The following is a 259,894-nucleotide window of genomic DNA, read 5'->3' on the forward strand; positions in this document are numbered from 1 at the left end:
ACATGCTAGCCATTTTAACTCTGTACCATATGTTGTGGCTTGGCCCTCAGCTTTTAACATTATAAACAGAAATGCTTGGTGAAGGGATTTTGTTCTTAAAGGCTTGCCAACCTCTATGCCATGCAAGTTGGCAAATTGGAAGCATACACACACAAACAGAGGTGTTTTAACTCTGGTGATTGTGTACCTGCTACATTTTGCTTCACTCAGTCTAAAGATGGTATAGGAATTCGTTAAGAAGTTATCTTAGGAAAGTCTCTCTCGGACAAAATGTCATTCATACTGACTCTCACACACAAACACACAAATATAGATCAAATCTCAGCCTGTAAAGCTCCTTTTAGAAGAAATATATATCTCCACATGGAGATAGAGATATTATCTCTCTCTCTCTGTATATATATATATCTATCTTTATCTCCATGTGGTACTGTCAACACTGCTAATGACTTTGGGAAGCAAAGTCCAGGTGAAAATGGTAGGAAAGGGTGATGTTTCTGTTTCAGAATCCCATGTATGTGAGAGTCCATTTGTATTAAAAAAGGAAAAAAGAAAAAAAAAAACATTAGGGAGAAGTTATTTGAGTATTAATAACTTGAGAGTCTTTCCTAGATGGCAGACAGACCATAGTCTTAAAGGTGGTCTCGTTTCTTTGTTGTTTTTTTTTTTTTTTGTTTGTGTTTTTTTTTTTTTTTTTTTTTTTTTTTTAAAAAGCCCTCTGACAGTTTCTTCTCCACACTAATGCTCATCTTTCTCCTCTGAAGCGCTCTTATCTGATGTGGGAGGTCAGGAGGGTCAGAGCAGCGGCTCCCAGGGCCAGCAACAGGCTGTACGGTGCCAGCCGCACACCACTGGAGGAATCCTTTACTACCGTATCTAGGCGGGGTTTGACAGGCGTGGGTGTGGAGAAATAGATATCCTTGTCTCTATCACAGGAGGACGAATCACAGCCACTGCCACTACCCTCTCCACTGCCATCCTCTTCAACAAAAAAAAAGAAAAAGAAAAAAAGAGAACGAGTTAACATGATTATGTCCAGTGATGTTAGTGATTTATTAAAAGGTATGCTACATGGTTTCAGCACTGTCCACATCGTAGCGTCCCCCCCCCCGCTCTAATACACCCATCTGAAACACATCAATAGCCTGTTACTTCACCAGTTAGTTCAAGTTGGCGTGTTGGAAGCAGGGAAAATGCTCAAATAGGCACATAGGTACATGAGGACCAAGCCTGGGAAACGCTGCCCAAGGAATGATGTACACAGCAATGATGTTATCGTGCTAATGTACTGGATGTGCGGTCACTTCTTACCATTGTCATACGTGATGTCGTTTCCACTGTGAGCTGCTTTCAGCCATGTTGTCATTTCCTTCAGCACAGCAATCTGTCTGCGAATCACAACGTCCGGCTTGGTGATGTCCACTTCCACATGAGGATTGGAGACCTGATTGGCTAAGCCATTACCCAAGACCACAGACTCGTACCTGAGAGAGCCAAAAAAAAAAATTAAGAAGGTTTAAAGAATCGTCTTGCTCAGAGCTTCCACTAAGAAATGTTGGTACCGGCCGACGTGTCTGGGAACGATAAAGTTAACCGGACAAACTGGGACTAAATCTGTACATCTCATTTCTGTGTTTATTTTGCACTGTAATGTTATGGATATAGTATATCCTATTGTGGCAGCGAGGGGGAGTGGTCGAGCGTCAGCTGTTAGACAGGATTTACTTGTGTGCATCTGTTTGTGCTTTCAGTGCCTCCCATAACGAGCGAGAGCGTGAGAGACGACCAGCGCAGAGATGTGTGTGTGTGTGCGTGCGTGTCTTTGAACGGGTCAGCTGAAAAGCAAAAGTAAAAATGGAGACGTGAAAAAAACAAATTTTTGCGCAGACAGAAACCTTATTTAGGTGTGCAGTTGCAAATGTACTTTGTCTAATGTCTGCTTCGTGTTAATATTTTTACCGGACATTGTGTTTTGATGGATAATTTCCAGACGGTTTTTGATTTTATCTGACATTTTGAATTTTGAAACGTGGTATTTAGCAGCTAACGGAAACTCTGGTCTTGCTATAAGTAGAACGATAGCACTCAGGAACTGCTCCAGCTCACCTGCTCTTGGCTGTGCCATTCCAGCACTCGTCGCCCTGGTTGACCCTGTCGTCAACACAAACCGTCTCGGGTAAAGTAGACCAAAACTTCTTGGCAAACTTCAGCTTCTTCTTCACATCTGCCACCTGAGTGAAGAGTTAAGTGAAAATTCGTTAGGCAGTTCCGTTTCTTGACTTTCACTTTCGTCTTAGATGTAAATGACTCACAATTCAATTGCCAGCAGTTGCAATTTAAACAGAGATCCGAGTTCCCTTTGTGAAAGCAGTTTAAAAAAATTTTTTTTTAAAGTCTAAAGTTACCAGTCTATCCATGTTGGTCCCAGCTGCAGTGGTGGGTCTGGTGTCTGGGCTGTACGGCCGGAAGCGACCAGGGAATCCTGAGTCTTTTGTAGAACGCCGGGTGCGTAATTCTTTCCTAGGCTGCCCACAGCCCTGGAATACCTAAAGGAGCCAAACAGGATGAAAATTCTACAATTACAAGGCATTTATTCACTTCATCGGTTCTTCCTTGTGCCCAGTACGAATCATTCGAATATTGATCATTTTCGTTAGCTTTTAATTTGTTTTGTTTTTTTTTGTCCGATTCAATTTTGCACTGCACAAATCTAATGGGAAATATAAAGTAGCAAAAGTCTCTCATTCATTGGTCAGAATGAAAGGTGATGCAAATAAAATAAATCATGGAAATTAAAAGCACAATTAAAAACAGCATTTATTAAATGTAATAAATCTTGAATAAATATAGTTTTTAAAAAATTTATTTCTAAATTATAAATCATTTTATTTGAGGGAAACGTTCAGTTCTAAGAGTTACAAAGTCATTACTTGCTCAAACATTTGCGCGGACAGCTTGAACGGTGAAGTATAACGCTAGTGTAAGCTTTATTTTCCACTCGGAGATAAATGAAGAGAATGTATTATTAATGGTGGAATCATAAAGCAGCCTGAGCGGTCACTAACCTTCTGTGAGATTTGCATGCTGTTCTCCTGCATGTTCATGATGGCCTCCGAGATCTTCACGTCGATGGGATCTATTACTGACTCAAAGTTAAATGGCCCCTCCAGTCTCTCAACCAGACTCAGCATGGCATCTAAAAGGCAAACACATGAGCGGACTCAGCAGGAAAGTATGACATTTAACTGAAGACTTGAATGAAGGACCCAAAGCACTGCATTTTGTAACATTTTCCTCAGAACCATCTGGTTCAACTCGTCTTGAACTTTGCTTCACTGGTCATTATTTAGGTTTGGTGGGAAAGGGTAAACAACAGTGCTGTGGCCCTTGAATACTGGAACTAAGAAATGTGCAGACACAGTTTCTAACTGCTGCTGTAACTGATAACGACCACTGGGGGGAACCGCAGAGCTGGCTACTGGGGCAATACAGACTGCCATACTTAAGGTTTGTTAAACAGCAAGTGGGCTTAACAAGGCGCCACAAAGCTGATGAACAAAGCCAGCCCTAGTGCACAGCTCTGTTGTTTGGTCTATAGTATAGTAGTAAGAGGCACAGTACACTACAACTAACAGGAATACACTTGTTATGTTCAAGATCAAACCAGGTCTCCACGACTAAACCATTATCCTCTGCTCTTACGATCACAAAAACACTGGCAGCAAATGTGTTATTTCACACCACTTCGGTAATGAATGGATTTGCACGCACACCCTTTCCTTACCCAGGAAGTTGTTCCACTCGGTGTCGAGGTCGGCTTGGTTGGCTAGGCAGCCACGCATAACGTTGAGGCAGTAGTTTTTACAGGGCTTCAGAGCCACTTGACCTGTGCAGTACGGGCAGTACAGCATCTTCATAGCAGCACGCACACAGCTTGGAGAGGCACCCACCTGTGAAGGAGTGACCAAAAAAAAAAAAAAAAGTGAGCAAGTTAATCAGATTCAGTTTAAAAATAAAGAAATACAAAGTGCAAAGGTCTGCAGCAGAGGCTGATGAATAACCAGACTGCTCAATTACAGGACAGAGCGTTTAATCGATAATAAACCAAAAGGTCAAAGAATCTTATTGAGGTCACGTTCTCGTTGAGGACTTCCTTTATCCATCTCAATGAATCGTTGTACTCACCGTGGAGACTTTGCTGACCACGTCAGGTATGAGCTGCAGGCCAAGGGTGAAGGTGCGGGCAGCGATGAAGGCTCTGCTCAGCTGCAGTCTCAGCTTGCGCGGCACATCGCCGAACGGCATTAGCTCCTCCGTATGCCGACTCACGCATTCCATGTACGCGTCGCTGAACTCGTGCTGCGCGTTGACCAGGCGGAACATCCGCTCGAGCAATTCGGACCAGAACTCGGAAAGCATGTTATCGAGGTGCACGGCAGCGCTGCCCGACGCGTAGTAGAGCCTCAAGTCACGAAAGAAGTGCTTGAAGAGCTCGGCGTTCTTCATATACATCACTCCGTAGGTGAGTACGAACATGTCGTGCAACGACTTCTCGGCATTGTTGAGCAGCTCTCTGAAAAACTCTACGAGAGAGAGAACGGGGAAGGAAAGAGAGGTTAGATTAGACAACAGTGTCTAAGCAAAGCAGATCCTGACGAAGTTTTGTTAATTGTTTATACGGGGACAGAATATTTATCTAGAGCTGTCTGTTGAACGCAAAGGAATTCATAAACAGTAAAACATACACACACACATATTCATTATCTAGATTACTTTTTAAAAACTAGACATGTGAACTGATTTACAGTTCCAAAAAAACCCCAAAAAAACACACTGCTCTATTGTGCCAAATATACATTACTTTGCCATTAGAATGACAATCGAGAGAGCACCATTTCATATTCCACAATGTTTTGTTCTTTCACGTCTGGAAAAGCCACTAGGGTTGCCAGTGAGGCCAGATAAGTATGGGTTTTTCTCAAACACATTAATGCATTTTCCATTCAACCCGACATTGTTCTACAAACACTTTCTTGCAGCCTCTAGGAAAATAACTTTTTATCATGGGAGAAAAGTGCTGACAGGGGGAGAAAAAAAAAAAAAAAAAAAAAAAAAAGGGAGCGAAAGAAAGAATGCAGGGCGGCCTACTGTTCAAACGGTAACATCTCACCCATCAAGCCAGTTGAGACTGACCACCATCAATGGCATTTTCCTGCTGTCACATTCCAGTCGCTTTTTTTTTTCTTTCTCTCAGTGCTGCTCCTGCGCCATCCTTCAGAGAGGAGCTTTCAATAGGATTACTGAATAATGCAGACCCCCTTCACCAAAAAAAGGGACCTCGAGCCTCTCTCATTCCCTCTGTGCTCTGCTTTCAGCTCATCAGTTCCTTCAGAAAGCCCTCTTCAGTGGAGACGGTGAACAATGACCTACTTCATCCTGTGGAATGTCAACCCCCTTCCCCACCACAAATAATCCAGCCCCTCTCTCCCATGAAACTCTCTCCCCATGGCACGGGCTTTTCTTAATCTGAACAAAATGAGAATTCCACTGAAATGCTTCACCTCCCCCCCACACCCCCCCCCACACAGACGGAAATAGGCACTAACACACAGCCTTTTTTTCTTTGTATTAACGTCTCCCTTACTGGTTATTTGACGATGCATTTAAGTGTTTGTGTGTGTTTTCAGAGTTGCTTACATGCCTCATGACATGTTAAATCAGTCTAAGCACCAGGACTACACCAAAATTAGATTATGCCAATAGTTGACTTATACCAGAACTTCACAAGCACACCACACACTGCTTTCAAGCACACTGACAGGCACGTATGCTCAAGGTCCGCCAGGCACCATCGCTTCCACTTCACACTGGCATCCACTCAGCAACATGGCAGGTGGTGCGCGTGTGTATAGGGAGGGAGTTGAGGCCACGCCGTGTAACCACGGATACCGGAAACACTGCAGTCTTTACGTTCATCAGTGTTTCGGCAGGCGGCCATCAGCCCCTTACTGACATGGGAAGAGGAAAAGGGCATGCAGCTCAAGCTCTCTTGAGTGAGATTATAACAAATTCCCGCCCCAGCTAGACAGGGAAGAATGCCAGGTCTGCCAAAGTTGTAAGTCACGCAGCACAGCCATGAAGGGTAGAGATATAGCTGGAGAAGGACTAGAGCGTGCTGGATCAAGTAATAGAATGATGGTGAAAACTAGTACAGGACAAGTACAGAACAGTTCTAATCAATCAGTGTCAATGTAAAATATATATTAAAAGCCTACATGCATGAAATGAAGGGCTCTAGAGCAAGTCACTATCCAGCAGAGGAAAATAACACAAGGAACCAATTGCAATGTAAAAATGCAATGTTTTTGTCTAGCTTTTGTTTTTTTTCTTATTTTTGAACCAACAAGGAAAGCTTTTTCCCCCCAAGTCGCTCCGATGTAAAAAGTTTTTAACGTTGTTCCATATCTGTTAAGTGTCTGTATACTTGCAGTTTGATTTAAACAAATAAATAAATAAATAAAAGGATTTACGCATCTTGTTTCATCATTAAATACATGCTCGTGAAGCGGTGTAGTCTGCCAATAAGCGGACAAGTTTGAGACCTCCCTTCTGGTATTTCCATTAAAGTGAGCGATCTGTTAGCGAGTAGTTATACGCAAGGCTAGTCATTTGGAGATTATCAAGTACATCAAGTGTAGCAAGGGAACTTAATCTTAAAGCACAAGTTTCCCTTACTTTTTAAAAGGGCGGCTCTAAAAATACCTTTTTCCAGTGGTCTGTGCTCTTGCACCGTTTCTAAGGAAAACTCGGGTAATATTTAAACATGTGCGTATTGTCTAGAAAACAGAATGTGGTTTAATTTATAAAAAAAAAAAAAAAAAAAAAAAAAAAAGGAGAGGTTTCTGGCCACCAAAGCTCTCTGCTTTCTTCCATCCATCCTTCAATTTATTCCATGTACCTTGACCTTTCTTGTCCCAACCAGTAATTGCTTCCCATTTGTACCAATTAGTCGGCGAGTTCCTTTCTTTTCTTGTGGGATTGCAGGCACCCTGCTGCGCAGGACATGAGAGTTTGGGGGTAGGGGGTTTAATCCTGCAGACAATACTGACCTGGCCACAGCTATCCAGACCAGACACAGCAAAGGAGAACTATTTCGGGCTGCGATTGAAACCGAGAGACTACTCTCACCACGTCCCGCACACAAACGTGGATGTGTGCGTTCATCTTTTTTTATCTTAATGAGCGTTTATCTTCGGTACTCGGTGTAAATATTCCACTTTGTAGTTCTGTTTGCTCGACTGTGGGTGTGTCATTATCATCTCCATCTCAAGGCCACCGTATACAATCTGTGCTGGTTCCTGTGGGCCTGCCCGCTTGTTTGATGTCTTAATGTCAACAGTTTACTCCATGGATCTCTGATGGGAGAAACTGCTTCATCAACTAAACTTTCCCAGCTCGTTTTCGTTTCAAAAACCAAGAGAAAACAGATTCATGTGGTCATATTTGTATTGCTCGTCATCTACATTGTCGCACCAAGAGAGTCTAGCGTGTTACAGTCGTAAGGCTGTTTAGCTCGTTAAACAAGAGCGTCTGTGCCGGTTTTCACTGACTAGCACTTCTAAGCTTATTCCCACGGTAATAGTTCAAAAGAGCTGAGAACCTGGAGCTGGCATGGAAATGAAAGGCAGAGAAAAGGAGAGAAAGGGAACAAAGGGCAGAGAATGGGAGCAAGGAGGAGGCAAAGGAGGGGAGGTATAGGGCTGCCACTGCATTCCGAAACGTCACATTCCTAATCACATCTGGCTGCAATACAGGCATTCTTGCTCACCATCACTCCCTAAAGCTTTTTCTTTTAAAACAGTGCAACATGGATACACACCCTGCTAGAAAACCTACTTATCACAAAACGTCCAGCATCACAAAAGCAAACTGGTGTGTCTTTTTGTGTGGGTGGGTTCGCGTCTCTCTCCTTAAGACGCTCTTCCCCCACTATGAAGGTCACATGATACGCGCCCTCCACTTTCTCTTCCACACAAACGCGTCCATAAAGTGTCGGATGCCACCAGTGCGCACATTTCCACATTTATCCAAACCGTAACATTTCCTCGGTCTTGCCAGTGTTTGGGATTGTTCCCGTTTTTAAAAGCACTAAGCACCTCTGCCAAATACACACCGACTCGACTGCCACTAACTAAGCTCTTGTTTCAAGTAGGGATGTGTCGTTTTATTATTCAGATATCCGCAAGAGTCGAACAGATATTTGGTTAACCACTAGTAGAGAAGGGGAGGGGAAAAGTACAGTTAACATGGCGTATTCAAGTATCATTTACAAGACCCAAAGAAAATAAAATAAAATAAATAAAAACACACAAATACGGCTTTACTGGAAGTCAGCTCAATATATCAGCATGCATCCCTTTGGCAGTGCGCACTCTAGCATAGCTTAAAATTCAAACCTGATGTTTAAAATGCTACAACCGCTTGGATATCTGGGGCAGAATGATGGAAAATCTCACTGGGCTTAATGAACTTAAGCCCAGTGAGATGCCAATGTTATAATCATCTTAAGTTTCCTACAGATTTCTCCTATATTTACTAAACCGATGAAAGAAAACAGATACCAATGCTCCACGTGAGAGCAGCGGCCTGTATGAAATAAAAAGCATCACGGCGGGCTTGAGACCTGTCGTGCTGTGCGTCTGGTTTGAAACAGGTTTGATCAAAACCGAGGTAACGGAGTGGCTTGCGCTGCCATTTAAGCCTTGTACTGGACGGTATTGGAAATATATTCTCTCTCTTTTGCCCCCTAAGCTTCATATCTGGGCACCTCTGCATGAGAATGAAAACTGAATCACATTCAGTTGATTGTTTCTTGTAAGCATCTGTCATCAGGGTTAATGCTGAGTATCATTCACCTGGCCCAGATGAATCAGCTAATAAGTGCCGGAAATTTCCTATCCGAATCAACCTAACAGTTAAGGGCGTTAAACTGAAACTTCTACACTGGCAGCTGCTGGCAAAGCCTTCTTCATCCCAAACCACTTTGTCTCACACTGTTTTGTAAATTACTGAGTTTACACCTGCAAGACTTAATGACATGAACGTGATGTTAGGTACCCGGTCTCTCTGTGTGTACATGCATGTGTGGGGGGGGTTTCCACCTCCTGGGTGAGTCAGCAGAGCTAGTCACGTGTTCCCACGCACCACATCACCCTCAGCACGGGAGAAACCTGATCTCCCTCCCCCTGCTTGATATTTACAGCCACATGCGCAGGAGAAAGGAAGCCTGGCTCTGGGCATGTGTGTGGTCTGTCTGACAAGCGTTTCTGTATGTGTGTGAGAGAATGTGTGTTCTGTGAGACAGGTGGAAAGACGGATGGGAACGCGCAGTCTAGGTCTCTGGACAGCAGTGTTCGAATTACCGTTCCCTGCTCGTATCTCAAAATCAGATCCTGGTGGGTCCATTATTGTCATCCTTCATGAAAGTGAGCAAACATGAATAGATGATAAAAGGATACGACCCCAATTCCAAAGACATTGGGACGCCATGTAAGATGTAAATAAAAACAGAACGCAGTGATTTGCAAATCTCATAAACCCAGATGTTATTCATAATAGAACATAGAAAACATAAAATGTTTAAACTGAGGAAATGTACCATTTAAAAAAAAAAAAAAAAAAAAAAAAAATGAAAAGGTAATTTTGAATTTGATGGCCGCAGCACGTCTCAACAAAGTTGGGATTGAGCCAACAAAAGGCTGGAAAAGTAAGTGCTACTAAAAAGAAACAGCTGGAGGTAAATTGGCAACAGGTCAGTAAGATGATTGGATATAAAAAGAGTATCTTAAGAGGCAGAGTCTTCCAGAAGTAAAGATGGGCAGAGGTTCACTAACGAGTGTGAAAAACTGCTTCTACACTTTGTGGAACAATTTCAGAATAATGTTCAATGTAAAATTGCTAAGAATATGAACATATCATCTACAGTACATAATATCATCAAAAGATTCCGAGAATCTGGAGAAATCTCTGTGCACGAGGGACAAGGGTCAAAATCAATATTGCATGCCCGTGATCTTCAGGCCCTCAGGCGGCACTACATTAAAAACAGGCATGATTCTGTAATGGAAGTCACTGCATGGGCTCAGAAACACCTCCAGAACTCATCGTCTGTGAACACAGTTCGCCGTGCCATCCACAAATGCTGGTTACAGCTCCATCATGCAAAGAAGCCATATGTGAACACGATCCAGAAACGCTGCAGTCTTCTCTGGGCCGAAGCTCATTTAAAATGGACTGAGGCAAAGTGGAAAACTGTTCTGTGTTCAGACGAATCGAAATTTGAAATTCTTTTTGGAAACCATAGAGTCCGCATCCTCTAAACTAAAGAGGACTAAAGAGGAGAGGGAAAATCCGGCTTTTTAATCAGCGCTCAGTTCAAAAGCCTGCATCTCTGATGGAAAGGGGCAGCCTTCACATCTGAAAAGGCTCCATCAACGCTGAAAGGTATATACAGGCTTTAGAGCAACATATCCAGATTCCATCCCATCTTTACTTCTGCGAGACTCTGTACACTTTTCTAAGATACACTTTTTTTTTTTTTTTTACCCAATCATGTTACTGACCTGTTGTCAATTAACCTAATTAATGGCAAAATGTACCTCCAGCTGTTTCTTTCTTAATAACGCTTACTTTTCCAGCCTTTTGTTGCCCCCGTCGCAAATTTTTTTTTTTTAGACGTGTTGCGGCCATCAAATTCAAAATGACCTTATTTTTTCTTTAAAATGGTACATTTCCTCAGTTTAAACATTTGACACGTTTTCTATGTTCTATTGTGAATAACATATGGGTTTAGGAGATTTGCAAATCATTGCATTCAGTTTTTATTGACCTTTTACACAGCGTCCAAACTTCTCTGGAATTGGGGTTGTATTTTGAGCTTAAAAATATTGGAAAATTCTGTAGTAAATGATTGGTACACCTACAGTTATTTGGTGAATTCTACCCTGGAGAGAACAGCAGCAGTGAGGCTCTTCCTATAATGTCTAAAAAGGTGTAAGACACTTTGAGACGGATCCTGGGTGACTCCATTCATTCTTTTTGATTCATTTTCTCTTCACAGATCACTTCTTTATACATTAGAACCTACTGGCTGTACCATCTATTGACTGGATTCTCTTTATCTTGTTCGCAGTGTGTCCTAATTCTGTTAATCATAACCTACAGGATATAAGCCATTTCTCCGGCATGTATGATTTACTTATACAGCTCATTAATTGACATACCCCTTGCAGAATCTGTAAAATTAATTTAAATAAAGAAAAGAAAAAGAAGGATCATTAAAATTGCAATTTGTTTTTTTTAATTTAGTACTTGCCTGAATAAGCTATTTCACAAAGGAATTTACTATACACAAATGAACCAGTTCAAAAGTTTACATACCCTTGATTCTAAAGACTGTGTGTTGTTACCTGGATGATCACTAACTTATGTTTTGTGATGGTTGTTCATGAGTCCCTTGTTTGTCCTGAGCAGTTAAACTGCCCACTGTTCTTCAGGAAAAATCCTCCAGGTCCTGCACATCCTTTGCTTTTCCAGCATATTCTGCATATTTGATCCCTTTCCAACAGCAGGAGTGTTAAACGGGCAAACACTAGCCTACAAATCTCAGGATCCATCTCCAGGCATAATACCAAGCTGCATTTTTATTTTATTTAATATTTCGGTTACTGTACTACTGGTATTTCTTTCAAAGTTTTATAGGCTTGTGGTATACTACACTTGTAAAAGAAAAAGTATTCATCACAGAAACGTGCGTGTTTCACTTCTCTTCTTCTCTTTGGGTCAATCGCAATACCGTATCCCACAGCGCCCTCAGGCTGTTTCTCAGTGCAACAACATGACACAACAAGGCAGTTTCATTGACGGAAGTGTTAAAATAAAGCCTCATTTAAATTTATTTAATTTAAGCCTATAAAATGATCTATCTATCTATCCATCCATCTATCTATCTATAGAGTTGCAATCAAAGTTATTCAACACAATAGTTCAACACAATGAATGCTTTAAGTGGTTTCCCCAAATTCAACTGAAAATGCAACTTATGATTTCTCCAGTCTCATAATTATTCAACCCCCTGAACAGAATTCCTCACAACAGCACAAATATGCAAAACAGGTATTGTCTCAAGCACACCTGATGCAACTAATCAAGGGCTTCATTAGTTGCCCCATGTGTGCTTGAGCTGGAACACATGAAATACCTAAACTGGCTAGGGCGAGAAAATTTATGAAATATCTGGACGGGGCAGAAAAAGGAAGCTATCAACGGCTGTAGCCAGATTTCTGAGATGGCAGGTTGTGAAAAACCCTCGAGTGACTGCAGAAGACCTGCAGCAAGACTTGGTGGCAACAGGCACTGAGGTTTCCGTGAGAACAGTAAGGCATGTACTAAACGCAGAAGGTTTCCATGCCAGAATTCCAAGACGTACACCACTACCGACCCAAAAGCACAAGAAAAGTCGGCTCAAAATTATATAAATAAGCCACAGAAGTTTTGGGATTCTGTTCTGTGCAGCGATGAAACAAAACTGGAACTTTTCAGCACGATGGATCAGCGGTATGTCTGGAGGAAGAAGAATGAAGAAAGAACACTCTGTCCACAGTCAAGCATGGTGGTGGCTCGGTGATGCTCTGGGGCTGCTTTGCATTCTCTGGCACTGGAAACCTGCAGCGTGTGGAGGGTAAGATGGATTCATTGAAGTATCAGGAAATCCTAGGAGAAAACGTCATGCCGTCTATGAGGAAGCTGAAGCTTGGCATCATTGGACCTTCCAACAGGACAATGATCCCAAGTTGCAGAAGTCCTGGAATGAATAATTCCGAAACTGGAGAAGTTATTAGAAGTTGCATTTTCAGTTGCATTTGGGGAAACCACTTGAAGCATTCACTGTGTTGAAAACAGCTGAAAGTCTGTAAATTTTAACAATGAACCCAATTTGCACTGGGGGTTGAATAATTTTGCTTGCAACAGTATATTATTATTTAGTCATTAACCACGGCGGTGTTATATAACTGCCACCGTCACAGCCCTACAATTGAGGGAGTCAAAATTGTTACAAAAGCTGCAAACATTCACTGATTCTCAAAAAAGCACAATACATTAAGAGCCCTTTGAACAGGATGCTTGGTATAAACTGTTATTATTTCGTCTTCTGGGAAACATGTGAATATCATATGTAGCTTCTGAAGGGCAGCACTAAATGGGAAAAAAAAATAAGATCTGTAAAAAAAAAAATAATAATAAAAAAATTAATAAATAATAAAAATACACCAATCATCCTGTTCAAAAGTTTACACTCACACTTGCTCGGTACCTCTTGTAATAGATTTGTATGAATCCCTCAATTGTCCTAAGTGAGAAAAGATGGATTTCATCATCATACAGCCGTTGTTGGAAAGGCGTCAAATATGCAGAAGATGCGGGAAAAGCAAAGGATGTGCAGGATCTGGAGGATTTTTCTGAAGAACAGTGGGCAGTTTAACTGCTCAGGACAAACAAGGGATTCATGTGACTCAACTATCACAAAACAAAAAACAAAGTTATTGATCATCGAGGTAACACCACAGTATTAAGAATCAAGTGTATGTAAACTTTTGAACTGGTTCATTTGTGTAAATTCAGTTATTATTGTGTCTTGTGGACTGTGTGTAAACATCTGTTATGTGAAATGGCATATTGACGGCAGGACGAAATAAAAAAAAAAAAAAAAAGCAATTTTTATGATCCCTCTTTTTTAAATGAACATTTTGCAGACTCTTCAAGGGGTATGTAAACTTATGAGCACGCCCGTATACTGTTTCTCTCTCATCATCAGTGTTATTTAAACTGTCTGGGTTGTTAGCCTAGAACAAATAAAAAGTGGATGCGCTTATCTAGACTTTTTAAATCTTTTTAAATGACATGAATTTAAATACATGCTTAAAAAGAGGCGTAATGTAACACACCGTTCGGTTTCACAACACCCTTTGCTGGGAACAGCTGGGAGTTTCAGTAAAATTTAAACATTGCTGGACCGAACTGAAATAAACAAATTGGCTGCCAAAACAACAGGAATGAGGGCGACTCCGAATAAATAAGAAATGCATCTAAAAAAAAAAAAACACACGTTATGGATTTGCGTAGATGTGTTCTGGTGGATTACAGCTGGATGTAAGCTCTTGCACTGACACACACACAACCTGGTCAACGTGACCAACATGAAATGCGTCATTTCTGTAGTGTGTGTGTGTGGCGGAGAGAGCATGAGTCTCACGGTCAAAATGTTGGTGTCTTTGTGTGAAGCTGCTCTGCAGGGTGGCGCTCAGTTGGGAGATCGGGGCCTTCAGGTCCGAGCGGCTCTGCTGACTCAGCTTCTCCTCCATCTCCAGAGTGCAGCATGAGAAGCCTTGAGGGCACACCTTCAGATGGGCTTCTGTAACACACAAAGCAAGAGAGAGCTCTTACACAAGTGCTCTTTAAACCACTACTTGTAAGATCTTGAGAGAAGTATGCTACGCATAGAACCAAGTGTCCAAGGTTTTCTCTAGATCATGGTGCAAGCACTTCACCCATAAACCCCCTAGAAAATCTGCTGAGAGATGCTGGTGATGGTGTGGAACGCTTTAAAAATAATCTGAGCTTCAGGTTTCCCAGCCACCACAGATCGCCATTTTAAACTCCTCACAAAAGTCATTTGCTAAAACTAGAAGCTAGGAATCTAGCCAGAAGTAGCTAGGCAGATATATCGTTTAGCAGCAAGATAAGGGGATACATTTTCAGACAATGACGAATGCACACTACATAACTTTCAAGATCTCAGAAACGCTGAACCACTCATACCACCCAAATTTAATCACTTGCAATCAGTTGTTCGGTGGGTGTGTATACTATAGCGCAGACAAGGATCACATACTACACGATTTTTCAGGTGGAAAGATCCCCACAGAAGCATGTCTGGTTCTCAAACCATGCTTTCTCAAGAAAATAAGCGTAAGAGCTGTCTAACATGCGACTTTGTCACCATTTTGTATGGTGTCAATCTCAAGACATTTAAAGAGGGACCCAAAAGGGCTGTTGCTATTTGACCTAAATGAAATTGCTGTCATCAGCATAGCAGTGATTTAGAAATATTATATTTCTGAAAAATAGTACCCAGGGGAAGCATATAAAGGGAAAGCAACAACGGACCTAAGATGGAACCTTGAGGAACACCACACGCAAAGGGGGCCGGTTTAAGAAGAAAAATTCCCTATGTTTACTGAAAAAGTCCGGTCTTTCAGGTAAGGGGCAAACCACTGCAAAGCCAAATGCTGGATGCCAACCACAGACTCTAGGCAAGTTAAACGAATACTATGGTCACTAGTATCAAAAAAAGTGCTAAGATCCAATAAAATAAACACAGCACATGTGATGTTGGATCAAGATGGGGTTTTTTTTGTGTTTTGTTTTTTAAGCAAAGGCTTAAGAATGGCATGTAAAGAGTTATTAATAATCTTGGTCACAATTGGACTGACGGTTACAAAAACATCTTTCAAAAGACGTGCAGGGAGAACATCCATCATGCAACTTGAACACTTCATCTAACTAATATGTGAAGGTATGCTGTACTTTTGTGTCGGTATTAATGCATAAAATGCATTAACCTACAACCCCGATTCCAAAAAAGTTGGGACGGGGTGTAAAATGTAAATAAAAACAGAATGCAATGATTTGCAAATCTCAAACCCTCATGTTATTCACAATAGAACATAGAAAACAAATGTTTAAACTGAGGAAATGTACCGTTTATTTTTTAGTAACACTTACTTTTCCAGCCTTTTGTTTCCCCCGTCCCAACTTTTTTGAGACGTGTTGCGGCCATCAAATTCAAAATGATCTTATTTTTTTCGTAAAACGGTACGTTTCCTCAGTTTAAACATTTGATGTTTTCTATATTCTATTGTGAATAACATATGGGTTTATGAGATTTACAAATCATCGCATTCAGTTTTTATTCACATTTTACACAGCGTCCCAACTTTCTCGGAATTGGGGTTGTAATAAATACAAGAGGAAAATGAAAACTGATTCGGACACATTGCATTGTGCAGACGGCGCTAGAAGTGACTTGTCAAGACTAACCAACACTCTTAGTTTGATAAGTCTCAGTTTTACTCAAAAGTCAAATAGGAAGGTAATTGTTGTTCCCAAGCACACTGCTTGATCGGAGTAATATTGCTTCTATAAGAAAGCGTCATATTATACCTAAATGGCTGTTCGGAAACAGTACAAATGAAAACATACATAACATGAGTCCTGGTAGTGTAAAAATTGCTGCTTTTTCCTTTTTTTTTCTTTTCTTTTATTTGCCACCCTATACCTCCAGTCGTGATTGCAGAACAGACAGTCCTCGTTGTTTGCATCTCCCCAACTAATATTTCCTGCACGTTTTCCCTTTCTCTTTTTTTCTTTACAAAATGAATAGTGTTCATAGTATTCGTTTAACTTGCCTAGAGTCTGTGGTTGGCATCCAGCATTTGGCAATGCAGTGGTTTGCCTCTTACCTGAAAGACCGGACTTTTTCAGTAAACATAGGGAATTTTTCTTCTTAAACCGGCCCCCTTTGCGTGTGGTGTTCCTCAAGGTTCCATCTTAGGTCCCTTGTTGCCTTCCCTTTATATGCTTCCCCTGGGTACTATTTTTCAGAAATATAATATTTCCTAAATCACTGCTATGATGATGACAGCAATTTTATTTGCCAATTTTATTAAGGTCAAATAGCAACAGCCCTTTTGCTTCCCTCTTTAAATGTCTTGAGATTGACATAAAATGTTGGATGGCTAACAAGTTTCTGAAGTTAAATTAAAAAGTAAAACCGAAGTCATTATTTTCGGCCTTGCCACAGTTTCGTCTGTCCTTGAGGCCCAGTTAGGGCCCCTTTCCTCTAATGCACATAAAACATGTCAAAAATCTTGGAGTTATTTTTGGACTCAAATTTACACTTTGATAAACAAATTAGTGCGGTTGTTAAGGGAAGCTTTTTTCCACTTAAGGCCTATTAACAAAGCTAAAACAGTTCCTCTCTACAAAAGACCTGGAAACTGTGATTCATGCTGTTATTACATCATGATTGGACTACTTTAATTCTCGGTATGTTGGGCTTCCTCAATCTGCCTTATCTCGTCTTCAGCTCGTGCACAATGCAGCAGCTAGAGTTTTAACATGGACTACCAAGAGGGATCATATTTCCCCTGTTTTGGCATCTCTTTACTGGCTTCCTGTTAAGTTCAGAATTTATTTTAAAATTCTTATTTATGTATATAAAGCTCTTTCTGGTCTTGCTCCATGGTACATTACTGACTTCCTTCACCCTTACTCTCCTACCAGAAAACAGATCTTGTAAATCAACTTCTTTCATCTGTCCCCTTATCGTACTGGTTGCTCACAAACTCTAGAACGGTCTCTCCTTTCACGCGAGGTCTGCTCCGTCTTTAGAGGTTTTTCAATTTTCCTCTTAAACTTCTTTTTATTCTTTGTCTTATGATGTTATTTGATGTGATGTTATGTACAGCACTTTGGATCAACTCCTGTTTTCCTTAAACATGCTTTAGAAATAAATATTTGACTTGACTTGATTAGGTTCCATGCCTCAGTGTGTGTGTCAAGTTAATTCATCTGCATAGCAGACATGTCTGGTGCAGCAAGTCATGGGATTCAGAAAGAGTTACAGCATGAGATGGGTCATACAACTGTGAAGCACATTTAGTTTAAACATACAGGTCAACTTCTGTTTAGTGAAAGTCGGCAGCAAGTAGGGCTTTTTCTTTATCTGGTTCTTGAACAAGGGCACAGAAAGGAAAAAAATTTAAATGGTGTCCACTAGCCTACTATGTCTACTGAGCTCACACAGCTATGAATAAAATACTAATAGCCTGGATAAGTAATCTTCTTGTTCCAGGCATCCAGGCTACTGATTTGTCAACCCCTGAAAGACGCATTATGAAACAGCCCGAACCTATTCCACTGATGCGTCATTCGAGAAGTCATTCAAATCAACACACCAACCACAGCGAAACAGTGGAAGTAGGGAAAACGGAGGTTCGTTCCTTTTTGGTGCCCACTCGTATTCCAAGTGGAGTACTGCCTGGAAGGTAGTCAATACTGTGAACGCTGTGGGAGAGCGGTCTAACATGTGACTTATGTCATGTCTCATTAACATGAACGCCTGGTTCATTTAAAAATGTCCATTTTTTAAAAAAAATAGTTGAGTAGTATTTTACTTCATGTGCCTTTCAAAGCACCAGCCAGTGATTTCATAGGTAGATTTATATTTATATAGGCTCGCTCGGACACTATACCGATAGCCCTGTGTTCGGATCTGTTGCCTAGCCATGGTGACTGGTGCTGCTCAGTGGAGAATTGTTGAAGTACAGTGAATTTCAAAAGACACCATAGATATTCGTGGCCCAGTGTCCAATAATTCTGCTGATCTACAGCCTCCGGGAGGCAAAGTGGGCTTGAAGAGTGTGCAAAACAAGCTGACTTGTCACGATAGTACGGGGGAGTGGGAGGCAGTGCGTAGTCACAGCTGCAATAATGTTTTGTTTTTCTAACTTTTTAATGCAGTTGCTGGAATTTAGGGACAACACAAGGGGCCTTTCAGTGGACAGCCTGTTTGGTTTTCCCTGCCAGCTTGCTGGAACTGTAGCTACTCCAGTCTGCACTCTACAGACAGACACGTCCACTCATTCACAGCAACGGCTGCTGCCGAGAGCCAAACAGGCCGTTTTGCAACATTTACAACTCTGCTCAGGTGACCCAGGTCTTAACGCACACAGGAAAACAGGCATAAATGGATGTGCCTGAGTGGCATATGACAAAACAGCCACGGTTTTAATTTGATTCAATTTTTGTATTAGAAGTTATGTTTTCTCAGCGAACAACTTCATGTTTTTAGCTATTAGTTCTTCCTATAAAAATCTGGGGTCATTGTATCTAGTCAGTCAAACATTTGCGATGACGCACGAACACGGTATTTAATAAAAATGAATAAACGTTAAAGTATGTGATGAGCAAGTATCCATCACCGCAAACATCCAGGAATTCGTGCAATGCTCACAGCCACAGTTTTATAGCTCATGACGACTATAGCCTTGTCCCAAATGGAGTTTTTGGTCTGTGGTCCAAATGCCTGGTTTTAGTGCTGTCAAACACTCCATGCTATATTACTCATTCAAATAATGTTTCATGGTGCTCTCTCCTTCTAGTATAAGACTGCAGTTGAATCAGTACTGATGTGGGCTTTGCCAGAAACTGAATATTAACCCCCAAAATGAGAAACTGGACCCCCGATAGGTTTGCAGAACCACGCACATATTTTATATATATTTATATATATATATATATATATATATATATATATATATATATATATATATCCAAGAGGTTCAAGAGCTTCAAGAGGTTTCCCCATGTGGTTTCCCCAAATGCAACTTATAATGATTTCTCCAGTTTCAAAATTATTCAACCCCTTCATGGCAAGCATCTTTATTACTTAGTAGAGCACCTTTTGCTGTTATGACCTGCTACAAACAAGATGCATAGCTTCTAGTAGCGTTCCTGAGGAATCTTAACCCATTCCTCATGAGCAATGGCCTCCAGTTCAGTAATATTCTTGGGTTTGCGTGCTGCAACCGTCTTCTTCAAATCCCACCAGAGATTTTCTATGGGGTTCATGTCAGGTGACTGTGATGGCCCTGTAGAATCTTCCAGGACTTCTGCAACCAAGCCTTGATGGAATTTGAGGTATGCTTGGAATCATTGTCCTGTTGGAAGGTCCAATGACACCAAGCTTCAGCTTCCTCACAGACGGCATGACGTTTTCTCCTAGGATTTCCTGATACTTCAATGAATCCATCTTACCCTCCACACACTGCAGGTTTCCAGTGCAAGAGGATGCAAAGCAGCCCCAGAGCATCACCGAGCCACCACCAGGCTTGACTGTGGACAGAGTGTTCTTTCTTCATTCTTCTTCCTCCAGACATACCGCTGATCCATCGTGCTGAAAAGTTCCAGTTTTGTTTCATCGCTGCACAGAACAGAATTCCAAAACTTCTGTGGCTTATTTATATGATTTTGAGCTGACCTTTCTTGTGCTTTTGGGTCAGTAGTAGTGTACGTCTTGGAGTTCTGGCATGGAAACCTTCTGCGTTTAGTACATTCCTTACTGTGCTCACTGAAACCTCAGTGCCTGTTGCCACCAAGTCCTGCTGCAGGTCTTCTGCAGTCACTCGAGGGTTTTTTCACAACCTGCCTTCTCAGAAATCTGGTTGCAGCCATTGATATCTTCCTTTTTCTGCCCCGTCCAGGTATTTAATATATATTCTGCTCCTAGTCAGTTCAGGTATTTCATATGTTCCAGCTCAAGCACACCTGGTGCAACTAATGAAGCCCTTGACGAGTTGCATCAGGTGTGCTTGAGACAACACCTGTTTTGCATATATGCATACATTTTTACAGTAAACCTGATTTGCAATGGGGGTTGAATAATTATGATTGCAAATGCATGTGCCACACTCACATACAAACATTGGTGCTTGATCTGTTTCGAGATGCATTTGATCCAGCTATTGGTAAACTTCTAAATAGGAAATTCTGAGCTCGGAACTGTTCTAGCTGATCTAAACTGAATAAATACTATACAGGAAAATAATAATAATAAAAATAATAATAATTTTTTAAAAAAAGCACTTCAGTATACAAACCCATGACACCACATTACAGTGAACAAAAATGAGTTGCATGCTATCCTGTCCAGGCTCAAAAACATGTTGCCCACCCCACCCAACACACACACACCATTAAATCCCTTCCACCATCTTATTTCTCCCTAACACTTAGCTCTTTGTATGGGGCAAAGTGTGAGGGGTGGGCAGAAAACCGGGGTAAAACAAGTAAAACACACAGAAGTGAAAATGAAAAAAAAAAAAAATTGTGGAACAGAATCTTGGGTCTAATAAACTGCTGTACCTTTGAGCTGGCCACAGAAACAGAAAACACACCTCTGGGATTTTGCCTAGTTTTAAATCAGTTTAACAATGCAATCAGGGCAAGATGCAAACTCTGCATATCTTTTTAAAGATCGCAATATAACACATGGTACAAACCATTAATCCTTCTAAAATCATGCTTTAGTATTAATGAATCAATCTACTCTCTTACTACTCTTTATAGTACTACACACAATTTTGTAGCCTATGACTATTGAAGAGGGATCAATGGTCAAAGGGCTCTGTCTCACCTGCCCAAAACTCCACTAATCAGTTGTGCCGATTAAACATGACCGCTAACTTGTCTTACATTCCAGATCATCATTTGGAGAAACAGAGTCTGAGTGAATGTTCTCTGGCCACAACCCGTCCAACACTCCCCCCCCCCCCCCCCAATCAATTAAAATTGTGCAGAATCTGAAAAACGCTCAAGTATTGAATACCGTCTATCAAGACCATCTGAAATGTATAACTACATATAGGTGATACTCACACACACAAACAAGTTACAGCATGAGAGGGTATGTGTAGGTGTTCAAAAGCAGTGAACAGCCAAAAACACTGCTGTTAACTAACTATTAGACTGAAAACGATGAGTGCTGGTAGACCACGTTTTTTTTTTTTTTTATTACTACTTAAAAAATGCCAAGGAGCAAGAAGGGAGAATTTGGTATTGAAAAACAAGAGACACTCTGGTTAATACTGCTTTAAATGAGAAGCGTTAAGGTACACTGGATCAAACAGTTTTTGCTCCATGACCATTTGGCACCAGGTCAAATCTAACTCATAAGCCCATGTCTATGCTAGCCAATCTACTTATCATTCTCATGTTCTAATCTACTGCATACCCTCCTCCCCATCGGCCTCACGCTTTATCCGAATAGCTATCCACGCTCCTGATCGGCTTCCTCGGTTGACTTGACAGAGTAATGCTATTCGTTTTTAGTGGTGATACTGCTGGGAATTTTGGACCTCTCACTGATGCCCTGCTGGTTTGCTGCCGAGCGTTCGACTACACCGTCAGTGCCATTAAAACTGCTGATCACAAGCGTCTGTCTTTACGGAGCCACCATCCACATTCTAGTCCTACTCGACCATTCACGTTATATCTTCCACTACTAATTACAAGTGACACTTTTTAGCCAAAATTCAGCCAAAGGCAACGACCAACAAAGTAACCCAGGACCGTTAAAGACAAATCTGAAAATATAGAATTGGTTCAAGAAATATTAACCTGGGCTTGAAAAGAACGCTGCAGGTTGCTGAAGGCGGCAGAATCGTATCCAGCCATGATATGGTATTGTTGAACAACATGTCCTTAAATTGTTAAATGGTATTACGAAAGAAAATTATCGCAAACTCATTTAGCTAGGAAGTGTGCAACGAGTAAATCATTTCTAGACATGACAACAAATGTAAACTACAATACAGAAATATAATTAGGATAGTTTTGAAAAAGGACTTTGTAGATAGAGTAGAGGCTAAATAAAACGTTATATCCTCTGGACGATTAAATAAGATAAGGTACCAAAATAATTAAATAGATTCATACCTAAAAAAAAAAATAAAATAAAAAATAAAAAAGGGAAATGGAGCAAGAGTTTTAATGGATGGGAGACTGAATTTTATCTGTACCTGGCTGCCATTAGGATAAAACAGGGTGTTGTAGTCGACCCCTCTCATTCATAACGTGATCGGCGCTGCCCATCTTAAAAGGCAGTATATAGGCATCCTTATGAAGCAGTACTCATCATCATGACTGAACACTTTGTCACCATTCACAGTAAAAACCATGCCGTTTACTTAATAAGTCTGGCCACACAAAACACATTTTCATCTCTTTCCGTCTTCCTTCTTTTAGTTTCTCCTGAAATGTTCCTACGGCCCCAAATGTTAACTGGCGCAAGTGTCTTCATTTTTACCATGCGATCAAAGAGAACGCATTCATAGTGTGGATATAAAAAGTCGACACACCCCTGTTAAAATGGATAAGTTTTTGTGATGGGGGGAAAAAAAAAAAATTTGAACCAAGATGAATCACGTCCGAACTTTTCCCACACTCAACTTGAAATTACAATGTATGCAAATTAAGTGAAAAACAAATAGAAATTCAGGGAAAATAATTTGGGGGGAAAAAAAAAAAAAGAAGTTACGATAACCTTGTCGCATTGAACGTTCAATCTCATGTTCAAAAGTAATTATCATACAGCTATCAATGAAATTATTCTGTTTAACGCCAAATGAAGCCCAGCTGTTTCTGTATGATTTTCTTGAAGACATCTTGGTTTCGTCTGACTGCTGAAGCCATAGTCCTGAAAGAGCTGACACGGCCTGTACAGGGTCTACCTGCACGAAGGAATCGATCAGGAGAGGGGTACAAAAAATTCCTAAAACTTTAAACTGTACCATGGAACACTGAAGGCCATCATCAACCAGTGGCAAAAATAGAGCACCACAGTGACGTTACCAAGAACAAGATGTCCCTCCAAAATTTACAAAAGGACAAGACGAACACTTACCAGTAAGGATGCACTGAAATTATTAGCGGAAAATATATGCCGCCCCGCCACGCCCCACCCATCAGCGCTCGCCACTTATCGCAGCATTACTAGATCTGCAATTTAAAGAACTACGTCTAACTACTTATTACTTTGACACGGATAAAAAGCAGCGTGCACGGGAAACGATACCGGCAGAGCTGAAGGTGATGAATGCATCTGCTGAAGGATTGACGCGCAGCACAGAGCAGCGTGTGCCAGAGAAACGGGTGCGTACAAGTGATGAGGCGCAAACTCCCTCGCTTTGACACGTCTGACGAGATTCTACAGGAAAGCGCCTCGATCCGCAGCAGCGCCACAACAAGCGCAGCTACGCTTTCCACTGCTTGCGCAGATTGCACGCAGGTATTTATCTGCCCCAAGCACCGGTTCTCCTGCCAGAAAGCTGAGCAACTTTTGTTCTTGAAGAGAAACCTGGCACTTTTGCTTAAACAGAAAGCAGTTCAATTTGCTATCGTGTCTAGCAATTACATTCAAATTTGTGTAGCCCTGAAAAACTTTGTTCTTGACTTGAGGCTACAGCTGCTGTTTACAGTTTGAGGTTAGTTTTAGTTCCGTTGCTGCTGTTCTGCACAATCTTTAATGAAAGTGGAAATACGTTTACGTAAAAAGAATAGAGGCCTAGTTCATTACTTGACTGCTGATTTGCATATCATAATAGTTTTCTAGAACTTTACACTGTTTGGATAATTGGACAAAAAAAATATATATTTTTTAAAAATTTGAATAATATATAAGGAAGAATAATATATTTAAAATTGTTTTGGTGTGTTCATTTCAATAAATGTGTGATCATTTTTGTGGGTTTGTAGTTTTTCAATTCAGATTCATTAAATTCATAAAATGAATTTAAAAAAAAAACTCTAATATTAATACAATTATACAAAAATATATTTTTAAATGGGGTTTTTTTTTAAAAATTAATTTCGGTTTTCAGCCAAGAGCATCCTGAATTTTTGGTTTCAGTTTCGGCCCAGAATTTTCCTTTCGGTGCGTCACTGCTTACTAGGGATGCTGCCAAGAGACCAATGGCAACATTAAAGGAGCTGCAGGAATATCTGGATGGTTAGGATGGCTAGCCCTTTATGACAAAAACAAAAAATCCCATCCCAGCCCAACTAAATCACCCCAAACCATGTGGCAAAATGTGTTATGCTCTGATGAGACCATTTCCAAAAGGTATAATAACTCTAGAATTCCACAAGTTTGAATTGGTATGTTTGGTGAAAAAAATAAATAAATAAAAGGCACATCACCAAAAGAACACAATCCCCACAGTGCATCATGGTGGCGCACCATCATGCATTAGGGCTGCTTTTCGTCAACCAAAACTGGGGCTTTTATCAAGGTGTGTATGCGGGGGTGGTGGTGTTGCTGCATCCAAATCAACAAAGGAATGGCTTAACCAAAGCAGAACAAAGTTTGAACGGCCTAGCCAGAGCTCAGACCTGCATTCAACTAAAAGTCTGTGGTGTGACCTGATACGAGCTGTGCACAGGAGATGGATTGATGGATCTAGAATGTTTCGGCGAGAAAGAGTGGGAAAATATTGACAAGTCAAGATGTGCCACTCCGACAGATTCTTACCCAAAAAGACTGAGTACTATAATAAAAAAATAAATAATAAAAGTAGTAGTTTAGGGGTGTGTATACTTATGCAACTAGGTTATTGTAAATTTAGCCGCCCCCCCCCTTAAATGATTGATAGTTTTTCACTTTATTTGTATATTTTGCAATTGCGGTAAGAAAAGATCTGACAGGATTTATCTTATCTTGGTTTCTCTCCTTGCTCAGAGCTGCTCGACCATACGGTGGAAAAGAGGCTCGAGTGTCTGTTCTTGATTCTAAGATTTGCATTTCTTATCATATATTTGTTGAAGTATTTTTTTAATAGTCTTACCCTTCCTAAGCCAAGAGGAAGTCTACTATACCCCATCACAAGCTTAAAGCTGTGGTTTCCTCCAAAATAATTACAAGAACAATCGACAGAATATAGAAGCATATACCAAGAAACACGCAATTAACAAAATGTCGTAAAAACGTTACTAACATACATGTCCCGTTTCTCTATTTTCACCACTTATACTTAGTGGTAAGTGACCTTACAGTAAATCTTAATGAGCTGTTTCAGTTCTTCATTAACGACGAAGTCACGTCCTGTTTACATCCTTTGTTTACCAGAAACGATCCAGTTTGGTAGAAAGAGGAATGTGGGTGAAACCTAAATTAGCTCTCATGCCCTTACAACCCAAACCCAACCTTTTTTGTGCCCCCAGCCTTTTTTCCCCCCCTAACCCAGACAGACTTCAATGGCCGTCGCTCCACGAAACCAGCTTCCTAGCTTAACCGTTAGAGTCAAAGGTCACCAGCCACTCCTCTGAGAAAGGCCATGCACTCTGACCCTGCCAGGCACTGGCCAGCAGACCCGCCACCCGCATGCACACACCAACATGCGCATTTTTCCATCAGCCCTAGGCTCTCCGAGTCAGAAGTCATAAATTCTCAAGGGCATTATTTCAGGCTGGAGGCCACTATAAATCGTGATGGCTGCCACATCTACGTGCTGTTAACAGAAAGACAGACTAATGGGCTTGGTACCTAACTAAGGGGTGTCCATTCTTGTCTGCAAAGGGCCATTGCGGCTGCAGGTTTATATTCCAGGCAAGTAAGCATCACACCTGATAATCGATTGAAGGCCAAGTGAAACAGGTGGACTTCGGCATGGTTCCTGCTTGGTTGGAACTGGCTCTATATGGTTAAGCTAAACATATGCAGCAGATCCCATATACCAACACAGGGGAAATCAAAACATGTGCCTACTGGAGTCACAATAATTCTTTAAGTGTAAAACAAGTTTTTTTGGCAACCTAAATACTCAAAAGAAATTTTGTTTGAGATCCCAGCCCATACTTTAGGAGAGCACTCCTAAGACATACACCTACAAAACAGATTCCAGAGCAAATCTACACCCCCCACAAAGTCATATTTTACATTTTATTTTCACTTAACATAAGCTGCAATTACTACTGGGGGGTGGGGGCAGGGGGATCGGCACGACTCCTATTTGTCGGGGAACATATCTCTCACCCTGCGAAATAATGATACACACCCTCCTGCAAGCAGAGAAACTACACATACACTCCTATTACAGTAGGTGCAGTCTAAAGAACTAAGATTAAAGGGATAAGCAGAAGAGTGAAACAGAGCAGGAACATTAAGGGTAGATAAACGCTGGATATTTGATTTGTAAATCATAGATATTATGCTGCTCTAGTTGTAGCTTCCCAAATCTGCATTTCGTGTCGTGTCGTGTCTTGTCCTCACTGTTTGCCTTCAGCACTCCTCTCTCTCTCTGTGTTTTCCAGCTGCTGGAGCAATATTTTTATCCATCGTGCATCTCTTCTCTCCACGTTGTGTGGCCTGAGGCCATTTTGAGTGACCATCAGTCACTTGTGTTCACCCTAGAGTCCTAAAGCCTTGCTTAGGAAAACAACCTCCTCTCAACCTTGCATCAGGTAACCACATACAAAGATCATCTGTAAACTCTGGTAATCATTATACACTATACAGACAAAAGTTTGCGGACACCTGATCATCATACTCGTATGTGCTTTCTGAACATCCCATTCCTGATTTTCTAGGGTCAATGTAGGAGAAGGGAAAATGTACTGCTACAGCATATGAATATATTCTAAACAATGGTGTGCGTCCAACTTTGTGGCAACTTTTTTGGAGAAGATGCACATATGGGTGTTACGGTCATGTGTCCACAAACTTTTGGCCATACAGCGTGCAAATTCATTAGACAAATTTTTATAAGGCAAGCTAGAATAACATTATGCTTGCTAAAAAGTACACATTATTTTTGGTGTAGAATAATATTCATTACTGCTATACTTATGCTACTGATCTGCAGTTAAAGTCATTCTTAGTGTTTTAGGGTACATTTACAGGACATCGATATACTAAAAACTGTATTATGCATGCCAGGCCAGTAGTTGGCGATGTCACTCTGCAAAGAAACGCTATGCGCCTGCGCACATAAGCATTCACATCAACGTGTCCGCCATATTGAGCCGGGCAAGACTGCTCTATAAACAAATACAAGTAAACGGGGGGAGCTTTGGTTTTTCTGGATAAAAAAAAGGCACAATAACGTTTACCTTTCTCAAACGATTTCAATGGTTTATGATCTACGTGGAGTACCAGAAAAGGTCTGTCTCCAGTTACTTAGAATCTCGATAGTTAAACTTGGAAAATGATTCATTGTCATAAGCAATTGTGAAAACTCACGCTTGTCAAGCGTAGATTCGGCTTATTTTTCTTGGTTAATAAACGCTGAGACGTCCCTAATGCAAAACAATGTAATGTACAGAGAAGTTTTTTCATTGCGGAAATGAATTTCTGTCTTCAAGCCCATCTTTTAGCTTTCATAGTGCTCCAGGCCAGAATTCAAACAAAGCTCATTCATTTTTATATACTGAAAAAAATCTTTTTAACCGTGTATGTAAGTAATAATTGACCATCATTGTACCAAAATGGAACAAAATCGGCAAATACAAATCAAACAGTGAGACACTGGCATTCAGTCTGCTTTCTATATTTTATTAGCAATAAAACGATACACATGTAGTCCAAAACAGACTGAATACCCTTTGTCGGTATAAATGTGGGTTAATAATTTGCCGTATGTAACAAATGTGTCTCCGCTGCTCTTAATAGTGATGCCGTAAATCTACACTTTGCTGGAGAAGAGTCAATAAATTCAAACACAGTCCTAGAGTTTTGAACGTCTCGCGCGTTGTTTTTGAAGTACTCGGGCGCATGCCTATAGACTGAGCACGTAACACGCGTGACCATGACGTCATCGTTTCCAAACATTTACTCTGAGATGATAATGGCAGCGTTTTCAAAAACTTACGCTTTGAAACCCCCCAAAAAATTGCGTTTCCAGGCCACAAAACGCCGTTGTCATGTAAACGAACCCCAAAAAACGTTGTCGTGGAAACGGCCCCTTAGACAGATTCACCATAAAAAAAAAAAAGAAAAGAAAAAGTTGGCTTGACTTAAAATTGCAAGGCAACTTGCTGCACAGCTTTTTTGAGTTTACTCAACAAGGTTCAAAAGTGAACTACTTTGGTTAGAAGTTGAGTAAACTCAAAAAAAAATAAAAAATAAAAATAAGGAAAAGCTGTGCAGCAATTTCCTTGAAATTTTAAGTTAGGTCGGCTTTTTTCCTAGCAAACCACCAGTTTTGTTCCAGCTCTATTCCACATACACATGTTCAATGTGACGTTTCCACCTCAGTGGAAGTGTATTGAAAAGAGATGATTGTAACCCGAAACCAGTATTAGCGCCCGAGAGCTCATATGGAGCTGATCAGTATGGGCATTGTTTCTCCCCCCCCCCCCCATTTCCTTCCAATATCTTGAAAATACTAGCAAGACATGTTTAGAACACTTCTGCCAAAACAATAATGACTTTCATGGCTTGCAATAAAGCTCAACCGGACTGACAAAGGTCTGGTTTATACGAACTCTCCCAAATTAGCGGATAACATCAAGCGAGGCAATTTCATTCATTTCCACCACAGAAATAGATTTGTTCACCAGATAAGCCGGTTAGCAACGGGCCTCTTCAAGACAAGCTAATGCAATAAGTACAAACTGTTTCAGGCGAAAAGGAATTTACAATACTTAAAAGCAACTGCAATAGGACTGGCCACATTCCTAAGGTCTGACACCATGAAGAAACAAATAATAATAATGAACTGGACACTTATTCTATAAGAGCAGCATTATTACCAAAGTTCATCTGTTCGCCAAATCCTCCCGCTATTCCCAGCGCATCTTCACATACACCCCATTTGTCACTTCTCCACTAAGCACGGGTCCACAGGGCACATTGCAGATAACAGTCCTCTTCACCGATGTACATTTTCTCCATCTGTCTGTCCTTAGAGAGAGAGTGTTCCAATCCCAACGCATGGGTGAGCATTTGTATGGGTGCGCAATCATACCCCATGGGGCAGGTGTTGTGTTACTGAGGAAGCAAAGTAACAAGACGGATATCCAAAGCCAAACAATGTCGGCTGTATTCGCACTGGTCAGGAACTGGCACTGACAATTCCCACAGCACCAACAAAATGGACAGGAAGGAAGGTCAGAAAGCATATTATATTTTTTATATATATTATATATATATACACACACACACACACACACACACACACACACACACACACACACACACACACATACATATGAGAATCAGAGTCAACCTTTGCCCCTTACGTCCTTTATTATTAAATATAAAACATTTTGCTGACCACATTACAACTGGAGGAGGATCTGAAATATACTGTAGGCTTGCTCAGAAGTCCACAGAGTATAGAACAGACAGTGGGTGTATACGTACATCTGCTTGTACTGGCATTAAAGTGAATAAATATGGCCTAGAGGGAATGTTTATATTCGGAGGCCACCGAAGTCTTGATTAATATAAAGGAACATTAACATTCACTTAGGAACGGTTTGGGGATCAGGAATTGCACTTGTAGCCACTATAATTTGCAACACAATGTTTTACAGTAGGGCAGCTAGCCACAAGTCCTTGGAAAGCACTGTGTGTAAAATGTTTCCTTAAATAAATCGTGAATTAAAAAAAATCTCTTGCCAAACACTATGCAACCGGATTTTTTTCAAATGGCACTTGATTGACAAAAATAATCAAATAAAATAAAAAGATATGCAGAGGCAGATTTCATAGACCATGTCTGTTTCCCTTTTTCAAAAAGTCAGCCTTAGAGCAGCACACATTTAATCACAGGCTTAAGAGTCTAGACAACAGTGTGATCATTAACCAGATTGACACTGTAGCATGGCGAAGGCTACGGCTCGTTTCGCCTTCTCCAACACGTAGCGCAATTCTAGAACTTGATCAATCAGAGCGCATGGCTATGAGACAACACAAAGCAGACTTGTGTGACGAAATGGATGGTGGTGTAAGAAATCCTGATTAATGGCCCCCTTACGTGTAAGCTGTTATGGACTGTGTGTGTACAGCAATGCACAAAAGCGGTCTTTTCTGCTTCCGGTGTGCCTCTGATTACGAAACCAGGCAGAGCGTCTGGCCAATTAAAACTCCCCACTGGTGCACATTCCAAAAGCTTGTCATCCATGAAGATTCTACAACATGGATCTGGCCTCTCGTTCTCCGTCTGGCTCCGTCTCCCTCCCCAGTGTGCCGTCTCCGGCTTTGTCTCGGTACACAAAAGCTCCCTGCCTACACCACTTCCCAGGTCAGCTCATTGTGAAATGGTAAACTTGTTCCAGAATCGTCATAGAAACTCTATGAATTCACTTCATACAGCTGACAAACGAGCATTTAGCTGGAGAGAGAACAGGGGCTGTCTGGTACGCATTAGGGATTCGGGATACGCAGGAACGCTGGAACGTAATGCCGCGTTCCGACAAGGGAAGGACAATCGGCTCACAAGCAAACCAGCAGCGAGTTGTGCGTGATCAATGAACTTCAACCGACGGTACAGCACATTGAGGCGGTCTACCCAAGCAGAGTCGTGCGGCCTAGTGAAGCTGCCGAGGACGAGGGAACAGGGCAGCATTCAGGTGGAAGCGATTCCACTCTCTCAAACCATACAACCAACAAGATGCGAGAAAGAATAAGAGGCTAATTACACTGCTCTGGCAGGTAAGCGGAGACGTTGCCAGCTTGGGATGCTTCGAGACGACTAAGACAGTTAAAGGGGACTGAGACACGAACCCGAATAAAAATGTTGACATAAAAAAAAGGGCTGATGATACCGGTTGCGATCAGTGGTGTTGAGAATGACTTCGCAATCGTCACTGAGAGCAAAGGCACACGGCGGTTTGCATACACACAAACACAAACGTGTGCGTGCGTGCGCGCGTGTGAGCATGCATGCAAGTGAGCATGCGCGGACACAAAAGCACACTCCCGATGATCTGAAGTGGGTAAATTTGGTGGAACTCTTGGGGGTAGAGTAAGGGAACGTGAGAAATTGTGGGGCCATATGAGCATTAATAATGCTTGTGTCACCTAAAATCGATGGAAGGCGCCTTGGCTTAATGTTGGATTCAAATTTGATGTTACAGGGATCAACGAGCATGATCATGCAAATCAGTACAACCTGCAAAAACAGACTTACTCCAACTTTGGTCCAAACTGGTATGGACAATCTTTGCTTTGTCGATGAAAAAGCAGCACGTTGCTCTGAACCTGTACAAAGTCTGCATGTGTATTTTTTTTCTTAATTAACTGCAAAACATACATTGAAATTATACAAGTGAAACCTGCATTTAATTGTACTTAATTTCATTGCACTTTTAAAGGGAAATAGCATTGTAAATCGCCTGACCAATAAGAGAAGAGGAGGGGGATCTTAAAGATTTGCAGGAAAAAGCAGTGATTGTCCAGACATCACGTCACAGCAGCACATTGTTACAACAGAGGAAAAGCCTGCGCAAAAAGCCTGGCTCGTCCCTTGTCCCAAAAGACCGTGTCTCCATACCCTGTTCTTTGGTGCTTAAATAAAAGACGACAAGCTAGAACTTTCAGCTCGAAAACAACTTTTCTTTCCTCCCTGAAAAGTGATTTAGTGTGGCAGGAACACCACAACTCATTGTTCCAACATGGGAGAAAATAAATATTTTATACATATTATATATCCGGAGAAATCCTAGTTCTATTTACAATGTATTAATGCAGAAATACTCCCTCTACATATATACTAAAGCCATTTTATTTCTTCAACATTTTGTGCAGGTCAATTTTTCTAAACAAAAATGAACCCATTAACCCTCAGAACATTTCAGGGCTTCAGAAGTATTTAAACACCATGTTCTACATCTTCCCTTCATCAGGAAAGCAGAAACCGGCAGGAGACTTCGATGACCGTTATAAACACTGACAAAGCGCAGGTAAGTGGGGATGAAATCTGCCAGATGTCGAACCTGAAGGACAAGCAATAGAACTGTGGGTGCATTTACAAGTAATGGAGTAAGAGAGGGGCCCACTGGCAAGATGAGGTCAAGCCCATGATCGTGTTTCCAAGTCCTCAATGCGACAACACAGCCACAATGATTCTGATATAGCTGTTGGGCTCAGGAAACTGGATAGCAGTGACGGTGGTAGCAAGAGCAGTACTATTAGCCAATTGCAAGAAAGGGAAACTTACACCAAGGTAGTATGCTTTAGTCATGGACATCCCTTAGCCCATCTCCAATGAGATACAGACAGCTATGTCAATAAATCACCGAGGACTAGGAGTAGAAGTCGCATGCGCAAAAGCTTTCAGATCAAACACGGCCATCTCCGTTTACTCAGTGAGGCCATCCTCAGATTCCTTCAAAGACCACACTCCGTCTAAAACCTTTCCCCAATCCAGTCCTCAGAGTATACAAGCTGTAGGCTTGAGCTGATTGACGATGGTATCAGAAATCGATTCCATCTATGGAATCGATTCCATCTATTCCTCGCGATGGCGAGGAAATTGGATGATGCCAGAAAATGTGTCCGCAGCTTTAAAATGCACCTATTTTTCTTTTTCAGATATTACCTTTCATGTAGTGTGTTAAAGAGCTGTTTGTGAATGTAAAAATGTTCTGAAAAGTTAAGAGTTATTGACTCCCAAAAGAAGGAACCGATTCTGAACAGCTGGAACGGCTTATCAGTAATTCCAGACTTACTTCCTGTACAAACCTACGTAGGTTTGTAACAAAAAACGCCGCCTCTGGTCTTCATCGGCTGCTCGAACGACGTGTATTTTGACCCGCCATCAGACACTACAGTTGAGGTTGCGTCCTGAAAGAGTTCGGTTCGTGTCTAGAAGACGTTGATTTCTGCGCTGCAAAAGCAAAACCACTTGGCATGGACTCCCAAAGGACGAGGATGTAAAGCGTCAGTGGTTAGAATTCATTTTAAAACTATATCACAGTTCAACTCCAACCTTCGTTGTGTTCCCGTCATTTCACTGACGGCCGCTTCTCAAATCTAGCTGAAGTCAACGCGGGATCAGCGAAACGATTATTCATTAAAGATGGAGCCGTACCCACTTTATTTACACCATCTTGCACCTCTGGATCACAATCTGTAAGTATGATTAATTATTTATGTATATATTTTCTACCGTGTTCCAAATGTGTAGTTTTGTGTTGCATACGTTTACAGCCAGTGCACAGCTTTTAGCCTGTTAGCAGTTAGCCTCTGCTAACTGGCTAACTCATGTTATTGCCAAACTACATACAAACCTACCACTGAGAAACGTCCTGTTCTCATCAAGTCCTGTTCAGGCATTCGCCCCCTGATTGGGGCTTCTGGATGACTGCGTATCCTTCCCTGATTCGTCACTCCCCTACTATATGACCATTAAACTACCTTAATCGTTTACGCAACAACATGGAGACTGAACCGCAAGCTTTGCTGGATTTGTTGTCATTCTTAGGCAGCAATTGTCCAGTTAAATTCTGTATTTTATAATACTGCAGCTGCCTACATGCGCAAGAGGCGAGCTATGATTAGAGAAATCGGCAACAAATCTCATTTCAAGCAGCGTAAGCCCTACATGGACTGCCGGTTTTGGGTTAGACCAAAAGAGAGCGGACCGCAGACAATGAAACCAAGGGGAAACAAGCGAGACACATGGTGACAAGGTTTCTTGACCCATAAGCTGTTTGAGCAGCCCACATTAAGAGCAGCAAAAAACAGCCTACATTTAAAAAAAGAAACAATATCCCTTATTGTTTTTTTCATAATGAGTGTATGACTGCTTATGTGACCTATGCATCTGTTTTTACCATCATGTATCATTTATGTATTCACTGCAGTGTACCAGTGTACTGTTACAAATAAAGTTATGTTTTAAATGCCGTTTTAAAATGAAAACTGACTAGTGTAAACAGGGCTTCAGATGCTCTTCTGTTCACCAGTTGTAAAGAGTTATCTTGGCCTTCCTGTCAGCTTGAACCAGTTTGGTAATTCTCCTCTGAGCTCTCTATCAGTACGGTGTTTCCACCCACAAAATTGCCACTCACTGGACATTTTTGTTGTTGTTGTTGTTTTCCACACAATTCTGTGTGTGAAGGAGTATTCAGTTTCTGAAATACTCAAAACAGTCAAAGCAACTGAGATCAGGTGCCACATGTTTGGCTGTTTGCATAATTGGTATTCCTAATAAAGTAGACAGTGAGTGTAATTAAAAAGGTACTTTGGGAATTGTTTGAGGAAAAACATGCTTAGAATGGTTTGCCCATTTCTGTACAAATATGGGTTTAGAAAAACTTGTCATCAGTCTGCAAGTGGAGAAATTCATTTCAATCAAAATATATATAAATCTTTACTTTAGGGCATTGGCAGCATTTCTGAGGTACTGTTATTGAGCTGGATGGAGATATCAGTAAGGGTAATTAAAGCTTCGGGCCATGGGCGAGGCTAAAATGACCTTGCTGCAGCCTGTTCCTGTGTCATGGCCAGGCCCTGGGGCTGGCTGACTATTTGGCTATCAGAAAGAAGATATGAAACACGTTGACACACACATTACGTAACGCGTGAGTGGGTGTTTGAGGATGTAAGAGTCTTGGAACGGTCGGCTTTGCAATTTTGAAAGTTGGTTCGCTTTGGAGTTTGCACGTGTCGAGATTAAGGCATGAATGCTCTAGTGCCTTAGGATAGTTTCTACTCAGAAAAACATGACCCTGATAATCAGTTACGTCACGATGTGCGGAACGTGCGGTGGATTCGAGACACAATATTACCAGGTGGTTGAATACAGGAAGCTATAAATCAGCTACTAATTCAGCTGGTCAACTTGCTTGTAGCCAAAGCTTGCATTAGCATTTTGTTTGTACTTGTGGTCTCTGAATGTAACTCAAGTCCTGAGTCTTGTCTCGTTTTGCTCCATTTCTCTGAAAACCACTGGAGTTTGTTACCAAAGTGTAACGGTAACATTCATTTTCTGCTAGTTTCTATACATTGTTACCCGGCACTCCCCCTGCAGAGCCTCCAGTGAGTGACGGCCCAGCAGGGGGTGAATTCTGCATGCAGGAACAATCAAACAAATGCCCCCCCCCCCCCCCCAAACCCCGTTCCAAATTACATTCTGCATGAGACCACCAAGACCCACACACTGGGAGCCCAGATCCCCAAGCAGCAACAAAGCTTGCGCCTGCAGAGGATTGACGGGGCTGCACCACCGAGTGAAAATTGCAAGGGGATTTTGACTGATTGAAGAGGAGCCTAGTCTGAGGATGAGAACAAAACTCAGGACTTACCAAAAAGGAGTTGGCACTGTGTGTGATTTCAAGCAAGCTTCAGTGTTGCACTTTTGGGGAATAAGCTGGAGGTCTCTGGAGCCTTGCCCAGGCGCTGATGTTTGCTTTTAACCATATACATACACATGCTCTCTCTGTATGGATGAGGCATATGCGTACTGACCTTTTCATACCCCTCTACTCAAACAGCTTTGAAGCTTGTGCCTCTGGTGACATTGTTTAATTCGCTGTTCTTCTGAGTGAACCAGGCTGTGCAGTGCAGCGCAGAGCCACTCCTGATTGACGCTTTGTAAAAAATCCGCCTGCACATTTGTGCCTTTTCCTCACCACAAGGCAGATAGAGGCCGCCACCGAAGCTCCTTGTTAACACATCCAATTTGCATGTGGAGTTCCCAGGGGCCCATTCACTTGGCTCATGCATCCTGCCTTGTCTTAAAGAGCGTGCTTTGTAGGAAGTGTTGATGCAGGCATTCCTTTTTATCTAGCCTTAACATCTAGAAGCTTTTCTTTTCTTTGTGCTCATTCTGTTGGGCCATTTTTATCTGTTCTGGCTTGCTCCAAGGCCTTATCCAAGGTCTGGTCCCTTCTCTTTTTATCCTTCATTGTGTTTTTTTTTGTTTTGTTTTGTTTTGTTTTTCTTTCTGCTCTCTCTTCTCTTTCAGTTGAATTTAATACCAAAACCCGTTGTTTTGTGCATTTGCCTTGACAGACATCGTTGTTACGAGGTCATGTTTAATCATGCTCTTCGGATCTGTTGCAGAGACGAACCACTCAACGGAGAAAATGTGCAGTCTTCTGAAAGAAGACATTGTGTTGTCGTGTTTCATCTGTGGGTGTAATCGAGAGCACTAGCATCAGTCCACCAGCTCCCAGTCTCTACTGTGATGTGTTCCATGCTACCCTTCCCTTACCAGGCACAGCTCCATATGAAACTCCCTTGTTTCATGAGCAGCATTGCAAATTAAGCCCCGAGACAGTTGCCGTCCACTAGTATTGATGTTAATGGGAATAATAGTACGGATGCTGCCAATAACTGTGGTGTTTTTATGGTCCCAGAGCAACGTTTTGTGGCTGTGGAGACAGAGGAAGGACATGGGCCAGGGATTTTGCCGTGGGTTTTGGGCAGTATCCCCAGCTTGGCTAACATTCCAGAACCTCTGAATGCTTGCTAATTATTCCCATAAGCTTCATCGGGTATTGGCCTTGATGAGCCTAAGACCAGATCTCTGCTTGCACTGGTAATTCACATTCACTTCCCCACCACCTATGTGCTTCCTTAATCCCACTTTTACAGACCTTCTGAACATGCCATAAAGTCTTTTGAGGAGGATAAAAAAAAAAGCAGAGTGTTGATCTGATGTGTGCTGTGGTAAAAGGATGGGGGATTAAAATGCCCTCTGGTTCTCACAGACCCCATTTAATTTGAATATGCATTGCACTTTTTAGATGGCTTTTCCAAAAACTGGCCATACGATGGCTGAATTTACCAAACGTATTTTAAACAGGCCATCTCTTTCAAACGTCTTTAATATGGGGGGGGGTTCCTCCCCCTGAACATCATTACATAACTGTCACCAAGGCCCCCCCGCCCGATGATCTAGATATTTTTTGCTCCCTCACAGTTCCCAAAACACCTGCAATAGGTATTCGGTGTCCTTCATTGCTTTGTTCAGGTGCGTGATAGCTGTCAACTGCCAGCCCACAATGGGAGCCATGCACATTAGTTCAAATCAAATACTATGTGTTGGTGTCCCGTCAAGGGTGAATTCTCCTGCCTTGAGCCCGTTTAGCTTGGGTTCACTGCGACACTGATCAGGATAGTGGATACTGAAGATGAATGAATGGTGATGATACTTTTTAAAATTTTATGATATGGATTCCAATAATGATCTGACGTATTTTTTTTAACTGAAGGACTTCACTTAAGATGGCCATATCATATTGGTGTCATGTCTAAATGCATGAAAGGATTGTCAAAGTTTTTTTTTTTTTTTAGGTATATTTATTGACACTTGTTTACTACAGTCCTCTTTGGGCATGTGTGTGGCATTGCTGGTATTGTGCTTACCACATGAGAGATTCAGGCAGTTTTTCACCTGTCCTTATCAAAATGTGTGCTAAGCTAGAATTATCAGGCAGTGTGAAGAGAGGTTTTGCTGTTTTCTTTGTCTAAAGCCCTTGAAGTGCACTTATTACGCTATATTAAAGTGCCTAATTTGTTTGAGGTCTCATACAATAGGTTTACATGCATCCAAGAGCAAAAAACACTTAAATTTTCTCATAATTTACATTGCAGCACCTCTTTGTTTCCTCAGGGTCACAAATGACTCGCTCAAGGATCCGTTCACTCTAAACTCCTCCTTTCAGAGAGCCTACTCTGCTCTGATTGGTAAGCTGTCCTGGTCTGTTGTGATTGACACCGCTTACAGCACGTGTCAGAATGGAAACGTCCATTACCATATCTAAATTTCAGTTCAGTGATGATGTCGTCGGTTTTACTTTATCAATTTCAAGCCTGAACCAACATCGCAACCTGAAGCCACGCCTTCGTTTTCAAAAGTCTTCGTTTTGGTCTGTTTACACTGAAACGCGAGCTCAGAGTTTCCAAAAGTCACGGTTTTCGAGTGTCGAAAATGCGGGAGTAGTGTAGACGACAGCCGTAACCGCAACGAAAGTTATGCGTTTTAAAAAAAACGAAAAAGCACTAGTGTAAACGGGGCCTGAGGAATGCACAACATGTTGAACCTTGAGGTGGACGGACTACAACATCGGAACACCACCTCAAGTTCCATGCCAAGAAGAGACATCTGAGGCTTCACTTGGCTTGGTCTCACTGAAACAGGACAGTTGGAGATTACAAAAACATTGCCTGGTCTTTTTCCAGTATTTGTCTGTCCGGTTTCAGTGAACCTCAGATTCCTGTTCTTGGCTGACAGGAGCGGAACCCGATGTGGTCTTCTGCTGTTGTAGTCCATCCATTTCAAGATTCGACACGTTGTGTGTTCTTCAGCTGCTGTTATTTTCGCCATGGTTGTAAAGAGTGTTGTTTGCCCGCAATATTCATACCAGTCTGGCACCATCAACCTTGTCATGGTCAAAATCACTGAAAATCACCCCCTTCCCCTCCCCTCCTTTATGATGTTTGTTTTGAATATTAACTGGGTGAACATTAACCAAGTGGCCGGTGAACGTACTTTCCTCTTAATTACTATGTAAAACCAATATTATCTAAAATAAGGGACATTCATTCCCTTCACCCTTAGCTTCTCAGATGATTTTAATTCATGCTGATTTCTAATGGCAGGCCCACCCACACTGATATGCTCCTGGCTACAGTGATGCACTTCAGCTATTATTCTCTGCTTATCAGAAAACAGCTAGGTGCCAATTCAAAACGATCATGGCAGCAGAAGCAGTTTTTTCACACATACACACGTTTAAGCAACACTTCTGGTTTAAGTCAAATGCTTTTGAGGTCAGAGTGTTAAGCAGAAAGGAGTGCACGATACTCTTTTTGCTATCCGTTCTTAGGCTTGTAATCTTGCTGACAACAGGGAGGAACAATTTCTGTCGAGCCAGGATCAATTCCCTCCATCGATACTGTTGATATTCTAGTGGCCCGTTTCTTGACAAAAGACCTCATCCTTAGTCACTGACAAAGAGAAATATAATTCCTGATGCGTTTGCTCTTACCCGACACTACAAAGAGCACAAGGCTGTGTTCACACGAGCCCTGCTGTTTAACTGCCACTGCACATTTGACCAAGAGAAAACAGCCAGGTTTACTCGAATGCACTCCGCAATAGAAAATACGGCCTTTGAGCAATTAAGCATCATGACTGGCGAGTACAGTCAAAAGTATCTTGATCGGTTTAGACCAGTCAATTTCTCCATTTGGATCGTATTACAATAAGTGAAACTCCTGTGTGCGCTAATGCGTGATGTCACCATGACTATAGCCAGGCTAAATGTTGAAAAATATTATTGTTAATAATAATAATAATAAATCAAATCTAAATAACTAGTCCACAGCATTTGATATGAGACAGAACTCAGACGTAACGATTTTTTTTATGTCAGTACTTGTTTTAGGCAGGGCTTTATCAATACAAAAAAAAAAAATATATATATATATATATATATATATATTATATTATATTATATCTATATATATCTATATATCTATATCTATATATATCTATATCTATATCTATATCTATATATATATATATCTATATATATCTATATATATATATATATATATATATATATATATATATATATATAAATAAAAACACACGTGAACAAAGCAGAAGGTTGCACTGTTGCAGAGATAACTACGCGCTCATCCAATAGACAGAACTGTGGGATTAATTCAAATCTAAATGACACTGATCAGGACATATTAGTTCACCTGGTCAATTCTTATTACATTACTTTGTGTAACGCAAAACAGGAGCTTTTTAGATCACGGGCATGGCTGGACCCTTCCTTCGACTCATGTCTTATCTCTGCAGTGATATGGCACACAGTTGATTATTTACCAGACTGCAGCTGAGAGACATATAGTGAACATAAGATATGACCTCCATTTTAAAACGTGGAAATATTTCACGCGTCAAGCATACCCCTATGAGAACATGTACAAGATGTATACTATAATAGGAAGTCGAAGAACTGCGGTCGCCGGTTCTGCAGTTCTAATGCGCTAAAGTAATTAGAACGGGAACGATCCTCCGAGAGCAAAGAGAGCCTTTGATCTTCACCACTGTCCATACCTGAGGCATGACATAAGACCCAGCTGCCAATATGAAGCAAAACAGACTGCTCTAGCACAGGAAAGAGTGTTCCGCTGCCTCCCAATAAGAAACTGTTGACACAAAGAGATACCAATCTGGTCAGTGCTAACCACTCTCCTTTTGAAGAGGCACTGCGCAGCAGCAGGAACTCAACACACACGTTTTTACAACATCTAGGCCAATCATCAACCATCACAAACACTGGGGCTTTTCTTTAAAAGGCCAAGACCCTCTCTGCTTTGGTTAGGAATGGGAGGGTGTGAAAGCTTCAGACCTTAGTGGGGAACTGTGTACTTCAGGGCTTAAGTAACTATGAGGTCCTCCACGATAAAATAATCCTTGGTATCTCTCATACAGAAAGGATCTGAGGAGACCAACTGGTTGGCGAATAAACATCTTGAATCCCAGACGGTAAAGAGAAGTTCAAAAAGTGTACTCCGTTAGACTGTGGAAAAATAATTCCACTGCTTTTTCATACAGGCAGATCAGATCCGTGCTTCTGTTCAACCTGCGCAAACATGCTTATTTAAAGTTAACACTACTTCCAATGGTGCACAACCCTTTTAAACAGCAACAAAAAAAAGGGAAAAAGAGATCAACTAGAGCAATATACAGAGTCAAATGTGTCAGTGTTGGTCTAGGTATGCTTTTGTGCAAATTCTTTGTCAAAAGGAGTAAAGAAAGGAATAAAATTGCACATTTATTACAGGACAGGACACGCTCGATCGTATTCTTGGCCTGGTCCATGTACAAACCACCACAAGCGCTACGTCTTAATTGAAAGGATAGCGATTCAGCAGGGAAATACTATAATTTTTCCACCACGAGTTGAAAACAAAAGATGCTTGTGGCTGATGGATCACTAGTCATATTAGAAGCTTTGTCTAAAAACTGTGCTCGTGGTTACGTTCTATCTGGGTGAAGATGAAATAGCAGAACTTTGTAACACAAAGTTCTCAATGTGTCCGTTATGGTAATATGTGATTTACGATACCAATGGGCCAACACATCTGAATGAAGTATACCGTTTGGATGAAAAATTTTATTTGGCCAGCTTGGCTGGAACATACCATCTGGAGGGGGGAGTTAAAAAAAAAAAAAAAAAAAAAAAAAAAATGCAGAGGGCAAAAATAATAATACCCTTGCTGATTAATCACAGAAAAGCAGAAAAGTTGGCTTGGAAAGGATATAATTTTGGACATCGGTGCTGTGTTGGATATACTTGGCCTAACCGTGGATAGAATGTGGATTCAGGACCATGGAAATATGGAGAATAGATGTTTTGACTACCAGGTGAAAAGGGCCAGCGCTGAAAGCCAAAACCAGAAGGGGGACACTGACCGTTCAATTACGTTCTCCTGTGGACCATTTTCACCCTAGCAACAGGAGACATTGTTAGCCAAAAAGCAGAGCTTTTTGTGTTCTCTTTCTGCTTTCTAAGAAGCCTCCACCCTTCAGCGACAGTAGACCTTGTTACTCTCGCCGGATCAATTATCTCAGGCCCTATTACTGACAAAGAAAAGAGTCCGATGCGTATCAGGGTCTATTGTGAGATGCACATGCGCATGGCACCCAGACTGTTCAACAAGCCATTAGAACGCGGTCTTGTTAACCGTCATGACAAAACCCGAGTTGCGCTACAATAAGAGATTATCGATGCAGGCGAGTTTGGGTACAATCGGCCGAATTTTACATTACAATGATACACCGGGGAAAACAATGGGCTTTGGGCCTGGTGGAAAGTACAAGGCAAATTACAAGCAAATGGAGTCTGTGATTTGAGACAGCTGTTCTATTTCGCACATATAACCCAACTACTAAGACTTACATCATTCCACCTACTAACTTCCCATAATCACAGTCTCATCTGAAACGCCAGTATCATAAATCAATACATCAATAAGCTAAAGTTGATGGAAAAAAAAAAAAGCAATGCTGTTTTATGAATTATGTCCAAATGATGTGAAAGGACGTATTACATTACTTGGGTTTATGTCTACAGGTTATTTTATAGTCAGTAATAACAATGATGCAGTCTTTCCAAGAGAAAACACAAAGTACATAAAAAAAAAGTTACCATGATGATGGTTTTGAACAGGAGCAGAATTTTTTGTCCAATAATAGTTACATTACACAGTCTGTACAAGATTTCGCAAAGTTTTGTGATGACTGTTGCGGCCAAAAACGCTCGATTTTGCGGTAGATTTTTTCAAAGTTTGTGATGCATCTTGCGGAGTGGAAATCTTGTGCATCTTGTGGAAAACCACTCGAACTGGCGAAATCGCACTTGCGGGAAATTGTTTTGCATGGTCTTTCGAAGTGAAGTTTGCTGGTAAACGAGACCTCTTAGCTGTACTCGCGTTCGACGCACGTGAATCGAAGAGGGTTTTGACTGAACGTGCGTTGTGATGAATATTGCGGAGTTCATTTGATTTTGCATTCGCGACATCCTGGAGGGACTGATTACACTACGTCATCGGGTGAAACGAATCCAGCCAGAAAGGGCTTCGGTGACTGTGAAAAGCATTTCATTCATTACAAGTCACACATTAGTCCCAACCACTTGGGGACAAATCAAAAGTTCTCTGCAAATGGGCTCATTTTACAACATAAAACCTTGAAATATAACTAGAACTGCAATAAATAAATAAATAAATAAATAAAAATCAGACATGTGGCGGCAAGATTATTCCACATCTGGATTTTTTTTCCTGCGGTGGAATTTATAGTCCAAGCATGGATTTAAAACTTGGAGACAATAACAACGTTTACTTATGTAACGAAAAAGCGTTAAACCCGGCAGTATTAATAGTATTTGTAAGATGGGCTTTGAAAACCATAGATTTAAATGTTAGGGGACAGAAAGAAGCCTTTCCTGATCTACAGGGTGTCCCAAAACAAGAAGAAGCAGCCCCCTTTATCTATCACATATAGATTACAGCACAGTGAAATTCTTTTCTTCACATATCCCAGCTTGTTAGGAAGCTGGGGTCAGAGCACAGGGTCAGCCGTGATACAGCGTCCCGGGAACTGACAGAGTTATGGGCCTTGCCCAAGGGCACAACAGTGGCAGCCTGGTGGTGCTGGGGCTTGAACCCCGACCTTGCGATCGGTAACCCAGAGCCTTAACCATTGAGCCACAACTGCCCTCTGTGTTTAAAAAAAAAAAAAAAAAAAAAAGTCCACATACACAATGAAACTCACCACTTTCTAGCAATATCTTCCAAAACTTAATACTTGGTTTACGTTATGTATTTTGATTTTCAGATACATTTAAGAACGCATTTGACAAAAGAAGAACGTGTTGAAATCGTTCGCACGGCTAGATCGTGAAGCAAGGTTGCGATGGACTTTCACAGGTAACATGGCAGGCCCATCTCTCTCACACACACACCCGACACTGTTACCAAACTTACTAACAAATTCAAGCAGACTGGAAGTGTTGCGGACCGACCGAGACATGAACGGCGTGGTGCTGGCGTACATAGTCCCCTGTGTCCGGAGACTTACGGGACATCCCGTAGTGGTTTTTTTTCCTTCTATGACACGGCCCTTAACTTGTAATAAATGAGATAAACGTAAGCCACATGCCAAAAATGTAAATGTACATGGCAACCAATATACTGAAAAACTTGTTAGGCCAGTGGTGTGATTCTCACTTCAGGTGAAAGAGGTCCCAGACAAACAAATCCCTGTTGTGTGTGTGTGTGTATTGGGGGGACTGGGTTCCGCAGGTTTTTAAAATGAAGTCCAGATCACAGGACCGCCTGAGAGCCAGTGCCGGACTCCTCGGCCAGACTCCTAAGCTTGGGAAAACACCCTTGAAATGCATTCTCCTCATTTTAATAGCACTTTAGATGATAAATAGTACAAATAAACACATGTAAATGTAAAAGCCACGGATTTCCTTTAACTCCAGGGAAACATGTGGTATATAAACAGAGTGGATCCTGGAGTCAGCTTTGCTCATCCTGATCACGAAGAAGAGGTCACAGTCTCTCTCTCTCTCTCTCTCTCTCACCCCCAACCTACAACCAGATAAAAATCACTACATTTACATAGCCATTATAGTCTACTACGATAAGATTTAGGTTTCGACTTGGGGAATGTAGGTACTTTTACTTCCAAGTGCCATACAGACACAATGTTCACGTCGTGAAGAATATTAACAACAACAAAAAACAAGCTAGGAAAACCTCTAGCCCTCCACATAGCCTACATGCTGCTCTCATTCGTTTCCTCAGACAAAAAAAAGAGAAACAAACCCGTTTCCCGACATAAAATCACAACCAGACGTCGAGTCTATAGGTTTAAACGAATTACAGCGTAATGCCCAGGCTATAAAATGAACTCAGCACTATGCGTGTTATTATAAAGCTATTTGTGCTTAGCTTCTGGCAGAGCAAACTTTTCCGTGCAGGAGCTTTGGGCTATATATTATATCCCCCTCGTTCATTGTAGTCGAGGCAGAGAGTAATAAACGTGTTCAGAGTCAAGTCACAAAACCTAGTTGTGTTTGAGAGGCCGCGAAGTTGAATGAGAAAGGCTGAGAGAGGAGTCTTACCGTACACTCCTTTGTTGGGGACGTCGTTACTGTTGAAGCCCTTCGAGCTGTACGCCGTCCGGACTTCATTGCAGTTCTTGGACTTCTGTTCACTCGGGCTGGCTGAGGCACAAATCACTGCGGATACACACACCGCGAGCGCAACAATCGCCTTCATCGTCGCGTCGAAGCTTTCTGCACACACAAGCGGTGACAAAACACGACTTTCGCTTCGTTTAAAATGTATCTCTGAGCCCGTCTTCGGATTTCCACATGGAGATGCGGCGTCTCGTGGAGTTCACTTTAAAAGCAAATTTTAAAAAGTTGCTCACGGAGACGGTGGGAGTTTTCACCGTCCGTTTCTGGTTTAAAAAGTTGATGAACAGCTTTTTTTTTTTTTTTTTTTTAACCAAAAAAACAAAGACTACAGGGGAGGGAAAAATACTGTTTTAAAAGACGGGTTTGTATCGGCAGTCTCGCGAGGTCAAACTTCTGCGTGAAAAAAGCCAGTCGCGAGAGAGAGAGAGTGAGCACGAGCCCGGCGCCAACACGAACATACGGTGAAAAAAAACCACACACAACTCGTATCAAAACAGCTTCGAAAGATGTTTTCGCTGGAAGGTATCCAACTCGGAGTTTGATTCCGTCTTGAGGAGAATAACTGGGAACGGAATGAAAGTTTCTGTGAGAAGTTTTTGGTTTTGTTTCTTAACCTCCCAGCGCTGTGTAGTCCTCAAGACGGGACGCTTTAAGGTTGGAGTCACTCGCCGTGTGCTCGAGCGCTGCCTGCCTGCATGCGCGCGCGCGTGGTACGACGTCTTCTGCGCGTCGACTCGCGCGCTCACGTGAACTCCTTTTCAGACAAAGCGGCGTGCACGCGCAACACGCGTTCACCTGGGGCTATCTGACTCAGGTATCTGAACAATGTGTGTGGCACAAGGACAAATACTTTATTTTTGTTTTTTGTTTTTGTTTAATCATTATTAAATAAATAAATAAAAGTTATATCTAGAGCGAATTCTTCTGTAATCACTGACTAAACTCACCATGTTTCCTTGTTTTTATGATTTGAAAACAACATTTATTGCCCATAGGGATCATTTTCATAGAAAAAAATGTCATCATTATTCATATATTTAGTAATATCACCTTGACTTATTTACGTTCCACACACAAAATGAATCGCCTTAACTTATTTAAATATATCATCTTTTAGGTTATACAGGTAACAAGATACATTCTGCTCAATAATGTCTGGTGGTTAATAATTAGCCTAATCTCACACTAATATATGAGAGGAATATAATCTGTAATTGAAGTAAATTTATTCTAAGAAAAAAAAGTAAAAAAACAAACAAACAAAAGAATCCTTCTCAAAAATGCAACCTGCCTATGATCATAAAACAGAACTGAGTCTTCTTCTATAATGTTTGATGAGACCGCACAGCAAAGTCCCCAGTGCTGAATTAACACCCAGAGTGTTGATTGAACTCTTTCAGTGTTCATTTGTGTCCATTTGGACATATATAAGCACTGAAGATGTTAATTCAACACTGGGGATTTTGCTGTGTGGAGAATACAGAGCAACAAATCTGAGCTCAGTCCTCCATTCGGAATCTCCCCAGATCCTCCAGGTCCTTGGTTCTCTTGTATAGAATTTCCTCCTCAGTTCACGTGGCGTGTTTCCAATGGGACTTAAATCAGGGGACTTGACACAGTGATCATTAAGTCATTTTTGCCTGAATTTGGGTATATGTATTTGACCTTTCTCCTGCTGGAATGTCCAACCATGAACCATTTGTAGCTTCCATTTTCCATGCCGCGTATCCTACACAGGGTCGAGGGAGAGCCTGGAGCCTATCTAAGGGAACGCAGGGCACAAGATGTGGGACACTCTGGACAGGGTGCCAACCCATTGCAGGGCACAATTACACACACATTCACACACTACGGACAGTTTGGAAATGCCAATCCACATACCATGCATGTCTTTGGACTGGGGGAGGAAACCGGAGTATCCGGGGAGAACACGCAAACTCTGTGCACACAGGGCGGAGGCGGGAATCAATCCCTCCAGAGGTGCAGTGCAACAGAGCTAAGCCACATGTCCCTGCACAGGTAGCCAGATTTCCATTCCATATTTCCTGGTACTTCATGTAGTCTATGATGCCATGTAAGGCCTTTAAAGGAAAAAAACTAAAAAAAAAAAAAGGCCCCACAACATAAAATCACAGATCCTCCACCATACATACCCACTTCTCCACAAGCTCTATTCTTGTCTCGTCTGACCTTAGAACCAGCTAAATGGTTTCAGTCAAAGTTTCAGTAGTGTCTTTGTGGTTAGACAAAAGAAAAGGTGTGGCTTCTATACAGTTTGTTGGCATAGAGGTGTCTAATTGTAGATTTGGAGACTTTTGGTGACCTCAATATGCTACCGTCATCTCGCCAGCTGTGATGCTTGGAGAAATATTTAGCTCTGTAGCCATCCTCCTCGATGTGTGTGTCCTCTTCCAGGCAGGATTATTACAGCTCTGGTTGTTTAAAACTTCTTAATTATTGCTTTAACACTGGATTCATGTGGGTATCTATTTTGTGTAGTCACTGCATGATTTATGACTTATTTTATTTGTGTATTGTCCATTTATGTCCACATGTTTACAAATGACTAAAGGCCTCTGTCTCGCACGCATATGTGGCATTATCCTTATCAATAAACCATGACTTCATGACAAAGGGAAGCGCATACTACATGTAGCGCAACGCCCTCCAAAAAAGGTTATTTAGCCTATGTTAAATAATTGAATTGAATCAATATTGATTTTAGGATATGTATTAGGCAGCCATTTTTTAACATGTCCCATATTACCAATTCAGGGAGTTAGATCATGTAGAACAGTACGATTCAGTTAGTGTGACACATGCGAAGCATTTTTTTGCTATGGAAAAAGAAAGGGGAAAATGAAAAAGCAGTGAAAGGAAAACAGACAGTGAAAATTTTCTTCAAGGTACACAAATGGTGGAGTGAGGTGAATCAGAAGGGAAATGTCAAAGCTTTCTAGACACACACAAGGTAGCATTACTCCCAGACCAAAACAGTTGCTGTTGACAAGGGAAACATGACTCATCAGCACTGTTGTCATTATTCATGATTTTTTTCTCCTGATTTTTTCCAAATATTTCTACAATTTTTGACCACTCTATTAGTTAAATAATAATAAAAAATTATATTAGATAACAGTACACTGGTACATTTCTTTATGAAGAACCATAGACACAACACAGTACATGTCCATTAATACATTACCCAATACTATAGAGAGGCACAGATGTGGAGCCCATTATATAGCCCTGAGCCACAAACACTGATATGTCTGCATGTCATGAAATGTGACACAGTCATATGAACACTCATATGAGTAGCACTGTTTTGTTAGAGGCCATGCAGTCCAAGTCATGTTTGTGTATTGTGACAGCAGAAAGTGTCTCGCTCTCACTCTTCTGAACTGATGGTGCTCATTCAGCACGCTATAGATATGAATCAACTCGTGGATCAAACTACACAAGGTTAAGAAGAGCATGTTAGATAAGAACAAGGATGTTGAAAAATATTAAATGTTAAACACAAATGGCTATCGGTGATGATATGTTTCCTCCAGCCCGTGGTAAAAATGTAACATCGAAGACGTGACAGATCGTAAATTGTGAGGAGATTCCCCGTGATGTTGTCTCTGTCATACATTTGGTAGTATGTGGTTGCTGTGAGATTCCTGAGGTTAGGCCTGCTCAGTAAGTGAGAATGAGGGACAAATGGAGAATGGTCATTTTTAACTTAACTTTAACTTAGTTTACAGAACAGGAGGATATAGACTTGTGGATTAACATCTACTGTAAATCACTGGTTTGTGTTTTATGTCTTAATATTTTACAGTGCCCTCCACTAATATTGGCACCCTTGGTCAATATGAACAAAGAAGGCTGTGAAAAATTGTCTTTATTGTTTAACCTTTTGCTCTTTTGTTTTAAAAAAAAGAAATCACGAAAATACTCTGCTCTCATGGATATCAAACAATTGCAAACACAACACAGGTTTATCAAAACAAACGTCTTTGTTAAATATATGTGTGGCACAATTATTGGCATCCCTATGAATTCATATGAGAAAAATATATTTGAATTAGATTCCCATTGATATTTTTTATTTTTTAGGGGACTAGGAAAAGGAAATTGTTCACCCTTGACTTCCTGTTTCACAGGGGAATAAATATGAGGTAACACATAGGCCAAATTCCCTAAGTCATTCATAACAATGGGTGAGACCAAGGTATATACCAATATAGCTGTGATGTGTGGCAAAAGGTTGTTGAGCTTCAAAAAATGGGAAGTGGCTATAAGAAAATAGCAAAAGCATTGAAAATGCCCATTTCCACCATCAGGGCAATAATTAAGAAGTTCCAGTCAACTGGAAATGTTATGAATAAACCTGGAATTGGATGTGTGTCTATATTGTCTCATCGCACTGTGAAGAGGATGGTTCAAGTGGCCAAAAAATCTCCAAGGATCACAGCTGGAGAACTGAAGAAGTTAGTTGTGTCTTGGGGTCAGAAAGTCCCCAAAACTACAATCCGAAGTCACCTAAATCACCACAAGTTGTTTGGAAGGGTTTCAAGAAAAAAGCCCCTATTCTGATCCAAAAACAAACTCAAGCATCTTCAGTTTGCCAGAGAATGGTGGAACTTCAAATGGGATCGGGTTCTATGGTCAGATGAAACCAGAGGTGGTTTTGGGGTGAACTGATGAAGAGAGTCCACCAGCGTGGATCTCGAAATTTGAAGGATCTGGAGAGATTCTGTATGGAGGAATGGTCTCAGATCCCTTGACATGTTTTCTTCAACCTCATCAGACATTATAGGAGAAGACTCAGAGCTGTTATCTTGGCAAAGGGAGGTATCATAAAGTATTAACTAAAAAGGTTCCAATAATTGTGCCACACCTATATTTAACAAAGTTTTTTAAAAATAAATAAATATATATATATATATATATATATATATATATATATATATAAACTTGTGTTTGCAATTGTTTGATATCCATGAGAGCAGAGTATTTGTCTATATACAATAGACAAAGACAAATTTTCACAGCCTTCTTTGCTCATAATTACCAAGGGTGCCAATATTAGAGGAGGGCACAGTGTTCCTGTGCAGAAAGTAAATCCTACAGTAAATCCTTGGATATAATAAAATCACTATAACTTTAGATTGTTTTTGACTGTCAGAAACACACTGTTTTCCAGCATAACCAGCACCAATTATTTTTCTCATATATTTCTCCAAAATAATTTTTCAATGTCTATTTGATTTGATCTATTTAAAGACATTCTCATGCACACAACCACTACAATAAAGTAATGATTTGGAATACTATTTGGCTGACTCATCTAAAGTAGGCAGCTCAAAAAATGTATGTTATTTCCTATGCTGATGTTTTGACAAGCCATTTGGTTCACCATGTGACCAAGAGAGAGGCGATAATTTATGACTGATGGCAAAAGTTAGAAATGCAATTTATAGCCTCTTTAAATTAGACCCATGATTTATCACTTAATGTCACACCAGTAATCGTGTATTTATGCACTCTTGGCCTAAAGTATATTTTCCCACACCAAACTTCATCAAGAGCATACTTGGGGGCCTCAACATGTCTGGATTTGTGAAAGCATGTGTATGTATCGCTGCGGCTGTGTGTGTGCGTCTTCATGGTTTGGGGGAGGCTTTCAGCAACATTGCATTCCGACTATTGTGTCCCGCATTCCTCGGCCGGCCCCATTCATTCTGTGTGACTGTGGCTTGGAAAGCGGACGGCCAATGGAAAGCCACTGAGGAGTTCTGGGGATCTGTTGACTATGGATGTGAAAGTGGGCTGGTGTTACTTTCAATGGACAACAAAAGGTGAGCACTATTTGCCTCAGAACTCTCACTAATGGAAAATTTGTGGCCCTGGAATTCCACAGAACATGAATGGGATTGAGTGTAAAAAGAGAATTATGCTTGTTTCAGAAATGGCTCTTAGTGCAACATCGGTTTCATTAACATCTCAATTGGAAGTAGCTAGTGTGAAACATTTTACTACAGCTTGATATTACACGGCTGACTACTTTACAATTCCCCTATATGTAACTTTTCACACGGGCTATACATGATGAGTTTTGGTGGCAGAATCATTATCTCACAGTGATCTAACAATGAGCTGATAATATCTGTAAAAATTAGCCTAATTGATGTTCTTAGTAACAGATAAATCAGTTTACACTCGGTTCCCCAGTGCCCCATTCACCCCCACATAATATGGACCAGTTGACCCTAAAATTGGGTCATCCTTGTATTGCCACTTTATTACCCTAAGAAAACATTCAGCCTACGCATCTCAATGGGTCTGTTTGCCCATTCTCCCATTCCCATTAACATTCAGAGTGTAGGCAGGAGCTGGGGTCAGCTCAGCTGCTGCCTCCCTCTCTCAAGCCCCCATTGGCCCAGGCCTGATAACCAGACTTTCGTTACCATTCTAAAGGTTCTTCACAAGTTCTAAGAGAAAGGCACAGCTAGAGACGGGCAAGCTTTATCTGGCTTTGAGGGAGAAAGGAGCAAGTGTGAGAATGCAAAAGACACTGCCTCAGGGTGTGTGGCCCCACGGTCAGTTAGGTGGCCAGATTAGGCGGGTAATGGGAAATAAATTAGAGCCTGCTAAATACATTGGTGGGGGGCATTAGAAGGTAAACACTCAGGCAAAATGGGGTTTGTTTGCTGCTATTGGTGTGAAACTCTATAGCTGTGTCTGACACTTTTTTCTTTCTTTTTTTTTAACAGATCAAAGAAGTCGAATGAATAAGAAGATTGCTTTTTGTTTATATAGTTGGCCTTGTGTGGCTCCTCATACCTTAATTAGTCTGCATTTCTGACACACACTTGTGAAACTGGATATCAAAAAGGCGTCTTTGAGTTGAAGAGCAAGAACACACAAACTTCATAAATATCCCTTATGTCTCGTCAAACAAACAGGAAACCCGCTCCAAAACCACAAAGAATATTCACAGCACAATGTGAACATGTTTATTGACTTTAATAAATACAAAGTGTGAAATCAGAATGCAGTCGCAAAGCCAGAAGACATCATCTTAATCTGGTTTGGCTGCGAGACACCCTGTTACCACAAAAAAAAAAAAGCATCAATATTGGCTTCCACAAATCACAAATACTGGTCAAACAAGGCGAAGTGCTGCACATACAGGAAGTACTCGTCACTGAATGCTGAACTGGGTAACTGGTGTGAAAGTCAGTCTTCGCGAGTGCTCCACAGCTCAGAGCTACCAAATGGCCTCAGATATTCCCCCACTACTCAAATCAGCTGTAATATAAACAGCAATGAGGGAATTTGGTGTTTAATTACAGGGCTTCTTAACACAATTCACTACAGGCCAACATGTAATAACTCATTTAATACCCACTGGATTTTCGATGTGATTTCATTTGTGAGTTCTCAGTCGTTTACTTGAACTTACGTGCCTATTACTTTCAGATGAGAATGGAATGAGACACTATCTTTCAGAGCCACCAAACCTGCTATACTTCTGGGCAAAACAAGCCTGCGGATTGGATACTGGATCGCTTCTTCAAACAGCTCAAAATATGAAACCTTTTCCATAATTTACAAAGAACATACTGCACATGAGAACATTTATTACTCTACACGTTAAAAATGACTGTACATTTACAGCATTTCTTTCACAGCAAAATATTATTTTGGAAATATTTTACAGGGTTGTACAGATAAACGATTGGGCAATTAGAGCAGTGCGCTTATATACAGTAAAATACCGGAACACACAACGCATAGTGGAATATTGAATGTTTTAGCAAAGATTCTCATTGTGTCGACATTTGTAAATGAGCAGATCTTATTCTGCGGCCTTTATTTTAGCAATTTTTAAGTGAGCTCATACCCTCTTCGATATAAGTTTATATGCTAGTAAAAATGTCAGGTTAGCAAAGCACAAAGTTTCTTCTTTTAGCGTGAATTAATTCAATGGTAGAGGTGGTTGAATCAGTGCAAACTAGTCGAGTGAAGTGGTAGCTCAGTGATTAAGCCTTAGGGCTATAGATCAGAAAGTCGTAAATTCAAATCCCAGCGCTGCCAAACTGCCGCGGTTGACCCTTAACCAGTCTGTACAGGATGGTTTTTTTTTGTTGTTGAGTTTTTTTTTTTGCGATTGGTGCGACCAAAAATGCTTGATTTTGATGCGACTTTTAAAAAAATAATAATAATAATTGTGATGCAAATTACTTGAATTGGCGAAACTGCAATTGCACAAACTTTTTTGCACGGTCTTTCACAGTGAGGTTTGTTGGTAAATGAGACTTTTTAGTTGTATTCATATTTGATGCTGACGTATCAAAGAGGGTTCTGGCTGAATGCGCATTGTGATGCCATCACATCACTTTGTGATGACATCACATGGCCCAAATCTGTGGTAGTTCTGAAAAACTCCGGGTCCTCCGAACACTGCGGCGTTTCCTTGATTTTGCGTTAACGTCTGCGATCGAGAAATCCTGGCAGAACTGCTTAACTCTTCATCTGCTCAGTTTTTATCCTGCTTCAATTGTAAGTTTCATATAACTTTCAATAAAAGCACGAGTCAAATGAGTGAATGGATATTTTGTTTAAAATTTACAGTACATTACTGAAAACATACAGTGATGTACTATAAAAATGTAAAGTAATTACCTGTAAATATATTAAAATACTTTAATGGACATATGTTTCGTGATTATTTACTCAAAATTGTACAGTGATTTAAAAAAAACTTTCTTTTTTTTTTTTTTACAGTGGTCTTAAGTTATAGGATTATCCCTTTGAGTGACAGTTTTAGAAACAAAGAAAAACATACTCAAACACTTCAGCCATCAACACAGCGCCTCCTTTCTTGGACGCCACTGTCTTGGCAACTTGCAAATCAAAGCAAAGATGAGAGGAGGATATTTAAGCGTGTCCACATGGGCCGTATCTTTAATCATCCAGCTACAATACACACCTAAATATGACATGGCCTGTCACGGCGAGAGTCAGAGAGACAGACAAGGATACAGAGAAAGAGAATGAGTGAAATACATGTCACCAATGAGAGAAAAAGCAAAGAGAGAGTGACGGATGGAAGAAAAGATAGTATGACTCTAAAAGGGAAAGTTACCATTCTAATACACTGTTATCTCTCCAAGTAACATTCAACTGGTGTCACCCTGCAGTGAGAAGGTTTCACAACTACATACCAATCCCTTGATCTCCTGCAAGGATCATTTACTACAGAGGAAATGAGTGGCAGAATTAGGATGCAATGTGGTATGTATGTGTGTGATCATGTCCAGGCATCAGACAGACCCCGTGTCCACTAGAGAAGCACTACTTTTCCCCAGACCCCATTAGTCACAGTCTTCCTCCTCTGCAAAGTCCAATAAATTACAAAAGCATGACATTTAGAAGAAAGAAAAAGACGGTTAGGTTCTTTACCTACAGGAAGCTCTGTTCTTTGTGTAAAGCCATGTGTAAAACACCAGAGAGCAAATGATATCCCATGTAAAACAGATGACTGTACTGTGAGATAAAAGCACAAAGGGATACAGTTAGGATACGTGTTGTATTTGTCATGCTCTGGGAGAGTACATCTTTAATGGTTTAACAACTGAACAGATCCTTGTAGAAGTCCAAAAAAAAACAAAAAACAACCCAGACGTTCATTAAGTAACAGCAGAGATAGCACACACAAAGGGAGAAAGAGTTTTCTGTCTTCACTCTAGATCATCTTTCAATATATGTACAAAGGGTCAGCTGCGATGTCCTTTAAAACTCACTGGCCGGTTTAAACGACAGTCAGGAGTCGATGGAGAGGAATTCTTGAGTGGAGTCTGTGTAAAACAGATTGGAGGGTTCACTGAAATCCAAAGAGAAGGAGGATGACGAATAGAAAGAAGACACGAGCAGGGACACGCAGCCCGTCTGCTGCTCCAGGTACAGACGCTCCGGCATGCGTGTCTGTGGCAAGTCTCGGGGTCAGGAGCAACTCGTGAAAGGTCAAGTCGTCCATTGCCAAATTATCTGCCAAATCTGAAAGAGAGAAACGGGAGAAGAAAATAAGAACCGATACAATGTCTAATTTGAAGTGGAAAGAAAGGGAAAGCTTGGCTTCTTAAATTAAGTACAAATAAAAGCTGTAAAAGCTCTTTCCCACCTTTCACTGTTACAGTATACTGGTTTAAAGTACACTTTAAAATGGTACACTGCTGTAACACTTTTAGCACAATAAAAACAAAAACAAAAATCTCTAAGGCTGAGATTGTTATCATATTAATGTTTAGATGACAGCATTCCAGAAAAAGAATGAGACACAAACACTATTAAATTACACATATTAGGAGAAGAGAGCAGAAATGCCATTTCTACATAGTTTTCATATAATACTGAATGCTAAGAGCAAAAGTCTGACAGCTTCCCTTACCAAGTAATGTAGTACTTGCACTTTCGCGGTAGCGTTATAAGTCATTCTATTGGAAAACGTGGAAGTTGGAAATGCTACGTTTCTCTACATTATCTGCTTTCGATCATTGTGTGACATTACTGTACACCTTTCAAGATGCGTGTTATCATGATTCAAAGCATATGTATGTCTGTCTGCAACAACTTGCCCATCAGGCATGCCATCACCCCACAAACTAAAACAACTTTTCATTTATGCCAGCATCTCATATCGGGGCACGTGGTCTGAGAAATGCACGAGAGCGACACTGATATAAGTCGGGAGTTATGAGAAAGGCCAAGAGGATATCAGTTATAAAAGACCACTAAGGAGAGGCACTTCAGCTATGTGTGGAAGCGCCTCCTATCAAGCCAGCTGTGCAGAGCCTCATTCTTTCAGACACACACACACACACACACACACACATACACGAGAGCATGTGTGCAGACACACACCATACATACAATAGCCTACACACATGCCCAATAAAGCAGTTCATTTCTAACATAGCTTTCCAGTGATAGCAGCATACACTCCCCATTATCCCAGACACAACAAACATACCACACACACACAGACACATCACATACTCTCTGCTTATAAAATTCCAACTTTTTAGCTGAGTCATAAGAAACCACACACATCACAAGAATCTGATGGCTAGCATATTAACTTTAATCAAAATACATAAATGCCACTGACATGTTATGTTTTCGAAAATATCTTAATTACGCATGTCTAAGAGCCAAACCATCAACCCAACCCATACTATTCATGAATATCGTAACACGATTGTAAACGGTACTCTCTCTCATTTGGATCATTTCTGACCTTGTTCCATCACTGGTATGTTTTATTGTTATAAAATTGGTTGTAGACGTCAGCTTATCGCACGAGGCACGGGCATGTTGACCAAATCACACATTTTACCAATATTACAGTCAGACAAATAAATAACATTGAGGAACTGTGTGTGTGATCACATACCCCGCCCCCTAGCTTATATATTATAAGTATATTAATAAGCAAATGCTATTGTAATTATTCAGTACTACAGTAAAACTAATAGGACATGTTACAAGAGTGAGGACTGAAAGTTTGGAACCGATTACTATGAGTTTAAAGGGTTATGAGAAAATGGCCATGATTAATTACTTAACCAACTGGTAACCGTGCCCCATATCCCACCATATATGGATATTTGAGGATGTTCTTTAGGAGTCGTCAATGTGCTTATTCCTGTGTGTAACTTTAAGATAGAACAGGCCCCAGGGTTCGAAAACATTTTTGTGCATTGTATACATCATTCATAAGAACGCTTGAGTAAATAAACATTTGTCCACGTTTAAGTTTATTCTACACACATCATTATAAACGAGGCCCCAGGCCTTAATATGACTCACTTCTGCACTGTACTATCACTGCTTCCACTTTGGAGCTATTGCTCCGCTGGGAGGAAGTCCACCATTTACACAAGTGGCTGCGTGGTGCTGGGACTGGCAGGAAAACCCTGAAACGTAATTAATTCTGGATCTGAAGATCGGCTGGGAGTGAGAACCAGGCCGAGTGCAAGACAGGCAAAGAGATGGAGGCCTAATTTTGGGGAGGTGTCTAAGTGCCAAGGGGCCCATTTCAGTGCTGCCACCTTTAAAACAGGGGAAGGGGGTGAACAAATAAAGCTTGGGTACTAAAAACTCCTTGAAATTTCTTTGCAATTACGACAACGCTTGAACACGAGCCAGAGGACAATTAACTTTTTCTTCCCCTTCCTCCATGGCCAGGCCAATGGTTCGGGCACACCTCTAGCCTGAAAGGCTGATTTGTCATTGTGACAGCAGCACACTGTACAGCCACTCCCATTAAAGCAGACATGCAATTTGATACAGCTTTTATATACACTCGCCCTGCTTGGGAAGAGTGAATAAACCAGCGAGGCAGGCATGCAAGTGTGTAAGAGCATTGTTCAGGGAAAGTATGGGGAACTGTGAAAGGGTATGAATCATTTAGTAAAAATCTTGGCCTTCAGAGACATCCACCGAGTAGAAAAAAAAATGTAAAGGGGGTGGGTAACTGGTGAAACCGTACACTCCACACAACCAGTGTCTGAAAAAGGGCTTGTGCTGCAGGTTTTTCAGAACAAGCGAACGGTGACCGAGTATTATAGAAACAGTGGGTCCACTAGTGGGTCCCTACTCGTCAGTACTGGGACTAACGTGCTACTGCAATTGGGAACAAATATGCATGTTTGTGTCAGGAAAAAGGAGAAACAGACATCAGGAAGTAGTGTAAGCTTTCTTCCTTTCTCAAGGCTAGAATAAGAAGCATGTGTATATTACCAAGGCTTGAATAATTAACTAAAGGAATGTAGGGATGCAGGAGGTCCACTACAAATATCAACAGCACCCTCACTGGTGTTTAATGTGACCAATGTGGAACATTCTGACACACAATGTAGCAGGGTCTTCCTGGCGCTGGGACGGTCTACAACCCCCCACCATGGCTATCAGTTTCCCAGAGGATAACGCCCCAAGGGTCAGCGTAGTGCCATCGTGGTCTGGCTCGCGGTATCACAAAGTTGCGAGATCCTGTTACCGCTCAGGGTGAAAGCTCAAAAGGCAGCCATTGATTGTTAATGGTGGGACATAGCTGGCTCAATGGTAGTAGTGAACTATATCTATCAAACAAACAAACATAAAACAAGCTTCACATAAAAAAAAAAGTCCTCAGGTCTTCAGAGTGGAGAATGGGGCAGTAAAGGATTCTGTAGAGAGAAGTGGACTGTTTTGTTTTCTTGTAATTTTGTAAAGGTCAAGGTGTTTTGGAGGAGCAACTTTATAACGTGTCCATAAACCTGCTTTATAATGTATCCATAAATCTTTTCGACTGGAAAGGCGGTTAATTCCAGCAAAACAATACAAAATGAAACCCAACGACCGAACACAAATCTAAACCTAACTAATTATAGCTGAGCATAAAGAGTAAGAACAAATGATCTTCAAGACACAACATTTATTACATACATAACAATGCACTAACCTATTCAAATGGGGGCGGGGGGATACATGCTTAGTATTTACTCTCTACGTTGATTTATTTTGTTGTTGAGAACACAGTATCCATGCAACGGCAATATGAAATGAAATACTTATACTCCCAGCAGACACCGTTATCCACATGTCAATTTATTGCAAAACATTCCTTAAATCATAAAAGCTCTCCAGGGAGACTTGGACAGTATACATTATACAAATTTTTTTCAGATGTTCCAGACAAAAGGCGAACATCCACCTGTACATTCACAGTGTTTATCCTGCAGCCCTGTACAGGTGTGCCTCAGAACGGCATGGTCTATGGAATGTCAATTTCCAAACACAGGTGCTTCTTATAAAACAGGAATTGGTTCATATTGCAGCTGCATTTGCTGAGCTGATGCTTAGGAAAATACACATGAATGCAGTAATTTTATTGAGAATCCCACCAGCTTAGCTGGTCTTTTGACATCAATGCTTGCAAACAAGTAGCTCGAATACAACGTTTAAATCAGACCTGTCTGTCGGTGTGCATAGAGCTCTTCTGCATAAATCAAATCATGGTCCTCGACGTACGGCAGGGAGGACTGACATCAGACAGTACATATCTACCCCAAAGTAGTTTCGGTCAAAGTCCTTTTCAGCTTGTCAGAAATGGTGAAATGGTACAAAGGCTGTAAGATAATTCTATCATGTGTGCTAACAACTGGACCATTTCTGACATTACTAAGAGCAAAAATGTAAAGAGGAATGAAAAAGGCAGCCAGAGATCCTTTTACTAACACATTCTAGGCAGATAAGTGAGCAAAAATAAATACAGCATGTCACACAGGATGTATCGGTAAAACATCTGTCACACACGCAAATTTTTCTTCCTGTAAATGTTTCAGCAGATTAACAGGATGAGGCTGTGTGTGTGAACATGAACCAAGCTCACACTGATCTGACAATTTGCCGATACATTGTCTGAACACAAGTTAGAACATTGTATGATAAGACGATACAGAGTTCTAATATGCGTTATAAAGCCATCGTGATCATATTGATCTGGGTAAAACGAAGATAAAATGAAGATAAACAAGGAAAATATCCTTGACCATTTTACTTTTTGGGTCAGAAATGTTTAATGTGAACAAAAACAAATGCCACAAAAACTATGAATAAAAAAATGAGAAAAAAAAAAAAATGAATAATGAGTCTGGATAGTAGACAGAGTCTGGAGCTTTTACCTGTATGAGCAGAGGACAAAACTATGTGATGGCTAAAAAGTAGTTTGGGATTCAGAAATATATGACAAATTTACCCTGAACGTTCTAGAATTTAAATATAAAAATGCAAGCCTGGAAGCGTATTGAGGGTTGTTAGAGAACAAAGGCAAGGAATTTTTAACCAAAGATCGCCCCCCCCCCAATTGGAGGTCACTAGTTATTAAGTTACTTGTAACAGTTGTGTATGTACAGTACAATGGCTGTATCTATTACAAACAAAACCAAAAACAAAGTCCAAAAAGGCAAAGTAAACAAATAACAACAGACATAACGTCATTTGTTGCAGAATATAGCCCTATATTCAGACGGGATTCGTTTACAGGACATATGGCTGTAAAGTAACTATACGGGATAAGCCCCGTGCGTCACACGTAACATGGTGCTGCACGTCATGCCACCGATGAAGCAAAAGAAAAGACGCAAACTGGATGAGAGCTGAAACTCTGTTCAATTTCAGTTTGGACAAAATGGTACATAATCATTCCGTTTGCGAGGAGATTTTTCGGGACGTTTGCAATAAATGTCCATCTGTCAACGTCGTGTTTGGTGACCGGACTAAATGTCGAGAACGATTCGACTACAGAAAGTGCATTCGCATGGGATTAGTTTAACCTGGGGTTGTTTTTACAGGCTGTTTTATAGAAGGTAAAAGACACTGTAATCTTCAATCAGCACAGGAACACGCAGTCCGGGAAAACTCGTCCCATCCGAATAGCCCTAATGACAGAGAACTCCCTCATCTCCTTCATCCTCATCCTTCATGGAGTAATGTCAATGCAGACGGGGATTCTAATTTCTGTAGTTTTGTTTAGTTTCAATTAGACTATTATTCATTTCATTGATATTTATTAGTTATTTCAGTGAAATAGCGGTGTGTTTTTATGTGAAGATGTCTTAACAGACCCCCACGTCAATTAAGGCTGTGCTGTAATTATAGGGACTAATGGCCTTGCTCAGGTCTGATGGTGGATGAGTGAGAAAGGGAATGTGAATGTCAGCTTCCACACCCATGTTCCTGACCACAGAGTCAATCCAGTAGGCCTGCCAAGAAAAACCGACCAACCTGAACCCCACCTAAAGCTCTCAGCACAGCGTCTTAAACAACGTTCACTCATGCTCACTGCTCTCTCTCTCTCTCTCTGCAGGCCTCCCAAAGGGAGAAAGAAAGAGAGAGAGAGAGAGAGAGAGAGAGAGAAAGAGAGAGAGAGGTCTGGCAGTAGTAAATCAAAGCAAGTGAAGATGTGGTATAATGGTGAGGAGAAATGAATTGCTCATGTGAGGGGCTTCATCACTTCTAAACTGACAAAGCCTCTTAGAAGAGTGGTGAAATGCTTTCAAGGTTATAACACAAGCCCTGTCATCTTGACTACTACAAAACATTTCAAATGACCTGGAGGAGTGAAAACATTCATCAAGAAAGACAAGTGGAAAAAGAGAGGAAAGCTCTGTAGACGAGGGAGGCAGAAAACAAGAACGCCAAGGAGCTTGAGTGGAGATGTGCGAAGGGCAAGCCTCTATGTCTCTCCTAATGACTCGAGCAGACTAACGCAGGAAATATGACTACATGTTTGGAGATAATTGATTCCTTTCCCCTTAAGCTGGACCACAGCAAGCCATGGCCAACATTCCCCACTGCTCTCCAATGGGCCCCTCGGTGGGCCAAATTCAAGTCAACAGCTATTAATTAGACACACTGGTGTCTGCAGAGGGATGACCAACACACCGCAGTTATAATGCTGCTCTCAATAAAACCTGACACAATTAGATTTGCCCTTGTGTATTTATATCCCTGAACCTCTGCTAGAGACAAATCAAATGTTTAAAGCCAAAGACAGAAGGGCAGATGTAGAAAGACATAAGGCAAATGTCCCAACAAAGACCATGTTATAGTGTAAGGTGGATACAAACAAAGTGAATAAGAAGACATTTGAGATTTGCCCTGACTAGAAGATGGTGGATTTTACTACATATTTTAGCTACAGCAATGAGAAAATGTTACTATGGAAAATTGTGAGAAACTTTGCCAGCCACTACACTAGCCTGCTACTGAAAATGTTTGTATAGAAATGATTCCAGACATTAATCTGGCATGGCACGGCTCATGTGGAGGTATGTAGAGGAACAATGTAGAGGATTATGGGTAATTTGGAGAGCTGAGCTGTGCTGAACACTTAGGTGGTAGTTACAAAACTAGCAGGAGAATTATTACTAAAATGCAGATAAGGACGTGCAACAAGCAGTTGCAGTCATTTCCGTCAGAGTCATCTAAACCATCGCTGTTATGAATGTCATAACTCTTAAAACAGTTCCTTGCAATGATCTTATCTGTTGAAGGTTTCCACCAGTTCACAAGTTTTATAAATAGGAATAAATTTGAAATTATGACAAAAGAGAAAGCTAATAAGCCTGCTAACGTACTTCATTAAATTGTGTCGGTGTTAAATTCGAACCTCCAACCCCCGGAGGTGTGATGCAAACGTGCTAACCGCTAAGCCATCGTGCCCCTCTCACAATTGGATTAGAATCCCAAATGTGAAAAGCAACTGTACCTAGATTACTGGCATCAGGAATGCTGGGTAACCTTAATGCCTCAAAACTGTTCATACTCAAACAATATGGATGATTTCCCACAAGTCCTGGTGGCGTGGCATCACATTCTCAAGCCCTATAGTGTTAAACATTTAGAATATAATAGTGATCGTTTGCATTATTAGCCCCACTGAAGCAGCCAAGGAACTGGCTGTCTGAGAGATACGAGTCAGTCCATTCCATAATACCCATTCAGGAGACTACAATTATGAATCAATGTCAGTGCTCCTTTGTACTAGTTATTATTATTTACAAAGTACCACTGCTTCAGAGATAGCCATTTAAGTCACTTTGTTACAATGTTACCTCCCAGTTTCCAGCCTGGTCATGGTCACCATAGGCATGAACAGATGATCCCTGATGGTTTCTCCTGGCTTGAGTCTCTAGAGAATGTAGTCATGTTGACAGACGTGCCACAAGAAGCCGTCTGGAGTCAATTTGTTATGTCAAGAGCTCTTGCTCGTGTAAATAAAACTCTTAAACAAACAAGCACGAAGGAGAAAGGCAGGACTCTTGTGAATGGAGAAGGTTCCCTGTAGATTATGGTAAATATTGTTTGGATTTAGTTAGGATTTTCTCTTCTCTTCACATAGATGAAGTTAGACATCAGTCCATTTTCCCACCATCTTCATGATTTGGCCTCCTAAAGTGCTCTATTATATGAAACAATGCAATGTGACAGGTTTAAATTCCCAGTGATCAACTTGTCTTCTAGTAGGAACTAGTAAGAACCCTAAAACATCTATAGAGGCCATCCATCACATGCTTGTGCACATCAGGCCAGATGCTGTTTACACAGATGGTGGTTAAGTCTCATTATTTTTGTGAGTGTGTGTGGTTGGACGTTTATGTGTGAGCTGTGCGAGAGTGGGGAATGACGTATTTATAAGCCAAGGGAAAGGGGAGGGAATGCTGCACAATCCTCCAGATCCGTTGCGCCGTTCCTCAAGGCAAACTTCCGCTCACTACGATCAGGATGATTTGCAGATGAGATGGTGCCACCACTGTAGCTTCCTCCCAGGAGGGAAACAACCCCCTCTGCTTCATTTCGGTTTAATGAGCTCATTTTCCAAACAGGCCATTAACCAATTCAAATGTGAGTCAACAGTACTATAGGTAGACTGTGCTGCACCATCACTATAGCGCTAATCCCCTGAAATCTGTCCACCATATCTGATTACCGGCCCATCTAGTGCACATGAATGTGATCAAGTGCCTGCTTAACTGGCTTCCTTCAAAGTCTTATTGCTGTACCATGACAGATTGGAGCTCAGATCTTTCCCACTGCACATTCAAAAACAAGAACCAGCACTGGATCATCTCTCTGTGACAGCATTGCTAATTCCAGCAGGGTGGAAGTGTTTGTATTAAAATTCCTTTCTCTGATTGGCCAATTGGTTAAACTGCTTATGTGCGTCACACCTGTCTCAGCTTAAACCATGAACTACACTTCCCAGGATCCTCAGCCAGCCACAAAACTACATCATACAAACAATCACATCACAAACATCTGGCTAACAATCACTACATTTTGATCAAGCACACTTGCTCATAATTATACACGCCCACCTTAATCAACCCAGAGTCTCAAAAGATCTTTCTGAATTCTCGCTCCTGCATTCTGCATGTGACGTTGCTACCTTATTATTGCGTATATCGTGGTTTGACTTTGGCTTTGCTTTTCATCCTGATCCTGGCTCTGGCCAGTTTAGTCTGCTTGAAGATAATCAGACTTTTATGCCTGATCCTGACTCTGATTACTACCTTGCCCTTTGGGGTTGTTTGCCATGACCTTATTCTGTGAACTCAACCCTGAATTTGTATTAAAATAATCTTAATAGTAATTAAAAGACCGATAATTAAAACAATCTTCATTTTTAACCCATCGTTAAAATGACAAACATTTCCTCTAGCACTAGTCCCATATACTACTATCACTTAACTGGTGCATAAAACCGTTGTCAAAAGTTGTGGCATATATAACTGACCATAAAAATTCCTTTTGAATAAGATTTGTTTATTTATTTGTATATGTGGGGAGTTCTGATGAGCTGTGTGAAAATGTTCTTGAGAACATTAATACATCCTCAGTTACTAAAAGGCATCATTTGATACAATTTAAAATATAGGCATACATGGTTTTTACATACATGATCAAAAAGTCAAGTCCTCAACGTGGGCAAAGTGTAATATTCAATTTTACACTTTGAAATTCAATTTTGGACATGCTCAAACATGTACGTGTTTTGAGAATCGGTCTTTCATTTTTTTCGACAGAGTTTACGCTACATATCCATTAGGATCTATATTAAGAAATATTATCCGAAATATCCGAATCTGATCTGAATATCTGAAACAGGTCATCTCTCTTGGTGCCCCTTTTGCCAAAAGATTAATTCTACAATTATGCAAATTTAAAGCTATACCCATGTTTGAGCTGTTCAGAGATCTAATTAGTGCGCTCCATTTACAGCAAATGCAGTATAATCTAGCTGATAGAACTGAAGCTTTTGGTAGAATGACGACCGATACCGAGACATATAGGAAACTTAAATATTGAGTCATATAGGAAAATAAAGGAAGACATTTCTGACATGGCCATTGTGCTGCTCACACTAAATATTTTTAAAAGCTGTAATCAGAAGCTCTGTACTTAATGTCCAAATGTTGTTTTTCCTTTCGGGAAAATAAGTAAGGTTTCTTTTGCGTTGTTTTTTTTTTTTTTTCTTATGCGTTTTTTTGTCTCAGATTCTACTTATGATACGTTCTGCTTATAGACTACAAAAAAGGGGTTAACATATTTCAAAAGTAAATATATTTAACAGTTTATCTAATTTGAGCTGTAGATTGAAATCCCTTGCATGGACTGTCAACTTCATGCAAAAAAAAATTTATGACAGATCCAAAACTTTCCCTCTGAAAGTATTCAGTGTTGCATCTGCGTTTACATTTAGTCATTTTGCAAGCTCTGTGAAAAGCAAAGCAATCTTTAAAAAAAACAAAAAACAAAAAAACCCAAAACCCCCCAATGATTCTTATTGTAGATTGAAAAACAACTTGGGTTTATTTGATCTATTTAACAGAGCAGAACATCTAATCAAGTTAAATATTAGTAAGAACATAACCCTATAAACCCCCAAGAGGGTTCCTTTTAGTTTCACTGTAGTTACTGAATAATTATAAGAGTTACTGAATAATATGATTTAAGATGAATAAATGAATAATAACCTGCCATGACCTTAGAATTACGTTTAATTACAACCTATAAAACTCCTCTTGGCATACATGAAGTGACAGACATGGGGCATGTTGGCTTTAATAGAAACAGGGCTCTTTGCTCCTCACCTATCAGGTGCTGCGGGTCAAAGGTGCCACATGGAGCTCGTTAGCATTCCAGCCTCCAAAATGGAAGAAGCATGGGATAAGGTCTGTGTATTTTGGAAAGAGGGAATTGTGTGTGCGTGTGTGTGTGTGTCTGCACGTTCATTTGTGCGAGTGAAACATACTTCTGGTGTCCATCACTGTCTCTGGAGTTCCACTCCATCTTTCTTCTTGCCACTCATTGTGTTTGAGTAAATTTGTAGCAGACCTGAGGTTCGGGAAAGGCCCAGACTCTTGCGGTGAGCTGCGTGTTTCACATTGCAGACATATTTCCACGCTCTATTTTGCTAACCTCTGCCTGCTGATAAAGGGCCAAAGAGCACTGAAGGGGAAAAAAAAAGCGCCTCTGCCGCACTTACAGTGACCGAGTGTCTGCTGAGCGCTGGAAAATAACAAGAGCTCATCTGACACAGAGCTCACTGTGTGGTGCAGAACTAGGGCACTTCCAGTCCTGCAGGGAAGCCTCTACTACATGGCTCAGAGCCTATAGTGACAGCTACATTTGTCAACTTTTCCTGATTCTTGCCTGCAAGGATAATCAAATGCGGGTATGCAAAGCAAAGACATCTTTAAAGTATATGAAGGTGAGGCACAACACTTCATTCCAGAATTTTCCAAACCATGGTTTATGGTAAGAACCGTCATATAAAGTCATATAAAGGGAGTAATATAAAGGGAAGAAAAGAGAGGAGAGAGAGCTGGAGAGAATGTTGGGGAAGGCCCAAAAGGATCCAGGCTAAACACGAGAGGAGGCAATAAAATGCCTTTAAAGGCAACTGCTAGGTAGGCTTGAAGTAAGGAGAGTGAAAGAGCTAAAGATTTCCTTTAGCTCAATATCCAGGAAGTTAGCCTTCCATACATACATATATATACATATACATACATATATACATACATATGCACACACATACACCAATCAAAATTACTGAACCCCCCCATTGCACATCAGGTTTATTGACCAAATTTACAGACTTTCAGCTGTTTGCAATGAACAAATCAAACTAAAGCAATTGAAATAGTTCATCACAACGAATGCTTCAAGCGGTTTCCCCAAATTCAACTGAAAATGCAACTTACAATGATGATTTCTCCAGTTTCAAAATTATTCAACCCCCTGAATAGAATTCCTCACAACAGCACATATATGCAAAACAGGTGTTGTCTCAAGCACACCTGATGCAACTAATCAAGGGCTTCATTAGTTGCCTCAGGTGTGCTTGAGCTGGAACACATGAAATACCTGAACTGGCTAGGGGCAAAAAGTTTATGAAATACCTGGCTTGGGGCAGAAAATTTATGAAATATCTGGACGGGGCAGAAAAAGGAAGCTATCAACGGCTGCAGCCAGATTTCTCAGAAGGCAGGTTGTGAAAAACCCTTGAGTGACTGCAAAAAACCTGCAGTAGGACCTGATGGCAACAGGTACTGAGGTTCCAGTGAGAACAGTAAGGAATGTACTAAACGCGGAAGGTTTCCATGCCAGAACTCCAAGACGTACACCACAATAAACCTGAATTGCAATGGGGGTTGAATAATTTTGATTGCAACTGTATATTTATATTTTATATATATATATATATATATATATATATATATACATGCATACATATATATACACACACACACACACACACACACACAGTGGGGTCCAAAAGTCCTCATTGAAATGTTTTTTTTTTCCATTCAAAATTCCATTTCAAAATAAATAGTTTAAGAATTTTGAAAGATGAAATTAAAACAAAGAAAGTCCATGTTGCATATTTAATATTCAAGATTTTGCAATATTTCTAGGTCCCTATTAAGGGCTGCCCCCTATTAGTCGATCAGATGTTCGTAAATAAGAAGAGGCTTGATCGACCAAATTTTGATTGGTCGTTGGTCACAGAAAAAAAAAAAAAAACTCCACGGGAAGCGGTTAAGTCACGCAGCCTGTGACGGACAGATCGTTAACACGGCTGGTCCATGTGATAATTACGTCGGGCAGGAAATCCAAAGTGTGGGATCATTTCGAGAGGGTGACCCCAAAAAGGTGACATGCAAACTCTGCAGGCAAACATCGCCCATCGTTCATCGACCTCAAACACGGCTTATCATTTGAAACAAGCAGTAACGTAACGTTAGCCACTTTACATGGCCGCTCGCTCTAACGTTAACGTTCACCTAGATAAATGTGCGCTATTATTAGGCGCATATCCAAGTGTTTGGGTGGAGTGTGGAAGCTAAATTAGTACCGTACTTACTGCATGACATGTTTAACTTAACATGCATTTCTCTCTATATGATCAAATAAATACAACATCATTGATCAACTGCAAACAACAGCATCTGATGCACAAAGCACAACCAAACACAACAGCACCACCACTAGTAGTTCGAAAATCACACAATGGTACGAAGAACCGAAGTTAGGGCTCATTCTTTCTAGCCTAAAGTCATTTCATACAGCTTATCAGTGACAGCCGTGTCCGTTAATTACACATTATTCCTGTGCGTTTGGGCGAATATTTTTCAAACCGTGTTGCTCACGCATTTGTAACGCATCATCAGCATCGACGGAGAAGGATCATGTGAAATATGGTCACGTGATGTGATGAGTGTGAATGACATGGATTATTTACTCTATCATCATTTTTCCAAGCAAAATGCCTTGGGAGAAGACACAAAAACACAGATGACAGAACTGTAAATGTACTGTTTTTTGGTTTGAACAAACTTTTCTGTTTACTATGTTTAATATTTAGCAGAAACACAATATAAAGCCAGTATTGAACAGCATCTAACAGACATTTAAAACACATAAAAATTTTTTTAGAAATCATGAATGCACCTGCCTGTTTGCTTTACAATGTGTCTGCCTTTAAGTGTATGTGAGACCTTGTGATATAATGCATTTCTCAACTCTAATAGTTTGACTGTCAATCTATTGATTGACATTCGATTCTAGCCTCCCATCTGACATGATGACCAGCTGTTACTGCCTCAATACCCCTTCTACAGTATATCCGATTGTATGCAGAATTCAACCCTTCAAACAAAGAGACTGCTTGTGCTGCACTTTTTTCCTCTTGGGGTGCTAAATTGGAATTTTGAGGTAGAAACACGTGTCACTGGGATGGTTCCTTCAGTGATACATATTTTGTAACTTTAGAGCCATTAAGTAAAATAAATGGACTTTATGAACCTCTTTGTGCCTTATATTGATTAAACATCAGAGAATAAAAATGCACCTGACACTGTAGAGTCACATTATCAAGGCCTTATGGAGATAACCCTGACTCTATACATCACTGGGTGTCTGGACTGGACACACACAGACACCCTGTCCTGGAATAGCTCTGCTGCCCTGGAATGCTCCACAGAATGCATCGGGGTTAATTCCATAGCCAGAGAGAAAATAGGGAGGGACTAGGATGGGGGTTAGGAATCCTAGGCTAGAGCGAATCACTATCGATCAATCACCATCAGACCATCCCTGATGTGGTCAGCTGACTGACAGCTTTGACTTAACAAGGTCTGAGTCCAGGCCATAAGCTGTCTGCACCTTGTTGCTGACTTGCCAGTCACCCTTCCTGGGGCTCTCTCCCCTCTGCAGAGCTTTGTGAAATCAGATCCACGTCGTCTATCTCCTGGCACCAGGCACAGACAGACCTCGCATTAAAGAATCTGCTTGCTGATGACCTTTGGCACACTGACCCCTCACTCCCTCAGGCCCACTCGCCCAAAATGGGATGAAAAGACTCAGAGGTCAACCATATTTTACTAGGTCATCAAAAGCTACCAAGTTATCAGCTGCTATCTGTATACCTGCCTCACCACGGACGCCCACAAGGTCTCCAAACAGGACCGGAGCCCAAACAGTTACCGACACACACACACACAAAGTCTTGACGCATTTAACACAGGTCCAAGCAAGGACAGCCACAACACTCCTCTAACAATGGGCCAGATTCCCTTTCTTCTCAGTAATTAAAGCAGTAAATCCACCCAGATACGGTTTGCTAGTTTCAGAAAACATTTAGAGTACTGGACTGTGACACGAGTTTGACTTTATTTACTGCCTGTGTACTCAGTGTGAGTGTTAATTATTAACTTTATCCAACCATTTCGTATGTAGTGGACACCCCAGATTTTTGGCCTCATGTCTAGGCTTCTGATGGTGCTACCCAAAGCGCTACAAAAACATGGCCTGGCTGTGTTTGTTCAGCTGGGCCAGTTTTGTCAACCGGTATCAAACTCCTTGTTCCTATCCTTCTCCTGTTATTATTTGCCTGTGTTTGGTTTCTTTGCATTTGTATGATTTGTTGGCTCTTTAGAGCGTCACCCTGCATCAAGGGAAACTTTTCCTGTTTTCCACCGTTCTGTGTTGTTTAACAACAAGAAGATCAAGAAGTAACCGATAAAAGGTGAAGTACTCGTTATCTATTCAACTGAGGTGCAACCTAATCAAAAGAGAATGTGGCAGTTAATTGAACGCTAAATGAGTGTAACGACTGACTGACTTGCAACATGGTTGGGTGTTTAATGTTTCACTAGGGTGATTTCCACCAACGTTTTTTGTGAAACTGAGAGGAGTTAGACTAGCAGATCAATGTTACAAACGCAATATCTAAATATCTACTACACATTGTAATTCACATTGTACAACTGACCTGCAAAAATACGTAAACGTTTGCGTCGTGTGGGTGGACCCAGTCCCGAAACTCCAGTGCAGTCGTCTTCATCATCACAGTCCCCACTTTCTAGACCTTCCTCATCTTCCACCCCTTGGTTCAGTCGGTCTGGATCTCTTCGTGCGGCGCCCCCTCCTGGCCGAGCCCTCCACCGCTTCTCCGGTGACGTCACCATCCGTAACAGCTGAGGAGATGAATAATAGTTGGTGGTTTACATCCAAACAGTTAACAATGGCTTCAATGTGATCTGCATAGGCCATTCCCTAATTGAAATGCTTATACTCTTATGAATTAAAAAAAAAAAAAAAAAAGTTATACAATAACAAGTATCAACCCAGATATCATCCACAGTACATCCATGTCAACGAATTCCTAAATGAGATCTCCAGAAGGACTTTCTTTCACAAAATAAAAACTGAGTAATCATAGCACCATAGAGTTGTTATTAACAAACCAGATATTTTATTTCTCTACATTATATATTCACTGGTGGCAAAATAACTGTAATTTAGATGCTATTAGAGACGGATGTGTAATTTGTTGGCAGACACTTTTCAGACATTTGTTGTTGTCCCAGTTATGTTGATGACGCAACGTTTTTGTTTTTAAAAGTCTGTGCAACTTGAGCACATACACATCTCGGCATATAAACTGAGATAAAACCTGAATCTGCACACTAGTCAGACGGTGGGGCGTAAAACCTGTTATAATCATTCAGTAAAACTGACCTACATGCCCTCTGGAAACTATGCCTTTAAAAAAATATATGCAACTTATTAAACGTGTATTTTGCTAACATGTTACTCGATAGATTTAACGTGACGGTCATACTGAACATATGAAAACACGATGTAGACACTCGAGCCTTTCACATGATATTTCCCAGTCAGAAACCAATATTTCCAATAAAAGCAGTAGAATCGATATCCGATCTCAAATGTATAATACATGTAGTATTCGTTTAATGCTTTTAAGCCTTGCCAAAACAAAATGAGGGGATTTCTCTGGACTGGAAAATCGAATGTGGGAAAAGAACGTGGCTGTTCAATACGTTTCCTATAACAAACAGGTTCTATGGTTTGCCAAAGTAAATTACTTGACATTCCACGCCTTCTGCCTTTTCCTTTCATCTTTGTCTCGTCTTCTGACTATCTCTTTTTTTTTTTATTGATTTCCTTCCGATGTGCAGACGCAAGCATGTGCTTGTTGTTGGGTTGTTTTTTTTGTTTTTTTAAATGGTTTTTTTGTCTACAGGAGAAAATTGAGATCAGGTGGGTTGCGCTCTGGACTGCTTTCCTCAAAAACAAATCTGCAAGCCATGGCCCATGACAGGGACCTTAATAGGGTGAAAGAGAGAGAGAGAGAGCAGGAGAGAGCGATAATCATCAAATTACATCAAACAGAGGGGGCAAACAGCCGCAATAACTTCTCCACTTCTCCTGCACACCACACATCTGTGATTTTAATGCTGGAGGTCAGTAAGGACGCACATACAACATTTTCCACCAGAGTACCAAACAAGCCTCCATTCAGGGCCAGATACTGGAGGCATACATGAGTCTCTCTCTCTGAAAGCACTTCTACTGCTTCTGGCCAAAGGAACTTGTGGTAAACACTGATTCTTTTAAACAGGCTGCTCACCATAGCTCAGTCACACTGAAACAGCATCGTTCTGTATGATTTAGGCCCAACCAGAGTGAAATCCAGCAGCAGAGGGTCTTTACAGAGTGCCAGCTACTGAAACTCCTTTCCACTGGGTACAAACTGTTCCACTGAATGTAAGCGAACATAAGACAAGTGTTCTTTTTCCTCCCCTACACTCGACTTTCAGGGACGAATGGCTCGTTAATGCATCTGGCCCTCTCTTCTCTTGGGGCTTTTCCAGTAAGCAAGTATACCACAAATGTTCTTCTCTTTCCCTATGGTTGATTTTTTGGTTAGAAAGGCTTTTTAATGCATCCGGCTCGTTCTTCTTTAAGCCGTGGGTTTGCGTGTGCCAGAGGCCTCGACGCAAGTAGCTCGGAATTCCATCCTAAAAATGGTTGCGTGGAAACAGCGGGAGCCACGCCGTCCTGCAGAACAAGTGAAACTAAAGGCAAACAGTCATAAAGAGAGTGCATGAGTGGCGGTTGGGGGGGTGGGGGGGTTGAGAGATTTCAAAACAAACCCCCAATAATGTAGGCTGAGGTGAAAATAAGATGTAAAAAGCTTTCCTCATTCGGAGCCTTGTATGACGTGAGGGTTTGTGGAGAACAGGATACGCTGACAGAGACCATGAACTTCCCCTCACCCACTAACACGTGCACACCCACCCACACACACACACACACAAACAAACACACCGCACCCTGCTGCGGTGGCATGGAATGGTTGCACAGAAAGTGACGTTTTGCTCCAGGCAGCTAGGTCTCAAGAAACACCACAAGAGGAAAAACCACCTTCAATTCAGAATTCATTAAAAACATTCTCTTGCGCGCGCACGCACACACACGGTAAAAGGAATCATCGAAGAAAACAAATAAATGAAAACATCTGAAAAAATCAAGAACATGCCTTACATATTAGGAACAAAATCAAGCCCCCTTCCCCCCTCCTTGCTCATTGTGGTTTGCAGGCAAGAGCCGCACAGATCCTCTGGAATGTTGCGGAGCCGAACGACACGAAACATGCAATCAGCGTGTCTGCGATCCTCCTCTACCATAGCAGCTAGTCACAATGGAAAACAGAGCGAAACGGGTCCGCTCCAAGGCCAGCATATGGTGGAGACACACAGGACCACAGGACAGCTGTGTTAACACCGAGCTGCACCGCTGTCCAGTCTAATAGCGTTTTTACATTATCAGCATACCTTAACCTGTAGTGTCAGGCTTTGGGTTATTGAAACCTGCAGCCTTCAAACAGTAACGGCGCCTTGATGTTCCAGACATTTCTTTGCCGACTTGAGATTTGTATTCCTGTTCTACGCTGTGCTCAGGTTTGAAATCACCATCAGTAGGTCATAAAATAAATACGTGAAGATATTAGTATAGGACTGTCTGCTTAATCATTTCCCAAGAACGGTCCTGTTGCTTCAATCGTCCCAGGATTTCGACTCTAGCGTGCACTTGCAGGAAAAGACCGCTAGTATGTGTGTAAAAGGGGGCTTAGCACAGTATACATGACTGATGCTCTGATGGTGTGCGCTGATAACTTTACCATTGAAAAAAAAAAATGTCAGCGGTGTTTGCAGAACCTCCCTGTCCTAATATCCACCTGATTTCCTCTTTGAAGTTATCACTCTTCCATCAGTAAACTTCACCACTCCCAGATTTAGCAGTTCTTTTCTCTCTTCAGCTAATAATCCAAGTGTCTCCAACTCAACCAGAACTCCTGTTTACAGTAACATCTGCAGCGAGAGCCTAGCACACTCCTTGTTCTCTAGCAAGAGCAGACATGTTTTTTTTCCCCTGCCGTCTTTTGTAACCACAACACACAGCATGGAGGCGGTGAGTGAGAGACAGAATGTTGTTAAGGGCCATGGGTGAAGGACCCCAGAGGGATCCTGTGGTTTGGTCCCATGTGTCATCCCGCAGCATGTTATTCTGTGTGTGTATCCAGCACAAAGTGGAGGCATCTTCCCTTAATACAACCATGACCATTGTGTACGGCTCTAGATGAGGGACTGAAGAACGCGACCTTCCTCTGTCACACTTTTTGATAAGCATCAGGCCGTGCACATCCTCTCTTTGGACAAGTGTGGACATGTGAAGACGTGTAAAGTCTCCTACAGCCTGTGGACTACAGCTTATATACAGTGAAGTTATGAGTCCTGCCAAGACCCGTGACTAAACAGCTTACATACTGTACCGTTGTATGCTTTAATTAAGAGCGGTATGAGCACTCGGATCTTTTCAGAGCACTCCAGTGTAAACCTGGCATATCTTATTAAAGTAAACGGAGCTGAACAACCAAATAAACTTAGCGCTTAAATGCGCATTTAATTTCATTTTAATCTCAATTTCCTGCATTCTTCACATTGTTACATTATTAACTCGGATCTACAGGGAATCCACTTTCTTGCTAATATGAAATCTCACACACACACACGTCTGACTAACCTTGTGAGGACCTTACATTAACATAATTAATAATGCATTAAAATGAAAAGATACATTTAATGCTATGCTATATTTAAATCTAACGCCAACTTTAACTTCAAGAAACAAAGCCTAATCTTTAGACTCTTCTGGTTTTTCAAATAAAATCTGTAGTTATTTCTTTTTTATGAAAGGTTTTTCCCCCTCATGAGAACATCCAAATGTCCCCACAAGGTCACAACTGTCAGATATTGCTGTCCTTGTGGGAATATTTGGTCCCCAACAAGATATAAAAACATACCCTCACACACACAAAGACAGGATTAGTGTCTGTAAAGTGTTTAAGGAGGTTAAGGATATCTGGGGGCTCAGATCTACCCACTTCCTTTACACATTACTTAACTTTTTAATTTTTTAAAAAATTATTATTTAAAAAGGGGTTTAGACTATCACTTTGCTCTATATTTGACTCTTGGCACATGTTCTCTGTTTTACAATCTGATAGATTCTCCAACATCAGTGAGTGTCTGAGTGTTTGTGTGTGCTTGTGTGTGTGTGTGTGTGTGAGAGAGAGAGAGAGATTCTGCTCCACTGGGTATTTTAAACTGGGTGTGTGCCACTTTTACAATGAATTACTATGCTCTTACCGCAGTTTTCTAGGTCATGTTAAAATCTAAAACATGTTTGCAGGATCCTAATATTTCTCCTTGCTCCCCCCTCCAGCCTCAACTAGTGATGCATTTTCGAGAAAAGTACTTGATTATATATTTATGCTCTGTAAATACATATGCAAATGTATGCTTTGGAAAGAAAGTACGGCATAATCAATATATATATATTTAAAAATCATTAAAAAAAAAATTATACTCTTATGAACATATATCCAACTCGATATAAGACAATTCCCAAACCTTAAACAAAAAATTTTAAATCACTGACAAATGCACGTATTCTTCAAATGAGAAGCTGGGACTGAAAAGGTCAACTTCTGATGTTCTGCTGGCTAAATCCGATTAGAGCCTTCAAACAGAGAACGCTTGTCTCTGGGTTGAAAACACTAGCACTGTAATACCCGAAGTCATGAGGTCTATGCGCAGGAACAGATTTAGGTATGGATGTTACAAAGGGCTTCATGGTAGTACTGAATCATCGCTACCAATATTTTCTGTATTACGCAAACTGACATTAATAAGCTTAACAAAAGGTTACCTAAATCTCAAACTCTGTTTAGTAAAGGCATTCGTTTGACTGGCTTGAAGGAGTATTTCTGCTCAGTATCTTACACTAATAGTTAAGAAAATACAGCCTGGTTAATCGACAAGTGAGCTAGCCATTCTATTTTAGCTAGTGTTATTTTATAGAGAGAACAATCATAACAGATTGTTTTCATAGTATGATGTTATGAATATTTGACCATCCAAATGACCAAACCTATGCCGGTGGGTCTAGCACAGTCTCCCTGCTGTTACCAATTTGTCACCACACAACACTTATACACACCCTAATTCGTCATCCAGACAGGACTATGACAATGTTTCATTTACACTTTAGGCTACTGGAATGGATGAATTTGGGATGTTCAATAAATACATACAGTATGATGTTAATTGTCAGGTGTCCACATACATTTGGCCATACATTTACATTGTATAGTAACAGCTCATTTAGAGCGACTTGTGTAATGGATGCTCCACATATTGTGATGCGACCACAATAGATGGCCAATACGTCGGTGCATCTCTAGTATGCATCTTAAGTTATGGGTATATTCTTCATTTACTGTATGAAATGACCATTTGTAAGAAACAAAAAGTGTGTAGTTTGGTGCCTTTTTTCTAACTTTTGACTTATCACCGATAGCCAATGACACTAAGCAGTCCTTTCACACTCACAATGTGTGAGATTGTACTCCCTCGCCTTTTCGCTCATTGTAACGATGGAGGCCAGGGTTGAGAGGCCCCCATAACAAAAGGGAGGAGAGGCGGAGGGGTACATGACCCTCGCAAGTAGACCCTCTGATGACCTGGAGCAGACAGGAAACAGGAAGTGAGACCTCTGACCTTGCCGAGAGGCTCCCATTGTGCTTCCTGGAGTGAAAATTGCTGACGGAGGTCCGCGTGAGCGCCACAAGACTTAGATGAGCCATGAGAACGAACTAGCACAGCCGAACTCTCCCAAGCAGCCCAAGGGAGGCTCCGATTACACTGCAGTGTGAGAAAGAATGCAAAAACGCTGCCACCTGTAGGCCTCTTCCTCTCTCGGGCCTACAGACTTGGGAAGCAGAAATGACCTGAGCTGCATATATGCATGAAGAAGGAGGTGGCGATTCAAAGCTCTTTTTGAAAGAACAGAGGAAGAAATGTATTAATTTTAGCCATCAAGTTAAGCTATCCATTTGCTCTACAATAACAGGGTGGGCTACATGGACGCATGACTGCTACAATATCATCTTTCCATTGCACTTACTTGACTTCCAGTTTAACACGGGTCCTAAGATAATCACAAGTAAAAGAATACATAAACGCAATGCTATCTGTAACAATTATGCTGATCTTAGCATTACAATGCCGGTGGGAATGAAAATGGTGCACTGGCCTTAACATCTATGAATGTATTATAATTTACTTAGAGTCAGCTCCCCTACTGCATCCTTGCCGGGGGGCTGTTGTCGACCTACAGTGGGGTAATTGCAGTCTGCCAGGGGGATTAAGTAGAAGATGGGAGGTAAAGGATGGAAGAGGAGGGGTAGATCAGCTTTGAGCTTCCGGGCTAAGGGGGTAGGAATGGAGCAAGAGGACAGAAGAGGTTCAGCCTCATTACCAGCCAACTAATTGGGAGGAAAAGACCTCTCACATTCTCCACCTAACCTCCTAGCCAGCAGGGGAGAGAGTGGCAGATAGAAGCAGTATGAGAGGTGGATGAATAAGAAGGAGAACAAGAATGTGAGATTGTGTTGTACAACAGATGTACGGAGAGGAAGAGAGGGAGAGTGGTAAAACAAAGCGAGAGGACTTAGGGGTGGAAAAGTGAAAATAAATGAGAGACATAATTCATGAAAGACAAACAGGAAAAAAATAAGAGCTAGGTTTCGCGTGAAGGAAGAACACTGTGGGAAAGATATACAGGTTTCCACCTAGTGAATATGAAAAGGCACCTATACAGAGAGGTGAGAGAAGGATGAAAGAATGGAAGGGGGATTCAGAGAGGGGGTGGGAAGTTTTCATTTCAGTGTCGAACCTAACCCCATGCTGCACCTCTGCCTATATGGAGGGTCTAAAGCCCAGCTTTTATATCAAGTGACACACTTCACTGGAGGAACTCTCACACTTCTACCCCATTATATATCATATTATGCAGGTCGACAACTGCCTCTTCCATCTGTAACACCAGACTACAGCAAGTGGTCCACTCAGCTGAGAAGTTCATGGACTATGAGCGGACCAAATTCAAGGACCTCTACACCATCAGGTCCAAGAGGAGAGCAGTGAAAATTGCTGCTGACACCAAACATCAAAGCAACCACTTCTTTGTCAAGCTGCCATCATAGAGGCACTACAAGTCCATCACCTCCCAAAATACACACCACACTGTTTTTTTCTAGATGCTATCCAATTATTCAACGGCCCCAGTCCAGATCAACTCTTACTGAACCGCCTCAATGAAATTTTGCACACACTCAGACTTTTGCCTTATGTTTCTTGTCTTATGTCCTGTCTCTGAGCTGTTGCAATGGCTATTTCTTTCCACTGTATAAATGGTGTCTACTGCACTGTTGATCCTGTCTGTTGTTGCTGCACTGTATGTTTTGGTGTACTGTTTAATGTTGCACACCGGCACCAAACCAAAACCAATTCCTGCAAGCACAACTCATAGGCAATAAAGAGTTTCTGATTCTGTTTAAAAAGTCCATTTCCCTGACAGAACACATGCTCGATTGTCGTTTCATAGTGCATTTGCTGGCAAATAGGATTGAGTTTTCTTCTTAGAAAATATTTTTGTTGAGCTTACGGGCAAATGTTTCTAACATGACAAAGTTCTCTTTACAAAAAGTGGTTTGCTCCATCATCAGGCCATTGTGAGTTCAAATCCTGATAATGCTATAGCCACCCCTGACCAGGGATCCAAAATGGGCCATGCTCTCTGCTCTCTGGGTGGGAGGGATGTCAATCTCCTCTGTCAACACACTGATGCCTGTATCCAATCTCATACCATTCTATGCATTTGCATCACAGAAACGCCAACCAGGAAAACTGAAAAAAGTCTGCTAGTCTGGATCTAAAATCTAGAAATATCAATAGCTTGGGTCGGAGTCAATTCTTTACCATGTCCATTAAAATTTAGACATGAGAAAGGTTAGTACTGAAATGAAGTAGTGAAATTCCATCCATCCATCCACCCTCCATACCGCTTATCCTACACAGGATCACAGGGAGCCCAGAGACTATCCCAGGGAACTTGGATGGGGGACACGCTGGACGGGGTGCCAACCCACTGCAGGGCACAATCTCATACATTCACACACAACGGACAATTTAGAGATGCCAATCAGCCTACAACACATGTCTTTGGACTGGGGGAGGAAACCGGAGTACCTGTTCTCTCATTTGCACAGAAAGTAGGGCTGCACGATTAATTGAATATTGATCTGGATTACATTTTTGACAGCCCACGATTACATGAAAATGATCGACTGCGATGTTGACGTTGAAACTGAACAAAGGCTTGGTACACGGAAAACACATGCAATACTTCGCGTCGAACAATGAGACATGAGGGATTTAAATGACAAACGTAATTAAGGGTGAACACAAAACAGCTGAGACTAATGATGACACACGACAGAAATCATAACAAACGCGCATGCAGAAAGTAAACAGAGTCAATGTCACTAAAAAAACTGGAAGCGTGCGCTCTTGCGCTACGAGCTAGGCTCCGGGTTTCAGAGGGGAAATCATGACACTAACAAGTTGCTAAATGGGACTACAGACGGTGTCGGGGACATTACACGTCATCACGCTGAACAGGAAAAAACTTGCCAGAAAAACTGGTTCAGGTATGCTGTGCACAATTCCCAAAAACACCCAGTGGGAGTAAATCCGTATTATGGAAAATGTTTTTAAATCAAGTTTGGAAAAGTTCTCGGAAGCTTGGTGACGGTGACGTTGAAGTCGAGCGACCGTGGTGTAGTTCGTTTATAGTATACGGTTAGCTGTTTATTTTTTCTTACATTGTATTTAGGCTTCAAACTTCATAAATGTTTTGTTAATTTGTGAAAATTATCTTGATGGAGAAAATCGTGTTAGTGTTGTAAACTTTTGTTGATCACAGAGCTTATTTTTCGCAATAATCCAAAAGCCTATGGGAAAATACTATTGGGTTTTTGTCGAGGGAACCAGTGTGATGATAACTTCCGGGTTCCGGTACAAAACGACGTCATCCCTGCACCACTCTATTGGGTGATTTGGCTGCGTCTCTCCTCCTGTAAACACTGTTATTGCCTTTTCTGCATTCGCCTGAATTGTTTTCATTTGGTTGCACATTGTTATATTTGATGGCATATTTTCATTTGTTTGATGGTATTTTTACTTATCATATATTTTGGGTACAATTTTATTGATATTTTCTTTCTACGAGATGATGCACTTTAAGGACCAGTCTAATTTGATGCAAAGATTTGTACATTAGCAGGAATGTAGCACAACATGGAGGTGAAAGCAGCGGTCTGTTTATTCAAAAATGATAAAAATATGCCGTCCCTAAAATCAATGAATAATCGTGAAAAATAATCGTGCTCTCAATATTGATCAAAATAATCGTGATGATCATTGTGGCCATAATCGTGCAGCCCTAACAGAAAGCAGCAGTCAGTGGCAACAGGTCAACGTGTCAAAGAATGACAGAATGGATTTTACATGTGTCTGTCTGAATGTCAAACACACGTATACATGAAGAGATAATGAATTCTTCTTTTCATCCGATTGTGAGAAATATTTTTTTTGGTTCAAAGCCATATGCAATATGAATGTAATAAGCATATGTTGCACCAGTGGCATATTTTCAGTTTCATAGCTTTGACACTGATTTAATTCTGCTATCTAAGTTGATGAAGTTTAAAAAGTCGAGTAGTTTGGACGTCCAGAAACATAACATAATGAAAGCTACTGACCAGCAACATAGTGGGAAATTATCTACAGTAAAGTAAATTGTGGAAAGTTGTTTGTTTTTAAAGTATTGTAACAGAATACTTTACTAAATACCTTTAGAAGGGTGCTTTTTCAGCATACTCTGCCCAACCCAGTGCGTGCTTTGTGTGCGTCTGTGTGTTTGTAGGTGTATTGAAAAGGGAAACGGAGAAGCAGAGGAACATCAGGAACAGGACTGTAGTGTGTCATATAACAAAGGAGATGAGAGCAGAACGACGCATGGGAGGGAACGAGGGGAAAAATGAAGCGTTGAAAAGAAAAGGGAGTGAACATGAACAGAGATATAGAAATGGAACAAGGGAAAATGGCACCACAGGACAAATTAAAAAGTCATGAAGTCCAGATGAAGAGAGCGTGAAAAGAAACAGAAACGCAGGGGAGAGTACAAGATGGGAAAAACGATGCACGCAGAGAGTCTAGGCTGCAAATCTGCTGTAGATGCAGTTGTATGTACGGTTGTGCCCAAAAGTTTGCATACCCCTTGCAGAATCTGCTAAATCTTAATACTGTTTACAAAATAAGAGGGATCACAAAAATCCCATGTTGTTGTTTATTTAGTCCTGTCCTGAATAAGCTATTCCACATAACAGATGTTTACATATAGTCCACAAGACAAGATAATAGCTGAATTTATACAAATTACCCCGTTCAAAAGTTTACACACCCTTGATTCTTAATACTGTGTGTCAGTACCTGGATGATCCACAACTTTATGTTTTGTGATGGTTGTTCATGAGTCCCTTGTTCGTCCTGAGCAGTAAAACTGTCCACTGTTCTTCAGAAAAATCCTCTAGGTCCTGCACATTCTTTGCTTTTCCAGCATCTTTTGAATATTTGAGCCCTTTCCAACAGCGACTATATGATGTTGAGATCCATCTTTTCACACTGAGGATAACTGAGGGACTCGTACACAACTATTACATAAAGTGCCAACATTCACTGATGTTCAAGAAGGTAACACGATACATTAAGAGCCAGGGGGATGTAAACTTTTGAACAGGATGATCAGTGTAAATTATTGTTATTTTGTTTAAAGATCTTTTTTTTTCATTTAGTACTGCCCTTCAGACACAAAATAAGACAGTTACATGTCTCCCAGAAGACAAAATAGTACACAGAGCATCCTGTTCAAAAGTTTACATCCCCCTGGCTCTTAAGGTATCATGTTGCCTTCTTGAGCATCAGTGAATGTTTGCAGCTTATCTAATAGTTGTGTTCAAGTCCCTCAGTGTGAAAAGACGGATCTCAACATTATATAGCCGCGGTTGGAAAGGGCTCATATATTCAATTAAATTTTATTTGTATAGTGCTTTTTACAATGGACATTGTCTCAAAGCAGCTTTACAGAAGCATATAAACACGGTATACAGATTTTAAATGTGTGAATTTATCCCAATTGAGCAAGCCGTTAGCGATATGCAGAAAATGCTGGAAAAGCAAAGAATGTGCAGGACCTGGAGGATTTTTCTGAAGAACATTGGACAATTTAACTGATCAGGACAAACAAGGGACTCATGAACAACCATCACAAAACAAACACAGTCGTGGATCATTCAGGTAACGAAACACAGCATTAAGAATCGAGGGTGTGTAAACTTTTGAATAGGGTCATTTTAATAAATTCAGCTATTATCTTGTCTTGTGGATTATAACTAAATACCTGCTATGTGAAATCCCTTATTCAGGACAGTACTAAATAAAACAGCATGGGATTTTTATGATCCCTCTTATTTTGTTAACAGTATTAAGATTTAGCAGATTCTGCAAGGGGTATGCAAACTTTTGGGCACAACTTCAACTTGCTTCTTTGCAGTGCAAAAGCACAAATTCGGTTTTATTTTTCATTCCAACAAATTACAACACATCTTATTGACACTCCTAGTGCCTCCTCACCTCTCTAGCTGTGCAAAAACGCTTCTCAAAGTTTGGCTCTGGAATCAAAGGCCAATCAGATAATTGCAGCATTTTCATGTGAACTGCACTGCTTGCTGGGAGAGAGGCAGCCCTCTGCAGTAATCCTACACTCTGGGAATTTCAACAGATGGTTTCGATAAAGGTAGAGACAGCAAGACATGCTACACAAATATTAAAATCTAATTCAACAAATCAGTGTAAGTGAAACTACATGCATTACAACAGAGATCACAGATCACATAAGCACATGACGACAATCCTCGAGCCTTTCTCCCTTTTCCCCCTAGAGTGCCTGCAAGCAACATGCTTATATAAACAAAAAACACAAGGATAAATCTTCTACTAATGAGAAGAAAATCCTTCTCCAGCACTCTTCCTTTCCCAAAACACATTCTGCTGCCTCAAGTGCAGCACTGAGCTTCCTTCGTGACTGCAGCATAGCATCACCACCACTGTTTCCCACATGTGGGTTCTATTTCGTTTAATATATATTGTCGCATTTAGGGTACAAAAGTTCAGGATCAGAACTGAGGAAAAGGGGAGAGAGAATGAAATGAAAAAGGGAGAGGAGAAAGCAGAGCTAGAGAGAAGAGACAAGCTAACGAAACTTCTAAAGTTATTCTTTCCCAAATTCTTAATTCCCTAATTGATTGAGTTTGGTTGCGATCTAGCAACTCTGAATTTCAATTGTATATATGGAAGAAAAACGAAACAAAACAAAACAAAAAAAAAAAATACACAATCATGATCTCCCACAATCCCCACGATCTCCCACATTCCCTCCCTGCCCCAAAAAAATCAATTCATTGATTCATTCTTCTTCATTACATTTGTGCAGTGAGGAGTTGGTATTCAGACCTCACGCGCAAGTACACTGGATTTGTGAATTTGAGAGGATTTTGATCCTTCTTTTCAGACTTAGGAAAACCGAGGGACTCGTACACAACTATTACAAAAGTGTGCAAGCATTCATCAATTCTCAAGCAGGCAATACGATACATTACGAGCCAGGGGGGTATAAACTTTTTAACAGGACGATCGGTGTAAATTGTTATTATTTTGTGTTCTGGGAAACATGTAAATATCTCAGGCAGCTTGCGAAGGAAAGTACCAAATGGAAAATATAAGATCTTTAAAACAAAAGTAATCATTTTTCACCGATCATCCTGTTCAAAAGTTTACACCCCCCTCCCTCCTTAACGTATAGTGTTGCCTTCTTGAGAACCGGTGAATGTTTGCACTGATGTAATAGTTGTGTACGAGTCCCTCGGTTGTTCTTGTTATTAATAAATTAATAAATGCAATTTTGATGCTCCCTCTTATTTTTTTGCTCAATGATGAACATTTTGCGGATTCTGCAAGACGCATGTAAACTTATGACCTCAACTGTACGTCAAACAGAAATGTAAACTGGGCAAGTAAATCAATTTGGCATCTCATGGCCATATCAAAATGTGTGCATAATTAATTTTCGGCACTTGATATAAAAAAAAAAAAGATGTCTACTCTTATATTTTTATGCTTTTGCTGCAACTGCTGCTGTGCTTTTAGTTCTATTTCATAAGCTGCCAAACAGTTAGGGTGGAAGCCATATCATTAAATTTAAGAAATTAACAAATTTACAGTGATTAATGTAACACTAGTATTATTCATCGCAGAATATCGGCAATATACTAGACTCCTAATAGATGTTTAATCCACTTATTGCCATCTTCTCATTCACACATCATTGTACGTTCGTTTGTTTATTGTCAGGCAGCAGAGACAGCTGCAGGTGCAGGTAAAAGGCCTTACTTTTACAACAGGCAAACAGATCCAAATTGTGAAGCAAAGTTAAGTTGGTATAAACAGGCAGTTGTTAGGCAATTAACAAAGGAGCAAAGCAAGGCAAGACTAGATTCAGAAACCAGGAGACAAAACAAGCTCATAACCGGACAACCAATCATAAATAACAAGGCTTGGTATGTCAGGAGACGAGGCTGCACTGAGCGATCCATCACGTTGGTGGTGTGCTTAAATGTGCCTAATTTTTCTTCAAAATATTGAAGTTTTATACGTCACATAAATTTGTTAGCTTAATCACATGTATTTCTGTCATAATACATCAAGCATGATTGTAGGCTAGCTAGTGGGTTTAAAAAATATAGATCATTAAATACAAAAAAAGTCGTTAGACCCTAACAAACCATATATAGAACGTCAAATAAAGTTACAGATCGCTAACGTAAGTAATCATTTGAGAACTACAACAACGATAACAAGCTACTTACATTTGTAGCCGGAAATTGGCTTCATAAAATATGACATCATTTCCAGCAAGGGAATACAGTGTGAGCATGGATGCTCCCTGGTTTTTGCGGTACATTGGGGGATTTTCTAGGGAATGAACGTTCCAGTGCACTGGAAGGATTTTGCAATTGAAACAGCCTTTAAAATGGCTGACTCCCTGATCAGCGCCTTGAAAACTGAACTAGGGAGCTGGTTGAGACATACCTATTGAGAGAGCTGGTTGAGACATGTCTATTGGGAGTTGTAATTGGACGGAATTGGTGCGACATTTCTTTCTTTCTTTTTTTTAAACTGTCTCTTGCTTTTGTTATATCACATTACATTTGACAGCAAAAAAAAAAGTGATCTGCTGCTTCAGTTCCTATTTTCTATGTTTTATGGGGATTAAAGGCAAGTGCCTGTGTTTACATTCATGGCATTTGGTAAACGCCCTTATCCAGCCCGTTATCTCATTTATACATCTGAGCAGTTGAAGGTTAAGGGCCTTGCTCAAGGGCCCAACAGTGGCAGCTTGGCAGTCATTGGGTTTGAACTCTGTAGCTGTGGCTCAGGTGGTAGAGCTCCGCCCCCCAAAACACACTCTCTCTCGCTCACACCCCACTGGCTGAAATGGACTGGCTCTCCTACCCAGGGTATTTTCCTGCCTTGCACCCAATTTTCCCAGCATGGACACTAGACCATCAGAGTTCTGACTGGGATAAAGCTGTTCATTCACCTGAAGATGAATGAATGAACGAACCATCCAAAAATAATCCATTTACGCATCTGTATAAACCAACACTGAGTATGCAGAACTTTCCTCACATAAATATTGACATACACTATCTTTGAATATGACAATTTGTACAATTTCTGAATACTCGGAATATGGCTGATTGCGACAGCATTTAATGGAAAAACACTGATGGACTGTTTGTTTGTTTTTTACGTCCTCATCTTGACAAAATCGGATTTGCGCTGTTTTGAGTAAATGAGACATAATCACAGTACACGGCACGTGTTTTCAAGCTTCCTGAAAACTGCCTTGATGTCGGCACTCGGACAATTCCAAAGAGGATTGATTATCACGTGATGACCTACACGTCCCCCTAAAAAAATTCTGATTCCACTGATTGTTTATTGTTGATTGCTGGTTTGAGTATTTACTGTTACCCGTAAACATTTTTAATATGTTTCTGATCTAGATGGATTAGATTAAAAGGTATTTTTGAATATTTGGAGATCACATTAATGACATAATTGACGACTCACTAATTCACTCGCTTACAGCTGTACAAAAACCAAACACCATATAAACATGTGTGTAACTTTACGTCTACAAACACATCTTCCTCATTCCTGAGCGCCATTAAACGGCTGATAATTACTTTCATACGGGGTATGCATTGATACCTTCCAACAATATTTTCAGTGCAAGCAGTCCACAGGAAACGTCAATATCAACGAAGAGAAATTATAGTTGAGCAAGCAGATAAGAGCTCAGATGTTCTTTGAGCGCTTGCCGGCATGAAATAGCTTCGGCACACAGTCATTTTATTCCCTCAGTTTATGGAAGGATGCTCATTTTAAACTTGGCCTGACTCAGACGTTACATCAGCCGCGTTTAGGCGTGAGAAAGCCGATCCTGAAGAGTCGAAAGAGGTTAAAGTTTCCTATTTTCTAATTCTATAAAAATGTTTCTGGGTGTTTAGCACAGTCCCCACTGTTACAGTGTCAGGAGAGGTGTTAATCGAAAACCAAAACACTCTACACCTCCCTGCAATTGAGCTCCACAACTGCTAAACACCCACAAGTCATTAGAGAGAAGCCAGTCACGCTAGGCGTCTGAAACAGCGTCTCTAAAGTTGAGGGGAAAGTTAAAATAAAACGTTCCATAAAAATGGCTCGGTCAACACCCAGAGTTGTTTTATAGTTCTAGAGCTGTATCAGTGTTTCCCACAGATCTGAAGTATACGTGGGTCAGGGGACTGAAGACTGGGTGGGGGTCTGTGATGTACTAGTGTGTTTAATATATATTTAAACAGATATTGCATGTATAATGTATAGGACTGAAAGTCATGACAGATTAGGTTTACATGCTCTCATTCCAGTTTGGTAGTTTTTTTAGGAATAAAAACTAACACTATTTCTCTCTCGCTCGCCTCTACACCGTCTCACCCCACCACTCTCGCTCGCCTCTACACCGTGTCACCCCTCCACTCTCGCTCGCCTCTGTACCCTCTCACCCCACCACTCTCGCTCGCCTCTATACCCTCTCACCCACCACTCTCGCTCGCCTCTACACCGTGTTACCCCTCCACTCTCGCTCGCCTCTACACCGTGTCACCCCACCACTCTCGCTCGCCTCTACACCGTGTCACCCCACCACTCTCGCTCGCCTCTACACCGTGTCACCCCTCCACTCTCGCTCGCCTCTACACCCTCTCACCCCACCACTCTCACTCGCCTCTACACCGTGTCACCCCACCACTCTCACTCGCCTCTACACCGTCTCACCCCACGCTCTGTCTCACCCCCCCAGTCCCCCCAGTACAGACTTGTAATAGTCTGCCAGGTCACAAAGGAACCCAGCGTAAGTAACTAAAGGCCTCTTTCACATAGGCTAATGTTAATGTTCATGACTCTACCAACAGGAGAACACTGAACAACAATGGTGTGCAGGGTTGCAAAGAGAAAGCTACTGCTCTCCAAAAAGAACACTGTTGCCTATCTGCAGTTCAAAGATCATGTTCATTTATATTTACATTCATAAATATTTGTGAAAAGATGAGTCCAAACTCAAGTAATTCGAATGGTTAAAGAAGAATAAAGTTAATGTTTTGGAATGGCCAAGTCAAAGTCCTGACCTTAATACAATAGAAATGCTGTGGAAAGACCCGAAGCAAGAAGTTCATCTAGGGAAACCCACCAACATCCCAGAACTGAAGCTGTTCTGTACCGAGGAATGAGCTAAAACTTCTCCAAGCCGATGTGCAGGACTGATCAACAGTGACCAGAAACATTTAGTTGTAATATTAGATCATTTTCCTCAATAAATAAATAACCAAGAAAAATACTTTGTCTCATTTGTTTAACTGGGTTCTCTTTATCTACTTTTAGGATTTATCTTACAATCTGATGATGTTTTAGGTCATATTTGCCGAGAAACGTCAAAAATTCTAAAGGGTTCACAAAGTTTCAAGCACCGCTGTATGTACTCTGCTATTACACAGAAAAAGAGTACTAATGTAGCAGTTTGTCTGCTTCTTTAGAATTACATAATTAGAATTTAGTAGCTAGCAATTAAATGTAAACAAAGAGTCCAGGGAAATAACCTACACTCAGATTCCTGCCGAATAAGTTTAACAATGGCTAATTGAATAATTTGGCTTGTGTGGGTGATTATTTAATTTAGGATGCCATCTGGTTTGCTAACTTTGTTCAGTATAAGAGGAGATAATTTGTCTCCGAGTCCAGAGGGTATGAAGAGTCTTATACTGCCATTCGAATATGTTGTGTTTCTCGGCTATGTTGTTTCGTTCAGGTCCTGTATGGGTTGTTATTTGATTATAAGGTGATTTAAAATGATTGACCCGTTGACCCATATGTCGACTTGCCCCAGAGGAGAAGTGAACCTAACCCAGACCCCTGGACTTCCCACACCTCCTTGCTTAAATCGGTCTCTCTGTCTTGTTTTAAACAAGAACACCAAGTTAATCCACTTAGATATGCCTGTTGAGAGCAGAGCCACAAAGAGCTTCTCTTCCTTGTTACCAAAAAAAAAAAAAAAAAGACAGATCACCAGTTTGAAAGGTTTTGTACAAACCACCATGGAGAAAACATTCTGGTGATCTCCAGTGCAGAATTCTGCATGGTGCTGTGGCTGTGAATGCATTTGTATCCGTTATAAATCCAAATGTTAGAGGGCTTAGAGAAATTTTTTTAATTGCTTTATAGAATATGCAAGACTCGAACCACTTTTTGATTTAATATTTGTTTTGTTTAAGAGGTATGGGAAGGATTTTTACACTGCAGGCTTTTATCTGTGGAACATCATTATCAAAAACAGAGTCAACTGGCAGCTGCTGAACTTCCTCGTCGGGTAAGCTAAAAGACTAAAACAAATGAGACAACTGATCTGGTCAGCAGTTAGTACCAGTGTTTATTTCTTTGAATTATATAAGAAAATAAATGACATGAGAAGGTTAGAATGGTGTTATAAGGACCTGATTTGGAAGGGTATTGATGAGGAAGGTTTAAAAAAGTATTTTTTAATAATGTGTTGCAGTAACATTACTGTTGATGAATTAATAAGTATAAAAAGTGTACTACGGATTCATTTGTAGTATGACTTAAATAAAAGGTTTTCAAGTTAAAAATCTCTCCCGCTCTCTCTGTCTCTCAGTTCAATTCAACAAGTTTTGACCATATTCATGTACGGTATTGCCAAAGCATCACCGGAAACAGAAGAACTGTTTATGAATATTATTAACATATTAGTTATAAAACTGGGTGTCCATATAGAAACATGGAGATGAGAGAAAAGAAATTATTTATTGATACAAATTGGTATCTTAAAGAAGTTTAAACAAACAAACAAACAAACAAACTGAAGACAAACAGGGCTGTCTCTCTGTCTCTCTCGCTCTGTGTCTCGCTCTCACTCCCTATGTCTCTCTTTCACTTGCTGCATTCACGTCACCATCAAATTAAATACAAGGCTCTGAATGGATTAAAAGGCAATAAAAAATAAAATATAATCAGGCAGTCATTAAAATCTAACTGGGTGTAGCATCAAGGTATTACCCAAGTATGGGAAACACTTGATATAGAGTAACACACAGCTGGGGGTGTGAAGAGATCAGATCGAGCTTTCCTAGCCGAGGGAGATCATCTCTGCTCTTACTTTAAACAGACTCCATTGAGGGAAGCTCACAGTCAGTATGTGCTGTCTGTACAGATCGGTGAGCAGAGCTCCTGACTGTAGAAAACTAAAGGAGACCAGCTTTACTTGGGGAAAAAAATAATAAAAAATAGAACACAGGCCTCGGGAGAAACAGATTAAATTCATCAGATAAACCCTATGCAACAGTCACACCGGATGTTAACTCAATGCCGGAGCTGTTTGAAAAGCGATGTTGTAATCTAGCGAAAATCAGTCTTATTGTTCATCTTAAGAAAACAGAATAAAGACATTTAGCTGTATTCTGCAGCGCCTGTGTGAGGGCTGTTAGAACTTGTTCAGATCTGACTCACTTGGGACAGTATATAATGAGGGTAGCTTGTGGTACTTGTAGTGCAATAGCTGACGTAGTCTTTCATGCTATTTGCTGTGAGATGTCTGTACTATACCCTTGTGCATACATACAATAGTGTAACTCCTAACTAGCATCTCAGAACTTTTTACAGAAGTACACGGGTCCTTTCTGCTTGTGTGTGTGTGTGTGTGTGTGTGTGTGTGTGTGTGTGTGTGCGCGCATGCTTATAAATGTAACAGATGTGTTTCCCAAAAGTATACAGAAACTCGGCTTTCTTCCAAAGCACACTCATTTGACATAAGGACGTCAGCAACACTGATCTGCCCTCATAGCCTCCATACAGCTGATCCATGATCATATGATGCGTGTATATGTGTGTGTGTGTGTGTGTGTGTGTTTGCTTGGCAATTTGTGGTTATACCAGCATGTCTTGACTGTCTATCTGCATTTATCTAGCACTCATTCTCAAGCCAACCCCAGGCTATCTACTTCACGTAGAGTACGGGAGAGAAGAAGCCTGCTGGCATGAGGTAATGCGGTGGAGTAATTGAGAAAATGAAGGCTTGTCCCAGAGGAAGAGTGAACCTACCCTAGACCCCTGGTCTTCCCCCACCTCCTGCTCAGACCTGCCTCTCCATCCTGTTTAAACAAGAGCACCATGTTAATCTACTCAGACATGCCTGGTGAGCGCAGAGCTGCAATAGGCTTCTCTCTCTTTCTCTCTCTCTCTCTTTCTCTCGCTCGCACACACACACACACACACACCCAGTATACACACAGACCACATACACTCTCCACAAACTTCAAGTCTCACTTCAAGTCTCACACAAGAAACACAGCAAAGCAGTAGTTCACACGCACACACAAAGGAAGTGGGTGTAATCCTGACTTATGGCTCTGCACACTGAGGATTCAACACCACATAACTTTTGATATGACCAAGATGACACAACCAAGTGGAACCGAGATACTTCACAGCTCTCTCATGATGACCTGCTATAGCCTAAAACCTTGGATTTCTGCTGCAGACAAGGACTGCTGCTGCAACTTTGCAAAACTTTGCAACCTTTCACTAGTCCTTTAACTGCAACTGCTAACATAATTATATATTGATAAACAAATAAGGAAATAAAATAAAAATAAAATCTCAGAGTTTGCATGTTCTCCCTGTGCTTCTGGGGTTTCCTCCCCTAGTCCAAAGACATGTGTTGTAAGCCGATCGGCATCCCGAAATTGTCTGTAGTGTGTGAATATGTGTGTTTGCTGTTGTGCCCTGCGATGGGTTGGCACACCGTCCAGGGTGTCCCACCGCCTTGTTCCCCGAGCCCCCTGGGATTGCCTCCAGGCGCCCCGTGACTCTGGGTAGAATAAGCGGTACAGAAAACGGATGGATGGATGATACGTTGTTTTTAACTGCTTAAATATTATGGAACGTCCATAAAACTTGAGTCGTCAGTCCAGAGGAGTTTACGCTCATCGACTTGACCAGCTGTTGCCACTTTTTGTCTCATTAACTTCAAGAGAATGAAAAAGCTGACGCTGCTGATGAAATGACTTCATATAGCTACAAAAAAATAATCAATAACAGGAACTAACTTCCGTTTCAGGAAAACCTACTGACTTTTACAAAGTGCCAACACTAGAGACTCCTTCCGTGAAATGTTCAATAATCGTCACCTAACAGAAAACTTATACAATATCAACAATTACATGATTTTCTTTCTTAACCAGCACTGCATTTTTAATTCATTTATTATTAGGTTTAGATTAAAGTGGTGCATCTGCCATACCATATATACAAAAGTCCCTGTGAATGAGCAGTTACTATAGAAACATTAACATATTAAATCGTATCGTTCATGTTTGACTACTATCAGAGACGTGCTGTTGGACATCTTACATTTATTCATTTAGCAGACGCTTTTATCCAAAGCGACTTACAAATGAGGAAATATGAGCAAAGCGATATATCAAGCGGAGAACAATACAAGTAGTGCTACCATACAAGATTTATAACTGAGTTCGAGGGAAGAAAAGTGTGCAGAGTAGAGGTGCAAGAGCCAGAGTATGTTTATATATATATATATATATATATATATATATATATATATAAATAACATGGGGTGGGCATTTAAGGGTTGGCAAATGGTCTGCACTTATATAGCATTTTTTTTAACCTTAGTGGTTCCAAAGCGCTTTACACTGTATCTCATTCACCAATTCCCACACACCAATGGTAGAAGAGCTGCCATGCAAGGCGCTAACTTGCCATCGGGTGCAACTTGGGGTTCAGTGTCTTGACCAAGGACACTTCGGCATGTGGAGTCACGTGGGCCGGGAATCCAACCGCCAACCCTACGATTAGTGGACAACCCGCTCTACCACCTGAGCCACAGCTGCCCGGTTAGTTAAGTTAACGATTAGTTAAGTGCTCATGGAAGAGGTGGGTCTTTAGCTGTTTTTTGAAGATAGCGACAGATTCTGTGGTCCGGATTGAGGTTGGAAGTTCATTCCACCACTGAGGAACAGTTATAGCAAATTAGTCAACACCATCTAATTTGAAAAGTGAACTTCTATCATTCTATCACTGTACACACACATTCTCTTTTAAAAGAAAAATGACTTGACCATCATTCAGGTGTGACATCATGCCGCATGGATGCTGCTTAAAATTCCAGCACCCCAGTCTAAAACGCCTTTCTGCGTCCCTAGCTACAGATATGCCCTAATAACGTTACACTGTTCCGAGACACGCAAACCTAGTGTCTGGGTTGTTGTAGAAATTTATCAAACAATAAAAAGTCGTAAGCTCAAATATTTGTGAAAGCGTACTTGTGAGGACAATAGTAGCGGGTAAGAAACAAAGCCGAATGCACAGAAAGAACATACTCATAATGCATAATGTCTCTTACAGCTGTGGTTCTCAAACTGGGGTCTCTAAAACTAGACATGAAGCATATTCAGTATCGGAGAAAGCAGGATTCAAAAACACACCTAAGGCTGCACAGAGCTACATGACTTTGACTTTACAGCTACTTGAGAACAGGATGGGAAAAGCTCTGTGCTTCACATACGCCCCCTAGAGTCACGCCAGTGAAAGCTTAACCGTGTTTAAGTTTGTTCCATTCTAGCGCACACCTGACACCCATGCCATTAGAATGTGAATGAATGACTGCACAGAAAAATTCCCCAGTGTTGAATTAACCTCCAAAGAGTTCGTTTGTGTCCAATTGGACTTGAATAAACACTGTAGGTGTTAATTCAGCACTGTGGATTTTACTTTATTAAGTTACATTACAGCATTTGGCAGACGCCCTTATCCAGAACGACTTACAATTATCTCATTTATACTGAGAGAAACTGAGCAGTCGAGGGTTAAGGGCCTTGCTCAAGGGCCCAAGAGTGGCAGCTTAGCAGTGCTGGGATCTGAACTCACAACCTTCCGATCAGAAGTCCAACGTCTTAACCACTTTACAAAAAGTTTCAGTTATTGTTCTTTTATCATGTTGAATGTTTAAATGAGTTGAAAATGGAAACCTATAATCACACATTCTGGGAATGCTGCATCAAACATTCATTATAATCGAGACACCACTATATCGTATCGTGCTAAATTTAAAGTTTGTGCATCGTTACACCCCAGTTATTTAGGTGCTATATGCTAGCGGTTTACATTATGCCACACTAACGTGTTTTTCACGTCCAAATCTAAAGCTCAACTGAACATGGCAGAAACTGTTCTGAAGCTTTAAAACACATGTAACTGGTTTGTGTTCCGTGTGTGGAAAGTTGGAATGTAAATAAAACATTAAGGTGTTTTTATTTCTCTTATAGAAAAGATGGTACAGTTTTGCTTAATGTGCTTAATATTTGAATAGTTGCATTATACACGCAACAATCTGTGTGATCAGTCTAAAGGTGTAAAGTTTTTACACTGCAAAACGTTTTAACAAGCCCTGCCCTAAAAATCCCATCCACACACGTGAAGAGAAACGCTGATGTCTCCACCACCTGTGGTATTGTCAAGGGACAAAGGCAGGCTTTTGCTGTGTCTTCAGCAGTGGTCTGTTTTGAAGATGCCTGCAGCCCTTATGACTGGGTTGCTCCTGATAGAGCACTTCTACAAATCCTAGTGTGTGAGTTGAGTTGTGAAAAAAGTGATACAGAGAATATCGGGATGTGGTAATGCTTTTGATATGAACGATTGTTCTTCAGGTGTGTGTGTGGGGGGGGAGGGGTGTGTGGGGGGGAGGGGTGTGTGTGTGTGTGTGTGCAGATTCACACTCACCTGGTTGATGTGTTTGAGTTTGTCAATGATTTGGCTGATGACAGGTTCAGGGTGCTTGTGTTTGGTGTCCGATCCATGAGACTGGCTCCTCTTCGGCCCTGGACCTGAAAACCTATTCAGACGCAACAAAGTCATTAGGCTATGTGCACACACTCATGGGTTATGAGTTATATTTCTCAAATTACAAAAATCTGCACTAAGCATGTAAACTGAAGCTTGGATATAAAACTAAACGTGGACTATATTGCCATCTAGAGGTGAAATGAACAAAAAGGCTCCAGGAATTTCATAATTTGATTGCATTTACGGCATTTGGCAGACGCGACTTGCAAGTTAATTTAAACATTTTTTTAAAAAAATGAACAGTACTTGAGTAAGTGAATAAATTAAATAATATGAAACTCAATTATACAGGAAGCTTGAGCTCTCTCTCCCAAGAGAATGGCTGTATTTTAAGTGGTGAGTTTACAGTGAAGCTCTATAAAATCATCAATGGAAAATCATGTCCATTTACACATGAAGCAGCACAACAGAATCATAAAATATATACACAGTTATAGAAATATTTCTGGAATTTCTTTACATAGGATGTGCTTCAAATCTCCATGCGGGTAGGCATGTGTGTGTTTAAGACATGATTGTCTCTCTCTCTCTCTCTCTCTCTCTCTCTCTCTCTCTCTCAGAGGACCAGTGAAACTTATGTTCCAGTAGCTTACTCCCTATTAAAATGTAATTAGTGTACTAGAGACTTGCTAGGACCGAGTCAGAGAGACACAGAAGTACCGAGCGACTGCCACAAACCCTCTGACACACAACTTACATGTAGCCCTAACACTACACTGTCAAACTTACAACTCCACTACAGTCAATAACACGTTTCGTAACCTGTTTGATTGTGGTAGAGTGTGAGCGTTACCCATAGACTGTGATTTTTCATCAGCGCCAACCATAAAGTAGATAAATATGACTTACCATAGCACCACACAAATACAAATGATTCATTAAAAAAAAACTTAACCAGAGAGAGAGAGAGAGAGAGAGAGAGAGAGAGAGAGAAAGAAAGAGAGAGGGAGAGGCAAAGATATGAGATCATGGGCAATTCTTAGCAATGACATAACCCATCATCATTCATAGTTTCATCAACTCTATGCCCCGTTTCTTCATTAAACCAAATTACATTTGCATACTTATTTATTCTCCTTATTAGGCTTGATGGCAGCCCACCTTCCGCCCTTAATTATCACATTAATAATACATACACATATTCCAGAAGGAAGAGATATGAAGATAAAAAAGATGAACAGGAGGGAGGAAGAGAGAGAGAGAGAGAGAGAGAGAGAGAGAGATTGATTCAGTGGCAAAGTTGAATGTTGAATGGTTATGATCTTAAGATGAATTAATTTTAATTGATTAAATATGACATTTGTGTAAAGATTAATTAAGAAGCGTCTCTTCAGTATATGAGAGAGAATCCCAGAGAGTCACGGTTCCTCTGTGTGAGCTTATCGGAGTCAAATCCACCGATCCACACCACTGAAATGCAAATGCACTGATGACTGGAAGGAGAAAGAGGATCAGGACGAGTGCAAGGATACAGTATAATCGTAAAATGCTCAGGAGAAGCATTCTCTAAAACTTTATTTGAACTTTGGGAAATAATTTCCCTCGCTATGATCCCAGGATAACTGGAAGATTACCATGAGGTAGAGCAACTGAAGGAGGAACTGAAGGAAAGAGAACTGAAGGATAAAGTTAATTCTCCAGAGAACATCCCTGACCTCCACTGTTCCTATGTGATCCCAGAGGTTTAGGAATCCTCGATCTCCTATTTTAGACATTAGCTGATTATCCAACTCTGTGCTAGCTACATTCAACGGTACTGTATGTCTTTCGTTTATTTTGAGATTAATCTTGCATTATTAAGACAATGCTAGTCAGTTATACAAATTATTACACAGAAATATTATGCAATAACTACACTGTATGGCTGAAGCCACTGCCATTGCGAGTGTTTCCGCATGGCGGTGCAGCGGTCAGGTGGTACAAGTCGGAGCGCTCCAAAAATTCCTCGTTTACAAGTCGTAATTACGAGTTCTACAAAGACATGAACGCTTATTATATGTCGGAATCTCAGAATTATGGTGATTACGACATGGCATGAATGCAGCTACAGTCACCATCTGCACTGCTTCCTGTGTTTGTTTATTTGAATGATGATCAAACGAATGTGATTGGTTAAGTAATGTGGACAACTGGATTAAAGGCTTGTATAATAATTAGAGCCAATTATTTAACAACCCCCATGGAGAGGAAAGTATTCATACCCACCGATAAGGTGTGCACCTGGGCGAACGTAACGTAGCAGAAAAGCTAGACACAGAATACAACACTGATACTGTCTGGATCCAGGATGAGAACTGTATGCTGTATAGGCTCAAACCTACGTGAGATTTGTTTGATGAGCATGATGCAACACCGGGACACTTAAAGTGGCTGGCAAAATCACCGGACCTCAGTCCTATAGATCAGCAGGTGTAAGACACTGACGGCATCTTTCCCTAACAGAATTGGCCCTTATTATTACAGTATTAATGTGAGGACAGATGTAGACAAAACATAGGAATGAAATGATACATGCAACTATCTGTGATGCTTATTCGGATGTTTCTACTGTCCCAATTTGCCTTTTGAAATGATGAATTTCGTCACCTCATGTATTCTTTAGAGCCATTTTCAACATTTTGATTGAATCTATGATTTTGTGGTATGCTTGAGGGAGCACAGTGATAGCAGTGGTAGCATTACCGCCTCACAGCTCCAAGGTCCCCTACTATCTGTGTGGAGTTTCGTGTATTCTCCCCATATCCGTATGGGTTTCCCCATTCCCTTGCCCCCACCCCAATGAACTGTAAGTGGACTGGCTAAGATAAATTGCCCCTAGCGAATGAGTGCGTAAATGTGTGTATGCATGGTGCCATGCAATGGACTGGCCAGTCACGGTGTACCCTCATCTTACATCCAGTGTTCCCAGGAAACGCTCCTGATCCACCACGACCCTGAACGTGGTTATTGAAAGTGACTGGTAATGAGTGTTATGATTGTTGTGTTTACATCCTTCCATGCTCTGTGTGCATTATGCAAATAGTTTGAAAGTAAGGATTGCTAGCCAAAGTAGTACAGAACATGGGATTTGTCAGAATATAGGTGAGAAAAAACTAAGGTTTCACAGAAAAAAACTTTTCCTCCTAAGAACAATATGAATAATAAAAAAAAAAAGAATAATGGTAAAAGTATATGAATAATCATGCACTAATACCTGACTTACTTAAATATGAACTAATGATGAGTTAAGGCATGTAATAATCACAAACTAATGAAGTGCTCACCTTAACCTTGACGTGAGTCTTATGAATACATGCATGATGCGTGATTAACGTGTTTGAGTTAATGTATTAACTAACACATAGGGGTAAACTAAATCAAGACTGCTCTATAAGAAAGAATACGAATTATACGTGCAGAATTTCAGATTACGTCTATAATTTGCCATATGCTGCTGCGTACACAAACATCATCGGATGGCGCTGGATTACTTTCATAATTGACATTGATCCTCCTTATCAAACATGGAAAGATGCACTAATAAGAAACACCACTAATTTCATCTCAACCCATTTTGTATCATTCCCCATCCATCTCTTTTCAAATCCCACTGTAGTACAAGTGCATACTCTGGGTAGCTAGGGCCCGCGGCACTGCTTCTTTGCCCATAAGGGTGAAATTAATAAAATAACATTTATTCATTTAGCCAACACTATTATATATTAACATTTAAAAGCAGTGTTCTGTTTAGTTTACCCCTATGTGTTAATTAATACATTAAATAACAAACGTACTGAAGGTAGTCATTATTCACGCGTGAATTCATAAGACTTACATCGTAGTTAAGGTTAACTCTTCATTAGTTTGTGATTAGTCCATGCCTTAACTCGTTAGTTCATATTTACATAAATATTAATTCAAGTATTAGTGCATGGTTATTCATTATGTGCAAAAGATGAAGTACACTGCTGTAAGTAGCGAGTATGCATGTTTATAGGGGACTTTTTGACTTCTTGTGCCTTTAATACACAAATTCTTGCAGAATGAAGTAGTAGTAAATACAAATAGATTTTTAAGTCATTATAATCCCATGGTTTGTAATTTGCAACAGTTTAAACAAGCCAATTAAAAAAATAAAAAAAAAAAGCTATGAATTAAAGTCAAGCTGTAAGAATTCCAATTCTTGCATAAATTTACAATATACAGTTCAATTCAATTTTATTTGTATAGCGCCTTTAACAACTTTGGGCATTGTCTCAAATCAGCTTTACAGAAACATATAAACACAGGATACAGATTTTAAGTGTGTGAATGTATTCCTATTGAGCGAGCTGGTGGCGATGGTGGCAAGGAAAAACTCCCTAAGATGATATGAGGAAGAAACCTTGAGAGGAACCAGACTCAGAAGGGAACCCGTCCTCCTCTGGGTAACAACGGATAGTGTGAAAGTAAAAGAAAGTTCATTATGATTTTTATATGAAGTCTGTTAATAACAGTCAATCCCATGAATAACAAAATGAATAGCAATTGCACAAATATGATTTTTTTTTTAAACACTAGTTTAAAAAATATCTGTAAATAAATATTTAGTCAGCCACCTCTAGACAGCACTGTATTGAACCTAGCAGACACTTGTAGAGGGATCTTGGACATTTCCACATGCAGAATAATTCACGATCCTTTACATTCTTCAATTGTATTGTTTTGTGTTTTGCTTCTCATCAGATTTTCTGTCCAATCAAATGCTCTCTAGAATCTGAAGCGTCCCGCCCACAACGTTATAAAAAATCACTTTGCCGAAATTGCCATCGGCGAGTGAGAGAAATATCAGCAAGCATGGGTTATAAAGGTGTCTTTGGCTGTTTGAGCATGCGCGTTTTATTCAGTTTTCCAACCGTACGTTGGATTAGAAGGAAACGGCTTGAATTCATTCACGTTGAAGAAAGAGGTATTTGTGCCAGCTCACAATTTTGTGTCAAGTACGGCTTAGCCCGGGCTGTGAGGTACACTAAACACTATTGGCTATTTAAAAAGGGGAGGAGTCAGTCTAAATGTCCCACCTTGACTTCCTATTTCAATGGAAAACACATCGAATAACGCTTCTGTTTCAAGGCACTTTAAACGTTTTATCTAGAACGGAGTGTTTTCCAGAACGAGTTGCAAGAACTGTTTTTTGTGAGCCTTAATTATCCAATAAACCTATAACCTCTGACTGTTCAAATGGAAAGTGCCAATAATGAAGCAGACTTTGTTCCTAGCAAATTATAATCTCATCACAGATGTCATTTCCATGCATCTGCATATTCTCTCCTACAGCTGTAGACTATTTGTCTCTCCCTGTGTCTGGTTCTAATTATCTCGGGACGGTATGAGAGTGACCACTGACATTCTCTGGCTGCTCCGAAGGCTTGCTGCTCTTTAGCCGACAGTGATTGAGCTCTGCTGCTGCTTTCTAATCTCCTCACTGTCAGATCTCAGATCTGACGCACCCGAGTGAGCAGCTTAGTGGCACAATGAAAAAAACACAAATAATACAACAGTGACGTAGATACGACGTCCACCGGCCACTACAGCAGCATGACACCAACATGAACCAAATGAGGATGTAGACAGACACAGAACAATAAATAGAGATTCCGAGCAAATTGTTAAAGTTATAATGACGTAATGTCTTAATGACGACTGTAATGAACGCAGATAGAGTTATACACGAAGCTCATTTTTAATGGCACAGATGCACATGCATTGCAAGGAAGCCTGTGTTATCCTGGCTCAGATCGAAAGTGAGACAAAGCTATGGAAGGTGGAGGTGCAGAGACACAAGGTAAAGTGAAATATGGCAAACTCCAAATTGGGTTCCACTGGGTGAGTGGAGAGCCAGGCAGAGGCGGTGAATGCGATCGAAGGCGCAATTAAGCAACCGGAGAGAAACAACAGCTTCGATGACATTAATAACCCTTCACGCAGCCTGAGTCAAGATTTACACCCCAAAGCCTGTCAAGCGAGGGATGGACTGTGCAGAGCTCATCACTTCTCGACAAACACAACCTTCAGCTCACCTACCTCCACTCTCTCTGCCTCAGGCACACAACACAACTAAAGTCAACTGGCTCCCATACAACCCATACCTCAGCATTACATTACAAAAAGGATCATATAATATGTTTATTTGGGAGATTATGGAACAGCAGTATCCTAGGACGAAATGTGGGAGGATAAATGCACAACATTTTGCTCTGTAGTTTATAGTGCTACATGTGATGAAATGATGCCGTGAAACGTGTATATATATATATATATATATATATAAAATGATGCCTTGAAGAAGTGAGTTAAACTAAAATGAATTGTGTGTTCGTATAGAGTCCATGTGTAATGTGGCCCTGCTGTTGTTTACTCACTTGTCTGTCATCTCCTGCCCGTTCCAGCAGAGGGAGCCGTTGAGTGCCGCTGGCTCGCGGCTGCACAGAGTCTCCCCAAGATTAGCATAGAAGAAACTGAAGCCCCTCAGACTCTGGATAAACTCTCTGAAGATACAAATAAAATAAAAAAAAGAGCAGAAATATGAAAACAAAAAGTGATGGTTTAAACAGGAACATGAATTAGTTGTGAGAATTAAAATGGCAGCAAAAAGAAGAGAATAAAAAGGAAGCAAAGGAAACGAAGGGGGAGGGGAGCCTGTGAAACCAGATCTCCATTTCCTTGTGTTTCCAGTCAGAATAAGTTGAGTTGTAGTGTTTTGATGGTAAATGGACTTTGAGGATCAAACTGCACTGCCTGCTGCGCTGGCCCAGGCTCACTCATCTGTTCATCAGCAAGAGGGAGGGAGGAAGCATGCAAGATGGAGAAGGCAGAAGGCAGCTCAATGTCACTGTCACGGCAGGAGACAAAGCCAGTGTTAATGAGCGCCTCTCTGTCAGCATCACCTCACACACACACACACACACACACACAAACACACACACAACCCACTTTCATAACTGCAATACATATAGAATAACCCTTGGGTCTGTAAACAAAATGAAATATTCACTTATTTACTTTATTCAACAGAATTTTGAGTATTTTGTGTAAGAATATTACTAAACTAAATGACTATCCTTACAGTGTTGGAATTTTTTGATCATATACTTCCCACAAAGAGACAGACAGACAGACAGACACACACGCAGACACACACACAGACCATCATTAAGAGGAGAGTCCAATCTGAGCTGAAAGCAAGCCCTCTGGACAGCTAGGTGAAGGTTAAGGGCAGACTCAGAGGACAGCACTGAACATTATAGTTGCTGAGAGCGCACTGCAAGTGTGTGTGGAGTGCTGTGCTGGAGAGCTATCTATTACAGCATGCCAGCCAGCTTTCAAGGCTGCCGCTCTAAGAGACAGCAGTGGATCTTCAGGAGTTGTACAAAAAGGCACAAATGCACCATGAGTAGCTCTAATCATTATTCAGCCATTAGATACACAATTGACTTACTGTCACCCCCCCCCCCCCCAAAGGTGGAACAATGAGGAATCCAAAAGTGTAATGTACTACACCTGTCTCAAGTAGTCAAGCACTTGTGTACAATTGTGTACAGTCTAACCAGCCTTTGTTTAGATATTCACCAGCTGCAAAACCCAGGTTACTTAATGGTATAGAAAATCCCATTTTAATTAAGAAGGATGTTTAAATTAACATTCTAATGTCATGAACATTAAATTTAATACCATCTTCAAAATCAAGTCAAGTCACCACCAGCTTCTAATTAATTTATAATATCCCATATATATATATATATATATATATATATATATATATATATATATATATATATATATATATATATATATATATATATATGAATAAATGATTTTTTTTGTACTGCATAAGGCATATTTAAAGTAATTTTATAAAGTTTTTAAAGCTCTGAAAAATAATGAAATAAAAAATTTGGCTTTGGCTCTCACTTGCTCCTCTCTATGCAGGTCCCAGTCAAGTCTGATGATGTTTTTATCTGACAAATGGTCTCTCACTCAGTCATTCACTTTCAGTAAATGCTCTATCCTGTTCAGGGTCGCTGGGGATCCAGAGTCTATCCTGGGAACACTACGTGAGAGGTGGGAATACACCTTGGATGGAATGCCAATCCACCGCAGGGCACAATGCACACCCATTCACACCTTGGGGCAATTTATCTTGCATGTTTTTGGTGGAGGTGGATGGAAAACAGAGAACCCGGGGGAAACCCACACAGACACGGGGAGAACATGCACATCCTGGAGCTGTGAGGAACCATGCCACCTGACAAGTGGTCTATATCTCAGTAATATAAAAACATTTCCTGGAACATTTACTTTTTTTAAAGTAACTTTGGAATTCTAAAATTTGATCCATTCTATTGATACAAAATGCAGAAAACATGCAATCTATGACAAATATCTATCGAGAAATGAAGGTTACTGAGACTTTTGCACAGTACTGTATTTTCATCATCACAGGGCAAGTCTGAAACTCATCACTTTGTAACAAGATTAAAGATATGTCTAAAACAGTGCCATGAAAAAGTACATTGCGCTTGATGAGTTCCTCTATTTTTCGCATATTTTCATACCTCATTTCGATGAGGTTTCCGATCCTGATACAAATGTAATATAAGACATGAGAAACACAAAACATGGTTTATAAATGATCATTTCATTTATTGAAGGAAAAACAACTGCAACCAAACACTTCTGATAACTGGAGATTAGTCTTTCACATCGCCGTGGAGGAGTTTTGGCCTACTGTTCTTTACAGAATTGCTTTAATTCAGAACACTGGGGGGCTTTTGGGCATGAACTGACCATATAAAGTCCTGCTCCAGCATCTCAATGGGGTTAAAGTCAGGACTAGGCTAAACTTACTCCAAACCATAATTTTGTTTCTTTTGAGCCATTTAGAGGTGGACTTGATGTTGTTCTTCAGATCACTCTATTGCAGCATAACTCAACTATGCTTAAGCTTCACGTCACCCACTGATGATTAGACATACTCCTTCAGGATTTACTGGTAAAGAGCAGAATTCATGTTTTCGTCGATTATGGCCCAGGCCTTGAAGCAGCAAAGCTTTCCAACACCATCACACTACCATCACTATGTCGTTAGTATGATGGTTTTTATTGTGGAATGCTGTGTTAGCTTTATGCCAGACGCAATGGGACTCATGTCTTTTAAAAAGTTTCACTTTCAACCCCTCAGTCCATAGACATCATCTCAAAAGGTTTGGAGGTCATGAAAGTACTTTTTTGGCAAACATGAGTCAAGCCTTTATGTTTCTCTTGGTCAGCAGAGGTTTTTGCCTTGCAACTTTTCCATGGATACCATTTTTGCACAGTCTTTTTCTAAATGAAATCATGAACGCTACATTCTTGGTATGCTAGCCACTTCTGGGAAGATTCACCACTGTTCCAAGTTTTCTCCATTTGGAGATAATGGCTCTCAGTGCGGTTCGTTGTGGTCCCAGAGCCTCAGAAATGGCTTTGTAACCCTTTCCAGGCTAATATATTTCAATAGCTTTATTTCTCATCCTTCCAGAATTTCTTTTGATCACGGCATACTGTGCTGCTTGTTGAGACTTTTTAGTTAGTCATATTGCTGGAAAGATTCTATTCAAGTCATGTTGAGATTCAACAGGCCTGAATTCATCTGAGTGTGTCTAGTCTAATTGAACACAATCATCAATTACATTTGGTTAATTGGTTGATTGAGTAACTAAGGGGGCAATTACTTTAGGGCCTGTTGGTGTTGGATAACGGTCTTTGCTCAATAAAATGGCGCATGGTGGCTTAGTGGTTAGCACATTCGCCTCACGCGTCCAGGGTCGTGGATTCCCACCATGGCCCTGTGTGTGCGGAGTTTGCATGTTCTCCCCGTGCTGCAGGGGTTTCCTCCGGGTACTCCGGTTTCCTCCCCCTGTCCATGCATGGTAGGCTGATTGGCAGTGTATGAATGGGTGTGTGAATGCGTATGTGATTGTGCCCTGCGATGGATTGGCACCCTGTCCAGGGTGTACCCCACCTTGGATGGATGTTCAATAAAATACGTGTTTTGCAAGGGGGGGGGTGGATTTGGGAACTGTGGCTTAGCGGTTAGCAGGTTTGCCTCACACCTCCGTGGTTGGGGGTTCGCATCCTGCTTCCACCCTGCGTGTGAGGGGCTTGCATGCTTCGGGGGCCTCCTCCAGGTACTGCAGCTTCCCCACCCAGCCCAAAGACACGTGTTGTAGGCTGACTGGCATTTCCAAATTGTCCCTAACGTGTGATTGTACCCTGCGATGGGTTGGCACCCCGTCCACAGTGTCCCCCACCCTGAGCTCCCTGGGATAGGCCCCAGGCTCCCCCACGACCCTGTTTAGGATAAGCAGTATTTTGTGTTTACTCAGGTTGCATTTGTCTTATTTAAAATTCTGTTAGAAGATCTAAAACAATTAAGTATGACAAATATGGAACAACTTTTGCATCGCATTGGAGTTTTTTTCTTTAGTGGAAAAAAATTCTTTGAATTCGAGTTGGGCAAACAAAAAGCGTTCACCCTATTCTCTAAAGACTGAGTTTGAATGCTGCAACAGCCGTCCGTGGCTGGGAGTCAGGGGAGCCAAATTGGCCAGGTCAGATTGACACTAGACATTGTGGGCAAAATCAATCGTGTGTGAAAAATCAAAACAACACAAAGAAAGCTAGTGAGGCCAGCCAGTTATAACAACACCATCTGATAAGTATTGACATCAGCAACATTTTTATGTTAATATGGTAATCTGAATTGTCATTTCAATCATTAGTTTACAACCAGTAAAAGATCCTTTCAACACCTGTGAATAGGTTTTAAAAAGAAACTTTACAGTTACATTTATATAGCGCTTTACATAGGGGGGGGGGATTGGGTTATCTCCTCAACCACCACTAGTATGTATCATCCACCTGGATGCTACACACCACACACCAGCTATTAGTGGAGAGGAGAAGAGAGTGATGTAGCCAATTCAGAGATGGGGATTATTAGGCGGCCATGACGGAGAACGGCCAATTACTGGCTAGGAACTTTTTATGCGACTTAGGAGAAGCCTTAGTGGCAAAAATAGATTTTTTTGTTGAATATGGTCATTACCATTACCAGTTCTTTACCATGCCTTGTATAGAGTTAGAACAGAAAATACCACAAACCTGTGCACTACAACACCCCTGCACTATGTATTACACACTTTTGTACTGAAAACACACCTATTAATTCATCCATTACCTGCGTTGTCCAGAAAGAGTCTCATCAGGATCAAAGTTGACGGGTTGAATGACTAGAGCCCGCTCCACCGGTGATGTCACTGCACGAGCCCTGCGCTGGGGGGTGTGTGAACACATGCTGCTCACCTTAAAAACAAACAGAGAGTATTTAGGTCTACATGCATAGCTGTTTACTAGCACACTAAAAAATATGCCCAAATGACTAAACCTCTGGTGACATACTGTGCTGTTTAATACATTATGCTTGGAACAGGGCCTAAGCATTTAATTCAGAGATAAGGCTGTGTAACAAAAGAAAAACCCCTTTTTAAATTGCCCTTGTCAACTTGCAGTTTCTCTTGGGGGAATTCCCACTGGCATCTTAAGGGCCTTCCAAGTGTACAAGTGCATGGTTGAAAACAGTTCTGGAATGCAGGGCAAGAGGGAAGACACTAATGAGCCAGAACGCCCTGAAACTTTTTTCCCCTTATTCAGCTAATCACTTGGCTCGCTGTACAGCCTTCTTCTCCGGTTTGTTTATTCGGGCGACGTGTGACAATAGGATTTACATAACAAAGCTACACCACTGTCAAGCTAGTCAGCCACTTGCACCTTGTTCTTTCACTAATCATCATCCTGCGCTGCTCTTGTTCTCTCTGATAAACGCCATTGTTTTTATATGGGACAACATCATCATATTAAACACAGCGGCCCTTCCGTGCGCAGCAATGATAATAGAAAGTGTCTATTGTATTCAGGTGCAATAAAAATGCAAATGCATGCTACTGTTTAGCTTCTGCTTTAATGAATTGCTGCTGGATTAATTTCCCAGGGGGTTCAGGAACTTAATTCTTAATTCTGGACTGAATTCTGCGATGTAATGTTAGCAGCTAATTGTGCTCGGCTGGCTATAAGTGAATATGTGCAGTACACCAGATGCAGAATACCAATGGGACCAAGCAATGCAGACATCAAAAGGTGGGGGAGAGAACACACACACACACACACACACACACACACACACACACACACACACAGGGAGAGCAGTTGTGAAAATCAGAATGTGTAAGAATGAAAACACACCTGTAAGAGATACTGTATAGGACAGCACATCCAACCTAATCTCTACCTACCACATCTGCAGCATATGTGCAAGTACAAACAACAACTATTTCAACATATTTTCCATTACTTTGAGGGAAAAAAACAACAGAAAATGCTTACTGAAACTCGGGTATAATGGAAGTGGAAGTCTAAAAGGAAATTTGCTGTATTTGATCAATGCACATTTCTGTAATTATATTGTACTGTATTCATATGCATTCGTGTATTTCTACTGTACATTAAGCTTGTGGTTATGTATTAATGACATAGTTGCACGAGTCTGATTACGCCTGGATAGAACAACATTTTCAGAAGAGCTTTCACGAAAGCGTTGGGTAAAGCTCTGTAAAAACAGCTTTTATAATAAAATGTCAAGTCTCTGTCATCCTAACACATTTATTGTTGGAGTAGAACACTTGTAGCTTTGAATTCATGTTATATAATCACAGGTAAACATTCACTGACATGCCCTTAAAGTCCACCTATTATGGTTTTTCAAATATTACCTTTCATGTAGTGTATTATAGAGCTGTTTGTGAAAGTAAAAAGTCTGCAAAGTTTCAAAAATCAAAGCACACAACAAACTGAGTTATTGACTCCCAAAAGAAGGAACCGATTCTGAACAGCTGAAACGAGTCGTCAGTAATTCCAGACTTACTTCCTGTACAAACCTACGTAAGTTTGTATCAAAAAGCCCCGCCTCTGGTCTTTATCGGCTGCTCCCTGACAGCGGTAGACCAATCACCACAGACTGGGACGTCTGACCAATCACAGCAGAGTATGCTCTCTGAAAGGAGGAGTTTAGAATGAATCCTTTAGAACGGACTCATTTAAGGAGTCGTTTTCGGTCAGCACTGGGTGGGGGGGGTGGGGGGATAATGCTGCAGTTTAAATTATGAGCACATTAAGATGTTTTTTGACCTTGGATGCATGTAAATCTATTGTATGAGACCTCTAAAACAAAATTTGGCCCGTTTCAAAGCCATAATAGGTGTGCTTTAAGCTTCCATTATAAATATGTTTTAAAAAATGGGATTTCTGTTCCTTTCTCAGCACAGGATATGTTGAATGATGTCCTATGATTACACTACGAATCACACGAGTAGTCCTTTAAATCCCATTGTGTTGTTTATGTTTGCATTACATTTATTTGCTGTAAATGGGTAAGTATTTTTGTCTCCTCTTTTCTAACCTTATTCCAATGTTATTAGTTGTATTATATTTAACACATCGCGTTTATCACATAACACATTGTAGCATTTATGTGGCATCCTGTAGTATAGCTAGTAGGGATCATTAAATCAAGCAAGGAATAAAACACTTTGGGATGTGCCGTTATAAGAAATTAATTAACAAAGATGTTTTATTCCTTTTAAAGTACCTCAATTTGCTAACTCTAACCATCCATCCATCCATTTTCTGTACCGCTTATCCAACACAGGGTCACGGGGGAACCTGAAGCCTATCCAAGGGAACCCGGGGTACAAGCTGGGCGACACCCTGGATGGAGTGCCAACCCATCACAGGGCAAAGTCACACACACTTTCGCATGACAGACAATTTAGAGATGTTGATCAGCCTACAATGCATGTCTTTGGACTGCGGGAGGAAAGCGGAGTACCCAGAGGAAACCACCGAAGCACAGGAAGAACACGCAAACTCCGCTCACACAGGGCACAGGTGGGAATCGAACCCCCGACCCTGGAGGTGCGAGGCAAATGTGCTGTATATACTTACATTTAATGTTGTGGAATGTCTGCAAAACAAAATTTCTTTTATCACTTATAACAGCTATGAACAATCATTTCATTACTAGTTTGAAGTAGTTAAGCTACAGTCAAGCTACCCTTTTTAAAAAAAGTAGTTAGCTACACAAGTTATGAACAAAAAGCAGCTAACTACATTGAAGCTGCTTAAATGGGCAAAATGTCTTACATTTCATACATGAAATAATAATAATAATAACAATAATAATAATAATAATAATTCTTCATCATTGCCTATCGGAAGTAGTTTCTTTTTTGTTTTGTTTTTTAAAACTGATTAATGAATTAATCATGGAAATAATAATCAATAATTTCTCTTGCTCCTCCCTTAAACAAGATGTTGAGAAATACAATCTGACTATTATATTCAGAACATATAATAAATCCCTCAGCATGCACTAAACTTATTGAATCATCTTATTTTATTTGTAAGTAAATGTAAACATTGGGTTGCCTATTAACAACAAAGCGCATAGTAATATTCTCTGTATCAGAGAAGAAACTCCAGTGTTCATTTATTATGGTATTATCATTTACCCGCCCCATACATCACAAACTGTGATTGATCGCTTTACATGTCTATCAGACAGTCTCTTCCTATCCATGCGAGTTACAATGAGGCTTTGAAGCAAGCAGGCACCACAGATGTACAATGAAGCTCACTGTTATAACTGGACAAAAAAAACAAAAAAAACAAACATCGCTACTTGTTTGAAAAAGTAACTCGTTACTGGAAAAGCGACACTATTTTTAAAGTAGCTGTCACGCTCATGAAAAATGTAGTCAAGTTAGTATTGCTAGCATTGCTACTTTTAGTTAACTACTCCCCAACACTGTTCCTTACCAGTGTTTTTCTTCTCTCTCTCTCTCTTGAAATAAATAAGATATATCTTGTCATGTTAACACAAAACCTCAAAGTCTTCTGTCCTGAAGACCTTCCCATGTTGGAAAATTTAAAGTTACAGCTTTACTGTTACAAAATGTTGACATTGGAGACTCCTTCCACAAATAGTAAATAAATATCTCCTCCATGGACGGTAACATACATCGTCCCCCCAACACCCTGTTTTCATTCCAAGTTGGTCTCGACAATTCCTACCCACTAGCCAACTCTCACTCATCAAACACATGCTTCCTCTGAGACTATTAGATCCAACCGCTGCATCTGCTGCCCAAGCTGTGTCACAGGGCAGCGTAACACACTCTGAGTAAATGGCTATCTGCCCTGTTCCCACGATGTGCTAGTGTTGCTCTGATTGACAGGGTGGAGACAGTAATGACACCCCTCCCACCCTAAGAGCAAGGCCATTACACATGTTTTTAATCTGTTGCAGCATCAACCGTACAACATCCTGTCTAATATGTCACTAGAGAAAATATCATGTATCATAATGACGGCATGAACATAAACCGGTGATTTATTTGTCAATTAACACGGCTATCAGAGCTGCAGTTACAGAAAATCAATCAACACCTTCTGTCCAATCATAGTCCAGAATTCATCAGTGCTGTGGTATAAACTACATATTACACATACCGATAGTTGAATATTTACTAGACTTACACATGCGTGTCTACAGCCCAAAACAAACACCAAACACATTTTGAGCTCTGTGATATTACCATGAGTGTAGATCAATAGAACCCCCTTTCTACCAGGCAAAACCACAGGAGACTAGAATTTTGCTGAAGCACATGTAGAGAGAGGAAGAGGGAAGGTGATCACACTATTCATAACACATTTAAATTCAGATTTATATTAAATCCTGATGCAACATGCTGTATATTAGTGTAAGGCCAGATTCCCTCTGCAACATCCCTCACACTAAGCGCACACACACACACACTACACATGCTCTTTTGCACCGCTCTCCCAAACACACACACTCGCACTAATTCACAGCCACGACACATTCTCTTCTTCTAATGCTCTTCCTCTTGCTTGCTCTGGGGAAATCATTAGTGGCCAGCCTCTCCTAGTGTAATTTCGTGTGCGCAGAGCGGCCTTTCCCGCCCCCGGCCTTGATTAATGTGGGGGTTGTGCTTTTCCTCAGAGTTCGGCGGCTGCACGTGTGAGACTCGGGGGACCTGTGGCACAGGGGAGTGTGTGGGTGAGATTGTTTCTCTCATTAGCAGAGTATTAGTAACATGGAGACGTGGCAGCCATGCTAGTGGTTAAGACTGCCGAGGAGATACGAGCCGTGTCTGTAAGGATTCTGAAATATCTACCAACTATCTTTCATCTGTACCTCACACACCCAGAGAGTGGAGGAAAATAGGAGAGTGAGGCCAGGCAGTAACCCTCAAGAAAGCTATCTTGTGCTCACTCACACACTGTCAAACACACGCCTGAACGTTCGCAATATGCATATAGTACATGCTGGAAATTTTCTTAACTTCCAGTCATGTGTGGTAAACAGCAAAACACAAACGAATACTCCAATGTTTTTCAACTTAATCTCGTCCTACTGTATCTGTAGGTATGTCTGATTACTGTGGACAATTTTGCTTTGTTTCCCAGCATAGAGAAAATAATATAAAGTCAGCAGGACAGCTACGGTATTTCAAGTAAATGTGTTTTTAAAAATATATATATTTTTTAATAAATTCATCACTTCATAATGAAAGTCTAAGGGCAATCATTGGAGAGTCGATAATGCAAAACATTTTTACAGAACACGGTGAGGAATGTTTCAACATGTCCATGTTGTCATATATCAAGGAGGTAACTCTGGACTTCAGTTCCGATCAGCTACTGCATTGTACTACAACATGTCACATGACCACCTGCACCTGAATCAGGTTTCTGTTAACGAGCACACTTATATATAGCCATTGTCTGCACTGCTTCTCTGTCTTACGTTTGTCTTAGACCACTGTGTTCCATGTTACCGTGTTCAATGATCTTGTTAGTTTATGGTTAGTTTTTGCCACAGTATTATGCCAAGTTGTCTTAGTGTCTTTGTTTTGTTTTTTGTTTGTTTATTTAATAAGCTGTTTGAAAATCTGCGATTGCTTCCAAATCAACTTTGAAACGTGACACATGTGGGTTTCCTCTGGGTTCTCCAGGTTACCCTCTCTCCTCTAAAAAAAAACATGCTGTTCAGAAGATTGGCTATGAGTAATTCCTCCTAGGTGTGAATAAATGTATAAATGTGTGTGTGCATGGTGCCCTGCAATGGACTGGCATATCATCCAGGGTGTTTTCCTGGCTCGTGTTCCCAGGATAGGCTCCAGATTCACCACCACCGGGCTAAAAAGCTTACTAAAGATTAATAAATTAATTTAAAAACACTCATGAATTCATCAAAGGTACTTGTAAATTAAGATCTATATCTGTGTAATTTATTCTTTATACAGTGGTGCTTGAACGTTTGTGAACCCTTTAGAATTTTCTATATTTCTGCATAAATATGACTTAAAACATAATCAGTCCTCAAAGTAGATAAAGAGAACCAAATTAAAACAAATGAGAAAAATATTATTCTTGGTCATATATTTATTGAGGAAAATGTTCCAATATTACATATTTGTAAGTGGCAAAAGTATGTGAACCTTTGTTTTCAGTATCTGGTGGGACCCCCTTGTGCAGGAATAACTGCAGCTAAACATTTCCGGTCACTGTTGATCAGTCCTGCACATCGGCTTGGAGGAATTTTAGCCCGTTCCTCAGTACAGAACAGCTTCAACTCTGGGATGTTGGTGGGTTTCCTTACATGAATTGCTTGCTTCAGGTCTTTCCACAGCATTTCTATTGGATTAAGGTAAGGACTTTGACTTGGCCTTTCCAAAACATTAACTTTAATCTTCTTTAACCATTCTTTGGTAGAACAACTTGTGTGCTTAGGCTCGTTGTCTTGCTGCATGACCCATTTCTCTTGGGATTCAGTTCACAGACAGATTTCCGGACATTTTCCTTTAGAATTCAGTGGTATACTTCAGAATTCATTGTTCCATCAATGATGGAAAGTTGTCCTGGCCCAGATGCAGCAAAACAGGCCCAAACCATGATTCTTCCACCACCATGTTTCACAGATGGGATAAAGTTCTTAAACTGGAATGCAGTGTTTTACTCTCTTCAAACATAATGCTTCTCATTTAAACCAAGAAGTTTTTCATCCACAAAACATTTTCCATTAGCCTTCTGGCTTGTCCATGTGATCTTCAGCAAACTGCAGAAGGGCAGTGTTGTTTTTTTGGAGAGCAGTAGCTTTCTCCTTGCAGCCCTGCCATACACACCATTGTTGTTCAGTGTTCTCCTGATGGTGGACTCATGAACATTAGCTAATGTGAGAGAGGCCTTTAGATTGCTCTTGGAGTGATCTTTGTCGGTCGACCACTCCTGGGGAGGGTAACAGTGATCTTGAATTTCCTCCATTTGTACACAATCTGTCTGACTGTGGATTGGTGGAGCCCAAACTCTTTAGAGGTGGTTTTGTAACCTTTTCCAGCTTGATGAGCTTCAACATGATACATTTCCACAAACATGTGTTGTGAAGATCAGACCCTGTTAGATCCCTATTCTTTAAATAAAACAGGACACTCACACCTGATTGTCATCCCATTGATTGAAATCACCTGACTCTAATTTCACCTTGAAAATTAACTGCTAATCTTAGACGTTCACATACTTTTGCCACTCCCATATATGTAAAATCGGATCATTTTCCTCAATAAATAAATGAACAAATATAATATTTTTTTTCTCATTTGTTTAATTGGGTTCTCTTTATCTACTTTCAGAGTGAAAAATGATGGTTTAGGTCATATTTATGCAGAAACACAGAAAATACTACATTCTAAATTCACAAACTTTCAAGCACCACTTTACATAAGGAAATACATAAGAACAGTGTGAAAGTCCCAGGAGATCAGCAGTTTGTGAAATATTCAAACCAGCCCATCTGGCAGCAACAACCATAGCACGGTTGAAGTCACAGAGATCACAATTTTCCCCCATTCTGATGTTTGATGTGAACGTTAACTGAAGCTCTTGACCTGTATCTGCATGATTTGATCCATTGTGCTGCTGCCACATGATTGGCTGAATGGATATCTGCATAAATGAGCAGAGTTCCTTTTAAAGTGGACGGTGAGTGTATATGTGTATGTTACAAACAAGTTCAACTGCCCTTAGACTTCCATTAAACATGAATATTGACTATTTTAGTTTTCCGATATTTTCTCGGTCCAGGAAAACATGTGACGCAATCATATTGACACTACCGATGCAGGGAATATATGTAGATTAGGGTACAAAACAATTGAATAAAATATTCCTTGTCTTGGTCATGCATAAATTATTGAATGCAGTTTAAAAGTTTGCCATGAAAATAAGTTATAAATGAACTCAAAAGAACAGTCTGCTTGACAAGAATTGGTCTACTGAAGAGTGAATAACAGTGGATACCCAAAGCATGCGCTGGACAGATATATTTTTCTCCTCTATGATGCCAAGTGGACAACCAGAAAGCAGCCAGTCTCCGTACTGCAAACAACCACATCCATCCACATCCACCTCCTTCCATTTCCTGTGAACGCTCTGGCTGTGTGTATCCCTACTTTCTTCCCCCCTGAGACATACACACATCAAACTCCTCAACAGCGAGTCATGTTCTCGAAATCACTCTCCCCAATCCTTTAAAAACTGTTTCTTCCCACTAAATCTCTCTCGCGCCCTCAATTTATGTCCCTCTTTCATTTACTCATCATCATTAGCTTCCTACTTCTGCTCAGTAACTGGTAAAAATAGTGCTTCATAAATCATGCATCCTCTCTTTGTCCCTCTTTCTCAAACACAGATGTACTAGAGAAAAATGAAAATCATAGAAAGAATGAAAATTTGATGAGTGGGGTTGTCACCTCGCTTTAGATGCGATATGGCAATGTTTAAGTAGGATGAGGTAAACTAAGAGCACATAATCACTCTGAAAGATGGTTAGTACTTCTTGCTCACAAGCAAGAAAAAAGTAGTTTTCTTTTGGACTGATTAAGACCAACAGCTTCAGACTTCTTTCCAAAATATTAGTGTCCTGCTTGGGTGTGCTCACTTAGTCTTACACCTTCTAAATATAGATCACGGATCACTCCTCTGGTTGCACACTATAATCAATAGAGGGCAGTTCACTTCGTTATACTCAAAACTCTCTAAACCACAGATACACACATACACGTGCACTTAGATTCTTTTAATAGTAGGTCTGCATTACATTTCTGCACTATATCACAGTCAAGGGCAAGGACATTGCAATACGAAACTGCACTCTACTCTGATGCCAGTGCTATACACCCTGTGTCTACATTGATGCCCTACTCCTTATTCCCTACAATAAGTGTATTTGGGTATTATGTGTCCTCTGTGGTACCTTATTTAAACACTAACCTATTGTAGTGAATTGTGGGATTTTCATGAGCTATTAGCGGCGTAGCCAAGAAACAACTTTATTGAGGAATGAGGAAATATTTTTAAACAAAAATATGGTGTGATCTGTACAATTATATTAATAAGTGTGTATTTTGGGTGGATGCCAGGCAGTAGAAGTGGTGATGGAACAAATTTATCATTGAAGGTACATTATACCACCACCCATCCATCCATTTTCTGTACCATTTATCCTACACAGGGTGGCAGAAGCATGGAAGCCTATCCCAGGGGACTTGAGGCACAAGGTTGGGGACACCCTGGATGGGGTGCCAACCCATCGAATAGCACAATACACTTGCACACCCATTCACACACTTCAGACAATTTAGAGATGCCAATCAGCCTACAACGCACGTCTTTGGATTGGGGGAGGAAACCCCCAAAGCAAGGGGAGAACATGCAAACTCTGTGCACACATGGCAGAGGTGGGAATCGTACCCCCAACCCTGGAGGAGCGAGGCAAGCGTGCTAACCACTAAGGCACCATACCCCCTTACCACAAACCAATCTTGACATTAAAATAAGACTCTAGTAATAGGGGAAATTACTGTTTTTATCTTGTAAAAAAAAATAAAATAAATAAGATCTGCAATTCTTTTTCTTCTTCTCCAGTAAGCTTGCAGTACTTCATCAATTGTCACCTCGATATCCCTCGATATGTTCAGAGTCGGGTGTTCAAACAGAAACAGGAAAACTGCATTTTCCATAGCAGCTGGTACCCAATAAAATGCGATTAAGCAAACTAACACACTAACAAACTAATGACATGGAATCGCAATGATGGTTCTGTTGACCTTTTATAAACATCATTATAGCACAATTACAAAACAAAACATGTTATTTGACACTGAATATGCCTCTGATGGCTATGTCATGGCAAAACATTCAAACTAGTGCACTATATTATATATAAAAGAGTGAATAAGGTGCAGTAATGGATGTGCCATGCATGTTGGCCAGTGGTTATTAATTTCTGTCCTTCTAGCACCATGGACAATTCAGTGTCTCCCCTAATCTTACACACCTGATTCTAATTAGCTGAGTCAGGTGTGTCAGAGCAGAACAAATGCAAAATGATGCTGAGTTTGAAGTCTATAAGACCTTGGTGTTAGACCTCACTTTGGTGTTGTGTAGTAGGTTAAATAGACTAACGTATGGGTGGCTAGCGGTGTCCGAATTACACTGCGGCACCTGGAAGCGGAGGTGGTGGGTTCTTTACGATGTGTGTTCTGCACATGCTGAGCCTTGGTGTTTTGTGTTGTGAAGATTTAACTATGAAAAACAAATTCAGCTATTATTGGCCTGCATGAGTACCTACAGATACGTTGTTTCATTTGATGTATGCATCAAAACTGATGCATGTTACTGATATGTTCTGCATGACAGTATAAAGTATTGTCTCTCGTTCAGCCAATATCTTTATAATTGCCTAATAAACGGTCCCTCCTGGTTCGCTGGTTTCCTCCAACATCCCAAAGACATGCTGGTAGGTTGATTAGCTATGCCAAATTACCCTAGATATGAATGAGTGTATGATAGATAGATCGATCTCTCTCTCACGCTATATATACATACACATCGTTCTATCGATAGATAGATCGATGTGTGTGTATATATAGCGAGAGAGATATCTATTGATCGATCAATAGATGTGTATGTGTTTTTTTAAACAGCTATAAATACAAAAATACAAGCATATATATTTTATATTATATATATATATATATATATATATATATATATATATATATATATATATATATATATATATATATATATTCCATATTTATGTGACTTGTTCAATTTTGTTTGATTCTGTGTACCTCGTGGTATTATTGTCTGTATTTATTGTCCGTATTTACAGTTTTAGTCCTCATTAATGTCTATGTCTACTGCATGTTGCACAGTAGTCTCCTGAAGGAATTCTATTGCCATATGAAGTGCTAAAAATGACAATAAATTGACTCTGAATGTGACTTTGAAGTAGGAGGTGCACTATTAGTATGTTTTTCTTAGAAAGCTTACCAGAAAGGTTCACAGGGCATCTGGTTGTGACTAAAGGTGTGCATCAGGGCTGGGATCCCCCCCCCCAAAAAAAATACAAATAAATAAATAAAAAAGTAGGAGGTTTTTACTTTCATGATGAAAAAAAGACCGTCACTGTGCTTTGTGATGCATCTACAGCATCCTTAGTAGCTACCTAACGTTTAAATTAGGCTACTAGTTTGTTTATATTTTGGGAAATAGGACCAATTATTATTATATCCAGTAGAATATTGAATATTGCAAGGAGGCACAAACAAAACCAGCAAGGTTAAATACATGGGCAAATGTGTAGTAGCTGAGAGCAGAATTCATAGACCATGTGGACAGTGCTAGCTTTTTAAGTGTTTTCTATTGTGATAAGGTTTATAGACCACGTCCATGTTGTGTTTAAATCCGAATAAAGGTGTGGATATTTGGAACACTAAACAGATAGCAAAATCGCGTTATACTCCGTGTGTGTGTGTGTGTGGTGCCCTGTGTCCCTTTATTCTTTGTGCCCAGTGTTCCCAATACAGGCTCGGGCTCCATCGTATCCAAGATAAAGCAGTAAGATGAATGAATGATTTTTTTTGTCTCTATCTTCCCTGTAATTCAAAATCATACCAACCATTCCCACGTTAATTTAGTTCTTCACATCACTAACATAACTGCCTTCTCTATCAACTGGATCAGATTAGAGTGTTTACGGCCGAAAATAAACTTTGTTGCTTCATTGCTAAACGTTGCTTCATCACACCCACTTCAACTCATGGAGAGCCTGATAATTACCTGATGTGTTGAATCAGGTGTTTTAAAGCAGGAAAAGCCCTAGAACATGCAGCATGTGCCCTTTCAAGTCTGGAGTCTGACATCCCAGTTTCACACCACCTTATAGATGAAATCAAAAGTGCTGTTGCAGCAAGTGGGTTGCTGCTGACATTTCACACTTTAACATGGAGCTGAAATAAAGTGAAACTGTCACAATTTCCCCTCGCGCAAAGTGCTGGAGCTCGCAGCGCACTCCGAAGCTCAATTGCCCGTTTCCGGGTTTCAGGGACATTCACTTTGTTCATTTTGACACGTGCGTTTGTTATGATTTCTGTCCTGTCTCCGCCGCTGTATTGTCATTGGTTGTTCCCTTATGTGTCATCATTAGTCTCAGTTGTTTTGCATTCACCCCTGATTATGTTCATTACGTAGACCCCTCGTGTGTCTATATGCGTTGCGAAGTATTGAGTGTTATCACCGTGTCAAGCCATTGTTCATCGTGTTTCCTTTCATGGTTTTTGTTCTCGCTTCTAGTTTCTCGTTTTTCCTCACCTTGTTTATGTCCGTTTGCTGATCGCCTGACCTTTTCCCTGTTTGACCACGCCTACGTCTCACGTTTTGGATTTGTCTGCCTATCCGTCCTAACCTCCAGTACATGATGGAAATATACTGAACACAATGCCTCCATCTAGTGCTCTCTAAGAACTGAAGCCTGGACTAAGTTGTACACACTTCCCAAAGTATAGTTAAATTTACCCAAAGCATACTTTACATATATAGGGCACAAACAAATGCTTGTAAACCAGGGGTGTCCAATCTTATGCGCAAAGGGCCGGTGTGTGTGCAGGTTTTCATTCCAACCAAGCAGGAGCCACACCTGATTCCACCTGTTTAATCAGTTGATCTTGGCTTTCAGAAGACTCAGGTGTGGCTTCTGCTTGGTTGGAATGAAAACCTGCACCCACACCGGCCCTTTCTGGATAAGATTGGACACCCCTGTTGTTAACAAATCTAATCAAATCATCAAATCTCAAGCACAGTAGAATCAAAGCAGCATCATTCCAGACACACAGCAGAGAATAAACAAAGATTTTATATAAGTAATAGACAAGTGTATATGTATGTATAATATATATATATGTGTGTGTGTGTGTGCGTGCGTGTGATGGACACCATGCAGAAACTGGATACAGAGCAAGCTTAGACCCAGCACTTTTTCAATATTTCATGAGCATTTGCCCTCAAACACACAAGAGCAACTGGAGTGTGTTATTGCTCTTTAACTCCTTCTGCCCCACTGAAAGGGTCACCGCTGAGCAGGGAGAGGAGATGCAGGCACTGCTTTCTGGAAATTGCTGGATACAGCGTTGCTGTTAGAGCAATTCAAAGTGTAGTTACACAATTTAGTGCAAAAGTGGATTATGTGTTAATAAAACAGAAAGGGAAGGTTTCTAGTCAGTTAGATGTTTTTAAAATACCCAATATGTGTAAATCAGAGGTCAGTCCTTTCTTCAGGGGCTTCAAGAGTTCATGGAATAATCCAGTGCGTTTCAAACCTAATCTCTGTCTACTGCATCTGTAGCGTACGTGCAATTAACAAAGCCAGGAATTGAAACGTTTCCTTGTACTGGGAAGGGAATGGGAAATTTCCTCACTTATAATAGTCTAAGTGCAGTTGAATGCAGAGAAATGCGTTAAAATGAGGGTGTGTGGTAATTGCATATGCACTGTAGATTCAGTGTATACAGTAGACAAAGTTAAAACAAAGACAGCATGATTCCTTAAAACCGGAAGGCCATTAATGTGTTTGCAAGTTCGTTCCTTTGACCAATCCGTAGTCATTTTCTTGGCTTGATATAACGGAGAAAGGAGAAAGCTATAACTATGTATAAAACCTGACCCTACTGAAAACAGAAGAGAGATTATGTTGGCGTAGGCTGATCATTTCATGGATATACCAAAAGCAGGAAATTAGCATACTTAGCACAGCTAGCGTAAGGAACATGATTTGCAGCTGCCCAGGGGCGTAACCTGACCTCGGCATTGGGGGCTGTAGCCTTGAAGATTTTTTTCTTTAGCCCCGTATAATTCTCCACTTGGAGCGGTTTGTCACTACGTAACTGAACATCAGTAAAAGGAGACAGCGGTGTTGTAATTTTCAGCGAACGGAGTGCTGTATTTCATCTTCATTGAATGGAAGCGAGACCAATCAGACAGGTTTACAGGAAAAAGACGTGAAAATACTCGTGTCTTATTGGCTGCCACAAATTTTCAGTTAGTGTGGGGGTAAATTGGATATATGCCAATTTCTTGTCTGTAAAGGGGTTGAAATTGAAACACTAACATCCCTTCATGCTGAGTAGGAAAACAAGGTGTGTAAATGTCTGTACGAGTTCCAAGTTCCGTGAACGTGATATGAGCCGAGCATAAGGACAGCGAACGTACTTTGCATGGCACTGTAGCAGCTAAACCCATACTGTACAATGATGACTAAACTAGCCTAGTCTCATGTTAGATAGCCAAAAAGTTTTATATTTTATCGGTCTGTTATTCATGCAAACAGTGATAACACCCAAAGCAATTTTTATGATAAATCCAACTTTTCACATTTTTAAAGCAATTAGCACTCACTTTGAAAAACTAAATTGCACGGAAACAGTACTTCAATTCAAAAGTACGATTTTTTAAAAAGGTTTATGATGGAGAAGAATCTGGGCTCAGCCCTGGATGATTAACTTTCCAGCTAATGCTCCTGCAGCTGCCCTATGAATACCTGCCCTACTACCTATAGAAAGAATGGTGTCTTTATATAACTGACCTGTGCATTCACTTTGCTCTTGGCCCCCACAATATGTCTGAGAGCCATCCGGATGATGACGTGCAGCCTGAGCACCACCGCCTCAATGTCCTGCTCTCCTCTCATGGCAGCTGCCAAAGTGCCCAGTCCGTCTACGTAGGCTCTCCAGTGTGGCTGCACCTCGGCTGCTCCCCCAAGACAGGTTCCCATAGTTACAAGGCACATTGCCTTGCATGGTCGCGCCTCCATCAGCCCTTGGCACAATGGACAGTACCACAGGCGGAGCAGTGCCCGGCCGCACTCCCGTCCCGCCTTCAGGTGCTGCGTGGTGTTCACCACCTCGATGCCCAGGTTCAGCGCCTGAAGGAAGAGACGCGTGGCCAGCAGTGACCGTGAGAGGCGAGTCATCATTAGCTTAGGGTAAGAGCTGAATGCCGACACCTCACGCCACAACCTGTGCATGCACTCATCTGAGATTCCTGCTGCTGCCCCATTGCCCAAGAGGCGGCGATAGGCAAGAGGGAAGAGGCGTGAGAAGAAGGAGGTCACCATGTCGTTCACGTTGGCATCAGAGCCAAGGATGTATAGGGACATTTCCAGGAAGAGTTGAGTTGCAGCACCATTGGCTCCACTACCCAAGCCTGGGAACTCCTCCCTCAGCAGGGTGAGAGTAGAGTTACGGCCCAAGCGCAACACCATGTCAAAGGCCTCTAAAAGAAAGCAAGAGAGAAGAACAACCGTTCAGATCAATGTAATTATTTACTTGTTTTAGATGCCTAATTAATCCTGTTTGAAATGTTTACACTCCCATTGTTATACACAGTTGATATTAGTATATTACACATCAGAAAACCTCGAGTAAATCTGACTGTAGTCCCTCACTCTCTACAGATGACAGACAGCAGAAAAGAATCTAAAGCATCCCATATTCCCATATCAATTGGGAACCACAGTTTTCAGAAGTGACCTTCCTGAACAACAAAGGCTGCTTTTCAACCATTTTAAAGACTTAAAAGGAGAGCATTCATCCACACTGGAGGCTGTTTGAGATTCTGAGCCTCAAAGATGCTGAGAGAAGAAAACAGCACAAATTGTAAGCCGGAGCTCAGAAATAATCAGATGCATATGAAAGCGCTCAGTGGAGTCTTATCAGTGCAGAAGCATAGAATGGCTCCTTTCCAAATCCACACCAACAAGCAGGGGAGAGGGGGTTGCAGTGAGGAGAGCCTGAGAGGCTGAGGAACATGAAGAGAGGGAATAAGATAGGATTAGATGAGGGGGAGAATATCACTGCAAGCATGTGAGTCACTTATTAAGAAGTATGCAGTATTTTGTTGGGTGTACAGTTTATGACTCAGTTGCTAGTTTATTAAGTAGACATACCCATCTACAGTGTAGGCTACTTAAGTTCCTTGCACTCACTCCAACGGAAATGGACCACCACTGACACGGTACCCAATGTGCACTTATTGGGCCTCAATCACAAACGGATTTCGTTTTAAACTCGAAATTCTGTATTCTACCAAGCGCGTGTCCATTACGCATATGGAATTAACCAATAGAAACTTTGCTTGATCGGTTTCAAATCATATAAATCGATTTACTGCACTTACATGTATGGATCACACTTTTAAGTTCAGACAGCTTTTGTATTTTTTTTTTTATTACACACAAATGTTATGAAAAGTTCGTGAAACCCAGTTGTTTCATATTTATGGCATTAACTAAATAAATATTAGATATTTAAAAAAAAGAAAGAAAGAAAGCAAACATAAATCCATAAATGAAGAAAAATAAGACCAGTCATTCAATTAAGAAGAAATGCAGCTGCATAAAATGACATGCTGATGGTGCAGATGGTGTGCAAATCAGTTACATGTGCCATGGCAACACTTCATTTATAAAACACTTTATTAGAGCCATCACTAAGTGACTGATAAGTGACCAATCTGGTGTATGTCTTAAACTGCAACATGCCATATACTCCATAGTGTGCCATCATTGGGCTTCTCCTTTTGATACACGCCCCCCTGCTCTTCCAACAAGGCTTCGGGGAGCGTGCATTGCCAGTTTCCTTTTTCTGCGTTTTCATGTCAATAATATATATTTTTATTTTCATAAACGTGAGTCAAAGTAACTTCCACTTCCACCTCTGAGAATTCTTTTTTTTTTTTTGCCGTTTACTCATTATTTCATCTGAGCAAGCGTTACCTTTCATGCAAAGTTTTGTGGGCGTCGGAAGAAAAATCAGCATTTCTGAAACTCGTCATCCAAAAAGATTGATGAGTGAGGCTTACTGTGTGCAAATGAGACACACCTACTCTGTTAGTCTACCTTGTAGGTGTACAGTTTGAGAATATAGGTAATTTTTCCTCCATGCCCAGTATGTGGTGGATAATTAATCATTATCTAACCCATCATGAGTGTCAGTTTCGAGGCACAGAGCTGCTGTTAATTGGATATTTTTGGTTAGCAGAGTATTCTTATCCTTGACAGTGACATCCCAGGAATTGTACCCAACACTACTATGTTTGCGCCATGGATTTTCGGAAATTGGTCTGCCATCCAAAAATATCTGGTCAAGGGCCATATGGTGGCCCTTTTACATTAATAAATAGTGAATAAATGGACTACAGAACATTTTTTACAGTCATTTTACAACAAGCAGCTCTATGGTAAGTCTACCTGATAAAATTACCTGATAAATACATAGTGTCCAGTTTATCAATATTAATCAACCAACCAATTTTATGTACTAACAAATAAAACAAAGACAAAAGGTAGTTATTTCAATAAAGGAAACTTTGAAATGAATAAGAATTCAACTGATTGAAATAATAAACCTAGTGAGTGAGTCTAAGAAGAGAAAAGTCAGGAAAGGTAATCAGAAAAAGTCTGGCTCATTAATGAACAGGTCAGAGAGGCTGAAGGTGATCCAAAAGAGTGGAGACTCTAATTAGGCCACACTCCTGGTGTGCTGTGACATCAGCATGCTGCTAAGCAGACTGTTTTCAGCTGCAATCATTAACTGCTCCATCCATCTCAACCAGCGAGTGCCGCTGTCAGGGGCCAAGGCTGTTACTAAACACAATCTGGATGAATCTATAACGTTCACTGATGGAGACTAGAAAGAAATCACTAAGCTGTAAAAGGGTAAAAGGTTTTAATGCTAACAAAAACAAGGTTCGCGGTCTCATCATCTGACCAATCTGCAGGTCGTTGTTGCACACGTTTATGTGTGTACACGTTTGTGCTCCATTGCTTGTGCAAGGTGCTGCAAAATCCTGTTGCCGTGGTTGCTAGATAAAGGCTGATCCAAGTTTTGGAAAGGTTTGTCACCTAATAAAAAAATATTTTAAAAAAAACTAACTTTTAAAATTAGAAACATGTTCCATCTAAAATACAACAGTATAAATGCACCTGAAGCCTGAGGCCAGACCCTAGAACTTAAATCATTTTTGCTCACCATAGCAGATACAAAACTGCATCATTTTCTTTTAAAGCCTTAGGACATTGCAAAAGTGGATTATCAGGGAAAAAAAAGATAGAAATATTCTTTTCTTCACAAAAAGAAGAAGAAGAAGAAAAAAGAATAGTCAGATACTGTATTAGCCGCTGATGGTTTTAAAATTGTCCCAAAGGCTAGCTTCTGGACCACAATAGCTCACAAAGTGTAATGCCATGATGAATATAATAAAATATAATGTAGTGGAAGTGCCTTGCTCAGTATCGACACAAATGAAACATGGCTGTAGTGAAAGGTTTTAAAAGGTTTGGATGGAATGGTCTGTTTTGTGTTTCTGTGACTCAGCCTCAGTTGACCCATCGAGCCTCAGATGGACTTACACTTCCTTTAAATGGTGAGCTTAGAAAAGCAACAAATGCTCGAAAGGTCTTGGGAGGGTGAGGACTGAACACGCACCTCTCTTAAAGAAAATACACACACACACATAAACCCAAAGTGTACTCACAAAATCCACTCACCTGCAAACACATTAATTATCATTAGAAGATTTTACTATAAGATTATAAGAGAAATTTTGCACGTTTAATTCACATTCTTTTTAATAGCGCGTGTTTGATTTAGTTTACCCTTACGTGTTAATTAATACATCAACTAACAAGCATGTACTACCATGTACTTAAGGTAGTCGTTATTCACGCATGAATTAATCAGACTCGGGTCGTGGTTAAGGTTAGCGCTTCATTAGTTTGTGATTAGTCCATGCCTTATCATGAGCTCATATTTAACTAAGTATTAATTCAGGTATTAGTGCATGATTATTCATGTATTATTACTGTAATGTGTTCCAAACATTCACATCCTACTCATGCCCCCGAGTGAGTGTAAATTTACACATTAATAAGACTAATTAATGTAAACATGGACTTGATCGACTTGTATATGGATAGCGTCAAGTCTAAATTGCTCATTTTAATTACATTTGCAGCATTTAGCAGACACCCTTATCCACAGAGACGTATAGAAGTGTCTTGTTGTCTCTATCAAAAACACATCCTAATGCTGGTTCACTAGGGCACGGGCTAAGAACCAATACAAACTCATGAATAAATCTAGTCATTCAACTATGACAAAGGAAATGGCGGCATATTGACGGAGGACAGGGTAGTCTGTCTGTGCCGAGCCATAAGCCGTAACCAAATGCCTCAGCTGACGGAAGATTACGTGCACATCAGGATGAAAACTGGATTTCAAACCAGCTCTGTTCGTCACCGCATCTTCTTTTAACGCTGTGCAACACTTCAACCATATCGACTAAAGACACTTAAAACAATATTTAAACTAGCAGTTTTCCTGAATGATGTGCTTGGTATCCGTGATCACCTGGGTACAATGTAGATCTTTTCATGTCGCACTGTTTTCTTGTCACCTCACTAAATTTACACCCAGTTCACCTTGTCTCTAGATTTGGACCTTTTCACATGCTGTTACACTGCTAAATATTTTTACTGGCATAGAAGTGAGTCAAAATAACTTCCGCTCCTGCCTTTTCTTTCATCGCTTAATAATCATTTTGTGTTTCTGGCCATCTGTGAGCTTGACCTTTTTATGGATGTATTCTGGGCATCACTACATGCAAATGATCTGTATTGGGAACATGCTTTGCACTTTATGAGTGATCAACATAAATATGGACACGAGTACAAAGAAAATCAGCATGTCCGAAACTTTTGTAAATCCGACCGAGTTCAGTTTGGCTTATGCAAACATGTACACGCAACTTTTTTTGCCCCCCCCCGCCATTTATCATCTTTGTTTTTGTCAACCCAGTTTCTGACTACAGGTTGGTCTATCCATTTGAATTTGTTCTTAAAAAGGACTGTACTCGCAACTGCATCCACCCTCGACACAGTTTGTTATAGACAGTGTTTGACTTACTGATTTAGTACAGAACACAAGAGTGTGGTTTTTGAATGGTACAGAGCGATACAGATCATACATTAAAATGATAATGTTACCCTTATCAACTAAAGTAGCACTACTGATATCAGTAGTACTGGTCTCTCTTTAAAAATGTTCAGTATTTGATCCTGATAGCCTACTTTTTTCAGTTGGGGTAGTTTGTAGTCGATAGATACATACATATATCTTAATGAATTTGTCCATCCCTGCTCATCATACACATTAATTTCAGTAAAACAAAGACAAAAGTCATACCAGGAAGCTCTGTGTATAGCCAGATCTTGTCCAACATACAATACTGTACATTGAGTACAATCTCAATTCAGTAGCTTCTCTCCTTCATATACGCTTCTAAAGCCTAAAGACAAATGATGTGTTTGAATCACTTAGAGATGACTAATAGGAGAGAGGATAAAAGGGCAGAGAGAGAGAGAGAGAAAGAGAAAGAGAATCTCTCTTAATGTAATGCTTTATTTTAGTAAAAGGGTCATACAGATCAGTTGAACTGTATGCTGTTCTGTGCTTTCCTATCATTTCTCAGATCAGGAGGGTCTGCATCAATCGGCACGTCCCATATCAGGTATCCTCTAATGGAGTAAGCAAAGTTGCCTGACACAGCACGAGCATGTAGTGAACAGAGAACTCTTATCTTTTCTAATGGATTATACATCCCCTTTACCAGGGCACTGCTACTGCGTGACCTCATTGAGCAGAAAGCTTCTGTCCGATAATGCTCTTTATATAAAAAGAGAAGAACCAGCTATATGAAGGAAGGAGGATATACAGGTCAATGTATCTGTGCAAGAGGATTTAGATTGAGAGGAAAGCATGGATCATAATACACGTGGATCACATAACACACACTGTACTGAAGGACAACAGATTATCCAAACCTTCCATTTCAACTCACCAGGAGACAGCGTCTTAATCAGAGATCAAATTTTTTTTTATGGACAAAATTATTACACTGAAAACGAGCTGTTACCAAAGCAGCTGAATGCCGGTCAGCTTATCCTTTAAATTGTGAGCATGTTCTTTATAGGAGAGCGCATCAGATTAACATCAAATAAACATTGTCATTATTTTATTAATTTGACAACTCAACGTAGGGAATTAAAGGGTTATAAATGACTACGTTTACATGGTCAGCAATAATCGAATTAATTACCTTATTCTGAATAAGACAATATTGTGATTAAGGTGTTTATGAGTCGCTTTTAGAATATTCCTTTCGTGTTCCTGTTTTACATGTTATAAAACATAGACTGATTAACGGCACACATCATTACATCCCCACGCCGCGCTGTCCGACGTCCCTCCAGAATTTCACATATCGACATACAGTTGGTCTTCGTTATGGTACCATATACAGTTTTTGGTGTTTTTATTTTTAATTTTATGAAAGCTTCAAATGCAGTTAATTATTTGTCATGCTATACGTGCAAATAGACGACTGCTTGAAGCCGTGGGCTGCGTCCGAAACCGCGTACTTACCTACTGTTTAGTAGCTAAAACACGTGTATCTCGCCTACTATATAGTAGGTAAGTACACGGTTTCGGACACGGCCGTGCTCTCCTCTTTGCCGTAAAACGGTTGAGCACTGCCGTGTGTGAACGTGTCCTGTCGCAAAATGCGGTGAAAACTACCACACGATGTTAATAGTGTGATTAAGGTGTGTACATGTCTATAATGCACGTAGATTATTCGACTAAAACAGGAATTCTCCACATGTCTTAATTCGATTTGTGTTTACTTTGAGTATGACTTTAGCCGGATTAAGGTCATCAATAATCACTGTTTACATGCTAGTTTCTTAATCAGAGTATCATCTTAATCGGGTTAATATCGGATTATTGTTGTCCATGTAAACGCACTGTGTATCATACTAGTTTCTTATGAACTAATGAATTACTACTATCCTGTAGCTTCATTAAGTGCACACAATTAACTGTTAATGAAACCGATATTAAAAAATAAAATGCTAAATAATAAGACGTGCTGAATCAAGGGCTTCATAGGCTCCTGTATAAAATTTTTAAAATTAAACCAAATAGGACTATTCATGTACAGTAACAATTATACTAAACTATAAGTATACTAGACTCCTATTCAATGTTTATTTCATTTCAATACCCATCATCTTTTCACTGTATTATTATATAAATCATTTTATTAGCACATCATATATAGTCTTTATATATCGAAATTGTCTCTTGTTTTCATGTTACATCTTATTACGTTTAACAGCAAAGAAAAAAAAAAAAACGGTCTGCTTCTTCAGTCTACATTTTATATCCCTGATCCATCCCTTGCCTTAAAGGCAAGTGCTTGTGTTTAAATGCAGTAATCTAGAAGATATTTTAAAAACTGACACCTTGCTTTCACAAAAAAAAAACAAGGCAACTTTGGAGGTGGGAACTACACTCTTGAATGCAAGAACTACTCTGAATGCGAGAAGCATTCTACAGCATAAACACTGACATAACTTTTGAACTTAAGTAGCCAACTCTGAATATGGCCCTTTGTGAAGATAAACAGATATACATTTGTATTTCTTGCTACTTCAACGTCATAGACAAAAGTCAAATACATAAACAAGCCCAGAAACATAGGAAAGGCTCGCTGATTAAAGCATGAGTAATGATAACTCTCTCAAATCACTCCATTAACAGCTACAAGATGCTCCAACCAAGGATTATGCAGTAGGAGAAGATCTAATTTTTACTTAGTCGGGTCATTTATCACCAACGTCAATGAATGTGTAACCAAGTAGCATTTATATACCGTATTTGAGAAGAAAAAAAAAAAGAAAAACTTAGATGAGCACCAGCTATTACCATCCACTGTATAAGTAATACATCAGGAACATTAGAATGGCGTGGAGCTTAACAGCAAGCTAAAGCACAGCTAGTCTTCTAAATATGGAAGATTCTTTATCATGAGTGCTTAAGTACAAGCCTCACATTTATCGGCCTGTAAATGCGACTTTAAATTTAGGACCTGTTTATACAGTCCAAGCACAAAAGATTAATATTAGAAACATAAGAAATTTAAGTATGAGAGTCAGACCATTAACACTGTCCAGGGTGTACCCCGCCTTGTGCCCGATGCTCCCTGGGATTGGCTCCAGGTTTCCCCGTGACCCTGAAGAAGGAGTAAGCGGAAGAAGATGGATGGATGGATGGATGGAGTCAGACCATTAATTCATTTTCTAGGATAGTTTTTCTTAAAAATGCCCTTACCTGTGGCATCAGAACACAAATACGACAGATAACTAACAAGCAGTAATAAGGAATAGGATCAAGCTATTCAACCAGACAATTACAGAACCATGTGTAAAGAAATAATCGGTTTTGCTTTCTAATCGGTGCGGTCAGAAATTTCCCCTCTCAGCTCTCAGAGAAGTTCAGTGTGCAATGAGCACGGTCTTTTTTTTTTTTTGTTTATTTCTGTTCTAGTCCTGTCTCCTCCCCTGTCCTGTGATTAAGTGTTATCCAATTGTGTTCTGCTGTTCTGTGTTTAGTTCTTAATTAGTCTGTCCATTTATACCCTGCTCTTTCTTTATCTCTTCAGAAAAAGTATTATCATGCATTAGTTACTGTAACTCTGAGCATTTAGACTTTCTCTTAGTGTTGACTCATACCTGTTTATTTTACCTTTCTGGGTATGCCTTTTACAATGATTTTCAGATTTGCCCTAATCAAACCTCCAACCTCAGAGGTGAACAGGAATATTCATTCAGATTAGGCTTTAATCGATATGTCAATGTACTAGGTGCTCATCTAAACAAATTGCTTGTCCCAGCTGATAGGCATGCAGTGGTAATCCCAGCTCTGCTATACAGACCATTCGGACATCAATCAGAAGCCCATGAACTCATTATCCCTGCTAGGGGCGGATCATCAATAAATTAGCCGTGCAACGAGCACAATCAATTTCCCTGATGGAGTGTCACCTCTAGCCGCCAGGGAGAGCGATGAGGAGGAGCGGCACCACCTGGTCATCGCTGCTAATACAGTCACTACCTGCCAGATGAGAGCCACGCTTCATATATCACCTAAACATTCTGTTCATTCCCACCAGCTCCGTTGATTAGAAGGAAGGAGCTTATGCAGAGCACAAAAGATGATGGAAGGCTTATAATCACTTGGAGCTCGAGTGTAACCTGAGAAGATATTGGGCACACCTGTGGAGGACCGTCTGCGGGTTCAGCGTGAGGGGAATTGCATCTGACCACCAGGGTGCTGCAGAGATTTGTGCGGGAACACAGCTCACGCTGAGAGGGGGTTGGCGCTTCCAGTAAGGAAGGAAACAGAGTTCTGGTAAGGGTGCAATACCATCGTGCAGGCCAGAGACTAACGCAGGGACGGCTCATCAGATGAGGGCATTAAGTTACTCACTTACCCAAGCCATCGCTCATCTCTGCCGGCTGCCATCACTCTCGGATAAATGAGCTGCTATAAACAGATGAACACAGCAGCAGATTCTGCTCTATCTATCTTTCATCATCCTCCTTGCACCAGTGTGGATATTCTGATCTGAGTGTAAACATATTACGCCAAACATCGTCTCGGTTTTTAATGCACAAGTAAGGCATAGTGTGCATAAGGTATAGTGGGCAGTCAAGTCCAAAAGTGCTAGCAAATTTCCTTCTATCCAGGATATTATCCAAAACATTTTGCTTGACTAAAGCACACAGCATTATAAAGGACCCCTGGTCATCCTAGCCACTCTTTCTTAGGCCTTCTACCATCTGGCAGGTATTTGTACTTTAACTCTACAGAACATTCTTCCCAGGGTAGTACGACGTTTTTTTATTTACTTAAGGATTTGTGTATGTACAGATGTAAATATCAGTGTGTATTGATGTAGGCTGTGTAAATATCTTTATATATTTCACTGTTCCCATTTCCTTTTGCTCCAGTATGCATTTTATTATCACAATGCATCCCAGAGGCTCAAAATGTGCCAGACATGGCAGCTCAAAACATGCCAGAACTTGCCCAGAGAGCCTTGCTTTGAAACCCTAATCAAAGGCAGCCAGAGTCAAGTGACGGTAATCTTACAGTCACATGAAACACTCAATAAAACTTGAGTCACAGCCATTTCTTCAAAGTCCTTTCTACGAAGGACTACGAACGCCTACCATGCTTCATGATGAACACACGACACAAATCAATGGCATTCTGCTTTGTTCAGGGTTTAAACACACAGACAAGAATGCACCTCAAGACAAGCGCACAGAGAAATATCGCCACAAAGAAAACAAGTGAATCCACAGATGACAAAGACCCTAGACTCTGCTCTCTGGCCTACCTTTCTAAGAATGGCATTTGTTTTAAAAAATAAATAGAAAAGCTCGCCCCCACACCTCCCCTAGACCTTTTTCATCTTTCTTTCTGGTTCTGCCATTCCTAAATATCACACCCATCCATCCAATTACTCTCTCTGCCTACTGCATTTTATTTCTGGGTTGGGTATTATTTAGCCCTACACACACACATATTAGCTGCCGGATTCATGTTAATAGAAGGCTTTAGTATGAGTAATGAAGTGATAATGATTGAAAACTTGCTTCCTTTTTGAAGCCGGTCTTTAAAGGCAGATAAAAGAGCATGGTGCTGAATTTAAAAGCAGAGCAGTGAGGGGGATAGAGGCAGGTTTTGAAGTGTTCACGCCAGATGTAAGGCACACTGAGAAAGTGACAGCGGGAGAGGAAGTGTGTATAAGGGAGACAGAAAAAGAAATACAGAAAGGCATACAAATACAATAAAATAAAAAAAAATAAGGTCACTTGTGCTCAGTCCATCCAAAGTGAATGTGGACATGAAGAGCTCAGTAGCTTTATGTTTTCTGTTTCTTCATTCGTCTAGATCTGGGCTCCTCACACAACATTACATACATTCATTCATTCAAAGATGGAGCTCGTTATTATGGGTCTGTCAAACAGCACATTTAACACTCTGCTCCGTTTATATTCTACACACTTATAAGGATTCTTTCAACACTTCCTGGTTTATTTATTGGCATTACTAGACAGTTAATGAGGAAAATTAACCGAGGGAAGAACAACCTCAGTCAGACGGTCAATAAAATTTTACCAGAACAACATGCTGGCATTTTATTCAGATGAAGTGTTTGGTTTTCTTATTTCTTATAGCAGAGACAAATTTTGATTCATTTTTTAAAAGTTTATTTTTCATCTCGTCAATCCATAAGGTTTTTGGGGTTTTTTGTTTGTTTTTTTTTTAAATGCAGTCTACTATTTAATGAACTATCATTTCAATCTTCTGTTCTTATGACTGTTTTAAACTCAGAGCATTTATCTAAGATCATATTCTCTTGCCAATAGATTCTTAAAGTATGCAACAATATAATCAATCCATCCATCTATTTTCCATACTGCTTATCCTTCAGGGTCGCGGGGAACCTGGAGCCTATCCTAGGGAGCATCGGGTACAAGGCGGGGTACACCCTGGACGGGGCACAATCATATTCACACACTACGGACACTTTGGACATGCCAATCAGCCTACGGTGCATGTCTTTGGACTGGTGGGAGAAACCAGACTACCCGGAGGAAACCCCCGCAGCACGGGGAGAACGCGGCAGGAATCAAACCTCCAACCCTGAAGGTGTGAGGCAAACGTGCTAACCACTAAGCTATCGTACGCCCTAGCAACAATATAATGTGAATTCAAAATGAAAAACTTTACGCTCCAACAATGTGTCCTCCGATGAAACAGACATGATTGCTTTCCTAAAGTTGCTCTTGTGTAGATTTCTCCAACTTGGGGCATTTAAGTAAAACGTTACACTGGAACATTTAAGTAAAAAGTTAATGTCCTGAACATTCTGTGCTACATTCAGTGACTATTTTAGTAAAACAACCACCAAATCCTTTCATCGCTAAAGGGACGAATTGGATGGCTTTCACTCAAGAATTTGACAATTCAGTGGCACTGGTAACTCAGTAGTTAAGATGTTGGAGTTTTGATTGGAAGGTTGTGAGTTCAAATCCCAGCACCACCAAGCTGTTACTGCTGGGCCCTTGAGCACTGCCCTTAACCCGCAACTGCTCAGTTGTATAAATGAGATGAATGTAAGTTGCTCTGGATAAGGGAGTCTGCCAAATGTCATAAAATGTAAATTTATTGCCAGTAACCTTAGTAATTTATTGCCAGCAATCCTGGTCAGGTTTTCAGAGTTTAACCCAGTAACCCAGGGCGCAAGGCAGGAAAATTCACTCTAGATGGGACACCAGTCCATCCCAGAATACCATGCATACTCATCCACACCTAGGGCCAATCTATCCTAGCCAAGCTGCCTAACTGTATGTTTTTGGCCAGAGAGAGGAAACTGAAGAACCTGGAGGAAATCTACATCAACACTGGAGCTGTGAGGTCCTGAATATGTCAAAGTCAATATGCATCAACATAAATATGCATTTCACAAAAAATGTTTACTAATATCCCCACACCGGTCCTCAGAATTCCATTCTAAGTGAGATTTTAGTGTTTCTGATCTTCATCCATGCAGGGAAACTAATTTGAATTCTTGTCTTTGCTCATATGCTACACATGTGGTGGAGATTAGGTTGAAAAATATTTTGTTGCAATGATTTGTTCAATGATTTTTCTTAAATCATTACATGTACTCTTTGGTCAGCTATTACTGTGATTATATTGTGGTGCGTTATATTGCTATAAGCCATATACATTTTTACACAATTTAGTAAATCAGTTTATTTTAAAAAGCTTAACGCTTTGGTGATAATTCAGATATCAGATTTTTCAGCCTCATGCTGGCCTGCTTTACTGACATTAACACTTCTTTTGCCATTATGTAAACAGACAGCAGTAAAAAAATAAATGAATAACAACAACAACAACAACAATAATAATAATAATAATAACAATAATAATAATAAGAGATGCACCGATGTATCGGTGGATAATCGGTATCGGCCGATAAAGGCAATTTGTCACGCTATGGGCCAACAGCCGTTAGTTTAAAAACATCCGATGATCAGGGTCGATTATATCCTGTCAATAAAAAAGAGCGGGAAAATGCATCGATCTCGTGCTGTGTGTAAAGATGATGTCTCTTGTGTGAAATGACGACAAAACTGCAGTTTGTAAGTTCTGTAAGCTCTGCACTGCTAAAATTTTACACCGGAAGTGGGCAGCAGTGAAGCAGGAGTTTCAGCGTCAAGTCTAATTTTTATTTCCTCAAGCTGCTGGCGCTGAATAAAGCACCAGCACACTGTTGAAAGATTTAAATGAAGAGGAGTTGATAAAACAGTATATATATTGCACAGAAAAATATATTTGTAGAGTAGTGTATTTCATATCCAGTTAATGTTAATATATAAAAAGTTGATATTATATATTACCAGTTTGATGTCAATGATGAAGTAGAAATGCTTTTGTTTGTGGTGAGTGAATGTGAGACTAACAGGAGGTTTTTTTTAGAATTCAGTCAATGTTAATATGAATTAATAACATTCAATACGTTAATAAATCTTATTTTAATCTTCAGAGTTCAGTTCATGTGTTAATGTTAATTTGGGTAATGTGTTTTCTGTTTATGAGACCAGTTACTGTGAAACAACTTGCTGAAATGGAGAGAATAAAGTTTTTATTTGCATTTCTTTCAGAATTGTGGAGTTAATTATTATTAATTTAAAGGAAGGCATAAAAGGCAGGACTGTCTGTATCGGCCGATATCACTCTGAATAATCGGTTATTGGTATCGGTATCGGCTGAGAAATTTAGTATCGGTGCATCTGTAATAATAATTCCCGGTTGTAAATGCTGCATCTTAAGTTATTTTCTTTTTAGATCTTTTCTATATAAAAATTATTAAATGAGGTATTTGACCGAGAAACATCTAAGAAGCCAGTTAGCCAATTAGAATGTAGGTTACTCCCAGTATACAATAAATGTCAATATCCTTAAATTAAGGCAATTTAAGATCATAATCCTCATTTTTATTTTACATCAAGTGTTCTTGTATACAGAGCCAAAACTTCATAAAAAAAAAAAATTAAGTATAACTTAACTTTTACTCAGGCGCCACTGTGTCTGATTAACCTTCATTTCCAGTGTCATGAGTTTGAGATGATGTAACTCAAGCAGGACAGATTTACCTGCTTGATAAACAAGACCATCCAGGTGGAAGGAAGTGTAACTGTCAGCTTCAAGTCTGGTCGGACCCAATTAAATTCCTGTTCCTTCCTGAGCAAACAGTTGAATGTAGGTGTGCAATGCAAAATATGTAAAAATGAAAGCGCATACTTTTGAAAGCGTGTCTGCAGACCATAATAATGCGCACATATACATGCGGAATATAATACATGTGGAAATGCTGCACATTATCCAGTGCATGCAGATAATGGGCAGCATTTCCACATGTATTATATTACATATGCACACAGGAGAGTCCTCGCCAGCCTCTATTACCATCAGTAAAAGCTTCACAACATAGAAAATTCTTCAAAATTATGATATATGCTTTAAACGGCTTACTATAGTCCACCATTACATTTGATTTCTTCTTTGTCTTTTGTGTTTGCGCAGGCCGACACACTATCAAACAGAACATTCAAAAGCAAAGCCTCTCGAATTTAATCAGATTTCGAAATGCCATATTCGTTACTATATAAACAGAAGGCATAAAAAGTCCAAACTGTGCCTCGGGGTAGGCATTTAAATCAGATTGTCATCGGACTTAGCTCTGCAGCCTGCCTCAGATGATGGAGCAGGCAGCAGTTTTGAAAGATCCTGTCTAGTTGGAAGGCAGCGTCGCTGTTATTAGCTCTGATCCACGGCCCCTCCGGCTCATGGAGGGAGCTGATCCCCCAGCTGACTAGGACATTAGTTCCACACCGAAGAGCACTGCTCAAGTGCGAATGGCCAGTCAGGTAAGATCCATATCTCAGCGCCGCTTTGACAGGTCTCTCTGTCAGCTGTGATAAATGTGTAGAAAGCACTGCAGGTGTAGGGAAAGATCAAAAGACCAAATTTCCTGCTTCAATAAAAACAACTTGGAGCTGTGAGCGCAGAGCCGAACTCCAACCGTGTGTTCTAGTTAGCAGAGCTCGGGTAAGATCATCAAAATTGGACAGCGCTGATGTGGAAAGAGCTGATGAAGAGTGACAAAAAAACAAACTGCTAAAGGGTCTATTTGCTGGCAGGACAGCTGCTCAGTGTGATTAAAAGTTTGCTGTCACTTACAAGCACCTCTATGAGACCAGTCTTGCTTTAAACCGTACTTCTTTACTACTAGGTGAGCCTTTAAATGGGTATTTTTTGCTTGAGCGTTGCATATTGCTAAACTTACTGTGCATTCATACATGAGAGGATACCAATGGCTCTGCAGGAGCCGAGAATAATTTTCACCTGGCAGTTGGCAAGCTCTTCATAGTCATGAAAAATCCCCCCTCTGAGTCACACTTATTTACAGGCACAACTGGAGAAGTGTTTACAGTTATTTTGCCCATATCCCTCCAGGAAACTGATTTCCACCACGTCTGATTAAAAATGCTCAAGCTGAGCTGATCTTTGTGAATCGCACGCGCCTGAATGAATATCCAAAAAAAAAATATATAAAAAATTAGGTATTGACTGCAAGGTAGTAGGCAGAAAGTGTGTATGCGTGTATAATACTGACTGTGAGGTAGCTGGCAAAAAGTGTACATGTATCTACGAGAGATGGGGGGGGGGGTGGGGGACAGAGCAGGATAAGAAAAAGATGATCCACCCACACAGCTGTGAAATCATTAGTGTAGCAGACCTCACTGTTAGATTGTTTGTCTCTTAGGTTGATAGGAATAGCATTAGCGTAGATGTTCCATGCAAGGCATCACCCCACAAACCTCTGTCTCTTCAGCTGTCATTCTGATCAAAAGATTCACACCACACTCTCATCCACCTCTCCTTCACTTCCCAACCCATTATTTACATCTCTTCTCTTCTTACCTATGTGAATTTGGCTGCAATGTTTACCCGTATTACACATGTGGCTTCTTCATAATATTGCAGTCTATTTACTTCTACTGAATGGAACATAAGTACTTTGCATCATAAAAAGCAAAACAAGTCAAACAAATTAAATGGTTGTGTTTGGGATAACAGTAGGTATTCATCTTAAATACCCAGTGCATCTTATTACATTGTCTATACATCTTTGGCTCAGGTGCACACCTCAGCAGTATATACACATTATATTACATGTACCTCTCAGCACAAACAATAACTACATCTCTCCCTTTTAATCATAGCAGCAGTCAGGGGGGAGAGAGCCTCCCTCACCCTTTCTGCTTCGCTCTCTGGCTTGCAATTTTTTTCCTGCATCTTCTTTTACACAATATCTCCTTCTCTCTCTCTTTCGCTCTCTCGATCCCCAAAGTCATAATGATGAATGGGTGAGAGCTGGCATCTGGACGCCCACCGGCAAGAAGCGAGGCCGTTTTCAGCGGTTTTCCTAGATCTGGATGGAAAGGAGATTAATTAATCCAGCAGACTGGGAGGCAGGACACTCTGGGTATAGCACTACGTGTGTGAGGAATGAGGTTGATGAGGTCTTTAAATAAACGCCACAAAGGTACATAGAAGAGCAGCCAGAGGCAAGGCATACCAGTCTGTCCTTGACCTCCAGCACACACACACACACACACACAAATCTCACCATCAGCCATTCACAACTAAGGGGGAGGGTAACGTTTGGAGGTCTATTCTTAAACACACAGCATGGCATTACTCCCCTCATCAGCACAACTTCGCAATACGGTAATGAAGAGGTAAATGATCCGCCTGCCTTCGCAACCACTCCGTCCTTCAGACCTGCCGAATATGCCCTTCCCAGCCCCATCCTGCTATGGGGAGGGAACTCTGGGGATTGAATCATTTATCCACACTCAATGGCAGTCCCGTGCCTGAAAGCGAAAGAAAAAAAAAGAAAAGAAAAAAAAACAGCCTGGTTTTACATCTTTTTGTCCAGCTCACTGTTCATCATTTGTTTTCAAACGACAACTGCATGGGGACAAAAGAACCTCCTGTAAAAACTCGTCTTCCTCTAAACATGAAAAACTGAAATGTGGGGTTAAAAGGAAGACTGGCGACTGAGCTTGTTTTGGTAGATGCTTTGATTAAATGTCCCCTTAGGAACAATTTTCTTAAGCCCCCCACCACCACCACCACCACCACACACACACACACACACACACACACACATAATCCTAGTTCACTATACTAGACAATACTGTCAAGCATTGCCTTTGCAGAACTGAAGACATTGCTGGAAACACAGGAAGATTACCCAAACTGGGAAAAGACCTTGGGAAAATAATTTAGGGGGGGTGGAGAGTGTGTGATATTCCCATTTGTCTCCCATCCCAACGGACAAGTGCAATGACCCACATAGAACAGACTGGAATAGCAACAGGGTTGGGGAAACAACAGAGATGGAGACGTGACTCAGAGAGAATTGGGCTGTTAAATTAAAATTGTCCTTTCCTGTAGCTTCTCTTACAATTAAGACCCACATGTAGTATCTATTAGATAAGGTAGGGAAAAAGGCACGTACGCTTCAAGCCTGAGAACAAAAAAAAAAAAGCCCAGAAGGCACAGTGTATTACTGACAGCATCAAGTGTGTAAGCAAGTGTGTGTAGTTTCTGATGCTAAAATACCACTAACATGGCAGCAAGGTTTAATTAGTACAGACGTTCCCCTAATCTAGATGATAATTTAATTAACACAGTCAATTGCCAGTTGATAAACCACTTGAGAATCTGCATCATTATTCCACAAACTTTTGTAGTCTTCTACTAATAATGCCTTAATTTTAAACCTCAGAGAGAGAGAGAGTAAAAACAAAAAACACTGCACTGAATGGACCACGTCAGAGACACACACACAGTCAATGGGTGTTATTATCCTGTTATTGGATGAATGGTCGTTATTATCCTGTTAGTATTTTCTTGGCTTTCACAGCAGATTTTCGTTCTTTCAAAAACGACATTCATATCCGTCATATCTGTTGGTGGAGTTGCATTGAATAGCACCCCAAGCCATATAAAAGCAGAGAATAATAACAGGAGTGGAGAAAGGAAGAGAAAGGTCATCATGTCCTTCAGATAGAAGAAGTAGCCCAGTAGTCCTCTCTCTTTATAGAGTAACAAATGCACTTTCATAGCGCAGCTTCTTGGTGCCATCAACACACAAAGATGAAGAGAGAATAAGAGAGAAAGAGAATTTTTATTACAGGCTTCAAAAAGACCTGACAGGCAAAGTGCCAAAGCGTGTTACCAAATATAACATTTATCTTCTAATATGAGCAAACAAAACATGTACTGTAAAATAAAAGTCTACACTATGAGCTTTTTGTTTCAAGGTAAGATAGAGTCCTCAGCAATATGATGAAAGGAGTAGACTACAATTTACCTTAGGGTATTCAATCTATATTGCACTAACTGTGAAGGATCTCTCTCTCGCACGCACACACACCACAATGGCTTCTCTTTCATGTACAGATAGGCTTGTACCTACAGACCAGACCTTCAAGTTCCTTTATGACACACAACAGCATTGTGCCGCACTGACCTTAATGTTATCCTCAACTATGAGCTGATTTAGATCTGCTACTCACCTTAGCTAACCACAAAAATGTCCAACAAATCCATCTTACTAGAAAGAAAGAAAGAAAAAAAAAACACACACACACAAAGGCCACTGCTAAGATCTACTTTTTTGAATACCTTCATTCGTTTTGATTAAAGAGCACAGCCCGAATGTAGCAGCCTGACCCATTTCTACAAAAGAACTTCAACAGAACTTTAGCAACTCATCCAGAAGCTATTGAAACAGAACACTCAAAAGCTTCCCACGGGTTTCCCGGCTACTGCAGCAAAGGAAATACAATAGTCACTATTGGCTAAATATAGAGCCAAACTACACTACACAGAACTGGTATAAGCTTGCCCAAAAGCCCTGTGGGTTACTTTACTGCTCTCCCCTTGACTTAATGCTCCAGTGATTTGGTTCCTGTTTTCTCAGTATCAACCTATGGACACTTATTTTGTTTCATTAGCAGTGGCTCTCTTAACAGTTTCCACTGAGACCCAGGACTGCTGAATATTTACATGTAACCTACACACTATAAACCAGAAGCTAATCAGGTCAGGTTTACAAATACGCACCCTCTCCAGATTCGCTGTATTTAATATCGATTACAAATTGATAACCGCAAATATAAAAGAATTTTTTTTAGTCCACACCGCATCTGCAGTCAAACATGTAGCTCCACTTATTATCATTAACACTAGGCTATTCATATATTACAGGGATTTATTCATTGTAAGTGAAGACTAGCTTCTTCATGTAGAGATCCAAACGACCACTGAGCTGTAAAAGGCTAACAAAAGACGCAAGTCTAAACTTTTATCTTCACAGACTCTTTAGATTTATCCTATGCAGGGGAAAAAAACTATAAATGAAGTTATTTATAATTCCAGACAAGCATTCATGTGAAGACATGGGACTTAGTTGATATTTAGCATTCAAAAAAGGGATGAAGCCGATGAAAAGAGAGAAAATGTTAGAGTGATGAATATAAATGCACTGATGATAGTGAGAGGTGGAGGGTGTAGAGCTCAAAAAGATATAAAAGTCAAAGTCATGGGAAGTCAAAGGCATCCTTCGCATCCTCGGCAGTTGAAAAGGAAGACGGAGAGAAAGTTTAAAACTGGAACAAAGCAGAAGTTCAAATATTAAAGGGAGAGAACCAAGAGAGGTAGAAATGAGGGGCCTTGGGTACCATATCTTTCCTAGAACTGTCCAGAGTGCTGAAATATTTGGCTGATAACCAACCAGCACTCCACCAGTAGAGGCCTCTAACAGCTTTATTTCTCTCTCTCGCTCTGTGTACATGTGTGTATGTGTGGAAACAACTTGCCAGTCAGAGGTCTCCTTCTCTCCCTTGTCACTTACACAAAGAGTGAATAGCACTAAAGTAAAACAGAAGACCCCAAGGACGCATTTGAAGCCATAGCCAGCCCTGAAAGCTATACACACACACACAAATCAACCAGAGATATAGCGAAAAGCCACAGATAGGATGAAACACCACATAAAAGCCCTATGTGTGCCACAAACAAGTCCGGCAATCAGTAGGAGGTCCAGCAAGCTATGCATGGATAACTCCTCAGCACTCTCCATGCCTACAGCTCTAGCCACAAGCCACACATTGGCACTAATTTGCTCCCTAGCTGTCAATTCAATCGCAGCCCTTCACAGTGAGCCATTAGACAGCTGCAAGGGGAATCCCAAAGCAATGGAGAGACAGAGAAAGAGTGTGTGCATAAATCTGGGCTAATCTATCAGACTCATCTTGTTAGCTTTTTACCCGTATGAGGGGATCTCTTTGTACTCGCAGATGCACATTACTGTGATCTAAACCACCAGGTAGAGTTAGTAACAAAAGACCTAAAACAATGCCTCTCTCAACTCTTAAGCAGCAGACCAATATCCTAATCTTAAGGGAGCCACTGTCTGAGAGGCTGAAGATTAAAAATCAGCTTGAGGCTGATGCTGACAGACATCAGGGAGCAGATCTAGTGTAGTAGGTCTCGATCAGAGCACAGAGACAGAGAGAGAACTGTGGTAAAAGAGCTGAGTGTCAAGAACAGCAGAGAACTCATTTCTGGGTAATAGATGAATCTTGAAATGCTGATGGCAACCTCCAGCAGTGCCTAGTAGGACATTTGTATCCAGTTCCAAACAGACATCAGACACTCTTTCTCTGTTTTTCTTGCTGTAGAACACCTGATAAAGGAGTTTATACTGCACAAAATGGTACACCTTAACTCGTTTTAGAACTCGCCACTCTATTCAAGGGCAGAATATGTTTGCATGTGGCACCACCATGAAAGCAACTGTGCATTGCCCATGATGTACATCATAGAAATAAATATTCACAGCCATATTGTTTACTGCAGTGTGATGTAAACAACTAACCTGTCACACTCTACATATCAAAAGACTTCAGTTCCAAATTACCTGCAATATTCATACACAGGCAGTGAGTACCATCGCTCCATAGAGCTTCATTTTATTTTTCCCTGTTCAAAAGCTGTTCCTTCTGCACAGCTGAGCACTAATAAGGACCGTGAAATGTTAAACTCAGCAAGCAGCTTTGGAACAGACAGAACACGATCAAACACACAATCTCCCAGATACCTCCTGATGGATACTTCACTCAGCCGCATATACAGTCATGTGAAAAAATAAGTACACCCCATGGAAATTGTTGGCTTTTTAAAAATATTTGGACAAGCAAATGTTTGATCATGTTTGAAACAGTGCCTATTAATAAAGCTGATACTTGAACAAAACCACAAGGAGAAATAGTTTTTTCAATCATCAATTATTAATTTACTAATTTATAAACAGAAATACCAATATATGTGATATTCTTCTGTGGAAAAACTAAGTATACCCTTGACCTCAGAAGCTAATATTGCCCCCTTTAGCAGAAATAACTTCTTGTATGCATTTTGCATAATCGTCCACCACACTTGTTGGAACTTTATGACCACTCTTCCATGTAATAGTCTTTCAGTTGCAAGATGTTTGAGGGTTTTCTTGCACGTACTGCCTGTTTCAAATCCCCCACAACATTTCAATGGGATTCAAATTCAGGCTTTGACTAGGCCATTCCATAACCCTCCATTTCTTCTTTTTGGACCATTCCTTAGTAGACTTACTCGTATGCTTAGGATCATTATCCTGTTAAAAGATCCATTTTCAGTACAACTTCAAATTTCAGACAGATGGCCTCACAATAACTTGAAGCACTTTTTGATATGATGCAGAATTTATTGTTGAATCAATGAATGAAAGCTGTCCAGTCCCTGAGGCAGTGGAGCAACCCCAAACCATAACATTTCCACTACTGTGCTTCACAGTTGGTATGAGGTGCTTCTCCTGAACAGCTGTCTTTGGTCTGTGCCAAACGTGTCTGCTCTTACTGTGGCCAAACAACTCTATCTTTGATTCGTCTGTCCAGAGCACATTATTCCAAAAGGCCTGGTCTTTGCCTGTATGCGCATTGGCAAACTGTAATCTTGCAAAGGCTTTTTCCTGGCACGCCTCACATGCAGCTCAAATTTGTGCTATCTCTTTTTGATTGTAGAAGCATGCACTTTGACACCAACAGTTGTAAGACATATTAACAGATCCCGTGATTCAATTTTTTTCTTTTTGCATCAGGCATGTCTGCTCTTGGGCCTAATTTGCTGGGACGGCCAGTCTTGTCAGACTTGTCAGTCTAGGCATCCAGAACCTTTTTTCTGAAGGCCTTGCAGAACTCTTTAAATCTGGGTATGATGACCCCACACACCTCAATAACAAAGGGAACACCAGACACTAGATATGAGCGGTTTAAATAAGACAGGTTCCACCTGCACTACCTAAGCAGGTTCTAATCACTGACACCCAAACCTTAACACCTGATTCTAATTTTACAAATTTGAAGATGTGGTAAATGTAGGGGTGTACTTACTTTTTCCATGTGACTGATCTGTATTTTTGTTCATTTAAGTTGTGAACATTACTAGAAAATGTGAATTTTATGTGTCATTTGATAGTGTATCACCTTTATTAATAGGCACTGTTTCAAAAGAGATTTGCTTGTCCAACTATATAAAAATAATAATAATAAAATTTTTAAAAATCCAACAATTTCCAAGTAGTGTACTTATTTTTTCACATGACTGTACAGACATACAGCAAACAAGAGCATGTCTGAGAAACAGATCAATACTCCAAACTAATGCTCTACCTAAGCTCCGCATTCATTTACTCGCAAATCACGCACATTCGGAGCACAAGTTAGAGAACTGAGAAAGTTTATAAGATACTGCTTTGGTACAACTGCTCAGTCATAAGAACTAGCTGGTTTTGTGTCATTTGCGCTGAGAAGATGAATACCATGTAAAGGAGGAAAACAAAAACATGGCTGGCGTAATTAGGCTGGCTGTGATCCAGTCAGTCGGCCTCCCTGATACGACCACCTGTTGGCACACAGAGCTGTCTGAAGCAGGTTAATTAGACAACCCAGAACAGCTGGGGATTGTAAACAGATCCTGAGCTAGTCACCAACTAACAAGAAGACACACTCAAACACCCACACTCAAACAGTCATGCCCATCCACCCACTACTCCATCATCACACAAGCTGAGAGAAAGCAGACCCAACAACACATGCTTAGTCTGGCAGTGGCTGATTAAACAGAGGAGTGAAATTGCAGCTGTCTAGTGATCAGCTGCAGCCTGGCACAAACTCAGCTCCTCAACACAGCAGCAAAGCTGACTCATTCGCTTAAACACTGAGAGACTTCTGCTTAGCTTATGTGTGAATGTGATGCATTCAGCAGACCTTATCCACTCAGTCAGTATCAGAAGTGTCTAGTAAGAGTTTGAACCTGCCATTCACTAGGGCTGGGCGATGGACAAAAATCATAACTCTGTATTTGTAGACTGAATGGCGATACACAATATATGTGTCTGTGTTTTCTACGAAGTGGGCTAAATGTTCATTTGCAAGTTAAAGCCACATATGAGATGTCACAAGAACTTTTATTAAAACAGACTGATCAAAATAAAATGCAAAGGCAGGGTTGTCTGAAAATATACAGCTGCACAATATATAAACATGTAAATTAGAGATGCACCGATGTATCGTCCGATAAAGGCGATTTTTCACGATGTTTAAAAACATCCGATGATCCGGGCCGATTATATCCTGTCAATCAAAAGAGGGCGGGAAAACACATGGGTTTCATGCTGTTTTGTAAAGATGTCTCTCTTGTGGAATGACGACAAAACTGCAGTTTGTAAACTCTGTAAGCTCTACACCGCTAAAATTTTACACCGGACGTTGCAGCAGTGAAGCGGGAGTTTCAGAGTCGAGTCTAATTTTTTTTTTGGCCAAGCTGCTCGCGCTGAATTAAAGCACCAGTACACCGTTGAAACATTTAAATGAAGCCTAATTGACAAAAAAAGTATTTTATTTATATATATATATATATATATATATATATATATATATATATATATATATATATATATATATATATATATATAAAATCACAGAAATATATTTGTAGAGTAGTATATTTCATATCCAGTTAATGTTAATATATATAAAAAAAAGTTGATATTATATATTACCAGTTTGATGTTCAGTGATGAAGTGGAAATGATTTTGTTTGTGGTGAGTGAATGTGAGACTAACAGGAGGTTTTTTAGAATTCAGTCGATGTTAATATGAATTAATAACATTCAATACCTTAAGAAATCTTACTTTAATCCTCAGAATTTAGTTCATGTGTTAATGTTAATCTGAGTAATGTGTTTTCTGTTTATGAGACCAGTTACTGTGAAACAACTTGCTGAAATGGAGAGAATAAAGTTTTTTGTTGTTTTTTTTAAAAGCATTTCTTTCAGAATTGTGGAATTAATTATTATTAATTTAAAAGAAGGCATAAAAGGCAGAACTATCAGTATCGGATTTCACCCTGAGTAATTGGTTATCTGTATCGGCTGAGAAATTTTGTATCGGTGCATCTCTAATGTAAATGAAAAACTATATAAAATAAATAGCCTATATTAAACAGAAATAGGCCCATCTCTGTGAATGCGCCCTCAGTTGTTTTCAACAACAATAACTGATTGACTGATTAAAACTGAGTACAACTACAGGCTTTCCTCTCCTGCTTCACAAAATACACAGCTGTATTTTAACTTTTAATGTTTAGCAGTGTAAGGCCACCGAATTAGTTATATTGTGTTGGGCTTGGTGTGTGGGGTTGCAGCAGCAGCAGCATGAACTTTAACGCACTCTTTGTACTGATGTTTATAGTGCTGTTGTAAACAGTGGACGATATCTGAAGTGCTTCCACTTTTGGATGCACCCTATTTATGGCATTCTCTACAGACGACATTTGTTTTGCTGCTCATCTGATCTGATAAATATGAACCATCTTCAAAAAATTGAACCATTGTTTTTCTTTTTTACTAAAGCAATGTGGACCGGGGATGTGTCTCCCTCCATGTAACAGGAGAAATTGTGAGCGAGTGGGCGGGGCTGGGTTTAGGTACACAGGGAGATTAGGGGCAACAACAATCTATATTGATATAAACAATATTGTCTCACCCTATATTTCACTTAACCCTTGTGAGTTCTAATGAACATTTTTGTCTTTCTTTTTTAATCATTTTGTCTGTGTTAATGCAAACAGCATAAATTTTGCAAAAGGTTTTAATATTTCACCCTCATTTGCTTTCACAAATCTATTTTATACTAGGTATACAAAATAGTTACACTCAAGACCTTAAGGACAAAATGTCCCCATTGAAACCCATTCAAACTGAAATATTTAACCCCGGTGACATTTACACATAAAATCATGCATTCTGTGTTAATAGGCTTTTAATTTGTTGACAATGTTTCAAAACATTCCTTTTTTTTATTTTCTGAAATGTGTATTATTTTCTCAGATTTGGCCTATGGGGAAAAGACATGCCTTTCGTTTTTTCTGATTCTGCTCCTTTTTTCTGAGCACTGCAGACCAACTGAATAAGTGATGCAGCTATAATTGTGTGGGTGTTTGTGTTTGTATGGATATTAGAGTTGTGGTTTGTGTGTGTGTACTGAAAATTTCGAATGTCTGTGAACAGTTTGAAAGAAAGAATTTATATTATACTGGAAATCACAAATCACACCCCATGTATAGGAGTCAAAGAAGGTTACTGAGCTTTGAAGATTTTTGTATTATGTAAATAAACCAGCATTTAAAAGGCTAAAATTCTGAAAATGAATGAATGTTTGTAATTATGATTAAAACTGATGCTGGTAAAAAAATGTTTTAAATCGATGTCAGTCAAAGTGGAAAGAAATATTAATATATAATATTTCTATGACAGGTTTGTCCTTTATGGACATGAGTGGTAGGGTTTTTTTGTTTGTTTTTTTAATCTGACGCTGCATGAAAAATATGAACACATCAAAATTAATGTTGTTGATCACTGACATATCAAAGACTGTAATAATCAAAGGAAAAAATGCTGCTTTGCATTTAGAATATGGAACAATTACTATTTGTCTTTTTTTCATTAAAAAAAATCATCTGTGGCATTATGTAAACAAACCAGCATGTAAAGGCTTACCATTTTGAAAATGAATGAATGTTTGGTAAATATGATTAGAAGTGATGCTGGTAAAAGTGGAAAGAAGTATTAATATATAATATTTTTATGACAGTTTTTGGACATGCATATTTTTGTCCTCTGTGGACCCATATGTAACTTTTTAAATTGATGCACAAGGGTTAAAAATATACCATTTACCATCAGTGACAGTATGGAGCTAGATGCATTTTTAGACTTTATGAAAACAAAATGAACCTTTAATGAATTCAAGTATTTGAGTTGTCTTTAAATATAATTTATCTTTCATCTTCATTCACTGATTTATCCTGGTCAGGGTCACAGTGGGTCTGGAGTAAATCCTGGAACACTGGGTTGCCAAGTTGGAGAATTCAACCCCAAAACGGATGCCAGTCCATCGCAGGCCCCATCCACACATGCATTCATACCGGGGGGACATTTAGCTTAACAAATCTGCCTAGCTGCACATTTTTGAACAGTGGAAGGAAACCCACATGAACACAAGCTCAGGATCGAACCCCGGACCCTGGAGCTGTGAAGAAGCAATGCTATCCAGAGTGCCACCATGCTGCCCAATACTACCATTTATCCCACACTGGGAGTCGCACACATTTCGAGAACTTGAATATGACTTTAGCAATGCAATGCCAACCATGCCACTTCTTACACCTAAAAGGAATTTTTAAAAAAATTTATTAACAGGGAAATAGTAGTCAGCCAAAAGGGTGAGAGGAAAGAAAGTGAGCAAAATAAAGCTGGGAAAGAGGCATTGGTTTCATTAAGATACAATCAGGCTTGGAGAGATGTGAAGCTGCTGGACAGTGAGATAAGTGTTGAGAGGTGGGTGGTACATGTCAAACAGTGTAGCACACAGCCAAAACAGCCTGTAGCCAAAGAAGGTGTATCAATAGAGGAAACACCCCAAGATCAGGCAGCAAGAGAGCAGCCCATTTGATGAAGAGAAAATCAGTAGACCCTCTAGCAACACTCTTCTTTTCATTTATCTATCCAGTCCAAACATGCCTGGGCTGTTAAACACTGATGCGCATTCAGGACCATAGCGCAACAGTACAACCACTCCTGTAGAGAATTAATTTGCTCTTCCACTGGTCTTCAGCCAAGCTAGTATAAAACAAACAAATCTCATTCATTTTTACAACAAATGATCTGCTAACAGTTCTGTTTAGCACTAATTAGAAATATAGTTACAGGATTACTCCTTGCTCTAAAACCAGAGTCTACTTTTAACTGTTAATCTACATTAAAAACCTTTTTCAGCCCTCGCCCCAGATAAGGCATGCAAATAGATTTTCCACAAACACTCAGTGGCTGAGAGAGAAAAATAATGCTGAGAGGCATTTTTGTTTTCATTAACAATGCAGTTCAGTATAGTGCGCATATTCCAAACACTTCCCACACTCGGTCAGACTCTGGCTGCTTCTCAGAGCCTTCAGGTAGACGTAGCAAACGCCAAAAAATAGTAGCGGGCTGTAAACAAGTCCGGCCGTAGGCCCCTAATGCTGCAACCACTTCTTGCTTTTAAAGTTCTGGGTATTATTGCTCCTTGTGTACAGTATTGTGTACACTCTGGAGGCTTCCCTAGCCACTCTACTGAAGTGGCAGACAATGGAGGGTGCTAATGGCCCAGTGGCCTTTGATTTTTGGCCCCGAGGTGACAAACCTGCCATTAATGAAGCAAGCCACAGTAGAAAAAAAACCCAAACATTTCTCTAACGATGCTCTCTCTTCTCTACCAACACCTCTCATCTTATATTGCCAGAGGCTTGAGTTGACATTTCTCCATCTACTGACTGCTTTAGAGAAAAATCAAGCTTTTGCACCATATTCCCCCTGCTGTTGTATTGCTTTTAAAAACAAAAAGGCAAAGCTAAGCACTGGAGCCGTAAGCATGAGAGATATCACTAAAAACAATAGGAAGAAAATGGAAAGTAGGAGGACTGACTCAAACAGACCTGCTGAGAAAACACAGTATGGTGCTCTGTAGGGGCTCTTATTTGAGATCCAATACCATAAAGCACAATTACTCAGGCACATACATACATACACACACATACCCATGCACCGAATTGTGTTAAGCATAGGACACCGTGACATGATTCACTGCCTTCGCCTAGCCATCAAAGGTAAGACGATGTGCAGATGGCACATACGCACATCACACTTTTCAAACAGCTTAATATCCTCCAAGAGCACAGGTGAAAATGTGGAGTATGTGTGAGACGTGTGTGTAGTGAATAACGTGTGAAAATGGCATAGGTAACAGATGGTGAAGTGGAGGCCAGCACAGACCAGAGCAGCATGACGGCAACAGGATGGCCAGTCGGCCTCGAGCAGCATGGCCACAACAGAGCAGAAGCCACACGGCAGGACACCGAGCTTCTTCTCGCAGCTAGCTACAGGAACCATGGCCTCTCCCATCCAATCACAACGCCACACACAAAAAGGAAATAGAGTAGCGGGTGGTGGGGGGATGTATGGAGCAATGTTTTAACAGGTCTGCTCTCCACATGAGGTGCAGGGTGTGAGGGAAAACTGAAATCAAGATGAGAGGAGAGTAAGAAAAGTAAAAAGTCAGCAGGATAGGAATATATGAAGATGTAAAGAAAAGAAAAAATTAAGAGTAATAGGGCATGTCATAGTGAAATGAACAGAGCCACTTCGTTCTCCAAAGTAGCACTGAATAATTCAGCCAGCAGGTTAAGAGTTCAAGTGTCTAGTATGGAGTTCAGGCTCTCTATATTCCATGTGACATGCTCACATCATTTAATACACAAAATCTCCAGTGTGCCATTAAAACTACATCAACCTGTGACCTTTATGTGACTCCTCATACAGTAACAACATACAGATATGGGAAAAGTAGCACACAATGACAGGGCTAGGGTGTTGAATTAGCTAAACTCTCATGTACAGTTACCGTAATGAAGGAAGTAAAAGCTGTAGTCATGACATTTGTCCTGTACTGTCCTACAACAGAAACACAGGGGATGGTGGGGGGCGGAGGCCTGTAGCGCCAATGTTTTTAAATCTCCAGCTATATGTGTTGCACCACTTTTTTTTTTTTTTTTTTTAACACCTTTCAGTTATTTTCAGTCGATTTCAACCAGAACTGTTGAGAGGAGAAAACGAAGGATAGTCTAATCCTGGACGAAGCCCCCAAGTAACGTTAGATAATTTTCACCTTCAGTATCTAGTCTAGGATAATTTTGTATAGAAAAAGAGTCAAATTACCTCGGTCAGGATTGAATCCTTTTTAATGACAAAAGCTTTTAGTCTCAAGTTCCTTCAATACAGAGTATGAAGTGGCAAAAGCGAATTTCCTCATTTGAGTCAGTACTGTTTGACTTTATAAATCGTTACCCTTTCACAACTGTGTAGTATAAAAGTTTTCTACCTCATTTAGTGTCAGAGATTTTCCTGTGACACGGTCACTTCGGTCTTGCTCATTTGGGATGTTCACGTACATCGGGATTTCTGTAAAGCTTCTTTTTTGGCAACATTTATTGTTAAAAATGCTATACAATTCAAAAGTAAACTAGAACTGAATTGAATTGACTTGTAATGTATCCAATATTAAATGAAGCTCAAGGTGAAACTACAACTATGTAGGAAGAAAACACTGTATTAACTGAATGGTGTTGACCTTCCAGTTCATCAGTGAACAATGTGTGAAATGATGCAAAGAAAGTACTGCTTTCAGTCCTTGATCAGTTATATCCCTCAACATGCAAAGATCTAGTCCTGAAAATAGAAGTTGTCTGTCCAGTAGGCGAAACCCCAAAAATGCGAATATATTGAGAGAAAATTCTTTTCCACCGAGTCGCTCTCTCAAATGAGGAAACAAAATGTTACAGACAGTTCAAACATTGGGTTAGAGGCGTTAGAGAAGTTACAGCATAACAGAACATTTTCCATCACTAGTTTTGACTCATTTTGCAAGCTAAGCACTGCTAATATAATAACAGACCGAACATTAAAGGAAAGTTATTAGGGGTGACCAGTCGGCATCATGCCATGTACTGGCCTGCAGTTAATGGCGAATATGGTTTACTGTGATACCCGGTAACAATCATCTGTCAAGAATTACCTTAAAATTCTGACTTCACTTGACCTCCAGAGTGACACAATCACCCTCATCTCCCCAGTGCATGAGAAAGTGTGAGGATGAGTGACAGGGTGATCCTCAGTGCTCTGGCATGCCCTGCTCTTCAGGGGAGCCCAGCAGCATGTTCAGCCTCAGTAAACAGCTAAAGTGGCAAGAGATCCTTAATAATTAATGAAGGAAAACTCCCCTGACTGGCCAGAGCTCTGGCCACAGCCCATATCCTGAACACTTCCTTCAACCCACCCTTAGTGTAATCAGCCTTCAGTGACCATTAAACTGAAGAGAGAATGCTGCCAACAATGAATGATATCTAAAGCAGAGGAGTTAGCATGATTTAATGATGTTTCATCATCAGAACACACGAAAGGCTTCGTTCCAGTAATTGCATAAGGAACAAAACACAGCAGGTCATGTAGCTATAGGAAAATTATCAAAGACAAGGTATTGTGATGCCCCACAGTTCATCATTTTCCAATTACAGCAAATGCCGAAGTGTTTTATTCCTCTTATACAACAGCGGTTACAATTTTCTCATTTATTAAAGATAAACACATGTACTTTTTAAGCTTGAAATCATATGGCAAAAACTTGTTAATTTTATAAATATATTATTCATTTGGCAATATGTGAGAGGTTATAGACCAAAACATTACTTACAGTTATGTAGAAGATATAAATTGCTTTGACATTATGTCTATATTTTAAAACCAGAGAATTCTCACATAAAACCTGGCGTCGATTGCTTAACAAGACGACGCTGACGAGAGGGATAATGAATCAAAGACTGGATAAGAGCATCAAAAGGCCATATCATACACATATTTAACAAAATATCCATATCTTCACCCGTCTTCTGCTGCATCTGTGTCAGTCAAGAGGGGAATGCATTATGAATGAAAGGGCACTCAATCTGGAGAAAATCAATACTAACATGGTTCAAGTTAACTGCACCAGCACAGGGGACCCCGTTAGTCTGCGGTCTCGCTTCACCACACACACACACACACACACACACACACACACACACACACACACACAGACAAAGCACAATCATCATCATCATAACAATAATCATAATCATCTTTATCTACAGCCCCGTAATAGCATGCAAGCATTAACTGGCTCTTTCAGAGTCACAAAGAGCCAGATGCTTGCTTTTCATTGGAGACTCGATCTCACCACTACAATGCAGGAGCTCAAAAACAAGGACAGAAAGGGCAGCAAACTATTCATCCTCTTCCCATTTATCCACCCATCAGTATCAATCCATCAGTAAGTGTGTCTGGCTGCTGCTGTCAGGGGCCAGGATCATGAAGACAGAGGGTGATTGGGCATGGCAGACGGCTGCCTTCATCACGCCAGTTAGTTCCAGGTTTGTACGCCGAGTTTCAGTGTCAGAGTGGCAGAGAAACTGACTAGCATCTATTAAACAGTCTGACTCCTTTTCAAACAGAACTTTAAATGTAAGGAGTGGGAAAAAAGAGGAAAGAGATGCCCCTCCACTGCAGTCTAAGGCCATTGGCTGACTTCACATCTTGCATAAGGTGCTCAATAATGTAAGGTACTGAATGAAAAATACATTGACTGGATTTTAAATATATGGGCAGTTCAGGGCCAAGAGAAGAATTTCAGTACGAAGGTAAAGATGATGAACACAAACATGAAACGGGGCAAAGAGTAATGCCCATGGTGTGAAGAAGCACTGCGCTACAGAAAGGAAAAATGTCGGTCATTACAAGTATGTGTAGCACCACCTGAGTCCAGACATGTTTTTATAGCCTTGAACTTTACTGTAGTAACCATTTGAACACTGGAAAGCTGCTACACAATGTATTGCAATACAGTCTCCATACACAGGGGATATCACCTGGTCGGTTGTGCCTTTGTCAGTGGATGTTCGTGGACGTCCACTTCCCGGTTGGTCTGCAGCACTTCCAATCTTTTTGAATTTGTTAATAAGTTTGGTAACAGTGTTGTGTGTGATGTGCTTGCCATGTTTCCTGTTAAAGTTCATCGCAGCCTTGTGACAGCTTCCTGATCCATCCATGAGGATGATTTCAATACATTCTTCTTTTGTCACATACATACATACATACACATATACACACATATACATACATACATATATATATACACACACACACACACACACACATATATATATATATATATATATATATACACACACATACATATATACACACACATATACATACACATATACATACATACATGTATATAAATATACATATATACACACACACACACATACATACATACACACACACACACATACATATATATAAATATATATATATATATATATATATATATATATATATATATATATATATATAAGAGAGAGAGAGTGAGAAAGATTATTTTATACTGACGTACAGGACTATAAAATCTTTTCATTTAGTTTAAAAGGATTTTGGATTAATCAAGATTACAAGCCAATATCCACCCCATTTACTGTCTAATAAACAATTCCATTATATCAACACTTTTCCCTTAAAGTCTGCGAGATGAAGCCTAATTACAAGCGGTTCTGTGAAGAGAGGCTTAAGAAATAAATTTTGCATCACTTCAAAACATTCCTTATTTTCAGCATTCAGAAGCGCGATATGCCAGTCACGTTCGTTTCAATGCTGTGTAACTGTAAGCAGTAAGAATCAATTGTAAATTTGGTGCACATGCCATAGAAGAAAAACAACAAAACACTGCACCAGGTAAAATGTCCCATTTGTCCTTTCCTGCTTGTTTTACTGTTTTTCCCCACTAGTTTAGACATAATAATACACCATTTCATTGTCGTATTCAAGAACTCAGCGTTTACCTTTTTGGTGTGATAATCTGGCTGCTGGTGTACCTTTCCTGAGCTACGGTTTAAATAAAAATGCTAATGCACCCCATGCAGTGCTTGCTAAACTATCAACAGAGAGGCAGCCGCTGGAGTTACAGGGAATGGACCAAATCAAACGACAGACGGACAATTACACACATGAACACACAAAATGCACACAACAGTGGGTATGGTATTTTTTGTTTTGTTTTTTAGTAGAGAGCGCAAATTTTATGCATGGCAAAGCGTGTGATGATTGCCAGGTGAGATAAGCTAAGAAGGGAGGCGCAGATAGCTTTAATGGAGGATTTACAAGTGTTGCTGGAGGATTTGTAAAACGGCCACCACTACATGCTCCAGTGACAGAACTGGGACATACTGAACAACAAGGAAATGGTGATTTAGTTTTGATGTGAAGATCTCCTGTGCAGACCTACAAGAATAGGTGAGCATCAGAGCTAATCTACATAAAGTCAGAGGCAATGAGCATTTTGCAGTATTATGGGACATTTGCCCTCAGCTTCGCAGGGTTTCTCAGCTGTGTCTCTGGGGCTCTCTCCATCTCTCACCCTCACCATCTGCTTCCTCGGGACTCCAATCCCCTGCTCCACTGCTCCCTCTCACTCACAAACCACTAACATTCAAACTACGTGCTATTTCACGGAATAGCTGCCACGCCACAATCAATGCAGTATTCCTTCTGGAATTACTATTCGACAGACAAGCACCATGTCTGAGAGATGAGGTATACCAGCATCTTCACTCCAGTATTAACTTTCCACTTAGCATTGACCACAAAAGGCAGTCAATAACCAGAAATTATACTCATGTTTTATTTGTGCCTAAATGACCCATATTTATTAAAAGTGGAACAATAAATATAGAGTCCCACTTTTTCTCTTGTGAACACTAAAAATAGATATGCATTTTAAATTATTTACTACTTTGTCATTTTTATTTGAAGTAAAGAGTTCAATAAAAGGCGAAACACCTCATGTTGCACCTGCCGTCAGGAAAATCCCCAAGCATGTGAAAGCAGGCAAATTCTAGACACCCTAAGGATCTTTCAGTTGTTGTATGTCTGGGAGAACCCTTAAATGTTCCATGCTGGAACCATTCCAGTATAACTGATTTAGAAAGCCAGAAAACTGGGGCAGTATTAGGTCAATGGTTAAGGCACTGAGGTTTGGAAGGGGTTTATATTTCAGCATTACCATGCTTCCACTGTTGAGCCTTTAAGCAAGATCCTTAACCCTTCAACTACCCAGCTTCATCCTGTCTCAGCTGTAAGTCACTTTGGATAAATGAGTCAACCAAATTAGTTCAATATAAATGTAACAAACATCTACCTATCGAAAGAACCCCTGAGGAACTCTTAAGCCTAGTGCACACTACACAATTTTACTCCAGATTTCCCTGTCTCAGACTAATTTTTGGGCACAGTGACTACCCCTCATCTCAACAACATGCACCTGCAGCAACCACTTGTGTGTGAACGGTTCAGCAATGCAAAGTGTGTAAGCGAATGCTGGCGCTCTGATATTTTCAAGCATGTTTGATTTTATCGGCAATGAATCATGCAGTGTGAACAGCTGAAGAACAGACACAGCCAATAAGAATCTGAAAGGAAAATCGTATTCACATGCTGTAATGCATAGCAGATTCCTGAATCCAGTTTATTATCCATCTATTTGCATGGGGGTGAGGGCAAACTGTAAGCACAATCATATGTCTATAAAAAAATATTTGCCATTTCATACTGACTAGGAAAACTAAAAGCGGTGTCATCAGCAAAACTAAGAACACAACATGATTCCTGATGACGTACAGCATAAAACTAGCTCCTTTTTTTGCACCATACTTCCAGTTCTCTTTGCAGAACAGATATCTCCCCAACCCTGCACCTCCCCAACCAATTCATCCTTCACAATTGTCTCTTATTTCTCTTTTTCTTGCTCCATACAAAACAGTATCAGAAAGTCATACGATGCACAGCTCTCGCATTTATTTTCATAAGAAAGCATGATTTGGGGATCCAACGAGCTCATCTGTGATCAGAAGTTGTCTAGTGTGTGACCCTCATCTGCGAGCAATTGTGTAGCATGCTCACCCTGACGTCCACCAACAACTGATTGCAAGAAATTCGTCATGTAGTGAAGCTGCTCAGCAATTTTGAGTTCTGCAGTGTGTACTTGGCTTTAGAAAACAGAGTGTACTGTGTGTCTATAGGCTCTCCATCCACTTCACCTCTGACCAGGATACAGTTTACTGAAGATGAATGAATGAATATACTGTGGATTTTACAATTGTACTGCTATCAAATCAAAAGACATTTAATCCTGGGACATCTACTGCAAATAGGACACAGAAAATGTGAGTTACCTGAACATGCATAAGTTCCACTGATTTTTGTCCCAAGCAACAATGTCAAGTGAAATCCACCCAAAAACACCCTATACTAAAATCTATACTTTTTTTTTAATGGGCTTCTCTGTGGTCCTTTGGATGCTTTACAGTTCTACGTTTCCAAATAGGTGCTACTTTTTCTGAAAGGAAAGCTGTTCTCCCAAGGACATACTGAAGAACCTTTAGAGTGCTAGTTGGAACCTGCCTAAATGTATACTCATTATATATATAAAAAATTTTTTAGAATATAATCCATGTATTAGGTAGCTTGGTTTACTGCAGTGTTGACAACATTTCAGCCTGGTCTAGGTGTCTACAGCCACAAAAACAACCATAAAGCGACCAAGTTGGAAAACTAATTATAAGTTGATTGAAAAAGATCCGATAATGACCAGTCTATTCACGCTCATCAGGCAAACGATGCACGAAGGGCTTGTTTGTGAGATGACACTGCCTCTTTTACCACCATTAAGCTATTAAATTTACCCCAGGCGACGAGAAAACAACTTCAAAACCCTTGCATGTCTGGCTGTTATTGTGTTAGGGCAAAACTTCCCCAGAGAAGTAAATTACTCCAATGATTGAGTGAGACAGGCAGTATTAAACATGGAGTATGGCTGCACAAGAGCAGCACTTCCAAAAAGGAGGCAAAAACTAGTCTTAAGGACTTAAGAGTTTAGACATGCACTAATGAGGATAGAACATGCTGTGCATTAGGGTTCAAGTCATTACTGTAAATCTGACAACTCATTAACATTGAGAGGGAAGATGTCTAATTGCAAGACGTGTGACTTAGTGGGCCTACTTGTAGAGTCCAGGAAGTAAATGTTTCTCATAATTAAGGCTAATTCAGAGGAGAGGGCATAGGGTCAATGATGTTAGCTAGTTATGAGATTTTTAATGAGATCCATATATAATCATATTCACCAGGGTTACTCGAATACTCTAATATCCAATGCCCTGCAGAGTCTCAAGATTTTAAAAATGGAGTTATGAAAGTTGGAGTGAAAGACCACACCAAAAGTTCCACATTCTCCCTATATAACTTCCTATAAAATCCTATATCTCATCTTCTCTACTTATAACAGAGCTTCAGCACCCACTGACTACTAATGTCCTTTCTGCTATTCAACAAGTCCTACTTCTAGCCTGGCTGTGTTGCACAAAATTGAAACCACTCAGCAGTGTGTGTGTGCCACATGACTGCTATACCTGTTAATTTTGGGGACTTCATGAGTTGCCAGATGAGCTTTTTTATGTCAAGTTTGCATTTACATCTGATAGTAGTGTTAACCTAATTCATACATTCACTGTAGTAACATTGGCAGGGTCACAGTGGATCCAGAGTCTTGCCCGGAAACCCTGAGTGAGTGGCAAGACGAGCATACACACCGTATAGGACACCAGTCGGTCTCAGGACTGGGTTAACCTAATGTACTTGTTAATTTAATTTACTTATTAACTTATTGCCTTCCTCCATTTTTGCATGACAGACAAGCAGCAGCTCGTATAATTTGAGACTACAGTCATAAGAATAAAAAAATAAGTACACTACATGGAAATTGTTGGCGTTTGAGACATATATGGACAAGCAAACAATCCTCTTTGAACCAATGCCTATTAATAAAGGTGATGAACTATTAAATGACACATACAATTGACATTTTGTATTAATTTTCACAATTTCAGTTAACAAAAAACAGATCAGTCACATGTAAACATGAAGTACACTCCTACATTTATCACACCTTCAAATCTATAAAATGAGAATCAGGCATTCAGGATTGGGTGTCAGTGATTAGAAACTACTTACGGAGTTCAGGTGGAACCTGTCTTATTTATACCCCTCTCATATCTAGTGTCTGGTGTTTCCTTTGCTATTGAGGTATGTGGTGTCATCATGCCCAGATCTAAAGAGTTCTGTAAGGCCTTCAGAAAAATGTTTGTGGATGCCTATGAGTCTGGCAAGAGATTTAAAAAGATCTCCAAATTATTTTAAATACATCATTCCACTCTAAGGAAAATCTACAAATGGTGCAGATTTCAAATGAGTGCCAATTTGTACAGGACTGAATGTCCTGGCAAGACCCAAGAGCAGACCGTCTAATGTAAAAAGAAGCCTCCAAGAACCCCAAAATTTCATCACAGATCTGCTAGTAAGTCTTGCAACTGTTGGTGTCAAAGTGCATACTTCTTCAATCAGAAAGAGATTGCATAAATTTGACCTGCATGTGAAGTGTGCCAGGAAAAAAAAAGGCTTTTGCAAGATTACAGTTTGCCAATGAGCATATAGGCAAAGATCAGGCCTTTTGGAATAATGTGCTCTAGACAGACGAATCAAAGATAGAGTTGTTTGGCCATAGTAACAGCAGACATGTTTGGCACAAACCAAAGACAGCTGTTCAGGTGAAGTACCTCATACCACCTGTGAAGCACAGTAGTGGAAATGTTATGGTTTGGGGTTGCTCCACTGCCTCAGGGGCTGGACAGCTTGCATTCATTGATTCAACAATAAATTCTGCATCATATCAAAAAGTGCTTGAAGTTAATGTGAGGCCATCTGTCCAAAGGTTGAAGTTGAACCAAAAGTGGACATTTCAACAGGATAATGATCCTAAGCACACTAGCAAATCCACCAAGGAATGGCTCAAAAAGAAGAAATGGAGGGTTATGGAATGGCCTAGTCAAAGCGCAGATTTTAATCCCATTGAAATGTTGTGGGGGATTTGAAACAGGCAGTACGTGCAAGAAAACCCTCAAACATCTTACAACTGAAAGAATATTGCATGGAAGAGTGGTCAAAAATTCCAGCAAGCCTGGTGGACAATTATGCAAAATGCCTACAAGAAGTTATTTCTGCTAAAGGGGGCAATACTAGCTTCTGAGTTCAATATGTCAACAAGTGAACAATTTCCATGGGTGGTACTTATTTTTTCACATGAGTGTATGTGTATTTGTCTAGCCCTTCAAAACGTTTGTCTGGTTCTTTATATCTTGGACACAAACACGTCACACCCATATGCGCGTCTTCCAAAAACTGTCGGAAGCAGACAAAGTTGTGAGCACACAATTGTATATAATGTCTTTTTATGCTATAGCATTACAAACCTGTAATGGGGTCTCAAACCTGTTCTAGATTGACAATGCTCCTGTGCACAAAGCGAGCTCCATGAAGACATGGGTTGCCAAGGTTGCAGTGGAAGAACTTGAATGGCCTGACAAAGCCCAGACCTCAGCCCCACTGAACACTTTTGGGATGAACTGGAATGCTGCACAGGCTCAAGTATCATAAGTGTCTGACCTCATTAAAGCTCTTATGGATGAATGAGCACAAATCCCCACAGCCACGTTCCAAAATCTAGTGGAAAGCCTTCCCAGTAGAGTGGGGGTTGTTATAACAGTAAACAGGGACTAAATCTGGAATGGGATGTTCACGAAACACACATGGGTGTGATGTTCATGTGTCCACAAACTTTTGGCCACATAGTTTAGCCTTTAAATATTTCACACACAACTGGGGCTTTTCGGGTAATGAAATGGCAATTTAAAAAAAAAAAAGTGTTACAATTTATGTCTAGAAAAATTGAAGCCTTAACACAAAGCCTACCTTGTGAAAGGATAAAACATTTCACAGATTCAGATTTAAGCTAGGATGTGCGGAGAATAAAAATGAGTTGTAAACCCTGATGCTCCTAAATGTATCATCATGTTTGTTACTATTTCTAGTGAGCAGTACTAACTTACTTGCTCCATACATAGTCTTTCTAATTATACATAATTGATAGACGTGAAAAATTCAACAGAGAGCAAATGTCTTGCATTTACACCACAGGAAATCATGAAAAATCTAGTATCAAGAAGTATTCTCAGCATAAACAAGGCAAACACAGACTTAACAGGAGTGAAACTCTGACTCTCCTTTTGTATTACAATCTCTGGTATGGGAATTGCATGTTAATTTGTTTTTTAATGAATAAAAGATGGTGTAAATTAGTCCTGTCTTTAAGCAGCTAAACAAAGCCTGGACTAGCTTTAAAAAAATCCTCCCAGGCTGAGCCACATTAATTAAGCTGTCAGTCACTATTAATGGCAAGTAGGGTACAAAAAACTGATTAAGATTATGATCTTTATTATTGTAGTATTTCCATTATCACTAATTAACCAGTAATTTTTTTCTTCAAAATACTTGTTTTAATGAGCATGTTGTTATTTTAACATAAAACAAAAATGTGCCTTCCTGTAGATGTAGGTTTTAAAATGTTATTTATCAAAGAGGAAAAAAATCACTGTTACCCCAATGATGAATTTAATAAAAAGTACATTTTCCAATGGGGCTTATTTACAACTAATTAAATAAGCTTGGGAAATAGGGTGTACTTTGTGCTCGTTTGCACAGTTACTGAACAGACACCTCTACCTGGAAATGTGAAGAAAATATTCATTTGTCAAATACGACTAAACAGCTAGGAATTAAATGGTAAGAACATAACACCCAGCTTATGTGACAGGGTGCACCCTTTCTTCATACTTACTCTTGCTCTAAATATACCCAAGAAGATAAAGCACAGTAAAACAGAAAATCCTGTGAGAGCGTGTCCTCGTTGAGCTTCTTCAAGCTCTGAGCATATAGCGCCTTTTTTTTTCCTCTCCAGGTTCTCCTAATTAAGTAGGTCATTTGATGTCAGAAATCTTGCCTAAGGGCACTGTAGTAGTATGCAGCGTATGCGCCATGAGGAACGGTTATCAGTATTTGAGTCAGATTATAAAAGGTTTAATCGATGTGTACGAGTACACCTTTGCAAAATATTTGCTAACACATACTGTGAATAAAGCACACTTGCATATTCAGCTGGGTTTTTTCCTCTTTTTTTTTTTTTTTTTTTAAACGCCTGTGTTAAGAAATTGTAAAAAGAATGGAAAATGTAAACCGAGCTGTCTTGTGGACTAAGAGGCTTATGCGTTGTATCTACAATAAAGGACACAGTGTTACTAAATCCAACAAGAGCAAAAAGTGAAAAGCTAAGAAACTGGCTGTGCCCAAAAAAAAAACAAAAAAAAAAATGTGCCATGATGCAAGCGACTTATCATCAGATCCACGGGAAAGTCCCAGTGACAGAGCCTCTTAACTTTTACGATTGTTTGACAAAGTTGACTTCAAAGGAATGAACCTTTAGCTGTGTTTTGCGGCAGCATGAAAAAGCCAGGTTGGCTTTGGGAGGGGCAGCAGGGGCTCATGGGAGTGAAGGACGAGAGAGTAAAGGAAGATTCTGGAGTGGAGAAGGGGAGCCCTTTCATCTGTCTCAACAGCAAAAACTACAAAAAGATAAAAAGCAATCGGGAGAGTAGCAGCGAAGATTGCAAGCAAGGCTCGCTATTCCTCAAAGGACGATGCCGGGGCAAAAAAGAAGAGATAAGAGCAGGCTGTTTTAGAGATTCTACCTGCTTGGGGAGTTTTTCCTGGCCCGTCACTGAAGCAATTTGCATTGAACCACATTCTTAAGTAGACAACGGTCCAGCCACCACCGGTGCTTCTAACACTAAAGCAATTACCTGAGGCTACCGACTAATACCAAATAAAACAATTTGTTTAAGCGACAGGTCAGTGGATCCATTATAGGTCTGCTTATGTGCATTAACCTGTAAGATAACTTACTCTACAATCCCTAGCTGCTATTGTGTACTGAAGTGACTGACCTTGAAAGAGGGCCGCGTTCTGGATGATGAGGAGTTTGAGCTGGGCGCTGCTGGCCTGCAGATTCGACTCTAAATTCTGTTTGGCGGTGAGGAGGTAACGCTCTTCCATTTTGCGAGAGCAGCAAGTGAGGCCTTTCGACTGGCACACTTGCAGGTCTGAGCCTGAGAGAGAGAGAGAGAGGGAGAGAGAGGGAGGTGTTAGTATTTCATCAGACAAAAAAAGTAAATAGACACTGCTGCTGTAATGTTCTGTACAGTCCTCTTGAGACTGTGTTTCTCTAATGAGTGAGGCTAGCAAAAGAACAACAGCAAATAGGTTGTTTTAAACAACCAAATGCTTAAATAAGATATACAGACCTGAAATCAAATCACATGTGCTTTACAGTATAGCAAAACAGATATCAACGACCTCAAATGTGTGTGTTTTATGTGTGTTTAAACAGCCAAATATGTACAGGCAGTACTGCATTCACATACATGTACATATTATGCCCAGAGTATTTGAAAGTTCTAGAGAATACTCTGCATTTGGCACTACGTTAACGAGCAGGCCGAGTACGCAGGACGATTTCTCCTGTTTTCTTTCTGCAAATGTTCCATCCCAAGTGTCACATTGAGCTTAAACCACTGTATCATCAGAATAAAAATACATTCTATTTTAAAGTGATGCATTAGCCTCACTGATACACAACCACCCAGGTATACATCCATGCTCAGTAGAATATGCAATTTCTAAAAACTAACACTGTATACCATGTGCATCAACCCACTAAGGTCTAATTGTAAACCAAATCATGCATGGATGGTAGGCATATAGTCTCATGAGATTCACAGTAATGTATGGGGGGGTTACAATTTGACTGTGTAATTGAGGAAAGATTGTTAAAGTTGCAAATCCACTGTGAAGAAAAGAAAAAACAAGGCATGGAGTAATGTCATGATTATGTTACGTTCGTTAGATTTAAATAACGGGCTTATAATTAACATTCTTTCCTTTCCCAAATAGGAAAGCTGAATCCATCGCTGTGGTTCTGGATGTCGTGATGCTCCAAGGGGATTGCCGAATACACACACAGTTCCTAGTGTTGAAATAAATCGTAGTAGGAGTTGCAAAAGAGGTAAATATAGTGTTTCAGAATACATGTGATGAGCAGGACACTCTTAAAATGGTACACACTTGGAACCTGGAATAGTTTGTCCATTAAAAGTTCTATGAAAAATTCAACTGCAGAGTCCCCCCCCCCCCCCCCCCGCCTCCCCCGCCTCCCCCATCAGAGACGGTTCCACGTTAGGAAGCTAGGAACAATTGCTTTTTGTAAGAAAGACAACATCTCAATACCCTAAAACATCTAAAACATCTCTCCTTCATGGAGTAGCAGGAATACTTAGAGTATACCACAGAGTTGTTGATTTCTCGATTCTGACTGGTCAGAAGGTGTTGATTAATTTTGATTGGTTCCCTAAAACAGCATGGCTCAGGCAGTAGTGCACCTCTAAAATATTCAGTAGGTTTTCCACCACAGGAAAGAGTGATTTTTGTCTTATTTTTGTCTTATTAACTTAAGACAAAACTTTAGAGGCTAGTGAGAAACGACTGTTTATAGCTGACTTTTGTATGTTCAACAAAATTACATGTAGAAATAAAATCATGACATAATTGTACCTGCTGGCAAATTACTGTGGTATAAGAAAAAAAAAAAACGTGTGCTTAGTCATGCTTACTTAAAACATCAAAGTAAAAAAAATTCAGTTTTCTTTTTGCTTAGCTCAGACCCAGTGATAATGGGCAGAACTAAAATATTTTAATTGCCTTTTACTCTGTTAATTTCCTTCTAGCTGGAAGTCACAAACCATGCATTGTAAACGCAGCATTGTCTAATTTTACAGCATTGTTCCTAAATAATTAGAGTGTAGAGTATTTCTGCAGCAGAACTGGGTGGAGGGGGGGGGATTTCAATCCTGAAGAACCATGACCCTACTCAGCTTTGCGTTTTCCCTATTGGAACTCGTTTCTCTGTTTAATAACCACTCATCAACTGATTATCCAACCTGTTCTAAAATAAATGAGAAATGTTGTGGGCTAAATAAAACCGGGAAGAACAATAAACACTGCTGTATTATTCCAGACATCCACTGTGATCCTCCTGCTGTAAACTGGAGGACTGTTTGCAGGCTGCCACAATGTAAATGTCAGTTATAGTGTTGCACAAAAGGCAACAGTGTCATGTTCTTGTAGCTACAAAAGCAAACAATCGAAGGAAACAGAAATATCAATTTCTACTTGGCAAAAGGAAGTGGAGGACCAGAAAATAATCACATTAGAAACATCTCATGCAAATGGATTAGATAAATGATCCAATTATAACTGGATTTAGAAGGTTCTAGTGAATGAGACAACATGGTAACAAAAGCTTTGTTCTTCATATTATACCCATCCAAAAGATGAGCCTCGCAGAAGGATTTTATGTAAAAAGTGCAAATTCAGATGTAGACAAGACCATGTTCTGTGCAGAAACCAGACACAAACAAACAGGGGGGGAAAAAATGATAAAAAGTGACTTCTAGAGGGGTAAACGGTAGTAACACGTTTTACACGAGGAGAGAATTTATTTTCCATACAATAATTTTCAAACTAAAAATCTCCATTGTGCAATGATTTACCGTTTATGTATCTCAATAAACTTTTACATGTTTGCGGAGCATCCATTTCTATAGCAGAGCTGAACTGCAGATAGGTGACTTGTGTGTCTTTGAGCTGCTAAGGGGTTGGAACTAGATTGATTGATGGTGCTATAAACAACCTTCAGATGTGTCAAAATTTGTCACAGCGCACACAGGGGGTGAATAAGATAGCGAGATGAAGAAGGGGTATGAAAGGGGGGGGGGCAATGACACAGTTTAGTTAGAGACAAAAGATATCCGGGTTGGTACGCAGGAGTCTGCGTGAAGCAATCCGGAAAAACTCTACAAGTAACTATATATAGGTATTAGATCACATGGGGCCACGGTGATGAGAGAGTATCACCATAAGTTACTGAAGCTGACAGATGCCAACAGGCAGTAGAATGATGGATGGACAAGTCTAAGAATTATGGATGGACAAGTCTAAGAATTATGGATGGACAAGTCTAAGAGTTATGGATGTACAAGTCTGTGATACAAATGGGTATTTCAGTGTCATGCTACAAAATACTATTTAGTCTGGTAGAATGACCTTCAACCCCTTAAAAATCCTGCTTATTGTTTAGTTATTCATGTTAACATACATTTTTCATAAATACAGTGAAACCATTAGAAAAGGTATATAGTTACAGGACAGAGGAATGGAAGTCTGGATGCACATTTGGATTTACCAAATGCTCACTACATGACTTTAAGCTGGGTTTTTCCCCAAATACAATTTTAAAGAAAGAACTAAGAGCTAAACAAAAGAGCAGATTCTGAAGGTTAAAAAAAACCCCACCAGCACAAGCCTATCAGGAAAATTACTTCATTTTGCAAACTTGATGTGCTTAATTTTGCAGAACTAATTTATCAGTTATTGAATGGGGCTTTAGTGCAGCAGATGCAGCCCCAGGCTCCAGACTCCCAAAGAACACCCAAAGGACCTCTGGAATCCTAGAACCTGTGGTGAGAGTTCACATCCAGTATCCAGAAATGGTGAAGCGTTTGCTTTCATGCTTTTCATGCATAAAATCATTCTCAGCCCATGCCTTTCTTTGTCCCTCATCCTCTTCATTGCTAACAGAATGACCTTCAGTAAGCCAAAAAATTTTTTTTTTTATAAGTGGTCATGGCTGTAGCTTTCTCCATGTAACTTATACCCATGCAAAAATTCAAGGCCAAAAAGACCCCACTGCAAAAAAGCAAACCCTCCTCGCCTTGTGCTTCAAAAGATCAGATAGTACATCAGATGACCTACAGTTTAAGCGTTCTTTGTGATTATAGAATAGGCAGTTGTCAAACGTGACATGCTGAAAATTTGAATTTTGCTCTTGCAAAAATATTAGATAGTAACATTATTTCACAAGATGACTGAATAAATTTATTAACATCAAAATTCTTCACATACCCACACCTTTAAATTAATTGAAAAATATTCTGAAAAGCACACACACGCACACACAAACGGGCAAAAACAGGGCCGCATCATGAAAGGAAAATAGCAAGGGAGAAGCTGCCAGACTGGCAAGCTACCGACGCTGACAGGCTTAATATCCTAAATCAATACTTGCAAAAAGATTGGCGACAGATACGATCAAGTTAATTTCAGAGTGCAGGCCAAATTTATTAAGCCGTCAATAACAAACTGCAAGCAGAGAAATAACAGGTATGAAAGGATAAAGAAAGCAGGCAGATTTGGTAATTATCTGCAGCAAAACAGACAATTTCTGCCCATCTTTTGTACGGAGATGATAAATGTATTTCATTAGAAAAGTTTGGAGCCGAGAGGAGAAGTGAAGGCCTATGGGGATAGATTATTCCCCACAGACACACCTGAACAAAGACTGTATCATACTGTCTGAATAAAGCCTGCTCATGTGGACCGATGCTAAAGGATGAAACTGTATGTAGACGAGAAGGAAAACGTGTCTGCATAAAGCTTTAAAGATAAATCATTCTGTCTCATTGTTCACAGTGTACACCGTTATACAAGCTCTTCTCCGTCTTTTTACAGTATTCCACTCTTCCTTCTAAGGACACCAACGCTGTCAGCTAGCATTCCATGTGCAACCAACACACCTCAGCCCAATTTTATTTTAAACATCCACCACCTTTCATTTCTTCACAGTGAGCAACTTGTCTCCGGGAGCACTCGCTGTCTCTACACTGCATAAAAACAGCTTAATGTGCATGTGGATGTATTATTAAAGAAAGCCACCTTGGCAAATCAGCAACCTTCCCTGTCAGAGTTCATTAACAAAGTGCATTATAACTCCTCCTGACCAATGTTCTGCACGCCACATAAAAGACACCACTACCATCAGCCATGGCCTTCCTGAATTCACTTCTCCTGCAGTGTGATCTGTGTTCCTGTCTTCTGTAAATATCTCTGCAAAGCCCAGATGAGCACAGCATTTCTAGTTCCTGAGGCTAGTGCACACATCTCATCCAGCTACTCCTCCTTTCCAGCTGGGAGACATGGAAGACCACCAAACTATATGCATAACTGATTTCCTAGGCAACTATCAACATAGAGTAATGACAATCTAAAATGTTTTTACTTAAAAAAAAAAAAAAAAAAAAAAAAAAAAAAAAAAAAAAAACCTAAAAAAGTTAATGAATTGGGATAAGTGCAGTGTGAATGTTGTGAGGTTGAATACACTGCATTATGAATACTAATGAATAAGCCAGGACAAGAATATTTTGATCAAAGTAATGTTAATAGCGCTATAGCTATAAATATCGGTGTTGGACTGCTAATGAGGAAAAAGATGCAGCTATCTATGCTATTACTCTATTGACATTTCATGTTTGCACACTTATCGCTGTAGCTCTTCTAGGCAATGTAATAAATACTGCAAAGAGCTATTAGTGGGCCAATATTTTAATTTCTTTATATAAACACCTAAGCTAATAATACATCATTCATACAATTCACCGACGATAATCGGCAGGTGCTCCCTCAGCAAGAGGCTCAAACTAATAAGGTTCTAAGCCAACTGTTTGCTTATCCAGCTCATTATTATTAACATAGTTGAAACTATCCTGACACATCACTAACAAATAAAATTTTATTTCCGTGATTGGTAATGTTGAATACCCTTCGCCCCCTCGCTCTCACCCATCCCACTGGCACATCACAAACCCCCATAAGTTTTCAAATAAGAAAGGGCATGAACTAATAAAAAACCAAGAGTATAATTACTGTTTAAAGCTGTGAGGGCAAATACAGAGTGTTAATATCTAGTCTCAGGCTCAGATGCTCAGTCTATAGTTGACAGAATGTCTGATACTTCCGTATACTTTTCTGGCCACAAGCTTCAGAATCTTAAAGACTGAAGCAGACTGGCACTTGCATGTATATGCACCTCTGTACCCCAGTTTCCAAAGTGAAAACTGAACACTGAGACATGGGTTTGTTGGTGCAAGATATAGTAACTGGATTGATCAAAGTTCACATCGACCACTTCTGTAAAGGCACTTTCCCACCTACCTTGTTTGGTGCAGCCCAATCAAACTTTTTATCTAGTTTTGTTTGTTTGGGCAGATATGAAAAGTCCATCTGTATTCAAACACTGTATGCGCACCGAACAACTGAACCCTGATCTGTCAAAAATCAGATCTCTGTCCTTGTCCAAGTGACTCATGATTCAGTTACTGGTGAGAACACAGGTGACTGTGAATGGGAATAGATGTTGACAGGTGGTCAGAAGGTCATGGAAGTTGGAGACATGGACATGACAAACAGTATGGTCACACAAAATGTTCTGCTGTCAGTGTGAAATACAGCATATGAATCTTTGCAATACTACTGAAAAATGAAGACCACCCCTCACTCCATAACATTATATTTAGTTAGTCCATGCAGGATTTCGCTGAGTTTTTGTGTGATTGTTGCAGCCAAAAATGCTTGATTTTGTTGTGGCTTTTTTCCTAAATTTGCGATGCAACTCGCTGGGGTGTTTTTTTTTTTTTTGTACTTTTTATGTGGGAAACTACTTAAACTGGCCAATTGCGATTACACAAAATTGTTTTGCACGTTTTTTTTCGCCATGATGCTTGTTGGTAAAGGAAACCTTTTAGCTGTACTCATGTTTGGTGCATGTGAATTGAAGAGAGCTTTGGCTGAATGCGTGTTGTGATGATGTCACATGACACCCTCTGAATATTATACCGTTTGCTTGATTTTGCGTTCATTTCTGCGATCGCAAAAATCCTGGAATGACTGAGTAGAGTCACATGGAGGTCAGTGCACACTCATTTGTTTTCCTTTAAATGGCTTATATAGAATTTAAGGTATATTTTTACATCTCCGTACCATTTCTACTAATAGAAATCGGTCAAAACAGCTCAATAAGTGGAACAGAAATTGTTATTGAACTAAAGCTTTGGGCAGAATTGGCACACCATTAAATGGTAATCAACAACAATAGGCTATTGTATCTTTATCATAATAAAAAAAAAAAGCACTTTGATGACCTTCAGAGGTAATACAACCTTTAAGAGAGCCATTAGGAAATATCAAAGCACCGTGCAAAATGTTAGACCAATCAAGAATACACCCAGCACATTTATTCATAACGTTCATAATAACATGAAACCCACTGAAACAAATCAAAAGATACAACACAACAAAAAATCTAATTCTGGTATGGATTTAGGAAGCAAACTAAGTGGGAAAACTGCCTACAAATTATTAGAGAAACAGTTAATGGTAAATGCGATTGGCTATTTGTCGGCTCTTTCTGTGAATTTTTTTAATGTTATAAAAATTTATAAAATCCTTCTAACGCTATAACGCATTGCCAGGGGATCTCTTGCCAGCTCTGCACCATCTCAGCTCATTAAAAGTTATGTCTAAGGCCTGATGAAAACAATGTAATTCAGAAGAACAAAAAATTATAACATAAATGCTCATTTTTCCTGAATCTTTCAGGTGTATGTACCTCAGTCCATACATGCAGTGAGTAAACATCAGGACACAAGAGGCAGACTATTTTTTTTTACTCCTTTCAGTCCTCACCATAATCAGATTAAGGCCTGAAAATCTATATAGATCTATAGTTTAATTGAAAGCCTGGTTTCAAACGTTAAAAAAAAACACCATAGCTACAAAGAGAGCCAGGCCAGGGCTTATGATCAATCACCTTCACTTGAACAACTCCAAATGACTTCACCGAAAGCCTGGCCCAAATCATTACAACATAATTACAGAAGCTCCAGGGACATTTAGCATGATGCAAGAGTACGGGGCTGTTTTGTGCACCCTGACACGAGAATGACAAGTTGCTCCACTTTTTTTCTTTTTCATCCAGAGACATAAAGCGTCTTATTTCTGTCTGTTGTGTGAAACTAAGCTCAGTGGGGAATTAATTATCCAGTATATTATATTAGTATAATATATTAAAGAATCATCTCTGTTGCTACAATGTCCTAGAAAACAACACTGTATCTCTGCACATGATGAATATTTTCTATGTGCAAGGGCCACAAGTGCTCTAGTACTGCTACAATTAAAGCCATTAAAACAAAAACATCAGCTTGTTGGAGGTCAGCCTCATCCTAATGGTTTGATCCATTTGTGCAGATGGATAATAACTCAACTCTTTTCTCATTTATATGACATACGCTGCGCTGAGAGAGTGCTATGGCTGTAAGCTGGATGCTCTCTGGATTCTTCTCTGTTCCCTCTGTATGGATCCCAGGACAGCCGGTCTCCAGCTGGAGCTGACCTCCTCTCCGCTGCTCTGCTGCTAATTACTCTATTACTAATTAATTACTAAAGACAGCCAGCACTTTGTTACAGTAGTATTGAAAGCCTTTTTCTCTGATAATCTAGGAGGCCACACAATCTGGAAAAAAAAAGCAAATGCAACTAGTCTGAGTTGTCGGTCAGGGAACTTTGTTTTGGCCATGGTGGCTGTTTTTAGAGGAAGAACACATCAAGGGCAAACAGCAAGGAATTGAGAGAAAGGTAACCATTGTTAAGTCAAGGTGAGTGTAAAGTGTTAAGCCTGAAAGGACAGCAATTTGTCCTTTATACTCTGACATCCAACTCTCATTAATATGTGCAAACCTTTCCTCATGGGCAGTGAGGCTGGAACGCGTGAAGCTTCCATAACGCAGAGGAGAGGTTAAAAAATCCACACTGGCTTTTTCGTTTTTGTGCCCCTTGGCACCACATGCAGAATCATTAGAATTCAGCTCAATCTCGCCATGTCTATGCAACAGCCTCCTCTTCTTCCAGCACAGACCGAGCACTAAGCATTTCATCTCTATCTTGTGCATGCACACAGAGTTCTCGTTCATGACCACCAAAAAAAGCCAAATGCCTGTATTTGTAACCTATATGTTTCATCCCACTCACAAACACCACTGCAGGCAGCAACTGGCAAAAGTACTGACAAAGTAGTGAGTCTATATCCATGACTAATCTTCCCACATAGCAACATGGGAATCACATGGGTTCAGGTTTACCAGAATGATGGTTATGGAGTTGGAATATATTCCAGGGAGACATGCTTTTGAAAATAAGAACGGCATAACAACATGATATCATGATTACACAGCTTCCAGTCAAATCTTCAAGGGCTAAGCCATGAACCAAAGTTAACAGAGTCAAGCTTGAGTACTTATGGCTAAAGGGTATTTGCAAGTTTTGGTATACGCTTCAGTTGCCTGCCAGTGCAAAAGACATTAACAAACCAAAAATGCAACAGCAAATCAGAAAACACAACAACAAAACTAAGAACACAACCAAAAAACACAAATATCAACATTAACACAAACAGAAAGAGTAGGTCCTTATTGAATATTGCTGTCATTTTGTGTTTTGCTGTTGTGTTATTTGGAGAATTTGGGGTTTGTTAATATGTTTTGCACAATTTTATATAGTGAAGCATTAACACAGATGCATGAACTCCTAGCAAAAGCTTGATGTGTGTTAAATAAGGAATGAATGCAATCCTATGATGGTGAGAGCTGCACTATACAGTCTCCAGTTGCTCCCATTTCAATTACCATTAAGGTATTCTGCATTCATTTACCACTCCAACGCCCGAGACATCCATACAGTTCCATTTGGGAGGTTGGTTAATTCTGTTAAAACACTCTGACCCATGCTTCTCTGTTATGTGTGGAAGGCATTGAAATTGGTGGTTTCACAAAACCATCAACACAGCCATTACTGATTCACAAACCTGTTAGCATGAGCTATGATTGCTTGTAATTTAGAGGGGAAAATTATATCTTCAATTTCTTTTTAGCAGTTTTGCAGTTTGTACTTAGAGTATTATATTATAGCTTCATAGCACCCATAATTGACATGGATAGTGCAATTAGCCTCACCCCATTGCATAGTGTGACTTGCTACAAGCATCCCCTAACATTTCAAGCAATATGTGGAGTGCATCCAGTTTATACAATCAATCATATGCCAAATAAGGGCTGAGTAATAATTACAGTGATGCTTGAACATTTGTGAAACCTTTCAAATTTATCATCTATCTCCATAAATATGACCTAAAACATCATTAAATTTTCACACAAGTCCTAAAAGCAGACAAAAAGAAACCAGTTAAACAAATGAGAAAATTTTTTAAAGTTGGTCATTTATTTATTGAGGAAAATGATCCAATATTACACATCTGTGAGTAGCAATAGTATGTGAACCTCTAGGATTAGCAATTAATTTGAAAGTAAAATTAGTCAGGTGATTTCAATCAATGGGATGACAATCAGGTGTGAGTGAGCACCCTATTTATATTTTAAGAACAAGTATCTATCAAAATGTAATCTTCACAATATATTTGTGGAACTGTATCATGGCAAGGAGTTTCCTGAGGACCTCAGAAAAAGAGTTGTTGATGTTCATCAGGCTGGAAAAGGTTACAAAACCACCTCAAGAGTTTGGACTCCACTAAACCACAGTCAAGCAGATTGTGTACAAATGGAGGAAATTTAAGACCATTGTTACCCTCCCCAGGAGTGGTCAACCAACAAAGATCACTCCAAGAGCAAGACGTGTAATAGTCTGCAAGGTCACAAAGGACCCAGGGTAGCTTCTAAGTAACTAAAGGCATCTCTCACATTGGCCAATGTTAATGTTCATGAATTTACCATCAGAATAACACTGAACAATGGTGTGCATGGTAGGGTTGCAAAGAGAAAACCACTGCTCTCCAAAAAAGAACATTGCTGCCCATCTGCAGTTTACTAAAGATCACGTGGACATGGCAGAAGGCTACTGGAACAATATTTTGTGGCTTGATGACACCAAAATAAAATTTCTGGTTTAAATCAGAAGGGATATATTTGGAGAAAAGAAAACACTGTATTCCAGCATAAGAACTTTATCCCATCTGTGAAACACTGTGTTGGTAGTATCATGGCTTGGGCCTGTTTTGCTGCATCTGGGCCAGGATGACTTGCCATAATTGATGGGAAAATTAATTCTGAATTATACCAGCGAACTCTAAAGGAAAATGTCAGGACATCTGTTCATGAACTGAATCTCAAGAGAAAGGGGGGCATGCAGGAAAACAATGACCAAAAGCACACAAGTTGTTCTGCCAACGAACAGTAAAAGTTAATGTTTTGGAATGGCCAAGTCATAGTCCTGACCTTAATCCAAGAGAAATGTTGTGAAAGGACCTGAAGCAAGCAGTGCATGTGAGGAAACCCACCAGAGTTGAAGCTGCTCTGTACTGAGGAATGGGCTAAATTTCCATCAAGCTGATGTGCAGGACTGATCAACAGTTACTGGACATGTTTAGCTGCAGTTATTGCTGCACAAGGAGGTCCCACCAGATACTGAAAGCAAAGGTTCACATACTTTGGCCACTCACATATGTAATATTGGACCAGTGACCAAGTATAATATTTTTCTATAATTTTGCGTGAAAATCTGATGATGTTTTAGGTCATATTTATGCAGATATCATTCTAAAGGGTTCACAAACTTTCAAGCACCACTGTACTTGGAGTCTGTGACTCTACTTCACAAGGATTAATATGATTTTACATGGCCTGTGGCATGCAACTCTCCAAAAAATGCATTGGGTTAGTTCCCTCAGTAGGAGTAATAAGGGTTTGTCAAGTTAACACGCTCCTACAGTTTGTCAATTATACAAGACTGCACCCAAAAAACAATTGGTAGTTTCTGGGGGTATAAGCAGAACCAACAATTAACCACCGCCCCATCCCCCCTATCATTTACAGTGTGCATTAATTTGGTCTGTTACTATGCCCTGTGTAATTTGTTTTAATAAACAATCATTTAATCATAAATGCTTGTGGACTATAGATAGATAAATAGATAGATAGATAGATAGATAAGTAGAGGATAATTATATAATGACACTGAAGATATTTATAATATAATTTTATAATATAATTTTTTAACTGAATTAAAAATATCAGCAAGCATACATAGTCACACTTCAAACCCCACCCCCCAAAATGTTCAAACCAAATCTACGCCTATGGTCAGTCCATCTCAAGTGGTCCAATGATTGCAAAGTTGGTTGCATGACCATTTTTAAGTTTTCGAGAAAAAAAAATTAATTAAATAAAATAATAATAATAATAATAATAATAATAATAATAATTTAGTAATTACCTCTATTTTCTTTTAGTTATTTTACTTTGTTTAACTACATCTTTGTCATGGCACACAACAAATTTTAATTTTACAGCTGTTTAGAGAAACCTCAATATATCAGCTCAGGATGGTCCTAGCTCCTTGGAACAAAAACTGATCTCTAGAGCACATTACAATTTACATGGACATATATAAACATTTTGCACATTCTTGGTCCTTAAACTTAGAACTCCAATTGAACTCCAAAAGAAGTCCAATTGTAATGTCAAGATTGCTCACAGTTCCACTTTTAGGGTAAATTTATAATGGGAAGGGATCAAGTCTCAGTTTTAATTTTTAGGGGGTATCTAGGTAAGTATAGTGTGCATGCAGAACATTTCAGGCTTGAGACTTCTCTGTTTTTATGGGAGCAAGAAAGTGCAATTTTTTTTTAATTCCCCTCACTTTCGGGTTGAATACCTCTGGTGGGGGACCAGATACAAACCTGAAGTCCTCTATAGCAGCACTGAGTTTGAGATTTCACTGGTTACAGAGCTAGGGCTAGTAGAAATCTGGGGAAAAACCTTCTTTATTCATGCATTTTGAGAAATGAACAGATCTAATAACAATAATAAAGCATAAACAATAAAAATTAAAAGTATTTTACAGTAATTATGTTTATGATTGATATACAATAGCTTATGCTTGTCAAGGAGATCTAAAATGTTACTACATTTGATATTGGCAACAGTGAAGCACTGTTGGTATGTGTGAACAGATTTTATCCAAATATGGAATTCCAGCGTTCAGTTGAATGTTTTACAAATGAACAGTGTCATAAACAGAGCTGTGGTCTTGTTTCTCCTGTGATAAAAGCAGTAAGTGACTATAAAGCAGACGTATGTTTGTCATAAATACTGATCATTTTTATTATATTATGCTTGTATTACATCTGTTTATTTCTCAAAATGCATGAATAAAGTAGAGCTTTCTACTAGCCCTAGCTCTGTAACTAGTGAAATCTCAAACTAACTGTTTTTACAGCAGAATGCTACTATAGAGGACTTGTTTCTGTGAAAATTTCAGGTTTGTATCTGGTCCCCCACCAGAAATATTCAATCTGAAAATGAGGGGAATTTTAAACAATTGCACTTTGTCACCCCCATAAAAAAAGAGAAGTCTCAAACCTGAAATGTTCTGCATGCACACTATAGTTATCTATAGGTACCCACTAAAGATTAAGACATTAAATTGACCCTGAATGTGGAACTGTGAGCAATCTTGGGCATTACATTTGGACTTAAGTCTAAGAAACAAGAATGTACAAAATGTTTATATATGTAGATGAACCTGTAATGTGCTCTAGAGATCAGTTTTTGTTCCAATGAGCTAGGACCATCCTGAGGTTTCCGGAAACAGCTGTATAACCGAAATTTGTTGTGTGCCATGACACAAAGATGGCCGTTGTGGTTAAACCAAACCAAAAATTGTGTTTTTGCAATGAATACATAGAGGTAATCACTCAAAAAAAAATTAGGAAAATTAAAAATAGTCACGCAACCTGCATTGATCCACTTGCGATGGAATGACCCAATTGTTTTAGTAGTGCAATGTAGAAAAGTTAAATCAGCAATGCTTGTAAAATATTTGACAAGGGCAAAATATTTAACAAAGTTAATTATAGCCAAAACTTTGAAGTCAAATGAATTTTTAAATATATTGATTTTTTTTTTACTTTAAAACCACATAAACACATCACAATTGTGCCATAACCTATCTCCGTCAATCCCCTGTGGTAACTTGCCAAACATCAGTTTGTACTGCAGGTGCATAGAGACATCTGCTTTTATATTTGATGGATCCACTCCAACAAGTTGATGCATAATACATGACAGGCTTTTAGGACAAGCATGTAGGACCATTTTGATACTCGTTTCCTGTTCCTGTAAGTTATTCCATTTCATTCCAGTCTAACCCCACTGAGGGTCATATGTTAATATTCCTTCCTCTGAGGTAATAGAGTAATAGAGTATGCTATAGGCTATGCAAGCTCTTTTGTCCCATTTGCCAGACCTGCTTTAAATTGCAAATATGAAGAATTCGAATAATTCAAGAAACATTATGTTGATTAAATGCCACTATCAACGTCTGTGTTAGTTCCTGAAGAGCCAGCTCTTCTCTAATTTTACACTATCAACTCTGAAGAGTCCTCACTGCAGTACATCAACATAAAATGTAGTTTGTTTAATAAAAAAAATTACAAATAAATGTGTTTAATTGGCTTAAGTCCTTCAAATTAGGCAAAATATTTGACCGTTGATCCTTTAATTAATATTGTTTAATCTGAGATTTATGAAACTGGTTATACTGTTTACAACAGTGATTTTGTATCATTAGTACATTTAGTGACATTGATTTTCTACCGTGGTGTAATTAAAGCAAAACGTCTATAAAATTTGTTTTGTAGGCCAAATTTCATGATTTTTCTGTGCAGTTGAAGCAAGGCATCAACAAACACAACGAGGGAGATGTCAAACAGAGGGTCACTTAACCACCATGTCCATTAGTTTATCTCAGCTTCTCGATTTTCTCTTCTGGGAAATGTGGCTTCCCCAGTAATTTTACTACTATAGAAGAGACAGGAATACACTTACAGTTCCCTCCAGTAATACTGGAAATCCCTGCACAATAATGTAGAATTATTACATCTGGAAAGGTGTATAAAAAATGTAATTAAATAAAAAATACATAAGTTTTCAGAGAGAAGCAATTAAACACTTTGTGAACAAGAGTGATTTAGTATCATTAAGCACATTTAGTAACACATACTGAAGTGTCATTAAAGCTAAACGATCAAATTTGTTTTGTGGGGTCAGATTTTACACTTTTTTGTGTGTGTGCAGTTGAAGCAGGGCATGCGATGGATTGGCACCCTGTCCAGGGTGTACTCCGTCTTGTGCCCGATGCTCCCTGGGATAGGCTCCAGGTTTCCCCATGACTCTGAAGGAAGGATAAGCGGTATAGAAGATGGATGGATGGATGAAGCACGGCATCATCAAAAGCAATAAGGGAGATGTCAAACAGAGGGTCACTTTATCACCATGTACATTAGTTTCTCTCAGCTTCTCCATTTTGTTTCTACTGGGAAATGTGGCATATCCAGTAAATTTACTACTATAGCAGAGACAGTACACAAGACAGCAATTTACCACTCACCATTCCCCCCAGGCAATACTGGCAATCCCTACCACACTGATATAGAATTATGACATCTGGAAAGGCTGGGGAAATACATGGGTTCTCAGGGACAAGCAACTAAGCACTTTGTTTATGACTTGTCCCTTGACTTCTCAGCGTTTTTGCAGCACCTCTGCTTTGCAAAGAGCAAAGGAACATCATAACAGAATGAGAAGAAAAGTAATGCGACCAAGTGGCTCTGAGAGACAGATAAATGTGTAGGCTACTTGGAATTTTTCCTCACTCTTTCAGAATAAGGAGCTCTTTAGAGAAGCTATTTACGAAGACGGTTCAACATGACGGGTGTACCTGAGACCGGTGTTTCCGGAGCCCACTTCGTGCCGGGGTGCAGAGTCTGGAAGGATGAGCGCACTTCGTGGCACTTCAGCAGCTGGCCACTCGGCTCAGAAAGCGGCAAAAACAAAGCGCATAAAAGCAACGACCCGAGTAAGTTCACTCCGCTCATGGCCACTGAGAGAGAGAGATAAAATAAATCAAGAGAGTGTACTTAGTAAAAGTAGATGTTTGGGTCACTCAGCATGAGCCGCGTCCTGATTCTAATTCCATCAAGTCTACTCTATAGTAAGCGTCCTCTTATTAGGGCACAGCAGCCCACAAACTCATCTCCTGGTGGTCTTCGTGTTCTTCCAGATCAGCACGGATCCTTGTGATCAGGAGTTTAACAGCAGATCTGAGCTTGACACCAACAGCCCTCATGCTCCCGGTGTGTTCTTTTATAAACTCTGCTTCCATTGGCGGCATCCACAGCGGAAGGGTTGCCAGTTCTGTGCTATAATGTCGCCCTCCAGTGTACACTCACAATATGACAATACTGTAGGCTATATCAGCTTTAAACATGATAAATAATCCGACTACACATAGGTGATAGATACAGTATCAGTAAGACCTACAGCTTAACACTACATCTTATAAATAAAAGGATCTGATTAGAACCTAAAAAGGGTTTTTCAACCTGATGCCATAGAGGAACCCTTTTAAGGTGCACAAAGACCCTTAAACTCTCAAGTTCTTCAGAGCAGTTGTTCGCAAACCTGTCCTGGAGGAAGCCCAGAACTGTACATTTTGTATGTCTTTCTCAACTAACACACCAGATTCAATTCATCAGTACAGACTGCAAAACCTCAATTGGGTGTGTCAGATAAGGGAGAAATGTGCAGTGCTAGGGTCCCTCCAGGACAGGTTTGAGAAGCACTGCTCTAAAGAACTTGAGAATAAAAGGGTCTTTGTGCACCTTAAAAAGCACTAACTTTTTTAGAGTTTAGGTTTGTTTTTAGAGAGCATATGATAACATGGTTCCTTGTGGCACTGCTGTGAAAAACTGTTTCCGGGTTCTTTAAAGCACCACTAAATATATGGTTTTCTAAAGCAGGGGTACTCAAACCTGTCTTGAAGGACCCCCAGCACTGCACATCTTGTATGTCTTCCTCATCTAACACACCTGGTTCAACTCATCAGCTCATTAGTACACACTGTAAGACCTGAATCAGTTGTGTAAGATAAGGGAGACATACAAAATGTGCAGTGCTAGGGTTCCTCCATTACAGGTTTGGGAAGCACTGTTTTAGAGAACCATATATTTAGTGGTGCTTTAAAGAACCCCGAAACGGTTCTTCACAGCAGTGCCACAAGGAACCATGTTATCAGACATTCTCTAAAAACAAACCCTTAGTTGGTGCTTTAATGAACCAAAGTAAGGTTCTTAAGAGTGATGCCAGGAGAACCTTTTCCAGTACCACAAAGAACATTATAGGGTTCACTTTAACCTGTTAAGGGATGATACTTTTGAAGAACTAATACACTGCTCTGAAGAACCTATAAAATTAACCATAAAGAACTTCTTTAATCTCTCTTTTTTTTTAAAGAACCCTATACAATGAAAAATGGTTCTTGACAAGAAGGTTCTTTGTAGAACCTATGTTGCTGTAAAGAATCATTAAAGAACCTATAAGAGTGTATAGGCCTAACAAACACTAAATTAGTTTTACAAAAATTTGTACTTCCAATATAAAATGTGATTTTTACTACAAACAAGGAAAATAATTGGCTACTTCTCTCTCTCACCATTAAAATTACTTATTTAATTGTGTAAGACCTAGATCAAATATTTAGCTAGTGCACATGCGGAGACAAAATGTTTATTGTTTATTTCAACAAAACGTTTGTTCAACAGACATCATTTAAAAACTCTAAGAATGTTTTATATGTACTGGAGGCAAAGATACAGTCATTACACTCAGTTTTACATGCAAAAGGTCTTTTCATTTCATCATTCGGACAAATACAGTTAGCACATTTAGCCTAGATTATGTTGGACAACTAACTACAAGCAAACCCCCCCCCCAAAAACAAAAAAACAACGTTCCAGGAAAACAGATCTTGTTTACGCGAGTCTACACCGCCACCTGCTGGCCATACTGTATATACCGGTGTGGGCCAAAAAGGGATGATTTAACACCAGATACAAGAGTATTTTCATTTGCCAATATGTAGATAAAGAGGCTGATACTGATTATGATACTTAAAACCAGCACAAGTAATCTATACTGTTATAGTTTCAAAACATACTATGCTGCTCTGAGGGGTCACGTGATCTGGCGGATTACAGATGGATACCGTGCAATTTTTTTCAGAGAATATTTCGAGTATCGCTAAAATTGCAAAGTCATCCACCCGAAAACAGCAAGACAAACATATGCATGCAACTAGAACAAAACAAGACTGACAAATAAACAAACAAACAAACAAACAAACAAACAATCAGCCATGCTTGTGTACAACTAACTTGGTGAAACAACTAACTGCACGTGTTTACATCCTTATCTAAAACGGGAAATGCATACAAACGTATTGCAAACCCAGAAGCATGTTTAATTTTAGATTCATTGGTGAAGTTTTCCCCTGTAACCGCCAGTTTTGCATGGATTTGCACAGCATATTGTATTAAAGCTGGATGCAAACCTGCAAAACTCGCTGTGCAACAGAGCATTCCCATTGTTGCTCCGATTGTCCTGATGCAGATGACCGGCAATACATGAAGTGCACACACTGCAGTAGATCAGCGGCTACTACCTGCACTGTGAGCACTTTGGAACTGCCAGGACGACAAGCCAAGCACAAAGTGCCATTACATACTCTTCGGAGAGTGTGTTAACAAATAAGACAGCGTGATCAATAATTCAAGGAGGTTTACACATGCTTAACGCAGGACACGGCTTCCAATCGTTGAACGTACACCGTCTCCTGCCTGAAGGAGCACCAAGCGCAGTAGATACTACACTGGATCACTGACTGCACAAGATGCACCTTAGCAGGAAAAGCGTGGATGGGATTAGTTTGCTTACAAGCACTGACATCCAATTTAGAGTGCCTTTTTAGGAGACATGATCCACAGGAATCTTCCAACAACCTGTACAAACAACAATAAATAAATAAAAATCAAAGCAAATTACAGCAATCCCAAATGATCAAATTAAACATTTACATTTATTCATTTAGCAGACGCTTTTATCCAAAGCGACTTACAAATGAGGAAATACAAGTAAAGCGATATATCAGGCAGAGAACAATACAAGTAGTGCTACTATACAAGATATTTAAAATTGCGTTCTAGAGAAGTAAAGTGCGCAGAGTAGATGTTTTTTTTTTTTATTATTATTTAAAGGATAATGTGGGTTGGTATTGTAGGGGGTTAGTTAGGTGTTCATGGAAGAGGTGGGTCTTTAGCTGTTTTTTGAAGATAGTGACAGATTCTGCTGTCCGGATTGAGGTTGGAAGTTCATTCCACCACTGAGGGACATGAATGAAACATATGTAGGGTCACGGGGAAATAAAAGAATGCTCCAAAAACAAATAGATCAACTTTATTCAGTTTTCATGCTCGCCACGGGAAAATAGCCCATGTGTATGCAAAAAAATATATATATTTCTTATTTTATATATATATATAAATATATATATATATATATATATATATATATATATATATATATATATATATATATATATATATATATACACACACATATATATATACACACACACAAAAATATATATTTATATATATATAATTTAAAATAGCTATGAGGGGAAAATGTATATATACACACAAATAAATAAATGTGTGTAATATATATATATATATATATATATATATATATATATATATATATATATATATATATATATATATACATACATACACACACACACACACATACATATATATACACACACATACATTTTATATACATATATTTTATACATATATAAAAAATTTAAAATAGCTATGAAGGGAAAATGTCACTTGCCAGAAACAACAAACACTTTAACAGATTAATGCAAACACTTTATGGAATCAACAACAAGCACGTGGATTTAATTTAATTTCCAACATTGGTTTCATAATCGGGGCTGTTTAACGAGTAATCCACCTCATCACTTAATACAAAACTAACTCTTACCTAGCTAAAAGAGACGTCGGCTACTTGGACACGTTACAGTTTGATATCCGATCACGTGGCCTTCCTTCCCAATCACTTAATGAAGTATAATATAGGGGAGGATCAGCAGATTAATGAAAACTCACCGCAGGAAACAAGCACAGCCACGTGACTTAGGTTGCTTTGTAGAAATCCATTTAAGTTCAGTGATCAAATTTCAGACACGTCAGACTTTCTTAATGCAAACGTTTGATGCGTAATTTGCTTCATCGTTCAGTAAGGTAAATAAACTCTTGTGTAAAAAAAAAAAAACCACACAACAACAACAGATATGGGCTACTTAGATATGGCATGAGTTGATGGCAAGCCACGTGGCCTTCCCAATCCCTTACTGGAGAATAATTTTAAGGAATCGTCATCCAAGCGAGTGCAATTTTAGCTCCACGTCGGAACCTTTTTCAGTTTTGTGGTTAAACTGTGATATGCGCGTTTATCTGGAATACCAGACCGGATTCACGTGAAATACTCGAGCTCGTGAGCAGCGTGTTTTCCACGCGCCCTTTATCATCAAAATGGAGGATCTCCATTGAGGAGAACGGAAGGAACCACGTAAAACCACACAAACTCCAATCAAACCTAAAGCTTAAACTTAAATCTTAAATCCAGGAACTAGTTGACTATTCTCAAATCACATTTTTTCCTAGTTATCAATCTAGGATTTCCCTTGTGACCTCAGTGTAAACATGAAGAAAAGGAAAGCAAGCAGTAGAAGGCCCTCTCTCCAAGCGCCTCCTCATTGTTGAAGATGATCAACTTCTCGGAAACTTCGGCAGGATTTCGTGGTGTGGCGTCGTATTTGACAACTATTAAGAAAATAACATTAAAAGCTGAGAAACCAGTACAGTCCTACCGCCTAAAGTTCTGTTAGATGGAGAGTGTGACCTCGTGCAAATCGTTGTGTTGTTTTTAAGTTGCAGGTGGCCTTCAACACAACGTGTTTAAAGGGGGAGGGGAGTTACAATTAAACACAAGACTTGTTGGTGTAAAAAAAAAAAAATTGAACGACAAAAGTGTAGACTACTAAACACAGAAAGTCTTCAAACAGACTTGTGTCCAAATATCCGCATGTACGCTACTACACTAGTGTGTTTAAAATAGTGTAGATAGCATTCTGACAAGGCTGGTACTGAGCAGCTTCCTGAAATATCCAGGATTTGACTGACTGAATTTGTCCAAAGTTAGGGAATGTTGCTGTGAATCCACTTTGGGTCCCCAGTAGGTCTTCCTGGACTCGAGGGAACTCCAGACTTTGAAGTACGGAATGGATTTCACCAATGAAACCAACACAGTAAACAAGATATCACATTAAAGCCGATACGTATGAAGAACATAGTTGGGGAAAATAAAAACATTTATATCTCCATAGGGGGGAATTATAGGCTACAGGGACCTTACATGGACCCGAGTTAAATTTTAAATATTATTGTCTGGCCCTGGTTTCTGGATGTTTCTCTTTCCTAATATCTAGCAGATAATTTAGGCTTTCAGTGTTAAATCAAACAGGTGGTGATTCAATTATTTTAAATTCAAAACAGAACTAAAAGCATTTCTTGTAAATTGAGAAATTTTTTTATCATGAATATAGTTAAAAAAAAAAAAAAAAAAAAAAAAGGTTTAGCAATCTAGGAATTACACTCATCTACATGTTGACTATTGTTATGTTATCTTGCATGGAAGCTATGGCTTGTCACACAAAAGCCTCTCCCCTCTTCTCCTGTCCTCCAACGAAAACACGACGAGTTTTTAGACACATACGAAAGTCAGGAAATCACAAAGACAGTGTTAAAGCAGCAGAAAGTCACTTTGTAGAAATGATTGTTACCATGTTTATAGAAGTTAAATCTGTCAATTACCTCGAAAACTTGTTTTGAATCTTCGGGAATCCAAAAGAGGCGCGAACGTCTGGTCATGTGTCGGACACCTCCCCAGTGCGCGCTCTCTCTGTCTGTCTGTCTGTCTCTCTCTCTCTCTCTCTCTCTCACTCACTCACTCACTCACTCCTCCCCAGTGCGCGCTCTCTCTCTCCCTCACACACACTCACTCACTCACTCACTCACTCACACTCTCTCTCTCTCTCTCTCACTCTCAAATACACACACACCACCCAGTGCACGACAACATCCGCTACAATTCTATTTGCATAATTATTGCGGCTCCTCCGTCTTTGATTCCAGTTTATTAAAACAAATGAACACAATCTGATCTGCTTCACCACCTTAATAATTTTTTTTTCACTATTTAATATGTTTTATTATTTCAAAATATATATAAATAAAAAAAATCGTATTAGTGTAGCGTGTTATAATGCCTGATTAGCCAATTAGATTACTGGATATTCTCTGAAGCAACTAACCACTTAAAATCGCAAGAACTGACAGAACAATCCGTTCTTCATGTAAGAGAAATCTAGTAGTAAGGAACAATGGAACCAATAAATAGATAAGATAAGATAAGATAAGATAAGACTTTATTAATCCCCAGATGGAGAAATTAGGGTGTCACAGCAGCAGCAGGACCGGTGAAGAAAAAAAGAGATAGTAAGAACAATACAGGGATATATAAAGAGTAAACTGCCTCCAAGATGTATAAATATGTATAGACATAAATAGTCTATAATAAATTCGACTCTCGTGATCATAAATTAGTAAATCCCTGTTAGTGTTGATTTTTTTTTAAGCTTTTGTCTGACTTGGTGTTATATTTAAAAAATAATAATAATAATTAAAAAAAGAGTCTACTTTGGGTTGTGCTAGGATTTGTTTTTAATCCTACACAAATCTCACAACTCTTATACTCTACTCTAATAGCCCAGTTACTGTGATGTTTCATATTGAAGCCATGTCGCCAGTTCTCTAGTTATATGAAGCACAAAAAGTTATGTCATGCATGTAATTGAAGAGCATCCTTTTGTTGTTTTGTATTTTTTTTGCTGGGGGTTGGGTAAGATCAGAGAGAACACGTATATGCCAACAAATCCTGTTCATTTAAACCCCAATTCAAGTGGAACAACAACAACAAATGATCAGCCCTGAGAAATGCAGTTCTTACGTAGGCTATAAGAAAACAGCGTTTCGAGTTAAAATTGGCCAAGCACTTTAAGTGTGTTGTTGGAGTATTTCCTTTTTGTTTCGGCGCCTTATCGAATAGCTGGAAACCCATGGGAAGGCTGGAGTGACCTCTGACCTGTGTAAACCCTACCCCCACAACTCTATAGCGCCATTGTGCTGTGCATCAAAGGCAGAGTTTCCCTAAACATTCCCTGCTGGATTTCCCTGCAAGCCACCAGCCCCTCAAACTCAAAGTGGTGTTGTGTCTGTTAATCAAAAGTAGCCTGTAAAATTATATAATATGCCTTCCTACTATGAAATATGGTTTATTCTCTAGGCCTACGTAGGCTGCCCCAATCATGTTCCAAGAAGCACTTGGTGAGAAAAACTGATTCTGATTTCTGTGGTATATTTCTGGACTTACACTTTAGTTTCCTTTGTTTAAGGCGAATATATCTGAACTGTAAGTATTTCTAAATATGCTGGGTCATTTGGTTTGATAGACATAACTGGTAAGAAATAAGCATAGTAAAAGTGTAATATTCTCATAATAGCCTGTTATATCCTACATGTGCAAAAGTCTGAAAGGAAACCGATATTATGAGTCTCAGTCCTCGGTTTAATTTGTTAAGTGTTCGCTGATTATATCATGAGATAATAATCGCCTTTTATAATCCGAGTCAGGAAAAAAGGAGGGAAACCCGGCTATGTGTAGTTTGGCATTTTTTTAGACTGACAGCGCCTCTACGTTATTTATTTATTATTTAGAAGTGTTATTGGTTGGTCAGGGCAGCAGGGGGCAGTATGAACACACAGAACAATATGTCCAACACTGCATAATCGCCACCTTATTGCATATCCTATATACAGCATGCTCCGATGTATAAAGCATATAGTAGGCTATACATTTTGTACATTGTTCGTTGTATTTTTTTTATATGAAGGTAGTACTGTATATAAAAGCTTCCTGCTATCAGTAACAAACTATATTTTGTGATCAAAGAAAGCGCTGGTGTACATTTTGCAGCTTCACCACTAGATGGCGATATTTTGCAAACGGAAAAGGTTTGATAAAAGGTGCAAAACTTCACCGTCGCTTCCGTCTTCCTTCTGCTTCTTCTTCTTATTCCTAAATGTGATAGCATTAAATATAATAATTTATAACAAAAGCAGCTGAGTTGTCGTCGTTACACGTGCGTTGATTCTGATGTGTCGAATATAATTCTCCATGGTTACTGACGTAAACAAAAACACCACCACCACACACACACACACGCGCACACACACACACACACACACAGGAAGAGACATTTCTCGCGCTCATGAACGAGTAGCTGGTCCTTTCCTGATCTGCTGTTTTGTATGCTTTAAGTAGTCTTTAGGAACGTGTTTAAGAAAAATGACAGGACTGCATGAAGACCTTGACTCCAACCATCACTGGGTGGAAAAGCTGTTTCCTCCTCACTTCACTTTCCAAGACTTGCTAGAAGGCAAAGTCTACAGTGCTGAAGAACCACGACTCGCTTATACACCTTTAAATCTGCCATCTGACAGGACTGAATCTAGGAAGCAGATCTATTTAAGTGTATTGAGAAACATACAGCAGCAGGAAGAAATGATCAAGAGGAGGAACCTAGTACAGAGAATGAGCAGAAATGACGATCCAGTTGATGGACAGGATAAACATTTGTGTGAAACACCGAATACAGACTGCAGTGAGAGAACAAGGTGCATTTGGAACCAGGAGGACATCTCAACAATCCGGGCAGCTCTGAATGAAATAGAAAGAGACCGATGGAGGCTGAGGGAGCAGCTCAAAACTTCTGAGGAACAACTGAGCAACAAGCGAGAGGAGAAGAATCAGCTGCAGGGGTTGCTGGAGGAACATGAAGAGCAACTGAAGGGCTTAAGAAAAAAGGCAGCACGTCAAACCTTGGTGGTGAAGACTCTGAAGATGGAAAATCACAAAATGGGTGTTCAATTAGAGCAGCTTGCTAAGCAGAGCCAAGAAAAGGCCATGGAGGCAAATAGGCTAAGGGCTGACCTGAGAAAATCCAATGCCAGATCACGCCAAATAAGGGAGGAATGCTCAGATTTAGCCCAAGAGTTGAAGAGAGTGAAGGAGCAACAGAAGATTGAATGTGCGAGAGAAGTGCAGGCAGCCAGGATGGAGCACGAGGCTACCTTGGCGAGGCTACAGATAGAGCTGGATGAGACTCGGGCCCAACTCAAGACTGAGAAGGAGAATCATGCACAGAATCTCACAGCTCTGGAGCACCTACGCCACCACTTTTATAATCAGTGACTTGGTTCAGTGTTTGATTGTGATTTCAATTATAGCATCTGAAAAGCATCAAAGATTACAAAACTGTAGATATTAACACTGCATATTATTTAAGCAGAAGGGTATTGATAAGATGGGGCACGGTGGCTTAGTGGTTAGCATGTTTGCCTCGCACCTCCGGTGTTGGGGTTTCCTTCCCCCATCCAAAGACGTGTTGTAGGATGATTGGCATTTACAAATTGTCCATAGTGTGTGAATGGGTACGGGATTGTATACGCGATTGGGCCCTGTGATGGGTTGGCACCCCGTCCAAGGTGTCCCGAGTTCCCCAGGATAGGCTCCAGGCTCCCTGCAACCTTGTATAGGATCAGCGGTATAGAAAATGGATAAGAATCCAAGAAGCCGTTGAGCTCTTTAAATCATATAAACTTGATAACTGGAAATTTTTCTTAAGACATAATGTTTAATGTACGACTATAAAATGGGGCCAGTGACCTTTTGATGAGAAAAGATTTTACTGTTTGTTATTGTACCAGCATAAAAATAACTTATTTTTTGCTGTACTTTGGACTAATAATTTATTTGTGGTGAAGCTGCAGAGGAAGGATCGGGCAGAACTCATGGCTCCAGAGCACCCATGCCAGCATTTTAATAACCAGTGACTCGACAAAGGACAAGAAAGTCCAGTGTTCATTTTATGCCACATCACTACAGCATGTAGTGTCTCCCCTGCTCAAACACTTAGAGGATTGAACCAGGTGTATGAAAAAGCTTGTGAAAGTCTACACTGTAGAAAATTTGGTCCTGTGGGACTGGGAGCAAAGAACACTGAGGCAGTCTGTGTATATACTCAATCCTGCATTGTAGTTGCCCCCCCCCCAAAAAAGGTAATTTCCTCCATAACAACTCAGCAATTTTTTTTTCTTCTATTTTTGCAAACATGAGCTATGCTGCTAATGTATTTTCAGAGAGAAGTGCAAGCAGTACATGCTTAGAACTTTACCAGAACTCTGGTCTCCACATTAAAACTGACTTAAAAAGCGGTTTCTCAATTACCTTTTTTTCAAATGATTAATAAGCCATGCCCAGTTATCTATTTTATTTCCAATATGTCTTCACACTTGTTTCTTAAAATGAACATTTTATGTACATATATACTCCTACTATTGTGGAAAAGACAACAGAAAACATACAGGAAACTCACAGGAAACTCAAGGTAGAGTAAAACATATATTTATGCCCAATCTTGAAGCCAGAAACCCCAAACAATAATTTAGTAAGCAATGGACATTGTCATTCTCAATCACTTTCATCAACAGATACATATCAGTTATTAAAACTGGGTGACAAAGGTTGGCATTTGCATCCTGTCCAAAACTCCAGCACACAATATAAACTATTTAGCTGAACATTTTTGACCCACTGCTCCTGAATTTGACTATTATACAGGTTTAAACTTTATAGGACAAACTAATATAAGCTTGTACTGAGAGTACAGAAAGACATCTTGGTGTGATGGAGGTTCAGTCACACTTCATTTGTAAAAGACAAAAGGCAAAAATGTACTTCTAATGATCTTATTAAACCCTGCACTCTGCTTGCTGTTCACATCTGCTTGTCTTGGCACAATCATGCTATATTAAAAGGGATTTTTACTCTATAATCCTCACAGAACTAAAACATCCACATACACTGAGAAAAATATCATCAGCACACTCACATTCAAAAGTACCATACCATGCCAGCACATGTCACAGTTAATGTTTTCCCCCTTGTAGATACTATTTAGCAACTGATGGGCAAAAAAATTATGATGTTATGACACTAACATCATAGAAATTTAACATGAAACTGGTCAAGAGGGGGAAAGGACACAGCACTTAAGCAACTCAAAACCTATGAGGTATATAAGAGAAGAATTTGTGCAAACAGAGTACATTGAATACAAGGTGGAATTTACAATAAACTCACCAATTCAATGAAGGCTTTCAGTAGAATCCTGTTTTGCATTTCTATTCAAAAAGGCCTTCCAATAACCAAGGTGTAAGTGCAAAACAGATCTGAACCTAAAAATACAATCTTAAGATACAACACATTACCACAGTTTTGACTCATTCAAGGTTGACAGTACAGATAATGGTATGAAAATGGTGTTAAATGTGGGGTTTTGTGTGTGTGTGTGCATGCATGTATGTTGGAGGCATCTGTTAAAGGCTTCAGTGGTCTCTAAGTTCATGTGCATAAGCTGAAATTCAAAACGCAGCACTTAAGAAGCATCAGACATGGATCTGTAATCATCATTCTTACAATTTTACAGTGTACGTGAAGAGGTTAAACGTTCCATGTTATGTGTGTAATCAGTGAAATATGCATACCTAGAATTAGTTTCACAGCTAATAAATTTAACAATACCCATTTTTTAAATCTAGATCATAAATAGCCTCACATCGAGTTAAAATAACATGCTGACCAAACTAAATCAGAATAATAGTATAAAGCTATTTGAGAGTATTAACCAATCAATGCACTTTAAATAATGTACCACTCAGGAAAATAAGCATATGGTCAGGAATGAGACAGTGAACCTATAAAGTCTGCAAGTTCTCAATTATAGGCAACTTTGCTGGAAATTCACCTTTGAAAAGACAAATTTTAAAAATCTTTCGGGAGAAGGGAAACTGATTTAATTATTATGATAAGGCTGGCATACATTTTTTTTAAGTGCCTTATGTTCTAAATTCATGACATATGTGATATACACCTTTGCTTTAAATGCTTTGTTACCATTTGCTTTTACTGCAACCCTAAAACAGCTTTAAGAGCTTACCTAAGACTTTTTATAATGTAGTAGAAATGACTATGTGAAATGATGTTACTCCTTAAGCACTTCACTTCCTGCTTCATTATAAAGAAAAAAAAGGAACATTAACTGCCATGGAAAGGCTTGGAGTAATTATTTAAACTGCTTTTATACCATAGATAAAATAAACTTCACAGTCAGGAGCTGCAGAGAGACTTATGTCAGAAAATCGGCTCAAAATAATCAAATAATGTTTCCCAAACGTGGGAAAAGCTTTGGAGTATAAACAGAGTGCTTGGGTCCCTCTTGCTTTTCACACAGCAAATTCATACTTGTTCCTAAGCGGGGGGGGGGGGGGGGGGGGGGGGGTTAGGGTTACTGAGCTCGCACATATTACTACAACAATTTTTGTTGCACATTTTGGAGGTCAGCTGCAAACAAAAGGGGATCTGAGAGAGAGGCATGTTTGTCATTCTTTCTTTGTTATTTCCTCAACTGCACAAAACAGGTCACCATCCCAACTGTACAGTCCTGTTCTTTTGTCCTTTATGCTTGCTCCGGTGGTGCAGGCCTCTTGAGATCTCGTATCTGCTTGACGAGATAGTTCTTTTCATCGCAGAACTGCTCGTCCTCCGAGCGGTCTGTTTGGAATTGGCTCAGGAAGTCCACCAGTTTGGACTGGTTCTTCAACAGGATGTCCAAAACAGGTTGTGTCTTATTCGGGTTTGCCACAAACACCTGATAAGCACACCAAACAAAAAGCTTAAGTTAAATTTAAGCTGAGGCTACTTAATCTAGCATCACAGTGGTTAAAATGAAAGACAACCCTGCATACAAATACTGATTTTTAAAATGTGCCTTCACTGACTTTGTGAGATGACCCCCGTAATAGACAGATACAGACTGTACAAAATACCAAGCAGTCGTTTCAACTATGTTGTTGCTGCTGAGATGGGTAAGCGCAGTCCAAATGATAGTATATCCTCCTCTCCTTCGTCTGCAGGTGGTTGAGTACCAGTGTCTATTTCTCAATACATTATTTCTCAATACTACCACATGGTACATGTAAACAGGCCAGCAGTAATCTGGTGTTCTGCCTATAAGTTAATCAAACTGAGCATGCTAAATTACATTCAGATGTGTGAAACACGTACAGTGGCTGCACCAGCAGGTGGACAGATAAAGAGAACCTTCCACTCCCATAGGTTACGATAGGTTATGCAGTGAACAACAACAAAAACAAGGTAAATTTAGATATTGTTGACACTTGGCTAAATCTCAGATTTATTCATTTATTAGTCATGCATTGCATGAGGTAGGATGTACAGCCAATTATAAATATTATCCTTTTGTAGTGCACAAAACAGTCATAAAGGAAGCTGTTTGGGATGTGGCCTAATTTAAAGATGGATTTTATGTGGCCTGCGAGCAAGAAACGCAACAGAGCTACAGCTCAACAACAAGAATATACTAATATGGGAAAAGGAAAACAAATCTGTCATGCTGTTTGAGAAAGTTGTATTATTGCCAAAAAGGACTCCAAAAAGGAGGCAGTAATTAGACTACTCCCTAATATTTCTGTGCTGCACTATACAGTAGAAAAGCTATTCTAGCCAGAACCAGCAGTGTCAGTCAGGATGCTAACAGAAACCTACCTTAAAGACATGAAAAGCTTCAAATTGGATGTTGCGGCTGTTGTCTCTCAAAATGTTCATCATGAGTTTCAGGTTCTCGGCTCGACTGATGTATTTGGTCATGACTGTGAAGTTGTGTCTGTCCAGCAGGAGCTCTCCCAACAGCTGTGTGCGACAGAAAATAGGAAGCGTCTTCAAGGAAGCAATTTCAAGCAGCTGCACAATCACATGCGAGTCCTACTATTTACACCAACGCATTTTTCGGTGGGTTCACAATATAGTTTGATTTCCTGAAAGATAAGACGATGCATAATGCATATGTCCATGCTACAGGGAAATACTTGTTTGGGACGTTGTCTGCCTCACTTGATGTTTAAATTGGCTTATGCTTATTTTATCTACAGCAAGATCTAATTACAATGCTAATATGTCCAGGTCATCGGTATGACTGCTAAAGAAGTGACAATCTCTGTTTCAGTCATAGAATTGCTGGAATGTGGACAACAACCAGAAACATGACAAAATTTAAGAACAAATGCAGACTGAACACTAGGACATTCTTTTACAAAGCAAAATTGCCCAAATATGTGGATATGCCAGTTACAAAGAGGAAACATAAGTGCAACCTGAGAATTCAACATAGCTATGCATTATATGTCTGACCAAACAGGTGAACATCTATCCTGATGTCATGGTTAACGTGCGACAAGTGTATGCAAAAGTACCCTCACCTTTACAGACTGCCGTTTGGTGACGTAATTTTCAGAATGCAGCAGCTTTTCGTACTCTGTAAATACCTGGAAAATGGTCAAAATATTTCAATTTTAACAGATGCACAGTTGTATTTCTGTGAAGCTCTGAAAAACCTCACAGATCACCTTAAATCTTTAGTAACCTTTTTTTTAGCATAGGGTTGAATCATACTATAAAGTCTTTATAGAAATCTAGGGAATGTGATGCTTACTCGGTCATAATTCGTCTCCAAGAAATCCGCACACATTATTTTGTGTCTTGTTAGAAGATCCTAAAAATAAGAAAACCATACAATACATGGGTCACTTCATTGTTTTTTTGTACAGAGTTTAAAAAAAAAAATAAAAAAAAAAAACAGTGGTCATATGAACAGGTAAATTGTAGAAAATAAATAACTTACCTTAAATGAAACAAAGGCATCTGAGGCAATATCGAAAGTGGAGAGTTCCACATAGTGGAAGAAACGATAAAAGTCCTCAGAGAAGAGAACAATGCGGGCCAAGGGCTCATGACGGAGACACTCTCTCAACATCATGCCGCAGTTCAAAGCCACTTCTGGACTCTCATAGCTGCAATTATAGGAGAATACATGCATTTTTTCCCCATTATTCATTAATGGGAGTTTTAAAATCCAAGGACGACTTATACATATTGAAGGCAGCAACATCATTTTCCCATATTGTGAAAAGATCCATATGAACTCATTTCATACCAAGTGTTAACCAACAAGCTAACATACTATTCAGATGGGATAGGATTTCCAGACATGCGTCTGTTAATTAACGTTGTTGAATGAAATGTTCAAAATGCACAGGCGTACATCATCTCATATACCTCAAACTTTTAATGAAAACAAGCTGCTGTGACCCTTACTATAACCGCTTGTTGTAGGTCTTCTGGCTCAACATATTTGCACATGATCATTACATATCCATAACATATACAGTTGTGCCCAAAAGTTTGCATACCCCTTGCAGAATCTGCTAAATCTTAATACTTTTAACAAAATAAGAGGGATCATAAAAATCTCATGTTTTATTTAGTTCTGTCCTGAATAAGCTATTTCACATAACCAATGTTTACATATAGTCCACAAGACAAGATAATGGCTGAATTTATAAAAATGACCCCGTTCAAAAGTTTACACACCTTTGACTCTTAATACCATGTCTCGCTACCTGGATGATCCACGACTGTTTTTTGTTTTATGATAGTTGAGTCACATGAGTCCCTTGTTTGTCCTGAGCAGTTAAACTGTCCACTGTTCTCCAAGTCCTGCACATTCTTTGCTTTTCCAGCATATTCTGCATATTTGACCCCTTTCCAACAGTGGCTATATGATGTTGAGACCCAACTTTTCACACTGAGGACAACTGAGGGACTCGTACACAACTATTATATAAGTTTCAAGCATTCACTGATGCTCAAGAAGGCAACATGATACATTAAGAGCCAGGGGGATGTAAACCTTTGAACAGGATGCTCTGTGTACTATTTTGTCTTCTGGGAGACATGTAACGGTCTTATTGTGTCTGAAGGGCAGTACTAAATGAAAAAAAAGATCTTTAAACAAAACAATTTACATTGATCATCCTGTTCAAAAGTTTACATCCCCCTGGCTCTTAATGTATCGTGTTACCTTCTTGAACATCAGTGAATGTTTGCACTTTATGTAATAGTTGTGTCCCTCAGTTGTCCTCAGTGTGAAAAGACGGATCTCAACATCATATAGTCGCTGTTGGAAAGGGGTCAAATATGCAGAAGGTGCTGGAAAAGCAAAGAATGTGCAGGACCTGGAGAATTATTCTGAAGAACAGTGGGCAGTTTAACTGCTCAGGACAAACAAGGGATCATGAACAACCATCACAAAACAGAAAAACAGTCGTGGATCATCCAGGTAACGACACACAATATTAAGAATCAAGGGTATGTAAACTTTTGAACCGGGTAATTTTTTATAAATTCAGCTATTATCTTGTCTTGTGGACTATATGTAAACATATATGATGTGGAATAGCTTATTCAGGACAGGACTAAAACAACAACATGGGATTTTTATGATCCCTCTTATTCTATAAACAGTATTAAGATTTAGTAGATTCTGCAAGGGGTATGCAAACTTTTGAGCACAACTGTATTTAGGCTTTACTTGAGCTAGGCATCAACCTAAAATTCCAGATATAAAAAAGGCAATACTCCCATTACCCTACCTCCCCAACTAATTCAGTCCGAATGAGGCGCGAGATTATTTCTTAACCATGACAAAATAAACTATACACTTCATAAACTATGTACAAGCTGGATATGTAGATCCATTTTCATTCCATACGAGGTTTTCAAACAGCTACTAAGTTGAGTTGTCTTAATAATAAATGGCAACTAGGACCTTTCTTATTAGTTACATGGAAATATTCAAATAATATAGTTACTGGTAATCAACTCAGAACTTTTAGACTATACTGCATGTTTTTTACTCCCTGATCAATGGTCAATTTCCACACACTGTCCCTTATTGAACGCTAGCTAAAAACTTTGATTAGTGTAGGCAGCCACTACATTAGTTGGAGGTGCCACTAATGCAAGGTCATAGCACAGCTGGACCAACACAGACATGAACAGCTAGTGTAGTGCTTAACCAGCAGGTTCTTCACAGCCTTTGAAGAGAGACAGACAGCTGTGACATTAAAGAAATCAAATTAGGGTTCACACCAAGGGCCAATGGTGCTACCTGAAAGGCAAGTATTTGTATGTATTTATATGTTTGGGAGAATCTGGAAAGAAGAGAACCAGCAAGATTGAGAAATAAACCAGGCCATTAACTGAATATGTAAATAAGAATATAAATCAAGCAATAAACGTACTGAACATCAATTACACACTAAGAGGTGTCCAGTGCTTGCAGCTCTAAGAACAGGACCGGTAAATTTAGACTCTGTAGCTATAACACAGTTGAACACAGCATCTCAGTAATGGCAACTGGAACTGACAGCAGAATCAATGCATTTTTGGGGAAAGTGCTGATCATGATTGCGCCCTGGAGCCTGGAAAACTCACCCTTTCAGCAGCATGAAGAGGATCTGAGAGTGGGAGGAAATGTACTCGACAGTGGGTGTGCGGGTGCCAATCTGACGCCGCACTAGGTTGCTGAACAGATGAACCACATCCTTCTTTCCCTTTTGGGAGCAAAATTACATCCAATTGAGTACAAATGCCAAATAAGACTAAACTATATGCATGAGCAACTTTAACCAGGAAATGAAAGCCACACAAGATGTACACACAAGTACAAGTCAATGAAAATCAAATTTAACAGGTCTTCTTAACTTGTTAGTAAATCTGAATTTATATCATGATAATGGTAAAAATAAAACACAAGTAGCACTTATATATGCATTAGTAAAATGGCATCTTACTCTTCTATCTGAAACAAAAGCACACTGAATGTACTAAACGTTAAATCCAAACTGAAAAATAAAAGTCACCTCAAAGTCGATCCTCTGCAGGTTGGCTATGAGGGCGATGAAGAGGTTGGTATTGTAAAGCTCCTGTGCCAGTTGGGCCACTGCTTCTGTTTGAGGCTCCTTGTCTCCAGTACCAGACAACACCTCTTTCAACAAAGCTAGATTCTTTGAAGCTTCCTCAGCAACCTGTCGGAAAAAAATCTGTCAGCTTACCACCCACATCACTACCGCCTTAGCATGCACGGATGTAACATTTCAAGCAGATGAGCTCACTTAATTTTTTTTTTTTTTTTTTTTTTTTTTTTTAAATACGAAGATCACAGTACACATAGCTGCTGGACACCAAACACAAAAAAACAATGATTTATTTATGCATATGTGCTGTTTACCTTTTCACTCTTCTTGTTGTCAGATGTTTCCAGCTTCTCTAAGCAGGCCACATTCTCCTTGAGATTCTTCACAATCTCTGCTGGACTCTTCTGAGGCCTCAAAAGGGATCCCCCACCAAAATGGAATGGCATGTTGTTTAGATGGTGTACTTGGTTTTGGATGAAGCAAGAAACCTTTCACCTTCCAAGGAACAACAAATACAAAATCTGCTGTGATACAATGTATGAAATTGAAAATAATTTGGGTATTTGAGGCAACAAATAAACAAGTACTGAAGTCGGGTGCAAAATACAGAAGTTTTATATTCCATATTTCACTGAATACAAAAATGTGCAAAAATACACAGTTCTGCCAGGGCCTTTTATCATGCATGTCTACCATATAGGTGAACTATGAGGGTATGACTATAGCTATGCACAATTTGTCAGCCCTGCTATATGTAATATAGGCTTGCTGCGACAGCCGGTGTTCGGGCAGCACACTGATTACATCACCGCCCCCACTGACATTTTGTCTTTTTATAGCAATAAAAATAATTTTGTTCGGTTAGAGAACGGACGCTACAATTAAAAACTGAACGCTTTTGCTCAATTCAGCATGAGCTCTGATTCATGCTAAAGTTCTAAAAGTTCTAGGTTTAATATAAGCGAGTTTGTCATTGTACTGTTTTGTAGTTGCTGTGTTTTTCATTAAGAATAATAATAAACCCACCATTCAAGCAACTGCCACCTACACACTGCCACTAATTCAAAAGCGAAAGCGAAATGCCCACACCATTCATAAGCAAGGGGGAAAAGCCCCCATCCCCCAGTGATACCGGTATTACCGGTGTTGTCACACAATGATCAGTCCCTCAAGGATAATTATGCATTATTGTTTATGGATGTACAAAAAGCACAGAATTAAACTACAGTCCTAAATTAATAATAAAAACTCTCTTTCACAGCACCTTGTGGTTTCTGTTACTTACTGCCTTTAGGAATATTATTTTATTTTTGATCATAATGTTTTAATTAGACATTACAAATCTTTCTCGCACTACACTCTGTATCAGCGCGTCTACATAGCGCGTGATCAGCACCTCGTCACTAACACATCACTTCCGTTATAATAAGCCACAGAATTTACACTGCAAGTGCGCAAAAACAGCATATAATGACAATAAACGTAAATTAAACTAAACCTTTTAAGCAGCTTGCAACAGTTTCCCCTGGCCCTTATACACAGTGGAGCATTTTGGATATAAACACAAGTTTGTCCTCGTGCATCAGTCTGATTTCAGCAGTGTTTAAAATGCTTCCTTGCCTTAGAGGACTTCGAGGTTACACACTTTCTTCCTCAGTCACGTGACGATTTCGCCTCCGTCTGATGGTGACTGAGGTCATGTTGGGAATAAAAGGTAATGCTGACAGAAACAGTAAACTGAAGAAAGTCATTATCGGTGACTCTGGGTGTTTGCTAATGCTAGCGTGCCTATTACGTCATGCGCCGTAATACTTCCGGTTAGTAAATAAAAAAAACCTGCTAGTGTTAAATTTGAGATGATATTACCGTTCTAAAATCCACACACTAGACAGTAGAGTACACAGTAAATAGTGTAAGTGTACATTACTTCATTTGGGACACAACTTTAGTATTTACTCTCCGAAGCGTGTTTTCTGAACAGAAGTAACGTAATGAGTAAACATGCCCCGTGCAGACCAACTAATCGATAATGAGATTCACTGACAACGATTTTCATAATCGATTATTATCGATTAGTTGTTGCAGCTCTAATACCATGCAAAGCAATACAGTTAGTTATTACAAACCCACCTGATGCCCTATAAAGTAACCTGTGAAGTGAATTATTCATTTTTACTTATTCATAGTTTTGTTCTTGTTCTGTTCATGTTCATCTGAGGATAACGCCTAAGAAGTCCATGTCATGTCACTTAGATCAGTACAAAATGTTTATCTACTTACAGAGACACAAACATGTTCTTCTGTTTAAGGTTCGTCTGCACATCTTCTAAGACCCCTAAAACAAAGCCTGTTTGAACTGCCTCAAACTGATTCTTATCGGTACACAGAAGTGTGTCATGCGCTGCGTTTCCTATATATAGTAGTGGTTCAGCACAAGCGCTTTAGAGCGCTCTCATTATTCTATCCTGCTTTATTCTGTACTGTATTAACCATCTTTCTGTAATAAACCTTTTTTTACCTTCAGAGGATGTGTCTGCATGTGTTGTCTAATTTCCACGACAATTTGGACAAGCAAAAAAAGAGTTTCACCCTGAAGTCTTGAAGTGTTGACACGCAGGCGGTTTGCCGTTTATTGGGCAGAGCGAAAGACCAATGCAGCCTTACCACTGACTGGTAGGAATCAAGAATTTAGAAGTAGAATTAGAATTTTATGAAGTCATAGAGTATTGCTGTCTGTGTGGAAGGGAGTCAATGTTATAAGAAATGCGTGTATTACATTGAGCGATTTCTTATAAGAAGTTCCAGGAGCTTCGCCGCTGCGATGGCAGAGATATTGGTGTTTCTTAAATCACAGCTTCAAAACTAAGATATACAGTGGCAAGAAAAAGTATGTGAACCTTTTGGAATTTCATGGTTTTCTGAGTAAATTTGTCATAAAATGTGATCTGATTTTCATTTAAGTCAAGGGTATTGACAAATATAATGTGCCTAAAATAAAGACACAAAATAAATTCTGATCCCTCATGTCTTTATTGAACACACTCATTCAACATTCAAAATGGCAGTGGAAAAAGTAAGTGGACCCTTAGAATTAATAACTGGTTGACCCGCCCTTGGCAGCAATAACCTCAACCAGGCACTTCCTGTAGCTGTGGATCAGACCTGCACATCGTTCAGGAGGAATTTTAGCCTATTCTTCCTGGCAGAACTGCTTTAGCTCCGTCATATTCTTTGGACGTCTCATGTGTATGGCTCTCTTCAAGTCATTCCATAGCATCTCTGTTGGGTTGAGGTTTGGGCTCTGACTTGGCCACTCCAAAAGGTGGATTTTGTTTTTCTGAAGCCATTCTGTTGTGGACTTGCTCCGGTGTTTTGGGTCGTCGTCCTGTTGCATCACCCAACTTCTACACAGTTTCAGCTGATGTACAGACATTCTCACATTATCCTGAAGAATTGTCCGATATACTTGGGATTTCATCTTCCCCTCAGTGATTGCAAGCTGGCCAGGCCCTGATGCAGCAAAGCAGGCCCAAATCATGATGTTCAATTCTTGATCGTAGATCCACTGAAAGCTTTTTGGCAAGGCATGGCTCACATAAGCGTGCGCTTCTTGTGCAGAGCAAACTCCAAAAGTTTGAGGGGTTTTTATCAGTCAAAGTAGCTGTAGTTCTCACCTCCAAACTCACAACACGCAACTCATAACGTGGGTTGAGGTTTGAAGGTAGAGAAGGCCGCATCCCTATGTCCAAACAGGACTCGGATGCGGTAGCAAAAGGTGTTGCTTAGAGAAGTAATTCCTAGATGGGGAACTCCAACAAAAAATCTCCAGTGATAATGGCACATCTTTTGTGAGCCATGCACTTAAGTAGGTGGGTGAATATTTGGGTATTGACTTAAAGCAACACTATGCATATCATCCAGCTAGTGGTGGAGTGGTAGAGAGAGAAAATGGGACACTAAAAAAAAAACAGATTAAGCAAATGCTGTTTGGAAACAGGCTTAGGATGGGCAAAGCCCCTTTGGGATACTGTCTGGGAGACCTCCACACACAGGAATTGGACCTGTGACAGCGTCTCTTCCCGACGCTGCAGCATGTGATGATGCAATGTTAAATTACTGTGCAACCCTGTCCTCGGATCCACGCTCTATCCACAAGCAGGTAAAAGCAGCGCTTCCAGCTCCAGCCATGGGCCCGCTGCATGATCTGAAGCCCGGAGAGTGGATCGTGATCAAGGACTTCCGCAGGACCAGGTGGAACAAGCCACGGTGGTCGGGGACATTCTAGATCCTTTTCGTCACTCCCTCTGTGGTAAAGGTCAGCCAGAGAGCCACGTGAATACATGCCAGCCACTGCAGGAGAGTGCCAGAGCCGAGCAATGAGCTGGAGAAGACGGGACTGCAACAGGAGGACTAGAAAGTGATTTTCTATCGAGAGACCTCTAGGAGGACCGACGCTCACGGGCTACGATCTGCATATGCACACCCACACACACACGTGACACACTGCACTCAAACACACATTCTCAGACCAGTTCCTTGTGGTTACACAACACAAGACACCAAGTGGTATCTAGTAGCCTGCCAAATCACGGACAGGTCATTTTTGGATAAAATGTTGACGACATGGAAACTGTACTCTTAGGAGGAATGAACTTCATTAGTGCGTACTATATAGCCACGTGACCAGGACAGAGGTTAGATGACGTGACTTTGCTACCTCACCTCTTACGCCCCAAAGCTCCCTGACTGCAGACTGCTGTTGCAGACTAGACACAAATCATTACATGTCGACCTGCACATCCACTCATACATACAAACCTATTCCTAATCGTGCACTCTTCTCCTGGTATAGGTGGTATCTGTTAGTAAGCCCGGTCATAGAAATAAACTCACAAATCACTGGGACCGTTCCCAACAACACTGGGGGTCTTAGACCCTTAAGCTGGAAAGATAAACCAAAGCACGATATTGGAGTTTACTGGGTGGGAGACTTGATGATCAATCCCCCCAATCATATCATTGTGGCAGAAAGAGTACATGACGCACACACTTATACCCAAATTTGGTATTTAGCTGATTGTGGTGACGGGACTAAGTGCCTAAAGCGACGTGATTTCTATAGGTCCCACATAAGCCCGCGAAGTTCTTTAGTAGACTATTGCTGCAGATTGGACGACAATTAGTAGTTAAAAGCCCATATGCCAAGATATTGGCCGCCTCTGTAAACCATTCTGTATCAGCTTTCGTCGTAAGAATCATTGCCAACAGTGCTACCCACACATCACCACACGTCCCCTCGTCACGCAGACACATAATGGTTATTCTATCATTGAACACATGCGGTCTGTGATACGCAACCCTCCGCAGACTAGCGAGATGGGGTTTGACTGGCTGAACTCAGTACTCAGGGGATGGGGCTCGTGTATATTAACCGTCTGTCTACCAATAGGTGCAATAATTCTTCTTGTCTTACTCATTTTGCCTTGTTTCTCTCGTTTGAAGCAGTCCCTCACGCTCGTTGAAATCACTAATGACCAAACGCTGATGTTGACAAAGACTGATTACGATCCCTATGATGACCAACCTGACTTGTATCCTAAACCTGACTAGGTATCAGATCCTCCCAGCGACACTGACGACCCATTGACAGCCATTTCACACCTATTGCAAATATTCCTTTGACCATTACGACTCTCATTTCACCCTAAAATGAGCTTGCTTGACTACAGGATACTTTATATCTGCAAAAACAGCCTTAGCGCCTTCATTATGTCTGTTTTATAATGAATTCAGTTGAACCGTGAAAGGATTCTGAAGTATTCACAGCATAGTAATTTCTCTGTTAATTTTAGTTATCACATTTTGTGATGATAAAATGGGGGAAATGTGAAGGAAATTATTCATTTTTACTTATTCATAGTTTTGTATCTGAGGATAATGCCCAAGAAGTCCATGTCATGTCACTTAGATTAGTACAGAATGTTTATCTGCTTACAGAGACACAAACATGGGTTCTGTTCAAGGTTCATCTGCACATCTTTTAAGACCCTAAAACAAAGCCTGTTAGAACTGCCTCAAAAGTGTGTCATGCTCGGAGTTTCATATATATAGTAGTAGTTCAGCACAAGCGCTTTAGAGTGCGCTCATTATTCTATCCTGCTTTATTCTATCCTGTATTAACCATCTTTCTGTAATAAACCTTTTTTACCTTCAAAGGACGAGTCTGCGAGTGTTGTCTAATTTGGACGACAATTTGGCGTCTCCTGGCTTGGCTGCACAAGTCTTTTCAGCTTTTCTGGACAACAAGCAAAACGGAGGACGCCCATGGAAAAGTTTCACCCTAAGTCCCTGTTGACACGAAGGCGATTTGTCTTTTATTTTGCAGAGCGACAGACCGATGCAGCCTTACCACTGACTGGTAGGAATCATCTAGAATTTAGAATTAGAATTTTATGAAGTCATAGAGTATTGCTGTCTGTATGGAAGGGAGTCAATGATATAAGAAATGCACGTATTACATTGAGAGAAGTATTACATGGAGCGATTTGCTATTCAAAGTCAGCAAAGTTTGGCACACAGACGGCACAAATGACGTCAAGGGGGTATTCTTTGACTGCACTGTTACAAGTAGGCTATATGTTATTTTTAATGCAAAGAATCTCACAGTCTAGCAAAAATAACCCACAACAGCGTTAACCATGTGATTTTCCTTTCTTCAGCAGCAAAACAAGTGGAAATTTTATCCTCGGTGCAAAGACATAAAATAAACATTACAAAATGCTTCTTATTTAGATGTATAAATCATATATAAATTAATCACATCCAAGTAAATTAAAATAATAAGTAGGATCTTGGGGTCGGTACACCTACAAAAACCACAGTATTATGGAACCTATAACTGGTACAATTTTTCTAAATAATTATTACTTAATTAATATTTAGAATTTAATAACTTAATGAGTAAAAATTCATAATTTCTAACATCATTTTGAGTGATTTACATAGACCATGTCAGAGGCCCTTTTTTTTGCAAGATGCTCAGCAGGCAGTAATTTTTCCTTTAGGGCCGAACGGGCTGGTGCGTTTGGACATTCATTTTTTTTAATTATTTCTTTATACTTTACCAGTTTGGAGTGTTACATTACTCCATGACAACTTGTCACCTTCAACCTGTCACAAGCTTGAATAGAGCAAATGTAAAGTTATACATTTTAAATGTTAAACGTGGTCAGTTTTAAATCTCCAAAGTTCGAACAAATAAAGCCATAAAGTTTTGACAGTAAACTGTGCAATTGGCAGCACTCCATGGTATATTTCCAGTCATACAAGGTCAGGGCCAGTATAAAGCTATGTATAAAGCATTTAAGAATTTAAGTCTTCGACTTAAGACACAAACATACTTGGTTGAAAGCAGAGAATAAAAAAATGTTAATGATCTAAGTGAAGATTAAGAGTTAATGAGGAGTAATTAGGAGTAAAATGTTAAGCAGGAAGCATGACAGCTGCATAAATGACAATAAATTTGTTCAATAACAAATTGCACAATCACACCAGGGTTGCGTATTTCAAAAGGGGATATGCTTGTGTCAGGCAGGCATTTAAAAAAATCGCAATAATAAAAATTATTATTGCGATTATAAATAATAATAAAATAATAATAAAATTTAGTGATTTGAACATTGAAAACCTAAATAAATTCATTTAAAAAAAAAAAAAAAAGACAGGACAAAGAGCAGTTCCACCATTTACAGTTGTAAGGCGAGTAGGGGAGGCGTAATATTACCAGCTGTGCAGTTGGGAACTGCAAATATTCTCAATTTATCCTGCAGAAAGCAAGCATATTAGATTGGAGAAGGGGCGGGGCTTCCAGGGAGTGTCTGTTAATATTAGAGAGTTCAAAACGCCTGTTCAAATCATTCCAGATTCACCCTCTTGGCTCATCTTTCACTTTGTTGAGGAGGAAAAGACTGCTTTTTTGGCAGGGCCATATTTTTGGCACAGACACAGATTGCAGCCTTTAAAAAAATTCTTTACAACAATCCAAAGACAAGTGAAAGTCTTATTTCTGACTGTATTTAAAACACATATTAAGTTTATATAGACATAAGTTTGCCACAGGTACCAGAGGAGGACTCACTGGCTGAGCCATTACAGGTATAATGCTGATTCAGGACCCAGAGCTCCTGCAAGTATAAAATCTAAAGCCAGTGATAATGCGGTTAGATAATGCAAGTAAACATGGGGTAACTGGTGTAGCGATGGAATCACTTAATAGTTGAAATGTGTGTTAATTTCTATTCACAATCCACTTTTTACAGCATGCCCATTTATGTATTTTTCCAAAATTGTTCCGTCAGCACTGTAATGTATTTAACTACTAATTAAGTATGTGATAAAAAGCTTAACTTTGTGTTTGACCCTGTACATCTTTATGAATTCATCAGTCAAGCACAGTACACCTTTACTAGCATGGAAGTTAGTGGGTGCATGTCTTTCTGTCTCAGTGCTGCCACCTCTCACTACTCTTAAGACTCAAACACTTCTCCATATTTAATTTTTCACCATTTATAAAAGATGAGTCTTTTTAAGCCTTTTAACTGACCACATGTTACAAAATACGGAGCTGAGATGTAGCTGCTCTGTTTTTACAGATATATCCATGTCAATAATCCACAAGATCTCTTCTGTATTATCTTTGTCATATTGTGTCTACAAGTCAGTTATAAGGTCTGGCTGCTGATTGGACATGGAGAGAAAATAAAAGCACAATTTTTATAATGTAATTTTCATAACAGTCCTGAGTACAAGTCACGACTGTTGAAGAAGCTGTTATGGCAACGCATCTGCCTTGTAGGACGCTGATAAGCCTGCCATTTTTATGATTATATTTGGACTAATAAACTGATTGGCTCTTTTATTGATGGGTGGGACTTCTCGTAATACAGGCACTGCACTATTACACACGGCCCCATTCATATTTCAAGCAGTAGCCTGTCTCTAGTCATCTGCCATGTCTGATAAAGCTCTCTCTTCAGTTTTTACACCAAACCACACCTCCAAAACACACGCATGTCGGCCACGTGAACGCTGTTGCACAGAGGGGAACTGACAGGCAAGTAGAGACGCCTCCTTGTCCTGATTGGTAGGACGTTCACAGTCCTCATTATTTGTTTTTCCTACAATTTCCTTGCAGAATGCCACTGAAACTACGGTTTTAACTGGGAATCTGAACAGATATTTAATCAAAAGCTTTGAGAGAGCCAGAAGAACATTATATTTTAATATTATATTACGAAAAAAAAAGTGCTCAGACGTAAACAAACCACATTTAAATGTTCTGTCACGGCTGCTTCTTTGGCCATATTTGTTTTCACGGTTTTCAGAGGAACTTGCTGAAGTTCCCAATGCCTTTTTATAATGATGTGGTGACAATCCTCTAGCCCAGAAAGTCACATAGCTGATTTCAGATGCTGATAAAATAAATGAAAGTCCTCCTGCAATTAAAAGTTGTTACTGTGGTCCTTTTGGGTGGCTGACTTGGATTAAGCCTATATAGAAATTTGTATTGTGAGTCAAATTTGTCAAGTTTTCTCATCACCTCCATAAAAACATGATGGATTTGAGGAAAGTTTTTTGTTGCGCTACTACAGACTCAAAGTCATGTAATACCTCACCAGCCGACATTTCTAGCATACTTTACTTTCAACAGCTCTGACTTTTTAGTTGTACATTACAAACACAGTCACTTTGAACAGTAAACACGAATAAAAGTGGGCCACGTTATTCGTTTAACTAGAGGTCCAGGAAGCTGTGAAAGCTTACAAAACATGTAAGATTTTCAAGGTGAAAGTTGTTTTTGTTTTTTTAACCTTTCCATACAGATATATAACGACGAACACAACGTGTGTTAAACTGTAGTTTTACTGTGTCTAAAATCAAAAAAGTAAATTCTTGCCGTTTGTTTGAATTAACACTTTCTAAGATCACTTTTTCAAGCTTGTGGTGTCAATGGTATGAAATTACACAATGTGGTATTTCTGGGACGTTCGCAGTAGTCTTACAAAAAGCTATTAACATGTATTATAAACCAATAAGGCCTGAGGTGATGATAATGAACCACCCTGATGTAGTGCTCCACTTACCAAGCCAGAGTTGGTTAGCTGAACTCGCTATAATCTACTACACAAGCAAGCTGATGTCTGATAGCTATCCATCGCCACCACCCAGTCACCATGACTGGCAGGGGAGCCAGCAGGTATCGACCAACTTTTATTTATTTGGAAAATGTTATTTTAGAGCGCGATGGTGCTTCCTAAAGTACTCAAAGACTGTGTTATACAACTTCAGCTCAAGTTACAGTCATTTTTACTTGGCTAGCTAGCGTTAGCCCACTAGGAAACTCAGTCAGGGCAAGTCGATTTCCTGTCTCTGATTAGCAGGCTAGGCTATGGTACTGGATCGAAAACAAAATGCTAACTTAGTAAGCCGGCTTCGACAAGAGAAGGTCGATTATTTCTAAATATAGACTACTCATGTTTAAAGCAACAGGCTATACTTACGTTTAACTATGTTTTCCCCCTTTTTACACCGCCGTGAGCAGAGTGCATTCAATCACTGAACTTTTTTTCCCCGTGACAACCAGCTAACGCAACTGATATGCAGCAATACGCAGAAACTCACTGCTATGAAAGCTAACTTTATAAAGAAACGAGGACGTGCAAAGAACAAAAGAGCAAGCTGGGTTTAACTTGCTCTGATAAGCTACGTTAGCTAGCATGAAGCAGTTTAGCAAACTACTCACCACATTCACTGTTCAAACGGCGACTTTTAAAATCACCCAGGACAAGTTAGCTCGGTCGGAAGAAAAAAAAACGTCTATAAGTAGCAAAAGGAATTAAAAACTGAATTTAGAAAAGTTTGTACATGCTATTCAATCCCCCAAAATGGTTTGTTGCCGCTGGAGAAAACTGACAGATTTGCTGTTTCCCGTTGTATCTCCTGTAGCTCATTACAGCCCTTCACCGAGGAATAATAATAAGTGTCTATCAGGGAAGTTGGCGAGTGTTCATAGCTCCGCCCACCGCTCAAGATTGACGTTGTTTTTGACCAATGGGAGCATATCCTTGTGGGGGGGGGGCGTTTTTTCATAAATCCCCGGTTTTCATGCAAACAGATTTTATCAACTGAACCAGATAGCACACAAGCATTGTTATTACATATGCGACAATAAGATGTAAACAAACATTCACTATAATGTATTTAGTTACAAAACCCCAAATCCTATGCAACAAATTCAGTTCGACTTTCTATCATCATTATGCGAATCATGAAAGTGATCAAATAAAAATGCATTAAATAGCCTATAAGGCAAGGAACCAGCTGAAATCCTTAAGTAATTATACCCCCTATCTTTGCAAATTAATATCAGCTGGGTTAGTAAATTGATGGTCTATTTTCGTTACCAAGGTGTCACACGATAAACATCTCATGATGGGTAAAAGCAAAGAGCTCTCCCAAGACCTTCACAACCTTATTGTTGCAAAACATATTAATGGAATCGGATACAGACTTCTGAATCAAAACTTCTGACTCCTCCAGTAAGCACCATTGGGGCCGTTATCCACAAGTGGAAGCAACATCACTCCGTTATCAACCGGCCACGCAGAGGAGCTCCTTGCAAGATTTTTGACCAGGGAGTCAGAAGAATAGTCAGAAGAGTAGCCCAAGAGCCAAGGACCACTCGGAAAGAGCTCCAGAAACACTTGGAGGCAGCAGGTACCATAGTCACAGAGAAAACAATAGGCAATGCACTCCACTGCTCACACTCACCCCACAAGACTCCATTACTAAAGAAAAGGCATGTCGAAGCTTATTTAAAGTTTGCTACAACTCCTTTGGACAAGTCTATGAAATACTGGGAGAGTGTAGTCTGGTCAGACGGAGCAAAATTGAACTTTTTGGCTGTCATACTACACACCATGTTTGGAGAAGAAATGGCACTGCACATCACCCTAAAACACTATACCAACAGTGAAGTTTGGAGGTGGAAGCATCATGGTGTGGGGCTGTTTTTCATCGCATGATACAGGCAGACTTCATATAATTGAAGGAACGATGAATGGAGTCCTTTACAAGGAGATTCTTTAGAAGAATCTGCTGCCATCCAGCAGGATGATAAAGATGAGACATGAATGGACCTTCCAGCTAGACAATGATCCAAAGCATACAGCAAAGGAAACTCTCAATTGGTTTCAGAGAAAAAAAAAATCAAGGTGTTAGAATGGCCCAGTCAATCACCTGACTTGAATCCAATTGAACAAGATTTAGAGACAATATGTTTAGAAGAATGGGCCAAAATCACACCTGAATACTATGGACGATTAATTTCTTCAGACAGGAAGCGTCTTGAAGCTGTCATTACAAACAAAGGCTTCTCCACTAAGTATTAAATAAATTTCACTTAGAGTGTTTAATACTTTTTTCCTGTGTCATTCCACTTTATTACACATAACTTTATTTATGGACTTGAATGTTGTGAATATTTCCGGATTTCTTCAGTTAATACTGGTGTCTTGTGAAAATTTCATGTGAATAATCTCATTGGAAATATATTTACTGAAAAAAATATTGAAGCGTCCAATACTTATTTCCCCCACTGTAAACTGAACAAGTTTCCCAGACATTTGACGAACAGAAATGGAATAATGAGTCCCTGAACAATGGGGGGTCAATATTAAAAGTAACAGTCAGTATCTGGTGGCCTCCAGCTGCTTTAAGTACTACAGTGTATCTCATCCTCATGGACTACACCAGAATTGTCAGTTCTTGCTGTGAGATGTTACTCCACTCTTCCACCAAGGCATTTGGAAGTTCTCGATCACGTCTGGGGGGGGGGGGGGGGCACACACATGGTTACATATAATTTTCCAACTGCAAGGACGATTAGCTGTCCTTCCTGTCTCCCTGTAGCACTGTCTTAGGCATCTTACATTACAGACATTGCAGTTTATTGCTCTGGTCACATCTGCAGTCCTCATGCCTCCCTGCAGCAGGTCTATGGCATGTTCACGCAGGTGAGCAGGCACCCTAGGCATCTTTCTTCTGGTGTTTTTCAGAGTCAGTAGAAAGGTCTCTGTAGTGTCCTAAGTTATTGTAACTGTGACCTTAATTGTCTACCGCCCATAAACTGTTAGCATCTTAAGGACTGTTCCACAGGTGCATGTGGAATAATTGTTTATGGTTCATTGAATAAGCATGAAAAAATTATTTAAACCCTTTCCAATAAAGATCTGTAAAGCTTACTTGGATTTCACAAAATGATCTTTAAAACACAGTCTCTTGAAAAAGGGACGTTTCTTTTTTTTTTTTTTGCTGAGTATATGTTTGTATGCTTCTCTGCCAGAAGCTTCTTTCCAATAAACAGAACTGCTTTATGTAATGATGTTACTTCCTGCATCAACTGCTGCTGAATAAATTCTGTTTCACCTTTCAAGTCCTTCAAGTCACAAAGTGACTGTTTAACCATGATGTTCAGAATGGTGGCAAAGCCGTCCTATGTTGCTGTGACAAGGTTAACAGATGTTATTCATGCTGTGCCACCACAAGACTGGTTCATGTCAGTGGAACTGCATGTTGCATATTTTCCTGCTCCCATCACTCTAGAGAACAGATGCTTTCTGAGGATTTCCTTTCAATGACTGGCTTTTATGCAAGGAGCAGGCCACACGAGACACATCATCCCTCCTCTTATACTTTACAGCACTCAATCTCATTGTGAACTCTGCCACAAAATTCATCAATGTTAAGCTAGATTCACAGAGAATGCTTGCTACCCTGTCACCGAAGTAGGTGGTCTATCTAGCCCTCAAATTTTTCTTACTGGTTCTGAGACACTACCACATGCTGGTCTGTACAGACATGGTCATGATGGTCAAATACATCAATTATCAGGTCAGCACCATGAAGTTGGACTGCATCCGTCAACAGCACAATGGTTCAGTGGACAAACTGTTGAGCATATAAGCCTGGGAGAATGGTGATCCAGATCTGGGAAAAGTTTGGCAGGGCACAAGTGGACCTTATTTGCTGACGCCAAATAGCCCCACTGTCAACTGAACAACTTCCTGAGCTGAACAATCCACTAGGTCAGAACACATTGCCTCATGACTGGACATATTGGAATTTCACTGACTCCCCACTATGGGCATTTCTACATCTCCTGCTGATTCTGGTCACATTGCACATTGAGGTCCTGAAGTTGCCCACAATTACTTACTTTTCATTGCTGCTCTTACTAGTGGACAGAATGCCTTTGTCATCTTGCTCCCTGAATAGTTCTGTTGTATGAAATGATGAGAATGATTTAGTACCACTGGCCAGGTTACCTACACCTGTAGTTTTGGCCCCTTGGAGTGAACATAAGGTGCAGTACTACGAACCAGAAGTCCAAGAGACACTCTGAATACAAGAGACCCCAGTACAGGAGCCTGTACAGCAGTCTGTATGTTCTCAGGTTGAAACTCATCAACTCATATGTGTCACAGCCTTTCTGAACGAATCAACACGCTGTCATCTGCCACATTCCCCCAAGAGCCCAACGTGGGATTTCCTCCTTGTAATGGAGTTCCTTAAGACCCTCCCTATGAGTACATGCAAGATGCCAAACTGAAGTCTCTCTAAAAGCAGACTTTTTTAGGGATCGCCACAGTAAAAAGAGTGGGAGAACTCCATGCCCTGGCAATACGCTCACCTTATTTGCATGTGTTGATGGTTGTGTACTTGAACCTTGGGTTTCTGCCAAAAGCAGACTATGCCTATTTGGACCAGATGACAGCAATTCTTTCATCAGATAAACCATTTGTCATGGAAGAAAGACATGGCGAGCTCCTCTATCCACCTATCCAGTAAGTTTGTTCTTTCTAATATTGTGGCATAAGTTATCAATGTGAATCTCAATGTCCCTGGCAGTTAGGACAGGTAAAACCAGCTTACCGGCTGTCTCACTGATTGGTATCTGAATTCAAAATCTCCAGACCACAACATTACTACAGACTGTGAGACCATTGACTGATCATTGACACCTCCCTACCACAAACAGCATTGTTGATGACCCCCATCCCACCCGTCTCAAAGACTCTTCACTCTTCTACCGTCTGGCAGAAGGTAGTGGAGTGTCCGTGCCAGCACCACCACCACTACCATCACCAGTCTCCTCAACAGCTTCTTCCCTGAAGCAATCAGACTACTTGACACACTGCTAAAACATCCACCTGGCCTAATCAAAACTTTCCCAACACCATCATTTGTCATGCATTTGCACTTTATGTAATCCTGCCCACTGTGCTACTTCATTGTTATGTGTTGCATCACTGTCCTGAAGAAACAACATTTTGTCCCAATGTATACAATCTATATAGAGCAATAGCTATAAAACATGACTTGACTTAACTATGGTTCTATGTTTAAGGTCATGGCATACATGCACATGCACACAAGGTATCCAGTTGATTCTCACATGCCTGTTGGTTATGTGGTGTCTACTGAACCACAGCTACATATTTAACTTGTTTCTACATATAAGCATGGCAAAGTTAAATGGTATCCTATATACATCCATGTTTCATACTTAGGCAATTTGTATAAGCAGAAGTGGTTTAGCTACCAAGCTAGCAAAACTTTCCAATTGCCTTTAAGCAATCACATTTATGGTTTGGGACAACTCACAAACCGTAAACAGTAAAACACACACACACACACAAAAGTTATTCATACCATGTATTTTACCATGTACACGATCCCAACTCACTAATGACAATTTCTATTCCCCCAAAGCACTGACATGTAGCATATTGAGTCAAGATACTATTATGATGAGAGAGTTCTTCATTTTGGTTCCATGAAGAACCCCAAATGCATATTTTGCTATGTATTTAGTCAAGTCGAGTGTTTAGTTTTTTTTATTATTATTGTCATTCAACTATATAGCTTGAATACAATGGAACAAAATGTAATTTTTCCAGACTATGGTACAACACATAACTATACAACAGCACAGTACACAGGACTGCATAAAGTGTAGTAAAGTGAATTTTGGCAGATCTTGGCATGCCTGTGACTAGGATGTGGGGTAAATGGAACTGAATATTTTACCTCAAAACCTTGTTGCCTCTGTCAGCTGGTTGGTTAGGACTTGAGTAGATGGCCATTTTAACAAATATGTAATATAAAAATTTTTTCTCAAGATTTTTATTTGTCACATACACAGTTACATACAGTATATAACTTGCAGTGAAATGAAAACCTGGCCTACTCCTCCTTAGACTGTGCATTTTTAAATAACTAATTTAAATATAAGAAATTAATAAGAAATAAGAAATGCAACATGCTGAATCATGCATCCAAATCAACACAGAAATGGTCTCTGAGCTGTAGTCTTAAATGAAGAAGGCACTTGACATGAACAAACCTAAGAATATACAGGAGCTTGAAACGTTTTGTATTGAGTAGCGGTCCAAGTGTTGCTAACATTCAGTACATTTACATGGACAACAATATTCCGATATTAACCCGATTAAGACAATACTCTGATTAAGAAACTAGCATGTAAACAGCGATTTCTGATGACCTTAATCTGGCTAAAGTCATACTCGAAGTAAACACAAATCGAATTAAGACATGTGGAGTATTCCTGTTTTAGCCGCATTATCGAAGTGCGTTACAGACATGTACACACCTTAATCACACTATTAACGTCGTGTGGGAGTTTTCACCGCATTGTGCAACAGGACACATACATAAAAATTTTCTTTCCATTCGGCGTCATCAAATTCCATTAAAACAACTCTCTCCCACCAGTCCTTACTTCGTACTCTCATCCAGAGTTTGTCGCGGTGGCATGATTGAAATGTTGCCGAATGAAAGTACAGAGGAGGCCTGTTGCTGGAGAATTTGTATCTGCTGTCATCTATTTGCACGTATAACATGACAAATAATGAACTGCACTTGAAGCTTTCGTAAAATAAAAAAATTAAACACCCAAAACTGTATAAGGTACCATAACAAAGACGAACTGTATGTCGATACGTGAAATTCTGGAGGGAACGTCGGACGGCGTGGCATGGGGACGTAATGACGTGCGCCGTTAAACAATCTATGTTCTATAACATGTAAAACAGGAACATGAAAGGAGTATTCTAAAAGCGACTCATGTAAACACCTTAATCACGATATCGTCTTATTCAGAATAAGGTCAATAATTAAATTACTGCTGTCCATGTAAACGTAGTCAGTGTTTGACATTACAGCAAACCTGTATTCTGTAGTAAAAAAGAACTAAAACTAGCACTTGAATGTTTGAAAGTTGAATGTTTGAAAAAAAGTATTTTAAAATAAAATCTTCTCACGAGTCTTCTCATGACTTCAGGCTCAGAATGCCACTCCACACCATAGCAATGTATTTATTCATTTTGCACATACGCTTCATGGGTGCTACAATTCTGGAGCTAACTGTAAAACATCATTTTAGGACAGCAAATCAAATTAACAAGCTTCAACAAGCAAAACTACTGAAGTTTAATGTATGCATGGAAATGCAAGTCTCTGAAGGGAAAATGTTTAATAACATAATACTGACATAAAGCCCATGGAGAATTGCAAGAAGTGCACAATTCGTCATTGTCCCCTACCCCCAACCTTCCCCTCTTTACCCCCACCCCCCTAAACACCCCCTACCCCCAACCCCCTACCCTTACCCCCCTAAACCCCTACCCTTACCCCCCCTCCTTACCCCCCCTCCTTACCCCCCTAAAAACCCCCTACCCCCACCCCCCCTCCTTACTCCCCTAACCCCCCCACACCCAACCCCCCTCCTTACCCCCCTTAACCCCCCCTTAACCCCCTACCCCCACACCCAACCCCCCCTCCTTACCCCCTAACCCCCCCAACCCCCCTTACACCCCTACCCCCTACCCCCCCCTTACACCCCCTTACCCCCCCCTTACACCCCCTTACCCCCCCTTACACCCCCTTACCCCCCCATCCAAACCCCACCCCCCTTACCCCCCCTTACCCCCCCATACCCCCCAACCCTCCCTTACCCTCCCCCCTCGACACTGTTAACTTGTATTTGCGTGTATATTTACTTTAAACACTGTGTTTCTTGTGTCTTCTTGTTATTGTAAAAATCAAAAGACGTATTCAGCCAGTAAAGTGTTTCCTGTAGTACTTTGTTAAGTTTGTTGCCTAGACTCGTAGTGAAGGGAACATAAATAGGGATGTAATGAGACGCGGCCGGTTTTAGGGGGCGTGGTTTTCACATCCGTGGTGAACAAACGTGCTTTTTGCAGTAGCCAATGCAACGTAACTTGAATGCTCCGCAATGGCTAGGAGTGAGCTGCAGCCCTTCAGTGCTCAGTAGACGGAAGAGGTTCACGCCACTAACCTTCTGCTTCCCATCCGTACTAGAGCACCGTGTTCGAAACTGATCCGTGGTAAGCACTGATTATATGACATGTTTATGTTCCGAGATTACAGAGTGAGTGAGTATGTGATGTTGTGAGGAGCAGTAATGTTTCTAGTCTCTCCGCGCTTGGTTTGATGTAACGCCGATGGCGGAGTGAACATGGGACGAGTGGAAATGGATCAACACTATCAAACGCCAAGATGTTCCGTGTCCGAGTCATACTATAGACAACAATTAAGTTGACATGAGTGTTTCTAATAATAATTAGCTTCATGAAACTCGGGCCTTAGCGAAGTATTCATGTCAATGTGTAATATCTCTCTCTACATATATCTGTATATATCTATATATCTTTTGACGATTCGGTGACATCCTGTTGAAAATGTGCATCAGTGTTCACGAACTGTAGAGTACAATGAAATTAAATTGTTTCAGTTTGAGCCGTCGTGCCAGGTTTGGGGTTTGGGCCTAGGTTTCCACACCTTTAACGACATTAGAAGTACACGGCTCTGATGTGCTTTCTGCTCGACTTTTCATTCAGACTCTGAGATCTTGTTCCTGGATGTTTACTACACGCTACTTGTGCACGTTGTGTTGTGTTTCTGTGTTTGTGCTGCCGCTGCTCGGGGTTTCTCAGCTTTATCATGGCAGAAGGCCTGGCTAGCTTCGCTAAAGCCAAGCGGAGAAATCATCTTAGAGAAGGAAAAAAATATATATATACATCTAGTGATGTTTTTAGTTGAACTGGAACAACACGGAGCTTTTAGGTTACCCTAGCAAACAGAAAAAGAGCAGTTCCTCAGGCTTACCTCGACGCAGCGACGAATTTTACCCAGTACTTTTCTGGGTTAGCTCCTGGCTTTGAGTTTTAAAGTGCGCTAACAATCTGCGCCACTCTTTCCACGCCACATGTTTTGTGGTTAAATATGAAATAAAATGTTAATTGTTTTTTATTTTAGACGTTAAGCGGGTCTGGACGTTATAATCGCTTGAGTCGAGTGTCGCTCGCTTCAGTTTCACTTTCGCGCGTTTTTGCTGAAGCGATTTCTTCACTTCATCTTCTCGCTGTAGGTTAATTTAACCGAAATATCAACCGTGTTCATGTTCACTCAACATGTTTGATATGATAAGTTAAAATATTTCCATAAATTACGCATATTTTTAATCCACACACGGGCCCGCTGCGTTCTCCACAGATAGGCCTGCTTGACTAATCACGCTATTACCCTTCTATCGTTTGGAGAGATTTCTTTCTTGTATATATTTATACATGTATTAAAGTTGTAAGTAAACATATCTAAACGATAAACGTACCATTAGCACATTTGGTCGCTTATAAATGCATATAACCCAACAAAAAAAACACTTTACAAACACTAATATTTGAGGAGGACCCTTACCATTTTTCTGTCAGTTAACTGAAAGTGCTTTAGTTTATTACATACACACAAATTCTGAATACAACTTTTATTGGACTGCTATTCCCTTTTTTTCTCCTTCTCGAAGGTATTAATACACTTACTTTCTTAACTAGTCTATACACTCCTAAAATGTGCTTAATTAAATGGTCAGATTAAATCTGTACTATGAGAGTGCTGGGATGTAAGGAGAACTGAATGTTTGTATTAACTTCATGTAGGACTTCATATAAGTGAGTGGGAACACCAGATGAAGTCAGGAGAACGTGTCATGAATATGTTTGAAGCATACAGTTGTAGTATGACTTGGGGGGGGGGGACATAAATTCAAGTGAGTTTTTTTTATTGTCATTCTTTTATACAGGGTGTAGCGTATATATTGGAAGGAAATGTTGTTTCTTCAGGGGCATGATGCAACACTGAACTGTACACAGGACGATGTAATATAAATATGTTTACACCCTACTCTGATGCAAACTTTATTATAGGACATAATATTATTCATAATATGTATTACATTAATAATAATTATATCATTCATAATCCGTGGTCTGACACATTCAGTTATTTTGAAAATGTTTCACTTGCGATGGGGCAAGTTTGATTAAGCGACATCCTTTGGCATATTTGCTTATAGCATAGTGTTGACTGTTTTTATATATATATATATATATATAATTTTAAATTATTCTATTATCTTTTAATGAGCGTGATGTCGTGCAAAAGTTTAATTAAATTTGTGTAAATGAAGTCTGCTCGCTTTGCTTCTTAGCCTGATTACACATTTTGTAGCTTGCCATGAGTATTTAAAATCACAAGATCATTTGATTTCAGTCACCTCTGTAAATAAGATAGTAATTAGGATCATTACCTCCTATTCTTTTCTGTGCAGGTCTGTTTACTGACAGCATCCTTGCTAATTAGAGGAATCTAAGAGTGGAAGTGGCTAGCCATGTCTGGGCAAAGGAAAGGAGCTTCGGCGCGTCTGCGAAAATGTGCCTTCTGTAAAACGAATCGAGACAAGGAGTGTGGCCAGCTCCTTGTATCAGACAACCAGAAGGTGGCAGCTCACCACAAATGCATGGTGAGTGGACAGTCTACAAGCTAATAGATCTGATGTGCTCAGCTGCACAAAGAAAAACCAGTCCTTATCCAGAAACTTGTACTGTAGTTAATGTAAATTTCATTACTAAAACGTATTTAATAAACAAACAATAGTTTCAGTGCATGACCTGAGAAGGTCTGGCAAATATATATATATATATATATTTTTTACAGTTTGTCATCTATTTAATTGCATACGTTTTCAGTGCTTTTTCCGTATGTTCAAATATTCTTTCTGCGTGTATCTTTTAGCTTTTCTCATCTGCCCTAGTAACATCTCACTCAGACAGCGAAAACATTGGGGGATTTTCTATTGAGGATGTAAAAAAAGAGATCAAAAGAGGAAACAAATTGGTAAGTGGCAAGCAAGTGTCTTAATAAACCCACATCATATGTAATGGGGTTTAGGCTTTCATGTTGCCACTATCAGACACCATTTATCAAAAATATGCGCTTATGTATATGTTTATCAAATATAACGTACAAACTCAACATAGGACAAAAATAACGGTGCAGAAAAAGGCAATCAAAAACCCGTATAATGAAATTTATTGAAACGAAGCTACGCAAGCATAGTTTTGCAATGTAACTTTCTTCACATTTCTGATTAAATTTTTCCATGCTTGTGTGGTCCTAGGGATTGTTTTGCAAAATAAAATGACAGTTCAAGATTGTGTCTGTCTAGTAGCGAATGCAACGAGTGGATCTATTGAAAAATTATGGGGAGTAAAAATGACCCTTAGCTCTTACCATGGAGTGTCAGAAGCTCTGTGGCAGGGTCATGAATAAACTGCTGGTTGGAATTATGTGGGTGTATCTCTCTCTAAACTGTTGGCAGTCAGCCTCCATTACACTAATTACATTTGACTAGATCTATTTAGGTGCATGTGACACAAATTTTTGGTACAGATTAAGGATCTTTATTTACTGGGTGGTCAATTCCTTCAGGATGAAATTTAAGTCTATAGTAATAGAAAGTGTCGGTTTCCCCAAGTGTGAAGTTGTGAAGCTAAGTGCAGAGATTAATATTAATATCTTTAATATGCCTTAATTGACCCTTTTCTGTGAAGTTCTGTTATCTGTAATATGTTTTGGTAAGTTGTAGAGGGTTTGTGAAATTATAGTTTCCAATTTGTGACGCAAGACTATTATTGGGTTGTTAGTGCACATTTTATTGCCTTATGAAGACCTTTTTAATGTAGTGGAAGCAACCTGCTTATTCTGTATTTCACAGTGGTAAATCCAGTGCGATCACTCCAACGTTTAAGAGCATGAAGTGTAAATAGCCAGCTATATCCTTTAGAATTTGATTCAAGCCACCATTTTATATTTGTATAGATTGATTTATACGTGGATGCTTTCCATTACTGACGTGATTGGTAACTAGAGGAACGACTACGCAGGCAGATATGGTAAAGGCACATTAGAGAAAAATGGGGTACAACCTTCATGTTTACTATGTATTTTTGAGATGGAACCTTGTTTGGACTGTCCACCTAGTGAGATAATCATAACACCACTGGATGCAAATAAACTAGTTGATTGGTCATTTATTAGTGTTATGGTTGCGTTTAATTCTGCCACACTTCTAACTTTCTTTGGATAAAAATGTCTGTGAACAAATGAATATAAATGTTCTTTCTGATCTTTTCTCATCGCATAAATAGATGTGCTCATCCTGCCACCGGCCCGGGGCAACCATAGGTTGTGATGTTAAGACATGCCGGAGGACATATCATTACTACTGCGCCCTGTGGGACAAAGCCCAGACCAAGGAGAACCCCTCACAAGGCATCTACCTGTAAGGGAACATTTCATGTGCACTCTTCTTATTTTTTTTATATATATATATATATATATATATATATATATATATAAAAAAAAACCATTTTTGTTCCAAAAACAATAAGACCGGTTGTCTCTTTATTTGGACTTTTTCAGTGTTTACTGTCGTAAACATCGTGACGCCTCCCAAGATGCCAGTGATGGTAATAAATTCTTACTTTTTGAATTTGATTAAGGAAGAAACTTTAGTGTTCTATATTACAAACATAAGAGTCCGTTCTAACACGAGCATATTAATGACTTGGTGTGAATGTATTAACAAAGCAAATGCTACCTAAATATAGATAAATATATTTTCTCATGTGTACACTCTGGCAGAGGATCAAGGAGTTGCAGCCAACGATTCAGATTCATCCCCACCCCGTAGCAGAGGGCGTGGCAGATTTGAGAAGAGCCGAATTAGAGGTGTACCTCGTGGGCAGTCCGAAGACGCACGTTCAAATTCTTCACAAGGCATAGATGAAACGGAGAGCTCTTCAAATGTAGGAGCCCTTTTTTTTATATAAAAAAAAAACCCTTCTCCTCTCTCTTTCACTTTGTATTAAGAGCTAAAGTAAGTTACCTATTATGTAAATGTATTGCTTGATGACTGCTTTGTCTTGACTCAAAATATCTCCTGATTGTGTTGACGAATCAATTTACTTGTGCCAGAAAAGGCGGTGTTTTTGCATGCTAATGTGTAATGGTTGTGGTTTGTAGCGGGACCGGTCCCCTTTGAGGGGTAGCCCCAGTGAGTCAGGCCTTCGCTGTGGTTTCTGCCATGCTGGTGATGAGGAAAATCAGACCCGCGGTGTTCTGCATTGTGATGGCGCAAAAAAGGTTGCCGCCCACTATAAATGCATGGTGAGTTCCATGTCCCATATTCATTTGAATGCTTATGTTTCACTCTTCAGATAAATATTTAATCACGTTATAAATCATGTCTAAGAGAGAGACCACAGGAAAGTAATGATAAATTATCTTAATATTTTATGATTTAATGTTTTTGAATTAAAAGAAAAATAATCAGCATTTACATTTTTTTAAATGGAGTAAACGACAACTTGTTTTTTTTTCTTCTTCTCTCTTTTGGTAGCTTTTCTCTTCAGGGACTGTCCAACTCACTACCACATCACGTGCAGAATTTGGTAACTTTGACATTAAAACAGTCATTCAGGAAATAAAGAGAGGGAAAAGAATGGTGAGCGCTTTTGATTTTCAGAGCAGTTAAGAGTCTGAATAATGTATTGCTGTCTATGGCTCAGTTTCTCTTCACCTTTTAAAAGCTGCAAGATCAAATATTTTTGCACCTTTGCCCTGTCTTGTAGAAAAATGCTTGCAAGCTGCTTGCAGAACAGTGTTGTGGGTTGGGTTGTGCTGCACTGTCTTCCACTGCAAAATTTATTTTCAGCAGCAAGTCCCAAGCCAGTCCACACTGACTGAGAATTCAGGGCTGTAGCCAGTAGTATGCCTAATTAGTAATGGTATCGTGAGACGACTTGTGTTTAAAAACCTTGCACTGTAATGTTACTGTCATTTACTGAGTATCAGGTGAAAAAAATAAAATCTCTTGGTTGCTCTGCTGTAATCTCACTGCTCATCTGAGGTAGCCCAGTAACTTTAGCTACCTATCAAAAATAGTATAGAAATAATCTGGTTCACTTCCGATATTTGTACTTCTCATTTTGTGTCCACCTGCCTTACAAACTTGTTAGCAATAGGGGTTGCATGCCTAATAATAATAATAATAATAATAATAATAATAATAATATTGTATTATATTAAGTTTATTTTTAATTTTAACACACACTAGTGAACCAGTAAATCTAAAAGTAGTTGACCTGTCCCATCTTTTCCATAATTAAACTGAGAATATATATCAGCAGAGAAGATGTCAAGCCACACTTCAGTTAACCTACAGTGGCTACAATTTCCATTTCCAGCTTCAGTGATTTTGTTTTTTTTAGGCTACACTGTTAATGATTTAAAATAAATCAAATATCAACAAAGAAATAGTTTTTTTATCACATTAGGATGCACCAATTCTTAAGGAAAACTGTGTAAAATTGATTTTTATTTTATCCCATATTTTAGTTATCATTGACTATGTTTACATGGACAGCAGTAATCTAATTACTGATCTTATTCTGAATAAGACAATATTGTGATTAAGGTGTTTACATGAGTCGCTTTTAGGATATTCCTTCCATGTTCCTGTTCTACATGTTATAGGACATAGATAAATTAACGGCACACGTCATTACGTCCCCACGCCGTCCGACGTTCCCTCCAGAATTTCACGTATCATACAGTTCGTCTCTGTTATGGTGCCGTATACAGTTTTGGGTGTTTCATTTTTAACTTTACGAAAGCTTCAAGTTTTTTTACTTTTTTAACAAATAATTAACTTCAAAGTTAATTATTTGTCATGCTATATGTGCAAACAGACGACTGCTTGCCATGGGTTGTGTCCAATGCATGTACATACAGTCAAACCTTGGATTGCGAGCATAATTCGTTCCGGAAACATGCTCGTAATCCAAAGCACTCGTATATCAAAGTGAATTTCCCCATAAGAAATAATGGAAACTCGGATGATTCGTTCCAAAACCCAAAAATATTCATATAAATAATAATGATTAACACACAATACCGTTTTATATTTTTATTATTTAAATTTAATATAAAGTAATCGAATTTATTAATTATTGTGTAGGACGACTTTCACTGTTACTAATGGAATCACTGCTGTCTGTTGGCTCGCCGGAATCTTTTTCTTTTTGTACGACGTTAACAAGGAACCTATTCAGTGACACTTGCTTTTGCCTCCTTTTAAGGATTTCGCGGAAATGTGACATTGCATTGTCGTTAAACAGATTCATCACTCGTGCTGCTACAGTCGTACTCGGGTTTTGCTTTTCTACAAAATTTTGCACTGTTTCCCACATTTTACACACCTCCCCTAATTTCATTTGAAGTGAGGGATTTCACCGTCTTTTTCTCCTCCTCCTCCTCCTCCTCCTCAGACGAGACCTCCTCCGTAACCTCTTGCTGTTGCTCGTGATGCAGATCCATCAGTTCTTCGATGGTCAGCTCCTGGCCATGTTCCTCCACCAGCTCTTGAATGTCGTCTTTATTCACCTCCAGTCCCATGGTCTACCCCAAGGACACAATTTCATCGACAACTGACTACTCGCAACTCAGCTACTCACATACCTCGTTTGTGCTTCTCGATGATTTCCTTCTTAACTTCCACCGTAATCATCTCCTTTTTCTTATCGCCTTCCTTTTCAAATTTTTTCTTCATGGGGCCATTGTCGCAGTACAGTTACTATACGGTCACAACAGTTACAACACTAGTAAACAGTATACGCTCACACAGATGTTGACTATACAAGTGAGGCACGCTGACTGACACCGAGCATGTGAGAGAAGAACCACCGGCTCAGTAGTGATCACGTGACGCTCGGCAGACAAAGCAGCGTATACGTACTACAGGTACTCGTATTGCAAGACCTCGCTCGTATATCAAGTTAAAGTTTATTCAAATTTTTTGCTCGTCTTGCAAAACACTCGCAAACCAAGTTGCTCATAATCCAAGGTTTGACTGTACATGTCTTTCGCCTACTCTATAGTAGGTAAGTATGCGGTTTAGGATGCAGCCGTGCTCTCTTGTTGAAACGGTTGAGCACTGCCGTGTGTGTACGTGTCCTTTCGCAAAATGCGGTGAAAACTGCCACACGATATTAAGGTGTGTACATGTCTGTAATGCACTTCAATAATGCGACTAAAGCAGGAATACTCCACGTGTCTTAATTCGATTTGTGATGACAGATTAAGGTCATCAGAAATCGCTGTTTACATGCTAGTTTCTTAATCAGGGTATTGTCTTAATCAGGTTAATATCGGATTATTGTTGTCCATGTAACTGTACTGATTGAGAGGTTACAGGAGTGTGAGCTCCCATTATATCATATTGGTCCTTAAAGTAATTGAATTAGGTTTGTCCAGTAGACGTTTAATACAACATATATACATTCATGGAAGGTTTTTTTTTTTCTCTATTTGTAAACATTCTCAGTCATACAGGGATATAATGGACTGTCTACATAATATACTTGCATGTTGACAAACTGAGTGTTAAAATACTGACTAATGCTAATGTGATGGGTTTGTTTTAGAAATGCACCCTGTGTTGTCAGCTCGGCGCAACCATTGGATGCGAGATAAAAGCGTGTGTGAAAACCTATCACTACCACTGCGGCCTGCAAGACAAGGCCAAATACATAGAGAACATGGCCAGAGGCATTTACAAGTAAATCTTGTTTTATTTATTTATTTTTATTTGTTTCTACTCATTGAACTGCAGGATTACTAGAGTGCGGCTCAGTTTGATTAGTCAGGTGGCTTCAGCATTGCTTATCATAAGTGTTCATAGTTCTTCAGGCAAATATATTATATTAGATATAAATAGTCAGGTCCATAAATATTTAGTTATTGTTATTTCTGCTGTCTTGCACAGTATGTTGGAGTTATAAAATAAATAATGGGTAGGATGTCACTGGGCAGACGTCAACATTAATTTGGGGGTATTTACATCCAAAATGGGTGAACAGCACTTTTTGTGTGTGCGCCCCTCCCCCCTTTTTAGGAGCCAAAAGTAATTGGACAAACTAACAATCATAAATTAAATTTTCATTTTTAATCCTTGATTGCAAATCCTTTGCAGTCAATGACTTCCTGAAGTTTGGAACCCCATAGACATCACCAGATGCTGGGTTTCTTCCCTGGTGATGCTCTGCCGGGCCTTTACTGCTTCTGTCTTCAGTTCCTGTTTGTTCTTGGCGTGTTTTACCTTCAGCAAGTGAAATCCATGCTCAACTGGATTCAGGTCAGGTGACTGACTTGGCCATTGCAGAACATTCCACTTCTTTGCCTTAAAGAAGTCTTGAGTTGCTCTTGAAGTATGCTTCGGCTCATTGTCCATCTGCACTGTGAAGTGTCGTCCAATGAGTTTTTGAAGCTTTTGCCTGAATCTGAGCAGATAATGTAGCTCTAAAGACTTCAGAATTCATCATGCTGCTTTTGTCAGAAGTTTAATTATCAATAAATACAAGGGAACCAGTTCCATTGGCAGCCATACATGTCCATACCATATAATGTGTTGCTATGCTTCAGATCATGAGCAGTTCCTTCCCTTCTCCATACTCTTCTTATCATTATAGTACAATATATTCTGGTATCTTTGTCTCCTCTCCCCATAGGATGTTGTTACAGAAGTATACTGGCTTATTTGTTTGTTTGTTTGTTTGTTTATTTATTTATTTATTATTTTAGATGTCTTTAGCAGACTAAGCTGCTCTTCCTGTTTTTGAGGCTTACCAACAGATCACATCTTGTTGTAAACCGTCTGTATGTACTCTGGTGAAGCCTTTTCTTGATTGTTGATTTTGACAAAGATACACCTACCTCCTGGAGGGAGTTCTTGATCTGCCCAACTGTTGTGAAGGAGTTTTTTTTCCATTAGGGAAAGAATTCCTCTATTATCCATCAGTTATTTTCTGTGGTCTTCCAGGCCTTTTTTGTGTTCCTGAGCTCACCAGTGCCTTCTTTCTTTTTGAGAATGTACCAAATAGTTGCTTTGGAGACACCTAATTTTTTTTTTTTTTTTTTTTTTTTTAAATTTATTTTATTTTTGTTTTGTTTTTTTCATCTCTGATTGACTTGTTTTGACTTTTCACCTTATTGGTGGCATGTTTAACTGGCAGTGATGGCTCTTTGTACTTTCTTATTTAGTTAATCGCAGTAGATTCCAAATGCCAATTGCTCACTTGAAATCAGCTCTAGACTTTTATGTATGTATTTGTAAGTAAAATAATTAAAGAATATCACACACCTGGCCACGGAATAGCTGAGCAGCTAATTATCCAATTATCTTTGGACCCTTTAAGTCTGCACTTTGAGCTCATATTCATTATTTACTTTCAACTCTGATATACTCTGTTAGACAGTTAAAAAAAAAAATCATAAATTTTCAATATCCAAATGTTTATAGACCTAAGTGTACATTTAACATCAGCCACCATGTTTGTTTTTACAAACTGCTGAAATAATTTTGCCTTTACTGTTAAAATAACATTTGTCACAATCCAATGTGTCACAATTACTGCATCCACTGACGTAGGCAGTTAAATGACTTGCATATTTCCACAAATAGACTGTACTGTAAGAATCACAGTGGAAATGAGGAGCGGGATGAAGAGGATGAGGAGAGAGAGAGTCGCAGTAGAGAGAGGGCTGCCAATAACAGTGGGGGAAGCCCTCCTCCACCTCAAGTGAATGGGAATTAGGTGAGTTTTTGGAAATGTAAGACCCCTTTACTTTTCACATGGAAATCTGTCGTTATGATATTGGTAGCACTTCGAGACTTGCTGTATAATTATGTTTGTGTTTTACAGATGCTGGTTGGAGGTGTTGGAGAAAGAACAAAATATTTTTTTATTGTGCTCAGTAAGAAACTTAGGGGCCAGCTCACAAAATTGACTGTTTCAGTTTTTCTCTAATTGCCAGAAACCCCATAACCATTGATGACGCACCATACATTTCTCTGCCATTTTTCCTCAGTATTTCAAGAATATCATGAATGAGACTCACGAGTGCAGATAATAACCCAACCCAAGAGAGTGAGAGGTTTTTAAGGCACAGAATAATCCAAAGTTCCACTTGTAAAGAGGTTGTGTTTAAAGAAAATAATGGAAAATCTGAATTAACATTATACATAGTTATACGTAGTTTGAATCTGTGCCTGAAAAACACTTTAAATGTGAGCCAATGAAAACTGAAGGTTTCATGATTGGACCAATGGAAAGCTCTCTTTCACAGAGCTCTCTTTTTTTTTTTTTTCTCTTTTCTTTTTTTTTTTTCTTCTTTTCCCCCAGTTTCTTTCTTAACAAACTGCTCTTTGGACTTGACCTGCTGGACCTGTTCTTTTGAGACTGCCTTCTGGTTGTTTTTACTCTCTTCCAAATCCTGAGCCTATCCCTCTAATTTCCTGTAATTGAACTGACATTATCTTTACCTCTTATTGCTCTTGTATCATGTATTATATTTTACTACTGTATTATAATCATGATTATTGTTGAATATCTGTGACTTTCTTTATAGTCTTGAGTCAGGATTAAAGATCATTGGCTAGCATGCACTTTTCTTTACACTGACTTGTGTAGTAGTCCTTCCTTCATGCCTTTTGGAAAATGGCATCACTTCACTGAAGGAACACCTAACTGAAGTATTAAGTATTAATATCCTCTAAGTTGATACATTCTTGGACTCAAGTTTACATGACTTGAGTCCAAGAATGTATCAACTTAGAGGATATTTTTGGACACATTACCAGTAAAGAACAGGTATTGCTGATATTGTTATAATAATATTAATCAGACTGTTACGGAGTTTTAAAAATTGTAGTTATTGCAGTACACCAAATGGTACAGCATAATATGAAATAATCTATGCTATGTTTTGGTTGGTTTAGTCAATCATTTAAGGTGCTGTGAATTTATAGATGGATATAAATCAAATTAATGGGTTGACTGCCTTCATGATGGTTATGCTTGAAGATCACTTTGAATATGTCATTAATGAGATCGTCTGTTTCAAATGGACAGTTTATTGAAAAATTAACGTTTTCCTCTTGAATATTTAATGTTTATTATTATAACATGCATAAAAAAGATTTTTAAAAAACAGCCAGCAGGAGTTGATGCTCATAAATGAAGATCACTGGACTAACAGACATGGCATATAGCCAGTGTGACTGCTTTTTAGTGCTTATTCGTTTAATTCTTATTAGTTTTAGAATGAAGGGTTTCATGCTTAAAGATTTCCCTTTACCAGGATAAGGTTGAGAACGAAAATGAACAACTTGATCTACTATTTGTTTTGTATGTTATTTATTAATTTAGTCATTCATTTATCTGTTTAACTCCAATTCAGTCTGACTGCTGCTGGCTTGTTTTAATAGTATAATGGTACAGTTTAAGCAGTCTGTCAATATTTGCAGATACACATAAATTAATAAGGTAATACATTACCTTATGTTTATATTAGGAAAAACTGGATCAACCAAGTTCCAGTCCCAAATATTGTGAGCTGGTACAAAACAAATAACTGCAGGGGCAGGCGGGTGTAGCATTAAAATAACAACAATCCTGCAAACAACTTCAGTGTAAAGTTTTGCTTGTTTAGGTTTTGTACTGGAGATTGTATTATTGTCTTTGTATTATATCCTGTATTATTCACAAGAGATCTTGGGTGACTTCCCTTAAATTAATGTTTCTGACAAGCAGGAAATGTGACACGTTTATATATATATATATATATATATATAAAATCAGGATGAATTGTTTCACCCTTATAACCGCCAGCAACAGCAGCTTTTCAGAGGTTATCACACTTGGCTTAGAAGTTATGTAGTGAATTTTTAAAGTAACTGTATTAGGCTAGCTTGCTTATTTATTTATTTATTTATTTATTTATTTCAGTTTTTGACATACCTTTTTGTTATTGGTAACATTGACCAGGGTTGACCGGGTTCGACAAATGTTCCAGCCCAACTGTATCTCAAAAACACAAGCCCTGAAACTAGCTCAAAAAAATTGGTCATTGGAAAGGGACAGATTTTTATTCTTTGTCTCAGCATTTGTGATAGTAACAGGTTTTTCCACAGGTATTACTGATGTATGGGCTTATCCACTCCATACCCCCCCCCCCCCCCCTTCCCTCTCTCAATCCTTGGAATATACAGTATCTTACAATTGAATGGTTCTGTACATCATTATGTTATGAATGAGGACTTTCCTTAATGACTGCGCTCCATTTTCCCAAATGGACAGATAGATTTGGCACCCTCAACCAGGTCAACTGTGCCTTTAGATTTGGCCCATTGGAATAAATCATCAACTGAGGATTTTGACTGAGGACTAAAACACTCCCATAAGCAAGAGTCCCTAAGTTTTATGTGTCCTTCACTGGAAGGTGCTCTAGAGGTAGCTCCAATGCATTGGCTGATTACTAAAATACTATCTTTTCTCCAAGGACCGCTAGACAGGGGCAAGTCTTTGTGTACTTTATACTACTGGGGTACATGGCAGTCATTGCCACTCACCACAGCAATGTGGAGGTCATGTCTCTGGGAGGTCATATTATGCCCTTTCTGAAAGGGCCAAGGCACCTCCACCCTTGTGCAAGACTTCCTTAAGGCATCTCCTTGCGAGCCTATGCAATGTGCCAAAAATAAACGGATGTCTGAAAACTGCCTTTTAGTTAGCAATCACTTTGCCAAAAAGGGCAGGAGAACTCCTTGCTCTGGTTATAAGCTTTGTATGCCTCTGTGACTAGATGACTCAGAGTGACCCTGTAGTTGAATCCTGGGATTACTAAAGGTGAAGCTGTGAAGAGTGTTTCTTGCTGTGTCCAATATGTGGCTTATGGTACAATTCAAACTGGATGATGCCCATCCGAATCTCAGACCAACTGTTTATCTGTCACAGAGAGAAAACTGAGCAGAAGCTGGCCCAGTGGATAGTGAATATCATCATGGCCTACAGGCAGTGTTCTAATTGAGGGGGCTCATGCACACCAGAAGGCATCTAGGTGATTCTTACCAGCCCGGCTGGTTATCCTATGATTATAGAGCTATGGTTCTGTGTACCTACCTTTCCATTACTTGTTGGAATCATTAGACAAAAAGTATCACTGTCAAAACCAGTTTTAAGATCAGAAACTGGCCATTGATGAAAGGCTTGACCATAGGTCTCATACCTAGTCCTGGAGTATGCCAGCAAAGACATTTTAATAAAGTAAGTGGGTTTTTTTTTGTTTGTTTGTTTTTAAAAGTGACCAGTTGGTGTGTGTATATAGTACATAAACACTCAACAACTTTTTAGAAGCATCTGTCTTGTATCTACTTTCACTGTTCACCATATACAGTCCACTCTGAAAGTATTGTAATGGCAAGGCCAATTGATTTGTTTTTGCTATACATTGAAGACATCTGGGTTTGAGATCGATCAGAATTTCAGCTTTCATTTCCTTATTTTTATATCTAGTTGTATTAAACAACTTTGAGCCTGGCACCTTTGGTGGCAGACCACTTATTAGTGAACTGTAGAACACACCCCCCAATGGACTGTTTATCATTGCCGGAGATTTAAACCATGCAAATTTCAAATTGGTGCTCCCTAAATTCCATCAACATGTGGACTTTGCAACAAGAGGGGCGGGCAAGCTGGATATTGTTTACACAAACATCCCCGGCGTGTACGGGGCAGAGTCCCGCCCCCACCTCGGCTACTCGGACCACATCTCTTTTATGCTAATCCCCGCATACAGACCGCTCGTCCGATGCTCCAAACCGGTTTTCAAGCAGGTGAAAACCTGGCCAGCAAGAGCCATCTCTGCTCTTCAGGACTTCAACTTTGAGGAATACACTGCATCAGTGACCAGCTACATCGGTAAGTGCATTGATGTTACTGTCTCCAAGACAATCGCTACAAGCTTCCATGCAGAAGCCGTAAATGACTGCAGAGGTGCATGTGCTGCTGACATCCCGAGACTCCGCCTTCAGGGCAGGTGACAAAGCGGCCCTATGAACAGCGAGGGCCAAACTGTCCCGGGCCATTAGAGAGGCAAAGCACGCACACGCCCAGAAAATAAACAGCCACTTCACGGATAGAGGCGACATGCGGCGCATGTGGCAGGGCATTCAGGCTATCAACAACTACAGGACATCACATTTGTGTATTGTCCCAACCACTCAACAGATGATGCCATTGCCACCACCCTACATCTGGCCCTCATCCACCTGGACAAAAAGGACACCTACGTTCGAATGCTGTTCATAGACTTCAGTTCAGCATTCAACACAATCGTTCCTTGGCACCTGACTGGAAAGCTGAACCTACTGGGCCTGAACACTTCCATCTGCAGCTGGATCCTGGACTTCCTGACTGAGAGACCTCAGTCAGTCCGGATCAGGAACAGCACCACCACACTGAGCACTGGTGCCCTAGAGCTGTGTGCTCAGTCCACTGCTGTTCACTCTGCTGACTCACGACTGCGCAGCAATGCACAGCTCCAATCACATCAAGTTCACCGATGACCTGACCGTGGTGGGTCTCATCAGCAAGAACAATGAGTCAGCATGCAGAGAGGAGGGGCAGCGGCTAACAGTCTGGTGCAGAGCCAACAACCTGTTTCTGAATGTGGACCAAAAAAAAAAAAAGAGATGGTTGATGACTTCAGGAGAGCACGGCGTGACCACTCTCCGCTGAACATCGGTGGCTCCTCCGTGGAGATCAAGACCACCAAATCCCTTGGTGTTCACCTGGCGGAGAACCTCACCTGGTCCCTGAACAACAGCTCCTTAACTAAGAAAGCTCAGCAGCGTCTCTACGTTCTCTGAAGGCTTGAAGCCCATCTACCACCCCACATTCTACAGAGGAACTGTTGAGCGCATCCTGAGCAGCTGCATCACTATCTGGTTCAGAAATTGCACCTCATTGGATCGCAAGACCCTGGAGCGGATAGTGAAGACAGCTGAGAAGATCATCGGGGTCTCTCTCAGCTCCACATTTACACCACACGCTGCATCCGCAAAGCCAACAGCATTGTTGATGACCCAACACACCCCTCACAAAAAATCTTCATCCTCCTGGCATCTGGAAAAAGCTACCGAAGCGTTCAGGCCCTTACAGCCAGACTGTGTAACAGCTTCTTTCCCCAAGCCATCTGATTCCTCAATACTCGGAGACTGGACTGACACACACACACTGAATTGAACCTACTCCCATTGCAGAGTTTGCACATTCCTGCATTGATCTATTGTATTTTTGCTGCTACTGTATTTATAAATAATATAGTATTTCATTTCTTGTCACTATTATACACTTTACCTGACTGCTACTATAATAACTGCTATGTCCACATCTGGTATAAGCTAATCTGCTGAGTACTAAGTCATAACATGTTATATTTACATGTATACCTTTTTTAAATTATATTGTTACTCTTTGGCACCTATCTTTTGCGCTACCTGTTATATCGAACGCTTCTACATTAAAACTGTGTATTGTTCAGTGCTACACTGTCACTGTGCCTATTGTCCTATTTTAGTAGTACTGTCCTGTGTTGTTTGCACATGCACTTTATGTAAAAATGTGTAGAACTTATTTAGTTCTGTCTCGTCTCATGTGGTTAGTGTGTTTTATGTAGCACCATGGTCCTGGAGGAATGTTTCATTTCATTTTGTACTGTACCAGCTGTATATGGTTGAAATGACAGCCACTTGAACTGAATTTTTAGGTGAACAAAAGTATAGGAATAGATGCATATTGAAGTAAATTAAAGCAAATAACACTTAATATGTGGTTGCATATCCCTTACTTGCAATAACTGCATCAAGCCAGCAACATGGCTTGAAAACTGTTGTATTCTTCTGTTGTGATGCTTTTCCAGGTGTGCACTGCAGCTTCTTTCAGTGGTTGTTTTGGGGGGGGGTTCTCCCATCAGTCTCCTCTTCAGGAGGTGAAGTACATGCACAGATGGGTTAAGCTCTGGTGAGTGTAAAACCTTCCACTCCCCCGCCCCCGCCCCCCCCCCCCCCCCCCCCCCCCCGATGAAGTCCTTTGTTGTGTTGGCAGTGTGTTTTGCGTCATTGTCTTGCTGTGTGATGAAGTTCCTAACAATTAGATTGAATGCATTTTTCTGTAAATTAGCAGATAAAATGTTTCTGTAGACTTCTGAATTAATTCTGCCGATACCATTATGAGCTACATCATCAATAAAGATTAGTGAGCCTGTTCTAGAAGCAGCCATACAAGCCCAGGCCATGACACTACCTCCATTGTGCTTAACAAAGGAGCTTGTTTGTTTTGGATCATGATCAGATCCTTTCTTTCTCCAAACTTTGGCCCTCATGTCACTTTGGTGGCGGTTCATCTTGGTTCCAGAATGTTTGTGGCTCATCTCTGTATTTCTTTGGGACTTCCAATCTGGCTTTCTGATTCTTACTGCTCATGAGTGGTTTGCATCTGTGGTATGGTCTCTATATTTCAGCTCTCAAAGTCTTCTTTGAATGGTGGATTGTGATACCTTCACCCCTGCCCCGTGAAGGTTGTTTGTGATGTCAGTAACTGTTGTTTTGGGGTTTTTCTTCACAAGGTTTATCAACTGCTGCTGTTTTCCTTGGCCAGGTTGTTTGATGTCTGGGTGTTGGTAGACCAGTAGTTTCTTTCTTTTTTAGGGCATTCCAAATTGTTGTATTGGCTATACCCAATGCTTGTGCAATGTTTCTGATGGATTTTCCCCTCTTTTCTCTGCTCCAAAATGGCTTGCTTTTATCCACATGCATCTCACTTGTCTTCATGTTGTTTTATACTTTTGTCTTCACAGGTGAAACTCATGTCTCAAACCAAGTGTAGAAATTCAGAGCTATTAATTGTTTAAACACTCAATTTAATAGGGCCCACCTGGGCAACAAGAAACACTGGTCAATCATGTTCCAATATTTTTTGATCACTTGAAAAATTGTTGGGTTAAAAAAATTTCATATTCTATGTTGTTTAACATGTGTAGATTTAAATATAAAGAAATTAAAGTGGAAATTCTGATCTACAGTGACCACTCATGCGAAGATACAGTGGAGGGCACTGTATCTTTTCATGTCCATCTTTTGATCTGAAACATCCACCATGACTCTGCCCAGCTCTTACTGAAGTTGAATGAATGAATATAACCCACTCATCACCAAAATAGTGTCACATTACCCACCACTCAATAGGTAATCTTGAATATTAAAGTGATGTATTTTTTAATAGTCTCTCTCTCACCTGGCTGCTTAAGAAGGCACCCCTTCTACTCGGTTAGATGTGAGGGGGAGATGAAAAAGATGGCGGCCCTTCAAGTGGCCTGCTGAATAGGAAGATCCTCTTGCTTTGGCTCGTCTTATTGTCGACAGCAATTCATTGATACCAACTAACATTGCACGTTTCCAGATTGAAAGTGATGTACTGCACATACATACATGCAACAGTGACCATGCATTCAGCTGCACATTGCATTCAGTTGCAGAAGTATTTATTTCCTCTTTCTCTTCTTCTTCTTCTTTTTTTTTTTTTTTTTTTTCTGTTGTTTTTTTGCAAAGGCCACATTGGGGTCCGAGTTCCCTTATGGGATAAAGTCTAGAATAGCACGTGAGCCTGCGCTCACCAATCACAGCCTGGGCTCCAGCCCTGTTTGTGCCTTTAGCTTCGCTAAACACGCCCTGAGCCGCGCGAAGGAGCTCCAGACTGCGTTCAGCAGAGCTGTCGGAAGTTCCGCTTCCCGGCTTGAAAGAGAAACCGGGTTGCACTGGACCGAGTCCACGCGGTGAATTTCACACTGTTAACAGTTTGGCCATGGCGTCCAACAGCTCCTGTGTGGTGGTATGTATTGCTGTGTACCGTGTGCTGTTTCTCCACAGCGTCTATCTGCCATCATGTCATGGTCCGTTAGGTAACTCTGCTCCGTGCTACAGCTACAAGCATTTCACACCTTCGCATTACATTTAACCTTACTGCAAAATCAAATGTGACTGAAAATGTCATGTTTCTTGAATAACTTGTTCGAAGTGTATCATTGTCATGTTGCATGTTTTGTGTCGTTAGCATAGCACGTATAGCTTTGGGGCCTCGGGGCACGCGCCTGTTTTTAGCACGCATAGCACATGGTGGCTAAACACTGCTGCTTCTGCTACTGCTCTTAACATACCTTAATCATCCATTCTGTCAATGGAAAACACATCCGAATAATAATTTTAATACAGAAATCAGGCTCGGAGCCACTGCTGCGCGCGTGTGTGTGTGTGTGTGTGTGGCACCATTTAATCCATTAAATTCAATCAATCCCAGATCATTCCATATAGTAAAACTGTGTGATCTTAGATTAGTCACAACCAGGATTAGTTTACGTTTAAAAAGCCATTATAATTAACCTAAACACATCATATACAAGTCTAAATTCCCATAGATAAATAAATATGCGTATGCAGGTCATTACCTATAATGGGTTACATTGCGCTCTGACACTACAGTTTAAATTCAGTGTAAAGCCTAGAGCACTGATGATGATGATGATGATGATGATGATGCAATACCGTTTCACACTGCTTTTACAGAGAATTGGCTTTCTCTCTTTCCTACAAACAAATCAAAAGGCAAATGTATACATACACTACCAGTCAAAGGTTTAGAGACATTCTCTTTTATTCCCCCCACATTGTAAGTCATCAAAACTTTGGAGTAACACAAAGGGAACTATGGGAATTATGTTGTGATATACTAAATTATTTTGGATTTTTTTTTTTAGCATCTTCAAAGTAGATGTGCTTTTTATGCCTAGAATTTTCAGAAATGTATTCTTCGTATTTTCTCAACTGATTTCTTGAGGAATCCCCCTGAGATGCTTTTTAAACAGGAGTTCTCACTGATGCTGGACACTTATCGGATGCTTTTCGGAATATTTCGCTCCAATTCATCTGTTTAAAATTTTTTACTTTTTTTTTTTGTAAGTGAAATGTTATTCGTTTCTTGTATTAGAAAACTAAGTTGGCACAATTATATTTTTGTCCACAACACCGATTTCAAACATTTAAGTAGAGCTGCAACAACTAATCGATGATAATCGATTATGAAAATCGTTATCAATGAATCTCATTATCGATTAGTTAGTCTGTGCGCTGCACGGGGGAGATTTACTCATTATGTTACTTCTGTTCCGAAAACACGCTTCGGAGAGTAAATAATAAAGTTGTGTCCCAAATGAAGTATATACTATATATACACTTACACTATGCATTAGGTATTCTACCGTCTTGTCTGCGTATTTTAGAAAGGTAATATCATCTCAACTATAACACTAGCATCTTTTTTTTTTTTTTCTTCCTAGTCAACGGCACATGACGTCATACGCACGTAACTTGATGCAGTTAGCTTTAGCCTAATACCCAGAGTCACAGACAATGACTTTCTTCAGTTTACTGTTTGTCAACATTACCTTTTATTCCCAACATGACCTCAGTCTCCATCAGAAGGAGGCGAAATCGTCATGTTTAAACGGGCATTTAATATTAAACGCCATGGAGATCAATCAGTGGTGCACCAGCACAAAGTTATATTTATATCCAAAATGCTCCACTGTGTGTAAGGGGCAGGGGAAACTTGTGCAAGTTGCTTAAAAGGTTTAGTTTAATTCCAGTTTGTCATTGTGCTGTATTTGCGCGCTTGCAGTGTAAATTCTGTTGTTTATTATAACAGAAGTGATGTTAGTAACGAGGCCGTGTTGCTGATCACGCGCGGTGATACACGGTGGGAGTGCGTGAAAGATCTTTAATGTCCAATTAAAACACTTTGATCAAAAGTAAACACAAGTAAAAACAATGTCTAAAGGCAGCGAGTAACAGAAACCACAAGGTGCAGTGAAAGTGAGGTTTTTATTATAATTTAGGACTGTAGTTTAATTCTGTGCTTTTTGTACATCCATAAACAATAATGCATAAATACTATTATATTATATACACTAAAATAAAGCATATATACTAGTAATGTATTAAATAATTAAATTTATTTTAGTGTATATATATATAATATAAAATTTTAACTTTATCTTATTAATTTTTTAGTTTATATTATGTACAAGTATTTATGCATTATTTTTTTTATGGATGCACAAAAGCACAGAATTAAACTACAGTCCTAAATTAATAATGTATGTTCTGGTGTGCATCTGTGTCTATTGGGTTCTTTTCTTTCAGTACCATTTTTTTGTTTGTTTGTTTATTTAAAATAAAATCCACAAACTGAGTGTTGCAAATATAAACTTAAGACTAAAACTTTACATAACTGTTTGCCCAAAACAGAAAAGAACCCAATCGATTAACCAGAAAAATACTCAGCCAACTAATCGATTATGAAAATAATCGTTAGTTGCAGCCCTACATTTAACCGTACACCTTCAGATCAAAGGGTTTTTTTTTTTTTTTTTTTAGATAATGAGAAACGTTTCAGTCAAGCGTCCCCAAACTTTTGACCGGTAGAGTAGTGTTGATCAAAGCAAAATGTCTTCTTTTTGCTAGTTTAACGGTTTTACTGTGTGTTAAGTTATTTTTGAGAAGACCCAGCCACCCAATTGTAGTTAGTCAAATGAAACCCTTGACACAGCCACAGATGTATCCACATCTGTTTTAATCACATTGCCATGATGTCAGTAACAAGAACTTGATATAATGACCCACATGTTGAACGTGTTCTCAAATTTATGGCACTTATAAAATAAGAGAGAGGGAGCTCCCCTTCCTCCCAAAGCCCAGTTTAATATGTGATTTGTAAAAAAATTTGGATAACAAAATTGGTCCAACACTCAAATGTGTAAAGAATGATGCATGCTTATTTTTTACAACTGCATAAAGTGTATATGTAGTTTTATAACTCCCAGCCAGTTGACTGTGTTTCAGTGTCGTGGGGTTTATTTATTCATTTATTTGCTTGTTTATCGTATTTCTTTTGTGTGATTTCTAAGGAAAAGGTGTTCAGCCGGAACGCTAACCAAAGCTAATGTCATGAAATATTATAGGCAAAACTCCATCCTACTCATAGACCTTGTAGTTTTCGGAATATACCCTCATTTAAATAACAATTTGACAGTTATTGTGTACAAATAAATTTTGCTTACTAATATTGAATTTGATGCACAACCAAATTAGTAATAAACAAACTGTGCCTTGAGAAGGGGTGATAATTTTTTGCACTGAGTAACCCCCTCCTTGATCTCATTGGTCACCTTTAATTTTCAGATAAGGGTCGTTTGTGTGTTGAGGTTTGAGAACTATGGACCGCAAATAGTAGCTTGACACTTGGCAAAGAATACTGCAACCAAAAAGAAAGAGAACTAATCCCAGAGAGCGATGGTGAGAAACTTGCCCCAAAGCAGAACGCTTTCTTTCTTTCTGGTGTCGGTCATATGACAAATTCAGAGTTCACTTGGTTTGAAAACATTTAATGCAGTGTTGAAACAGGACGCCTTTATGGCATAGGGCACAGTTGATCTTTAGACTGTAGAATCAGTTCTGTTAAAAGTTGACCTTGCGGTAAATGGGAACCTATAGGCATGCTTTACAATTTAGTGTACTATCAAGACAATACGTTGGATTAAAAAAAAGCAACTGATCATGCTGTTGCCGAGTATAAGGAGAGATGTATCTAGATAGAGCGAGACCATTAACCTGTTAACTAAGAGTATATTAAAACATTTCAATATATAAATCACACAATTTGTCGTCATGTCTGTTTGCTTCTCCGGTGATTTTCTGGTCACTGCCAGGCCTATTAGCAACGCTCCTTCCCGTGCATGTGTATTGTCGCAGACTTTTTGCCATTTTTGTGCTATGGTAACAACAAAAAAAAAAGTTATGCAAAAGCAAGACACTTTACGCAAGTAATGTTTTAATGCCTATTTCAAATCATAGCATCCACAAACACAACCTACTCCAAGCCTGCTCACTGGCGCACCCGCCGATCATCGTCTTTTTGATGTACGTTGTGAGTAATGTCTTCTATGTTAGCCTCTTCACTTGTGTTACACTCGGGTTCAAATTGAAAAGGCCGAAGACATGTTTGTCGCTGTGGGGTCCCTGGAGACTCAAGACTGTTGCAACCATTTGACACCACTACCCAGAATGCATTGCGACATAAACGGCAGTGGCAGCCTACGAGTGCAAGGATTTTATTTATTTATTTTAAAACTGACATCTAGAGTGTTTTTGTATAGCGGACTTGTATATCGGATGTGAGCGTTAATCTAATAAGCCATACAAGTCTTCATAGTCAGGGTTCCCTTTAAACCTGCTGTTCCAGCAACTTATCTGTGGGATTGAGGTCTGGTGATTTTGCTTGCCAGTCAAAGTGTCCCGGTTGCATCGTGCTTGTGAAATAAGTCTCTCACACACATTTGACCATATACATCCTACAGTTCTCATCCTGGATCCTGACATTATCAGTATTATGTTCTGCTTGGACATGAAGATCAAAAGGCAAACTCAGTCAGGCCAACAACCCATGTTCTGCTTTTGTGCTGAATTGTACATTAAGGCACTGTTCTTATGGGGTGGCACTTTTTTTTTTTTTTTTTCTTTTTTTTTTTCCTGCAAACATTGCAACCAGCAATGAAAGGCTCTGACTCGGTGTGTTTTCTTCCTTAGTCACTTTAGCAGGGAGACAGCAACGAGGTAAAATTACCACCAGGCTTACTAATGTGTGATAAGGCTTTTCAAGGCTATTCCTTAAATGTCCTTGGAAAGACAACGTAGATTGTATTGTGTACGTTACTACGTAGCCTAAATGACTCGAGTTGACTGATGGGTTAATGACCATTTGAACCCTTGCCCTACTGTCCTACTTCTGTGTGTGTGTTTTAGCTTCTTTCTCACCCTTTGAGTTCTGTCTGCTGCACTATTAACCAGGTATTTAATTTGTGAATTTCAGATCAGCGATGATGAGCAGGGTTATGATCTCGACCTCTTCTGCATACCAAAGCACTATGCTTCTGACCTGGAACGTGTCTATATACCTCATGGACTAATCATGGACAGGTATTTGGCAAACATCTAACACTCCCTTAGCCCTTGTCCTTCTCTCTCAAACCCAGAGAAAGACTTATCTCGGTCATGGGAACGTTGAGTAACCAGGACAAGTGTACAGACACGAGATTAAATGACCTTTGCTTGCGTAAATTGTGTTGTCTTAGTACAGAAAACTGATACAATCCTGACTTTGAATGTAAATCACCGAGGAATGCAGTTGTCTCACTGTGCCCTGATTCCTGCAGGACTGAGCGACTGGCCAGAGAAATCATGAAGGATATGGGGGGACACCACATTGTTGCCCTCTGTGTGCTCAAAGGGGGCTACAAGTTCTTTGCAGACCTGCTGGACTACATCAAAGCACTGAACCGCAACAGTGATCGCTCCATTCCAATGACTGTGGACTTCATTCGCCTCAAAAGCTACCAAGTAAAAAAAACTACCATTTATTCATTCATTCATTCATTCATTCATTTATTTATTTATTTATTTATTTAATTAATGTTCACCTGTATTGTACATAGTGTACGTCAAGTCAGCCTATGTAAATGACCTAAATTACACTTGTGCTGCGTCTGAGTTCACCTACGTAGTATCTGAGCTCAGAATGAGTGTGTCCCAAATCGTAACATGTTGAAACGAGTGTCCTAAAGGTACCCGGATGGTTTACTATTTCTGGTAGATTTTTGAAGTGTGGATCCGTTTGTACTTTTTTCAGCTAATTTTGTCCACAACTCCTCGTGTGAGGGAGGAGGCATTTCACGACACATTTTAGAGGGGTGTAAATGCAATGCGGAAAAATAAATCGCTGGAATGTTAAACTAAACTATATAGTATAAATTATATAAGGTATAATGCACGAAGAAAAGCTGAAATGCAGCGAGGCGTTTTACAGTGACCATGTTTTTTTCCGTTACATGATGTGTTGGTATGTCCTGGTACTTGCATACTCTCTTAATACACACTCAAACATATGTATTTATTCTTCACACACGCACAAAAAAGTGCATAGTATAAGTGGGCAAATTGAGATGCAGGGTTGGTCATTTACATGTCTCATACTTACCAGGATTTCAACCCTTTTTCCAAAATGCAGAAGCTGAAACCTTTTATTGATGTTAACAACATTAAACGCTGCTGAAAACTATACATTTTTTTGATGTGGTGACATTCTTCTAAAGCAACTAAAAATAAAGAACAAAACAGGAAGCTGTTGCCAGACTGTAATGTGCTAATTTGCATATTAAACGAAGAGTGCAGCTAGTGGATTTCAGTATCTGTCTGCAGATGCACAAGAATTTAAATGTAAACGCATGTGATTACTATCGTATCAGGTTACCTACCGGATACAAGACCATTTTCTGCAAAACTCTTTTGAAATTCTCTACAGCCTGATTGCAGGTTGTGATTTTTTAATATAAAGGCCGGTCACGGTACATTTTGAAAGTAGAAGTTGGAATTCAGCTCCACAGAAACTATGATTAAAACAAGTGCTCATGTGTTTATGTCCGTTTCATGGAGCTGGTGTGTATAATGGAAGTTTATCTGTTGTATGTGATACACATCACATGCATGTTCGGTGTGAAACAGCCTTCATTGCTAATGTAAAATCCAAGTTCCCACATATTAGTGCCAGTAATGTAATTTGTTACTCACCTTTTATTCATTTCTTTCTTTCTTTCTTTATAGAATGACCAATCCACAGGTGAGATTAAGGTGATTGGTGGAGATGATCTGTCCACACTTACAGGGAAGGTAAGTGAGAACAAGCATGCAACTGCTACTTTTGTTTTTATTCATATGCTACAAGTACAGAAAGTTCAGAGAAAGAGCAGGGTTTTCCTTACCATAGAAAGGCTTAGGCACAGCATCTAAGTGTTTTTTTGCAGAATGAACATTAAAAAGGCATTTATTTCAATTAAATCTCAAATGTTATTCAGTTAAATGAATAGACTTTTGACTACAAGTACAATAAGTGTTGCCAGTTTTCTTTCACAAATATGGTAAGAGTTTGAGTTGAAAAGCTTAAAATATCCTTCGAATAATTTCAGTGATGGTTCAGTGGTTAAGGCAATTGGACTTCTAACCAGAAGGTCATGAGTTCAAATCCCAGCACCACCAAGCTGCCACTGTTGGCCCTTAACCATCAACTGCTCAGTTGTATAAATGAGATGTATGTAAATTGTATAAATGAGATGTATGCTCTGGATAAGGGCGTCTGCCAGATGGCATAAATAACGTTCACCACCCCAGGAACCCAGACAGCACCTAGGCCCTCTGAAAACCTAGGGAAACCCTGACTAGAAAATGAACATAATGATCAAATGAAATTGAGTTAAAGGAGCAGGAAGTGTTTGAAAACCACTGTGTCATGAAAATGATTACTGACTTTTATTTTTTTATCTCTTTCCATGTTTCACTGAAGAATGTCTTGATTGTGGAGGTATGAGTGAATTTATGGTACATAAAATTCCCTATGATGTCTTTATCACTTGCGCATTTATGCTTTTTGTTGTTAATGGAGTTTGTTTTATTCTAAAGGATATAATAGATACTGGGAAGACAATGCAGACATTGTTAGAGCTCCTCAAGCAGTACAATCCAAAAATGGTCAAGGTAGCCAGGTAAGACCTTATATTTCAATTCAATTCAATTCAATTTTATTTGTATAGCGCTTTTTACAATAGACATTGTCTCAAAGCAGCTTTACAGAAATATCAACATGGTATACAGATATTAAAGGTGCGAATTTATCCCAACTGAGCAAGCCACTGAGTGGCGACGGTGGCAAGGAAAAACTCCCTAAGATGTTTTAAGAGGAAGAAACCTTGAGAGGAACCCGACTCAGAAGGGAACCCATCCTCATCTGGGTAACAACAGATAGTGTGAAAAAGTTCATTATGGATTTATATGAAGTCTGTATGGCCTTAGGAGCAGCCGTAGTCCCAGCAGTCTGGAATTAGAGAAGATTTGAGCTCCATCCAGAGGCAGAAAGGATCTGGATCTCTAGTATCTCCATAAATTCATGTGGGGCTCAGCGAAAGGAGAGAGGGAGAAAAAAGATAATTATGACTGCGAAGTAGTAGAACAGAATCTAGTCAGGGTAGGCTTGAGTAAACAAATACGTTTTAAGCCTAGACTTAAACACTGAGACTGTGTCTGAGTCCCGAACACTAATAGGAAAACTGTTCCATAACTGTGGGGCTCTATAAGAGAAAGCTCTTCCCCCTGCTGTAGCCTTCACTATTCGAGGTACCGTCAAATAGCCTGCATCTTTTGATCTAAGTAGGCGTGGCGGATTATATAAAACCAAAAGGTCGCTTAGATATTGATATATTTCTGTGAAGCTGCTTTGGGACAATGTATGTCGTTAAAAGCGCCATACGAATAAAATTGAATTAAACTGAAAGAAGAGAGATGGGGAGGATATGAAGCCTGATATTAAGAATATTTGAGATTAATCAGACACTCTGAGAATAGTGAGATGTATTTGTGTAACCACAGTTGCAAAAAATATATAGTTTATTGTCTGTTTATTTAGCGCTGTGTTATTGTATACTTCAGATTCATGTCTCTGTAAGCGGAATTCCCTTTTTAGCTAATACACAGTTGTGTGGGTTTTTTTTGTGAAGTTTACTTGTGAAGAGGACACCAAGGAGTGTCGGCTACAGACCTGATTGTAAGTTGACTTATTAAACAGAATAAAAAGAAATATGTTCATTTTAATTGCTGATGGTATAGATTAGTGTTTTACAGTATCTGTATGTGCATGAGAAACATTGATGCGCATTGAAAATAATTTGTTAATTTTTTGTTTGTATGCGCACACAAGGTCGCACAGTCGATGTATTAATTTTCATGATACATTACGCCTTGTATTCTACTCCTTTTCAATTTTCCTTTTTTCCTAGTTGTAGGATTCGAGGTTCCTGACAAATTTGTGGTGGGATATGCGCTCGATTACAATGAGTACTTTAGAGATTTAAATGTAAGTTATCATCGTTGTTTTTGTGCCCCCCCCCCCCCATGTGAAACTATTTGTGTGTAAGCAAGCGTTCTGATGTCCTACTTGCCCTGACAGTTTCTCCTGTTCTGCCTTTCAGCATATCTGCGTCATCAGTGAAACAGGAAAAGAGAAGTACAAAGCATGAGGTGGTCTGCACCTCACCCTTTTAGCTGTGCATAATTTTTTTGATCATTTTATATTATATCTGGTTTGTAATTTTAAGGTGTGCTGCTTGCTGCAGATACAGCTCCTTTTCTCCAGGAGTGAAAAATACAGAGAGCCATGCTTCCTCTTAAGGCACAGTGGCTCTCACGTAGTAGTGACCCCAAGCCTTTCTATGCTGAATCACTGATGTATTTTGGTTTGAATGTATTCAGCTATAATATATAATATAAAAAATATATATAAAATAAGTAAATTTCTCTAATTTATTGTATCATTTTGAACATTTCTTTTGTTAAATAATTTTTTTTAACTTTATTCTGCATGATTAGAAAGCTTGCATCCAAACTTTACAACTTTGTTGATTGATTGCTTATGTACTTGCTCATTGAACAAAAATATATTTCTAGTCGAACATTTACACTGTACAAGCCATACTGTACATAATCAAATGTAACTTTTTTTTTTAAAAAAAACATGTAATTTTTTTTAATGCACAATCATTTCTGGTTGGTTTGATTTTAAGATGAGCAAGACAGCTATTACATTGATCCAAAAAGATTTTTGACCACAGGATGTTTACCCTTGGCTTCTTTTTTTAAATTTGTTATTACAGTCATTTTCATTTGACTGCTTATTGCAGATTATTATATTCTGTAAACGTAGTTGACCCTTTATGTAAAGGGGACCAAATGTTATGGTTCCTTATATGCCAAGTCATATAGCCACAATAATGGTCATATCCAGTATATCTCCTGTAACAAAAACATGAAGCAATGATGATGAAGTGAGCTGCTACTCCATGTATTTGCAGTTTTAGCAACACCATTACCAAGTTGTACATTAGCCTTATAGGTTAATATGATTAAAGCAATCTAGGTCCTATAATTGATTTATTCTAAATAGTTGTGTGGCTTCAGATTTACACAATGCTTCCCAAGCAACATCCCATTTGGCAAACAGGTCATTAGATGTAAGTGGACCATTGTATCAGAGAGGTTTGTGAATGATTTTAACAAATGTATTAGACTGGAAAATGTGTGAAGACATTAAATATTTCATTTGAAATTGAAATCACATTTGTCTTTCAGTTCTCAGCTTCTCTCAAAATAAGTTATGGATTCACAGAGGTAATATTGTGCGTCATATGGTGCACAGATGGTCCAAATGGTGTCTGAATCAACACTACTCCATGCAACCTGATCTTGGAAAATTTGTAGGCATTATAACAGGCAAGAGCAATTCTGTTGGATTTCTTAAGAATACACACAAAGCTGTCAGTCACCTTAACACTAAGCTTTGTATGAGCTGCTATAAGATAATATGCCTGGGGAAAAATACAATAATAAAGGTACCACAGGTCAACTATATGAATTATTTTTACCTGAATTGTATGTCTGCTTTTTTGGGTTCAAAACCAAAAATGTACAGTGTCAACAAACATACCACACAGCTATATTTTCAGTTGGATTTTATTCAGTACAACAGTGAGTAATATACATACTATGTATAACATTCCAGCCATGCTTTAATTGCTTCGTTGAGACCTGGGTTGTGTAGACAGGCCTTACTAGAGCAGAACAGAAACACTGGATACCCCAACATCTAACTCCAGTATTGACGTGCTGCTATAACACAGCTCATACACACATCCTTGAAGTTGAACACAACTTCAGCACTGGTGTGTTACCAAGATCGTGCTGAGTTGGTATGACTGGAGAAAGTGCTGGAATTTTACCAGCAGCTCCTCATGATCTGCATCTCCTTTATCACTACAAACCATGATGTGCTGCTACTAAAGCTACCAGCAAGGAAAAAAAAACTACAACTATATCACAAAGGTAGTCCACTGAAATTGATGAATAAACTGTCTGAATGAAAAGAATATATGTAACATTAATTTTCATAGAGAGTTGAGTTCACAGTTCAAGCAGTTTGTCTGATCAACTCCTCAACTGCAATGGACAGTGCCAATTCCAGCCTTATGTTTCAGTAACAGTAAATGTGTATATATTCGCATTTCTTTTTTTATTTAGAATTATTCATTTTCTAGTCACAAAAAAACAAGTGTTATAGAAGTATTAGCTTTTTATCTACTGAGTTTAAACACAAATTGCAAGCAAGCAGTTACCTACCTCCCCTGCTGAAGAACAAAAAACAAAACCATAGAAACCTTCACAGAACCTGTAATGTTTCTAATGGGAATTGTATTGGTTCAAATCGATACTGTAATGGTTGCTGTGGGTCTCGACCGATAATTTATTGCTTGGCATGTTATGTCTAGTGGATACCATTTAAGGACCAGTAATGGTTTTAATGGTTAGCTGATGGTTTCTAATGGTAGTTGTAGTGGAATCCATAAGAATTTCAGTGATGGTTTCTATTGTTTGTTTGTTTTTCCAGCAGTGTCAATACTAAAAAGTTTGAAGTGAGAGAAGAGTGTCCTCTACAGGAATCCTAGAAAATAACAGGACAATTGAGTGGCTTTTCCTTTCGGACAGGCCTCAGCTTGCTTGCCGCTTGTGCCTTGTTCTAAGGAAAGTAGGTTCCATGAAAATGCACACTGAAATCTGATCTATAGTAGTAATCTCACTGAATGTGACAATTACCTGCAGGGGTTTTTATTTTATTTTATCAGGAATCCACAGTCCACATCTGAGTCTAATGTTGCGTGTCTACTTGCATATCTGCTACATTAAACCACACTGATTAAGTGGAGCGCTCCTAATTGATGAAATAGCAAGCTACTAATAAATAAGGCAGTAAATAATTACACAAGGGGAAGCAGAAATGAAATGAGTTAACCCCTGAGGAAATGAGAGCTGTGACAAGTGCAACCCGGACACAACCGAGTTCATACACTGTAGTGTATCAAGTTTCACTCATTAAAACACACTGTACAATAATAATTTTGTAACAAATTTTTTTTAAACAGTCTATGAATTGTATTTCCAAGTAGTTCACCATATTGATATGTTATATGGTTATTCTAGTGGCACTGCTGTGAAAAAATAGCCTTCTGCATGAGTCTACAACAAAAAAAAAACAAGTCTCTACATGCTGCTGTTGACAAATCAGTGAACATTATTCCTTATTCAGCAAGTACAACGTACACTTTTTGAACGGCATGTGTGTTAATTAAACATTTAACATGCGTATTAAATACGTTTTCACAGATTCGTGTTGGTCAGTAGTACAATGAATCTTTTTGGGATGTATAGTTTTGAGATGGTCCCTATATATGGCCCCTATAGTCCAGCACTACTATCATGTTAGTTAGCGTTCAACACTTCCAGCGATATAATAGACAGAAAATATTCAAACACGACGTTCTGAAATGGTCTATACTGTTGGTTTTGTCGTGCGTTTTAAGCTTATAAACTCTAAACATCGTATTCAAAACATCTTTTTATTATCAACTACGGAGAAAAATGACCGAAATCTACATTTAGCTGGCCAGGAAACACGGTTTATATGAAGCCAGCACAATGAAATCTCTTCAAAAGCACACTTAAAGAAATTAAAAGCTTATAAACGGTAAGTTCACTGACAGACTGAGACATTTAAAAAAAAATAGTGAAAAATATTACACCGAAAATCCTCAAACTTACCTCCTGCCCAATCGAAAATGGCGCCGAAAAAAAAAAAAAAAAAAAAAGTCTGATATTTGCTTGCACGGTCTCCTGCAAAGCTTTGTGGGAGCCTGAGTGCTGCTACAGCCTCTCTCTCTCACTCTCTCTCTCTCTCTCTCTCTCTCTCACACACACACACACTCACACACGAGGGAGGAGTACAGCCCAGCGGCCACCTTCTTACTACACACACTAATCTACTCCACTGTTAGATAACATCAAGTGTAATCATTTTACAGTTTACTTGTGTTTGTCTCTTTACATTTTTCACCATTAGCTTTGCGCAGTTAGAAGGGAAAAATATTTCACAACAGTAGAATGTTGTTCAGAAGTTGACCCTAGTAAGTGCTGTTAGTTTTTGTGACATAAGCAATAAACTGTTTTTATAATATACAGTGCGTACAGGAGCTTAGTGGTTAACACGTTGGCCTCACACCGCCAGGGTTGGGGGTTGGAACATGCAGAGTTTGCATGTTCTCCCCATGTTGCGGGGGTTTCCTCCAGGTACTCCGGTTTCCTCCCCCAGTCCAAAGATATGCATGGTAGACTGATTGGCATGTCCAAAGTGTCCGTAGTGTATGAATGGGTGTGTGAGTATGTATGTGGTTGTGCCCTGCAATGGATTGGCACCCTGTCCAGGGTGTAATTGATGCTCCCTGGGATAGGCTCCAGGTTCCCAGCGACCCTGTAGGATAAGCTGTGTAGAAAATGTGTAGATGGATAGAATAGTGCTATCCAGCATACTTCACACCTCTAATCTATTCACAGTCATTCATTCTCTCTTTTCTTCATTCCTTATGTACACAGTATTGCTATCCCTGCTGATAAACACAATAGAAACCATCACAGAAATTCTTATTGATTCCACTACAAATAACATTACAAACCATGAGCTAACCATTAAAACCATTACCATTACTGGTCCTTAATGGTATCCACTAGACATAACATGCCACCCACAGAATGCAACAAATTATCAGTAGAGATACAAAGGGACCATTAAAGTTTCCATTAAAACCAATACAATTATCATTATAACCATTAAAACCATTTCAAATTCTATGAGGGTTTCTATTGTGCTGTAAAGCAAAATAGCTGAATAGAGCTTGTGTGTTGCTAAACATGCCCAGGTAGGTGACATTCCACTAATTAATATTAAAGAAAAAAGTCCATCCTAAAAAACATTAAATATGTGTATAGCAAAATTTTTCTGATATGTTTGGTGTTTCTGGTGCCACTTTGTATTTTTGTGAGATGTGAGATATTAGCTGTTGTCTGCCGCACTCATTTGACACAGTGGCATTGCTAGTGTAGTTACAGTAGTGTTTAATATAGTAATAATAATAATAATAATAAAAGTCAACAGCATCTAATATAAGGCACAGATCACACAGAAGATCAAGTACTTCTTTTATCAGTTTTCATTTTTCAGAAATGTTCAGTGTCATATTAATGAGAAATCCGTGTAGAAATAGTGGAGATGGCAAACGCTGGACTCAAATCTCCAGAATGTAATGCGACAGTACAATGCAATTTTGTTGAATTATGGCAGAGAATCAGCTTAGCTAGTTAGCAATCTCCAAGATGGCAAGCAAGATAGTGCTGATGGGAAGATTAGCATGAAAGTTGAAGCTCTTTGACCACAGCATACAGATGAGGAGGTGAAAAAGGACAAAAATGCTGCTATATCAGTCCTTTTAGGTAGAGTTGAGGCAAGGGCGAAATACCACTGGCACCATTATCAGAAGGTAGTTGAATGGCCTCGTGGATAAAACAGGAAAACAACCATAGTGAAAACAGACCAGCATGTCACTGAAAGAAATTTAAACTAAAACAGTCAACTCAGAATTTCATTATGAATAAATCTTCACCACCACTGAAGATTACATGTTAATGATAACCATTAATATGCAAATCATTCAGGGTGAATTTTTCCCTTTGATTAGCAAACTTTGAAGGATACATTTAGCAAATTTACCCCAGTTTGACATTCCAAGAACTAGTTGTTGACTTTACCAGGGCTTGCGCCAGGAACATCACTTGACCTGAGTAACGACTTTGTAACATCATCCCACATTATGAGTAGAAAGAAGAAGAAAAAAATCATTGTGTCTGCTCACAGACAGCAGGCTGTAATGTGAATGGTTCTTAAACATGTGACTAATATCACACAGCCAGTGAGCTCTGTGTAGATATCATATATCTGCAATGTTGTGTAAGCTGTGGACAAGGAAGGCAAAACTAGAACACAGAGATTTAGTGCTTACGTTCACACAGAACTTTATAGACCTTTTTGGGTCAGTGACGTCCTGTGATGATGTCCAAAAATCTTTCTTTTACTTCATATTAGCAGTTCCCTTATTGTTTTTGGAAGGTGCGAAGAAGCCAGACAACCCAGAGGAAACCCATGTGGGGATGAGGAGAACATGCGGACAAACTCCAAACAGACAGTAAAATTTGGATCAAACCAGGAACCCTAGAGCAGTGAGGTGGCAACACTACCTGCTGTGCCAACTTGCCAACTGAGTGTGATATAGTTCAGTTTGTAAAAATAAAATGGTTCATGTGAAATCAGGCTTCATACTACTCATACTAAAACTGACTTGTTTAGCTGTGAGAAATGACGAGCTGAAGAAGTTAACAAAAATGTCTCTAGAATAATACTCTCATGATGGCCTGAAGCCTTCAAAATGCAAATAATAAGGCACGAATAAGATTAATAGGCAGTTAGATAGAGAGTATTTTAAAATATTAGCACCCCACTGTTATAAATAAATAAATAAATAAATATAAGTACAGTTTGAGATTAAAGTGTTGGTATTGGATTATCATGTCATGTAAAAACAAAAAAACTACAGAATGGATATGAATCGTAGTGTATTATATTCCAGTGCTGTAATCAGAAATATAGAAAGTGTAATAACATGATTATAGAGAAAAGGATTTGGTAGTTTGGAGCTGTGAAGTGTGAACGTGTTTAAACTGCAGTAGGCTGGTCAGTCTGAGGAAAGAGCTTGGAAGAGAGGGTGTTTGCTGCAGGAGAGGTAAGGCCTTAAAATCCAACCTTGGTTATTACTTTCACAGTACTGTGTTTCTCCTGCTGTCAGACAGGCTACGCATTCATAATGCGTTAAGAAATCAAGAATAACATAAAAAAATGGTGTCTTTATGTAGCTTAGCAGCTGTTTTTATTGTGATTATTGTTAGGCCTACCAGTACTGGCCTGCTATTTTGTGTATAATGGGTGTTTTTAAAGGTGTGCGAGAATGTATCTGCATTGTAGTATGATTCGGTGCTTCAGTGTAAACGTTTCCACAAACTTCGAACCTTGCATTTTTGTCGAATAATTTGTAAGGTAACTTTACCAACAAAGAGCTCCAGGCACGCATGCGTTTCCCTGGGCCGAAAGTGAAGGCGGGACGATATGACGTAGAACGTAAGGTTTTCAGGAAGTACTTTCCAAGTCGCGATGCCATTGGCTACTCGCTTACTGGGTTCCCCTTCAAACGCGCACGCCTGTGGCATTCGAAACGTTTGGTTGGCTGTAGGACCTGTCGGTCATCCGGTGAAAACAGGCGGGTCTTGGTTGAGTCTCGATGTCCACTGCGGTGTCCAAAGGGAAAACCACAACTTTGATTGAAACGGTTGCTGCACCCGCGTTATTACTTCGCTCAAACACGAAAGTGGACTGATAGAGGAGGATGGAAATGAGTTGTTTGTTTGCTCAGTAATACATTATTTGTTGGGTTAGCATCACATGCTAGCGCATCAGCGGCATCTCACGAGCAGCATATCTAGGCAGGCTAGTTAGCCAGGAAGCTAGTTTCCCTTCGCGATGATTGCCAACTGAGCGCTATTGTGTTTTACTAGTAAGCTAAGCGTTTCTGAATATACTAGATCTTGTTGTTTCGGTGTGGCAGCGGTCTGGTCGGGTCTAGTCGGTGTTTCTTCGTTTTCTTCTCTCATTTTCTAAAAGACTGAGTCTGACGAAGGCTTGCTGGAGTCTGACGAAGGGGCATCAAGCTAAGCTAACAAGCCAAAAAATAGCTGTAACCTGTGTGTACCTCGTGTTCATTCAGGTCAAGGCTATAATAATTTGTAAAAAAAAAAAAAAAAAGTTTAGATATGGACACAAGTTTTAGTCTGAGGGCTCGTAATCTCGTGTTAGTCTGCACATAGATGTAGCTAGCAGCTGCTTTCGGTTGTGGACGTCTTTCACCGCGCAGGTATCGTTAGCCTTCGCTAACAGCCTGAAAACTCCCGAGATGCGCAAATAAAAGCGTCGGGTTTCATACAACTTGCTCTGGCTGCTTTAAGACGTCCAACGATGTAGTTTTATAGCAGAGAAACTCTAGGCGGTACTGGACGAACTCGGACATTAAGTGAGCACCGTGAAGAACCAAGCAATGATGGCGCAAGAGAAGATGGAGCTGGACTTGGACATGCCGTCGGCTCTGCTTCAGGGAGACGGACACTTGAGGCGATCCAACAGCGAGCCTATGATAAACGGATTAAGGTTTATTCACCGTATAACCTTCATGACTGTTTTTCTTTAAACTACACTCGATTTCAAGCTTCATTCGTAATGTAAAAAAGCTATAATGTCGAGTAAGTGCATGTCTGTTACTTAACCACACTCTTGGATGTTAGGAGTGTGGACTCACAGACTTGCTAAAAAAAACCACACACCACTACTTCACTGAGTCAACAGGGCCATCAGTCTTCAAGCACAGACTGTATTGGTAGTAAACAACTCGCACAATGTTCATGCAAAGACAATCTGTGCTTTGTTTTCCATCGTTGGGTTGTCCGGTATATTCAATAACCATTAAACTTTGTTTGTTTTAGTGACAACTCTCAGGTTTTCCAACGAGAGATTCTACGCAGCAGACGAAACAGCACAACTCTTGTTAATCGGCCGAACATGGTGTGTAACGTGCCATGAAGCTAGTTCACTTTGCAGCCCTGCTAATCGCCATGTCGTTGTTTAAGGTTCTCCGTGCTTATTGTTGTTTGTGTAACACCTAGGTTCCATCGTCCCCGGTTCGCATCCCTAGCACCAGGCTTGAAAGAATCAAACAGGTAAACCTGGTCTCTGTCTACATGTGTAGTAGATTACTCATGTTAGTAGGTTACAGTTTGAAACTTTAACCCGATAACCCAGCCTAAAAATATCAGGTTAATCGTAGCGGAATATTAACGGGCCGTTTAATCACTTGCCGTCGGTGAAAATGAAAGGAAATGTTTGTTATAAAATGTGCTATTTCTTTTCTGAAATGTTTGCACATAATTGTAAAAAAAAAAATACATATATGTATATATAAAAAAAGAAAAAATCTCCTAATTGAGATTGTGGTGGTTTTGGGCTACTGATCAGAAGGTCAGGAGTTCAAGCCCCAGCACTGCCAAGCTACCATCGCTGGGCCCTTGAGCAAGGACCTTTACCCTAAATTGCTCTGTTGTATACATGATATAAATGTAAGTCACTCTGGATAAGGGTGTCTGCAAAATGCCGTAAATGTAATGTTACTGGATTTTTATTTAAAGCTGTATTGTGGAATGACCTTTCCAGAAAATCTTTTCCACTGTCAGTAGTTGTCACGTTGTTGTTAGAAGCCAGAAAAGAATGGCTGAGGAATAGTGCACTGCTGGGTCTATATATATATATATATATATATATATATATATATATATATATATATATATATATATATATATATATATATATATATATATATAAATATAATATAATATAATATAATATAATATAATATAATATAATTAGTGTGTATGTATGTGTGTATATGCATATATGCACGTGCATGCTTGCAGCAACTACTTAGCCAAAAATAAAGGCCATGTTGTATGTTTGTTAAATAAATACATGAATGAGTAGATGTTGCACTGAAATGTGTTTTAATCTGTATTTTGTAAGTCATGATGAGGTAACTGCCCACTCATACAAGATGGCACTGTAAGAACCTTAGTTATTAGTAGGCTATTCAGTTTTTCTTTTATGTTTAATTGTTTTGAGTTTGAGAGATTTAATCGCACTTGCCTTTGCTTTATAGTGCAACAGTGGAGCTTGCATGTTACTGTTTTTAAATAGTACTGCTTGAGTAATGGGCAATATGTGTGTCTTTCTTTGTAGGAGGAAGGGGTTGATGTGATGAACAGGGAAACAGCTCATGAACGGTAAATAACTGGCTTTCCGGATCTTCATTATGGGTGACTATAACAAAATATTTATTAAACAGATGAAATCTTGGCATCAACAACCTCTCTATGGTCTTGTTATGCCCATCCATTCCCTTTTTATTTTTATGTGATTCCCCCCCCACCTTTGTCCAACTAGGGAGGTGCAGGCAGCCATGCAGATGAGCCAGTCTTGGGAGGAAAGTCTTAGCCTGGTAAGGCTTACTGTAATGTCCAGAAATGCTGGCGTGTTGTACAAGCTTTGTGTATTCAAGGCTGCTTTAAACTATGTAAAGGATTTGTAAATGATGAAAGGCTGAAGTTTGCATGCAGTGGCTTTTCTGCCACAGTACATCCACGTCTCCCCACTGATGAGATTGTGGCTGTAGAAAGAGCATGCTAAAGTAACGTGGAGTTAACAGGGCCACCAGTCTCTCAAGCACAGACTGCGTTGGTAGTATAGAACTCCTACATTACACCTACCTACGTACACTTTTAATGCTGATCATGATATGAGCTGAACGTGTAAACGATGTTATTCCAGAGTGACAACGACTTTGAGAAGTCTACATCATCATCCCCGAAGCGTATTGATTTTGTGCCGGTGTCTCCAGCTCCATCTCCCACTAGAGGAATTGGGAAGAAGGTATTGTGTTATGATTTCATCAAGCAAAGCACCACACATGTACTTCTTTTGTCCTGATTTTGATATTGCTTATGCTCATGCACATGTTCCTTCCTTAATGAGCAGCAGTGCTTCTCTCCGTCTCTGCAAATCTTGGTGAGCAGTAATGGTCTAACTCCCAGCCCCATCCCCAGCCCAACACGTCGTTTCAGGTGAACGCATGCAGTTTTAATTGACGGGCCTTTTTCATTTCATTTTTATATATATATATATATATATATATATATATATATATATAATTTTTTTTTTTTTTTTTACTGTTTGGTGGAACTTACTGTGCGTGTGTGTGTGTGCTCAGCAGGAGGAGTCAGAGCCCCATTAACTGCATTAGACCCAGCATTTTGGGACCTATCAAACGGAAAGGTAAAATGATCATCTTATGTACCGAAATAGATTGTGGCTAGTCCTGAGTGGAGCTGCTGCTGTCTGAGGATGTCTATGGCCTCTAATTCAAACTCATGACTTCCTGACCATGCCAAGGAGTTTTAGCAGGCCATAATTGGCCTTAGCTGATTGACTGGGAGGGTTCTTCCTCTGTCACAGAGATGCTAGCCAATCATTGGTGTGTCTTAGGTCATGTATGGAATGAGGCAGTTAAGGTCTGTTCACACAGAAAAGTAGAAATACTTCGGTACACAAGATGTCGCGGTGCAACTTTCTGTTTCTGACACCTGCTTATCACTGAGGAGAAGAAGAGAGCCAAGTATTTGCGTCTTTGCAAAAATCTGCTCACTCACTTTTTGCATACCGGCTAACCGAGATTAATACGCAATATCTGTATGCACCAGCGCTCACTGCAGCAACTGATCTATAATATTTTTGATTGGACATGTTCTGTCGAAATGTAAGATATTTGGTGATTTGGCCACTGCAACAACTACTTTAAACTTCTCATTTTAAACAATATAAATAAGTAATGATTTAAATTATATCAAAGTCACAGCAATAGCATTCACATACTTGTGGGAAGACCCGGATTATTTTTTTTTGGTAGGTGTGGGTGTAAGGCAATTTTTATTGTGCCCAAAATGTTAATGTTCCTGCAAATTGATGGTGTTGAATATGAATAGCCTTTTTTTTTTTTTTTTTGTGGTCAATATGGTAATACAACAACTCTATAATGGGGCACTTGGCTATTTGAATAAGAGGTCAAGAATACTTGTATGCATATATATGCCAGGTGTAAAATAAATACAATGGACTATCAATCAGTGGGTTATCATTTGCATATTTGCAGGGAAGAGACAAGGAACAAACAATGCTATTTAGTGTAGAAATCAACACTGAATTAATTAAAGGGATCACATCGAATCACTCATCAACATTCTTGTAATTGCTGTGGTGTTTATCATAAAGCTCTTGGTCGTTCAGACACCAAAGACACCAGGAGCTCAACGTTCAGCATGAACTGGATCTCATTGTTGAACTGTATCGATCAGGAGAGGGGTGCAAAAAATTCCAGTACACTAAATGTATTGTGGAATGTTGTGAAGGCAATCAACAAATGTGGTATCAAAATGATATTTCCAAGTACAGGAAGTCCCTCCAAAATTGGAGAAAGTACAAGGAAAGAACTTGGGGAGACTGCCAAGAGACCTACAGCAATATTAAAGGAGCTGCAGGAATGTCTTGCAAGTGCTGATCACACTCTACATCTCTACATGTGGCAACAATCTCGTATTATTCGCATGTCTGGATTATGGGGTAGTGAGGCTTTATGTAAGCCATTTCTTATTGGGGGGGAAGTAACCTCCAAACCATGTGGCAAAATGTGTTATGGTCTGATGAGACCAATGTAGAACTTTTTTGAGCACAATTCTAAAATACCATTTACACCACACCCACAGTGAGACATGGTGGTGGCAGCATCATGCTATGTGGCTGCTTCTCTTCAGCTGGGACTGGGGCTCTTGTCAAGATTGAGGTGATCATGAAGAACTCCAAATGCCAATCTATTTTGGTACAAATCCTGCAGGTCTTTGTTAGACAGCTGAAGGTGAAGAAAAATGTCACTTTCCAGCACAATAACAACCTCAAATCCAATTCAATAAAGCAATGGAGGAAGGGGAATATTTAGAATGGCCCAGTCAGAGCTCAGATCTAAAACCTGTGGAATGACTTGAAGAGGGTTATACATAGGAGATCCCCCTCACTATTTGATGGATCTGGAGCAGTTTTCCAAGGAAGAAAGGAGTAAAATTGCCAAATCAAGATGCGCTAAGTTGGTCATTTTCAAGCGGAAAATGAACTTTTCCTTGATATTAATTTTTTTTGAGGTGCACCTGTGTATTTTTTTTTTTATATTTATTTTATCTGTCAGATTGAATGTCAGGGGGGAAAAAGATCTGAGATGATTTATTTTGGTGTAATTTTTACTTCACAAAAGCCCTGCAGTTTTAACAGTTTTTATATCGACCGTATTTTGAAACAAATGCTTGGTAGCCTTTTTCATACCGTTCTTGATGGTTGTCATGAGACAGATGGACTGTGAAACGCACCCTTTATTGAATTTCCGATGTCTTTCATTAAATCTTACTTCACCTCCTAGTTTCAGGCGAGATGGAAGCAGAGAGCCAGCCAAAGAGACTTTTCCAGGGTACCACCACCATGTTGTCCACAGAGACGGCTCACCTGCCTGAACTCAGCTCATGGTGCGTACTCTGTACTGGTGAATGTTGTTGGTTGTAAAATTCTATTTTAAAAAAAAAAATTTTTTATTATGACTGGAGTGACAAAGCACATGAGTTAAACACAGGGTAGTCTACAAGATACTGGAAACATCTGAGACTGATTAGTGGAAGGTGAAGTGTTTGTGTACTCCTTTAAGATTTTTATTTCAGCATTAATACTTTTGGACTAAGTTATATATAAGGCAGTGAAATAGATATGTGACAATCATCTAAATTTGTACCTTTCAATTTTTAATTAATTAATTTTTTTTGGACCTGAAGTTCACTTTTATGTTTAAGTTGATGAATTGATGTCTAGTTAATGCATTTAAAAACAAAAAAATCTAGTCTGGTGTGTGTTTGAGCTTAATGTGTGATTCTTTGTTCCTACAGTTTATCCCCTGACCTGCTTGATGGAAGCCTCAGCAGTGTTGGCTCCTCTTCAGGTTCTCCAGCTAAGATGGAAGGGGTTTCACCCTCCTCGAGTAACTCTCCCTTCATCCACCTCCCGGATCTTTCACCTAAGTGATCGACATATATATTACAAGACGGGCCACACGAATGAGCCTCTAGAGTTTCTTGTGCTTCTGTTCCATGCCTTCCCAATCGTGCTTTTGTTCTCATCTTTGAAGCCAAAGCCCTGCGGGTATTTTTTCTTGTCTGGACTTTACTATTGGGGTGTGAAAGACGGTGAATGCTGTTTGCACCAGCTGCTATATAAAGGTGTAATATATGGGGTGAGGCTCCATAATGAAATGAACAGCATTTTTCGAGCCCTGCAGTTTCTGTATGAATTTGTGTTCTTGTAGCTCTCTTAAATTAGTGGAATGCTAATATAAATATAAGGCTCTTGGAGAGCGAAGCGTCCCCTCTTGCAACAATACTGCTCGATTGCCTGTGACTGGGCTTATTACTATAAGTCTTTGACACAAGCAGATTGCCAACAGGTGTTGTGTGAAAGAATTTAACTTATTTTTTTGGTTCCAGCTTTGTTTCGTTTTCTTTGTAAGTATGTATATACATTGTGATGGCTATTAGCTTGTCGTTTGTAATCTGTATAGGGGTGAATGTGTGCACAGTGCTCGAGCACTTAACTGACAATTGGGTGTGATTGCGCTTGCATACATTTACAGCAGAGTTTGGTCAAGTGTATAAGGATCAGCCTTTCATTATTGGTGTAGATGGAAGGAGGCGGCACCACCATTGACGAGTGCCTCGTTATCACTCTTAGTGCTTCATTAAGTTTTTCTAATGGAGTTAATGGTTGTCGTCAGCTATTTAGGAAACGGAGGAAATGTTGGTTGAATGCAATATTAATGGGGATGTGTACCACTAAATCCAGGATTTGAACACTAAAACACATTCAACAGCCTGAGTTGCAATTTGTCTTGAGGTCTACCACCCTCGGGCATGGTCTAGCCTTGTCAGCTTTCGAGAAGTGATCCGCCTCACTGCAGTGTGTTTTACAGTCCTTTAAACGCCGTGGCTTCACCCTTATTCATTTGTCTTTGGAATATCACTGTGTGACAGTACAAAGCTTAAACAACAGAGTTTTTGGTGTTTGAATGCCTCCTTTTTTATTTTATTTTATTTTTTTTTTTGCTGCATGGGGTGAACTACTGCAAACCACTGTCAAAGGAATTTTCGAGATAAATTCCTGGAGCAGTTTGGATAAATAGAAGAATAGAAACAGCTGCTGATGGAGACGTTTGAACGTGGAATAGGAGGAAGGTCATCTACTGATTTCATGAAAGTAGTGTGCCATTAAAGGTCTGTAAATAAGAGAGATGTAAAATCTTACTTGTGTAAGTTGTTATTCATTTGTGTTTTTGTTATTTTAGTAAATATTTTTTTTTTGTAAATTGTTTTATGAATTAGTTTCCTTTAAAAAAAAAAAAGAAAAAAAAAGAAAGAAAATACTATTTCCTCAGAGCATGATGCATCATAAATGTTTTGTTTTTATTTGCAAGCAAGAAAATGATTGTAAATTGTTTTTCATGGAAATTAAATTAAGTGTAGTTTATTGCTCCATATTAGAAATATGGCTGAGGCAAAACTGCACTGTACATCCTTTCTCTGAATGTGTTTTGTTGCAAGGAGAGGGGGAGAGGGGGAGAGGGGGGGAGGGGGGGAGCAGTAAGTGGGTCATGCAGGTCCTCTTTCTGTACTGTAGTGATGGTTGAAGTGTTTGTGGTTTGATTTACCAATTTGTTGTGGCTTTTCATTTTCTTTTCTTTTTTGTCCTGTGGACTTGTCTGATCTTTTATTTAAATTACACTGTCCTCTTTTAAAAGCGCAAACCTTAAGCTTATGTGTTGAGTGAGTCGCGTGCTTTGCCGAGCTCTGCTCTAAATGGACAAAAAGATATTTTCTTGTCCCCTTTATCAGTGATCCTCAGATTACAAAATAAATTATTTGTCTGGCATGGGCATCTTATATTCTGGCTTCTCACTGGGTCGGTCATATGCTTCTTATGTTCCTGTAGTAAGAATCAGTCCTAATTCAAGATGTACACATTACAGTAGTAGTGCATCTACATTGGTGTATTTGAACGAAGATCTCCTTGTAGAATGAATCATTTCTCTCTAGTTGCTTTTACCTCTTCACCTTCCATAACAAAGAATCTTTAATCAAAGATTTAATCAAAGATTAAAGATCATTTAATCAAAGATTAAAGATCATTTAATCAAAGATTAAAGATCATTTAATCAAAGATTAAATCATTAATTTTTTTTCAAAGACATGAGCTGGCCGTTGTGTACACACTGTTATTAGACAGTGGCAGATATTTCTCAATTACAAATCCCCCCCCCCCCAGCATTTGGTGCACAGACAGTCACTAAAACTCAGACTTACAAACCGTTTAAAAACCATTTAACGTTAATAAAACACGTTTAACTTTTACGCACCAGACAGAAGATGTGTGCGTTTGCAAAACAGTGAAAGAACAATATCAGCAGGATGGACATGAGCTTTCCTTTTCACTTCTGCATCACTATTTATGGTCAAAATATAACTTTTTATAGACAATAACCCATACAAGCAGCACACTTCCTGCCTATTGTGCTTTTCTACTCAGAGGTGTAACAATTTTCACTGCCAAGTGAGCTGTGTTGTACTTGAGTAGCCATGCTGAATTTGGTTACCTTGCTTGCCCTATGATTTATTTATTTTTTTTTTAAAAGTGTGTGTGTGTGTGTATGTGTGTGTGTGTGTGTGTGTATGTGTATGTGTGTGATTATAATTTTTCTCTATCGCCACCCACGTATATAAATATAAGCA

At 39.7% G+C, this 259,894-nt stretch overlaps 7 protein-coding genes and 1 non-coding gene across 14 annotated transcripts; 5 read left to right on the top strand and 3 right to left on the bottom strand.

Moving 5' to 3' along the window:
• Positions 1-651: 651 nt before the first annotated feature.
• Positions 652-46,123, bottom strand: gpc4 (glypican 4). 2 transcript variants are annotated; one of them, XM_053630801.1, is made up of 9 exons: positions 45,295-46,123; positions 14,312-14,470; positions 4,186-4,583; positions 3,785-3,950; positions 3,066-3,196; positions 2,406-2,546; positions 2,107-2,231; positions 1,312-1,484; positions 652-981 (listed from the first exon to the last, which is right to left on the bottom strand). In XM_053630801.1, the coding sequence occupies exons 1-9, from the start codon at positions 45,449-45,451 to the stop codon at positions 770-772; spliced, it is 1,662 nt and encodes a 553-aa protein (XP_053486776.1). In that variant the 5' UTR covers positions 45,452-46,123; the 3' UTR covers positions 652-769. The 2 variants fall into 2 exon arrangements, with proteins under 2 accessions (XP_053486776.1, XP_053486777.1); XM_053630802.1 differs by lacking the exons at positions 14,312-14,470; positions 45,295-46,123 and adding an exon at positions 5,171-5,519.
• A 7,600-nt stretch (positions 46,124-53,723) lies between these two features.
• Positions 53,724-178,812, bottom strand: gpc3 (glypican 3). The gene is made up of 8 exons (XM_053630803.1): positions 178,521-178,812; positions 162,731-162,892; positions 121,024-121,712; positions 106,141-106,265; positions 101,285-101,410; positions 94,782-94,893; positions 70,754-70,958; positions 53,724-55,428 (listed from the first exon to the last, which is right to left on the bottom strand). Exons 1-8 carry the CDS (start codon positions 178,675-178,677, stop codon positions 55,253-55,255), a joined length of 1,752 nt encoding a protein of 583 aa, XP_053486778.1. The 5' UTR covers positions 178,678-178,812; the 3' UTR covers positions 53,724-55,252.
• An 8,365-nt stretch (positions 178,813-187,177) lies between these two features.
• Positions 187,178-188,083, top strand: ccdc160 (coiled-coil domain containing 160). The gene has a single exon (XM_053630662.1). It carries the CDS (start codon positions 187,178-187,180, stop codon positions 188,081-188,083), a length of 906 nt encoding a protein of 301 aa, XP_053486637.1.
• A 1,196-nt stretch (positions 188,084-189,279) lies between these two features.
• On the bottom strand, positions 189,280-207,831 carry cab39l1 (calcium binding protein 39, like 1). Of its 3 annotated transcripts, none has more exons than XM_053630807.1 (9): positions 207,587-207,831; positions 197,100-197,280; positions 196,732-196,896; positions 196,304-196,422; positions 193,650-193,818; positions 193,461-193,520; positions 193,228-193,293; positions 192,518-192,661; positions 189,280-191,600 (listed from the first exon to the last, which is right to left on the bottom strand). In XM_053630807.1, the coding sequence occupies exons 2-9, from the start codon at positions 197,229-197,231 to the stop codon at positions 191,409-191,411; spliced, it is 1,047 nt and encodes a 348-aa protein (XP_053486782.1). In that variant the 5' UTR covers positions 197,232-197,280; positions 207,587-207,831; the 3' UTR covers positions 189,280-191,408. The 3 variants fall into 3 exon arrangements, with proteins under 3 accessions (XP_053486782.1, XP_053486783.1, XP_053486784.1); XM_053630808.1 differs by lacking the exon at positions 207,587-207,831 and adding an exon at positions 202,994-203,299; XM_053630809.1 differs by lacking the exon at positions 207,587-207,831 and adding an exon at positions 199,304-202,600.
• A 7,267-nt stretch (positions 207,832-215,098) lies between these two features.
• phf6 (PHD finger protein 6) lies at positions 215,099-227,933 on the top strand. Of its 3 annotated transcripts, XM_053631440.1 has the most exons (11): positions 215,101-215,273; positions 217,556-217,747; positions 218,020-218,121; positions 219,435-219,568; positions 219,709-219,755; positions 219,931-220,094; positions 220,312-220,455; positions 220,688-220,792; positions 223,773-223,906; positions 225,809-225,941; positions 226,050-227,933. In XM_053631440.1, the coding sequence occupies exons 2-10, from the start codon at positions 217,616-217,618 to the stop codon at positions 225,939-225,941; spliced, it is 1,095 nt and encodes a 364-aa protein (XP_053487415.1). In that variant the 5' UTR covers positions 215,101-215,273; positions 217,556-217,615; the 3' UTR covers positions 226,050-227,933. The 3 variants fall into 3 exon arrangements, with proteins under 3 accessions (XP_053487416.1, XP_053487415.1, XP_053487418.1); XM_053631441.1 differs by lacking the exon at positions 218,020-218,121 and having other exon boundaries at positions 215,099-215,273; XM_053631443.1 differs by lacking the exon at positions 215,101-215,273 and having other exon boundaries at positions 217,661-217,747; positions 218,039-218,121.
• A 5,577-nt stretch (positions 227,934-233,510) lies between these two features.
• On the top strand, positions 233,511-244,510 carry hprt1 (hypoxanthine phosphoribosyltransferase 1). The gene is made up of 9 exons (XM_053630947.1): positions 233,511-234,074; positions 239,166-239,272; positions 239,509-239,692; positions 240,953-241,018; positions 241,689-241,706; positions 241,805-241,887; positions 242,896-242,942; positions 243,175-243,251; positions 243,367-244,510. Exons 1-9 carry the CDS (start codon positions 234,048-234,050, stop codon positions 243,412-243,414), a joined length of 657 nt encoding a protein of 218 aa, XP_053486922.1. The 5' UTR covers positions 233,511-234,047; the 3' UTR covers positions 243,415-244,510.
• A 4,914-nt stretch (positions 244,511-249,424) lies between these two features.
• On the top strand, positions 249,425-258,714 carry pabir2 (PABIR family member 2). Of its 2 annotated transcripts, none has more exons than XM_053630811.1 (10): positions 249,425-251,579; positions 251,912-251,990; positions 252,092-252,145; positions 253,215-253,258; positions 253,419-253,473; positions 253,803-253,904; positions 254,010-254,095; positions 254,245-254,306; positions 256,492-256,594; positions 257,006-258,714. In XM_053630811.1, the coding sequence occupies exons 1-10, from the start codon at positions 251,470-251,472 to the stop codon at positions 257,139-257,141; spliced, it is 831 nt and encodes a 276-aa protein (XP_053486786.1). In that variant the 5' UTR covers positions 249,425-251,469; the 3' UTR covers positions 257,142-258,714. The 2 variants fall into 2 exon arrangements, with proteins under 2 accessions (XP_053486786.1, XP_053486785.1); XM_053630810.1 differs by having other exon boundaries at positions 249,431-251,579; positions 254,242-254,306.
• Positions 253,582-253,734, top strand: LOC128612125 (small nucleolar RNA U109). Its single transcript, XR_008386690.1, has one exon. It is a non-coding gene; the product is annotated as a small nucleolar RNA U109 (small nucleolar RNA).
• Positions 258,715-259,894: the final 1,180 nt, after the last annotated feature.

The sequence above is a fragment of the Ictalurus furcatus genome, chromosome 8 (genome assembly GCF_023375685.1).
Source record: "Ictalurus furcatus strain D&B chromosome 8, Billie_1.0, whole genome shotgun sequence".
In the NCBI taxonomy this organism is placed as follows: domain Eukaryota; kingdom Metazoa; phylum Chordata; class Actinopteri; order Siluriformes; family Ictaluridae; genus Ictalurus; species Ictalurus furcatus.

Coding starts and splice junctions, on each gene's coding strand:
- ccdc160 (XM_053630662.1), top strand. CDS start 187,178: ATGACAGGACTGCATGAAGACCTTGACTCCAACCATCACTGGGTGGAA.
- cab39l1 (XM_053630807.1), bottom strand. CDS start 197,231: ATGCCATTCCATTTTGGTGGGGGATCCCTTTTGAGGCCTCAGAAGAGT. Junction 193,521..193,649: donor ATGCCTTTGTTTCATTTAAG/GTAAGTTATTTA, acceptor TCTTATTTTTAG/GATCTTCTAACAAGACACAA. Junction 193,294..193,460: donor TGGAGACGAATTATGACCGA/GTAAGCATCACA, acceptor ACCATTTTCCAG/GTATTTACAGAGTACGAAAA.
- gpc4 (XM_053630801.1), bottom strand. CDS start 45,451: ATGAAGGCGATTGTTGCGCTCGCGGTGTGTGTATCCGCAGTGATTTGT. Junction 4,584..14,311: donor AAGACACCAACATTTTGACC/GTGAGACTCATG, acceptor TCTCTCTCGTAG/AGTTTTTCAGAGAGCTGCTC. Junction 3,951..4,185: donor TGGTCAGCAAAGTCTCCACG/GTGAGTACAACG, acceptor ACTCCTTCACAG/GTGGGTGCCTCTCCAAGCTG.
- pabir2 (XM_053630810.1), top strand. CDS start 251,470: ATGATGGCGCAAGAGAAGATGGAGCTGGACTTGGACATGCCGTCGGCT. Junction 251,991..252,091: donor TTGTTAATCGGCCGAACATG/GTGTGTAACGTG, acceptor TGTAACACCTAG/GTTCCATCGTCCCCGGTTCG. Junction 253,474..253,802: donor GGGAGGAAAGTCTTAGCCTG/GTAAGGCTTACT, acceptor ATGTTATTCCAG/AGTGACAACGACTTTGAGAA.
- phf6 (XM_053631440.1), top strand. CDS start 217,616: ATGTCTGGGCAAAGGAAAGGAGCTTCGGCGCGTCTGCGAAAATGTGCC. Junction 220,095..220,311: donor AAACGGAGAGCTCTTCAAAT/GTAGGAGCCCTT, acceptor TGTGGTTTGTAG/CGGGACCGGTCCCCTTTGAG. Junction 220,793..223,772: donor TAAAGAGAGGGAAAAGAATG/GTGAGCGCTTTT, acceptor GGTTTGTTTTAG/AAATGCACCCTGTGTTGTCA.
- gpc3 (XM_053630803.1), bottom strand. CDS start 178,677: ATGAGCGGAGTGAACTTACTCGGGTCGTTGCTTTTATGCGCTTTGTTT. Junction 162,893..178,520: donor TCCGGAAACACCGGTCTCAG/GTACACCCGTCA, acceptor TCTCTCTCTCAG/GCTCAGACCTGCAAGTGTGC. Junction 55,429..70,753: donor ACGTTTACGTATTTTTGCAG/GTCAGTTGTACA, acceptor TCTCTCTTTCAG/ATTTGGCAGATAATTTGGCA.
- hprt1 (XM_053630947.1), top strand. CDS start 234,048: ATGGCGTCCAACAGCTCCTGTGTGGTG. Junction 234,075..239,165: donor CCAACAGCTCCTGTGTGGTG/GTATGTATTGCT, acceptor TGTGAATTTCAG/ATCAGCGATGATGAGCAGGG. Junction 239,273..239,508: donor CATGGACTAATCATGGACAG/GTATTTGGCAAA, acceptor TGATTCCTGCAG/GACTGAGCGACTGGCCAGAG.